The sequence below is a fragment of the Leopardus geoffroyi genome, chromosome A1 (genome assembly GCF_018350155.1).
Source record: "Leopardus geoffroyi isolate Oge1 chromosome A1, O.geoffroyi_Oge1_pat1.0, whole genome shotgun sequence".
NCBI lineage: Eukaryota > Metazoa > Chordata > Mammalia > Carnivora > Felidae > Leopardus > Leopardus geoffroyi.
Window position 1 is genome coordinate 196,406,134 of NC_059326.1, and position 234,190 is coordinate 196,640,323.

General features: G+C 54.3%; 5 protein-coding genes and 2 long non-coding RNA genes across 13 annotated transcripts; 3 read left to right on the forward strand and 4 right to left on the reverse strand.

Annotated features, from left to right (window-relative positions):
* Positions 1–17,040: 17,040 nt before the first annotated feature.
* LOC123576357 lies at positions 17,041–37,526 on the reverse strand. The gene is made up of 4 exons (XR_006701333.1): positions 37,296–37,526; positions 36,963–37,034; positions 19,615–19,740; positions 17,041–17,828 (listed from the first exon to the last, which is right to left on the reverse strand). It is a non-coding gene; the product is annotated as an uncharacterized LOC123576357 (long non-coding RNA).
* A 6,015-nt stretch (positions 37,527–43,541) lies between these two features.
* Positions 43,542–50,045, forward strand: ARSI (arylsulfatase family member I). The gene is made up of 2 exons (XM_045437146.1): positions 43,542–44,417; positions 47,768–50,045. Exons 1-2 carry the CDS (start codon positions 44,098–44,100, stop codon positions 49,173–49,175), a joined length of 1,728 nt encoding a protein of 575 aa, XP_045293102.1. The 5' UTR covers positions 43,542–44,097; the 3' UTR covers positions 49,176–50,045.
* Positions 50,046–56,574: 6,529 nt separating this feature from the next.
* CAMK2A (calcium/calmodulin dependent protein kinase II alpha) lies at positions 56,575–119,849 on the forward strand. 3 transcript variants are annotated; one of them, XM_045437155.1, is made up of 19 exons: positions 56,575–56,807; positions 70,263–70,357; positions 77,547–77,606; positions 84,166–84,220; positions 85,086–85,151; positions 85,272–85,344; positions 88,392–88,494; positions 89,805–89,888; positions 90,019–90,113; positions 91,379–91,501; positions 91,879–91,962; positions 93,457–93,499; positions 95,979–96,019; positions 100,630–100,662; positions 101,645–101,693; positions 109,020–109,095; positions 111,720–111,814; positions 115,896–116,124; positions 116,434–119,849. In XM_045437155.1, exons 1-19 carry the CDS (start codon positions 56,746–56,748, stop codon positions 116,435–116,437), a joined length of 1,470 nt encoding a protein of 489 aa, XP_045293111.1. In that variant the 5' UTR covers positions 56,575–56,745; the 3' UTR covers positions 116,438–119,849. The 3 variants fall into 3 exon arrangements, with proteins under 3 accessions (XP_045293111.1, XP_045293128.1, XP_045293120.1); XM_045437164.1 differs by lacking the exon at positions 100,630–100,662 and having other exon boundaries at positions 56,576–56,807; XM_045437172.1 differs by lacking the exons at positions 100,630–100,662; positions 116,434–119,849 and having other exon boundaries at positions 115,896–116,128.
* Positions 119,850–127,033: 7,184 nt separating this feature from the next.
* Positions 127,034–147,004, reverse strand: SLC6A7 (solute carrier family 6 member 7). Its single transcript, XM_045437175.1, has 14 exons — positions 146,442–147,004; positions 141,206–141,389; positions 139,400–139,531; positions 138,983–139,217; positions 138,421–138,559; positions 136,859–136,993; positions 135,260–135,363; positions 135,005–135,129; positions 133,982–134,094; positions 133,601–133,732; positions 133,024–133,123; positions 132,748–132,848; positions 132,034–132,201; positions 127,034–128,748 (listed from the first exon to the last, which is right to left on the reverse strand). The coding sequence occupies exons 1-14, from the start codon at positions 146,472–146,474 to the stop codon at positions 128,539–128,541; spliced, it is 1,911 nt and encodes a 636-aa protein (XP_045293131.1). The 5' UTR covers positions 146,475–147,004; the 3' UTR covers positions 127,034–128,538.
* Positions 147,005–151,881: 4,877 nt separating this feature from the next.
* CDX1 (caudal type homeobox 1) lies at positions 151,882–168,634 on the reverse strand. Its single transcript, XM_045437186.1, has 3 exons — positions 168,066–168,634; positions 153,461–153,606; positions 151,882–152,906 (listed from the first exon to the last, which is right to left on the reverse strand). The coding sequence occupies exons 1-3, from the start codon at positions 168,508–168,510 to the stop codon at positions 152,703–152,705; spliced, it is 795 nt and encodes a 264-aa protein (XP_045293142.1). The 5' UTR covers positions 168,511–168,634; the 3' UTR covers positions 151,882–152,702.
* Positions 168,635–177,252: 8,618 nt separating this feature from the next.
* Positions 177,253–198,395, reverse strand: LOC123576416. 2 transcript variants are annotated; one of them, XR_006701378.1, is made up of 4 exons: positions 198,208–198,395; positions 188,965–189,132; positions 182,635–182,695; positions 177,253–177,801 (listed from the first exon to the last, which is right to left on the reverse strand). It is a non-coding gene; the product is annotated as an uncharacterized LOC123576416 (long non-coding RNA). The 2 variants fall into 2 exon arrangements; XR_006701376.1 differs by having other exon boundaries at positions 177,253–177,923.
* Positions 178,697–216,472, forward strand: PDGFRB (platelet derived growth factor receptor beta). 4 transcript variants are annotated; one of them, XM_045437217.1, is made up of 24 exons: positions 178,697–179,203; positions 191,555–191,779; positions 194,440–194,485; positions 195,679–196,002; positions 196,525–196,791; positions 197,505–197,632; positions 197,748–197,922; positions 198,525–198,717; positions 199,414–199,529; positions 200,657–200,780; positions 201,249–201,460; positions 203,892–203,986; positions 204,940–205,072; positions 205,643–205,747; positions 206,098–206,208; positions 207,481–207,640; positions 208,675–208,835; positions 209,359–209,477; positions 209,733–209,855; positions 210,589–210,700; positions 211,143–211,242; positions 211,763–211,868; positions 212,706–212,938; positions 214,467–216,472. In XM_045437217.1, exons 3-24 carry the CDS (start codon positions 194,464–194,466, stop codon positions 214,636–214,638), a joined length of 3,291 nt encoding a protein of 1,096 aa, XP_045293173.1. In that variant the 5' UTR covers positions 178,697–179,203; positions 191,555–191,779; positions 194,440–194,463; the 3' UTR covers positions 214,639–216,472. The 4 variants fall into 4 exon arrangements, with proteins under 4 accessions (XP_045293173.1, XP_045293164.1, XP_045293155.1 ...); XM_045437208.1 differs by lacking the exon at positions 191,555–191,779; XM_045437199.1 differs by lacking the exons at positions 178,697–179,203; positions 191,555–191,779 and adding an exon at positions 189,547–189,656.
* Positions 216,473–234,190: the final 17,718 nt, after the last annotated feature.

Sequence of the window (234,190 nt, forward strand, 5' to 3'; positions counted from 1 at the left end):
AAATCGAGAGGGCTGGACCAGCTCCGGGTTTCTGAAAGTGCGGTGACGCACAAAGTGACTTCGGGAGATAAATAGATGGACGTTTTAAAATGGAAATCATTATGTATTTATTTTAATGTGTATTAGACAAAAAATAACTAGCACATCAAACCTGTTATTTCACAGATATTATTGCTTAGAATGGGGCTAAAGTAGGCATTCAGGTAAAAAAAAAACAGTGAGTCAATGTAAAAGAAAGTAGCAATTAAATAATAGTACAGGTGGTAAGACGGCAGTGAATGGTTTTGATCTGAAAAAGATTGGTCTGCCTCTGACGTTCCAGAATTCTGTGATTTGGGGTGATTCCTGCCCTTGCCAATGGTGGGGGCAGGGAGGAAGGCACTGCCTCCAGGGGCTGGGGCACCAGGCCTTGGAGTGGAGGGGCAGGAATTCAGCAGATGGGTCCTGTCCCCCCCCCCACCGGACCCTCCTCCACCTGCGGAGGGGTGCGAGTGCCTGCCCCTCCTCCCCGCCTTCTTTCTCAGCTTCCCTGCGGTTACTAAGGAGTGGGAGGCTGAGAGGGGCCGCATTCTGGAAGCTCATCTGCTCCCTCATTCTCACCCAGCACCCTGCTTGGCATCAACTATTCAGGGTGATGATTAACAAGGATGCAGGAAGGCACTGGGGATGGGGAGAGAAAATAAGGCGATGTGGACAGCGTTTTCTCACATATGTGAGTGCCCAACCTGGAATGACCAGCTGATTCCCAAACTTGCCCGGGCATTGGAATCACCTGGCAATTCAACAGAAACACAGTTCCAGGGCCCCACCGCAGGCAGTTCTGATTACGGGGCCACTACAATCGGATGTCATTCTAATGCTTCTAGGTTTGGAACCGTCACGTTACAGCACACCTTTCACTCAGCACACCTGAGTAGAGACACCGAGGCTGAGAGAGGTTTATCCCTTACCCAGAGTCACCCAGCAAATCAACAGCAGATGTCCTGACGCCCAGCTCAGTACTTCCCACTGAGCATCCCTTGTTGAGCCTAGTCCGTGGTTAGCAGAGAGAACGCCACTGACAAGTGTGGTGGGATTTCTTTGAGCCTCCTTTGCGTCTGGGCTTCTCAAGGACTTTCCACAGAAAAGAACATGCTGTGTGAAAGCCATCTGCTTTAAAGACTGGAGGGGTGGTGAGGGGCGGAGGGGGTGGTAATAGAGGGGGTGGCTGGGAGATTCAGCCTCCCCTCTGCAGTTGCCAGCCTGCACAACCACACGGGATCGTCAAGGAACAGAATTAGGAGCAGTGGCTAACACTGATCAGTGACCTGGGAGACAACTGACCTTGGAGCCGTTGTCTGAAAAAAATTAAACATTCAACGTATGAAAACTATAGGGAAAAGTACACATAACTCCCATATTCCCAGGACCTAGATTGTGGAATAAGACAGCGCAAGTAAGTAGGAGCATCTCAGCCTGTTCCCCACCCTCCTGCCCAGAGACAGTCACCACCCCGTTCCCTGAGGTTGGCGTGAATTATTCTTATACATATTTTTATGTTTATGCTATATATGTGTACATCCATAAAACATGTAATGTATTGCTTTGCAGATTTTTTAAGTTTCTGTAAGTGATATAATATTGTACATATAGCCTTCTGCAACTTGCTTGTTTTCTTTCAACATTTTGTTTGAAATTTATCCACGTCATGTGCAGAGCTCAGTACATACATTGCCACTGTTCTAATCCATTTCATTGCACGTATGTGCTACGATGTATTAGTCTATTCTCCTGTTGATGGGCATTTGAGCCATTTCCAGTTTTCCATCAGACAAGCCTCACTGCCAAGAACGTCCTTGCACATGTCTCCCGCGTGTGCCTGGGGAGGGGTCACGGGCGCGTGATCTCCTTCCAGTTCACTCGCCATCGCCTGACCGCATCTGAAAGGCTGGCCAGCTTCTGTCGCTTCACATCCAGACTCATGCTAGCAATTGTCAGACTTTGGAATTTATGCCGCTCTGATGGGGGCCAAATGCCTCTCATTGGTGTTTTTAATTTGTATGTCTCTGATCAGTGGGGCTGAAATGTTTTCATCATTTCTCTGGTCGCTTGCATTTCCTCTCTTGTGAATTGCCTTTGTATCTCCGGCCTGTGTTTCCATTGTACTGTCTGTGTCGTTCTTACTGATTTGTGGGAGCTCTAATCCTGGGCCTGTTGCTACTATCTTCTGCCAGTCGGTGGCCTGTCTTCGCACTTTATTTATGGAGTCTTTTGATGAACAAGGATTTTTACATTTTAATATAATTACAGTGTCAATCTCTCCCTCTGCGGTCTGGGCTTCTGCAGTCTGTGGAAAGCAGAGGCCATTTCCCCGGCGTGGCGCCCTCCATAGGAGGCCTTGTGCTGGAGTGGGAAGAGAATGGGCTCCTGAAGGGGGCCAGCTGGGGCTGAACCCTTGCTGGGAGATCTTCAGGTGAGGTGAACTTGGGAGTAAGTTACTTTACCTCTGGGTTCCAGCTTCCTCTCTTGTAAAACAGGGATAAAGACAGTCGTAAGCTTCAGGGATGCTATGAGGCTGGAGGGAGGAAGGCAACCGCAGAAGGGGAGGGAGAACTTGCTGAGAAGAGTCTCCAGAGACGCTGTCACCTGAGACCCATCCAGCATGGATATCCCAACGTTCCCTGGTCCAAAGGGATCAATACAGTCTCTTCAAATCTAACTACATCTCAGAATGCGGCTACGTCTCTGGAGGAACACTGGACATGTGGGAGCCAGACCTAGCACCTCTCCAATCCCATTCAGGCCCTGGGTCCTGAGCCCGTGTTAGGTGACTCCGGAGGTGGGGACAGCTATGGATTCACATTCCTGATCTTGCAGGAGAGGTGGGAGGATGCACACCATGGCTGCTGCAAGCCAGTTACCCACGGCAGCAGGCTTGGGAGAGCATCTGATGGCTCCAAGCAAAATACCTGGGGGACGAGAAGGGCATACGTGTCCAGTTGCTTTCACTCATATATGACCACATGTCAGCCCACACAAACGGGTGTCGTGAGGCCACAGCAGGGGGGTACCCCCCATCACCTCCACGCAATTCATCCCAGGCATGGCACCCTCTTGGGGCAGGATGAAGCCTGGGGGGGAGGTGGGCTTAGCCCTCTGGGGTGAGCAGCCATTTGGACAAGACCACGGAGCCCATGGACAATAAGGTCAAAGGATGCCTGATATTCACTCCACTTACCCCAAATCACCCCACCACCTCCACCATCACCTTACTCTGCTTGGGGGACCAGAGCACTGGGATGGCAGTCGGGAGCGTTTACAATGGAAACTTATTTCTGGAGTAGGCGACACACACACGCGTGATGTAAAACTATAAAGGTACAGAAAGGATGCAGAGAAAAGTCTCCCAGCTTCCCACCCTTCTCCCCAGCTCCCCAGGAGGAAGCAAGCAATGTTATTGGAGGGTGTATACATATATGGGTTTAAATAACATCGAGAGTAGCACATTATACACATTTGGTAAACTTTGCTTATTTTTTTTCCACCCTATCTTCTCTCTCCCAAATTTAGGACCTGGACTATAACGGGCAGGAGTGAATACTTGAAGAGTGGATGGGTTAGTGGATGGGGTGGTGAATAAATGAACGATGTTCATCCAGGTTGAGGCTTTTTAGACTCTCTTCTGTGAGACTCACCCCTGACCTTGGGAGCTTCCCTCTTCCTTTGGCATGTCACTGAAGGTGGGTAAATTCAGGCCTTCTTGACCCTGGCACAGAGCCATCATGAGGGGGGAACCAAGTGAACCAGGCAGCTGAGCAGCTTCATTGTCATTTCCACCAGCAGATGGTTACCAGGGAAACTTAAAGAATGTTAGAACTGGGAGGGGCTTTCAGGCAATGTGGAGGCCGCCTGACAGAATCTCAGACTGGGGGGTGGGCATCCCCACAAGTTCTTTAAGACTTTAATTTTTTTTATGTTCATTTCGATGACAATCTAAAACAATTAAAGGCAATATTTTTGGATCCTCTGGATGTCTGCCTGATAATGGCACGGCTGTGTGACTATACCTGTGTTAGTGTTTGTATTTATGATCACATTGGCACTGGGATAATCAATGACTCTGTGGCCTCCTGAATAAACCAAGATTTTCACAAAGGTCAAACTGAGCAGTTTCTTATATTTTGTGTCTGTAGACCCCTAAGATCCCTGGAAATATTCTTAAGGTCAGTGAGAAAAAAATTTTTTTTTAATTTATTTATTTTGAGAGAGAGAGAGAAATCCCAAGCAGGCTCCGCACTGTCAGCGCAGAGCCCAGTATGGGGCTCGAACTCACAAACCATAGATCACGACCAGAGCCAAAACCAAGAGCCGGACACTTAATCAGTTGAGCATGGTCAGTGGGACATTTTTAAGGCATGTGTCCGTTACTCAAGTATGAGAAGCCCTTGGTGAGGACAAGGGCATTCCAGGCAGGGACTGGGAGCCTGGACTGAAGTTCTGTCTCTGTTTCTTACTGGCTGAGTCACCTGGATTCTTTAGAGTCTTCTGCTTTAATTTTTCCAGTAAATTAGGGATCAAAAAACCTTCCTTGATGGATATCATGATGGCAAAATGAGGTAGTGAATGTGAAAATGCTGTCTTTTTTAAAACAATTTTTAAAGATTTTTTAAAAATATTTATTTGTGAGAGAGAGTGAGAGAGAGAAACAGAGCATGAGTGGGGGAGGGACAGAGAGAGAGAGGCAGACACAGAATCCGAAGCAGGATCCAGGCTCCAAGCTGTCAGCACAGAGCCCAATGCGGGGCTCCAACTCATGAACCGCGAAATCACGACCTGAGCCGAAGTCGGACACTTAACCGACTGAGCCACCCAGGCACCCTGAAAATTCTGTCTTTATAAGCGTGTTCAACTCTTTCATTTCATAAAGGAGGGAAACGGGCCTGGGGAAGCGAAATGATTTTTCCGACATCAGTTACTGGCGGAGCTGGGCTGGGGGCTCGGGATCCTACCCCACCCGGCACTTTCCCCCTGCCCTGGGCACCGAGGTCCATCAGCAGCAGTGGTGTGGTTTTAATTCTAGAAGAGTAATAATAACATCTCAGATGGGGCCTGTCACTATTTGGGCAAACACACTATCTTTATTTTTATTTGTTAAAGAGATTAAATTAAGGAAGCCAAACAAATAAATGAGCACATTGAACTTTCCACAGCCATACCTCTCTTCCCGGAGCAAAAACAAATTCTTTCTCAGGCAAAAGGTCAGACAGGAGGCATGTGGGGACAGAACACCCAACCAAGCACCACAGTGCCAATGTGATTTACCATTTTGACTGGTAGACGGGCCACCGAGCCAAGCACGTGGGCTTCACTTCAGCACCCACACTTTTGGACAATGTGCTTACAGGGTTGGGGTCACCCAGCGTGGGCTGAGAGCTTCAGAAAGCAAGGACGATTTGTGGTCAGAGCTGTTTCTCCCAAGCTGAGTCTACCCCTCGAACGTAGTAGGTTCTTGTGAGCAGAGTCACATTCTTTGTGTTTAAAGATTTGGAGGGGCCCCTCAGAGATGCATCTAACAAGTCCAGGTTCAAAATCAGGAGATCTGGAAGCAAGGGAACTCAGGGCAGAAATGGCCTTTTGGCCTGGATTTCAGAGACCAGGCAGGGGTAAGGCCAGCGCAGAGGCTGAGGGCAGACACAACAGGCTGATTGACTTGCAGTTATCGGTCTCTGTTGGCTGGGCATCTTTCACATGCCAGGCTCTGTGCTAGATGCTGGGGATTCTGAGCAGAGAAAGTCTTGCACCCCAGAAACCCCCAGTCTGTGGCAGTGAGCCCACAGCGCTGAAGAAGAATCTGGGCTTCGCAATCAGCGCTACAATGTGTGACTTTGGGCAAACCACCTTAATTCTTGGCGTTTCAGCTTCCTTCCCTGCAAAATGGGACGAAGATTAGTACCTGCCTCCTTGGCTGGGTAATAAGAGACAACCCTAAGGAATGTCACTCCTGGCACAGAAAGGAGGGCTTAGGACCTGCTGCTATCCAGCATGACATCTGACGGGGCTTGGGCCCTGCTGGGAGACAGGCTCATCTCTGAGCCCCCGGACAGCTTCTCTGACCCAACAGGAGGAGGTAGGTCAGACGGGCATCTTCCGTCCACGCACACTGGGTTATTTATAGTTGATTTGTTATTGTGGTTATTGCAGTTGGTGTTGTTTCTACTCAGAATATAAATGCTATGAATAAACTTGTGCATTTTTCTTGGTGAATGTGAACCAGAGTTTCTCTGGGGTATGTATAATAATAACAAACAGCCGGAAAGGTAAGGGCATGGAGTGATCAGAATGAATGTTATGGAGCCGGGGGTATTCCCAGAGGCCAGGTGTTAACCTTATAGTTCCCGGATCATGAGAATGTTGGGAGGGTCCCCAGGAGAGGGGCTGGGGCAGCCAGCTCATGGGGGCACGGGTGGGGGTGGGGGGCCATACAGGGAAGGAGCTGGGTGGAGAGACTTGGGATAGCAGCTATTTTCCAACTGACCTGAAATTATTTCAAAATTTTAATAACCAGTGTGGTCAAAATGGTAAGCACTCACGCATATATACCTGGAAACACATAGGTCTACGAGTGGAATTGCTACATTGTAGAGAAAGTGAATGATCAACTTTATAAAAATAACAGCAGATGGTTTTCTGAATATCTCGTGGGTGTAAAATGGCATCTCATAATGGACTTAATTTGTATTTCTCTGAACCCGAATGAGGTTGAGCCTCTTTTCATATGTTGTTTGGGCTCAGAACTATTTGCTTAAAGGGCCCGGGCCTCTAACAGCCAAAGAACATTCTGCTAGCTACCCGCCTTGAACAACAGCCAGGGAACCCAATAGTGCTGGGTGGGAAGCCAGGAGACCCGGGTTCCAGCCTCAGCATGGCGACATCCTCACTCTGTGGCCTTAGGCAAGGCATTTGCCTCTTCTGAGCCTCAAATTTACCATCGGCCAGGTTAGGGAGAATCTTCCTCTGCTCACAGGGAGGACAGCTAGGAGATCAAATGAGCTCACGGAAGTCAATGTGCTTTGGGGACTGAAAACTCCTACACCGGGCAGAGGTTAGTACTCACTCTTTGAAGACAATTTGAGAAGGCTTTGAAGTCCAGGGGACCAGGAACAACCAACAGACCTCCTGGAAGCAGAGAGCACCAGCTCCAAGGCCTGAGTGAATATCTCCTTCCTCCCCAAACCGTTCCAGGCCCCTGTCAACCCCCATCAGGCAGAGAAGGAACAAAATCCCTTAACTCCTGGCACAAACATGCCTTAACACCCTCGAGGGGCTTCGGGACCCAAAAAGCATGCCTGGGCTGCTCTAATGTGAAGACAGCTAACCCTTTGGTGCCTGGTGTTTCTGTGGGAGGCCAGCCATTGTAGGTTCTAGGGCCAGCGGGTGGCCACAGGCTCAGCTGCCCTGGCCAATAAGTAGAGGTGCAGCCACGTGACAGTGCCTAACCCGTAGGTTCCTGGGTTTTTCCTCTGTTCCTTCGGGCCTTCCATGCCTTGCCTGTTTATAGCAGGGGGGTTAGTCTAGACGGGCATTTCTCAAAGCATGTGCGGTGGAGCGATAACTATCATGGCTGGTAGTGGATGGGATGGCAGGGATGGGTGGGAGATTCTGCTTTGAATCAAAATGTTGAAAGTTAAGTTATTTTTGCAGCTAACATTTACTGAATATGTCAAGCACTCGGTTAGGCATTTTATAAGCATTAGCTCATTGACTTCTTACAACAAGATTACAAGGCAGGCACGATGCTTGGCTCCATTTTACAGGTGAAGAAACTGAGGTTTTGTAAGGTTAAGTGACTTACCATGGTCTCTCAGCTGGTAAGCGGCGGAACCGTGATTCAAACCGACATTTCCGGATCTCCTGCTCTTTTTTTAAGAGTTTGTAAAGTTTTGCTATCATGATTTATTTCATATTCTTTTTTTACAATGTTTATTTATTATTGAGAGAGAGGACAAGCAGGGGAGGAGCAGAGAGAGGGAGACACGGAATCTGAAGCAGGCTCCAGGCTCTGAGCTGTCAACACAGAGGCCAATGTGGGGCTCAAACTCACAAACCGTGAGATCATGACCTGAGCCAGAGTAGGATGCTTAACTGACTGAGCCACCCAGGGGCCCTACCAGATCTCCTGTTCTTAGCCAGTTTGAATTAACAGGACTTGGTGACTGATGTGGAGAAGGGGAAGAAAGAATTCATATGCCCTTTCTCTGATTTAGTTCAATGTCTTATGGTATCCTCGTGGCTGGTAGAGAAATGCAATGAGAAAAAAAAAAAAAAAAAAAAAAGGGCCTCACTTGCCCCTCCTAGAACTTCAGATGAGGGAGTAAATTCAGCAGAACGTGAAAACACTCTGAGGTGGGTATGGGGAGGCAAGGCTTACTGGTTTCTTTCAGGCCAAGATGTAAGGGACCATTAAACATGGGAAGAGGGCAGGAAAAAGGAACCCCAGGCAGATGGAATGGCATGTGCCAAGGCTAGGAGCTAAGGGAGAGCACGCAGTCATAGACACAGTGGGTTGCAGGGCTGTGGGGTGCAGGGGAGGAGGCCTGGATGTCAGCAGGGGGCAGTCACCCAAGGACTTGACTTTGTTGGCTTCTAGAATGAGGCTGGGTCAAAGGAGGGGTGAGAATGCCGAGGAGGCAGTACCTGGGGAAGAATGGGGCTGTTGGCTGACACTGGGAACCAGGGGGGGAGGAGTGAGGGAGGGGGCAGAAAGGACGGTGATAATAAGCTTAGCTTTGGCCTGCCCAGTGTCGAGGGGGGTCACCGCTAAGGTCTCTTCCTACGCTGACCTTCTGAACTTCCCTGGAAGAAACATCTCTCTGCGGCCCCTCCACCCCCAAATATTCCCGGCAGGAAGGAGCAGAATCTGTTTTGTCAACGCAGCTTGCAAATAAAGAGTCTCATTCAGGGAGGCAAACATCTGCTTGACTATTAATAGGCAGGGGCCTCAGCCACAGCCTGCTGGGAGGGCCTCGGCTTGTAGTTCTGGAAAGGTGAATCAGTTCCTTCTGCCTGTCTGGATTTTGCACCCTGTGGGGGGACAATTGGCTTATTTCTCAGAAGGTCAGTCACCCCGAGCCTTGCTGGGGCAGCTGGGGAAGTGGCATGACCCTGCTGGGATGCTGCCCCTGCCCCTTCATGCTGGACCCAGCCGGAGGGAGAGGGAGTGCAGAGGACCCAGAGCTGGCCAGAGAGGCAGACATTCATGTGGGTGGGGGATGGTCCGGTTGGGGTCTCCACAGCAGCTCTCACGGAAGATCAGGCCCTCGCCCTTAACGGCATCATGGAGAGATGGGAGTTGGTCAGTCTAGACGCAGGAGGACTGATGACAGGAAATGGGGGATACAGAGAGTGGAGGTTTGAGTCTGGGGTCAGGGAGAACCCATGCACGGTCATGAGCCAGACCGGGGAAGCCTGAAGTCCAAACCTGAGAGGGGAGGCCTAAGGAAGGCCACAGGCTCCTGGCTGTCACCATCATGGCGCGTGACCTCATTTGTGGCCAGGCAGGTCACCCATCTGAACAAGCCTGTGGAGAGGGTAGCTGGGATGTAGCTAATGGAAACCCGACGGGTGCCCTGGGCCACACGGAGGCCAAGTCTTACGGTGTTAGCAGCCCCGTGTGGCGCCTGCCCAAGAGGGTGTGGGCCTCACAGTCTGGCTTTGTTCCCGCCCCCTCAGGTGGCTGCTTCAGGTGGTGGCCACTTCAAAGAAGCCCCATTTAAAGCAGGGCTTTGCCTCAAGTTTCCTAAGGGCCCTGTCCGGGCTAATGAGATCATTAAGAGGCTCCTTGTTAAACGGGTTTAAATAGAGTTTGCCTGCACGGCCTCTGGCTGAGCCCTGCGCCCAGGGTGCAGGGTTGTTTTTTTTTCGTTTTTCGTTTTAATGTATGTGTATTTGTGTCTGTGTATGTAAAGTGCTCGAGAGTGTAGGCTCTGGCTTCATGCTGCCAGGATGGAATCCTGCCCCTGCCGCTTTTTGGTAGTATGACCTCAGGCCAGTTACCTACCGCTCCTCAGTGCCTCAGTTTCCCTACCCGTAAAAGGGAACTAATCATTGTACTGCTGAATTGTACTGTGGAACCCTCCGTTGCCCTCGAAAGAGCTCCCAAGTTTCGTGGAGTGGTCAAGATTCCGTGGCTTGCCCTTGGCCTCGTTCCTTGCCACACCTATCTCTTACACTTGCTGCTTCGACCATACAGACCAGTCCTCTTGATCCAGCCTCCACATGAGCTGTTTTTCATCTTTTAACGCTCTTTCCCTTCACCTTCTCTGCCTAGCCTTCGTTCTCTGGTAGGTCTCACTGAAGTCCTGCCCCCTGGGAGGCGTTGCTGATGGCTCACGCGTGCTCTGGACAGTGCCCACTGCGCTGTGCTGAAATGCCCCGCCAACACATCGGCTTTCTTGGCTAGACCGTAAGCTCCGTGAGGGCAGGGATTCAGCCCCGATCCCCACTGTGTCCCCACGGCCTAGCACTGCTCACTACAGTTTTGTAAGAAGCCCCTGTCACTTGCAGTTTATTTGAAGGTTGAGGCTGCCTCCAGGTCTCCTGTCATTGGCTGTTTCTTGAAGGTTCCCTCTGCTCCTTCTCTCTGGCCTCGACTCAGAACCCCACTACAGCGAAGCCTGTATCAGGAAGGAAGCAGAGGGAGGCCCAGACCCAGGTGTCTGGGCCAACCCCACCTGGATGCGGGCTGTCATTCCTTCTTCCATGAACTCCAGCCTCTTGACGTAAGCCTATCCCGGCCCAGCTAGGTCTTGGCCTGAGGATAGTGTGCAGATTTGCAGAGCAGTCCAAGCTGTTGTGATTTCATCCCGCAGAACCCACGACACTGTTGTCTGCTCAGTGTCTGGATTGACTGATTGGTGTGGCCCCGATGTTCAGGACGGTAGGGAGGCCCTCGGGGTGGTGCCCAGCTCCGAGCAGGAGGTCTACAGGCTGTCTGGCCCGTGAAGCAGGAGCTGGGGCAGGGTCTTTCCTGAGGGGGAGAATAGTGATTTTCAAGTCAAAGGGGGTGAGGGGAGGGTAGACAAATGGGAGGCAGAATAAGAAAAGCAAAATTGGGGTGGGACAATCAAGAGAGAACAGAGAACCGGTGCCAGTTTGGAGAAGTGAGCAGAGGCTGGCAGCCAGGACCAAGTGTGTGTGAACACAGTGAATCCGCGTTGACATGTGCTGTTGGAGAGAGCCGGGGGGGGGGGGGTTGTTTACAGGGGCCACTCAGGCTGCACACCCATCTTCCCACTAGACTAGGAGCTCCTCAAGGAGAGGGGCCATGTACACTTCACATCTGGGTCCCCTGGTCTGCAGGACAAATTCCAAATCCTTCCATGTAGTCAGCATTTAACAGAAGAGTTCTCTCCCCTGGGTGCTTAAAATGGATGATACTCCTCCCCCTCCTAATAAAAATAGATGGTATTTGTTGAGTTCTTACCATGTACCAGGCACTGTGCTGACGACTTCACATCCATTATCTCTAAGATTGTCAGGAACCGGGCCTGTTTTAGCTCACCAATGCATCCCTGGGGCCTACCACAAGCCTGACACAGAGTTGATGCTAAATACATGTTTGTTGAATGAACAAATAATCCTACCTCCAGTTCGTATTTTACAGGTAAGGAGCTGAGTCTCAAAGAGGCTAAGTAACAGGTTATTCAGCTAGTGAGGTGGGGAAGTCAGGATTTGAACCCAGGTCTGTCTGACTCTGAAGCTTATGGGCTTAGCCGTGCCATTACCTTGAAGGGAACTCTAAAAGTATGGCCCGAGAACCAGTGTCATCAGCATGATCTGGGAGCTTGCTGGAAATGCAGATCTCCCCGTGTACCCCAGACCTATTGAATCAGAATTTGCATTGTAACAAGACGCCTAGGCGATGCAGATATACATCAAAGTGTGAGCAGTCTGTTTTCAGTGATCTGTACTTCCTCCCTCCTCCCCAGCTGGTCCACCCCCAACCTCACTCAGGGGTCTAAGCCCTTGGCTGCCAGGCAGCCTCAATCAAACTGCACTTGGCCATTAGGTCCTTTGTCCTTTGCCACGAGACTGCTGGGTGTAATTGTTAGTGCTGGTGGCTGTGGCTGTGTCTTTCAAAATTAGTACCACTTAAGGATCAAAAGCATATTTCACCTTTCAAAGCTTGCTTGTCCATCAGGTTTCTAGCACCCCAAGGAACATGTTTCTGGGAACGGAGGCAGTTTTCTAGCTCGTGGTCTTGCTTGTGAACAGGATCGTTTTAGGTGGGGTCTCGTCCCAACAGGGACCCTTCCTGATTCTCTGCCCTTCTCCACCCAATCACAGAGGTTGTGGATTCTCAGCCAGTCTCTGTTTATTATGAACAGACAATGTAGTCCAGTAATTACATTCATAAACAATTCCCCAATGATTTAAGAAGCTCTGCTTGTTTACGTTTTGAAGCTTATGAGTTTGGTCTTTTAAAACAGCTTAAAGAATTGCTTTGTCTAGCAGAAGGAAGAGACAGGATGGCTCACAGTTTATTTTACCTAAGCTTCCCCCTCCCCTCTTTTCTCCCTGATCAGCACCCTTGCCCCTAGGTCCCTAGGCTATGGACCTATATATCCCTAGCCTCTCCTAATAATTCATGCGATGCTTTTGTTCAAGAATTCAAGCTAGGCATTTGCTCCAGACTTGCTGGACTTCTGTTTATGGCTTTATCTAAATCAAGGGTTCTTGACCTGAGGTTTGTGAGATGAGCCAGAGATCTGTGATCACCAAGTAATTGCCATGAAATTTAGCACATGAGGGTATCTTTACTGGGGAGAGTTGGTAGTTTTCTCGGATCCTCAGTGGGGTGTGACCTCTAAAAAATCACTGGTCTTGATGCCTCTGAACTTTCAGGACCCACATCTGTTTCTTGCCTTGTAGTTCAAGTTACTTGGATGCTATTTTATTTGCAAAACTGTAAGCTCCCTGTGAGTCAGGACTGGAGCCAGTGCCATTTCCGTTGGAGGTTCTACCTTTCAGAGTTTGAGACACTTTTGTGAAGGAATTCGCCATCTCACTCCAACACACATAAAAGGACTTATGATTGCACGTATTTTAGTTTACAGATGATGCCTGATGCATGGACAACTTCCCAGATCTTTGAGAAAATCTCTGCCCCTCCTCTGCAGAGGAACGTGCAGCTTGATCACAGATAATAAGAAAGGAAAAGAGCCTTAGATGTTATCAAGACCAGTTCCCCTACTCTACAGATGAGGATACTAGGCTACTAAGAAGAAAGTGACTTGCCTAAAGTCATACAAACAGTGTCTGTCTGAGCTGGGGCGAGGAACCAAATGTTCTGGCTCTCCAGATTCCATGCCTGTCCTCCCAACCCTCTCTGTAGCCTCAACAGCACAGATGTTCTCAAGAAATGTTTTTGAAATAAATGAATGAATATTGGGTGGGGAAAGGATGCCTGTGGATTTAAAGTTTTCTTTAGTTAAAATAAGTTAATAAAGTCTTATTTTTTCCTCTCTCTCTCTCTCTCTCTCTCTCTCTCTCACACACACACACACACACACACACACACACACACTCCTGGAACGCACTGATGCAGCTCTTTGAGCCTGGAGGGAAAGACAAAGGTGGGGGGAGGGGGCTTCTCTCTTTGGAGCTTAAGGTTAAGGAGCCCTAACTTGATTGCACTGGACTCCAACCTCAGCTTCTACTAATAAAACTTGCCATACTGCTTTTCAAACATGCATGCATTCATTTGCTGATTACTTATTGAGCAGCTTTGGTGTTGAATGCTGTGCTGGGCTGAGGACGGGAGGGTCAGTAAACACAGACCCAACCCTCTCCTCCAGTTGCCTACACTCTGTGGTGATGGCTACAAACCTTCATGGGCCGTACACCCAACTGTCCCCACTCTCCTGACTGCAAGTCTGACAGGTCTTCAATGAGCCAAGGGAGTCCAAGCAGTCAGGATCATGTCCTTCTTGTGGTGGACACTACAGTATCTGCCATTTGCAATATCAGGACCGGAAGGAACTTAGAGGACCCTCAGTTCAATGCTTTATTTCAAAACTGAGGCCCAGAGCAGCCATGGGACTTACCCAGAGTAATAAGAGAACCAGGGGTCCAGCCAGGGCCATCAGCTGGGTCTCAGAGGTTGGTCTCGGGGGCTGGATCAAACAAGGCAGAGAGAAGAGGGCATCCCAGTGAAGGCAAGAGCGAGGGCAAAGGCCGAGAGGTGAGAATGCGCACAGGATGAAGGGAGCAGAGAGGAAGACACTTTTGGCTTTTCATAAATTGCGCTAGAGTCAGACAAAGGCTGCCTTGGATGTAGGGCCCAGTCACTATCACGGAGAGTTATCATGTGGCCAGCTCCAGAAACTGAATTCTGTCTAGTGAGTGATGTTGCCCTTAGGCACCAGAGGGCCTAGAAGGAGGGAGATAGGACTGTCATCAAATTTATGAAGTACCACTGTGTACCAAAACGTTTATATGTATTGACCCTCTCAGTGAGAAAATTACTGCCCACCCTACCCTTCCTTGAACAACCGTGAGGCTCAAATAATGATTATTGTTGTTCTAACGATAATAGCAGCAGCCATTGACTTGAGCGTGAACAGATGCTTAAGATAGAATGTGATCCAATAAGGGGCGCCTGGGTGGCGCAGTCGGTTAAGCGTCCGACTTCAGCCAGGTCACGATCTCGCGGTCCGTGAGTTCGAGCCCCGCGTCGGGCTCTGGGCTGATGGCTCAGAGCCTGGAGCCTGTTTCCGATTCTGTGTCTCCCTCTCTCTCTGCCCCTCCCCCGTTCATGCTCTGTCTCTCTCTGTCCCAAAAATAAATAAACGTTGAAAAAAAAATTAAAAAAAAAAAAAGAATGTGATCCAATAAGTGATCGGTTGTGACAGTCAGAGCCAGTGTATCCATCCCAATTTTACACTGAGGAGGTGGCTCCACAGAGGAAAAGGGATTTGTTCAAGGTCCCACATTGGGCCAGCAGTGGCAAGGTGGGGGGAGGGGGGCACCAGGGTTTGGGTCTTCCTGCCCACAGGTCAGTGCCCATCCTGAGGCCACCCTAGCTCTGCGTTCAGCTCTTCTCCATGCCAGAAGGTGAGCATAGCCTTGAACCCACGGGGGTGTGTGCTGGGAAACATCAGAATCTTCCCACAGCCCCCACCCTCCCTAACTCTGGGGGTGTGGCATGGCCTGGGCAGTGTGTGCTCTCTCTGTCCTACAAGCGAAGGCGTCGCCCTCAGGCCCAGCTTCACTAGACGTATGCTGAGTCCCGGCATAGGTGACTCTGGTAGGTGGTAGCCTTCCAGGCTTTCTCTAGCTTCTTTGTAGCCAGAGGGAGATGAGCAGAGGGAGTCTGAGGGCCTAGTTTTGCAATAATGCAAAGAAGCCTTGGCTGAAAGCTCAGAAGAGAAGAAACCGACTGGATGAAGTGTGGACAATTGCCCCTTGGACAATGTGTGTGTGGCCTGGGAGGCAAGAATCCCAGGTTCCTTTATCCCACGTGGGGTAGAGCGAGGTGACGTGCAGGGTGAAGGGATACACTTGACGATGAATGTGGGTGGTGTCCAGGGACAACAGTGAACACAGAATCACTTACGGAGAAGGAAATGAAAAGTTCAGTGATATTTTCAGTTCTTCTCATTATACTGTTTTAATTTGATGCTAACATGTCTTTACTACCTCTCCAAGCCTTGCCAGTGTGTGTGTGTGTGTGTGTGTGTGTGTGTGTGCACGTGTGCTAAAAAAAAATTTTTTTTTTTAAGAGCAGGCCCTGGGCTCTGAGCCTTTGGCAGGGCAACAGTATCTAGTTAGAATTTAATAACATTGTTTTTATTGTATTTATTTTTACTTTTAGGTCCTATTTATGGCAGGTGAGACTGGTTTTCCATTTGCAGTAGTGATATAAAGTTTCCATTTTAAAGACATTTATTTAAGTGAAAAAGAGTCTATTTAAAGAAAAATACTAAATGAACAATAATACAGGTGGTGTGTGCAGACATAGCCGCGGTGGTAAAGGTGATTCTGGTACGACAGAAATTTGGGAAACATTGACATTTGCAATCATGGAACAAAAAAGTCATATATTCTCAGAACCAAAGGCCATTGAATTGTAGAAGCCAAAGATTCTAGAACCCCAGAATGCAGCATCTCAGCACCATATATCCTAAAACGAACAATAAAATATCCCTAATACCATAAAACATGGTCTCTCACAAAATACCAGCACGTGGAAACCAAGCGTGCCTTGAAGGTTCGATCCCCTCATTTTGACGCGAGGACGCTGAGGCCCCGAGAGATTAAGGGTAGGATGAAATAACATATGTGAGAGAGCCTTGTCAAGCATAATGGGTTCTTCAAGTATCTGGGATATTTGAAAAAGCGCCCCCTCAAAGTCACACGGCTTTCTCGCGGAGAACTAGGACTGAAATCAGCTTTCACGACTCCCGTCCCTGCGTCTGTTGCCTTCTTGCCTGCGAGCGCCTCCACCCGCCCCCCCCCCCCCCAGCTCTGATGAGGTCCTTGAGACTCTGACTCAGGCCCAGCCTCTGCGGGGAGCTGGGGGAGCCTCTGCAGAGGCTGGGCCTGCTGGGCCCTCTCCAGAGACGGGAGCAGAGGAAGAGAAGGGGAGGCCGTGCTCAGGGGGCCTGGGCAGGGGGAATCATGCAGTGTTGTGGCATGTGTGTTGGGACTGGGGGAGTCGGGAGGCACATTTAGTCTTCTCCCTTCTCTGAGCTGGAGGGGTCCCACCTGCAACATCAGCCTGTTGCTGATTCCCTCGACCTCCAAGGGAAAATCCACTTTGTGATTCGAGTTCAGCTTTTTTTCTGGAGCCTCAGTTTCTTCTTTCATCTAGCAGTCAGGAAATTAACCAGTGCTTTTCCTAACCCCCGGGGCTTCAAGCATAGTTCCCAGGGTCTTATCTGTCAGGAGAATAAGGCTCCATCCCGGGGGTGTCTTGGAGAATGTCAGTGGGGTACAGGACACTAGGTAAGGCAAGGTCTTACGGGCTGTTGATGTAATGAAGGGAGAAGAAATCCATCCCTCTCTTGGGAAAGACCCTATCCCTTGGCTCCTAGAAGCATGACCTTTATTTCTGCATGTACCTGGAATTTATAGGATTCCCTTGGCCCAGGGCCAACCGCCCTGAAAAATCAAAGCCCCAGGGTATGGTGACAGGCTGGGCCATGTGGGGTAGTCAGGTACGCTACTCTGACTCGGTACCTCCAGGTACCCGACTTTTAGAATTGTCCACTAGCCATGGATGCAGAGTGTGGCCCTGTTCGTACTCTGTAGGGAGAGGGGACCTCTGGCAGGGGTGCGGCGGGGCAGCGGTTTGCCCCCACCACAGAGCCAATGTGCCCTTTCTCCCAAAGACCAGACCTGAGGGAACTCCTCTGGACTAGCCTCCAAGGCCACAGAGCTGCCCCCTTCTTGTGGAGAGCACCTCATCCACCAGGCTCAAATTTTCACACCCACTTCTGAAGTGTGCTCTCTCTCCGTCTCCCCCAAGAGCTGTTTCATGTGGCTTGTGGGAGGGGAAATACCACGGGGGGCGGTTGCTTCTCTGTAGTTGCCCGGCTGGGGTGGCAGCAGCTTCCTGAGGGAGCCAGGGGCCCTGGGAGTTCAGTGATGTGGATTCCTGTGCAAATTTCAGGCAACCTTGCCACTGACCCCACCAACACGGCTGACCCTTCCTGGCCCACCGTCCTCCAGACAGGCGCCTGAGGAGGAGGGGGAAAGGGCCACTTCTCCTCCCGGCCGGCCGGGCCCTGCGAAGCATCGAAGCCATTCTCTCCGCATTAATCATGGAAAAGCCAGCACGCCCGAGCCTGGGAGGGAGAAAGCGCCTTTTTCATCTGTCTGGCTACAGGGCTTGAGAGCGGTGAACTCAAAAGTTCAGCCCTGGCCAAGCTCTTGCTTTTGACAGCTGTCCTGACCCATCTTCAGCCTCTTCCGCCCACACCCGCAAAGGGCGAAAGGATTAAGTCAATTTCACTTTTTTCTGAGAAAAATGCTCCATAGCCCGTCTTATCCACTCTGCGGTGGAGGCCAGCTCATGGCTCCTTGGTGCCCGTCAGTGGGCTCCCCGCCCTCCCTGGCCGTTACCTTGGGCTGGGACTGTTAAGTATTTCCTCATTAAAGCCCTGGCGGCTGGGCTCAGGTCCGCAAGCCAACACCAATAGTTACAACTGCCCCGGAATGTTTGGACAGATTTCTGCAGTTACGAGTTTATGAAGTTGAAAGGTTTTGTAGACGGGGACTATGTTGGTGTTAAGGGAGACCACTTCTCCAGGGGGCCTGAGTTTGCTGTCTTAAGATCCCAGAGGCAGGAAGAGAAGGGGAGAGGGCCAGAAGGAAGCAGGGTGGCCAACCAAGGAGTGAGAATAATGAGCCCAGACTATGAGGGGTCTGCTGCGTTAGGGACAGCAGTGAGGGGGCGCACCAAGGGGCCCCCTTGCCTCCAAATGAGGAAATGCAAAGTGCATGAAAGGGGAGTGCTGAATTCTGAGCACCTTTTGCGACCAAAGGAACAGCCATTTGATCTTCATTGTTTTCTGTTCCCAAATCAGAAAACCTCAGAGCAAGATCAGGGAGTCTCTGGGGTAGGCCTCAAAGGGGCTGGGGACACCCTCTCCAAACCTGATGCAAAATGTTGTGTGTAGGTGCTTTCTCAGGGAAAGGATCCCTAAATTGTGTTATATTTGAAAAGGCATCTGTGACCAGAGCTGAGCAACACCCACCCTCCCACTGCATTGATAGGCAAATTGAAGTCCCTGCTAGTCAGTCCTCCACTCTTTCTTCAAATGGAAGCATTGAGGCCACTGTAGGGAACCAGACAGAAGGTCCCAGCTGGCCTGATTGCTGATTATCACAGACAGGGAAAGGGGAGACACACAGACAATAAAGCACACAAACAAGAAATGTTCAGACAGTTGGGAGGACAGTGAAGACGCAGACGTGGGCTCGCTGGATGGTTCTCAGGGTTGGGGAAACCTCTCTGAGGATTGACATTGCTGCTGGGGCTCCAAACGCAAGAAGGAGACGGCTACGGGAAGGTCTGGGGAAGAGAGTTCGAGGCAGAGGGAACAGCCAGTGCAAAGGTCCTGAGGGCGAATGAGCTTGGAGGGAAGGCAGGAGGCTAGCATGGGGGGTGGGGGTGGCTAGCCTGGCCTCTGAACAAGAGGCAGAGATGCAAGCAGATGAGGCTGGCAAGATGGGTCACATAGGGCCATGGTAAGGAGTTTGGGGTTTATTCTGGGTACAGTTGGAAGCCATGGAGAGTTTGGAACAGAGAGGACAGAGGTCCCAAGAGGGCCAGATAGTACCCACCGCGAGAATCTCCAACTTACAATTCCCGATGGCGGGCCCAGCGTGCTGCCCAGTATACCACACTGCCTCTTCCCGAGGCTGTCCTGCTTCACAACCGCTATGCTCTCTGGAGATGGAGGGCATTCAAGAAAGGGTGGGGTGGCCTTGCCTCCTTGACCATTGCAGTGATTGAGCTGCAGGCCGCTCTGTATGAAAGGGCTTTACTATGACATCAGGCCCAGAGAGGGAAAGGGGCTTGCCTAAGGTCACACAGTACATTCGTGGCAGAGCAGGAAGTTGACCTACCTTCTCTCCCAGGCGGTGGTCTCTCCATTGGTGCACGTGCTCTGGTTTATCACAGCACACTCCGGTCCTGACAGTCATCCACAGGCCGGGGCCAGGCTGGGGCCCTGACAGGGGGTGGCTAGGGGTCTGCAGTCAGAGGGAATGACAGACAATGAGGAGCGGAGTGATGCTGAAAGGGAAGCGCAGAGAGTGGCCAGGAAACTCGGTAATTCTTCCTGTTCTGTAGGAAGAACCACCAAAATGAAAAGTCAAGGCACCGTCTTCATTTCTCTTTTAAAGAAATTCATATTTGTATTAAAAAGTAAGTTATATAGAAGCGTAGAGAAGATTCACCTGTGGTCCGAAACCCTCAAACATAGCTGTCGAGGAACAATGTGGTATATTGCAGATTTTGGTTCTGTTTCACTTAACACTTCCATCAGCCAGCAGCGTATAAAGAGCTGGACTTCTGGGACAGGTGGCAGGGCTCATGTCCTGGGTGTGTGACCCATGCAGTCACACTGGGCCCTGCACTTAGGAGGGCCCTGGGCTTGGCTGAATGTTCTGCTGTCACCATTTTGACATTTTTTTTTTTTAATGTTTATTTTTGAGAAGGAGAATGACAAAGTGTGAGTGGGGGAGGGGCAGAGAGAGAGGGAGACAGAGTCTGAAGCAGGCTCCAGGCCCTGAGCTGTCAGCAGAGAGCCCGCTGCAAGGCTCGAACCCGCGAACCACGAGATCATGACCTGAGCCGAAATCGGACCCTTAACTGACTGAGCCACCCAGATGCCCCATTGAAATTCTTTTTTTTTTTTTTTCATTTTTTAAATTTATTTTTGAGACAGAGAATGAACGGGGGAGGGTCAGAGAGAGGGAGACATAGAATCTGAAACAGGCTCCAGGCTCCGAGCTGTCAGCACAGAGCCCGATGCGGGGCTCGAACCCACGGACCGCGAGATCATGACCTGAGCCGAAATCGGACCCTTAACTGACTGAGCCACCCAGGCACCCCATTGAAATTCTTAATAATGTTTGAACTCAGGGCCCAACATGTTCACTGTGCACTGGGCTTGCAAACTCTGTAGCTGGTCGTGCCAGGGTGGTCTGGGTGAGCACCCAGCTCTGCCTCCACTCGCTGTGTGTCCCTGCCCATGACTTTGTTTCCTAGGGCGTCAGACGGCGATAACTGGAGTATGTTCCTTGCAGGGTTGTCATGAGAAGTGCATGAGATCAGCTTGAGGGAGCTGTGGGCAAGCAGGTGCCCCCTAGGGCCATTCTGCTTCTTCCTCTGTGGTTTTGTTCATTTCCTTCCCTCTCCCTGGAGCTCTGCCTTGGCCCTGGGTGGCCGGTGGTCCCTGCTCTTCCTGGTCTAAGCTAGTGCCCCTTCCTCCAAGAAGGCTTTTCCAGGATCTGCATCTGGAGAGACCTTCCCTGAACCTTACAGCACTTTGGTGGAGTCTTACGAGGCCCCAGTTTCTACTTTGGATTATGAGAGCTTAGGTTCAGCGATTTCTTTCTCCCCAACTGTACTCTCAGCCCTGGTATTTCATAGACCAGACGCATTCCAAAAAGATTTAAAAATTAAAAACTGGGAGACCAAAAGTAGGGTTGGCAACTATTTCTTTTGCTAAAGACACTTTTAAAAGGCTATTGTTTAATATAGTGATGATTTCCTTAAAGGGAGTATATTTTTTTAAATGTTTATTTATTTTTGAGAGAGAGAGAGACATAGAGAGAGACAGACATAGCATGAGCATGGGAGGGAAAGAAAGACTGGGAGACACAGAATCTGAAGCAGGCTCCAGACTCCGAGCTGTCAGCACAAAGCTCAACATGGGACTCCAACTCATGAGAGGTGACATCATGACCTGAGCTGAAGTCAGACGCTTAACTGACTGAGCCACCCAGGTGCCCCCACATTTTTTTTAAGTTTGTTTATTTATTTTGAGAAAGAGAGAGAGTATAAGCAGGGGAGGGACAGAGAGAGAGTGAGAGCGAGAGAATCCCAAGTAGGATCTGTGCTGTCAGCATGGAGCCCGATGCGGGGCTTGATCTCACAAACTGTGAGATCACGAACTGAGCTGAGATCAAGAGTTGGATGCTTAACTGACTGAGCCACCCAGGCGCCCCAGGGAGTACTTTTTGACATCAAACAAACCACAACCCCTGAGCAAAAGACAATTCTTTAAACTGAGTGAATGGAGCTTTGGTAACAACTAGATTGTTCTTACTCTCACTTTGCTACAGTGAAATCTCCCCCTTGGACCACACTTCGGGCTGTTCCTCATCAGACTCTGCCTGGTTCTGCTTAAGGAGACCCTTGGCATTGCTCCCTGCCCTCGCAGGGTTCCCCCCACTCCCTGCCAGACCCTGACAGCTATGATATTCAAGGGGTTATTTTTTTCGCCTTGAAAAAGCAGCAGGGTCAGTGGATTCCAAAAACTGTTATTAATCCTTAAAAAAATTCCACGTTCCAACCAAAATGTGGACATGCTTTGAAATGTTTGCAGTGCCTCCCTTCCCTCTCAGCTTTCAAGAAGTGAGGACTTCAAAGGCCATTTCCTTGCTGAAATAAACACTGGGGCTGGGGGTAGGGGAGAGAAACACGGGCTTGTTGAGTGGAAAAGAAAATTGTATTTTTCTTCTAAAAGGCATCCAGACCCATCACCGTGAAAATGGCCCCTGGTCTGGAGGACACGGGCTGGGGGTGTATGTGGACTGTGATGACAGGCCCCTTGGCCCTTGTGTGTTCCAAGTTGGGGTCGGGGGTGAGCCTGGGTGATTCTGTGTGCAGGGCCGTGTTAGCGACTGTGAAACGTTTCATCAGCTGAGCTTAAGAGCTTGACTTCGGAGCCTCCTGGCTTCCATGGCAGGACATCCCCTTAGTAGCTGCAGGGATGTAACTCTCCCGGCCTCAGTTTCCTCATCTGTAGAATGGGGATAACAGTTTTTGTGAGGATCAAGCCATCAATGCACGTGTCTTTGTTTAGAGCAGTGCCTGACGCTGGATGGTAAGCACTAGACAAATGATAGCTGTTGAAATCACTATTGTTTATGGAAATGTCTAGAGGGCAAGATAGCTATCTAACTCTCGTCTCCAAGGTTTTGCCCATATTTGAAAAGATCCATGATTCTGATTACTTCCTAACCCTACCCCCGACTCCCTCAGGAGGGGAGCACAGTGGATTCCCTGGAAAAGGAGCAGGCCCTTAGCTGCCCCCTCCACCCCCCCTCTGCCCCGCTGGCCCCAGCAAGTCCTGCCTTGACTTGGGGGCGGGGAGCGGACAGGCCCTGCTCTTCTGAAAGACACAGAGGGCTTTGTGTCACTGCCCTGTCTCAAAGGCCCTGCTCAACCACCTACTAAGACAAGTGCCGGAGGGATGCACTTTATTGTTGTTGTTACTATTATTGTTGTGTTTGTTGTTATTGTTGCTGCTATGACTGTTGTCGTCATTGTTGTTGTTGTTAAATGGAGGCTGCCTAGACGGTGGCCTCCTGGGACGTCCTCCAACACCACCTGGGGGTCAGCCAGGCCCTGACTCAGGGGGGAAACCCTCAGGGGTTGTGCCCCAGCCACAGGGGAAGGGGAGTCAGAGGGGAGACACAGGGGTAAGGCAGGAGGGGAGGGAGGTGGTCTGTAAGCTGCAGCAGGGCAGAGGTTGGGGAATGTGTTCAGGGCCTGTCCTCAGCATGCGTCAAAGAGAGGCGGGGAGGGACTGCCCTGTGGAGAGGTCAGGCAGTGGAGCCCACGGCAAGGCAGGGACAGCTCCGAGAGCAAGGATCTGTTATCCCAGGCTGTAGAGACAGGAGAGAGGTCCCGGCTTGGTTGGAAGAGGGTGTCTTACTGGGCAGCTAGGGAGCAAGGGTTCCTGGGAAAGCAGGCCAGGCCCCGGGGGCTGCCACGGTCCACACCAGGGAGCCAGCCCCCCTCCCCCTCCCCTGACTGACCACTTGGGCCCCGTGTCTCTTCCTCAGAGAAGCCTTCCCTAACTCCTCCCTGGCTCTCAGCCTGTGACCCTTTCCAGTGTCATTTAGTGCCCCTGTTCTCCTTCACTGCACTGACCGTAAGCCTAGTTTCTTGTTTGGGTAAAATGTTAACTGTCTCTTCCTTGGAGAATGTAAGACCCAGAGGAGATGGCCTCCATATCCCCTGGGCTCAGCTCCATGCCTGGGGCAGAGCCAGCTGGCAATAAATATTGGTTGAGTAGATAAATACAAAAAGACATCACTTAGCAACAGCAATGGTGAGAAAAGAAAAGGCATTTTAGGTGATCTTGGCTAAATTCATAGATGTAGGTAATGTTTCCTTTTTTCCTTCCTTTGTTCCAGCCTTCCCTCCTTCCTTTCCTTCTCTCTTTCCCTCTCTTCCTTCCACAGTACATCAAGCACCTGCTATGCACCCAGTCCTATGTTAGGCCCTGGAGTGCTGTGTTGAACAAGACAGAGAAGGTCCCTGTTGGTATAGGGCTTGTATTCTCGGGTGGGCATTAAAGCCAGGTGAAGACGACCCCGACAGGTTCCAAAGCGGGGCTGGCTGTCGAACTGTGGAAAAGCAGACTGCAAGGGCTTTCATCCTGCCCAGCCTTTTTTGGGATGGAGGAAAGAGCCTCAGAGAGGGAAAGGATTTGCCCACACAGGGGGCAGGACCAGGAGTCCTGGCCTTTATCTGAGTTCCCGCCACTGCACCTTCCCTCAGCCCCTCCAGGTCGGGGGCCAGAAGTCCCTACGGGACCCCAGCAGGCTACAGTCACGTGACCCACAGAGAGCTCCTTGGGGCCTCCCAGAGATTGCCCAGGTTAATACTCTCATTATGCACATGAGGAGACTGAGGGCCTGAGAGAGAGAGGGGCCATTCCCAGGCCACACAGTGAGCAGAACCAGTGCGGTCTCCCAACAAACCGGGCCCGTCCTTTCTGAAGCCTGGCACGGCGCTCAAGAGGGGCCCAATGAATCCGAGCCTGCAGGAGGAAGGCATCAACAGAGGCCCACCAGCTAAAGGGAGACGCGATGGCCGCAATGCATTTTGCGTCTCTATGTTGCCAAGGCTGTTTCCTTGTGGTGATGAGCAAATCAACATTAATGGATGCTCATTCAAGTTTGCCGTGTGTCAGGCACTGTGCTGACTTAACTGCATTGCCTCCAAATTTAATCTTCGCGACAACCACATGTGGTAGCAACCTTCTCCCCACGTGAGAGAGAAGGCAGGAAAAGTTTCAGAGCCAAGTAACTGAGCTAAGGAAACCAGGAGAAAGGAAAAGTTCACGAGAGAACTCTGGGACTGGAGGGGGAGGGGTTGAGGGCCCAGCCTGCTTAATTGGCAATGTTGTTGGAAAAACTACCATTTCAGGAATGCTGAACAGCTCATGTGAGACGATGAGAGAGAGGTCAAAGGCTGAGGGCCAGTCTCCGCATCTGTGCCTGGGGTTCCAGGCTGCAGAGGCCCTTCCCACCCCCTGCCTCGTTTGGGTCTCATAAGAACCTGGTTGGGGGTGGGGGCGTCCTTTTCTCCATCTAACCATGAAGGATAACATGGCATAGAAAAGGGGAGTGCCCGAGGTCGCCTTGGCTGATGGCAGAGCCCAGGTGTCCCAGTACCAGGACCAGAGTTCCTGCTCAACCTTGTGCCTCTCAGTTTCTTCCACCCTCAAGGGAAAACCAGAGGCCCAAAGGCCATGCGGTCTGCCTCCTGGCATTGCGGGTGGAACTCTGTTCCCCCGGAAAGATACTTTGTTGCCGTCCTGACACCAGCACCTGTGAATGTGACCTTATTTGGAAATAGAGTCTTGTAGCTGAAGTCTTCCTGGATGGGAATGGGGCACTAATCCAATACGACTTTGTCCTTATTAGAAGGGAAGAATGCCATGCGAAGATATGGACACTCAAGGAGAAGACCCCAAGACGTGACAGAGGCAGAAATTGGGGGCAAGCCAAGGAATGTCAAGGCAAGGATCGACGGCCACCACCAGAAGCTAGGAAGAGACAAGGCAGGATTCTGCCCGGCATCTCAGAGGGAGCATGACCCTGCTGACACCTGATTTTAGAGATCTAGCCTCCAGAACTGTGAGAGAATACATTTCTGCTGTTTTAACCCAGCCAGTTTGGGGTACTTTGTTACGGGAGCCCTGGCAAACTAATATACTTGATGTCTCATCTTTCTACCTAGTATGCAAAGTGACCCTCAAAATAAGGGGAAGGGTCCCTGATCTTCAATGCACAGGCCAGAAGCAAGGCCAAGGCAGGATTTCAGTAAGCAAGGATCATGCTGATAGTTTAATGCTTGTAAATATCTAACTATGTGCCGGGCACTGTTCTATTGCTTTACAGATAGTCACACACTGAATCCTCCCAATGGCTCTGAGAGTAGTACCATACTATTGCCATCTCCACTTGAGTACTTTAATACTCCTTTCAGTCCATTCTAGAGAGGTGAAGTGACGAATCTAGGACCACACAGCTAGTAATAAGCAGAGCCCAGATCCAAACGCAGGCGGTATATCTCTACCATGATGCCGGTTTTGGCAAACATGGAGGCGTTTATCATCCCTGCCAGAGAGAGATGCATAAGCTAAGCCCCAGGAGCAGAAGAGTCAAGGGCACTTTGGGGAAATAGTTTTCCAAGGCAGTGAACTCAGGGAAGGAGCCATGGCTTCTACAGGAACATGAAGGCTTGGACTTGGCCAGTGTCCGCACGGGACAGTAGATCAGGCTGTGGGCTCTGGGAAGGGGCCTGCGTCTTCAGCATGATTCTGGATGGTATGCCATATTAGTCAGAATACTTAGATTACGCTGCCATAAATCAGCACCTGAAAGTCTTAATGGCTTGTAACATCCAGGCTTAATTCTCACTCCTGTGATATATTCACTATGTCTCCTTCTCACTCAGGGACCCTCACTCTGGAAAAGAGGGTGTTGGAGGGCCTCCCCCCCAGCAGTGACATGCTCCAGCTCATAACATGGTGCAATTCAGAACCGGCACTGGTCATGTGGTCCTACCACCACAAAGGGACCAGGTGGTGTCATCCTTCCCCAGGCCGGGAGGCACAAACCCAGGAGTGCTCGGTGGACAGCACTAATGAGAACCACAGAGCTAAGGTGCACTAACGGACAAGGTACGCACACCATCACACCATCTCCTTTTAGCTTTGAGATTCTTTCAAGGAGAAAGCCCCCTTCAGCACCAGCGTTTCACCAACCCCTTTTCCAACCTGTGTTGATCTCTCTCATCAACTGTGAACACCTCTCGGGTTCTGGTGTGTGAACAACAACAGCATTTTCAGACTTCAGTTAGAATGTACTAATATTATTTGGCTTTTGTGGCATGCATTTTTGCCTTTGTCCAACATGCATTTTCCATTAGTAGCAGTAATAAGAAGTTTCCTTTGAGAAAAAAATTAATTTAAATAAAACACAACAGGGGCGGGCGCCTGGGTGGCTCACTCGGTTGGGTGTCTGACTTCGGCTCAGGTCATGATCTCGCAGTTAGTGGGTTCGAGGCCCCCAATTGGGCTCTGTGCTGACAGCTCGGAGCCTGGAGACTGCTTCAGATTCTGTATCTCCTTCTCTCTGTCCCTCCCCCACTTACGCTTTGTCTCTCTCTCTCTCTCTCAAAAATAAATAAACGTTTAAAAAAATTTTTTAACAAACACAACAAAAAATACTAGAGTGAACTTTTGAGTCAGAAGGCTTTGGTTCAAATCTGGATTCTTCCACTTAGTAGTTCCTTGACCTCGGGCATGTAAGGGAACCTCTCTAAGCCTCATAGTTTCCCTATCTGGAAAATGGCACTAACATGGGTGACCACATCGCAGGATTGTCGTGAAATGTTGGTCAAGCTCTTACCATACTGCCTGACCCATAACAAGTTCTCAATGTCAGCAGTTATTATTATCTAGCTGGGTGGCCTTCTCCCCTCACTGGCCTCAGTGTCCCTGTCTCTGAAGTGGGTTCAGGGGATGATCTATGGTATGGGAAGCTGTCATTCCTGTTTAGCATGGTCAAGGAAGATGCAGGTCCTTGGATGCCAGGGTGACTGAACTTAGGGAGGCAGGGAGAGGACGCAGCGAGCCTGGTGGTTCCCTCCCCTCCCCTGTCCAGGTCCTTCCCTTCAGGTATTATGCTGGGCCTCTGGCTGACAGCTGTGTTTTCTCTGCTCAGCAAAGGTCTTTCCTGTAAACAGCGGAAGTCGGGTGACCTCCAGCCCCGGAAGGCCTCACCCCCAGGGGCCTGGGTGAGAAAAGGCTCCTTGTATCTGGGGTAGGGGTGAACTCTGCACTCCCCAGGAACAACTATTCCGGCAGCATTCCTCCTGGAACGCAGCTGGAGGGCCGACCCTCCACCAGAAATAGCCTCCCAGTGGCTTTGCTCTGGTCTCCCTGCTTGAGGGGGGGCTCACCTCCAAGGGCCCTGCTGCTGGGAAGGCTGAGAGTCACAGCAGCCCGAACAGGACACAGGATGCCCCTTGGGAAAGTGGCCAAGCTCTCGCCAGCTCAGATCTGAGTCAGGCATTGCGGGGTCGTGGCCTGGAACTCCAGCCTACGGAGGCATGGAACCGCATTTAGAAAGGCAACCTGTTTGCACCTGACTTCAAAGACCCTGACGCTTCCTGTCCTCACCTCAAGCCACTCCCCTTCTCTGCACAGCCCGTGCAACTCCTCGCTCTGCCTTCCCTAGCAGACCTTCTCCTGGCACTGGTCCTTGCCCCGGTCCTCACCCTGGCATAGAGGCCCTCCTCCTGCCTCCTCACAAGGCTGGCTTCTTCTCAGCTCCTCCCTCACGTCTCAGCGTAAACATCACCCCCTTAGAGAGGCTGCCTGGCCCCTCCATCCAAGTGGCCCATCCCGTCACCCTCGACCATGTATCTGTAATTTTCTTTCTTATTGGCCATTTAGCTTTTTATGGTCTCGCTTGTCTCCACTGGAATGTACGTTCCATGATGCAGAGACTGTGACTGTCAACATCTGTATTTTCTTGGCTCAGCCAAGGCCTTACCCATGAACATGAGCTATTGAGTGACCTCCAGTTCCCGGAAGGCCCCGTTCCAAGCTCTGTCCCTGCCTGGGAGGCACTCAGTAAATACCGGTTAAATGAATGAATGAGTGAATGGGTGAATGCATAAAAGGGGAGTGCCAGAAAAGACCCTGGATGATATTTACTATCTTAATAATAGCTACCAATTCTTTTCTTTTCTTTTTTTTTTTTTTTAAATACAAGTTAGCTAACATATAGTGTACTAATGATTTCAGGAGTAGAAGTTAGTGATGCATCACTTACACATAACACCCAGTGCTCCTCCCAACAAGTGCCCTCCTTAATGCCCATCACTCATTTAGCTAATTTCCCCACCCAGCACCCCTCCAGCAACCTTCAGTTTGTTCTCTGTGCTTAAGAGTCTCTTATGGTTTGTCTCTCAATAGCTACCAATTCGTAAGCATTGTCTCTGTGTCCTGCACTGTGCTATGTGCATCGCTTACATTATCTCACTGGGTCCTGCTGTGGCCCTGTGGGCTTAAGTAACGGGCCACGGACACATGTGCCGCAGGGTGCGGGGCCCCAATCTCAACCCAAGTTTGCCTCATGGCAAAGCCTGTGCTCTTAACATCCTCCCCTGCACACAGAGGTGGGAAATGAGTTGCCCAAATCCGGCTGGAGAGAGAACCTTCTCCCTGCCTCCCCGTAGCCTGTCCCAGCCAGGGCAGCTGCTGGTGCCGTCCGTCCCAGGTTCCTTCAGAGAGAGCACGTAGGGTCAACATCCAGCTCCCAGGCAGTAGGAGGCAGCTGGGGTTTCTCTGAGTCATCCGAACCCCTGAGGCCCCTACAGGTCAGCTCCCAGGCTGTCAGGCCATGACCTGAGGCCACTCATCTGGCTGACTCTCTCACGTCTAGTCTCCCTCACTGGAGAATGTGCCAGGCTCACCGGGGTACAAGGCAGGGCCTGTGTTTCCGCTGCGACGCTCTCAGCCCCCAGGAATGCTGCTGACTCACAGCAGGCAGGCAGGCCGGCTGTGACTCAGGGCGGTGCAGGCACAGCCCTCCCTCGGGAAGGGAGGAGAGAGTCCCCAGGTGGAGTGGCAGCCAGCCCCCCAGCTCGTGGCCTGACACGCGTGAGGGCTCTGTCCACGAGAGCGAATGTTATCCTCTAGCTCAGTGACCCAGATAGCTCTTCCTTGGTGGGCCTCGATTTCCCTGTGGGTGCATGGAGCAGAGGCCCCGCATGGTCCATGATGGGATGTCATCTGCAGTTAAGACAATGAAAGTGAACGAGAACCTCAAGTGCCCACGGGCGGGCTCTAGGCTGGAATTTGTGGAGGCCGATGCCCTGGGGAAGGGCTGGGGTCCTGGGCTCAAGTCTCACCCTTAACACCACCTCACATGTGGACTTGGTAGAATTACCTCCCCGACGCTGGGCCTCAACCCCCTCATCTGTCGACAGCCAGCTTCTAGTGGGCAGAGTGGGCCGTCACCAACTCGACTTTTATCCACACTGCTCCCCCCGCTGAGGATGTCCTGGCCACCGTCTGCCTCCTGGTCCTTCAAGGGCCTGGTCCATCGCGGCTTCACCGAGGAGCCTTGCAGAACCTTCCATTCAAAACTCATCTCTCACAGATGTTAAAACAATGTCATGAATCTACATGTGATTGCATTAAAAATGTACAAAATATATTAAGCGAAAAAAGCAGGAGGCAGAATAAAGTGCATAAAATGCATTTTGATCCATATATACGTGTCTATAATTGGAAATGCATAGGAAAAAAAAAGGCCTAGAAGGATATATATAAAAATGTTAACCATGACAATCTCTGAGTCATGAAGATGATGGTGATATTTATTTTTCCTTAATATTTTTCAAGGCTTTCTAAATTGCATGCGACGAGCATGTTGCTTTTATAAACAGAAAGACATTAGAGCTTCTTTCTAATTTAAAACTCCTTCTCCACCTCCCCTGTGGCCTTTTGCCAATCGTCTCCTCTGTGGCACACACTGCTTTTCCCGGTGTGACCCGGTGCCTGGCCCACCGCAGACTCTCAATGCCGTCCTTGATCGGAATCGGAGGGGTTGCCCCGTCTTGTGGGTGTTACCTCCTCTCCCAAGAAACGGAGAGCCCCCCGGAGGAGAGACAGCACCCTACACTGAGTGCCAACATAGAGGCAGCACATCGTCAGAAAAGGAGTAGAGAAGCCTGGGTGTTGGTTCTGGAGATGGCCCTAAATCGCTGTGTCTATGTATCTAAGTCCCCTCCTCTCTCCAGGCCTCATTTCCCTCACCTGCAAAATGAAGGGTTGGACTCTACAATCTCTACATTAGTGCTCTCCAATGGAGCTTTCTGCAATGATGGACGAGTTCTACCTCTTTGTTGTCCAATATGGTAGCCACTAGCTCTTGGAAGGTGCTAGAGCCATTTAGAAATGGAATCAATTTAAATCTAAACAGCCATTCTTAACTAGTAGGCACCAAAGGGATGGTGCAGTTCTAGATAACCCTTTTAGCCCTGACGTTTGGTGATTCTCTTATTTATTAAAGTTTCATTTTCTCAGAAGAGCACTTGGTCTCCCACCTCTTCAGGAAATGTAACTTCCCCCAACTGCAACCATGTGACTCCAAGGAGGCCTGCCATCTTTGTAGATCTCACCCCCCAATCCTCAATGATCGGCCAGGGTGGTCACTTGACCCAAGGTAGACCAACTAGAGCACTTCTCTGGGGCTTTTAAGTTGCAGTGAATTGAATATAGCCTAAAATTAACTTTCTAAAAGCGAGTGAACAATTCAATTCAATTCAGCGTTGTACAACCACCACCTCTGTTTGGTTCGAGAACCTTTTCATCACCTCCAAAGGAAGCCTCCTACCAATTAAGCAGCTGCTCTGCCATTTCCTCTTTCCAACTCTTTTTTTTTTTTTTTTCAACGTTTATTTATTTTTTGGGACAGAGAGAGACAGAGCATGAACGGGGGAGGGGCAGAGAGAGAGGGAGACACAGAATCGGAAACAGGCTCCAGGCTCTGAGCCATTAGCCCAGAGCCCGACGCGGGGCTCGAACTCACGGACCACGAGATTGTGACCTGGCTGAAGTCGGACGCTTAACCGACTGCGCCACCCAGGCGCCCCTCTTTCCAACTCTTTTGGCAACCACCAATCCGCGTTCTATGGACTTGCCTAACCCAGGTATTTCAAGTAGATGGAATCATACAATATGTGAACTTTTGTGTCTGGCTTCTTTCACTGAGCTCATCCACACTGTAGCATGTATCAGTACTCCATTCCTTTTTTTATGGTCGAGTAATATTCCACTGCGTGTATTTACCACAATTCGTTTATCCATTCACCCACCGAAACACATTTGGGTGGTTTCCACTTTTTGGCTATTGTGAGTCGTGCTGTATGAATATTTGTGTACAAGTATGTGTTTAAGTCCTTGTTTTCACTTCCTTGGGGTATATAGTTAGGTGTGGGATTAATTGCCGGGTCTCACTGGCATTTTACAGTCCCACCAGCAATGTCCAGTTGGGTTTGAGGGTACTCTAGATGGAACCCTCCACATTGTGAGACACCAAATCCCTGCCTGGAACCTGCAGCCGAACCGCCCTCTGGTTCCCTCTGCCAAGAGCCTCAGACAGATGCCTGAGGAAAACAGCTGTGGCTTGTCATCTGATAAGAGAGAAGAGGCTGGTGGTAAGGGTGGGTGGGAGGTGGGTTGTAGTGGGAATAGAGGGCCAGGTTCCCCTGAGGACACTGTGGGGCAGGGAATATGGAAGAGAGGCTGGAGGCCAGGCCAGGGGAAGGAGGGGGGGAAAGGTGGAAAGAAAAACTCAGCAGAATCGCCAATGTTTAGATGGCCTTTCCAGAGTAACTGAGACAGCTCGTCTGGGGCCAACCGTGAAGGCAATGTTCTTTCAGGGTCTGAGAGGAAACAACTCCGATTTGGTTTTCTGGGCAGGGGGAAGGAATGGAAAGTGATGAGGAAGGGTGGTTATAGAGACAGGGCTCGGGCCACTCTACCCTTTAATTCTCTAGAATCTCAAATCTGGGATCTGGGCCCACAGGAGCAGAGCCCAGTTGGTTGTTTTCTAAATATGATCCGGGGAGCACACACAGGTAACAAGATGAAGGCTCAGGGGGTGGAGGTAGGGAAGTCCTAATTGGGGACAATGAGAGAAAGTGCCAGATGGCGGGAGCTGTGTAGTCCTTGGAGGATGGGGCAGGCCACCCGTGCCATCTTAGACATGCTCCTGGAAAGAAAATGGAAAGATAATTGACTCTTCCTTCTTGCACAGTTAACTAAATTTTTCTTTTTAATTCGTGATAGTTGGAGTGCATGAAACATGGGACTTCACACATCGATGAATTGCTCCAGGTTCATGGCCCACAGACGCAGGTCTTCTGACAAATTCTATCTCCCACACACATAAGTTTACCATAACCAAGTTCCGTGCTGGGTGAGTTAAACAATGGAAATGTATTGTCTCCCAGTTCCAGAGGCTACAAGTCTGAAATCAAGGTGTTGGTTCCTTTCGGGGGCTATGAGAGAGAATCCGGTCCGGGCCCCTCGTATAGCTTCTGATAGTTTGCCGGAAATCTTGGGGATTCTTTGGCTTATAGAAGCATCACCCTGATTTCTGCCTTTATCTCTATATGGGATTTCTCTGTGTGTCTGTCTATGTGTCCAAACTTCCCCCCATTTATAAGGACACCAGTTATATTGGATTAGGCCCCACTCTAAGGGCCTCGTTTTCATTTGATTACCTCTGTAAAGACCCTATTTCCAACTAAGGTCACATTCTGAGATACCGAGAGTGGGATAACAACATACTCTCTCAGAGGGACACAGTTCAACCATAAACAACAAGATATCCCTCCATCCATCCATCAAGAAAGATTTAGGGTACGATTGTACCCACTGTATTACAAAGAATATTCCTGACAGGAAATAACTGCCATTTTGCATAAGTATCTCTGAACACCAAGTCTTCTGCTTACAACTGTAGAGGCCTGACCATTTGAGGATTTTGAAGAACTATCTACAGTCTAGCTTCCAGCTTCCTACATTTCAAAGTATCCCTCCTTTCCAGCACGCACAGTTCTGTTGCCAGGTACTGGAAGACGTGTTCATGTGGCTATGCAGCTCTGAACCTTCACCTCTGTGTCTTTATGCCAGGTGAGTGGGCTCAGGAGACAGCGGGCGGGTCCTTCGAGACATGTCTATCCAGAGACAGCTGACTTAACCATACATAAAGCCTAGACAGCCACCAGATGCAAACTAAATGTATCGCCAACTCAAAGTCCCCTTAACCAGAACCCCAAAATGCCACGGACCCTTCTAAAGCCATCTGACAACAAGAAATATCTGGCAGTAAGGAGGTCAGAGGGGGAAAAAGTGAATGATCTCAACTGATTACAGTTAGAATGACTTGTGCAATTTTTACAGAAACACATGACCATGTGAACACATTGCTAGGGCCTTTCCCCTGGCTTAGAGGGGGGCCTGTGCCAGGAAAGGGTCCTGAAGCTTAAACGGGACTGGTTTCACAGTTGATTTGCCTCTGGATGAGTGCCTCTCTCCATCGTAAAAGCCTCCACAAGTCAGAAAACAAACAAACAAAACTCCACAAACATTCATTCAAGAAGGACGTGTTCATCTATTATATGCCAGAGCCTGTGCTAGATCCGGATGAAGCGGAGACAAACAAAGCAAGCTGAGAGCAAATCCAACTTCTAGACATCACAACCTCCCCGGGGGCCCAGCCCTGGAGAGACTGGGCTCTCCCAGGGGTGAGTCATCAGATGGAGGAGAAAAACTAGCCCCAGCTTGGGCTGGAAAGTTGGCCTTTCCCTTTGAGAAGTGTAATGAAAGATCCTGGGAAAAGAAGCCTCCTCCTAGAAGAATCTTGATGCTGGACACAGCCCCCAAAGAGAGGTTATCCATTAAGCTAGGAGTAAAATCCCCAAATCAGACCTCAGAGCCACCCTTTCCCCAGGAAAATGTCCCCTGTCAGGAGTCCTAGACCTCGGGGCCTAAAGCCTCAGCCCCCGTGTCCAACCTCTTGCTTTGGTTCAGAACCTTCTTCCATCTTTGACTTGTGATGAGCAGAAGCATATGACTGCCTAAACCAGTCCTTCCTGCCAGTGACTGACCAGTCCCAGCCGCCTACCTCAGCTTTTGCCCAGCCTCATTCTGGACCATGGCACCCTGAATCACTTGAAGGACACACACCTTGGGGGTGTCCTCCTCTCTGAGCCTCAGTCTCTTCATATATCAAATGGGATGACAATGGACCATCAACTCCAAGAGGGCCGGGCGATTTGTCTTGTCCATCCCTGTAGTCTCAGCCCCACGGAAGTGGATGGCACCCTAGTAGGTGTTTGTCGTGTGAATGAATGGTATAGACAGATCCTTGACCTCTGCGTGGAGGAGACCGTAGATTTACATTACAAGAGCTGGTACTTGTTCAGTTGCAGGTGGTAGACACCAATGCAACTTGGCATGAGACGGAACAACTGTATCCATTCATATCGCCAAAGTCCCCGGGGGTAATTATAACGTTAGGATTCTTCTGCTCAACTGACAATATGATGAATCTGTCTCCACCTCTGCACTTGGCTTTCCTCTCTGTTAGCCCTTAGAGTTAGTCTGGAGTTAGGCCTACAGTCCAGCAGAAAAGAGACAATCTCGTTCTCAGAAATTCAAACAAAAATCTCAGAAGTGAGTCTCATTGGATAGACTTGGGTCCCTTGCCCATTCCCAAACTAATCCCTGTGGCCAGGGACATCTGATGTTCTGATTACCCAAGCCTGCCCTGGAGTTGACCCACCAGCAGGAAGGAGTAGTTCTGCAAACGAAAATGCAGGTTCCATCACCAGGAAAGGGGAGGTGGCTCCACGGCCGACAGCAGGTGCCCACCATAGCACTCGACTAAAGCCTGAAGTGTAGGCAAAACTTCTCCGCTCTGAGCCTCGCCCTCTTCACCTGTCCTTGGGGACAAAGACGACCCTGACAGAAACCCTGTGCTTCTCCTCATTCTAGAGCTTTTGTGAGGTCCCACCAAGGCTGTGAGTTATAATAATGACTAACATTTATTGAGCCATCGCAGGCATCTGGCCCTGTGCTAAGTAAACTCTTGACACATTTATTTTAATATTTACAACAATCCGTTTTACTGATGAGAAGCAAGCTGAGAGCAGTTATAAGGCTTGTACACTGTCACATAGCTAGCAAGGGTGGAGCTGGGGTTTAAAGCAGTGCCCTCAAGCATGAAGCTATATATAAACTGTAAATAATTTTACAAGCATAGGGATTATTAGTAATGGTCTGTACTGTTAATAATAGTAATTTTTTTAAAACCCTGAAAGGGAAATTCAAATAAATTCAAACAAATGTTTGTTTAGCACCTACTATGGGCTGATCACTCACCAGGGGCTCAGAGGGAGACACATAAATAACTGTGAAACAGGCAGACTGTGATCTAATAGAGCCATAAACATGCCCCAGGGGAGTGTGGGGAGCAAGAGATTGACTCCGCCTGGGGAGGGGTGAGGGGAGGGGACCTGGAAAGGTCTCTTAGAAGACGTAGGATTTGAACTGAGCTTGAAAGATAAAGGGACTTCAACAAAGGGAGGAGAGAGAAAATCAACTTTATAAGCGATCTGGAAGGATCTAAAGGCCCAGTGCAGAGTTCCTGGATAAGAGTTAAGCATGTCTATGCAAAATAACTTTCACACCAGCAGGAGCTTCAAAAAGTGATTGAGTAAGTGGAGCGCAGCAGTTGCCATAGGAACAGAGGCAAGCCTCATCCCTGTCATTAGTGAGCATCCCTGGCTTTGAGCTGTCTAGCCAGGGCCAGGAGGCAGCGGGGGCTGGGCTGAGCTGTCCCTTAGAAGAAAAGCCCAGCAAGATTGCTGCCCTGGGAGACTGGCTCTTGTTTCATAGGGAGGAGAGCTGACAGGTGACATCTGGTTCAGAGAAAATAGCCAGCCAGGGGAAGCCTCTGCCTCAGAGGGCTTTGGGACATCCCGAAGCTACTAGAGCAGGCACTGGGACATCAGGGAGGGAATGCGAAGGGCAGGGAACGGGCCTGAGAACCAGAAGTGGCCAAGGGGTAGAGTTCTATCCGGGACGTCAGGGTGTGAGGGTACCTCCCGGAGCGTGGCCTCCCAGGGCCCCTGGGGACCACCAGGGCATCCCAATGCACTGAGAGAGTTGGCATCTAACCACTGAGAGCACAGGGGAAACTGTAAGTTAAGACGCCAGGGACAGGTTAGGTGTCTCTAACAGGAGAGTGAATGGTGGGGTATTTAATGCAACAGATGTTAGACCCCAGACGTATGTTCAAATCTTGGCTCTGACACTTTCTAGCTGTGTGACCTTGGGCAAATTACTTACCCTTTCTTTCCTTCTCAGTTTCCCCATCTGTAAGATGTAGATGAGGGTAATAATTTTACCTGCATCATAGGCCTGCATGAGAATTAAGTGAGATAATAAACACAGTCATGTATGGTAACTGGCACACAGTGGATGTTCAATAAATGCAAGCTATTATAGCATTATTATGACTTCCAAGTTTCAATTGGGTATTGATTCAGTGTCTTCCCCCGCCCCCCCGCCCCCCCCCCCCCCCAGGCAGAGTTTCCTTATATTTGTGCTAAAAGCCAGGTTCTCCAAATATAGCAGATGAGGACAATGACAACAGTGAGGGTAGCGAGGGGACCCATTTACCTTCCGAGTGTCCAGTGACTATTATCAAGAAGGAGGGAGTCAAGGTTCTGTCCCTGCGAGCCAAGCCAAGAAGTTTGAGCCATTTACTACAGGCAGTCGGTCGCCATTGAACATTTTGGAAGAAAAAAAAGGACTTGATCAAGGGAATGCAGATTTTCGTCCCTGAAGCTCTATGCACTTGTAGGAATAGACTCTAAGTATAATGACAATAGAATCTAAATATAGTAACAATAATAACAACAGCTATCATTTCACGAGAGAGCTTATTATGCACCAGGCACCGTGCTAAGAGCTTCACATGCCTTGTCTGTTGTAATACTTACAACAACCTTATGAGGTAGCTACTATAATTAGTCCCGTTTTACAAATAAGAAAACTGGGGCACTGAGAGGTCGACTCAGGTAGCTAAGTCACACAGCTAGCAAATGGCAGAGCTGGGCTGGAACACAGCCACCTGGCTCCAGGGGTCTGCCATTTAACCCCTGCACTCTTTTTCCTTCCCTGAACCCGGAAGAAGGGGTGCTGGTGGGCAACCTGTCACTCTCACTTTTAGGAGCCCCACCATTTATCTGGATTTCAGTCCCCACCCCCCCCCCCCACCCCCCCGGCAGTCTGATGCTCTGGGACTTCACCTCTTTCTCTGAAAGTCCCACCTGGTGTGTGTGTGTGTGTGTGTGTGTGTGTGTGTGAGAAAGGGAGAGACAGAGAAACCAGCTGACCAGCGAGGACGGAAGCCTCTGGACATCAAAGTGGGCAGAGCCCCGGATGGATGGGCTGGAGGCAGGCCTGGGTCCCGTTGAGCTAATTCCTCCCAGGGCTGGCAGAGGCCACGGCGGGAACTTCTGAGAAGGTGGAGAACAAGTCCTTTCATACGGCCTCCCTTTGAGCTGGCCTCCAGGTGGGGCCGGGGTCGGTGGGTGGAGGGCGGGGAACGAGCTGAAGGCGAGGCCGCATTCGGGCTGGGCAAACAGATTGGGCAGCGGCTGTGAGCACAGAGCGCCCATTGTGGACCCAGAGCTCTGCTTTCAATAATCTACTCGGAAGAATGTTTCATTGAGCGCCAGAGAAAGGAGCCATTGAAATGCCCAGGACTGGGGCCCCGTGAAGGGTTAAAGGCAAGGGGCTACGGTGCCCTGGCTCTTGCCACTCTGGGTTCAGATGTCTGATCTGGGGATCCTGACACTAAAGCAAGGGGGATTCGGTGAGACCACCAAGAGGGCCGGAAGCAAGGGTCAGGAGGGCTGTGTGTCTCCCCCCTCCCAGAAATGCAAAAGGGGGTGTGCCAGCATTAAGGAGGAAAACACTTCTCTTCCCAGAACATTTTGCCCGGATAATATCCAGCAAGGACCGGGCCTTGGATGCCCCTCAGTCTACCCACTGGTGAGAACAGCTCAGCTGGGCAGACAATATATTTTCTATAATACAGCCAGCACGGCTGTCTTAAACACCTCCAACATCACCTTTGATCATTAATCTATTGTAATTAACGATGCACTAGACGTGAGTGTGGGAGGTAAAGAGAGAACCGGTGGCCGCTAGGACTAGATGACCAAGGAAGCCCACGGAACTTTCTCTCGTGGAGGCATTTTTCATATAGAGCAACTGCTCCTTAGGAGGATATGGCCTATAACTGTCGGAAAGGGTGCCGGCGGTTGCATTCTGCGCTCCGGGGCCATGCGCCCTTTCAAACTCCAGAGGCTGGCGGGGCGTAAAGTGCAGGGAACATGATGCTGGCATCTGTGGGCTCCGCAAGAGAGACGGGAGGTGAAGGAGCCGGGCTGACCACTGGGCACCCGGACCCCCAGCCTCACTGCGGCGTCCTCCTCACTACAGAACCCGCCACAGCCAATGCTGCTTCCTGGGCCTGCATCTCCTGGGGGCTGGGGGGGATGTTCTACCGCTCTGGCTGAGCTTACGCCGTGGGCCTGTCAAAGCAACCGTTCTGGACGGAAACCTTAAGCAATTGCTGATGGCTTCGCCAGCTTTCCTAAAAAGAGAACCTTGAGCAGAATGTCAACTCTGAAGGGTGACCCATCATTCACTGCTGTGGTGCGGCTGTGATTTGGTGGTGCCCTCGGGTCTGTTCAGATGCATACAGCTCTTCCTTTGCTTTTGCACCAAAGGGCCCCAAACTCCCAGGCTTTTGGAATTCATCGGTCTGATTTTTATGCTTATTCTTTTGTACCCCCCTGATGTTTCCACTGGGAAACTGTATTACTAGAAGACAGACAAGCGCCTCAAGCCACTTTCTTATACATTCCTTCTGAACTGCTTCCAGTGTTCTTGGGCCAGGGAAGAAAATCATTAGCTTTGTAAGAATTGCGTGTGGGGCAAGAGTCAGTAGGTCTGGAGTGAGGAAGGCCTGACAAGCTCTCCTCTGAATTAAGGGATTGAACGCTGTGACACTTGTGACTGTGTAGAGGCCTTCTGTCTTATCTTTCAGGTCCTTGATTTGGCCCAGCCTAGAAAATTGACCTCCAGAGGACAACAGCATGTATAATCTGTGCCTAAGATCTTTGCCAAGGTCAGTCACGTCAGGAGAAAATAATATCTGTACTAAGTTAATTTTAGCTCAAAGATGGCCACACACACACACACACACACACACACACACACACCCTACAACCTACCCCACAACGTGCATAGCAATGAAAGACAACACCACAAAACAGACTCACCACTTCCTCACTTTTACATTTCTGTATCCTAGAAAGTTTTCTGTGGATACATAATGCAAATCATAACATTTTCGAGTTGGAAAGAACTTCCGAAGTCCTTTAGTGTTGCCCCCCATTTTAGTTCAGAATCTCCCTACCTCCTGAACAGGTGGGCACTTTACATCTTTCTTGCACAGTGCTGGTAACGAGGAGTGCAGTGTTTTTTTAAGCCCGACAGGAAGTAACAACACTATACCCCTGCTACATCTGATCTGCATTTTGTGTGCAGATGTTAGGCTTTTGGTACCGTTTTTTTTAAAATGTTTATTTATTTTCAGAGAGAGAGAGAGAGAGACAGAGAGAGAGAACACTCACAAGCAGGGGAGGGGCAGAGGGAGAGGGAGAGAGCGAATCCCAAGCAAGCTCTGGGCTGACTCTCGGGGCTCAATCTCATGACCCACCGTAAGATCATGACCTGAGCTGAAATCAAGAGTCGGATGCTCAACTAAGTAAGCCACACAGGTGCCCCTCTGGTACTGTTTTATTATTTTTTTTAACTAAATTTTTTTAATGTTTATTTATTTTTGAGAGTGAGAAAGAGAGAGAGAGAGAGAGTCGGGGGTGGGGGTGCGCAGAGACAGAGAGGGAGACAGAATCCGAAGCAGGCTCCAGGCTGAGCTGTCAGCACAGAGCCCCATGCAGAGCTCAAACCCACGAACCAGCAGAACACAAACCTGAGCTGAAGTCGGATGCTTAACCGACTGAGCCACCCAGGGGCACCACTCTCATACTGTTTCAATGCAGCTGGTCTTGGGGGGATGAAAGGGTAAGCGTGCATCTATGTGAATGAGGGTCAGATCTTCCCTATCTGTAGGGGGGGATATTCCCGCTGTCAGTCACCTTGGAAAAAGGTGGGTCCTGAATTAGAAACGCAGAGACTAGCTTAGCTGAAGAGGGAACTTCTGTTTCTCTGTGACTTACTTTTTGGGCCTGACCCTGAGACATTTTGGAGTTCTCGGGTCCATCTGGGCTGCAGTGGGGCTGATGGACACCGTGCCGGGGAAGGAGGCAGGGAGGCATCCTGTAGGGAACATAAAGGGGAGACGAGTGAGTCACATCTTAATAGCGATATGACCTGGATTCATGTTACTCTTTGTTTATTTCCCCCTTGTCATCCCGGAGCCTTTGGAAATGTCCAGCTGAAATGTTCCAGCCTGGCCCTGCTGTGTCACGGTATTAAAAGAAGAGTTGAGGGTCAGTGTTTATATCCCTAGGACGTTAGAGGGGAAATGGTGCCCTCTGAGGCCACGTGGGTTTCAGTGAGTATGAGGGGCTCTTAATCGTGAATACTGGCAACAAGAGTTGGGCCCCAGAGTTCCACCTACTCCTCTCCACGTGGTGATTCACCCATCACTGCCATCCTTTTATTAAGAAAACTGCCAGATTTCCTACAAAAGTAATCCCTTAAATTGGCCCGAAATCTGCCTCCCCGTAACATTCACCCACAGGACTTAGTCTCTTCTCCCAGAGCCCCAGAGAACAATCGTCATAATTGTTCACATTCATTGAGTACTTACTATGTGCTGGGCATTTTCCTGAACACCGTGTTGTGTCTTATTTATATTATTATCCCATTTCACAGAAGAAAAAACTGAGGCCGAAGGAGGCCAAATGATTTGCCCAAGGCCTGACCCCAAAGGAGTGGTAGGATTTGAACACATGCAATTTGACGTCGGTGCCCACAGTCTTGAACTCTTAGAAATTCTGCTGGTCTTGTCCCTATGACACTCCCCCTATCCCACCCCCCACTCCGAGATCTGCAGCCTGTGAGCTTGCCTCCCCAGACCTTTTTTTTTTTTTTTTCCTCCAGGCTGCATCCCTACCCCACCTCCCTTGCCGTTTCTCCTCGTGCCATTTCTCCATGTCCTCCTGACTGAGGTGTGGGACAATGCACAGAACACAAGACCCGAGTCCATTGGACCTCCTGTGACTTGTCCCACTTTGACCCCCCCAGGACAGCCTTCAGGCTGAAGCCTCCCGGAGCACCATTTTAACAGCATTCCCCTCAGGAGGCTGTATTTTTCCTGTCTGTCCTCAACATTTCTCTTGCCAGAAAAACAGGCTCAGTTTTCCCTTCTGATAAATCTGGTCACCCTAAATATGGGGCTTTGAGCAAACAGGAGCGGCCGGCCCCACGCAGCCCTCATTTCAAAATGTGGATTCACTCGGGCTGCTATTTTGGAGGTCTGGTTTCTTTCCCCACACACAGTGGTTTTAAGGAAGAGGGAAGGGATCATGACAGAATACTAGCAGGGGAAAGATGCTAGCAGAGAAAACACACCTGGCCAGTCTTTGTTTCCCCAAGTTCCCCAAACACTGGCGCTTTGAGAAGCTCTGAAAAGGAGGGTCCTCGCTCACATAAAAGTGGAAAATACAGCGCTAGGAACTCCCCTCCTGGAGATGAGCATATCCAGCATTTGAAGTCCTGGTAGTAAAGAAGCCTAACTGGTTTTGTTTAAGTCAGTTTTCCCATTTACGAATGCAGCCTAGTAAAACAATGCTGCGGAGTGGAAGTTGCAAAGGGCTCCCGACGGTCTAAACTGTTCCTCAGATAGGTTTGAGTTGGCCTGTGCGGTGCTTAAATGTGCTTCAAATTAGTTGCTAGCACTTAACAGTTGGAATATTTCTCATAATAATCTGGATTTGGGTGTCCTTGGAAAATCGTTAGATCTGGAAACACTGGGCCACATTCTTGCATGACAATGGTCGGCGGGACACAAGGCTGTGGTCCTTGGCTCCCTGTAGCCCCTGCCTAATACACCATCCCCTGCTTCACTCATTTATGGTACCTGCCTGGCTCACAGGAGTCCCTGGGGCTTGCCTTCTCCGCCCTGGAGATTTCCTTGGGTGAGAGTTGGCCTGCCGGATGCGGGAGGCCCATTCATCCATTGACTCATGCAACATGTACTCATGCAGCTTCTGGACCCCGTGGATACAAGATGTGTTCAACAGCCCCCGCCCTCTGGATTTCGGCGCTGGCATTCTTGCTGCGAACCGCAGGATGAGGAGGGGGAGGGGTTGGGGAGAGGGAAGCTGGCAAAGGCTTGAACCGCGTTTGCCGATTTCCAGACCCCCCCTCCCCCCCACCACGCCGTGCTTGCTAAAGTCATCCCTGTTCTCCACTGCTGCCTCTACCGCCACTCAAACAGCCACTGAGCGCCAGGGGAGAAGCTACTAACATGCTCTGTGACTTACACGAGTTCCCACCCATCTCAGGGCCTCAGTTTCTCCAATTGCACAGTGACCCGGTTGGAATAGAAAACTATGCGCGTCCCTTCCAGGGCTGGCACGCAGAGATGCTAAGACTCCCAAGATCGAGGAACGTCTGACCGGCCCATTCCGGAGCTGTTCCACTGAACTCCAAGCAGCCCCTCTCCCTCCTTTCCCCGGCCCGGGCCGGGGCCCGGGAGGGGGTCGGAGCCAGAGGGCCGCCCGGGCCTGGGCTTCCCGCCCGGGGGCGGAGCCGCTGCTCCAGGTCCCGCCCCTCCACCTGGGATTCGGCCCGGCAGATGTTACAACTTTCTCGCATTCTCTCCCGCGGTGTCCCCCCCAGGCCCGCCCAACCCGTGCCTCCCTCCCCTTCCCCGCTGGGGTCCTGCCCGCCTCCCTGCTGGGAGCCCGACTCTTCTCCGGACTCCGGGCGGGGCGAGAGGCCGGGCTGGGGGCTGGAGGGTCGGGAGGAGGAGGAAGGGAAAGCAGAGGCGAGAGAAATTAGGAGGCGGGAGAAATCGAGGGCTAGTAGGAAGGGGAGAGCCAGAGGATGGTGGAGAGCACTTTTTGGAAGCAGCCACGCCGCGTCTCAGGCTGGCCCGGCTGAGCTGGGGGAGAGGGAGCGAGGGCGGCGCAGGGCGGGCGCGCAGGCGGCGGGAGGCGGCTCGGCGCGGGCCTGACCTCCCCAGAGCGCCCCGCTGCGGCCGCGCAGGTCCGGCCGCCAGTCCTGGACCAGCCCCTGGGCCACCCCCGGGGCCGCTGAACGATCTCGCAGCGTTCAGGCCGGCCAGCCGGCGGGCGTGCGGGCCGTGCGCCCTGGGCGCGCGAGGCGGTGAGGCCCGGGGAACCCTGTGCGCCGGGACGCGCGGGCCGGCATGGCGATGCACGCCCTCACTGGCCTCTCGCTGGTCAGCCTGCTTAGCTTCGGCTACCTGTCCTGGGACTGGTCCAAGCCGAGCCTGGCGGCCGACGGTCCCGGGGAGGCGGGCGTGGAGCAGCCCTCGGCCGCTCCACCCCAGCCTCCCCATATCATCTTCATCCTCACCGACGACCAGGGCTACCACGACGTGGGCTACCATGGCTCAGATATTGAGACCCCTACGCTGGACCGGCTGGCAGCTGAGGGTGTCAAGTTGGAGAATTATTATATCCAGCCTATCTGCACGCCTTCGCGGAGCCAACTTCTCACTGGCAGGTAGGCATGACCCAGGCTGCTGGGGCTGGCGGTGCAAGCCCCAAATGAATCCGGTCTGGAGATTTCCTGTGCGTTCACAGTCCCACCCCCCACTCTGGGACCTGGGAAGCGAGGACTCAGGGCCAGTTCTGAGACACTCAGACACGACTGTCTCCAGTCGCCTGTGTGATCATTAGTTATGTCCTTTATCCTCTCTGGGCCTCAGTTTCTCCAATTGTACACGGAGTGGATTGGACCATCTTTGAGGTCTCCTCCCTCTGATGTTCTAGGACACACATTACACACCATGTGAAGGAGACATCTGGTCCTCCCTTTGTTGGAGGAACACGGCAGTCTCTGACCCTTGGGTTTTAACGCCGCTTCTGTATACAGACCCTGAGGCTACGAACAAGTCATTTCCCTTCTCTAAGCCTCCGTTTTCTTGTCTGTTCATAAACGGAGTGAAGAGGAGTGTTTACTTGAAAAAGAGTGGTGATGGGATGAGTTGTGTGTAACCTGCTTGGCTGTCAATAAATGGCAGCCCCCATGTCACCGGAGGGATTAAGGTCCCCAAACTGTTTGATGGCTGCGAGGAGAGGAAGGAAGCCAGGGAATGTCTAGATAGATAGACATTCTAGATAGAACAGAAAGATATGCACAGGATGCTGTGACTGGTGGAACCTTCGGGTAGTTACTTCATTTCTCCAAACCTCTGGTTTTTCATCTACAAAGTCCTCCTAAATTGGCCGAAAGTCCCAAGGAGACGTGCTGCTTTCTCCGTAAGGAGTGGCCCACAGGCAAGGCGGCAGGATTACAGGATTAAAAGAGCAGGGAAACAGGAGGTGGGGGTGTAGAAGGCAAACTTTGGCCACTTAGGAGAAAATCCTTTGGCAAGGCTGAAGCTAATCCTCCTTGGATGGGGTCCAAGGCATGCCTTCTCCCAAGTTCCACCCAAAAGCCACGAGTATGATCTCAGGAACCGGAGCCTTGCTGTCCCTGTTTCTGGGTGGGAGAAACTGAGGCATGGAGTCAGGGAGGACCCAATTCATGCCTAGAGTCTGTAGCATCCGTTGGGGAGGGGGCTGAGAGGCCAGGTGGTTGGCAGGGGTCCCAGAGCCGTGAGTCAAAATAGGTGCCTTTTCTTCCCTCACTCGGGCACTCAGCATTTAGCTCCGGGAACAGCAAGAGAGAGCGTCGGAGAAGAGGGTGAGGGGCTGGTGTATGGGTCGTGGGCGGGGGCGTTGGTGGTGGTGGTGAAGCCCAAATGTTGACCAACCTCCAGGAGAGGGAAGAAGACTCTGCATTCCTGAGAACTGTGCACAAGTTAGCATTTCTCTCTCGAGAGGTGACTTTGGGTTTAAGCAGGGGAATGAGCAGCCAACGGGGCAGTGCGCCAACCCCCTGATCTGTGAAGTGAGCCGAGTGTGGCTGGGCAGCGTCTGCCCTCCGCCCCCTGCAGCTGGCTCCATCTGACTGATGCTGACTGCTCTCATTAGTGTTTTGTTAATGCATCCAGTCGTGTTGGGCGAAGCTGGAGAGAGCCAGTGTTTCTCATGTTACTCGCTTACAGACGAGCTTCGGTGACTCTGAGCTGGCCCACCCACTTTACAAACCAGTGCTCCGTGGTGCCCAGCCCTAGGAAGAGACTCGGCTGTGACCGGGCGCTATGGTACTTCCTCTGTTAAATGGAATCGTTCATGAGGTTGACTGAGAGGTCTGTAGAGCCAGGATCACCGAGAGGTTTTCAGCCTGAGTTGTGCAGACCTGGGTTCAAAGCTCGGGGCAGCTGCTTGCGAGCTGTCTGCAGTCGGGCCTGTCGCATGTACCTCTGAGAGCCTTGGTTCGTCATCTGTAGAATGGGGATAATGGTCTCCCCTGTAGGTTTTTTTATGAGGATTAAGTGAAACGATGCGTGTGGCCTATAGTGTTAAAAATGGCAGTAGTAGCTAATGATGGCTAACGACAATAACAGCTTTAAGTTAAGGAAACTAAAAACAGGAAAGCCCACCTAGTGCCTGGGTTAAAGGTGTCAGGCCTTCAGGTGTGGGATTCTAAGACCCTAGTGAAGTTCCAGGCTTCTTATTTACCCTGGGACTTTTAAGACTTGAGTAAAGGCGGGACACCCCAAGCAGATCGCATGGGGGCCTTGACCACAGAAGGGACTTGAATGAATAAATGAGGAATACAGCATTCTGCTAACCATTCACTCCTGCCTCACAGCAGTAGCGTGTGTGAGTGACCGGATCCAGGGGCCACATGAACTTGTGGGTAGGCACATGAGAACAGGTCTTATAAAATCTGGGAACTGAAAGTTTTTCAGAGATCTCCCATTCAACCCAACTCCCCACCTATAGATGAACAAACTGAGGCCACCATGGGGAGGAGACATGGCAGCCTTGTTTGCTGGAAGGAGCCTGTGCTTGGACTTGGCTTGGATTTATGTTCAAGTCCTGGCTTTGCCCCTGACCACTGAGTGACCTTGGGCAAGGCCCTTCCCCTCCTCTGGAACTGTGTGTGTAAAACAAGGTAAATACACTGGAAGTTGACTTGGGTCCCTTCTGGTTCTAAAATTGTCTGGGAGTGCCACCATTCGTTCGGTCTTTCATCCATTCATTCCGTAAGTAATTGAGTGTCCTTTTAACATCACCTGAGTGCCAAGACCACAAAGTTGAGTAGAGGACAATCCGATTACAGATGATTGGGCCTAAGAACATGTACAACTGAGTAGAACCCCATGGTCAAGTAGGACAGTGATCAGGTGTACTAAATTTAACCCAGAAGCAAAAGTGACTCATTCTTGGAGAGAGTTATAAGAGACTTTACAGAGGGGGTAACATTTGGACTGGGCTTTGAAGAGTGAGCAGGAGTTTCCCTGGGAGGGCAGGACTTGCTCTAGGCCCCAGAGCAAATTAGTGGCTTAGAGTTTAGGGATTCTGAAGTCTCTGGAGACTGCCTGGGATACAGATCCCAACTCCAGTTACAGATTGTTTGAGTCAGTGGGCAAGCGATTTCATGTAGTGAGCCTCAGTTGCCTTATTTGGAGAATGATGTTAGCTACATTGTCATGATTAACCTGCGTTCGACTCTAAACTCCCCAGCTCCCAGCTGCGTGATCCTGGGCCGAGTAGTTTAACCACTCTGATCCTCAGTCTCCTCATCTGCGAAATGACCATAATATGAACTCAACTAATTTTGAAGATTCAATGAGGTGATACGTTGGAAGTGCCTGTCACGTGTCGTAATACCTGCTGTACCTTTGCCGGAAGTGCTGGGCCCAGAGCCCACCTCGGGGTGAGAACTGGGGGCCGGTGGGCCAGAGCAGTGCTTTGTAGCTCACCCGGGCCTTCTTTGCCCTCCCCTCTTTCCTCCAGGTACCAGATCCACACGGGACTCCAGCACTCCATCATCCGCCCTCGGCAGCCCAACTGCCTGCCCCTGGACCAGGTGACGCTGCCCCAGAAGCTGCAGGAGGCGGGTTACTCTACCCACATGGTGGGCAAGTGGCACCTGGGCTTCTACCGGAAGGAGTGCCTGCCTACCCGCCGGGGCTTCGACACCTTCCTGGGCTCGCTCACGGGCAACGTGGACTACTACACCTACGACAACTGCGACGGGCCCGGGGTGTGTGGCTTTGACCTGCACGAGGGCGAGAGTGTGGCCTGGGGGCTCAGCGGCCAGTATTCCACTATGCTCTATGCCCAGCGTGTCAGCCACATCCTAGCCAGCCACAGCCCCCGGCGGCCCCTCTTCCTCTACGTGGCCTTCCAGGCGGTACACACGCCCCTGCAGTCCCCTCGTGAGTACCTGTACCGCTACCGCACCATGGGCAACGTGGCCCGGCGGAAGTATGCGGCCATGGTCACCTGCATGGATGAGGCCGTGCGCAACATCACCTGGGCTCTCAAGCGCTATGGTTTCTACAACAACAGCGTCATCATCTTCTCCAGTGACAACGGCGGCCAGACCTTCTCGGGGGGCAGCAACTGGCCGCTGCGAGGACGCAAGGGCACTTACTGGGAAGGTGGTGTGCGTGGCCTGGGCTTTGTCCACAGCCCCCTGCTCAAGCGGAAGCGCCGGACCAGCCGGGCGCTGGTGCACATCACTGACTGGTACCCGACCCTGGTGGGTCTGGCAGGCGGCACCGCCTCGGCGGCTGACGGGCTGGACGGCTACGATGTGTGGCCGGCCATCAGCGAGGGCCGGGCCTCACCGCGCACAGAGATCCTGCACAACATTGACCCCCTCTACAACCATGCCCGGCACGGCTCCCTGGAGGCTGGCTTTGGCATCTGGAACACTGCCGTGCAGGCCGCCATCCGCGTGGGCGAGTGGAAGCTGCTAACAGGGGACCCTGGCTATGGCGATTGGATCCCACCGCAGACGCTGGCCGCCTTCCCTGGTAGCTGGTGGAACCTCGAGCGCATGGCCAGTGCCCGCCAGGCAGTGTGGCTCTTCAATATCAGCGCTGACCCCTACGAACGGGAGGACCTGGCTGGCCAGCGGCCTGATGTGGTCCGTGCCCTGCTGGCCCGTCTGGTGGACTATAACCGCACAGCCATCCCTGTGCGCTACCCGGCTGAGAATCCCCGGGCCCACCCTGACTTTAATGGGGGTGCTTGGGGGCCCTGGGCCAGTGATGAGGAAGAAGAGGAAGAGGAGGAAGAGGCAGGCAGGGCTCGAAGCTTCTCCCGAGGACGCCGCAAGAAAAAATGCAAGATTTGCAAGCTGCGATCCTTTTTTCGTAAACTCAACACCAGGCTGATGTCACAGCGGATCTGATGGGGAGTGGGGGGAGGTGAGGATCTCTGCCCCTCTAGATGTACTTCCCCATTCAAACCTGGCCCTGTTCCTCCCCAGGGAGGGGCCTGAGGTCAAGCCCCGTCTGCAGGGAAATGGGGGGGGGGCATCGAGCCCCTCGGTTGAAAGGTGGGGAACTTGGCTTGGGGGAGAATAAACTAGACTGGGGTGCCTGGATTCCAATCCTGCCTCTTCACTGACTTGCCCTGTGACCTCAAGTGGCCTGCATGAGAGCTGGGCCTCAGTTTCCTCATCTGTAAATGAGCTCTGATGATGTTGTGGCCCTGTGGTGTGAACCTGGTGCCTGGGGCCATGGTGGAGTTGCCATTGACCTTCCGCCTCCCAGCTCGTTTAAAGCCTCGCCCTTGGACCCTGCACCTCTGCGGTACTGCTTGGGTGAGGGGCCCCTGGAGGCAGCTCGAGGCCTGGACTCCAGCTGAAGCATGGCGATCTGGCCACTCTCTGAAGGGATCCTCTGATGCTGAGGGTGGGGGTGCAGGGATGGGTCTTCACATGGCTTGGGCCAGTTCTGGGGCCAGACTGGTGCTGGAGGCTATGGCAGAAAGCTCTCCTTCTGGCCCCCAGGACCCAGAGGATTGACCTGGCTCTTAGCTGCTGCAGGATCGAGGGTGGTGGAAACAGCTGTGCAAAGAGGCCCTGAACCAACAGTCAGGACACTTGGGTGCCTCTTTGACCTTGGGCCCATCCCCTCACCTTTGGGCCTCAGTTTCCCCAACTGCCAATCGGGATGCTAGCCTGAGCTCTGCCTACCTCACAGGGTTGTAGAGAACTGGCCAAGGTAATGGCTGTGGAGGAGCCCGTGCACTTGATTAAAATGCTACTAACATGGAAGCCAGGGCTGTGGTGCGGTCTGTGAACGCACTGGGGCGTGTGCGCGTGCATCCTGAGGGCAATGCGAGCTCACCATTAGCCAAGTGAATGGGAGAGGAGGTGGGTAGCCTGGCTAGGAAGCAGCATGTATGGGTTCTGGTCCAGTCCTGCCACAGGTCCACCGTGTGACCTCTGGCAAATCCTAGACCCTCTCTGGGCCTCAGTGCCCCACTGTGTACAATGGACGCTTTAGGAGCCCCTCCTACTTGGTCATTCTAGACACCCCTGTGCGTGCGTGTGGGGGGGGCATGGGCTGAGTGGTGGGAGGAGGGGCGTGGGGGGTTCAGAGCCTGCTCGCTGCAGAGCGCGCCTCCATGCACACACTGCGTTCTGCATATCTCCCTTCAGGTTCCAGTCGGTGCAGCGTGTGTAGGCGAAAGCCCTGCTGTGAATTTTGAAAATAGTTATTTTTGTCACTGGCAAAGGAGGCCTGTTAGGACTCGTCAGCTTGTGGATGAGCAGGACGGGTGTTGGGGGGGGGGGGTGGGTGCGGTGCAGTGGAGGGGGTTTGGGTGTTGGTTCCAGAGCTGCAGAGGTAGCTGAGCCCAGGAGTGAGAGTCTGGCCTGGGGCTGCAGGATGGAGGTGACCGTCCACATCCTGGGCCCCTTCCTCCACCCTTCCAGCTGGAGCTTTCTCTGTCTCTAGGATGTCGACGCCTGGGCTGTGTGGGGCAGGGGCCAGGACTGGCTGAAGCCTCTGGATTCCGGCCACCCCCAGCACTTCTGCCTGCTCAGGAGGGAGGCTCTGATGAAGACGGTGTCCCAGGCCCAGCATATCCCACAGATGGGTTGTTCATAGTCTGCCCATTACCCAGGATTCTCCGGCTCTCCTGGGTGCCTCTCCCAGCTGTCTGGGCTGTGCCTTTCCAGAGCCGCGTGGAGCCAGGGCTCCCCTGCAGCTCTAGGCTTGCACCAGTTGAGTGGAGGCCTCTCCCATGCCTGCTGAGTTTGGCCCTGCCTTAGGTGACCTAGCCTCCAGCTCCAACCCTGCTTCTCTTACGCCCTTTGGGGGCCATGAGAGCTGGACCATAAAAGTCCCTTTATGTTCTTCCCCAGACACCCAACACCTACCCTCCTGTGGCTGACGTGGCCTCAAACATAGAGGGCTCAGCTGGGGCTAGAGGCCAGCCCCTGCTCCTGATGCCCTAAGAAGGAAGCTCAGCCTCATCTCAAGCCCAGCTTAAAGCTTGCCTGGCTCAGAGTCCTACCTAACCCAGAACCTGGCACACAGCCCAAGAGCCCCACTCAAGCTTCAGCCAACGACCTGGTCCACAGCCCAGCAGTCCCCAAGCCTGCCTAACCAAGGTGCTGGCGGTTGACCCAGGGCTGAGATTTGTGGAAAGTACTGGGGCAAGGAGTCACCAGGACTAGAGTGTTGTGAGGGGAGGCTCAGCCTGCTTGTTGTGGTGTCTGCTGGGCCCAGCAGACAGCATGGCTCCTGCCCATCTCCTCCTGTCTTCCTGTGGCCCCTGAGTTTCCCCCAGCCAGGGCACCTGGGTCTGGACTCTGTTTTAGGCCCTTGACTGGCATTGCTAGGCGGATGCTTAGACCACCTACCTGGTGGGGAGGGGTGGATGGGAGAAGAGACCAGAGGCAGCGCTGGCCCCTTGGGTCACAGATCTGGGGGAGTGGAGTCCAGAGATGCCAGACAGCCCCTCTATTTCCCCTTTGGCTGGACCAGATGTCAGCAGATCGGCCACCCAGATTAGAACCGGGGGTGGCCCTGTCCAAGCTGAGCCCTGCCTGTGGAGTCCTGGGCAGGGACGACCAGTCCCCCAGGAACCGGGAGGGAGCCCTGGACCTGGCTAGAGGGACCTTGACAGTATTCCCTCCTCTTGCTTGGTACCTACTGGCTACCTTGGGACCTAGGCAAGCAGCCGTTCAGCGCCAGAAAGAGGGAGGGCAGAGCAGGGTAAGGGAAAGAGCACTGTTCTGGGAGTCAGGAATTCTGGATTATGTCCCAACTCTGCCCCTGACTTCTGCTGCCGAGGGAGGAAGCAGCAGCTTCCTTTCTCTGGGCCTTGGTCTCCATCTGTGTGGGACATGGGCCCCGTCAGGGCCCTTTCAGCCCTTGTGTAGGCCAAAGGGCATAGGGCAGGGGTGCAGAGGTCACACAGACCCCACATGGGTAAGTCACGTCACATCTCTGCAAGATACGCAGCGATCGTACCTATCTCACAGATATCTGTGGTGCGGTATAAATTGTGCAGTATGCTCAGCACAGGGCCTGGCTCTAAAGCGGAAATAACTATTTCTCGTATTTTTGGAGTCAGCGAAGGAACATCTTGTCCCCATATTTCTGAGGAGGAAATGGAGGCCCCAGTGGGAAAGAGACCTGCCATAATCACTCCTAGCCAACAGCTAGACTTGAACTTGGGTCCTCTAACTGCAGGCTGTGCTGTGCAGACGTTGGCCCGGCAGCCACCGTCCTCTGTCCCTTGGCTTCCTGCTTCCCTCTGCTCTGGAAGGAGTGTCTCCTATGTGGGACCGCCTCAGGGGACAGCGATGCTCCCTGACCCCTCCCTCTCTCCAGAGTCCGAGGCTGGCATTACTTACCGCAGTTAATTAACCACATCACCCTCCACCTAGACCCTCTGCCGGATCATTTCTCTGTTGGCCCACTTTCCACCGATTCTGCCCCTCACGCTCACTGCCCTTAGTGGGACAGGCCTCGTGGGGACCCTTCAGACGGCACGTTTTCTGTGGTACCTGCCCAGGCCCTGCAGGACCCTGAGGCCCTTGGGCATGTGCCTGAGAGTATGTGTGTGGGCTGTGGAAGGTGGGATGACAGTGGGCTGGCACAATGCTTCCCGGGCTCTGATTCCCCCCACCCCCTTCCCACCTCTGCTATGGCCCAGGAACTTGGCCCTGGTCCCAGTTTTTTTTTTTTTTTTTTTTTTCCATCCCACCCCATAGACCCAGGGTATAGCTTGCATTCACGTTCAGGTTCCCCACCTTCACATGCCACAACTGTGCTCAGTGACCTCTTGGGCTCCCACCCCTGGCCACCAGCCCGCGGCATGCAGGCCAGCTCTTGAGTACCACATGAGTGTTACAGATGGGAGCACACGTGCTGGCTCGCATGCCTGCCATGGCCCTGGGGGGTGGGGAGTCTGGCAGGAACAGTCCCCCCATTGCAATCATCGGCTCATTCTCCCCGCGTCGCAGAGGCAGGCCTGGCTCCTCGCTGCCCGCCACCACCAGGCACAGCTGCCAGCCTCGCGGGCACAGGGGAGGCAGTGAATTAGCTGTCGCGCAGGGCGGCAGTTCCACTCCAGAAGGGGGTGCCTGTCCGAGGCAGTGCCCACACCCCTGAGCTGAGCTCTCGAAGGTTCAGAGCACGCGGGGGCAGGGTGTGTATGAGAGTTGCCAAGGAGACCTTTTGTCTTCTTCCTCCTCTCCATGCATCTCTCCGCCAGGTCCTGGACGTCCCCCAGGGCGCACAGGGTCTGGGCCGGGCCAGCCCAGGGAGGGAGGGAAGAGGTACACAGCCGGGAGGCAGGAGGGACGGAGGTAGAAACAAGAAAGGAGGTGAAAAGGAGCAAGAAGGATAGGGAGGATTGAGAAGAAAGGGCTCAAGGGAGGGAAGGAAATGGGGAAAGGCAAGAAAGAGGAAAAGGAGAAGAGGAAGGAGAGTGGAAAGGGGAGACAGAGGTAGGGAAGGACGGACAGGGTGATGGGGTGACGGGGTGGTGTGAGGCCAGGTTGCTTTTGCCCCCTGAATCCACATAGGCCACCTCCATGGTCCCTGTCAGACACAGGGAGAGAGCCGGCCATTAGCCTCTGTTCCTCTCGTCCCTCTGGCTCTTGCCGCCCGGTGCTCTGCTCTCTTCTGAACATGCTTCCCTTCACCAGTGGGGACTGGGGATGGGGCGAGCCAGGAAACAGGGTGGTCCAGCCAGCTCCCAGCAGAGCAGGACTATCACCTCCTTTGTTCAGAACTTCAGACTCCCATTAATACAGCCTCGGGGCACGTTTGCTATTTGTTTTATGTGTTAATTTCTAAAGCCCCATTAAGTTAAGTTGGCACCAGTGAGCTAGAGGCCTTGTGAACCCTCTCCTAGCCTCTTTGTTCTACCAGCAAAAGGCTGCAAACCAGACCGGGTCAGGGTGATGCTCAAACCATGAGCTCAACTCCAATGGGGGCTCAGAGAACCGCGCCACAAAGTGCTAGGACTAGAGGATAGTCGAGTGTGCTTCCCTGACTCAGGCAGAGCGGTGTGAGGAGGGAGGGGCTTCTTATGAGTCCCTTAATAGTAATAATTGCCCATCAATGAACACGTACAGCGTGCCAGCTGCTGTACTCATCTGCTCCTCTCATGTAATCCTTAAACAGCCCTGGAAGTAGGGAATATTATGAACTGTATTTTGCGGATGAAGAAACTGAGGCACAGAGCAGTTAGGCTGCTCATCCAAAATCACACAGCCTATAGAGCATGGAGTTCCTCTCCTCTCCCCTGGGCAATGACTGAGGTAGCTTCAGTGGTCACTAAAGGCTGTTGCAGCACCTTCACGAGTGGAAGCCACCTCCCTGGGAGGGCTAGAGGGCCTGGGCAGGGAGGTGGGGGTGCGGTCCTTCCCCCACTTCCCCGGGTCTGCCTCTCTTGCCTCTAGTGGTGTTCCGTGCCCAGCCCGCTCCCACCAGCTGTGCAGCCCCCGAGCACAGGCCTCTCTTCTCTGCCTCTGAATTGCAACCGTTGGCGGCAGGAGCGGGAAGCATTGTGCGCAGAAACAAAACTGAGTGGTTTTTCCTTTTTCTGAAGGTGGTAATGGTGCAATTAGTGGCTAAGCCATTACCCCTCCTCCCTAGCTCGCCTCCCCTCCTTCCCCTCGGCCTCCCTCCCATTTCTCTCCTGGGAAGAAGTGGCTGCATCAGAGAGCTAACCCCATCATTCTCTCCCACCCCCAACTCCCGGGAAGAGGGGCAGAATTGTGGGAGAGGGGACCCAGATGTCTCCCGGGGCCCCTGGACCTAAAGTAGTGAGTCGGGGACCCGCTAGGGCTGGGGATAACCGACAAGCAGACAACGTGTCCAGCAAGTGAGGTGACCAGTAAGGCAAGCTGGAGGCTCAGAGGGGTGGGGTAGAAACGAGGGTTTGGATCCTGGATCCTTTTATCCGACCTGTGCTCACTGTGGGCAAATGCTGGCAAGAGACCTCAGCCTGGTGGGCTGTGAAATGAGCTTGCGTGGAGGAGGTGGGTGTGAAATTCTGAGTCCAAGCTAGTGATGGGGGTGGTCATGGTCCTGCTTTAGACCTTCCTTTTCCTCTTCCAGAAACTAAAAACAGGCCTCATGTTTACATACTTCCCAAAGGCTTCCACAGCCCTTAGCCCACTCCTTCTTCACAACCTTCCTCTACAGTGGCAGCTTTGTTCTGTTTTGTAGAAAGGGCGCTGGAGGCTCAGAGAGGGGCAGTGACTTTCCCAGGGTCACACAGCTAACAAACGTCAGAGCTAGAGTTGAACCCAGATCCTTAACTCCAGTCCTTTTCCTTCCTAAACCCCCAGGGCTTGGGTGAGATCTTGGGGCCGTAGATCTGGCTGCTGCCCTGAAGAATCAAACTTGGCAGGGAAAATGAGAATGAGGAAAAGGGAATGAGGATTTCAGGGCAGGCCCATGGCCACTCCCCTCCATGCCAGGCCATGCTTCCCTCCCCACTGCCCGCCTCTGCCTCTTTCACCTTGACTTAAAGCACAAGCAGAAACTGGGACGTGAGCCCCAGGAGGCCAGATCTCCATGGTCCCACTGGGAACATGGGCTGGAGGAGAGGGGTGGGGATGAGCGGGCAGGCAAGGCAGTTCCCTCCAGAATCCGGATGTCTCCTCTGCATTTGTCCCCCAAGCTAGAGTGCCAGTGTGATGGACAGGGGTAGCAGAGAACGAGAGCAAATGGGGAAGACAGAGACAGAGGCCAAAACAAAATACAGAGGGGAGCAGAGAGATAGTTACAGACTACAGTGATCCACTGGGAGAGAGATCCCCATGAATTAGCCATCTTTTCCTATAAACCTTAGAACCCGGCTGTTGCCAGGGCAACGGGGCAATACCTGTCTCTCCAGAGGAGATGAAGTTGCCAGGGTAACTGTATCCTGTCTTTCCTGGGGACCATCCCAGAATGTGGCACCCACCGGCCGTTACCATGGCAACTGCCTTTTTGCCCCACTTAATCCCATCCTGTCTGCTACAAGGGACCCACAGTTGGAGGTGGGGGAGGTGGGAAGAGAGAAGATCACTTGTGGATTAAGTTGGTTCTTCTCCCCCTCTCCAGACCCCTCCCTCAGTCCATCACCTCGGGGGGTGCTGGGTCCACCCGCCCTGGGCCCACACAGGCCTGCAGTATTCTGTGTGGTTAGGGCCAGGGCGTCCGGGAGCAGGTTTCGCAGTGGAAGGCAGGCAGGTGTTGGGGAGGCAGTTACCGGGGCAACGGGAACAGGGCGTTTCGGAGGTGGTTGCCATGGGGACCTGGATGCTGACGAAGGCTCGCGAGGCTGTGAGCAGCCACAGTGCCCTGCTCAGAAGCCCGGGCTCGTCAGTCAAGCTGGTTCTTGGTTCGCGCTCGGCAGCGCAGGCAGGCGAGTGGTCCTCAGTTCCGGGTGCAGAGCAGCAGCGCCCCAGTCCTGGTCCTCCAGCCCCAAGCCTCGCCTGCCCGCCCAGCGCCAGGATGGCCACCATCACCTGCACCCGCTTCACGGAAGAGTACCAGCTCTTCGAGGAACTGGGAAAGTGAGTTGCACCTCAGAGAGTTCTGGAGGGTGCAGGGGGTCAGCGTCACGGGCAGGGGGTGTGCACCTGCGTGCTTCCTGTGTACCCATAGGGAGGAAGTCTGCGTGTGTTTGGGGACGCTTGCCTGTGCAAAGTGCCCGGAGCTGGGTGTAGGCATATTTGTGGGTGCACAGATGTGCCAAGGCCAGCCAGGTGAGTGTGTGTGTAGGGGTGAAAGGTGGATGGTGCATGCCAGTGCACGCGTGCATGCACACGCTCACACACACACACACACACACACATGGGGGCACATGACTGGGCACACACAGATTTTTAGAAACTCAGGGTTAAAAAGACATCTTCCCAGGCTGCTAAGTCCAGGGCTGGAAGCCCCTGCCGACTTTCCCTTGAGGTGTTCATCTGGCCTCAACTTGGACACCTCTGATGGGAGAGAGTTCACCACCTCCCAGGCAGTCCTTTCTGACTTTAGGCACCAATGGTGACTGTGCAGAGTGGCCAACTTCTCCCTGAAAGCGCATCCCCTCCCCACCTTCCTCCTCCCAACTCCTCTTGGCGTGAGGGCACCAGTACAGCAGGGGTTAATAACCGAGGGACTGGTGAGGCTTCCTGGGTATTGGGAGGTGGGGAGGGGCAATCAGGCAAGTGGGGTGGGGGGGAGCACTACCATTTCAGGGGCTAGTGGTATACGGTTTCTGGTCCCTTGGCAAAGTTGTGCAGCTCCAGAGCTCATTTTATGCCTCCGATGACTGGCGGGGGGAGAGGGGTGGGAGCGTACGGGGGGGGGGGGGGGGAAGCCCCCTGGGGTGGCCCAGTAGGTCGTGGAGTGTCAGGGAAACACTCTGGCTGCCCCCAGCTAGGTGTGTGGAGGACCCAGGGATGGATCAGGGTAGGGGTATAGTTTGGAGGCAGAGTTTGCCCCTTGGGCAAAGCAGCTCCAGCGCCCCGGGCGGTCCTTGCTGTGGCAGCAGGAGTGCAAGGGAGAGGGGCTCTGTGAGCAGATATGTGCCGGGGTGAGGTCCGGATGCGTGCACCCAGTGCACATCTTGGTGTGTGTTGTGTAAAGACTGACTCTGGGGTACACTTGCGTGCCCCGAGAGGGTAGGCAAGTGTTCACATGTGTGCAGCAGGAGGGGGTTGTGGGGTGTGCTTCGTGTGTAAGGCCGCCAAGAGTGGGCGCGTGCAGGTGGCCCAAGGGGTACCACTGGCTGATTTGCATGGTGGTGAAGGGGTGAATAGGCGTCACTGTGTGTGCCCGAGTGTGGCAGGTCAGAGCTACATGCACATCAGCAGGCAAATGTGTGTGGGGTCTGGGTGTGTGCAAACGTCCGTGTCTGTGTAAGGATGTCTATGTCTGTGTAAGGATGCCCGTGTGGGCTTTGGGCACAGTGGTACCTCTCTGAAGTCTGGACACGCACATCTGGGTGTGGATGGGGGGCCACGCACACGGAAAGGTTTATGTGCGTGCGTGCGTGCGAGGCCTGGGCCAAAGGCTTGGGTGGGAGTGTGGGTGTTGAAGGCATGTGTGAGCTTATGCTGGTGTCTGCATATGTGTGGGAGGTGGGCCTGTGGCTGTGTATGAGTAGGCTGCCTGCACACACATTCACATTCACATCCCAGGCTATCCCGACACCCTGAGGTATGCCCCGGGGCCCTGTACAGACACACACCCATGTGCAGATGTGTGCTCACTCTTGTCTGCAGACTTCCTGCGTTTCTGAGTGTGTTTTGAGCTGCTCGAGAGGACTGAAGTTGTCTGATAAATGTGCGCAGGGCCCCTTCTCAGCTGGGCTCCGGTGCCCACGGGAGCCCAAGGATCCCCTGATTAGCTGGGATCTGCCTTTCAGGGCATGACCAAGGCTCGGCTCTGGGAGGACTGCGTCACAGGGTACAGTGACATGGAGTTGAGATGTGACTCAGGCACTTAAAGTGAAAATAAAAGTGGTATTTTGCCCCGAGAGGAGATGGATATCATGCAGACTGGGTGCTGTGGGGGCGACTTGGCCCAGGGAGCCTTCAGGAGCCTTCTCAGCCCCACTGCCGGCCAGGACGGGGGCAGGGGCAGGATTTCAGGGGACAGGGAGCCCTGGTGTGGCCACGGGAGGAGAACCGAGGGTGGCAGGCATGGCCAGGCCTTGTCTAATCCATTTCAGACCTCTCCCTTCTAGAACCATACGGGCTCCTAACTGTTTTTAGGTCTCATATTCCTCCAGGAATCTGACGAAAGTCTAAGTCTGCCTTCTCCAGAAGAAGGCGCAAACCTACGAAATGTCGCATGCATTGTCGGGAGCTTGCAGGACATTAGGAAGGCTGTGATGGGCTTAGGGTTACCGATGCTTGTATCGGAAAGAGAATGAGGCTCCACACCTCTTTTAACCCATGGCTGGGTTAGAAACCCCGGGACATATTACTAAGCGGGTGGGGGTTTTGCTCCGCGCAGCAGCGTTAGGCCAGGCGCCCGGTGGGGCAGGTAGAGGTGGGCCCAGCACACAGCCCAGGCTCTGGATCTCACCATCCGTGGCTCTGCAACAGCGGCCAGACCACAGCCCCCTGTAGTCTGGAGATAAAAAAAAAAAAAAAAAAAGGCTGTGGTGGTGAAATAAGATGGCACGCGTGAAGATGTGGCCTGGCACCCAGTGTGCCATCAGCAGGGGCTGCTGCCGGAATCATTGTTGCCCTCAAAGGCTGGGAAGGCTGGAACCCTCGGCCGGGGCCTGCCACATGTTTACCTTCTGTCTGGAGTTTGCCCAGCTTGGGGGAGGGGCCTGACCAAGCTCCTCTTCTGCTGGGAGAAGCGAGGAAGATGCCTGCAGGGCCCGGCCTTGGATGCTTGACCCACAGTCCCTGCCAGCTGGGACACTGCGGTCACCATGCAGGAGCTGAGTCCCTTATTCCAGGAACCCGCTTCAGATCACTGGCAGGGGGCCTTGGAGAGGCAGCTGGGTTGGCCCTGCGAGGGGACATGGGAGCCTTTGGACCTCCCACAGGGCCCTGGGCTGCCCAGCTGGAGAGGAGGGCGTGTGCCTCTTGAGGGCTTCCTGGCGCCCTACCCGGTGAGGACTGGTTTATGATGCAGGCCTTCTAGGAGCCCAGGATGGGGTGGGCTACGGATATAAGAGAAGCTGTCTCTCTCCCACCTGGCGGTCAGTCAGCTGGGTGGGGTGCGGTCTGGGGAGAGCTCTCAGCAGAGCCTGCCTTCTGGGAAGACCACGATCGGGGCAAGGGGTCAGGTTCCAGGAGGCCGGGAAAGGAGGATGTCTCTTCCAGCCATCGACATTCTCTGGGCTTTGGAATCCCACTTCTAGGAGAGGTTAGGGAGGCAGAGAATTGCTCTGCAGCCGTCCAGAAAGAGCCTCCGAAGGAGATTTTACTTGAGAGAGGGAGAGGGAGGGAGACTGGAGAGAGAGCACAGCCCAGTCTTTCTCTAGAAACTGGGATCCGAAATTGACTCAAGGGCAGTGTTGGGCGGAGGGAGGGGCTCCAGGGGCCAGCCAGGTCGGCAGAGGGACGGACCAGAGCTAGCTCCGGAGCCCCCTGCCCGCTCTTACCCCCACAGCTGTGTATCAGGAGCTGGGCTTGGGCCGGGCTGACCAGTGGGGGACATGGGGCCTAGAGGCTGCTCCCCACACTGGGGGGCCAGCATCCTGGGCGCTTAGGATCCCGCGTGACATGCAAGCTCTAACATCTGCCAGTGTGCTCCACAATCCCATCCTTCCCCGGCTGAGCTGTTAGGAGCCTCAATGGGGTAATGTTGGGGAGAGGAAACACCTGGCCGTCCATACACCACCCAAAGATGGAGGTACATTTGCATTTTGCTTCGAATAACCTCATATTCACAGCGCTTTGGGGCCGTTGAAGCACCTCTCCAACCATTAGCTCGTCTCTGAGGGAGGCAGAGGGCTTACTCACCCACCTGCCGGATGAGCAGACCGAGGCTAGAGAAGGTGGAATGGCCGCTGTGCCGGTGTCTGGCACCCGGGACATGGTGGGGAGACGGTTCATGATAGGGACCCCTCTCGCTGCTGTGTCGGGGCAATGCTCCCAGGGAAGAGGGGCCATGACCTTCTGGGTACGAGAATGCCGAGCTGAGGCTTATGTTCAAACACGATTCTGCCTCGAATTTACCGGGCCACCCTGTGTGGATCCCTGGTCCTTTGTGAGCCCCAACTTTACCATCTGTAAAATGGGGATCAGAATAATTCTGCAGATGCGGAAATGCCCCATGAGAGGTATTGCCCTCCTTAGCTTCCCTCTGTGGGGGACACACATGGGAAATTTCAGACTCAAAGAACATCAGAACTGGAAGGACCGTCCACACTCGCTATTTATAACCTAGATGGTGGGACCAACACCCAGAGAGCAATAGCCCAAGGCCACAGGGAGAGGCAGTGGCAAAGCCAAGGAAGGGGACCAGATCGTTCTCAGGGGCCAAAAGCCAAGGATGGGAAGTTGGGGGGGGGGGGGAGGCAGGTCTTCAAGGTGGGGAGGGGTGACGGGAACAGGGAAAGGGACAGACTTTCCTTCCTCCCCCTCTGAGCCATCCGAGCGGCAGGCACGCACATGTTCTGGTGCATGCCGCAGCCCTCCACCCCCGCACAGCCACCCCCACACAGGCTGAGACACACTGACACTCTGCTGAGCCTCCCTCCTGCCCGCCTGCCTCCCTGCACAAGCACACAGTGACACTGCTGCCAGCACCCCTGCAGTCTGGGGCCCCGGCCCTCAGTGGGGTGAGGCCAGAGCCTTGGAATGCAATGCCTGCATCCGGTTACACGCGCACGCGCGCGCACACACACGCACACACCGGTTCCAAGAGGGCATCCAGCCCAGGTCTACCTCCCAGCGCAGGGGGAGCAAGATGATGCTGGCTGCGCTCCTGGACTCCCCCGCCCTGCCCTTCCCTCTCCTTGTGCAGGCCCCTTTGCCACGGTCCACCCTCTCCAGCATGCATGTTGCCCATGTTGCATTCTGAGCTTCTGAGCTTCTCTGGGGCACAGTAGGAAGCCTGCGTCCCTGGCCAGGCTGGCGCAGCCCCCAGAGGCCCAGCCCAGGCCCTCCGGCCCCTCTTGGGGCGTGGCTGGCCCCAAGGCGTCAGGTGGGGCCCCTGGAACTTTCCTTGCCGGAGAAGGTCGAGGGCCTTGGGGTCACGTAAAAGGAGAAACATGTCTGTGACTCTTGCCTCCCGGCAACAGGTATTTCCTGAGCACACACTCAATCCCACTCAGAGTACTGGAGTGAGGAGTGCTCCTTTGTCTTACGGATGGGGAACCAAGGCCCAGAGAGGGCCAGGGCCTTGCCCAAGGTCGCACAGGCCAACGGCACACAAGAATAGGGCACGCCAGCCTCTTTCTTGTCTGGTGCTTGGCTCTAGTGTCTCTCTCTGAACTTCTAGAAGGCTTCAGGGTGTGCAGGTGGGTGGAGCCTGAGGAGGAAGCAGGCCCTCATCATCCCCCCTGCTTCTGTCCGTTCAGGTCCTCTCTCCAAGGTCTGTGAATATCGTTCTATTTCCCTTTTTGTAACCCATTCAAGAAAACCCATGCACAGCCAAAACAAGGAATATGTTAGGACTTCTGTTGGTTCACTGTTCCCTGTGGCAAACAGAATCTTCTGGTTCCCAGACCTTCTGTGTCCCCCACAAGACTTCTGCTGGGTTGGCATGGGGCAGGCCTGTGGGGTGTGGGACAGCTCGAAGACACTGAGTCCCTGGCAGCGGGCGGCTGCAGCCCAGGATGGGAGGAGGGAGATGTAAGGTTTCAGGAATAAGGTCCTAGAATTTTCTGGCTGCGAAATGCTATAGTTTGTGGGGTTCTGGGCCGAGCTGCTGTAGCGAACTGGGGAGAAGAGAGAGAACACCAAACAAATGTGCCCCTAGCCCCCACAACCCCTATCTCCTCTGATCTATTTGCCACTTGGAGACCTGCGTAGCTGTGTTTTGTTTGTTATTTTAAAAGGGCATCGTGGCTTAAAAAGAAATAACTAAGGGGCGCCTGGGTGGCTCAGTTGGTTAAGCGTCCAACTTCGGCCCAGGTCACGATCTTGCAGTTCGTGGGTTCGAGCTCCACGTCGGGCTCTGTGCTGACAGTTCAGAGCCTGGAGCCTGCTTCAGATTCTGTGTCTCCTTCTCTGTCTGTTCCTCCCCTGCTCATGCTCTGTCTCTCTCTCTCTCTCAAAAATAAATAAAGATTAGAAACTAATTATAATAATAATAAAAAGAACTAAGAAGAAAGAAAGAGCGGGTTTAAAAATGATCGACAGTTGACTTCACAGATAGGCAAACTGAGGCCCCAAAAGGTGAAGGGATTTGCTTAAAGCACTCGAAGGGGTTATTACGGAAACAGGATATCCCTTTTGTTTCTCGACAGATCTGACCCCAGCTTTTTAACTGGTCTGGAAATCTAGGAGCCCTCAGAGAATCCCATACAACCCCCCGGCACTTTCCTAGAAAAACGCTTCACTACAACCCACAGCAAGGGTGTATTATTTCTCAAAGATCCCTCTGCCCTAAAGTCCATCTGTGGACCCCAGGTGAGGGCCGCCTCTAATCTGAGAGTGTGGGGTATTGGAGAGAGCAACCGACAAGGAGTCAGGAGTCCTTGGTTCAAGGGCTTGACCTCAGTTTCTACATCTGTGGAATGGGGAAAAAGTCGACGTCACTGGGAAGATATCACTGGGCACACCAGCTCCTGATGTGGTCACATGTGGCCCACCCCGTGGCCCCTCTGATGGCCAGACATTCTGACTCCGTCTGCTCAGGCTTCCATACCCCCAGGCCTTCCTCTCTGCTGAGTAATCAGATAAGCTAACTTGGGCTGTGAGTTACCACTGAGAAGTTCCGGACCCTGATGCTCTGACAGATAACGGTTCCTGTTGACCTGGAACTTTCTGGAATCACCCCAGCTCATCTCAGAGAGGTGGAATGCTTAGGTATTTTAACTGAGGGTGAGGAGACTTCCCCGAGGAGACTGGACTTTGATTATGAGTTGCCTGTCACGTAGCATCCAAGCAAGATGATGAGTAGCTAGAAACTCGGGACTGGAATTCTGGAGGCAGGAGGGGCTATACAGAAGCAGGTTTCAATCTTGCATGATGGTCAGTGGCTTTTACCATCTGCAGGGGTGGTGGGGTCACAGATCCTTTGTGAAGCTGATGGAAGATACGCATCCTCTGCCCAGGATAATACGCAGACACAGAGTCATTTTGTTTAAATTTTATGTGTGCTCATGACTGCCCAGACCCTCCCCAGAGATCCCAGCTGATGCCCTGGTGGAGGGGCTGGAGGGAGGTGGTAAGAGGACGGTGGAGAGAGAACGGGGAGAAATGATCTGGGGGGAGATGAACAGGGGAAGGCACTGGCAGCAGGGCAAGGTCCCAGGGAGAGTGCAGCCACCTAGAAACAAAAAGGGAGGTGGGCCAGATGTCACCTGGTGTGGGACAGGCAAGGGGGAGCAGGCCCACTGGGGCTGCAGGGGCGGGGGGGGGGAGGGGCACTGGGTGGGTGGGCCTGGCACAGCTTTTTCCAGGGAGCCCGGGGGTGGGCACCAGATTGTGGTGGGTTCATGGAGTGTGGGAGGTGGAAAGAGGAGGCAGCGGATGTCGGACACTTGTTCTGGAAGTTTGGCAGCAAAGAGGGAGGAAGGAAATGGCCCAAGCTGTTGGGTCGAGAGAGAAGTTCTTGGTTTTCAATTTAAAAATGTGGGGGGGGGGAGCAGGATGGTTATTTATTTTTCCAGAATAAGGGAGACCTGTTGTGTGTTTGAGGAAGCAGCCAGTGAACAGAAGACCCTAGTACTTGTCGGGACCCCTGACAATCAGACCCCCTAAGGAGTCCAGAGTGGAGGGGGGTGTGGGTTCTGTGACTGTGCTGTTTCCAGAAGGCCCCCAGAAACTGTCTTCTGTCTGCTGAGACCCACGGGCACGCCCTGGGCTCTGGGCAGCTCGGGGTAAAGGTGGGGAGGTTTACTTTAGAGGAAGTTGTCTTGGTAGCAGGAGCCTCTCCCCATCCCTGTGTAGGAGAGACTTCTCCCAAATGGCCCAGGGGGAAGTGTGACTGCGGGTCCTCATCCCCATCTTTCAAATGGGGAAACTGAGACCCAGAGGATGAGAAGCTGGTAGCCAAGCTGGGCGAGGCCCCAGGTCTCTCAAGCCCCCCCCTCGAATGCTCCCCGTGCTCACCTGGCTTCAACGTCAGCATTCTGGGCTGGTTCAGGCGAGAGAGAGTGGTGAGCCCCCCGTGGGCTGACAGCCAGCAACTCCCAGGACACCGAGCCTGCCAGGCAGCCAGAAAGCAATTTCCCAGTGTGAATCTTGCTTTTCACGGCCCATTAGCACGTTCCCACATTCTCAGCCATGCTGGACCCACTCTCACCGTGCCCTCTCCATCTGTCTGTTGGAGAGCAGGGCCTCCCTGCCTGCCTGTGCCCCCCCCCCCCGCCCCCACAGGGGCACGCTGCTCTGCCCTGGGGAGCAGCCCTTCCCCTCCTCACCGTGGCCCCCACAACCTCCTCTCCTGACTTCCTCCTTCTCTGAGCTTGGCAAACGGGGTCCATTTTGTTTCTGATGAAGCCAGCTGTTCTCATCACTTTGTAGATAATGATGCCTATAAAAGGCGATGTTTCTTGAGCATTTACTAGACTCCAGGGACTGTGCTAAAGCTATTGCATACCTTATTATCTCATTGAATCCTTGAAACAACTGCACAGGGTGAGTACTATTCCTGGCTACACTTTACAGGGGAGGAAACAGGCTTAGTGAGGTTAAGGGGCTTGCTGGTGAGTGGCGGCACCATGATTTGAACTCTGGTGGGTCTGGTTTGGGAATGCCTGTTCTTCTAGAACTTCGCTATCCAACACGGTGGTCACTAGCCACGTATAGCTGTTCGAATGAAATAAAATAAAAAATTCAGTTCTTCAGTCCTCCGAGCCGCATTGCAAGTGCTCTATGACATATGAAGCTAGCGGCTGCCGCGTTGGACGACACGGAATATTTCCACCATCCCAGAACATTCTGTTGGACGGTGCTGGTATAGAATATTAAAGATGGCGAGGGCTCTGTGCTATTTCGCCTCATCCACACACCAACTCCCGTGCTGCAGATAAAGAAGGGGAGGCCTGTGTTGGGGCAGACCCTTGCCCAAGACCTCCCAGCAGGGCTGAGAGCTGCGATTCTGTCCCTTCTGGGTCTGTCTGTCTCACAGACACACCCCTCCCTGACCACGTTCTGTGACCTGCTTTCCCTTCCTCTCAGGACCCTTGGTCACTCCCTTCCACGTTGACCTCCCCATCTTGGCCTCCTCCCCTCTCTGCCCTGTCCTGTTTCCAAGCTCCTGCCCATCAACCTGCCGGCCCCAACTTCACAGGGCTGCTGTGTTCAAGAAGGAGCTTAGTGGTGCACATGCATTTGAAAGGAGGATGCCTTCCGGGTACGTGGGAGGCTGGTGCCCTCTGGACCAGTAGCTCTGAACTGGTTTTGATAAACTCCTCCCTCTGAGCTGCTGCTAAAAGCTATGCATCCTTGCCCCAGAAAAAAAATGCACATACCTACTTTCAGAGGCGCAGGATGTCCTTCAGGGGGTACATGGCCCCTGCAGCAGCCCTCTCCATGTTAGAACCTAGTTAGGACCCCCAGCTAGAAGCTGAGACTTACCCAAAAGCTTGGCGCTGTGTTCCAGGGAGGAAGTTTAGCGAATGTGCCTTCTACTGTTTTATAGCTGTGGCTCCTAGGTTCTCAGCTCCTGAGGCAGAGCCCAGGTTCACGCGCCTGTCAAGCCACCCTGCACAGAAGTACATGTGCCAGCCCCTTCAGTGCTGATGTCCGGAGACAGGGCATCTAGGAGGACTCCCGCAGAGGGCAGGAAGGACAGCCCAGTTGGCTGGGAAACTATCACCTGAACCCGTGTGTTCAATGACAATACAGATCCCCTGTGCCTCTGCCCAGAGGTTCTGATTTGGTAGGTCTGGATGGGGCCTTGGAATATGTATTTTAAAAATACCCCCAGGGGATTCCTGAGCAACCAGTTTGGCAACCATTGGTCTAAGGTCTTTACCTGGAATGGATTTTTTTTACTTAGTTTTTTCTACTTCTTACTTAGCATTTATTTCTTTAGTGGAGAAATTATATCTAACCCTCTTTTCCTGTCTTCCTCCCACCACCCTTCCATCCCTCCATCCCTCGCTCCCACATTAATTGAACTCCAGGCGCCAGACCGGACATGGGCTGGATGCTGGTCACTGGGGCAAGACTCCGCCCTGCACTCAGGAGCTTACAGCCTCTCTCCTTCCCTGCCCCCTGATCTCACTGGGGCTCTCCAACCTTTCCCAGAGGGGCCACCTTAAACACTCTGTCCCTTGGGGCCTTTGAGAATCGTGGACTCCAGCTGGGCAGGGACCTGAAGGTCTTTAGGCCCATCCACCTGTCTGTCTGTCATCTCTTTGAGAGATGAGTTGTGCCCTACCTTCCTCAGATGCCTGTTCCTATTCCTAACACCTCCGATGGAAAATCCCCTTCCGGGTCTCGTTTCAGTCCCTCCCACTGTGAATTCAATCCACCTCCTGTTTCTGCAAATAACATTTATGGAAGCCCTATGGGTAGTAGACGTTGGGTTCCCCGGGCACAGGCACGTGGAGCAGCAAGTGAAAGTCCTGGCCCTCAGGAACTTACCGTCAGGTGGGAGGGGCAGGAAGAGCAACCAGCCGTGAACTTGGGCTAGATGGGTGGGTGTGGAGTGCTCTGGGAGCACAGGCCAGGCACCCAGGTCTTGCTGCTTTCCTGGGTGTGTGTGTGTGTGTGGGGGGGGGGGGGTCGGGGTGGGGAGACAGCGTGGTGCCCACCTCAAGGAAGGTCCGTTGCTGTGTGAGACTTTCTACTTGCCCAGGAATTCTGGCCTTCTAGGGCTTTTCTAGAGGTCGCATTTCCTGGTCTCCAGCCCCCTCCTGGCACTTTCTTCCTCATCCCTCCTCAGTCTCCCACCCTCTCCATTCATGCTGCCCAGATGTGAAGCCAGTGACACCAGGCCCAGGGTGTACGTAGGGAGGGTGTCTGCGCCAGCCTGCAGACCTCCTGGGCTTGGACCTACCCGTATGCTGAGGATAGGGCGTCAGCGTTGCAGGATGTGGCCACGTCAGGAACCTGGGTGTGGCGGGCTCCCTTGGTGAGGGAGAGCAAATACCAGAGTTCCAGACCTAGCCCTGCCTACAGCTAGCTTCTCGAGTCTTCTACGCTGAGCTCCCAGAGTCTTGAGCTCTACTCCTGACTTAAGGAACCCGACTCTGCATTTCAATAAGACACCCTGGTGATTCACATACACCTTAAAACTGGGATGGGCACCTGGGTGGCTGTTGAGCACTGCGGATTGACCCTTGATTTCATCTCGGGTCTTGATCCCAGGGTCTGGGACCGAACCTTGCGCTGGGCTCCACGATGAGCGTGAAGTCTGCTTAAGATTTTCTCACTTTGTCTCCCTCTGCCCCCACCCCCCACCCTGCTTGTGCATGGCCTCTCTCTCTCTCTCTCTTTCTCTCAAATACAAAATAAAAATAAAAATAAAATAAAATAAAATTGGGAAAACCTGCCCAGAGACTTGCTTCTTGCCTTTAGTCTGCGGTTAGGGGGCTAAGGGTGGTGCCTACGGTCAGTGTCCAGCTCCTTAGGGGCAGGAAAGTTTATCGTCTGTGACTTGAAGGAGTTGGACCAGATGACCTTTGTGGGAGGGGGTATGACATAGTTCTTGGCTACAAGATCTAACCCTCAAACTAGTTTTGTTTGGCCAGATCCTCTGTTTAAAAAAGTTATTTTCAAGAATAAGGTGCCAGTCTTTAAAAATTGGGAATTTGCACATACATATCCAGACTTCTGGCTTTTCTCAAAAAGTTGAACAATCTGGGACACGGGCCACACTCCACATGGCAGTAATCAATGTCCCCATGCAAGTGCTGAAACTTATCCCTCGCTCCAGATTGTTTTCCCAGCCACTGATACTTTGAGGGTCAAGTCTCAGAAGCCTCTTAAAACCTGTGAAAAGAGGCTCGGCCTTAATCAATATGAGACTCACAGATCAAATCTACGCTTAGTTGCCATTTTCCACCTGTCTCACTAGCAAAGACAAAAGAGCTTGATGATACACTGTTGACGTGGGCGAGGGAAATGGTCCCCTCACATACTAGAGAAAGTAGGCTGGTACAATCTCTAAAATGGATAATCTCTCATTATCTGTTGAAATTACCGATAACACCTACCCTTTGACCAAGGAACACCGTTTCTCAAAGTTTATCCACAGACAGCTGCACACAAGACAAAAGTAATTCTAAGGCACACATAGAAGGTTAGTCATTGTTTGTAATATGGTTTGAACTAACCTCATTGCCCAGTGATAGGGGACTGGCTAGGTAAATTGTAGGACAGCCATATGAATAAATAATGAGGAGCTCTTTATGTGACGATTTGTTTTTTGTGTTTTTTAAAGATTTTTAAAATCTTTGTTTATTTTTGAGAGAGGGAAAGAGAGAGAGAGAGCAGGGTAGGGGCAGAGAGAGAAGGAGAGAGAGAATCCCGAGCAGGCTCTACACCTGGCATGGGGCTCGAACCCACGAATTGTGGGATCATGACCTGAGCCAAGATCAAGAGTCGGATGCTCAACCAACTGAGCCACCCAGGTACCCCTCTTGTAACATATACAATTTGGAAGGAGTATCTCCAAGATATTTACCGAAAAAAGGTAAGGTGAAGGGGTGCCTGGGTGGCTCAGTCGGTTAAGCGTCCGACTCTTGGTTTCTGCTCAGGTCATGATCCCACAGCTTGTGGTTTGGAGGCCCGGGTCGGGCTCTGTGCTGACAGCACAGAGCCTGCTTGGGATTCTCTCTCTCCTTCTCTCTCTCTGCCCTTCCCCTGCTCACCTTCTCCCCCTCTCTCAAAGTACATAAATAGACTTTAAAAAAAAAAAAAGGAGGGTGCAGAACAGTCTGCAAGTTCCAGTACCTTTGTGTGGGGGAGAGTATTTGTGGACAGCTGCTCAAGGACCTGGTAACACTAGCTGTCCCTGGGGACGGGACCTCGCAGACTGGGGTACAGGGGTGGAGGGAGTCTTTCCAATCTTTTGAACATTGAACCGTGTTGATGTGTTACCTACTCAAAGAATGAAAAAGTAAAATCTTTCAGAGACCGGGATGCTATGATTCTCACACTACACGATTCTAATGTTTTACAACTTGGAGAGCCCAACTTATTACAACTCTGCGAGGTTCATCTCTTGTGAGGCCCAGGCCCTGATAACCTGCTACCAGTGGTTCTCCCGGGTCTCCAGCCCTGCCCCGTGCCCGAGTCAGGCCACAGTTGTCCCCGGCAGCTCCTGCAGCCCCGCAGGAGGTCTCCCTAGCCAGCATGGTGCAGACGCATGGGCTTTGGTCTGTCCCAGCGATGCGTCCCTTGGGCCCTTCCTTACCCTCTGCGCCTTCTCTGTCCTTCCAGGGGAGCCTTCTCGGTGGTGCGCAGGTGTGTGAAGGTGCTGGCTGGCCAGGAGTATGCTGCTAAGATCATCAACACCAAGAAGCTGTCGGCCAGAGGTAGGTAGCAGACCTATGCCTCGCCCGCCCTCTGGGGCTCTTGCTACCCTCTACCCCTTGGGTTAGAGCCAGGACTGGGTCTGTCCCCCTGGGTGATGCTGCAGGAGGGAGCTGCTTCCTCCTGTGGGTATTACGAGCGCAGACCCCTCCATTTTCCTTCCTTCGGGGATCTAGACTGGAGGCCATGGCCTCTCTGCTTCCCACCCAGATGAAGGCAAAGGCTCCAGGTAGGACTTCCTTTCCCCGTTTTTCTGCCACTTGCTCCCTCTCTCATCTCCAGACCTCTGCACCCACCATTCCCCCTGCTGGGACTCCCTCACCTGGCTCCTTACAAGCCTGATCCTTTCTAAATCTTCAGGTCGCAGCTCAATGTCCCATCCTTTGAGAGGCTTCCCTGACCCCCAAATCTGAGGGGTCTCCCCTATTTTATATGTTATTACTGTTTACCTTTGTGGCTTTACCCCAACCTGGACTTATCCCATTGACTGACTTGGTCCTTGATTTCACATCCATCTTGCCTCTTGACTTTAAGCTTCAAGAGGGTAGGGATGGGTCTCAGTCCTTGTTATCCCCAGTACCTAGGATAGCACCCAACACATCCCAGTGCTCTACTAGAGGCCAGCTAACGCCAAGTACATTCTGCTTCAGCCACGCAAATCCACTCTCTTATCCCTAAATTTTCCCTAGAACGGTGGCTCCCCAAACTGTCCTCACCCCGGGACCCCCGGAGAGCTTCCAAAACTCCTGATGCCTGGCTCCTACCCACCGAGGTTGTGATTTAATCCGTATGAGGTGGGACCTGGGTTTGGAAGAGATCCCCGGGTCATTCCAGTTCGGAAATGGTCCTAGACAAGCAGCATCCGCGTCACCAGGAGATCGTTAGAAAGGCTTCTTGTTTCTAGACTTAAGGAATCAGGATGTGCATTTTAACAAGGTGCACTGGTGATCCGTGTGGACACTGGAACTTGGAAAGCCTGCCCAGGAGCCTTGCTTCTTGCCCTGAGCATGTGGTTAGAGCGGGAATGGCAGTAACCATGGTCAGTGGGTTGGGGAAGGTTATCTTCAAAACTCCAATTCCTGCTCTGAATGGTGTCTAGCTGCCTTGGGGGTCCCCTGGAGGCGAAGGGAATTCTGTTGGGTGAGGCTGGTGCAGGTGCAGCCTGGGGGACGTAGAGCGAGGGGCTGGCATAGTGTCCAGGGGTTTGCCCGGCATAGGCAGCAGCTGCGTCTGGGCTGGAGCCCAGCAGGTGTGGGGTTCATGGAGGCTGTTACAGGATGTTCATATTGTCCCCCGCAGGCCTCCCAGCGGGCCCCGTGTTGACCGTGTGTTGCTGCCTTTCATCCCCTGGCTCAGTGCCGCTGGGAGCCCAGGGCTTTCTCCTAGTCACTGAGTTCCCCCATAGGCAGCCAGTGTCCTGCTGGGAGAAGAGGCTGGGGGTGTGTGTGTGTGGATTCTCTGAGGGTCCCTGAACCTGCCAGGATGGCACACATTCAGCTTGAAAGCTGGTGTGGAAGGGTGACACCTGTGGAAAGTCCGGAGCCAGAGCCAGGGGCAGGGGTCAGGGCAGGCAGGAAGGCCACAGGAATGCTGGGGTTTGCCTTGCATGCTGTGTGACTAGTGGCACTCTAGTGCCCTCTCTGTGCTTTATGTCTCTAGTGATCAAAGGAGACATCCCAATCCCTGAGATACAGTGGGGGCAAGATTAGAGCCATGACTCGGGATGGCACGCTGAGGTAGCTCCAAAATGAGAGAGGGTCAGGAACCAGTGTCTTCCCTTGATGCTGGGGCTCTTGGGCAGTTCACTGCCCACCACCCCCCCCCTCTCTCACACACACACACACACACACACACACACACACTGACAGGAAGAGACAGATGTTTATGGGGCAGAATGGAAAGGGCATTGCCTCTTTTCTGGAAGGTAGGACTAAGCATTCCTCGGGCAGTATAGACTCTGGGCCATGCCAGGAGGAAACTGCCAGGCACCCTGTCATTCTCTGGCGATTTGTTGAGGCTCTGACGTCCTTAGAGGAAGGTGGTCCAGGCCTAGGTGAGCGTGGAGGGTGGGAGTGGGGAGGTTCTCTGGGGAACCTTCTCAAAGAAGTCTGCCAACTGCCAACGCTCCTGTCCCCAGCGGGAGGGGAGGAGAAGAGCGGCTTTTCACAGGTTTCTTTGTTTGCCACTCATGGTGCCCGGGGTAGGGAGCAGTGTGATGCTGAATATTTGTCAACGTACCCTAAGCTTCTCCTGCTGGCACTCCTGGTGACTTTGGCAGCTCCCCGCAGGGGCCATGCCCACCCAGAGCATCCGTCCTCCCCTGGGCGGGGGCTGTGGCTTCCCCTTCCCCTTCCCCACCAGGGTCAGCCTCTCCTGCTGTTGCATGGCTCCCCAGCCCAGGAGATGTTTTCTTGTATGTATTTTAAAACTACTCTTTAAAAAAAATGTGTATTTATTTTGAGAGAGAGACAGAAAGAGCGCAGGGGAGAGGCAGGGAGAGAGAGGAGAGAGAGAACCTCAAGCAGGCTCCTTGTCAGCGCTAAACCTGACATGGGGCTCAGACTCATGAACGATGAGATCATGACCTGAGCTGAAATCGAGAGTTGGACGCTTAACCGACTGAGCCACCCGGGCGCCCCAAAGCTACTCTTTTAAATAAGACACTTATAGTATAAACAGTTCCAAGGAGCCATAAAGACATGGAACAGAAAGTACAAATTTTGCCTGTCCCAAGCGCTGCTGAATCCCCTTGGGAGCGGTTAAAAAAATGCAGCTGCCCTATTTCTACCCCGGAGGGTTGGATTCAGTAGGTGAGGCCCAGACTCCTATCAGCAGTGATGATAGCTAGTATATGCCTGGCGAGAACTCCCTGCCGGGGGCTCCAGATGCTTCCTAGCCCCAGCCTCACCCAGCACACAGAAAAAAGTCATTAGGGGCGCCTGGGTGGCTCAGTCGGGTAAGCAGCCGACTCGTGATTTTGGCTCAGGGCACGGTCTCGTAGTTCGTGAGCTCGAGCCCCATGTCGGGTCTGTGTTGACCATGCTTGGGATCCTCTGTTTCCCTCTCTCTCTCAAAAATAAATAAATAAGCATTAAAAAAAAAAAAAAAAGAAGAAAAATTCATTAACATTTTAGGGCACACTGGGCACACAGCCAGGGGAGACTGACTGGGGTACAGACACCTTCACAGTACCCACTCTCTATCCGAGTGCTCAGGGGTCACTTCCTTGGCTCCCTGGCAACCAGTCCCAGGACGCGGCATGAGCTCATTCAGGCTACCCCTGAGGTCCGTGATGGGAAGTAGGCAGTAAGACACATCTCTCCCGTCTTCCTCATCTTACTCCCCACCCCTGCCTGGCACTGTTGCTCCTTAGGATTATTTCTCTAACCCCCCCAGGATCAGGAACCCTGTTGAGGCCCTACAGAGGGTGGGGGCATTTCCTCTTGCAAGACTCTGAAGTCTATTTTTTCCCCCTGGTTCTTGTCCTGTGCCTCTGGCCAGAGTCCCACTGCCCACCTGCCTGCTGGAGCCCACCCCCTCTGCAGGCACAGACTTCCAGCCTGCCCCCATGCCCTGCTCTGTCTTGCCCTGCCCTTCTGGTGCTATCTGGCCCCAGGAACCTCACCCTGAACCTTACTTCCACTCACGCTTGCCTGCCAAGCTCCTGGGCAAGGTAGGACCCCTTAACCCCAACACCCCGGAGGTCTGCCCCCAGGGAGGGGGGGAGAAGGTTCACAAGGTATTGTAGTGGGCATTGGGGCTAACCCTTCCAGGTACCTGGGCAGGAGGCTTCACCATTGTGGGACTATATTGAGCTGGATGGATTGATTTGTCAATTAATTAATTATAAGAATGGGAGGCGATATATAGTATAGTAATTATTAACATGGGCTGAAATCCCAGCGCTGCCATTTCTTAGCTATGGGACTTTGGACAAGCTGCTTAGTGGCTCTGGGCCCCGGGAGCACGGCAGCGACCGACAGACAAGGTCTTGCTCTCACCGCACCCATTTTCTAAGGGGGAAGACTGAAAATAACACTGAACATATAAATAAACTGGATAACTTCAGGTAGCAAGGAGTGTTATAAAGAAGACAGGGCAGTGGGAAAGTGATGGGGCAAGGGGACACTCAGAAAAGGCACCTCTGAAGAGGTGACGTTGTGCTAGACCTGCCAGGGGAGAAGGAGGCAGCCATAAGAAGACCCAGGAGAAGAGCATTCTAGGCAGAAGGCATGGGGTGAATGCAAAGGCCCGGGGGTGGGAGGGGGCTTGGTGTGCCTGAGGTCAGAAAGGAGGCGACCACTGTGGCTGAAGCTCCAAGGCCGAGATGAGGCAGGACCCAGCAGCGTCTGGCTGGTTGTGGTGAGGAGTTTGGATTATAAGTACACTAGGGACTGTTGAAGGGTTTGAAGCCAGGAAGTGACAGCAACTAATTCATATTTTAATAAGAGGTTCTTCGCTGCTAAGGACTATTGGCTGCATTAGGGACAGCATCCAGGAGCAGTTCCTCAAAGCTCTGAGTACTAACAAGGCTTGACCACCCCACTGAGTGATTCAAAAAAAAATTTTTTTTAATGTTTATTCATTTTAGAGACAGAAAGACAGAGCACAAGCAGGGGAGGGGCAGAGAGAGCCCAAGACAGAATCCAAGGCAGGCTCCAGGCTCTGAGCCACCAGCAAAGAACCCGATGCGGGGCCCGAACCCACGAACCATGAGGTCATGATCCGAGCTGAAGTCGGACGCTTAACCGACTGGGCCACCCAGGCGCCCCTGAGTGATTTTGATAAAGGGATTGCCCTTTTCATCACCGGGCCTCAGTTTCCTTACCTACATAACAGAGCAAGTCCTCAGAGGTCAAGAGAAACACAGTCCCTACATTCTTCAAGGAATGTTAGAAAAGAAAAGCATTTCACAGTTACGAAAACCATTGGAAAACCTATATGTTTACGTAAATTCAACAAATTAATGCTTCTAGCGCTGGAAGTTGCAATGCGGTGTGATCTGGGGATCCCCCTCTTCTGTGTGGGAATCGGCCTGCCCCCACCCTGGAAGATATGAAAGGAGGCTGGGAAGGACGGGGGGGGGGGCAGGGGAAGCCCCCCAGTGTGCACAACCTCCCCTCCCCCAGCCTGTAGTCCACCTTCAGCTGGGGAGCTGAGCTTACGCTCTATGGAAACAGGATTGGACTTAATTGCTTTGCTGATGAAAAAGCCACATTTCAGTATTGATCTTGGCTTCTGCAGCCCATGGAGGATGGCTGTGATTGCTCTAATAGTGATTGCTCTAATAAAGAGGCAGGGGAAAGCAGAGCTGGCTGCCTGGGGACAAGCGCTGGGACTTGCTTCATCCTTATAATCTTCCTTGGTGCCTGCCTGCCCTGAAGGGGCTATTCAGGGACTGGGTTCTAGTCCTGGCTCTGCCTCTGAGTATCTGCGTGAGTTCCCTGGCATGGGCCTTGATTTTCCCATTCAGAAATTGGGGGCAGGTGGAGGTGGTGGCAATGAGTCAGGGTGTGGAGAACAGTATAGTACAGGGTTTTAAAGCTCCTCCCCGGAGTCTGCCTGCCTGGGTACAAAGTGTGGCTCCACTGATCACCACAGTTGTGATTCTGAGCCAGGTATTTAATGTCCCTGTTCCTCTGTTTCCTCCTCTGTAAAGCCAGAACGTGAGAGCACCTCCCTCAAAGGGCGGTTGTAAGCACTTGAGATGCATATAAAAGTGCCCTGTAGGGGCGCCTGGGTGGCTTGGTCGGTTCAGCGTCCGACTTCGGCTCAGGTCATGATCTCACGGTCCGTGAGTTCGAGCCCCGCCTCAGGCTCTGTGCTGACAGCTCAGAGCCTGGAGCCTGTTTCAGATTCTGTGTCTCCCTCTCTCTCTGCCCCTCCCCTGTTCATGCTCTGTCTCTCTCTGTCTCAAAAATAAATAAACTTTAAAAAAAAATTAAAAAAAAAAAGTGCCCTGCACAGCACAGGGCACATAGTAAATCTTGTAGATTTGCTACCGTTTCCCTTTTTGTTGTTGTTGTCGTTGTTGTTTTAAATTAAGGCATCAACTACTGAACTGTGAGGAAAGCACCCAAAAGGAGATGGAGACATGCATAAAATGGGGACAGGGATGCCCACAGCACGTGGTCGTTGCGGGGATGGAAGGGGGTCATGGGTATGATTGTTCCCAGCAGTCCCAGAGTCAGTGACTATGGTGGGGGAGAGGGGGCAGATTCTGAACAAGTCCTCTCTCCCTGGGGGTTTGGACAAAAGTCCTGGAAAGCAGGTGCAAGAGCTCTGGGTAAGCCCCGATGCTGTCACATGCAGGTTCTGTACTGCAGAGTCTTTGGGGCTCTCTGTGTCCCTGGTCCGGAGTCCCCTGTAAGGGGGGTGGCCCCTGCAAATTAATACGGTTCTTCTCCTGCAGAGCAAATACAGACTCCTTTAGAAAGGTTCTCCATTCAATGGTTTATTCTTTACTTCAATTATTTCTTGAGCACCTACTATGTGCCAGGCATTTGGGTAGATGCCAGGGTACAACAGAGACCAAGTTTTTGCCCTTAAGGGCACGAGACAAAGTCCTGGTCCATGAGACAAGGTAGGATGTGTTGTCCAGGGGCCCTGAGAACCCAGAGGAGGGGCCCCCACCAGCTTGGCAGTCAGGACAGGCTGCTAGGAGAAAGTGTATCTGAAGACAGGTGGGATGAATGAGTGATGGCCAATGATGGCCGGGCGGGAGGTTGGAAGGGAAAGTTCCAAGCTGAGAGGACCACACGGGTGAAGGCCCCAAGCCCAAGGGAGAGGGTTGTGCAGGGTGGGTCTGGAGGAGTGCCTGTCAGTGGTTCAGTCCCAGCTGGAGCCCCGTGGGAGGGGCAAGGCTGGGGGCGGGGCAGGGGCCTGCCCTGGGGGGCCGTTCTGGGCTCTTGGTTGTGGCTCTGGGAGGTACCTCAGTTGAGAGCCCCGGGAACCAAGGCCCAGAGAGAGGAAGGGACTTCTGAGGCACTGCAACCTGGTCTCTCCCCCTTCTGCTGCATCCCGCTGCCTTCCTGGAGGACCCAGGGCCCCTGCCAGAGAGGCGAGCTTCTCCAGGTGGGGCCCAGGGGCTGCCCTGGCAGGTGCAGATCATAAGAGGCCGTGAAGAGGCAGAGATGGAGTGGGGGAAGGTTCCTCCCTCACCCGGGACTTACCTGGGCATCTGTGTTTCAGACCATCAGAAGCTGGAGCGTGAAGCCCGCATCTGCCGCCTGTTGAAGCACCCCAACATCGGTGAGCTGTGGGGAGGGGGGAGGGGTGTGGGTGGCACCCGGCCTGGTGGGTGTTTGGGGGCTGGGAGGGCAGCTGCTCTCTTCTCTGGGCATCATGGCCCCTGTTATGGGAAAGGGGGTACCTTTAATGGTTTCCACGTTTCTCAGAGACCAGCTTGGTTGAGGGGAAGGTGAAGAAGGGGCCCTTCCTCCCAGCCCACGCAGCTGCCGGCAGCCTCCTTCGGAAAAGCTGTTGCAGGAAAACTCCCGAAGCGCTGAGAGAGACGAAAATAGGCCAGGCTTGGCCTTGACCAGCACGCCCCACTCCCCAAACCTGCCCCATGCTGAGTCAGCCTGGCACTGTGGCCCGGCCGCCTGCCTAGCCCAGCCGCCTGCTTGCCCCCCAGAGGCAGGTTCCAAGGTGGCCCCGGTCCCGGGGTAGACTGAGCCCAGGCCGCCAGGAGAGGCCGGGCCTAGACCACATGTCACTGGCTGGCCTCCCACCTCCCCCTCCTTACATGATTGGGGGGCTGCATCCCTGCCCATCATGGTTCTGAGTTGGGCGGCTGGGGGTGGGGCGTGGGGAGGAAGTGCAGATTCTAGATGGAGCTCTGTCAGGGAATGGCTGTGTGACCTTGGGTGGGAGCCCCTCCCTCTCTGAGTCGCTTTCCTCCCCAACTTCACAAGGAAGCACCCTCTGGATCATCTGGGCATCTTGTTAAAAGGTAGATTCTGGTTCAGTGGGTTTGGGGGCGGGGGGCAAGGTTTTGCGTTTCTAACACGCTCCAAGGCGATGCCGAGGCTGCTGGTTCCCAGACCACGCTTTGAGGACTAAGGCCTAGGTGCTCTCTGAGGAATATTCCAACTCTGACAGCCGCCACGCCTTCGCCCGTGGGGAGGAAGCATCTCTCTGTGCCCAGAGCCCCAAGGGTTAACTCTCCTGCTGGAGAGAAGCATCTCCATCTGGTATTTATACCCAAAAGGCACCTCCCCTTCCCTGTGCCCAGGGAAGGGGAGCAGAGCCGTGCAAACAGCAGCCAGAGGCTCCAGGGCCAGAATCAGAAGAGGGGCAGCAAGGCAGCTAGTGGGGAGCGAGGCTGGTAGGACCCCCGATCCCCGACCTGCTTGCAGACTCACTGTGCAGCCCTAGGCCGGCTCCTGCCTGGGCGGGGCCTCCACCTCCCCAGCTGTATGACGGACAGGATTGTGAGTGATCTCTGACGATAAAATCCCACGGTTCTGAGAAAGCCTGTCAGCCCCAGAGGAAGGAGGTGGTGTGTGTGTGTGTGTGTGTGTGTGTGTGTGTGTGTGTAAGGGTGTGTGTAAGGGGGTGTGCTGCAGCTGTCTCAGGTCAACGCTGCCTCCTCTTTGCACCTCCTTCCCCCTCTCATTCCCAGCTGTGCATGGGGAGCAGGAGTCATGGGCTCTGGGGCTGACAGACTGCAGCTGAAATCCTGGGTTTGCTGCTTAATTGCTGTGTGACCCCGGACATGTTGCTTAACCACTCTGAAGCTCGGTTTTCTCAGCTGCAAAATGGAAATGATACCCACCTCGTAGGGTTGTGATGATTAGATAGAGCATAGCACAGTGACAGTCCCGAGGTAAGTGCTTTATTATCATGAGACTGTTCCCCTTTTTCCTCAGTCCACACCTTTCCACAAAACCACCTTACCCGAAAATGTAACCTCCACACAATTCTCATTCCTCTGAGCCATCAAGGTGTTTGGTCAACAGTTTGGGGCCCTGTATTTAACATGGCGGTGAAGAGAACGGCGTTTACACGTGGGGTCAAATCCCAGCTCCTCTGTTCACTGGGTGTTTGAGTGTGGGCAGGCTCTGAGCTTCTCTGACCCTCGGTATCCTCCTCTGTGAGGGTAATCATGATATCCACCCTCTACGACTGTCGGAGGGTTAAATGGGAAAGTGCCAAGTAAAGTAAAGCACTTAGCACAAGCCTGGCACATGGGGAAGTCTCAGAAATGATGGCTGTCACCTCTAATATCGTTGTCATCTTTGAATCATTTACTCCTCCCTTCCTTCACCTGATAGCAAGGGCATCCGAGGCCCCACCGTGTGCCAAGGCCTCTGCTAGGGATGGAGGATGTGCAGAAGAAGTGAGGATGGGGGTGGGGAGGGGGAAAGGAAGGGGCGGGGGTGGCCGATACACAGGGAAGTGGAGAGCCGAGCTGAGACCCAGACCAGGAAGACGCGGGGGAAGAACCCGAGCTATCTTAGGGCTGGAAGGGCCCTGAAGGGTGCTACTTCCTGAGCCTCCAAATATCTCACTTCTAAATAGATTATAGATTATAATCTGCCCAAAGAAATGCAAAGAGGTACAGCCGTGGATGCAAAACCCACGAGGCAAGTCCGTGCCTGGAGAAGCTAGATTGAGTCCTAGCCAGCCTGCTTGGTGTCTCTAGCCATGCTTACTGGCTGCTGCCCGTGTGTGGCCGGTGCCCAGCCCCAAGGGGACCAGGTCAGGGAGGCCGTGGCTTAGCACAGGGCGGCCCAACTGTGCCATGCACATGGGACAGTGCCCTACACTCTGTATTACCACCTGCTGATGGGGCAAACCCCAAAGGCCATCCCAGGGAGTAGGGGACAACCTTAGAGTTTCACAAGTGATTTGGGTGGGCAAGAGAAGGGGGGCTGGTTGATAATGAAGACGATGGTGTTTTCATTTATCAGGTTCTTCCCTGTGCCGGGCACTGTATTGAGGGCTTTACAAGTATCATCGATTAACTTCCAAAGCAGGCCAGTAGTGTTACCACTACTGGTAGGAAAGGAGGATCAGAGAGGTTACCTAATTTGCCCAAAGTTGCACAGCTTATAAGAGGCAGTGCTGGGAGGTGAGCCCAGCAAGACTGACTCCAGAGCCCAGGTTCCCAGCCGTTCTCTTTAGCTTCCCAAGTGGACATCAGGAATGTGTTGTCAGGGGGCATTGGATAGGTAAGAAGCACCAGCCTCTAACTTCCAAGAAAAAACTGGTAACTGTTGGAAATATGAAAGGCATGTCAGAAATTCATGAGCTCAGCTACACAAATGAAAACTAGGTTACAGATCTATTTGATCTATGACAATATTTTTAAAAAGTCAAAAACTGACAGCATAACTCAACGACCACAGTCATGTCAATCTCTACCAGGTGGTGAGACCCTTTCACACCCTGCGGCGGCTCTTGAAAATTTCCTTTCCTCTTTGGCTTTGGACTCAGTTTTTTTTTTTCTCAGGGTAGCCTTCACGGATGGGAGGGGAGGTTTGATGTGTCTTGTCTCCTGGGTTCGTAGCTATGATGGCACCTCCTCTCAGGGACTAACGCCAGTGCCCTCATGCAGGTGGGGGCTAGAATCCAGCCTGTATTCCTGTCGCCTGGCTTCTTAGAGGGGCAGCCTTTTAAATCAGCATAAAAGTACCATCTGAGCTAGAGTCAATGCCGAAGGACCCTCCCCCCCCCCCCAATTTTGTCCATTTCTCTGAAACCTGAGAATCTTCTCTAAAGGGGCTGAGGCTTCCGGTCAGAGGGTAGATCAAGGAACCCAGTCTTCTTGGAGCTCCTCTCAAATGCCTCTTGACCCGGTTCTAAAAGCCCATTCTGAGATGGTTCTGACCGCAGGTTGGCTTATCAGAGCTTCTCATGCTCAGGAAAGAGAAGTTAAAAACACACATGCCTGCCAGGAACCGAGTAGGCAATAAGGAGTCTACTCCCCAAGGAAAGGGTCTTTTTAAAAACTTTATCTTGTTACACTATCAGTGCTAACTTTGTATGATACATTGTTTCCATATGATATATGATGTCTGTACCTTCTCTAGTATTTCTTTTTTTTTTTTTTAATGTTTATTTATTTTTGAGACAGAGAGAGACAGAGTATGACAGGGGAGGGTCAGAGAGAGAGGGAGACACAGAATCTGAAACAGGCTCCAGGCTCTGAGCTGTCAGCACAGAGCTTGACGCGGGGCTCGAACTCACGGACCGTGAGATCATGACCTGAGAGTATTTCTATACATATTATCTCAGGTCAGGTTTCTTAGAAGCGGAGCCTGAGGCAGGGATTCAGGTTCTCGTGATTTATCGAGGGTGTGTTCCCATGGAAGGCCTGCAAGGAATTGGGTGAAGCACGATGGAAAAAGGGAAGAAATTGAGCAAGGGTGTGGCCTCAGGTCAAGTCTAACTTTGACCCGATTCCAGGTGTGTGTATGGCATACACACTGGAACATAAATCCTGTCTTGGGGTTGTCCCTCCTTAAAGCAAGGAGACTGCCCCTTTGCACCGACCCTGCCTTCCCACCGTAGTCAGTCCTGGCTGAATGCTGCAGGTAACCTTGTACACAAGGTGGCTCTGTAGGCAGTGGGGAGTTCTCCAGAGAAGGGGGTAAATGTGAGCTGTTAGCAGCTAACCCCCCTGGCAGCTGCAGGATGGCGACCCCATCTTACCAAAGGGCACCCGGCCAGGGCACCAATACGGGGTTGCCAGATTCTGCACACAGAATATACGGGATGCTCTTTTCACTGCACATAGACATTTCAAAAACCGAGCCTACCTTTGCTTTGAAATGCCTTAAAAAATGGAAACAGGTTAATAGGTAGAGGAATGGGTAGAAACGTAGTGAAACAAGTATAAGATTAATGATAGAACCTAAGTGGGGGGTACACGGGTGTTCACGTGAGTGTATGTTTGAAATTTTTTATAATAAAATGTTGAGAAGAAATTAAAGCCGGATCATATAATATGTACTTGTAAGCAACCTGCTTCTTGTTTTTGCTTTGAAATATACTACAAACAGGGGTGCCTGCCTGGCTCAGCCAGTAGGGCATGCGACTCTTGATCTCGGGGTTGTGAATTCAAGCCCAAGTTGAGCGTAGAGCTTAGTTAAGAGCAAAATAAACATATGTTTAACACATCTTTCAGTCATTTATTTATTTAAAAGATTTTTTAATGTTCTTGAGAGAGAGAGAGAGAGAGAGAGAGAGAGAGAGAGACAGAGCATGAGTGGGGGAAGGGCAGAGACAGAGGGAGACACGGAATCCAAAGCAGGCTCCAGGCTGTCAGCACAGAGCCTAACGCGGGGCTCGAACCCACAAACCTGAGATCATGACCTGAGCCGAAGTCGGATGCTTAGCCGATGGAGCCACCCAGGCGCCCCTCTTTCTGTCATTTATAAACACATATCATCATTTAGGAATTAAAAAAATTTTTTAAATTAAATTTGCATGCCTGAGGTTCCTGCCTGGCTCAGTCGGTGGAGTGTGTGACTCCTGGTCTCGGGGTTGTGAACTCGAGCCCCATGTTCAGTGTAGAGATTACTTAAATAAATAAATCTTTAAAAAAAAATAATAAACTTGTGTTCCCTTCCTCCTCCATCTCTGGTCACATTCTCCCCTCCCCCATAGCAGACACCCACTCTTGTGTTTTTGATCCTGCTTCTCCAAACTTTATGTGCAGATAGGAGAGTCTTAAGCCATTTAGGGGACTCAATATTGAGTCAGAAATACATGCACATGGCAAGAATTCAGATGGCACTCGGGCTCACAGTGAAAAAATAGTCTCAACAACTCACAACCCCTGCTCTCCTGATTCCCTTTCCCAAGGTACCCCAGGGCCCACTTCTCTGTATCCTTCCAGAGAGGCTTATGTCACAGAGAGGCTTAAATACATCTTTTATAAAAAGTACCACGCACGCTGTTTTGCGCTTTGCTTTTTTGCCAAACAACATAATTCAGAGATGATTCTAAACCAGTGGATACATAACTGCCGTATTATTTTAACAGCTGTGTAATTTTCCGTTGTGCGATGTATCTTAATTCTCTGAGCCCGCACCCCGCTCTGTGGACATTTTTAGGCTGTGGCTCAGGGAAGGATGTGAAGCTGTCCTGGGAGAAAATGCAGTTGGTTGGCAGGGTGCAGCCCCCTAGAGTCAACCCCAGGCCTCGGGCCCTTCCTTCTAGAATCTCAGGGGGTAATTTAGGGAGCTCTGGGCTTCTGGGAGCCTTGCCCCCGTTCTTGGTAAATGAGGTAGGAAGAGATGAGTTTCTCAGCATGCTCACACTCAGGGACCACTGTCCCCCAGCTCTCTTATCTCAGACCTGGATACACAGTGGGGTTAGGCACTCAGGGCCGCGTTGGTTGAACACCGGCTGGGTGCCTCATGGAATTCTCACAACAAGCCTGCGGGTCCAGAAGTTTCATTCTCATTGTCCAGGCAAGAAAAGAGAGGCTCAGAAAGGTGTAACAACTTGCCTGAAGTCACACAGCTAGGAAGTGGCAGAGATTTGAGCCACGGGCTGATTCGACGATGCTACCTTGCCCTGCAAGAAGCTAAGCGTTGGGGGAAGAAAGGGGTCAAACTCTCACCAAAGCGGGGAGGGGTCTTTCACCTTTAAACCCGGGCCTCTTCTGACGATGCCCGAAGTCAGTGAGCCATCCTTTACTTAGTTTGTCAAAGCACCTGTTACCTAGCTTGTGCTCAGTGACTGAGAAATTGGCATGTTGGCTGTTGGGGGGCAGGGGAGGGGAGGTGAGAGGGCAGGAGGGGGCAGGAAGCAGTGCTTCCGGGTTAACTGGCTGCCTGGGCCCCTCCCACAGTCCGGCTCCACGACAGCATCTCTGAGGAGGGACACCATTACCTGATCTTCGACCTGTGAGTTTGGGCCCACCCCGGGCTGTACGAGGGGTAGGGGGGCAGCCAGAGCCGGGGTGACCTGGCTGGGTCCCTCGGCCCTATTTCCAAATGCTCCCAGGCCGGGCTGAATTCCCTCTTCTGAGACCGAGGTTTCCCAAATGTGGTAGGCCCGCCACCCAAGCAGTGCAGGTGGGGTTCCCTGAAAAGGCGACACATACCCGTTCCTCTCCTTGGCACGGCTTTCATTTTGCTTCTGTTTGTGGCCAGTGATGCTGGCTTTGCATGTCTGGTGGCGATAGAAAGTTTCCTTTTGGAGTCATTGTGAAGTTCTTAAAGCCAGTCAATGGAAGGAAAAACAATAATGAAATGATAGGTTCTTGGGTGGGCAGAGAAACTTCAGTGAAGGCACTGGTCCCGTCCGTAAAAAAAAAACAAAACAGTTAATATAGTGGGGGAGGTTCTGCATGTGTGGGTGTGTGGGAAATCTCTGTGCCTCAGTTTCGCGGTGTGCCTAAAGTTCCTCTAAAAACATCAAGTTTACTAAACAAACAAACAAACAACAATAACAGCAACAAAACCCAGTCCTTGGGCTTCTAGGAGCCTGATGACCCTGAGTGATATGTTCTGAGTGTCCCATCCCCTGTCCTAAGTGCAGCCTGGACCCAGTGGGAGAGAAGGGCAGGTGGCGGAGGGGAGGGGAGTTGGTGGACGGGTGGGCTAGAAGCCAGGAAGAGGGTTCCAACAGGAGACACCCCTGGGGTTCCTCCCTTTGCGCTGAGGTTCTGAGGTCCCTGGGTCCCGTCCTTAGCTTCCTGGAGACTCTTCCGGAAGAGGTAACACCTGGGGCCTTTGTGGGAGGGTGACTTTGTGCCTGTCTCCCCAGGGTTACTGGTGGGGAGCTGTTTGAGGACATCGTGGCCCGGGAGTATTACAGTGAGGCTGATGCCAGGTGAGTGCCAGGTACAGCCTGGCGATGGTGCCTGGGGCCAAGGGGGCCTCCCTCCCTGCCTTTCCACCTTTCCGGGAGAGGCCTGCGTTCACACCATGACCCCTTCCTCTCTCTCCCCAGTCACTGTATCCAGCAGATCCTGGAGGCCGTGCTGCACTGCCACCAGATGGGTGTGGTGCACCGGGACCTGAAGGTGAGCGACCCATCTGGGGGTGCAGCTCACCCAGGGAGGGGCAGAGAGAGACAGGGAGAGAGAGAGAGAGAGAGAATCCCAAACAGCCTCTGTGCAGAACCCGACGCGGGGCTCGAACTCATGAACCATGAGATCATGACCTGAGCTGAAATCAAGAGTTGGACACTTAACTGACTGAGCCACCCAGGAGCCCCCAGAATCCCCTGAGTTGGGCTGGGTGGGGAATATAGACGCCACTGTTCAGATCAGGAAATTGGGCTCAGGGAGGAGTATCTAGGCTCAGGATCCAGTGTCCTGACTCCTCGCCCCATGTGCCTTGGGCCAGACCGGGTAAGATGTAGTTAGACTCACAGTGCTGGCTACGAAGGGGTCCAAGGCCCAGCTAGGCCACTCTCTAGCCTCAAGGCCTCAGCTTCCTTACAGCGGGGTTGCCATAGCAACCTCTGCACAGGGTTGCTGAGGATGTCAAAGGAGACAGCACAGTGTCTGGTGCGCGGACACATTGTCATTCTTGTTTCTGGGTCTCTGGCAGGTGGGGGGAGAAGAAAAACAGGTCTCGGGGTCCTCAGAGTCCTTCCTCTTCCCACCTGAATGGGAAGATGGACAGACCTAAGCAGACGTGCAGTCTAGGGTTGGCACGAGCCACATAGCCTTGCCTGGTCGGCACAGACTCCTAGCTCTCCTCTGCTGAGCCTCATGGCATCGAGGCTGGTTACCGCGGTTGGTATCCCCAGTTTGCACAGCAGGAAACTGAAGCTTAGAGTGTCTAAGGGACCTGCCCAAGAATATGCAGTTCAGCATATTCCTGAGCTCGGACTGGAGCCCTGGCCTTCTGACCCCAGATCCTGTGCCCGCAGTGGCCTGGGCCAAAAATCCCCTCAATGCAGTTCCTGCTTCTACAGTAGTTCCTTCTAGGTGCCTTTGAACCTCTGCGTTTTGGCCTTCGGTGACTCTGAACTTGCTTCTTATGGGGTATCCCCTTGAACCACTGGGAAATGCTCCTTCAATCTTTCCTGCTGTGGGAGTTTTGTCTGTGAACCCCAGTTCTACCCTTTGGGGCCACACAGATCAAGCCTCCAGCTTGGAGCAGCCCAGAGACCCTTGGGCAGCTTTGTTGTAACTCCTAAGTCTTCCGCAGGCTGTTCTCCTCCGTTCCCAGGCAGGACAGGATTTCCAGGCCCTCTTCATCCTGGGCGCCCTCTCTGGGTGCCCTCCCTGGGCGTCCTCCGGTGGGACCCAGGTCCCTCTTTGGGATGCAGTGCTCTGACCTGAGCCCCTGCCCACCTCTATCACGAGCAGTCCATGGTTTCTCAGCTGAGCTCCCGTGAGCTCCTAGTCTATCAGTCTACACCCACAGGTGAGTGTGCACTCCCAGAGGGTCCTGCCAGACTGCAGGGCAGTTCTCCCAGAGGGCCTGTTCCCATTATAGCTACAGCCCCTGCACAGGAGGAGAAAGGAGGAGAGGCAGCGCAAATTTAGGCCACTCTGCATAGATTAATTAGTGGCATATTCATCAAATCAGGGCAGGACAGCTACCAAGGCCCAGGACACTTTGGGAACGCAGTCGCCAGAGGATAAAAGAGGCCTTAACGAGGGACGGATGGAGCTATATTTGTTTGGGTCCCGCCTAACTTTGGTCAGTGGAAGGTCAGAGGTGGGACCCCTCGGAAGTTCCAGTGGGGAAGGGGGTCAGAGGAAACCAGCTGTCTCCGGGGACTCGGAGCCCACGCCCCCAGCCCACCCCAAGCAGAAACTGGGAGCGCTAATGCTCATCAACCACACGCTGCAGGCCACTGCCAAGGGCTCTACACGGATTAATCCGCACACCGCTCCGTGAGCTGGGCTTGATCCATTTTTCTGAGAGGAAACTAAAGCTCAGGATTGACATGGCTTGCCCAAGTTCCACGGCATAGAAATGGTGGACCTGGGTCAGAAGCGAGGGCTATCTAATTGCAGGATTCACTTCCACTTCCCTCTGTCCTGTGTAGGGGCACCTCCTCCTCTCCAGACCCAGCAGAAGACAGCAGCCTTGGGGCCCCAGAGGCCAGGCAGCATATACGAGGCCCTCTCTCAGCCTAGAGTGGTTAAAATACAGCTCTAGAGCCTGACTTTGCCTCGATTCTGGCTCTATAACTTATCAGCTGTGTGATCTTGGCCAAGTCACTTAACTTCTCCGAGCCTTGGTTTCCTCACCTTCATACGTATGCCAAATACTTATTAAGTGTCTGCTCTGCGCTGTCCCCTGTCTTAGGTGTGGGTGATGTAGTGGTGCACAGACAGATAAGGAACTCGCTTTCTATAGAGGTGACAGATAATGGACAAGCACAACAACAGACGGGGAAACATTACAAATTGTGATGATATCTCTGAAGATAGTAACAAGTTGCTAAGACAGAGGCTACCTGGGGGCTCCTCCTTTGGATAGTCATGGAGGGATCCTTTGACAGGGTGACATGAAGGTGAGAGCAGATGAAGAGAAGAGGTCAGCCCTGTGGAGCTCAGAGAAGGAGCAAATCAGACAGGGGGAGCGGGAAGAGCAGAGGCCCTGAGGTGGGAACAAGCATGACTGTTTCGAGGAATGTAGGAAGGCTACTGTGGAAAACGGGGAGAATGATGCCGACCCCAAAGGTTGTTGAGGCAATAAGATGATGTATGCAAAACACTTCGCCTAGTGACTGGCACCTTGGAGGGGCGCAATAAATATCGCTCCTTCTTCTCTATCATAGTGGTGGCTATTCCCCCAACTCCCTGCCCTCACCTCAGCCCCAGCCCCAAACCCTGAGGTGAGGTGAAGGAGGGGATGCGGGGTGGGGCAAAGGTCTTTCTGGTGCAGTAGATGGCGGTGTTGCCCTAGGGTCGTCCCCTCTCTGGGGGCTGAAGCTCAGGGTCCCGTGGCTGGGACTGGAGGGGCGGGTGCAGGGCACCTCTGGATTGTCCAGCTGCTCCTCAGTACGCCCAGGCCCCCGGAGGTGAGGTTCTGAATCTGCTCATCACTGTCTTCTGCCTCTTTCCTCCCCCACTTCACTCTTCTCTCTGGTCCTGGGAAGCCGGAGAATCTGCTATTGGCTTCCAAGCTCAAGGGCGCCGCGGTGAAGCTGGCGGACTTTGGCCTGGCCATAGAGGTGGAAGGGGAGCAGCAGGCATGGTTCGGTGAGTGGGAGCAGGGGGTGCCAGGGGCACTGGGGGCCGGCCTTGTGTTGACACGTTGGCCTCTAGGAGAGCCCTGCCCAAGCAGGGGCAAGTGGGAGATGGCTCTTGCACTAGCCAGGGCTCTAGGAGCAGCGGTCCCAGCCCAGTCAGCCCCTGGTCACTGGGTGTTGCCCATCCTATATCCACGGGACTCAGGCACAGGGACACGGGTATCATGAAAAGAGTACGTGGCTTCTTCACACGCACGTGCACCATCCCTCCTGGCTAGGGGGTTTCCATGGGTTCCCCTAACAGCCTGGGTACCGGGGCTAATTATCCTGATTTTACAAATGGGGAACAGAGGCTAAGAAACTTGGAAGAGTTCACGGGAGATCAAAAGGGGAAGAGCCAGGATCTAAGCTCAGACAAGCCCGAGCACTCTGAGATTCTGGCATAATTAAGTCCTTTCCGCTATCTGGGGAAACTTTTTAGTGGGCACTTTTGATCATCGGTTAAGAGCCAGAGCTCTGGCTTCAAGTTCTGACTCTGCCGCTTAGGAGGTGTGTGATTTGGGACGAGTCACGTCACCTTGCTTGAGCCTTTGTTTCCTCACCTGTGAAATGGGGGTGATAACAGCACGTTCCTCAGGGCTGTGTGAGGAGTGAGAGCAGACGTGTAAGTGCTCAGCTCCGTGCTTAGCACACACACTTAAGAGATAGTCGCTGTTCTTAGGATTATCCGTTAAAGTACTTTGGATGCCTGTTTGTTGCCAGCGAGATCCTCTCAACAATGCCGGGAGGTGGTGAAGGGAGGCGTCCCTAATCCCTCATTTGACAGATGAGGAAACTGAGGCCTCGAAGAAAAAGAGACTTAAGGCAAAACCAGAGCTGGGGAGAGTCCTCCTCCTCTCCCAGGACCAGCTCCGACAAGGGTGGGGAGTGGGCAAGGGTTCTGCTCGGCTATAGCTGACACGGCAAGGACATTTTGTCTAGCGTGCCACCAGCGCTTGATAGTGGCTGCAGGATGACTGTTAGAAGTGAGGGATGCTGAGTCAGGACCCCACGGGAAGGACTCTGGGATTGATTGATGACTTCTGCCATAGGCTCTGGAGTGGGGGTAGTGACAGGTGCACTGTGGACTTGTCCAGCCTGGTCTAGAGGCTTTGCTGTCTGGCCGGGCCAGAGCTTCCTGCCCTCGACACACTCTTGGGGGCAGGGAGTGTTTTCCTCACCTCCAGGGCAACCTCATCCCTCTTCCAGCAGGACCTTGCTCTGGGTTGCTAACGTGCTAACCTCTGTGTGTGTCTGCCTGTCTGGGTGTCTGGGGAGCAGGGTTCGCAGGGACGCCTGGATACCTCTCCCCGGAAGTGCTGCGGAAGGACCCGTATGGGAAGCCTGTGGACCTGTGGGCCTGTGGTGAGTCTACCCTGAAGCCGCCTCATCCCCCCAGTCACCTGCCCCTCTGCTGCCCTCTCCTTTCCCATCCTTCCCCTCTTCATGGCTCCTCCCCACAGGGGGGTGAGGCTTCTCCTGGTCCTCTTCCCAGGGGTCATTCTGTACATCCTGCTGGTTGGGTATCCGCCATTCTGGGATGAGGACCAGCACCGCCTGTATCAGCAAATCAAAGCCGGCGCCTATGATGTGAGTGTCCCTCCTCTCTCCAGCCTCCCTGTCAACCCCTGTGCCTCCCTCCTGCCCTCCCAACCCACTTAGGCCCCCTGCCACTCTCTAATTGTGGGGCGGGTAGAGCCTGAGGGCTGATGCGTGAGGCCTCACCTCACGGTTGAGCCTCTGTGTGACGGGATTTAGCCCAGGGCCCCAGAGGACAGAAACAGCACCCAAGTGGGATGAGAGGCGGAGGGTAGGTCCAGAAGCCAGACTCTCAACTCCCCCCCACCCTGCTCCCGCCAATAGTAATGCACACATAAATAATAATAATACCTAGCACTGATACAGGACTCTTCTAGATGCTTTATATATATATATATATATATATATATATATATATATATATATATATATTACAGCTAATCTGCATACCAACCTATGACAGAGGTGTGAGTATTAGTCCCATTTTACAGATAAGATAGCTGAGGCGCAGCGAGGTTAGATAACTGCCCACACTGCATAGCCGAAAGTGGTGGAGCTGGGATTTGAACCCAGGCAGTTTGGCTCTAGCGTCTGTGTTCCTAAGGACCAAGCTATACTGATTTTCTTTTTTAAAAAAATTTTTTTAACCTTTATTTATTTTTGAGACAGAGAGAGACAGAGCATGAACGGGAGAGTGTCAGAGAGAGAGGGAGACACAGAATCTGAAACAGGCTCCAGGCTCTGAGCCATCAGCACAGAGCCCGACGCGGGGCTTGAACTCACGAACCGCGAGATCATGACCTGAGCCGAAGTCGGACGCTTAACCGACTGAGCCACCCAGGCGCCCCTATACTGATTTTCAATAAGGCTGCTTCTATCAAGCTATGCGCTATGTGTTTCACGTCATATTTAATCCTCACAACATCTCTAGAGGCAGTTTGAGAGTCACATGACTTGTCCAGAGTCACACAGCCTAAGAGGCAGAGCCAGGACTTAAACTCAGCCTTCTGACTCTGGAGTCTGGCCTATAGCCGCTGGCCTACTGCTCCCCAGACAAGGCACAGCCTTAGAACAACAGAGGAAGTCCTCCTTTCCCTCTGGCCTCTGTTCTGATTTGTCCCCAGGGGCAAAGCACCCTGTCCCTCCTCTGGTTCCAGGGGGGTCCCTGCGTTGAGGGTCCCCACTCCTCCTGGTTGTGGATGCCCGAGTGGATGGGCAGTAGGACCCCTGCCTGCTCCCCTGCCAGTCAGGGGCTGGGGGATCGCAGGGGTGGCCTGGGCTAGGCTGGGCAAACCTGGCCCCTCTGCCCCTTCCAGTTCCCGTCACCAGAATGGGACACTGTCACCCCGGAAGCCAAGGATCTGATCAATAAGATGCTGACCATCAACCCATCCAAACGCATCACGGCCGCCGAGGCCCTCAAGCACCCTTGGATCTCGGTGAGCCTTCCTCAGCAGGGCCCTTCCCAGGAGCCCCTCCTGACTTCAGGGTCTGGACCCCCATGGCTCTGCCCCTGACCCCTCGGGCCCAACATGGGGTCAAGGGAGCTTGCTCACGAGACGCTGCCCGGCTGTGGTTCTCAAGGAGAAGTGAGAATGGGAGGCGTTGACATCATGACTGGCGATGCTACTGGCATTGAATGGCGGGTGCCGGGGGTGCCAAGCACCTGCAGTGTGGACAGCATTCCCTAGAACAGAGATTTGTCCCCCCGCCCCACCCCCCCCCAAATCCCGACCACATCTCCTTGAGACACCCTGCCGAGGGGCCCTCGGGCGGGCCTGGCTTCCACTCACAGACCTTTCCCCTCTTCCTTCAGCATCGGTCCACTGTGGCCTCCTGCATGCACAGACAGGAGACCGTGGACTGCCTGAAGAAGTTCAACGCCAGGAGAAAACTGAAGGTAACGGGTCCCCGCCCTCCCAAGCCCCCCGACATGGAGTAGCTTGGTCGGGTCTCCGCAGAGGCCAAGAGACCCCCTCACAAGTTCTTTCCTTCACTGAGTCAACAAGCATTTACTGAACATCTACTGTCTGGGCTGGGGAGGGGGCAGTGGAAAGGACAGACAAGGAAGCGGGACATTAAGGGGCAGTGGTGAGTGCTGTGCCTGGGCACACCCTGGGGCTGGAGGAGTACACAGCAGGGCCACAGACGAGGTCTGGGAGGACCACGGAAGCATCCCAGGAAGACTTGCTAGGCAAGTGGCATTTAAGCAGACGCCCCAAATGACAAGCAGGTATTAGCGGTGTGGAGTCAGTATGGGCAGATGTTCTAGACGGAAAGAAAAGCTTGTGCAGAAGTCCGGAAGCGTGGTTCCAGAGTGGCTGGTGAGGGGTTCTAGGGGGTGAGATGGGATGGGGCAGGAGGCCAGGGGCATGAGAGATCTGGCTGCCAAACACAGGAGATGACAAGCCAAGAGACGTGGTCAGGGGTCACGGCCCAGAGGAAGCCACAGTGGGACCCAGGTGGGCCCGGAGCTGCCAGCCTCTCAAGCAGGTCATGTGTGCCCCCAGGGCTGTGATAGCTACTGGCCTAGACCTTGCCAGAGACCCCACGAGCAGGTAGGAAGAATGACTGAGGAATCTCCAGCCCGCTGGAACAGAGAAGGCATCAGAACGCTGAGTGACAGGTGCTGAAGCCTCAACTCATTCAGAACCTCCTCACCAACTGCTCCCAGGCCTGATGTGGCAGCCCAGGAAGGAGACACGGGCCAAGGGGGTGGTGGGCAGCATGAGGCCAGGAGAACTAAGTCCCACTGCCCCCCACCCCCCAACCCCCACTGGGAGCTGTCACAGAGGAAATCTCAAAATGTCGGAACCATTTTTCATGTCTCAAAATCATGAACTGTCAGACTCAGAGAGTGTCCAGATCAGACTGTCAGAACCAGCAGGGTGGTGCCTTAGCCCCCTCATCGAGACAAAAGAGTTTCTTTGTTAACCCTCCACGGCTCTGAGCCCAGGAGCCCCGAGTGGACAAACTAATGATGAACTGAGGGCTCGAATGCACCGGGTGGAGAGTAAAGGGGGCCCGGGAGGACAGGTCTATTGTCCTTGTCCAGGCAGGACATTTCCTTGGCCTTTAGGAGCCCCCACTGACAGGTGTCCCTGAGCCCTTTTACCAGGCCAGTGGAACCTATTAATATCTGCTGCTAGGGTGGCCCTGTTCCAGGAGCTGTGCCAGCTAAGGCCTAGCTCTCCCCGACTTTCCCAGGGAGGCAGGGACGGTCTCTGGGCTGTGGGGTGAAAACAGATGGAGGGGCAGGACAGAAGGCTTTGGCTTTGTGTCTGAACGCAGCACCTGCCTCCCCTCCCCCCGCCCCTCCCGTTTCTCTGTCTCTCTCCTCTCCCCCCTCACCTCTGACCTCCTGTGCCCCATGCCCCCTCCTTCTCTGTTGCAGGGAGCCATCCTTACCACCATGCTGGCTACCAGGAACTTCTCTGGTAGGTGGTGGGGCCTCAGAGCCCCAAATATATCCCGCACAGGTCTGTTGGAAGCACTGCCCTGTTGGATATCTGGGTGGCCTTGAGCCAGGGGCCTGGGGAGAGTGAGGGCTACAGAGGACCAAAGACTGGGGGCTTAGGTCACTTGCACCCACAAGTGGCAAGAGGTGAAAGGTCAGCAGGCCAAAGGCCCATCAGGAAAGGCTAACGCCCCAACCTCACAGTGGTGCTGGGTTCTCAGGCTGGGCCAGCCCCAGGGGGAGTCCTCCCAAACACTGGGGTACACGTCCAGGCAGGACTGAAGTAGGCCCAGGAAGTAGCAATATTCCTGTTCCCCGCTGTTACTGAGCCCTGTGCTAAGCAGTCCCCATGCTTTCACTCAGGTGGCCTTTGGTGACAAGGCAGTGGGGGCCATTGCTAGGCAGAGAGAGGCAGAGCCTGCTTCTGGTGCAGCTTTGAGCAACCCCGGAGCAAGCCCTTAACCACGACGGGTCACCAGGGAGCCGGGGTAATGGTCTTTGGCCTTGGCCCTAGCCGGCTGGTTAAGGCAGGGAGTACCCAACGACCTGTGGCATGTGGCCCCAAAGAGAAAAGGAAGGGATTTGCATCAGGGCTTAGCAAGAAGCTCCCCTTGGCGCATGGGAGAGAACCCAGGTCAATGCCTGCCAGAGGCTTCTCTCTGGGGAGCCCGGACAGCTGACGGGGCAGCTGAGCAGATATAGCAAAGCTCACCCGAGGGGCCCTCTGGTTGGGGCTGGGCCAGTCGGAGAGGGTTGCTGTGGACACGTGGCCGGCTCCACAGCAAGGGGTCGGCTCTGGGAAGCTATGGCTCTGGCTTCCCAGAGAGTCTATCTGCCCATTGAACCAGCTGGAAGAATGAGACCCGCGGGTGGGAAAACTCTGGAACTTCACATTTGTGCTTGCCCCACCGCGTTTAACTGCCTTCCCACTCTCTCCTCAGACAAGGATCCTGCAGTTCCTTTAACTGAAAGATGAGCCACCCAGACAGTCAGAGTCTTTTTTTAACGTCTGAAGGGCCCCTAGAAACTCTAGTCCGGATGGTGCCCGTGGGTCAGTTCCCATCTCTTGATGGGCTTGTGGGACCAGTGGTGTTTTAAAACTGTGGTGTTTTTGAAAAGAGTTCCCAGCACTTAAAAATTAGGCGATTTCATAGAAAAACTCAGATTTCTGTCTTCTCTTGAAGATCAGAACATGTGACCTCATGGGACCCACAGTCCTGCGGTTGTGGGCTGGAGCTGAGAGCGCCCCCTTGAAGCTTGAACTCCCCCTGTTCTTCTGTACACCCCAGTCCAGCCCAGGAAGCTCATAGAAGCTTCTGTACACCCCAGTCCAGCCCAGGAAGCTCACAGAAGCTTCTGTACACCCCAGTCCAGCCCAGGAAGCTCATTCCTCCCAGCTTTGAGATCCAGAGACACCCACCCCTGCATTTACTTTCTAAGAGGGAGACTTGCCTGGAAGGGGTCACAGGTAGAGATGTGAGAAGGACTGGGAAGCTGGGCTAGCATGAACCTGTCATTCTGAGCCTCTGGGGCGTCCATGTCCCATGCCGCCCCTTTTCCCAGGCTCCCCCTTTCCCGGCGTCTGGGAGAAGGACTTACAGTAGCTACCATTTACCGACCATCTATTGCATCGAGGTCAAGTGCTGTGCTAAGCACTTTATAGTTATCCTGTCTCGCGTAACTTCAGGCATTTGTTTGAAGTCTGAAGCGGCCAGATGCCGGGCTGGGCAGGGCTGGGCATTCCTGCCAATTCCTGGCTGCTGCCTTCTCCAGGGGCTCTGTCCAGGAGGCAGGGAGGGAGGGAAAGAGGAACAACAAGAGGAGGGGCCTCCCTGAGAACCGCTGCTCTGCTTTTCCCAGCACCAGGGACACAGCCAGCCCGAGCATGGGGCTCTGGAATTTAGGGGTAGGGAGGCCTCTGTTGGGGTGGGTGCTCTGGCAGGGATGGGCCCCAGAGCGGGGCATCTGCTTCTCATCACCGGCAAAACGACGCTCGCAGCTGTCCGGAGTGAGTAGGCAGGGCTGACACATGACCTCTGCAGCAGCATGGGGCTAAAATTAGAGTGGGCCAGGGTGGGGAGGGAGCGTCCAGCCCCGGGCCAGGCAGCCAGGCCTCTGGGTTGGCCACCAGCAGCACGGGTGGTGACTGGGATCCAGAGGGAATCCCTGGGCTGAAACAGCGACCCCATGGGCCTGGGACACATTGATCACCTCTTACAACCCATGGGGCCAGAGGGTCACACTCAAGATTGCTGAGAACGGGGGAGCCCAGACCCACCTAGGGGGCCACCGGCAGTCCAGGCCCCAAGGAGGAAGGAGGAGCAGAAGGAGGAGGTGTCCCCCGGATCACTGAGCCGGCTCCGCGCCCTCCGCCGGCCCGCGGATGCTGCTGTTCCTTACCCTGTGGGCCTTGGTGCCCTGCCTGGTGTTGGTAACCCTCTACTTTTTCTCCTCCGCAGGAGGGAAGAGCGGAGGAAACAAGAAGAATGATGGTGTGAAGGTAAGCCCCCGGGAGCCCGGCAGGGCCAGCGTCAGGCAGCGTTTCCACCAACAGGGCCTGCCTTTCGGGGCTGGGGCGAGACCCAGGCCTTGCTGAAGGTGTTGTGGGCAGATGTGTTCACTCGTGCGGCCGGGCTGTCCCCAGGATTGGTGGGGGAGGGGGGGGCTGGGGGGAGGGGAAGGGGGAGGGTTGAAAGTAGGTGGGAGAGGCAGGTGGCCAGGGGAGTTGGGGCGGGCGCAAGGAAAGGGGCAGGTCTGAAGATACCTGTGGTTCTCTGGGACGGGAATACTGGAAAGTGAGAGGGTACAAAGAAGAGACAGAGCTGATCATGAGGGGTGACCTCCTCCTCCCCGAGTGTGGGCTGGCTGGAACGGGCCCCTGACCCAGTGTGCACCCCAGTCCAACCCACGAAGTCCACGGAGGTTGGATAGCCAATCATCTGACAGAGGCACCCACCCTGTCAAGGCCTGCCGGCTCAGGGCCAAGAATCTCCTCCTCCCCATGACCCAGGCCTGCCCTCTGTCCCCACCCCCGATGCCCTGCCCGAGCTACTTCCGCCCACACCCTGCTGACCCCTCCTTCCCTCCTCTCTCTTCTCCCTCTGCTTTCTGGGGCCTGGCCCCCCTCCCTCTCCGGCCCCCTCCTCCCCTGCCACTGGCTTGCCTTGTGGGCTCTCCTCTCTTGAGACCCTGCCTTTTTCTGGGCTCAGAGCCCTGCCTGGCCAGGACCCCAGGGCTGGGCTGTGCCCAGGATGCTGGAAGGTGTGGGATGCTGTCCAAACACAGCCATCCAGGTGGGCTGGTGGCTTCATGGCTTCATTGTAGTGGCATTTATGGTCTCAGGCCACCGGCTTTCGTTTGGTTTAGGGGTTGCATGGGAGGAGATCTGGGCTGGCTGGCTGAGGCCAGGATCTGGGCCTCCTCTCTGCCCTTAGTCCTCTGGGGGCTAAGTTTTCCTCATAAGTGCAATGTGCAATGGGTTGTGGGGGGGGGGGCATGTGGACTCCATCATTTCTAAGATATAAGCTTTAAAAACAGAAAAGTAAAAAAAAAAAAAAAAGCCAACAAAACCCTATCTAATCATTTTTCCTTCTCATCTTGGGTACGTGAGGAATACATAATTAGTTGGTTATCAGCCAAAGTCAGTAGTTTTCAAACTGAACTTCTTGGAGCCTGAAGGTTCTGGGGAGGCATCCCTAGCAGCAGGGAGCACGGGATAGAAAGGGGGAGGCTGAGCAGAGAAGATTCTCGGCTTCTCACACCCACTTCAGCCAAATAGCTCCATGTAACAGACATCGCAGTGGTTAAGGGAGCCAGGGAGGACTTAGCAGCTAGAGACCTCAGCTGGTTATTTCAATCCCTTGAGCCTGTGTTTCCTCATCTGGGCAATGGGAGTAAAAGGGATTCCCACCTCCCGGGGCTGTTTGTGAGGATGAAGCAAACCAGCGTATCCTGAGGATTCAGCAGGGGTACTGGCGTGCGACCCTCGCTCATGAGATGCTAGTCAGTATTATCTTTTCTGTCTTCTAGATTGGACTTGCAAGTAAGATTTCCCTTGAAAACAAAGTTTGATCAAGGAAGTCTTTGGAAACACAGCTCTAAAGCCAACCCAATTTATAAAGTTAACACACACCTATCCCAAATCCTAGGATGGAATCCAGAATTGAGTTCTGGCTGCCTGGCTGTTTTGGGTCATGCATGAGTCAAACGCTCTCCCCCCTCCAATTGGAAAGGGTAATGGGGAGAGGTACAGTATGAGGGTGACCCAGTTTGGAGCAGCCGGGGTCCTCTTGGCCCTAGTGGGTAGACACCGGGGGTGCTGGGGTCCCCGGGAAAAAAATCATACTCAAAGGACATAGGGCAGAGGTCACAGGTGGGGGTGGGCTGTGGCTGAAGTCAGTGGAGGAGGAGGGGCGGAGGGAGGGTTGCCCCGTCTGCTTGGCCCTTGGGTGTGGCCCTGGCAAAGGCTGACACAGAGCCATTGGGTGTGAGGTCAGGTCCTCCCTCATAGTGGGTCTTGGGATGAAGCTCCCTTCTGGCTCCTCTCCAGCCCAGGCCAGGAGGCAGAGGCTATCTGGGGGCAAGGACATCACGTAGCATGGTGGAACTCTGGCTAGTCACCGCAAGGCGTGCCAGTGGGCCCAGCTGGAGAAAGAACCACTCCTTCTTGCAGCAGCAGAACAGACCCTGAGCGGCTTCTCAGGTGGCTTTGGTGTGGATGAAGAGAAACCCAAAGGCCAGGAATAGCCAGAGTTAACCAGGGGCCTGCCCGGGAGTTGGGGAGCCTAGCCTGCAATGTGTTGCTCTGGGGGGTCCAGTCATGTGTTTCACTATGAGTGATGCTGGACCTCCAGTCAAGGAACCGTTGGTTTGATGGGCCCCACCGTGCCCTCCTTTGGTGATCTGGGTCATCAGTCCTGCCATCTGTGCAAGGGGAGAATGGTAGGTGTTTCCTGTGGCCAGTGAGTGGCCCTACACCAGAGTGGGCCCTGGGGGGGGGTCACACCATGTGCTGCTTGGAACAACACACATTCCGCCCAAGTGGGGACGTACATATTCTTCTTACCACTTGGTCCCTAAAGAAACCACCGACTTCATCGGAGGCTTTGCTGAAGCCCCAGTGATTGCTTCCAACGCTGGACGGGAAAAGGGCTGGTTGGGGAACAGAGATAACACCGTACTGTACTTTATGGGGCTTTGCAAGGCTAATTATGACCCTACTTTATGTCTGCCATCTTTGCTAACCCTAGAACCATGCTTTTGCACGTGGTTCTGGGAGATGTGACTCTGCTTTTGGTGAAAGCCCCTGGTCAGTGCGGGGTTATTATTAGCATCGTCATCGTTTGTGATCCGGGGAAATCGAGCCTTTCTGTTGGCAAGAAGTGATGCCCTCCACCCCCGCCTCCCAGCCACCTCTAAGCCTCTGCTTCTATGAGGAGCGGCCGACCGCTCCCACCCCTCAGCCCCACTCACTGCCCCCTGTTGGTGTCCCATCCGTGCCATCGTGATTCCTCTCCCCCATGTCCCATCCTGTCACTGTATGTCCGAATCTGACGCAGTCTCTGCTCTGTGTTCCCTCCTCGTGTCCCGCCTGGAACCCCGGGCCCTGCGTTCCTCAGATTTCTGCTAGAAGAGGGGATGAGGGGCTGGCCGCGGGCTGCTGGCTGCGGGAGTCTACCAAGCTGGGGCAGATGCAGGGACTGTGAGACTTTACACTGGGCAGTGCCCAGTGAGCCACTTCTGCCACATCTTTGGGGGCCCTGGACAGAGAGCACAGGATCTTAGGCTCCTCCTGGCCCTCAGAGGATCCTGGATCTTGAAGTCAGAGAGTGCAGACTTAGACCTAAGGATCCTCAGAGAATAGCCAGTGCCTCCGCCGCCCCCCACCGCCCCCACAAAGGCCTACCCTGAGGGCATCTCAAGTCTGTCCCTGCTCACAGTACAGCGAGGAGGACAGCTTCCAGGCCTCTTAGACGTAAGCGCGTCCAGGAAGGACGGGCCTTTGCAGCGCCATCAGGCTGTGGGGCCTGGAGACCTGGACGGAGGAGAAAGCCTGCATTCAGGGGTTCCAGCCTCCCCTCTGCTACCAGCTGGCTGAGAGACCTCGGGCAGGTCACTGCCCGTCTCTGGACCCCAGCTTCCCATCCGTCCAATTTTAGCATCAGTCTTGACCTACAGCCCCTCCCGAATGTGAGTCTTTGCACCACCTAGCTTAGGAGTGAGCGAAGGAGAAGACAATCCGCACGTGTCCTCTCTCTTTCTCTCCTTCCCATGGTTCCCCAGCCAATAATAGGAATGAAGCTACAAATCCCCCAAAAACTGGAGTAGGAGGGAGGGCAGGGCCTAAAGACTCAAATTCTGGGCTCAGCCACGCGTCTGGCTGGGCCTCAGTTTCTCTGTCACCGTTAAGGAGCTGAACAGGCCAGTCGCTGGGAAGCAGGATTTCAAAGGCTACTTAAAGGTCTGGTTTCCACACTGGGACCTGCTTTGAAGTCACCTGGCGATACTGTTTAAAACGGAGATGCCCAGGCCCCGCCCCACACCTAGTTATCAAACTCCTTGAGGGGGCCTGGTGATGTTTATTCTCGACAAGTTTCCCAAGTGACTATGACGCTCAACCCACCCGGGAGTGGGGTTCTTTCAGTAGAGACACACGTGGGGAGTCTAGGAGGAGACACGGGGCCTCATCTCCAGACCTGAGCGCCCTCTCGTCTGGCAAGAGCTTTGGCTTCCGGACGCCTTAGGCAACTGGCATCCAAGCCCTAGGATTGGTTTCCCCCGTCAGAGCTCGGTGTAGGGGGAGCCCTGGTCCAGGCGAGGCCCGGCCTGGAGCTTGCCGGTCGGATGGCGAGCCCCAGGCAGTTGTGCACGAGGCCCCGAGAGCTTCAGGCTGAGAGAGGATTGGCCATACTAGGGCAGCTCTTGCTGGTGGCCCTGACTTCGTGCCCCAATGCCACGCTGGCGAGGGACCACAGAGGGTGACCCTGAGGCCCATCATCCTTCCAAACCTCCCCTGTCTTTTGTTTCTCTGCTCCCTGCCGTTTCTTCTGCTTCCCTGCCGTTTTCACGCTGTGTCTTTTCCTGTCCCATCTCTTCTCCTTGTTTTTCCAGAAAAGAAAGTCCAGTTCCAGCGTTCAGTTAATGGTGAGTGTCTGCCGTCTCCCAAACGCCGGTAAATGCTGGGCCTCAAACCCTCGCTCCCGCCTCCCTCCTGCAGGGCTGCACTGGGAACCCGGGGCGGGGAGAGGGTGCTCAGGGCGTGCTTGGTACGTGTGTGCCTCGTGCGACAACATGTGTGTTGTGTGTGCGTGTCATTGGCGTGTTTCTGTTGACACCTCCAACTCCATGGCCCAGACCAGCAGCCTGGCGGCAGACCTGAGAGCCCCCTCAGGTATGAAGGTTGATTTGAACCCCATCCCACGTCCAGCCCTTGGCTTCTCGCTTCTCCCCGCCCTCCGCTCTGGAACTCGTCTCAGGGCTTGGTTTGTGCCAGTTGCGGCGAGGGGGGGCTCGGTTTGGCCAAAGGAGTGGGCGCCAGAGAGGCCCTTCTTGAGCTTTTCGATGCTACCCAGGGCCTGCCGGTGGCAGAGGAGCCACCAGCCCCTGCCTCTGTCGAGGGGATCCAGTGGTGGCATGGTGGCCCACATCCCTCTTTTTCTGACTCCATCGCTGTCTCCCTCAGTTGTGTGGTTTTTCTCCCCCGGAGGCCCAGCCTCTCTCACACTGGGCCTCCCCGCCTCTCTCTCTTCCTCTCCTGCCGGTGCGTGTATTCCTTCCCCATTCTGTGGCCACCATATGCCTTTTCTGCTCTTCCACACCCCCTCTTGGCTCCCTCAAGCTGACAGGGCCAGGGAGCCCTCCCAACCCTTCCAGAAAGGCCAGGGTTCTCCTTGCAACCATCCCTTCATCCACGCCCCCTGCCACCAGCCACCCGCTCAGCTGGGCCCTCCCCCTCCTTAGGCCTGGAGGTCTGGCAGGGTTTTCAGTGCAGCATCTGGATGGCAGAGCCGGCGAGGCTTACGGAAACCGGGCCACAGCATCAGGCAGCCGGGGCGGCCCTGAAACTGGCCGTGCGTCTTCCCGCTTGCCAGGCAGGCCTCACCGTGTCCCGTGTTCTCTTTGGCAGGAATCTTCAGAGAGTACCAATACCACCATTGAGGATGAAGACACCAAAGGTAGGGGGGGCCTTGCCTCCAGTGTCTGGGCGCCCTGGGCCTCCCAGCAGGCCCCCTTTACTGACAGCCCGGGCTTGGAAGGGCCCCAGTACCAACGTGCGTCCTGTTCCTCCACAGAGAACGTGGCTGTGGCCGCTCATAGACCGGGCACGCTGTGGGGCCCTGTTTCCCCATATGAGGTGCTTGGTCCACTGGTGGCGTGCAGATAGGCTTTTCCTGTTGTAGGGGTCACGTATGTAGTTTGGTACGTTTTAGGGAAAGGATTAACATAGCCAAGTCATAGATGTATCACAGTGGTAGACGTTTTCTTTTGAATTTTTAAAAAATGAGTTGATTTGGGGGCGCCTGAGTGGCTCAGTTGGCTGAGCGTCTGACTCTTGATTTTGGTTCAGATCACAATCCCAGGGTCATGGGATGGGGCCCCATGTCGGGCTCCATGTTGAGCATGGCGCTTGCTTAAGATTCTCTTTCTCTCTCTGTGTCTGCCTCTCTTCCCTGATCTCTCTCTCTCTCTGTCTCAAAAAAAAAAAAAAAAAAAAAAAAAAAGTTGATTTTAGGAGCACCTGGCCAGCTCAGTCAGTGGAGCATATGATTCTTGACTCTTGAACTTGGAGTCCTGAGCACATAAAATAACTCTTAAAACGTCACTCATAAGTGCTACTGAAAGGAGCGGAAAATTGATATTCACTGTGCAAAATCTGGAAAAAATAAAGTCTATATTGCTCATAAAAAAACAAAAAGAACTAGGAGTCCTGAGTTCAAGCCCCACATTGGGCATAAAGCTTCCTTTAAATAATCCATAAAAAGTGAGTTGATTTTAAAAACACGAAGCGATGATAGGAAAGGAAGGGGAAGCAACAATGCAGAAAGTTCAGTTGACAGGCGTATGAGAAAGACCTACTGTAGCCAGGGGCTAACAGTCCCCAAAAGCCTTCAGATGGCTGAGGGGGAGGAACCTAGATAACTGGGACCGGATAGTAAGGGAGAAAATAGCAAGGACAGTAACAGGAACAGTGGCTGCCTTTTGTGGGGCACTTGCTAGACCTGTTCCACGCACCTGACATTTACCTGCGCCTCACAACACCCCTGTGAGGCAGGTGCTGTGATTGAGCCCCTTCTATGGATTGGGAAATAGAGGTCGAGTAAATTGGCCCAAGGTCCTCTAGCTCATAAGGGTAGGATTAGGATTTGAACCTGGGCAACGTGGCTCCGGATGCTGCCTCGTAACCATGGCTCAAAGGTGTGGCAGGCATGCTTGGAGTGGGAGCAGAAAGGACGAGTGTCGACTTCTGCTCGGGGGACCCCAAATCCCCGGATGAGTTCGTGATGTCCCACTGTGCTGCTTGCGCCTGGCCACCCCGCGGGACAGGGAGACCAGCCACGGTGGGTGGGGGTTCTCACAGCTCATGGTGGAGACACCTGGGGGGTGTCTGTAATTTAGAAAAACACGGTTGGCTTGGAGAGATTGCAGCTATATCCGTGTAGATGTTTCTCAGTGTAAACATTTGCCTCTAAAAGAATACAATGAAGGGGACAGAGCGGTTTACTATGTAACAGATTTTTTGGTACCGTTGCATTTCCGCCTCTAAGGTCAGTGTGACCCACAGAGCACCATGGCTACCTTCCGTCTCTGCCAGGATGCCTTGGGAGACCAGCCCCACCCTGTGTGTGTCCCTGGGTGGTCATTCCCAGCTGGGCATGGGGGCACTCTATCACCACAGCCTGGGACTAGAGCCAACCAGTCTTCCGTGATGGCACCCTTTAAAAATAGATTCCCTCGGGGCGCCTGGGTGGCTCAGCATGTTAAGCATCCCACTCTTGATTTCGGCTCCAGTCACGATCTCACGGTTTGTGAGATCGAGCCCCGAGTCTGACTCCCGAGTACTGACAGCGCAGAGTCGACTTGGGAGTCTCTCTCCCTGCCCTCCCCCCACTCGCCTGCACTCTCCTCCCCCCCTCTCAAAAACTAAATAAAAACTTACCAAAAAAATGGATCATCTTGAAGAAAAGCTCCCTGTTGGGGTCAAGTCTGCACCCTAAGTCCCTCAGGTATGATTTTCTAACCACATTCCCAGCCCTTGCCCCTGTGGATTCTGATTCCATAGGTTTGTGGTGGACAAGACATGGCATTTCTAAGGCTTTCCCCACATTAGAGGTTCACTGTCTTAGTGATGAGAGGCACTGGGATTTTGAAAAGGCTCGTCGTGGTCTCATAATGCTGGTCTCAGAGCAGACGGGGGTCATGGACGTAAACTGGCTCCGTGCTTCTTCACTGCGGTCCATTTTCTGGGTGACCTTGGGCAACAAACTCAACCTCTCTGAGCCTCAGTTTCCTTCAGTAAAGAGATGATGACGATAGTATCCATTTCAGCGGGTTGCTGTGGGGATGAAATGAGAGGCTGTGTATCAAGTGGCTACACAGTATTTGGCACATAGTAATTGTTTAATAAATTTTAATTTCTTAAAAAAATTTTTTTTATTCCTTATTTAGTTTTGAGAGAGAGAGACACACACAGAATACAAGCAGGGGAGAAACAGAGAGAGAGAGAGAGACACAGAATCTGAAGCAGGCTCCGGGCTCTGGGCTGTCAGCACAGAGCCCGACATGGGGCTCGAACTCACAAACCACAAGTTCATGACCTGAGCTGAAGTCCAACGCTTAACCACCTGAGCCACCCAGGCGCCCCTAATTTCTTTATTTTCAAACTGGAGCTTAGGGCTGAATGATAAGAGGCCACATAACATTTCCTTGGAGCATTGATTTTACTCAATGATTACTTTGAGACAAATATTTATATGTTAAACAGACAGAGAAATGTTTGGAACAGAATGCAAAATTTGTATGCATTATAAGTGTCAAATGTGACCCGTCGAAGACATTGTCCACATGGAGTAATGGTTCTGGCTGGCGTCCCTGAGACCTCACATGTGCAGCCATTATCCTCTCCTCTAGAGACCAGGATGGGAAGATTTGTGAAGTCTTAAATTTTTGTTCACTTACGCCCTTTTTGTAGAGGGGAATCTGAGGCCCAGAGAGAAAGGGTATATCCAGGTTATTACTGGCAGAACTGGGACCCCGTCCCCTGCTCAGTCTCCCACATGTAAAAGCCCATGTCTGATGGAAGAGACACTGGCTCAGCCAGAAGCTTCTCCCCGTGTCTGGCAGGAGAGAGGAGCCCTGCGCCTCCCCCAGCTTCTTCGGGCCTCAGAGAAAGTTTCAAAAAAAAAAAAAAAAAAAAAAAAAAAAAACCATTTTCTGGTGTTAATTTGTTAAGTCTTCTTACTAAGTGAGAATAGCAGCTGGTGGGGTAGATTGTGACCTAACATTAAAGTTAATTAGAAATGTCATCCTCTAGGGAACATTTCCCCCGGAGCAAAGAAAGAGACATTAATATTTCAGAGCACCTCAGGCTTCATGCACAGGCCTCTCACCCTCTGAGCTGCATTGAGGCCCTGCCAGGCTCCTTCCCACTTCCCTACCTCCTCCTGGTCAACTCCATGAAAAATTAATTTCCTCCCCAAACCCAAAGAGCTGCCTCAGAATCTGGGCAGAGACATTCTGGGAAATACCAGCCAGGAATGCTGATCCAATCTCAGTCTGGGCATGCTGTGTGACCTTGAGAGAGTGCCTTAACCTCTCTGGGGCCTCAGCTTTCCCATCTGTAGGGGAGCACTCCTGGATTGAATGAATGAACACCTGGTAGGTGAGAAATGCCAGAGATTGCTACTGAGCAGCTGCTGAATGGATCTCTCACGCAGCAACAGGACTGCTGAGGACATGGAAGGAACCCAAAACCAGAACGAATTTCTCCACATCTCAGAAGCACCAGACTCCCAGATTTCCCATCCCAGAGATGAAGCTACTAGGGAGATTTCTGCTCACTAGACTTCCACTGCTGGCAAACTTGATGTCCTGAGTGGCTGGAGGCAGAGCCAAGTTAGCCATAGTCTCTGGCTGCATTAAGAGAGGTATAGTGTCCAGAATTAGGGAGGGCATAGAGAGTGTTACCCCAGACCTGATATGCTGCAATATTCAAGCCACACTGAGGTTTGTGTGCTCACACTCAGAGAGGCATTTAAATAGCTCGAGGATGCTCAAAGAGTGGATGGCCAGCTTACGTCAGATCCTGCAAATCCCAACCCAGAGGCTTTCAGCCCTAAAAAGAGAAGACTAGTAGAGGGGGAGGGCAGAGGGTCTGGGGAAACAGGTGCACACTTCAGAGGCCCAGAAGGCAGAAAGGGTAAGAGAAATATAAGAAGGGGCTTTCAGGGGGGAGATTCTGACTTAAAAGAAGGAGGAGGTGGGTGCAAAGAGAGGGAGATGTCAAACAGGGCAGCAGGCTGCAGACCCCCAAATCCCAACCCAGATGGAACCATCACGTATCAGGCTTCTGGAAAACATCCCTGCCCAGGCTGAAGACCAGAGGCTGTCCTCAGGGAAAACTTCCAATTCAGAGATTTCCGGATGACAATAATCACAGCTCTTATTTAAGGAGTGCCAGGCACTGCTCTAAACGCTTTAGATTATGCATCATTATTTACATACATGAGTTGATATAAAGGGCTTGGAACCGTAGCTGGTCCTTAGTGAGAACCATCTATGTATTAGTTATTCCTACTGATACATTCTTAACTCACTCGGTCCTGGGAGCCACCCTGTGAGGTAAGTAGTGTCAGTAGCTCCGTTCTACGTACGGAGAAACTGAGGCACCCAGAAGCACCTTGCTCAAGGTCACAGTTATGAAGTGGCAGAGAATCTGGATCCAAACCCAGGGACTCTGGCTCCAGAATCCATGCCCCTGACCGCGTCGCTAGTCTCCCTGAGATGGCAGTGAGAGGCAGCCCACAGGAGACAGGGCGTTAATCAAGCACAGGCTCGTGCAATGTCAGGCTGGAAGGAATCGTAAGGTCTGTACAGAAAAGGCCAGGAGGTGGGACAGGTGCCATGGCCTGGCCTGCCCGGAGCACGTGGCCCGCTCTGGATCGTCAGCCTGATTCTGCGTGGGAGTGGAATGAGGCATCTCCTGGCAGAGATGGGTTTCTTCCCACCCTCTGTCTCCAGGAAGGAGGTCAGAGTCGACCTGGAGGCCAGGCTCTTGGGCTCCTGGGGACAGGGACCACCTGGCAACTTGGGCAATTCTAGTACACAGAGTGAAGACAGCAGCCCCAGGCCCCGGTGTTGGGTCCACCCACTGATTCATTCATTCAAGCCTCCTCTGCCCCCGCCCCAGGCAAGACCCCAGAGGGAGCCGGCAGAGCTCAAGGTCTAAGACAGGCTCATTCCCAGCCCTGGTAAATCTTAGCAGAGCCAGCAGGTAAAGAATTAGCCCCTCACTGTGGTACTGACATTGGAGAAAATCACCAGTATGTCTACGGAGCACCCACTGTGTGCCAAGAGCCGTGCTGGGCACAGGGCCCCTGACCCGAGAACAGTATGACGACTCTGGTTGGGGTGGTCAGCCCACCGCAGCAGACCGGCCGACCTCTCTCACCTCCGGTTTGCTCATCGCTGATGTGGAAGTGATGGCCACGTGACGCTGTGCTGTGAGGCTTCGAGATTCCGCAGGTAGAGCGCATAGCACAGTGCCTGAGGCACTCGTTCGTTCAGGGATGAGTGCCTGGGGGGGCCAGGGGTCCCATCCAGGTCCAGGGATCCTGTGCGACACGGGCAGCCACGGCCCAGCTTCCGTGGAGCACATATTTGAGTTGGGAAATAGATGAGCTTACAGGCCTGATACGTCAGGGAGCATGTGGGGTGTGGGGGTCCTGTGGAAAAGGCCGTGGGCTGGGAGCCAAATTCTGCACCCAGTGTGTTCTATGTACTCGGGCAAGTCACCCCCCTTACTGGGCCTCCATTTCCCCAAAAGTCTGATAAGGAGGCTGAGTCCCTGGTCCCCAAGGGTTCTTTCAGCCTGGATGTCGTAGGACCCTGTGTCCTCTGGGCCTGAGGTGAGCTCCCTGGCGTGAGACGGGGTGGGGTTGCATGGGCGGTGGTGAGGAAAGGGGCAGGGACAGGGCCTCAGCCAGGTGTGGTCCCCTCCTTCGGCCCCAGACTGAGAAATGACAGTGTGCCCTTGAACCTCACCGAGGCTGCTCCAGGAGGCCGGAGAGCTGACTGGGTTTGGAGTGAAGCTTGGGCCTGGGGGCTGCGGGGGGGGTGGGGGGGGGGAGGCTGCAGCCAGGGAACCATGCGAGGCTTCTGATGAGACAGCCCTGCCGGGAGCCACGACACCCGGCTCCAGCTTCCTCTGTCACGGAGGCCCAGTGTCCTTGTGGATCTGATGGGGGGCACTGGCCCTTGCTGACCTCCCGGGGTGTCTGTGAGAAGCGGGTGTGGCAACCTGTGTAGGGGAAGGCAGAAAACGGCAGCGTTGAAAATGCGTACCTACAGTGGGCCCCGGGGGCTTCGTGCGCATCGCCTCATCCCACCTCGTTACCTCATTACTGGGGGTGGGGGGGCACTGTTGTCTCCGTCGGACAGGCCAGGAAACAACCCTGTGGCCTTGTTACACAGCGTGTAAGGACCTGCGCCGGCATTTCCATGAGGTCTGTCTGGCCCTCAAGTCTGGGTTTGGCACTGAAGGGATGAGAGGTGGTGGTGTTTCCATTTCACAGATGGGAAAACCGGGGCTCGGAACAGCACACATCTAATAAGAAAGCTGATGCCTAAACCTGTACTAGAAAGACCAATTATCTGTAGTGTTTCAGGGGTGGCCAGGGGAGGCCAGGTCTCAGCACCTGGGATTCATTAAGGCCTAGAAAGTTCTGAACAGCTCAGTGCCTGATTCCTACAGGCACCCAAATAGACCAAAATGCTCACCCAGACTTGAGGGAGGAGTAAAGCCCTAAGACCTTCCTTGGGGGCCCCAGTTTGGGCCCGGGGTGGGAGGGCCCTGGTTCATGGCTACTAGGTCCAGCCCCACCGTTGACCTGGTTTTGATTCAGGCGGCAAAGCAAGGGGATGAGGGCAGGGGGCGTATTTTGGAAACAAGCTGGGTTCAAATGAGACCTAACGTCAGAATGTCTGCCATGCATGCCTCACTGAGACAAAGGCTTCCACCTGGGACACCGGCTTTGCCTTCTGCAGTTGAGGGAACTGTCACACCTTTTCCCCACTTTCCTGGGCCTCAGTTTCTGCTTCTGTGAAATGGGAGTCATGATACCTCCCTCCCAGGGATAACGTGAATATAAATGAAGACAGTCTCCACGAGGCCCTCAGGTCCTAGCACAGGATCTGGCACATGATAGGGACTCAGAAAATGGTAGCAGGTGCTTCATTACTATTTCTATTACTATCATTTCTCTGTGTCTCCTCCTGCCTTACAGTGCGGAAACAGGAGATTATAAAAGTGACAGAGCAGCTGATCGAAGCCATAAGCAATGGAGATTTTGAGTCCTACACGTGAGTTGGCTGGGCCCATTCTGCATGTCATGTCCAGATGGTTTGTTCAGGGGGAGGGGGTGCTGATGGCTAACTTTGGGGGTCCCGGTCTCTGACCCTCAATCACTCCCTCTGCATGAGCTGTGAGTCAGACTGAGCTCATATGTCTGTTTTGCATTTAGACTTTATGCTTTAGTGAAGCTTTCTGTTCATAGTACTTCTCTGTATTTCGGTCCTCCCTCTCCTCCTCCTCCTCCTATCTTGTTCCTCAGGAGGGGCTCCAACCAAACCCCTTTGCTTCTCCAAGGAAACAGAGGGTGGTCTCCACCACAGCATGGGTCTCCTCAGGAGATGAGTGGGGAAGGAGGGGAGGGAGGCGGGCCGGGCCGCTCTTCAGACCTGCTACAATGGGCCTGACCTCAGGAGGGCAGGGTAGGGTATGTCCTCCAGGGAGCAGGGGTGAGCAAAAGAACCTCAAAACAGAACCTTAAATCCTCTGGGGGAATAAGGCAGAGTGTCCAAAACTAACATTAAATGAAACAGGTGGTCTGAGACTGTCCCCTGCGCAGCTGGACCAGCCTTTCGTGGGGCGGCTGTGTGCAAAGGCTGAGCTGGAGCGCCCCCTCGTGGTCACCCATACGCCCCTTCCCTGGTCTGGCCCAGAAGCAGGCCCCACCTGGGCCCTTAGCCGACCCCAAGGAGCGGGAGGAGTCTCCACCACTCAGGCAGGGCTGACAAGACCCCACATATGCTTTTTGGTGGGCAAAAGCTGCCAACTGAGGCAGAATGACCCTCGACTGTTGGGTTCAGATGAAGGGGGAAAGTTGTAGCCAGGGTTTGGTTCTTGGGCAGCTGGTTCCTGGTTTCCACTGTGCCCAGGAGCTCAAGTTTGTCTCCCAAGGGTTTGGCAGGCCAGGTGCATGGTAATTGTGGGAGGGTGTTGGCAGCAGCCGATGATGGCAAGGCCCCAGCAATCCCCTGGTTATGTCTGGATGAACAAGGACTCTGGAAGGGACAGGTGTGAGACAGGCCACACGTATGCACACGTGTGCGCACTTGTCTACACTGCATGTTTGTGACTGTGTGCATAAGGGCCGTGCACAGGTGTGTATGCACGTGTGCACCTGGGTAAAGCATGAAAGCCCAGAAACACGCTGTTGAATGCGTCTTGTGGCCAGCCCTAAATGTTAAATCAGCCACAGGAAGAGTCGTCGAGTCTCTCTGGAAAGATGCACCCAAGGAGGGAGGGAAAGAGAGGTGGCTTCTGTGGACCCCAGCCCCCCACCAGTGCCATTTCTGGGGATCCGCTCTGTGATGTAACAACCTCTGTGATGTTACTTTCTCTGGCATCGGTAACCTACTCCTGGTTCTGACCCCTTGCCACGACCCCTGGAGCCTGTGGTACCCTGAGTCTGGCCCTGTGTAACCCTCACTCACTGAGCCTCGGTGTCTCTAGATGTATAATGGAGTTGGAGAAGGTGGTCCCTGAGTCCCTTCAAAGGCAGGGGCTTCTCCAATGGGGGTGCTCAGTCTCCCGGACACTCAGAGCTCAGACCCCCAGCCTTGGAGGATTCTGGAGCTGAAGGGTTCCGAGGATCTCCTATGGTCTGAGCAGAGTCCCCAGCCCCCGGCTAGTCCGCCTGGAGAATTTGAGGGGCTGAGTGGAGAAGTGCATTGTCTGGGTCACATGGACAGGACAGTCAGGGAAGAGCAGGGAGACAGTGGCTTCCAGTAGCCAATGTCCAGCTCAGACGATGCCGGGCCTGATACCCATCCACCAGTGTCTCCGGTTCCTCCCCAGGGTTGGGATCTTTGCTTGTGCTGAGGTACTTCCTGTCCCTGGCTTCACCGTCATTGTCACAGGGGTCTGTGTCGTGCCACAGATCCTAGAGACCTGGGGGTGGGGGTGGGGTGGGGGAGATGGCCTTTTTCCTTCCTCAACCTGGATGTCAGGTTTCCCCAGAAGGCTGAGACCTGGAAGGGTGCTCTGAGGTGAAAACACACAGCAGAGGGCCTCCTCACCTTGCCCTGTGCGCCTCCCTCCCAGGCATGAAAAACCTGACGGAATGCTATTTTCCTCATGTTACAGAAGAGGAAACTGTGGCTCTCGCTGAGGGCAAAAAGGCCATTTTTAAAGTAGCAAAACGCACCCCCTCCAGGGATGTACCTGTTTGGTGAGCAGAAGTCACTTTGGTGTGAAGGAAAACGTCCTCCCCACCGGGAAAAGCCCCTCTGGCTTCTGCTGTCCCCGGCGGGGAGATGCAGGTTGGAGAGGCCCGCACAGGCTGAGTCGCTGAGTCAGCCCCCGCCTGGGGTCTCTGCACGACGCTTCACCGCCCCTCATGGCATGCTTGCTGGGTGATGTTAGGCCACTAGCCACTTGCTGGGGATCTTATAACCAGTGAGTGGCAGGGCCAGGGCCCGAGTCGAACCCTGGCCTCCCAGTTCTACCACTGGATGGTGGTGGGTGCCTCATAGCACAGTTTGCAAGCCCTGTCCCACCTGCTGACGTCACTGATCCTGTGAGGTGGGTTCCATCCCTCTGGTCTCTCAGGCCCGCCCTCCTCCAGTCCAGGCCCTGGAGTTAGAGGGTGGCCCCAAGAGGCTACTCCCAACTCCTCTTTCCTCTGACTTCCTCCCCCTAGGAAGATGTGTGACCCTGGGATGACAGCCTTCGAACCTGAGGCCCTGGGGAACCTGGTCGAGGGCCTGGACTTCCATCGATTCTATTTTGAAAACTGTGAGCAATCCCTTCTCTCTGGGGTGCCTGTTGTCTGCTCTCTGTTCCATGTCCTGCCGGATGGCACAGCAGGGTGACAGGCAGGGCCCCCGGGGAAGCTCAGGAGCCAGCGAAGAGGAAGATCCCGTGTGGACAGGGGTTGGTACCACCTTGGTTCCCTCTCATAACCTGGGCCCATCCGACTGCCGGCTGTCCCTCCGGTGGCTGAGGACGGGGACCTGGGACAAGTGTGACAAGCGCTCCCAGCCCTCTTCTGCCCTTGACCCTGGGAGGGCTGGGGGAGGACCTTTGTTCCCATTTTACAGATATGGGAGCCTTCTTGCCGGAGCGTGTACCCAAGTTACAGCCATCTAGACGCCTGGGGCCACCCCAGCTGTCCAACTGGTCACAAGCCGGCTCATGGGCTGTCAATGCCTGTGGGTGGGCAGTCCAGGGAAGAGGAGGGGACCCGAGCTCACACTGCTGTGCCCCTGCCTGTTTGTCTAGGTCTCTGTCCGCATGTCTGTCCTTACTGGGCCTCTCCTCTGCAGGAGAGACCCTGGCAGCTTTGCAACCAGGGGCTGTCAGGGGGCTGAGGCTGGGCCTGACCGAGGGCGCTTTCTGCCTGTGTCCATGTCTCATCTTGGCCAGGGGTCAGACAGGGACGAACCAAAGCACCTGCAGGTTAGAATCATCTAGCTCAGGACCTGAGAAGTGGCATATCCAGGGTACCCCGAAGGGAAGGCGTATACCACTGAGGCTACCCAAGATGATTTCCGGTGCACGTGGGCATCACTTGAAACAACATTGGTTCACACAGTGAGAAAGTTGGTCCCTTTCTAAATTCTCTTTCAATACGTCTGGTTTCATCAGGGGGAAAGGTTCAGCCGGGTGCTGGTCTTAAACATCTCTCCAACCTTCTAATTTATCTCTTCATCAAAGAGAGAACGGTCTCAGGCTCAGATCCTTTGCGGGCAAGAGCTCGGAGCTAGGATTACATAACTTTGTTTCATTTACACTGGACTCGTGATTAAACTTGTATTCTGTGATACTGGTTGTTCATTACTGATTGTGCCAGGAAGTTGTCTTTTATAATAAATTGGCATCAATTGATAAAGTGTATTGATTTAAGGAAGGATTTTAATGAAGTCAGTATAGTGGCACTTGTAGGTGGCTAAAACAAAGGGGGCATTTAAGTGACTGAAAAAGGATCTAGTCCAACTCTACAACACCCAGAAGGGAAAACTGAGGCCCAGAGAGGGGAAATGACTCATCCAAAGGAACCCAGAAAGTCAGTAGCAGAACCCAGTCCTGACTCACTCCTTCCCTTTCCTGCCCTGTGTCACCCCCTCTCAACTATGTGTTAGCAGCCCCCAGCTGGACACTCCTCTCCTGCCTGCACCCAATCTAGGGGCTCAAGAGCACCCCCAAAAAGCTGCGAAGAAGGAAGTTGCATTTTCCCTTGATTAATCAAACTCTGATATTCCAAGGCTAGCAATGGAGGTTAAATTCTCATGTGAAGAGAGGTGGCTGGACCCTAAGTGTCCCCATCTCCCTGGAGCTCCCTCGCTGATCACCATGGCCACCTCTATACAGGCCTGTCCTCTGGGGGCGCTGGTTCCCCAGAGTGGACTCCCCAATCCCCAGCCAATAGAGCAGAAACCAGGCTGAGCTGGCTCTAAAGGCTCAGGGGTGGGAAAAAGAAAACAAACACAAAGAGAAGGCTGAACTAGTTGTTGGCCTGCATCCAGGCAGGGGGCCCCATCACAGCACCGGCCCCCTGGACTGCAGGTTTGAACGCCGAAGGGCCCATGAGAGCAAGACCCGGAGTAACGGCCCGCCCCAGGCCAAGTCTCACCATCCAGCCTGTTTTTCCCTGCTGGTGCTGGAGGACCTGGCCCTTTCTCCCACGCTGCCCACAAGGGTGGATGTTAGAAGGCTCCGGTCTAGTCAGAGACACCAAATTAGGGTGGTCATTTCTGTACAAACGTCCGCCAGAACCCCAGCCCTTGCCAACAACAGCAAGGCGCAGTGCCCTCAACAATGCTGAGCTTGTCTGTCCCTTCTGAGATGGTTCTAGATTGTCCTAATTCAGTCCCGTCTGGAGACTGACTTCTAGGTTCTACTGCATTTCCTTCAGGAAGTGGCCCAGCTTGGGACAAGTCAGATTGCTTCTCTGGACCTCAGCTTCCAGATGTGCTAAAATGGATGCATTGAACTGGACGGTCTGGAGTGCCTCCAGCCCTGATTGCTGTCAAGGATACTTGCTGAGGCCTCCCTGCATTTGGTAGGAAGGCCACTGGGTGACCTTTGACTTCGGACGTCTCTCCCAAGCCTATAATGCAAACGCCCCACATTCTCTCTGAGAGCCCCACATTGTAACAGTCTGTTAGTGTAGTCTACATATGTAAGACTCAGTGATTTTGAGTTCTGTAGGCAAAGCCTGGGTATAGTGGGATTATAATATTAGGGATGCTTCCAGTAGTCCTGGAAAAAAAAAAAAAGACATTTTATGTTTTCTAGGAAATCAGTGGTTCACAAACCAGGCTGGGCTTCAGAATCAAAGGGTAGGGAGGGGAAGGGGGCTTTTTAATAGTATAGATTTTTGAATTGTCATCTCTAAGGGAAGAGATGGGCAGTGTATATTTTAAGTCAGCTCTCTATGGGATTTGGACCTACATCTGGGCTACACCAAGAGAAGGCATGAGGGTTCCTCTAAAGCCTGGGACCCTGGTGACCCCTGTCCAGCCCCTCCCTGGGTCATTGTCTTTCTGTGCTTTTGTTTTCTATCTTGCTAAAAAAATGGAGAGTTCCAAGAACCAAAATAATTAATCCTACTACTACTACTAATAACAATAGTAACTCATATTTTGCATAGAGAAAGCTGGTTTCAAGTACCTTTGTCAGTTCTGTCCTGATCATAAGAGTTATGTATTTCCACCTAACTCTGGAGAACTCCACGACCTCACCCCATGATCCCTAATTCCATCCTTACAATTCAAGATCCTAAGATTCTGCAGCTTTAATATTACCCAAGTTTCCATAATTCTTTCTGTTGCCAGTAGGGATAGCAACTGAGGGGTCCACGGGCCATCTGGACTGTACATATGTTTCATGGGGCTCGCATGTTTTAAATTTGAGTTAAATACCAATAATAAAAAATGAAGCATTTTCACATAAACATCCAGATTTCTGGATTCTCTTGAAAACTCAGAAGGTGTGGCAATGTGGGTTCCACTTAGAGCTGACCCTTGAGCAACACGGGTTTGAACTGTGCCGGTCCACTTATACGTGCCTTTTCCCCAATAAATACAGCACAGTGCAGTAAATGTATTCCCCTTTCCCTATTAAGGAATAACATTTTATGTCCCTTAGCTGACTTTAAGAATACAGCTCATAATACAAATAACATACAAAAGATGGGTTAATTGAGTGTTGGTGTTATCAGTAAGGCTTCCAGTCAATGGACGGTTATTAGTAGTTAAGTTTCAGGGGAGTCAAAAGGTGTATGTGGATTTTCAACTGTGCAGAGGGTGGGTGCCCTAACCTGCGCCCCCTCATTGTTCCAGGGTCAGCCGTACTCGCATATCAGCCACCAGGGAAGCTGTGTACAGGGCGCCCTCTGTAGGTGGGACATGGTGTCACCAGTCTCCCCCATTCCTATGGCTCCCTGACTCCGAGGCAAAGGGTCTGTTGTCATTTAGCATTTTACACCCAGCTCACCAGCCTCGTTTATGTACACGCCTGGCCCCCGTAGGGAATCTGGGTTTGAGACCCTGGTCTAAGTTCATCTGATTCTACTGATTCATAGTCCTATACTTCTGTGTGTCTGATATACCGTGATTCTAAAATCCCATTCCCCTGTGTTTAAAGAACGGGCATGCCTGAAATCCATTGTTTCTAAGCTGGGATCTGATCTAGTCATCTAGAAGGTCTGCCCTGACACCTGGCTGAGCCCTGTCACAGACACCCCTCCGGTGGAAATGAAGCAGGGGGCGGGGAGTGCCTCTGCTGAGAGGGTCGCTGGGAGATGGGCAAATGAAGGACGTGAAGAAGGCCCCCAAGTGCATCTCCTGTGCCCCCCCCCCATCCCCACCTCCAGTGTGGTCTCGGAACAGCAAGCCCGTGCACACCACCATCCTGAACCCCCACATTCATCTGATGGGTGACGAGTCGGCCTGCATCGCCTACATCCGCATCACGCAGTACCTGGATGCGGGTGGCATCCCCCGCACGGCCCAGTCGGAGGAGACCCGTGTCTGGCACCGCCGGGATGGCAAATGGCAGATCGTCCACTTCCACAGATCTGGGGCGCCCTCCGTCCTGCCCCAGTAAGAGCCTCTCCTTCCCGCCATCTGTCATCTAGGGCGATCTAAAGGAACGGGGTGGTGTCAGTCTGGAGGGGGACATGTTGGGGCACTTGGGTGCTGGAAGGCCATGGGGTGGGGGCTGGAGGACCACAGGGAGGAGACCGGCCTGCAGGTCCCCGGTGGGGGAGGGGGGGCCAGGTAGGGTGCTGGGTGGGGTCCACAGAAGCAGCTCCGACTCCATCTAAGGACGGGGGAGGGGTGGTTGCCCAAGGAAAGCATGACGCCCTCAGAAACAACCGCCATTACCCACAGACATACCATTTCTTACAGTTGAAGGACCGGGCCGGGGGCCCTGTACTGCAGAGATGTTCTCTTCGTTCACGGAATGTGGCTGCTGGTTCTCCCACTTGGATTTGGCTGGAATTCCCCCAATCGCGTCACCCCATCCCACCACCATCACCATCACCACCACCGCCACACCTGCATCAAGAAAACCTGTCTGTCCACAAAAGTTATCACGACTTCAGAGCAAATAGCCACATCTCCCTGCCACCACCTGTCACTCTCCTGCCAGGGCGAGGCTTCCTCGGGCCTGGGTGCCCTGGGTGCTCTGGGTGCTGGCTCCGAGGACCCCTACCCCTCCTGGCTGTCGCTAGCCTGCTCTTGCCTTGGCTATAGGCCAGAATGCCCAGCTGTGTGTCCCCCAGGGGCTGAGGAAAAAGAGGGGCAGAATCAGGAGGAATGTGGATCTGCCCCCACCTTTCGCTGTCTCTCTCCTTCCAGGGTCCCCTTCAACCCCTGAGCCAGCCTCCCCTGTGGGAGAGGGTGAGAGAGGAGCAGACACCAGGAGTCCCCACCTGACACTGCCTCCCTAGCTTTTCTCCCATCCTGTCCCCTCCTCCTGTCCCTGCGGACCCTTCCCCTCAGCGTGTGGAGCACAACCGTCTCAGGGTGCCCTCACTCTTCTCCTCCGGCTGATGTTCACCTCCAACAGTAACTCCCATTCCACCCCTTCCATCAGCCCTGGAGAATTCCAGCTCCGTCACATCTGAGGGAGAGAATCTGATTGCTTTTTGGGGGCAAAGAAGGCAACATTTAGGTATCACTTCTACTTGGACCGCATGCCTTTTTATAGCCAAACTTCTGTGTGTTTCCTAAATGGATTTTGCGTTCCTGGATATCTATGTGATAACTAAACCTCTCAAATTATTGTGGGGAAGGTCAGGTTGGGTTGGGAAGGGACGTGGGAAGAGGGATGAGGGGTAGTTTTTTTTTCTGTTCTAGGTCTTTTTCTTTCTTCTTCTTCTTCTTCTTTTTTAATGTCATCTCTGAGATGGACTTTGTCACCCGTGGTTATCTGGGGTCGAGGTGGACTCAGTCCCCGGGGATGGAGGGGTGCGGGAGGTAGGGGGAAGAGGGCCTCATTGACATTTTGGTCCTAAGGTTCCTTTTCAGGACTGTAGAGACACCAGATGTTAGAGCTAAGAAATAGCAAATCAGGGCAGAGAGAGCCGGTGGGGGGTGGGGTGGGGGGGGGGGGCGGGGGGGAGGTTGTCAAGACGGAAATTATCTTTTTTTTTTTTTCTTTTTTTTCTTGCCTCCCAACCTGAGGTTCCTACTACGACGCTTCCCAGCTTCCCCGGATTTCATTCCACCGCACCTATGTGCCCTCTCAGCCCCTCCCCCAGCCTTTGGGGGTTCACGAGCATGTGTCTCCATTGCCTCTCCCCTCTGTATCTGCTGGTCCAAGCAGAGCACTGGAATTTCTCCTCTTCACGCCTCGTCCTGCAGCCGTGGGTTCGAATCTCTTTCTTTTCCTTTCGCTTCCCCTCTTCCCCTGGGATTGACTCTGATGTGGAATGCCTTGGCACATCCACTAGGATCTTACTGTCTCTGCACTGTTTTCTTTGCATGACTTTATATGCAGTAAGTACGTCAAAAAAAAAAAAAAAAAAAAAAAGAAAAGAAAAGAAGAAAAAACACTCAGCAAAACCAATCTACATGTTTTGGACAAAAAAAAAAAAAAAAAAAAATAGAGGTTGTATTCTCAGTGTCCGACTCGGAATTATGTTGCCGCCTCTCTGTGCTTTTGGCCTCTGTGTGGCCGTGTTTTGCCAGCATGAGATACTGTCCCCTCTGGAGGATTTTAGGGGAGGAAGAGCCACATCCCCAGGGATTTGGAGGAGGCTCTGGTTCCCCCGAACCTCTGGGGAGTCCTGGGTGTTGGCTGGAGGACTGGGGGGATGTTTGATCCAGGACTTTCTGAGTTTTCCCTGATCATGAGTTGTCTGCTGGGCCCTTTTCACAACTGCTGCTGCCCTGGGGACAGGTGAGGCAGGCTATTCTGGGGCTGCAGGCCAGGATAGAGGCTGCCTGGGCCTCCTGGTCTCCAAACTGGTTGATCACCAGCCTCTATCCTTGGCAGACACCCTGTTGCTGAGGCCCAGGGGCAGGCACCTGGTCTGCCCCAGGTCCAGAGGGCTTCCCAGTAAGGCCCAGTGATCCCAGCGTCCCAGCAACAAAACCGCCTGCCTCCCTTGTGAGCTGCCAGCTCCCACAGCCATCCCTAAGCCAAAGGTGAGGGTGCAGCCTTCACAGGGGATGCTGCAAGTACCAAGACAAAGTCTGGTCCCTTTTTCAGCCTCAGTTTCCCCATCAGTTAAAGGGTTAAATATTTCTGCCCAGCAGAGCTGGGGATCAAACAGGACGGCAAAGTGAAGCCCGATGTTCCTGCAAGAACTGACAGGATCCACTGGCTGGACCCCTGCTTCATTCTGGGCCTTGACCAGCCCCCACTTCTCCCCCACCTGCCCCTCATTCCCCTCTTCGGTGCCTGTCAACTGCTTATTAGCAGTGGACCGTGGGGGAAAGAGCCGTGCTTTGGGGGTTAGTAGGATTCCATCCCCAGTTCTGACCAGACTTGCTGTGTGACCTTGGGCAAGTCCGTTTCCTGCTCTGGCCCTGGGTTTTCCCACCAGGGGTAACTGAGCTGGAGGACCCCAGTGTCCCGATCTTTATTTGCTGACATGCCTCCCGTCTACCGTGTCTAGTTCCAAGTGCCAGAGAAATGGAGGCAGGTCCCTACCCCGGGAGGAAACGGCCCCACGAGGAAGGCCCCTCCTGTGGGCGGGTAGTCAGCCAGTGTGGACCACAGGCCATCAGCGTGATCCTGAGGCAGCACGCAGGGGAGGCTGGCAGACAAAGTGGCCCAGAGCCCACCCCCACCAGACAGTGAAACTCTACTCCTCTAAAACATCCTGTAGACACAAAAAAATCCAGACCTAAGACCAGACCTAGGCTCCAGCATGCAAACACCTTTATAGGAAAGTATTCTCCCAGGATTACGCACACTGTGGCACTAATCCTGACCCACGGCCTCCTGTCTCCCAAAGGGAGACCCTTTGGGGGATGTGTTTGCCAGACTCCCCATGCTGGTTTCTTTGTTACTATTTGTCTGGGGGCGGGGGGGGGGGGGCGTTTGTTTCAGTTCTTTTCTTTTCTTTTTTTAAAACTATGTGGCTGTGAATTTGAATGACCACTGCTCAAAACTTCTGCTATTGGGTGGGAGGGGGGAAAACCGGGTGTCTGTTTTATTGGTGTTTTCAGTGCAATAAATAGCTACAAACTTCTGTGCACTTGAGGTCTCCCTGTCTCAGTCAAGCACTGGCACTGGGTGGGTTTTGTTTGCTTGTTTCCAGTACAAGATCTCTCCATTTGAAAAATAAAAGCCAAGGTCTCCCTTCTGATTGGGCCAACTTGGTCTCATGCTCAAGCCTGAGCCAACTGCAGTGGGATTGTGTCTGGACCCTGTGCCTAGGCTTAGAGCCAGGGGTGGGGCTGGCTTTCTCTCAGACACATGGGGTGCCCTTAACAAGAGTGGGTGGGGGGGAGGGCGGTGGATGCGGGTTGCCACAAACAGCAGCAAAATCTCCCTCGGGGGTCTTGGGCGAGGCTCTTCTCCTCTAGGCCTCCTAGGCCTCCGTTTCCTTGTAAAATGAGGAAATTTTTCCGTAAGTCCCTCCCCACCTATTCTCTCCCCTCAGCCGAACCTCACAGACAAGCCCCCAGGCCTCCAAAGTCCTGGAGATGGGTTTGGAGAAAGGGGTAAGGGAGAAATACCTTCCAAACCCACAATCTGTGGACAGAATGCCTGGGGCAGGGGCCTTGGGGCTGGAGAGAGAGATGGCATGAGAGGCTCCATTGGCCGAAGGGAGGCCCCTGACATATTACAGGCCAGTTTGGTTCTGAGCCCAGGATGTCAGGCGGAGCCAACATGGTGATACAGAGGCTTTGGCTCTCCTCAAGGCCACGACAGGGTAAGCACCGGTCCTGGTTTGCTGATGTAGGATTTTCTGTAGTAAACCTGGGACGGCCTTAGGCAAGGCAGGTGAGCTGGTCTCTCTCAGCCATGCTGCCACCTAAGAGGCCTGGATTCCACAGGATCAGGGAAATGTGCCTTCTGGAGCCCACAGTCCCCTCTAGCCCATGCTTGGGACATCTGGGACTCCAGAATTCCTGTACCAGCCACTTCTGGGATCTAGCCTCGCCGCCGGTATGCAGGGTGGCCACGAGGAGTGCTGAGAAGGGCAAGGGGGTGGGTTGCAGAGGAATGTGGGGCCTATTTGCCCTCTTGCCCTGGAGTCTGCTAACCTTTGGCGCTTGGGCTTCTCCCAGCTCCGGCCTTCAAACAGCCTTCGGATCTCCCCACCTGGGCAAGAGGAAGGGCCCGAGGGTCTGTGCTGCCATTTCAGACAATCGCCAGCAGGTGGCAGCACAGGAGCAGGCTCCAGCAGTCCTGGGCTCTGTGCCTCCAGTCCCCAGTAGACCTCAAGAGGTATCCTTTAAAATTTTTTTTTAAATGTTTTTATTTATTTTTGAGACAGAGAGAGACAGAGCATGAGCAGGGGAGGGGCATAGAGAGAGGGAGACACAGAATTCAAGGCTCCAGGCTCTGAGCGGTCAGCACAGAGCCCAACGCGGGGCTTGAACTCAGGGACTGCGAGATCATGACCTGAGCTGAAGTCGGAGGCTCAACCCACTGAGCCACCCAGGCGCCCCTCGAGGTATCCTTTAACTCAGAACGCACCAGCTCCACCCAAAACACTACTATTGTCTGACAGTAGTGTGACCCTTTATAGCTCACAAAGTGCTTTCATAATACCTCTTGTGTCAGTTAGAAGAGCCTTATCCTGAAGACAATGAGGCTCAGAGGGTAAAAGGCTTCTTGCCAGACAGAACCCGGAATCCCTTCAGGGCCTCTGGTGACCCAGTCTGTGTTTCCCCGTCTCTGAACAGCCAGCCAACTGTGGCTGGGATTCTTAGGAATCTTTGACCATCTGTCCCTCCATAGTCTACCCCGCAGTCCCTACCTCCCCACTGCCCATTTGCTGTGAAACCCGCTGGCTCCTCTCCTCTTGCTCAGTGCACAGCGATGCTCCCTCACCCTTCAGGACACAGTTCTGGTGTCTTCTCCTTGGGGAAGCCTCCCTCACACTCTCCCAGCACTTGCTGGGTTAGGGCCCTCTGTGGGCTTACCCAGCCCCCATAGCCATCTCCTCATAGCGCCCTGGGCTGAAGTCACCCAAGGAAGAGTCTGCGAAGCTGAGGGCTCCTTGAAGGCAGGACAGCATCTTGTCGCTGCTCCCCACACGCACAGAGTATCATCACGCTTGCTCAGAGTAAACTCCTGGCAAATGTGTGCCTCAGCAGTGACGGAGGGATGGCTGGTGCAGGGGCTGGAACTTCCCACCCACTCCCCCACTTCTGCAGTAACAATGGCGAAGTCTTCCTTCACACGAGGTACCAGGCACCCCTTACTCCCGGGCTCTCAGGATCCTGGGTTTGCCCCTCCGCTGGGCACTACATTTCTCTTCTTTTCATTCCATGTACACAGAGACTGTAGTGGAGAGGGGAAGGAACCTGACCAGGACGGCCCAGGGTGTGAGGGAGGGAGGTGGGTTTCGGGATTTTTAGCCCCTCCAAACACCTGCTGGGGCCTGCTGCAGCCAGCTGGGCTCTGAGTAGGGCCCAGTGATGAGCTGGGCATGTCTCCCGTCCCCAGAGAGGCCATCCCAAGAGTGAGGGACATGCAGAGAAGCAGAAGGCAGGACGGGCTGGGGTGGGGGCTGGGTCTGGAGGTGCGAAGTATACAGAACCAGAAGAAGGAGCAGGAGAAGCATGGCAGCGACTGGGATTGCCCGAGAGGCTTTGTGCACGTGCCCCACACGGTGAAATGGTGGGGAAGGTGGAGGCCAGAGCAAAGGCTGAGAGCCCAGCACAGTGGATCAGGGAGGGGTGGGGAGAGAAGAGGCAAGGGAGGAGGCTGTTGGGGCCAGAGTGTCAGAGGGCCATGTGGGTCCCAAATATCCCTTGATGTGGACGTGTTCTTCTAGGGCACAGGTAGGTCCCCAGCAATGCAAATGGCCTTCCCCGGACTGGACCACAGTAAATCTTTTAGGAAACATCCCCCAGCAGGTGCTGGGAGTGTTTGCTCAGGGCGGGGCGGAGCAGGTCCAGTCCTGTGGGAATGGCCCCTCCTCCTTGTCGTTCCTCCTGGGACATGCCCCCACCCTCCCTTCTCTACCTGGGCCTACCAAGGTCTCAGAAGCCACTTCCCTCTGGGCATCCTGGCCTTACCATTCTTCCCTGGGCTTTGGGCCAAAGCTGCACGATGGATGGAGCTATCTAGAAGTAGACTCCCCCTTCGCCCAAGAAAAAGGGGAGAATTATCATCATCCTCTCCCAGTGTGTCCTTGAGTGAGCTACTCTCCTTCTGTGGACCTCAGGTGTCTCGTTGTTACAACGAGGGGTTTGAGCCTACGGTCCCCAATATGGGAACCGAGTTGGCTATGCAGAGTCACCCAGGGAGTATGCTAAAAATACAGATGTTTAGACCCTCCCCACAGAGGACTGGATGCATTAAGCCTGAGCTGGCCTCCAGGCAGCTGTAATTTCGATAAGCACTCCGTCTGGGGATTCTGCACCAACCACCCCATTCTCCGGTTCCCACAGCCATGCTGGGAGCTGGAGGACCAGTTATCAGTAAACCCCACCCCAGCCTGCCCGCTTCCCCATCCACTCCCCTGACTCAGCTAGATCAATATTGACCATTGGCCCCTCCCCTGCCCCTGCCTCCTGCCACCCCAATCCTTGAAACTCTGTGAGACCCTGACCCCGGGTCAGCCGAGTCAAGGTCAAAGCAAGCCTCGGAGCCTGGAGGATTTCAGTGCTGCCCTACTCCCACCCGGAATCTGCACCTCCTGCTGGCTTGGCAGGACCTCCCAGCCCGTTGGTGACGCCATCCGAGTTCTTAACCATTAACTCCATCCAGCAAGAGGGTCCAGTCCTGGAATCCAGCTCCGAAGAATGAGCACCGCTTCCCTCTGTGGCTTTCCGACCCATTCATTTTACAGGTGGGGACACTGAGGCCCAGCCTCCCAGGCCCCTTGCCATGGAACTGGAGGATGCCAGCTCACCCTGAGGCTTCCACCATTGCCTTGACCCTTGGCTCCAAGCACACCAATCCCCACCCTCCTTCTCCCTCTGTTGGTTGGAGGCGGGAGCTGGGCCTCAGTTTCTTTATCTGAACTAGGGACAGCAGGCTCATGAGAACCATCCCACCTGCAGGCCTTCTGCCTGCCACGGTTTGCACTAAGCACTGATCGCTTTTTAAATACTATGCACTGAGCACCTATATTATCCCATGTAATTCCCTGCAGAGGGAAAGCCATTGTTCCCATCTTCCATCTGAGGGTCAGGACACTGGGGGTCAGGGCAATGAAGCAGCAGACCCAGTTGAGTCGTCCAGCCAGTGGACAGCTGAGTCAAGACTGGGCTCCGACTGGCAGAGTCCGAGCCTGCCTTGGCTCCTGCTGACTACAGTTCTGGAAGGGATGCTGCTCACAGATGCGGTGGCTGTCAGTGGGAAGCGGCTTTCTTTCCCTCCAGTAGAAAGCGATCCGGGATGGGGTGCCGGGAGGAGGCCTCGGCGTGGCCAAGGGGGGCGGGCTGCCGTTCTGTCCTGGGGGAAAAGGTCAGGCAGCAGGAAGTCAGGCGGAGACAGAGGGGTGAGGGGGGGCGAGGGAGGGGGTGCTGGCCAAGGATCCGAGGGCAGGCAGGCGGCCCTAGACGCCCTTCCAGGGCAGGACCAGCGTCAGCGAGGCCTCAGGCCCCAGAGGGAGTGGCCTGGAGCTCAAGGAGCCAAATTTTCCATGAGCCACCAGCAAAAAATGAGTCTGGAGAAGAGTGTCCACCGCAGAACCAGAACTGTAGGCTCAGCAAGCCAGGGTCACGTGAAATTCAGAGGGGCTGGGACTGTCTTAACTCTTCGCTGGCTGTCCCTAGAGCTACCAACAAACTGCTTTCAGTTGCTGCCGCGATGTGCAAAGCGGTGACCTGATGCTATGGGTCCCTGACGGCCATACAGCCAGGGAGGGGCAGAGCTGGGATTGCACCAGGTGACAAGCCCCCCACCACGATGCCCTGCCTCAGCCCCAGGTGCCCTGGGCCCCAGGGAGAGTGCTGCACGTGTCTTAACCGCACAGAAATGAAGTGGGGTGTCTCCGGAGGCCGTGAGCACCCCATGCAAGCCAGGCCGGCTGTCGTGGCTCGCGCCAGGTGTAGGGCTGAGCCAGGCTCCCTGAGGATGCGAGGAGCCCACGCCTGGTGGAGAATGGAGGGTATGTGGAGGACAGACCTAAGAGAATGGACAGGGGTCCCCTGGATGAACGGGGAGGACTCTGGATGAGGAAGCTTGGGCCGGCTCAGGGCACCATGCGAGGTGAACTTGGCTGGGGTGGTAGAAGGGAGCACAGGGGGCAGGGCCTCCTGAGAACCAAACACAAGGTACCCGGTGTGCCCCTGTGTCGGCTGTTGACCCTCACTTGACCTTGGGAATATGGCTGACCCTAACGGGGCCCCCTCCCGCTTCCCTCTCCCCCTTGGGCCTCCCAGATATTTGCTCTTGCAGATCTCAGGCTGGAACTGGAAGTGACTGCAGGTGGTCAGCACCCCATCTTAGCGCTTCCCAGTGCCTGCCAAGAGAACACCGTCTCTGATGAGTTCTAGAACATTCCTAGAACAGCAATGAGGGGCCCCAGGGCACCCTCGGCACACTTGAGCCAGGCACATATGCTGCCTCCCAGGGCCCCCCACTGGCCTCCCCGGGTCAGGGGTCCATGCACACAGAGGTCAGCTGAGAAGGGGAGCAGAACACTGAGTAGAGGGGGGGCCCTGGTTCCGGCCTCCGCTCCGCCACGTTCTCACCACAGGACACAGCCCTACTACCCCCTGCCTCTGCAGAGCAGTGGGCCTGCCAGCCACCCTAACGGAGCCACGCTGTGTCACTTGCTTCCCATCAGTTGCTCATGTTCAAAAATGGGAAACTTCTCACAAAAATCCTCACTCCCAGCTTGTCTTGAAAAGCCAGGGTATCCGGCAACCTGGGCCCCTACTTCTGAGGGTCAGCCTCCCCTGAAGAGAGGCACGCTTTGTTCTCTAGTGCCCCACGGTCCCCACCACTGACCAGCCTCTGCAAAGCACGATCCCGCACCCCGCTTCCCTGCCTGCCGGGCTCTGCAGGCACTGGATTGTCACCTGCTAGGGCGTCCTGGGATTCCAGGCTGGGGTTCTACTCCAGATGGGGCTGACGTCTTCCTTGAGCTGCCCACTACGTCGCCACGGACCCCTCCAGCCAGGTGTTCCTGCTCCCCAGTCAGTTCCTACTGCAGCCGGGCCCGGCTGGGGTCTGTTCTGAGCCAGGGAGATCTGAAGTCAACGAAGGAATGGGGCTGGGGGCACTCGGGGGGTTGGGTCTGAGGGCGTTTGGGGGTTGGCGCTGGCGGCAGAGGTGGGAGAAGGGTGATGTGGCAGGACAGCCTGTCTGGGAGCAGCGGAAATGGGAAAAGCGGGACAGACTGGAAGATGGGACCAGGGAGGGCAGACCAGGAACCGCAGGCCCAGGAGCAAGGGGAAGTGAGTCCTGGAGGGACTGGAAGTGAAACTGGTGGGCTGCACAAACTCCTGGAATTCTCCAAATCCAGACTGGGAATCTGGGAGAAGAGAAACCTAGACTTCTAGGATCGCCCATTCTGGATCCCAGGACCCCAGGCTACACCCAAGAGGCTGGGCAAGGAGTACTCACAGGACCTTGGCCTGGGGCCTGGGGTCTGTCCTAGAGACAGCTGGGGGGCCTGGAGAGTGCCCTCTCCTGGGCTGGGGCCACTGTGCTGGCACCAGGGGCCTCTGTTAGCAAGACTGGAGCCTGCCCCCAAGACTGTGGGAAGAGGCACCTCGAACTGTGAAGGCCACTCTTGTGCCCTCAGCAAATTAGCAAACCCACCACTCTTCCTCCACCTACTGCCCCAAAGAGGGGCAGGAGGGGGCCTGGCTCTTTGTTAGGGGAAATTTATTAATATCCAAAATAGGCAGCGGCCTTTTCTCCCCACCCCCAATCAAAGCCTTTGCAAACACCTGGGCTTCGCATTTGAAAGGCCCTGGGACTCTTTTATGTGGCAACGTCCTGCCAGGAGGGGGTGGGTCGCACCAGCCTGGGAAACTCTGGGCCCCTCCCAACCCCGGTCTTCTAGCCCCAGCTGCACCTGCGGGTAAGGCTGGGAAGCAGCTGGAGGGGGAAAGGGGACGGCCTCCTGCCTCGGCTGGGTAGTCTTGAGCAAGTCTTCCCCTTCGGTGGGCCTCAGTTTGCCCAGATGTACAAGGGGGGCAAAGCTGTCTTCAAGGGCTTCCTCCTCTTCACCACCCTTCCTCAGCCCACCCACCCACCACGGCCATAGCACAATGGCAGAGCAAGTGTCAGAAGCCGGGGGACCCGGGGAAGCAAACAGCTGAGCCTCGGTTCCCTCGGCCATCAGCCGGAGAGCCCTGGGCTGCCCAACTCATGGTTCTCAGCGGTAAGGAGAAGGGGTGAGAAGGATGATCTCGTTGGTGTTTATTGACAACAAATGGACGGAACATGGAGGGGCTGGGGAGACAGCAGGACAAAGGGCACAGAGGCCGGCCCGCTGCACGAGGGTGCTCCGCCCCGCTGGGGAGCACCGTGTGGGTAGAAGCTCTACTCAGGCATTCGCACACCCCCCCCCTCATCTCTCGGGGGCGAGTGGGGGCCCCAGGACAGCCCCTCCTGTGCCGGGGACTGAAGATGCCAAGGCCTCTGGCCACGGGGCTGAGGAGTCGGCTGCCCTGGGCTCGCTGGCTCCACCCCCCATGCCTGGGCCCGGGGACCCGCGTCCCGGAGCAGGGGTGGGCAGCATCAGGACCAGACAGCCACGTGTGCGGACCATCGCCAAGCCTCTTAGTTGCCTTGGTCGTCCACAGCCAAGGCCAACTTCCCAGCAGCGCCCGGAGCTGGAGGAGACAGTGAGGGCCGCCAGGGCAGGGAGAAGGGAATGCACAGGCTTTGGGTCCTGACTAGGACCCCTCACTCCCACCTGTCCACTTGTGTCCTCTGTCCTAATCATGCCCAGGGCTCCCTACACCGGAGGGCGGGGGTCCAGTGTGGGAGGCTGCCGGCCCTTTTCTGGGGGGGAGGGGAGCGTGGGGTCCTCCTCCTTTCCCCACCCCACCCCACCCCCTCACTCAGGCCACCGCCCCTCTTGCCTGCCCTCCACAGGCCTGCTTCCTCGGCCCTGTCCCCTCGAAGCCACCCTGCACGCTGACCCTGAAAGATATTCTATTGAAAGCACACCCAGATCATGCAAACCCCTGCCCACCCCACGTCCCTCCTCCCCCTCCCCCTCATTCGTCATTCCCACCTGGACCCTGCTGTAACCTGGGAACACTTTGGTTTCTGCCCGGGGCTCCAGGGGAGGCACGGGGGTTACACGGGGGCCTCCATCCCCTGCCCTCCTCTTCCTCTCTCCCTCCCAACTTGCCCCATCCTCCAGGGCCTTCAGGCCCCACCTCCTTCAGGAAACCTGGTGGGCGCATGAGTCCACAGGGGTCCTTCTCCCACCTGACTTGCTAACCCTTGATGCCTGGGGCCTCGTGGGCCTTGCCATGCCCTGGGCGTCCCTGCCCAGCTCGGATTCTGGCTGTTCGAAGTGTATGGGGAGCCTCCCCTAGAAAAGAGAGGAGTCTGGGCCCTGAACGGAGATGAGAAGATGCTCCCACCTGCCACATGAGAAAGGGAGCTGGTTGGCCAGCAGGCCTGGTGTCCAGTCCCCTCCGCCATGTGACTTTGGGCAAGTCCCTCCTCCCTGGCCTCAGTTCATCCAACTGCGAAATGAGGGCTGAGCTCTGAGTGGGTTTGTGTGCACGCGCGGAGAAGGTAGACGGAGGAGAGGCAGAGGCCACAAGAAAGGACTTGCACGGGGGACCGGCATCACCCGGGGCAACCTCCCACGGCCTCGGGGCCTCTCAGAGCCCCAGAGGGCACAGCTACCCTTTGCGGCCCGGCAGGCTGTCCGCCTGCCTCCTGTCTCACATCATCGACTCCTCCTCCTCAGCGATCTCGCGGTCCACCTCGATGGCAGTGTTCTCGAAGCTGGTGATGCCCCCGTACTTGCGCATGTGCACCATCAGTGGCTTGGGTGACTGGCTCCCCACTAGCGTGGCCACGTACATGCCAGTCCGGTTCTCCTCCAGCGACGGGCCCCAGTCCATGGTCGGTCGGCTGGCCTGCTGGAGCCGCTGCAGCAGAGCAAGGAGAGCGGTGAAAACGGCCGGCGCTCGTGGTGGAGTGCTTCCTGGGGCCGGGCACCGGGCAGAGACCTCACCACGGCACCTAGATCAGTCCGCGCAAGAATCGCAGGGGGCCCGGGCGGTAGCACCTTCCCCAGGGGAGCGAGCCACACGCCTGGATGAGAGTCCTGCTCTGCTGTCACGAGCTGGGTAGCCTTTGGGCATGGAATTTAAGCTTTCCATGCTCTGTTTCCTCCTCTGTAACTTGGGGATCATGATGCCCTCACGGGCAGGCCCTGAGATGCAGCACTTAGCAGGGTGCCGGGAACAGGGCAAGGCCCAGTAAATGGTGTCTGCTGTGACTGCAATCCAGGAGCCCACTCTGGGTGCCTTCCCCTAAATGCTGAGTCCTAAGGAGCTGGGCGGTTTGGGAAAGAGCCAGGAACCAGGAGAACTGAGACAGGACTGTTGCTGACCTTCCAAGTGTCTAACATTTGGCCTCGCTCTGACTCTGATGTCTGACCTTTCCCTCTCAAGCCCCAGTTTCCATGGGAGGAGGGAGGTGACTAAGACAATGACTAAGTCTGGACGTTCTAGGGTTCCTCCCTTTTCCAACTACATTCCCAAAAGCCTTCTGCCTGAGCTGCAGGGAGAAGAGCCCCAGACCCTTGAAGGCAGACGGACAACCAACATCAAGCGGAGCCTTGCTGGGTGCAGATTCAAGGAGGATAACGTGTGCAGTGCCCTTAGCCCGAGGCCTAGCATGGCTCCATACTCAAAGCATGGTGACACTCAACTGTTGTAGAGCACGTCACCCCCCTGCTCAGAAACTTGCCAGTGGCTTATCATCTCACTTAGAATGGAACCCAAAGTGCTCACCACGGCCTCCACGTCCTGGCCCCTGCCTGCCTCCCTGACCTCAGCTCCAACCACTCTCCTTCTGCCCTCACCTGCTCTGATCCAGTCTTGCCGACCCCCCCTTGCTGCCCTCAAACATGCCAGCCCCTCCTGCCTCAGGGCCTTTGCACCGACTGTCCTTCTGCCTGGAATGCTCTCCCCTTCCAAAGCTAGATAGATCACCTTGTCGATTTGGTCAGGTGTCTGTCCCCACACACACCCTCACCCCCCCCCCCCGGGAGGTCTTCCCAGACACCCTGGCCAAAATACCACCTTCCATCATTCTCTATTCCTAAACTTAGGGTTTGTTTTTTGTTTTTGTTTCTGTGTTGTTTTTTTTTTAAGTATAGTACTTGCCACTACCTTTATGTATTTGTTTGTTTATTGTCTGTCTCCCACATTAAAATACAAGCTCCCTGAGAGCAAGGACTTAGGTCTATTCCCAGCTGCACACTAGTGCCTAGATCAAGACTTCCTGACCTGAGAACTGTGGATGTTTCGGCCTGGAGAGTCCCTGCATAAGGGCTGTTCTGCACACTGAGGTTGGTTAGCAGATCCCTGCCCTCTCCCCACTGGATCCCGGGAGCATCCCCTGTGCACGCTGTACTCTTACGACAATCAAAGTGCCTCCAGACATTACCAAATGGCTTCTGAGGGCAAAATCGCCCCCGTGAGAATCCCTGGTGGGGAACAAAACATTCACCATGTTCCAGCCTTACGCTAAATGTGGGCTTCTTCAATCCTTACAGAGTCCCTGGGAAAGGGGCATTATGACTTTCATCCTCTACTCCCACAGATACTATCTGGAGGTAAAGTTCAGCAAGGTCGGTCACCTTGGCCAAGCTCACACAGTGGTCATCCTGGGGTTTGAACCCAGGCAGTCTGATTCCGTCCTAAACTTTTAGAATACTCTGCTTTTCTGCCCCTCACGGTTCTGAAGATGCTGACGAGCCTCTTTTCTTCTCACAGCAACCCTTATGGGTAGGTGTCACTGTCCTCACTTTAAGGAGAGAGAAAGCAAGGCTCAGAGAGGAGTGTTAACTTGCTTAGGGTCACGCAGCTGGCAAAAGGCAGACCTAGGATTCCTCCTAGTGTGTCAGTGCTAGAAGCCCTGGTTTCTGAAGGTGGCACTCCGGACCTGGGCAAGTCCTCTGCAGTGCTGACCCCACAACAACATGGCCCCGCCACCTGGCTGTCTCCTCCTTTCCTTTGCAGACACCCTGGCTGTCACGCAAGGAGACAGGCTTCCTTTGGAGGTCCAGGTGGGGCTCCCGAGGTTCAGAGAAGGCAAGGCGTTTGCTCCTAGTCACACAGCAATTGGAGACAGAGCGGTGGCTGGACTCCAGGACTAGCCTGTGGTCTGGGTGGTGCAGTCATTTCTGCAGGGGGAGGGCTCGGAGCCTCTCTCCAGGTGGAGATGCGAGGTGGGGTGGGGGACAGCTGAGGTGCAGTGGAGCTCTATGGGAGGTGGGAGAAGTAGGGAGCTGACGAGCAGGCTGGGGGTGGTGTATGGAGGGGCACAGGAGGCTCGATTTGTAACCAGTTCCGGTGGTGTAAATATTCCCACCAAGGTCAGTTTCAAGTTATCGACGGTTTAACAACTGGCTCACAATATCCTTGAGTATTTAACAATTAGCTCTTATGAACCAGCACTTGCTGGCTCTGTTTGGGGGTCCGTAGGCTCTTCCCAGGCCCTAGTAGCCTCCCTCAGCTCTGCTCACTATGACAGCCTCTTGCCCCCAGAGGACTCCACACCCATGGCGTCAGAAGTCCCGAGAGTGTGATGAGGCTCAGAGAGGGGCAGAACATTGCAGTGGTCACACAGCATCACAGCACACCCACTGGCCCACTCCCCCCTTCTGAGGCCTGCAGATCCCCGTGCCCAGACAGCTTGCATTCTCTGTGCTTTCTAGATCTCTTCACAAAGCCTGGCGTGGGCACGGCTCCCACCATCAGCCCGTTCTCAGGCCACCCGTGGGCTGCAGCAGGGAGAAGAGTGACAGTCCACCCTCTGGGGTCCCTCAGTGTTGCCTTCTGACCTTGAGTTTCATAGGGAAGCTTTGGGCTGGTGACCGGAGTCTAGGTCCTGACCTCTGCCCGACTCACAGTGGGACCCTGGGCCATTCCCTTGTCCTCTCCCCAACACCCGTGGACACTGGCCAACATCGGTGGTCTCTGGAGTGTGCACCCCCTCAGAGGCCTCGCGTGGCCCCGGGGGCCACAGGGCAGGACCCGAAGCCCCTTGCGACTGCCTTACCCCAAGCAGGATTCACAGCTCAGGCTATTGGCTGGAAAAGCCTGCAAGGCCCTGGATAAGGTGCTGGTGCAGATGTGTTCTGTTCCAGCAGGTGGGCCCGGGGCTGGGCCACGGGTCGGGAAGACCAAGGGCAGACTTACCTCCCAGAGCGAGCCCTCCTCCCGGAGCACGGCCACCAGCATGCCGGCTGGGATCATGAGGCAGGACAGCAGGCCCATCAGGATGCCCAGCAGCTCTGCCCAGGCTGGGAATCTGTAGCTGCCGTACTCTGAGGGCTGGTACTTGACGATGCTGTATACCAGCAGGGCCTGCAGGCGGGGGCCCCAGCATCACAGTGGGCTTTGCACAGGCCCCAGGGCTTGGGGTAGCCCAGGTCTGAGCTACCCGAAGGCCTGAGGGAGCCCAGCTCAGAGCCACCCAGTGTTGGAGATAACCTTAGCTGTGCAGAACCTAAGATGGTCCATCCTCGGAGCCTTTGCAAGGCCTGAGACAGCCCAGCTCTGAAGCACCCAATTCCTGAGACAGCCTGTGCCTGAACTGCTTCAATTCCAAGGCCAAGAAAGCACAGACACAAGCAAACACACGAGCCTCAAAGCCCCCGCCCTAAGGCCCCGAGGCCTGAGAATGCCCCACTCATTTTGCCAAGCAAATGCAGGGCTAGGGCCAGCCCAGCTACAACAGCTGGGGACATCAAGGGGACGGGAATAGACCAAGATCCTGGTGCCCACCCACCCCTCAGCCCTGACAGAGGCCCACTCCGGGGCCAGGGCAGCCCTACCAGCCTGAGTGCCCAGGGCGGGGCCCTACTCTCAGCCCCGGGGCCCCAGCCAGCAGCCTTCTTTCCCACCCATTACCAGAAGCGTGGCCGGGGACAGGAACAGCCAGCAGGCCCTGAAGTACAGGCCCGGCTTGAAGCCCAGCATCATGTGGATGTCCCGGCAGAACCTCTGGATGCCTGCACGGGGGAGGGGAGGAGAATGGCCCCACCAGCAGCCCCTCCTCCACCCCAACTGCCCCGACTGGAGACCCTGGCCCTTGGGACCGGGGACCCAGTGCAGGCGGGCTCCAGAGTAGACTCCCACCCTCCCACGGTGGGGAGCCTCAACGCCGCCTCCCGTGGCCCCTCTCACCATACACCCGGGTGACGGCGAGGCACGTGGTGATCACCACCACCATTAGCCCGAAGCTGGCGCTGTAGTCGTCCAGAAGCACCAGCCAGTACATGCCCCCCTGGAACACAAGTCACAGCTCTGGGGTTCCCTCACCCCGGTCTTGCTCCCTGCTGCGACCCCTTCTCCAGGCAGGAGGTAGGCAGGAAGCAGCCAGGCCAGCGGTGACAGCAAGACGGTAACAGTGGGACGGCTGTCTACCTGCCAAGCCCTTTACACACACCATCTGAGTCTCACAACAATCCTAGACGTAGACCCCCATCTTATTGGTGGGAAAACAGGCTCCGGGAGGGGAAGCCACTTGTCTTGGGGTCATTCAGCCAGAGCAGGAACCAGGCTGGAGGCCAGGTCTTTTATACTTCCAAGCCAGGACTCTGGGTCCTAGACTGAGCTGCCCTCGGGGAGAGCGCCTGGGGTGGGCCAGCTTCCTCCCAAACAGGAGCAAGCCAGTAGGCCAGGGAACGATCACAGACATTGCTGCGGGCGCCTGCCCCTGCCTCACCCACCAGCTGCCCACCCACCCCGAAGCACCACTCACGTCAGTGGTGAGGACCAGCCCCATCAGGTACATGGCCACGCAGATAAGCCCCGAGAACACAGCCTTCTTGGGCCGCAGGTAATACGGGAACTCGTCTGTCACAGCTGTCACAATGGTCTCCAGGAAGGCAAACTGGGGGGAGGGGGGAGGAGGGTCAGAATTCTGCCTCCCTCACCGCACACGTGCACAGACACCCCCAGAGGTACACACAGACACATCACACGGATACATCACGCATAGACACAGCACACACAGACGCACAAACACACAGTCGCACATCTCACACAAAGACACACATCACACGTGGACACACACAGACGCACCCACCTCACAGACACAAACACACACCACAGGGGGCCCGCTGGCACACACGAGGCTCACCTGGCTATCCAAGCCAAGAGTCAGGAGCATGAAGAAGAAAAGGAAGGACCAGAAGGGCGACAGAGGCAGCATGGTCATAGCCTGTGGGTAGACGACAAAGGCCAGGCCGGGGCCTGGGCCAAGGGCACAAAGAGTCAGCAGCCTGGGGCACGGGGCAGGCCCCCCACATGCACACTCAAACACACGTGGTCGCTTACATCCACCGGGCCATACTAGTTCAGCCAAGCCCAGAGACGCACGCTATCTGCACACCTCTAACACTTAACTCCTAGGGCGCAGGCCGGTGCATTGTTGGTGCTCAAGAAACATAGATTGATAAAATAAATGGATTAACAATGAGTGTGTGAGAGGTGCCTCGGTGGCTCAGTCGGTTGGTCATCCGACTCTTGATTTTGGCTCAGGTCAGGATCCCAGGGTCGTGGGATCGAGTCCCACATCGAGCTCCATGCTGACGATGGAGCCTGCTTAAGATTCTCTTCTCTCTCTCTCTCTCTCCCTCTCTCCCTCTCCCCCGCTCTCTCTCTAAAATAAAAATAAAAAAAAATGAGTACATGAATAAACCCAAGACCCAACATAAAACCTCACTTGCGTACACTTACGTATACCATCACTGATACAAACAGTCCCACTAACACACACACTTAGACACGTCCACTGGCACAAGACACTGATTCGCATCCTCATTTGAACCCTCAGTTCACGTGCACACAGACCTCTTGACATAGGAAATGACTCACTTGGACAAACAAGGCAAGTTACTAAGACGTGATCAAACATAAGACACTCTCACACAGAAATCCATTTATCTCCGGACTCAGGTTGACACACACCCCCTTTGCACTCGGACACCCAGAGACCGGCAAAGACACACGCGTTCGTGTGCGCGCAAACCCACACACGCACTGGACAAACCCATCCGCGACCTTGCCGGTCCACACTGTGCTCCCTGGCCCAGCCCCAGCCCCAGCGGCGCCCCCCTCCCGCCCCACCCCCTCACCCACCAGGGCTGGCCGGCCTGCCCACCTGCTTTGGCCACTTGGTCCACAGGCACACCCAGCTCCTGAGACATGTAGCCCAGCACGGAGAAGATGGCGAAGCCAGCCAGGATGCTGGTGATGGCGTTGCCCAGAGTGACGATGAAGGTGTCTCTGCCGGGAGAGGTCCGGGCACAGAAGTCCAGGCCAGAGTGAGCGGGCCCCGCCCTCACCCCGGGAGGCCCGCCCTGGCCAGCCACTCTCCTCCCTGCTCTGGCCTCGAGGGCTCTGAGGCTGCACTGACCTATAGATGTTCTGGTGAAACGTGTTGTAGGAGGCAAAAGTGAGGAGACCCCCGAAGCCCACACCCAGGGAGTAGAAGATCTGAAGAGCAGCTTCGATCCACACCTGTGGCAGGAAAGGGTGCAGATGGAGAGCAAAGAGAAGGGGCTGCACATCGTGGCGTCCAGAGGGCCAAGGAAAGAGGAGGAAGGAGGTGGAGTGAGAGCGAGTCGGCAGGTCCAGGGATGGTGCGGTAAGGAGCCCGGCTCACAAGTGACACGGGCTGGGAGCAAACCCTTTTCCAGCACTTACACTGCAGGACTGGGGAAAGTCCCTTTCCGGGCCTCAGTTTCCCCATCCAGGATCTAGATGATCGCTGAGCTTGGTCCAGTTCTGAAGGAAGTGGCGTCTCACGTAAATTTTCAGTAGATTCATATTGACAATAAGCCCATTGGAACCCCTTTCCCTCCTCCCTGGAGTTGGAGGGACCCGGATTTGATTCTAGCTCCCCACTTTCTAGCTGTATGGCTTAGGCATGCCACAGCTTCTCCCTGAGCCTCGGGCCCCTCGTCTGAAATGAGGGTGGTGGTGAGGACTAATGGCCACGTATGTGCAAAGTGCTAAGGCGTGGTCAGGCGGGCATCCGTTAATAAATGAGAAGTGTTAAAGCCATCGGTACCATTGTTTCCATAATTACAAATGCCCTCCTTGGGGTGTGGAGTCAGATCTGGGTTGGAATTCTGGCTCTGCCACTCCCTAGTCCTGTGACCTTAAGCTTATCACTCTTCTGGGCCTCAGTTTCTTCATCTGTAAGATGGATGAATAATGTCTTCCCTTTTTTTACATTTCTTTTTTAAGTTTTATTTATTTTGAGAGAGAGAGAGCACACACGTGCTCACACGGGTGGGTGGGGGGCAGACAGAGATAATCCCAAGGAGGCCCCACACTGTCAGCAGGCACCATGAGTGCAGAGCCCAACACGGGGCTTGAACTCAGGAACCAGATCATGACCTGAGCCAAAATCAAGAGTCAGACGCTTAACCGACTAAGCCACCCAGGTGCCCCTTAAGGTTTATATATTTTTTTAGGACTCTACATCAAATGTGGGGCTCAAACTCATGACCCCAAGATCAAAAGTCGTACGCTCCTCTGACTGAGCCAGCCACGTGCCCCAGAATAATGTCTACTTCATAGGATGGTGAAGAATAAGTGAAAAAGACACACAGTGTAGAGCACAGAGCCGAGCCCAGGGTCTGGTAGCAGGGGCCCATCACATGGAGAATTCCTACCCCCTTCTTTTTTTTTTTTTTTTTTTTTTTAACGTCTTATTTATTATTGAGAGACAGAGAGAGACGGAGCATGAGCATGAGCATGGGAGGGGCAGAGAGAGGGGGAGACACAGAATCCGAAGCAGGCTCCAGGCTCCGAGGCGTCAGCACAGAGCCCAACGCGGGGCTCGAACTCGCAAACTGCGAAGTCATGACCTGAGCCCAAGTCAGATGCTTAACCGACTGAGCCACCCAGGTTCCCCCCCCACCTTCTTTTCCCCAGGGTCGCCCTCTTTCTATTCCCTGGCTCAGGCCTGACCCCTCCCTCTATGCCCCAGCCCCGAGGGCCTCACCTTGGAAGACAACAGATGGTGGAACTGAGGGGTGAGATAGAACTGGATGCCCTTCCAGGCCCCTGGGAGGGTGACTCCTCGGACCAGCAGCATGAGCAGGATGAGGTAGGGGAACGTGGCCGTGAAATACACCACCTGAGGCACGATAAGTGGGGAGGGAAGGCAGGGGTGACCTTCCTTCCACCCTGCTCCTTTTCCAGAAGTCCCCATTTTACCTAACTCGCCTCCCCAACCTTTGGGTAGGCCAAGATGAGAAGAGCCATCATCCATGATGCTTTTCTTTCCTTCCCTGCGCCCCTCCCTCCACACATGGATCCCTCAGCAAAGTCCTGTCGCTGCTTCCCAAGGAGTCCCTGACCCACCCACTCTCTCCAGCTCTGCAGTGCCCTGGTCCAGGCTGCCTTCGCCCCTTGCCCGGAAGCCTTGCCTTGCAGGGGTTATGAGAGTTTCCCCTCCAATGCGTCCACCCCCCCGTGCCCCTAGCCCAGGAAAGCCCACCTTGCGTGGTCAGCAGCCACTGCACATTCCAAAACTCCCCTCCATCCTGTCTCCACCTGTTCCCAAACCTCCAGCCACTTTCTCAGCAAACGCCAGGTCTCAAGCTCGTCACTGTCCCGACTTGCACCATGATTGTTTCTCCCCTCTTTCTCACTGGTTTCTATCCTACCTTTCTAGTCTTTCTTTTGGTTCTGTTCCTCGTGGGCGACACTTCCCAGCACTTTGCACAGGGACAAGTTCTAATTTATAAATGAGTGAATAAACCACTCAGAAGGTTTCCAAGTCTTTCTAAAACAGCTTCATGGTCCTTCCCACCCTTCATAACCTCAAGTGGGCATCCGTGGCTTTGTCTGCCTCGCATCCATCTGGCCTCCTTCAGACACCAGTCACCTGACTTTCCCTAGCTGGGACTGACCCCATTCCCAGCTCCAGAGGTGGGCACCTGACCAGACCCAGCCAAGCAGAGCACCCCACCCTCCTGGCCACAGTGATCGGTTCAGGGATGGGAACATGACCCAGCCTACACAGTGAGACCCAGTTCTAGGGTTTTTGAGAACTGGAGCAAGGGAGAACCTTTCACCAAGCAGGTAAGATACAAAGCACTCCTGAGAGACCAAGAGAACCACATTCCTGATAACATCCTTTGAACCCCTAGACCCAGCTGTACCTGAAGCACACCCTCTGGACTTTCCAACCGAGTGTGACAACTGGGTTCTGGTCAGTTACCTCTGACTCATACACCCACCTTCCAAGCATTCAACAAACACATGCGGACGGAGCCTCTTCAAAGTGCCAAGCACTGGGTCAGGATGCAAACTTGAGTAACAGATCAGTCCTGTCCCTGGCAAGTTTCTAGCCACTGCCCACCCTTACCGCCACATCTTTCTTCCTCCCCCTTCCCAATCCCTAGCCACCCACCGCCCCCCTCCCCGCCCCTGCCCCTGAACTTTTTCCCAGTAGGAAGTCTATTCATCCTCTCAGGCTCAGTCCATGCCCTGCCTCCTCCGGGAAGTCCTCACACCTCCCAGCCCCTCAGGCCTCTAGGGCCTCCCAGAAGGCCCTACCTTGCCCGAAGACTTCACGCCCTTGAGGATACAGAGGAACACGATGACCCAGGCAAGCAGCAGGCAGAGGCAGAGGTTCCAGCGGATCTCCCCAGGACTGCCAATGCCCTGGCTGCCTTGGATGTGGAGAACGTAGCGGCTGTGGGGGATGGAGATTTGAGAGTCCTCTGGTCACCCTGCCACACTCCACACACGGGGGGCAAAGCCGCGGCCAGCAAGGTTCCTATCACTGTTGTCACCAGCATCACGATTGTCCGCCAGCATTTACTCAGCATGATTATCCAACAGGCTGGATGGCACAATCATACCTTCTTTCCCTTAATCCTCACAGTGACCCTCAGAAATATATGACCAGACCCACGTCAAAGGCAGAGCATCAGAAGCCAAGTATATTGGGTAAGGTTGCAAAGCTGGTCACTGAAGAGCTGGGATTAGAACCGGGGTCCACCTAACACCAGCACCGGCACTCGGCCTTCCAGGTGCATGCCGAGCCCCTGGGGGACGCCGGCCCATCCTCGCCCCCTCCCTGCTGCCGGCGCCTAGGGGCCCGCGGCGGCCTGACCTCCAGTACTCCTCGCTGGGGCTGACGGTGCTGGTGAGGTTGAGGGGCAGGGCTCCATTGCCATCCTTGGAGCCTCTGTGCTCAAGGCAGAGGTCTGTGTTCCACCAGTTGCCACAGTGTTCCCAGGGCAGGTTGCTGGTGAGGGAGGCGAAGAGGTAGAAGAGGACGTAGGCGATGATCATGTTGTAGTAGATGGCCACCAGGCCTACGATGAGCAGCATGGCCGCGCCGGCACCTGGGGGTGGGGGAGTGGGGGCTGCCCTCAGGTCGAGGCCTCCTGCAGGCCAGGCTGTGTGGCCTCCGGAAGCCATCCCCTCTCTGAGCTTCATCCCCCCCGTCTGCCTAGAGGTTGGGGGAAGGGGGCAGCCTCCCTGCCTCCCCCAGGCCTGGACCCCTCCCGGGACGATGAGGCCTCACCTTTGAAGAGGGGGCTGATTTTCCAGACGGCCAGGGGTCCCAGGCTGGAGAACTGGCCCAGAGAGAGCTCGAGGAAGAAGAGGGGGATGCCACAGATGGCCAGCATGAGGAAGTAGGGCACGAGGAAGGCACCTGCGAGGAGGAAGGAGATTGGGGACGGTCTCGGGTGGGTCAGCTCCCCTAAAGCCCAGCTCCGGCCCCGCCCCTGCCCTGATGGCAGACACCTGCGACCCCACGGAGCACGTCTCATGCGGACTGGGACTGTCCTTTTATACCAGCTCACTGAGAGCCAAGGGGGCTGGTGGGGATCTCCCCACCTCTGCAGCCCCAGGGCCCAGAGGAGGGCTGGGCCTCGAGCAAACACTGAGTGAGTGAACGAATAAAGGAGTGAATTCCCTGCCGGAGAAAAGTGCAAACGCCTCAGTATGGAAATGAATGAACACCCTGCAGAATCTGGCCCCGACCTACCTTCCTGCATCCTCTCTGCCACGCCCCCTTAGATGCTTGTGGCTGCCACGGGCCATCCCGTGTGCCCAGTATCCCTCCCCATTTGCTTCTCATACCGGTAGCTGTCTCCTTTAGAGAACTGCCCACCACCATAGGGCTCTGGGAGGACTGTTACTCACAACAGCCACCCCACCCCACCCCCTCAGATGTATTTATCCCAAGCCAAGCCAGTTCAAGACCTTCCCTGCGGTCCTATATGGATTCACTCAGAGAGAACAGTTCTGAGGATAAAGTCATTCCAGAGTTGTCTGTGCCCCCCTGCCCAGCCCAACCTCAAGGAGGGAGCCTGTCCCAGCAGAAAATGAGGTGAGCACCCAGAGAGAAACAGAATCAGGAACCAGGGAAAGGGAGAGCCAGCAGAACTGGGGCCATTATCGAGTTCCTAGAGCATCAGAGGCCAGCTACAGTCCCACACTTCCTGGTCACAGCAATTCATCTTTTCCTTGCCTCATCTACTCCTATTTGGATTTCTGTCGCTCTGCCAATAGGTGTTTCTTCAATGAGTTTGGCAGAAATGGGAAGGAGGCTTCGAGGGCGGGTGGGAGCACACTGGCTCTCGAGAAGGCAGAATGGAAGGTGGAATGTTGGGTCGGCCACCAGATGACCTTGGACAAGGAACCTGGCCTCTCCAAGCCTTGGCCGTCAGATCAGGACAATGGTGCCGCCCAGGAGGGTTGTCATCAGGGTTAAGTGAGAACACCAAGCCCGGGGCCTGGCAGATGGTGAGTGTTCAACCCCAGCTACTGTTAATGAGACATCGAACAGTCACTTGATGGCGAAGCAGGGACGGCGGAGGATTTGTTGAAGATGGGGGAGACTTCACGTATGCAGTCTGAATGGAAGGAACCAGGACAGGAGGGCGGATCGAAGATTTGAGAGTGAGAATGACTGATGGAGTGAGGTCCTGGCGGGGGTGGGGGAGAAGGGGGGGGATGGGAGAACTTTGAAAGCACAGTGATCGCTGAGAGGCAGATGGAGGCTGCTCTCAAGAAGTGGAGGAAGCCTCTCTGCCCATCTCTTGGGGTCCGGGAAGGGCCAAGGCCTTGGGGGAGAGCCGAGTAGGTATCCGCACTGGGCATGAGGGAGACAGAGGAGGGGATGAGTGATGAAAAAAGACAAGGCAGAGGGAGCTCGCTTCTCCCAGCCCCGTTCAAAGCCCCAGTTCAAAGAATTGAACTGCTTTCAATTCTGCTCAAGGTCGCAGGGGAGATGGTGGCCAAGGCCACTTAAAACCTCACTCCACCCCCAGCCGTGGCCTACTAGCCTAGACGCCCCTCAGGCAGGCCCTCGGGCCCCTACCTCCTCCGTTGGTGTAGGCTCGGTAGGGGAACCGCCAGACATTCCCCAGGCCCACGCAGTAGCCGATGCAGGACAGCAGGAAGTCCAGTTTGCCTGTCCAGTTCCCCCGGTCCGCGGCAAAGTCCACATCCAGGTCCACGTCCCCCTGGTCACTGGGGGTCATCAGTAGGTCTGGGGTAATGGGCTGCCAGTAGGAGAGACCAAAGGGGTGAGGGAGAAAGGTGAGGCCGGGGTAGCACTGTGATGCCTCCGCCCCCCTAAACAAAAATAAGAATATAAAATCAAACAGGGCTAAATGCAAAGATACTCTCCTGCTTGGGAAAATCAACCGCTCTTGCCTGGGCTCACGTGGTCCTACGCAGGAGCGTCTCTGGGTTGCAGGGAACTACAAACGTATGAGGCCTGCAGGATGGCTCAAGCACTAAGAAAGCTACCTGGGTCTCAGTTTGGTTAGCACAGAGGTCAGATGAAGGGATGGTCCTATGTTGATGACAATGCGATGACGATCTTAATGACAGCTACCATGGACTGAGCTCCTACTACGCGCTCCGTGCACTCAACGTTTCACCTGATTTCATTCTCAAAATAACGCTACGAGCTAAGTGAGTACTGGTCTAAGCGCTGCTTCACTCATGAGGAACATCGAGGCTCACGGAGGTGTCATGATTTTATGAGGCTGGCTGGTGGAGAGCTGGGTCTCGGGCCCAGAGCTGCCTGACACTGGAGCCCGTGTCTTCAACTGCTGGTGCTGGCCTTTTTTAAAAAAAAAAATTGTTTTAAAAATGTTTACTTATTTTTGAGAGAGAATTAAATTTCTTAAAAAAATGTTTATTTATTTTTGAGAGAGAAAGAGAGTCAGAGTGCACGCGGGAGAGGCAGACAGAATCCAAAGCAGGCTCCAGGCTCCGAGCTGTCAGCCCAGAGCCCCATGCGGAGCTCGAACCCACAAATGGTGAGATCATGAGCTGAGCTGAAGTCGGACAGTCGGTCGGGTGGCTTAATCGACGGAGCCACCCAGGTGCCCGTGATGCTGGCCTTTTGTTACTCTATCCTGGGCACCACATTTTAAGAAAGACATAGGTTGGAGCATGTCCACTGGGCAGGTGGCCAGACAGGACGGTGTTCAGGAGAAGTAGTCACAGGAGGACAGGGGAGAAGTAGGGGCCCTTAGCATAGAAAGAAGACGCCTTGGAGGGAACACGGGTTCCCCTGAGGGAGGAATTGAATTCATTCTCTAGTGGCTCAGGGAGGCCTATGGAGTGCTGTGAATCTTAGTTCACGAGCAGAAAGAAGCTACTGAGTTCTGGTCTATCTCAGAAAGTCACAATCTTCCTGCCATTACAGGAGAGATACGTGCACAGAGGGGACCGGAAACCAGCGGTCCCTAAGATCCCTTCCTGCAATTTAAGGAGGGTGGGGAAGTGCATTCAGACTGGGGCTGGGAAATGGAGGTCCTCCTCCAGCCGCTTAGAATGCTGGCCCTGGGGGTGAGTTAGCCTGTAGGGGAGCCCAAAGATATCAGGATAACTATCTACAATTCAGAGAGCAGTCCCCAAAGTGTCTCCTGGAATGGGTCAGAAGAAAGGGACAGCCACACCCTTCCTGCTTGCCTCTGAAATTCAGACCCTTGGCAGAGAAGAATGGAGCTGCAAAGAAGGCCGATTATCAAATCTCACGGTTTCGAGAGAGGAGAAAGGACGCCCTGTTTCCTGCTCAGCAGTGGTTATAGGAAAACAGTCATATCTCTGGACTGGGAGTCAGGAGACTACAATTCTAGTCCCAGGTCGGTGCCACTTCACAGTGTGACTTTAGGAAAGAGTTTTCTGAGCCTTGTTTCCCCATTTAGACACAGAAGGCATTGAATAAATCAGTGTTTCCAAAAACACATCCCTTTGGATGTTCACAGGTGCTCAGCGGCAAAAAGGATTCTTGAGGCAAAGGAGTTTCGGGAGGGATCGTCTGGGTGGCTCAGTTGCTTAAGCATCGGACCCTTGATTTCGGGTCAGGTCATGATCTCATGGTTTGTGAGTCTGAGCCCCGAGTTGGGCTCTACGCTGACATGGCTGACCATGTAGAGCCTGCTTCGGATTCTCTCTCTGCCCTCCCCCCGCTCCCGCTCCCCCCACTCCCCAGGCCTGTGTGCACACACTCTCTCTCAAAATAAATAAGTAAACTTAAAAAAAAAAAAAAAAGAAGAAGAAGAAGAAGTTTGGGAAACACTGGGTTAACACAAAGCAAACGTTTTCTTTACTGCAGGACTTGTCAGATCCTTTAATGGACCAATACCCACTGCAATTCTCCAAATAGGGACTAGAACAGACAGTATTCTGCAATTCTATTTAAGAAAAGGGTTTTAAGAAGCTAGCATGCTGAGCTTTATGCAGAGAAGTGTAGGTCTATCTATTAGTCTTCTGGTTCTAATGGTCTGTGAGGGAGGCTTCACCAGAGGCACTTACAGTGGTTGAAGACCAGATCATATCCTAGCACAGGGACTCCGGAATCAGTTATTGATGAGATACTTTCCCCACCCCCCCCTCCTCAAATTCCCCTTCCCGGCACCAGCCAAGTAGGTGTCTACACACAAACTGGGTGGTGACAGAGGAGGCTTTGCAGGGATAAAGACGGGGAAGGGAGAGTGCAGGTGTCACAGGACTGGAGGTGTCTGGCTGGCTGCGGTGACAGGGTCGGGGCAATGGGTTCAGGTGGCAGAACGGGGGTAACAGTACTGAGGTGACTCTCAGTGACAATAGTGACCATAGTAATGATCCTGCCTGAGGCTGGCTGTTGGCCAGAGGGCCAGTGGTAGCAAGGACAGCCTGGCATAATTATGGGTGATGGTGATAATGAGGAAGAGCGTGAAAAAGCCCTTTCCAGTAATTGGGCTTGCGGTGATCTCAGACATGCTGGGCTGAGGGTAGCAGTGGCCCCCAGACTGATCTGAAACTCACCCCTGCCCTCTGATGCCCCTTTCCACAGGGTCCCTCCCCAGCTGGGTGGGTACTAGCTCTCTGGAATCACTCCCTGCCAGGCGAGCTCCAGGAGGTATGGAGGAGCAGCTAGTTAACATTGGCCCCTGAAATGGGGTAGTGTGACAGGCCAGTCACCCTGTGACCACCCCCCCCAACCCTGTTCAGGCCAGCTGGCAGGAGGGCCCAGTAATGAGGTTCCTCTGATCTCTCCTGAGAAGCTGCTGCCCTTTCTCTGCTCACAGAGCAGTCCCGGCTCTCTGTTTCCATGGTGACAAGAGTTCCAAGAGCAGGATGCTGCCAGCTCTTCTGTCCCCCACCTCCTCCGATCAGAGGGAAGCCTGCTCCTGCTCCAGGGACAGGGGATTGGGTCCTCCAAAGATGAGCCAATCTCAAGACCACCTGGAGCCCCCAACCCCACCAAGGATGAATCCCAGGAGGCTGGCACAAAGAGGATGGGACTGGCTGGGAGACAAGCGACCAAATCAATGGGGCAGGGTTGGAAGCTTAATGAGTCGCTTCACACTTCCGCCTGTGTGTGAAGCTCCCACCCCCGGTCCCCCCCCCCCCCACCGCCGCCTATCCGGAGTCACGCAGAAACAGAATCGTGGGTTTGCCAGACCTGCACCCCCTCTTTTAAGAACCAACAGATGTAGGTCACTAGCAGCAGCAGGGGCCGGAAGAGGTTAGCCTGCCCCAAGCCAAGGCTCTTACACCTTCTTCAGGATGCGAGAGACAATAGAAATGTGGAGTCCAACTTCATCATTGTGCAGATGAAGACACTGAGTTTCAGGGAGGGAAACAGACGAGCCCAAGGTCAAACAGCAAGTTAAGGGCAGACTAAGACCTGAACCCACCCTCCCTGACTTTCAGCCCAGTGCTGTCTCTGAACACCGCTGTTCCTTTGCTGATACCTGGCATTCCTCACTCCCTGCCCCATTCACCTTGAGACCCAAGGAGGGGACATAGAGGCCAGGTGGCCCCACCCCTGCCCTGTTGGTCCTAGGCTACTCAGCCCATCTTTAGGAAAGCAGCTAGCTGCATCTCCCACGTCTGTTTTTGCCTTGTCTATAAAGTGGGGCTAGAAAGACCTAGCCCCCAGAATTTTGGAGGATTACATGAGATAAGGCTTTACAGACTATGGCTATTTACATACCGTGTGGTCTGGTGGCAGTGGAGAGGGGAGGAAAGGAAAGGAGACAGAGTAGGAGAATGGAAAAGAACGGAAGGCAGGGCCCAAGAAGACCCAAGACACACACCGATGGCCCCAGATGCAGGGGCAGAGAGCGTGAATTGGCAGGGGAGGAGGGGGGCAATAACACCAGCCCCTGTGAGTTCTCTCTCATATCTACACCTACCGGCCCTGTGGGGTCACCACATCCCCCACCCCCCACCCCCCACTCTTAAGCCCAAAGCGAGAAAACTTGACCCAACAACACAGGCTCCTCGGGCCGGGAGGTCTGACCCCACAGGAGGAGGTGGGAAGAGGCTGAGGTCCTGGCCCAGGGCTCCAAGAACACAGATTTGCCCACCTCTCTCATGCCAGCCTCCACCCCACCCCCGTATCCCTTGGGTCTCCCATTTCCTCCCTCCCTGCCTTCGCCTCCTGCCAGCCCTGCAGTGGGGCAGCCTGGGGTCTTAGCAGGGAAGCTAAAGCCGGTGGGGAGGAAGCAGGTGGTGGGTCCCCGCAGGGCAAAAGCGCGGGCAGGAAAGATAGCGTCCCCCTGCTGGCTCTCCGCCGCTGCTTCAGTGTAGAGCGCACCGATGAGGACCAGGGCGGCTCCCCGCCCCCCACCCCTGTAATTAGTCCAGCTCAAGGCTGGCCCTCGGCTATTCTTACATCCCCAACCCCAATCAGCCCCCCCCCCCGGAGGAAACAGGTGGGGGGCTGGAGAGGGGCGGGCGCCTGGCCCCAGCCGCCCTACCCCACGCCTCCTGGGGTTTCAGACACCTGTTCGAAGGACCCGGCCCAACGAACCTCGGTCCCCTCACGCACATCCCGACCCCCCGATGGGGAAGGCCGTGTTGCCAACCCTCTTCCCAACCGCATTCCCCCCACCCCCCTGCTCCAGCAGACCGCGACCCCGCCCCTCCTTGCCATCTAGCTCAGCCCGGACTCCCCCAGAACCTCGCAATGGTCCAGGCGCCCTCCCCGACCCTCCCGGGGCCTGGACGGGGGGGGGGGGGGGGGGGGGGGCGGGCCTCTCTCTGCACTCCGCCTTCAGGTGTGCCCCCGCCCCCGTGTGCGCCCCCTCGTCCTCGTGCCCTACCTTGCGATGGTGAGCTCCCTGGAGCTTCTTCATCTTGGAGGGCGGGTTACCGGGGCTTCCCGGCTTGCCTTCCCCTGAGAGCAGAGAGCGAGCGAGGGAGCCAGAGATCGCGCAGCCGGCCGGCCGCCGCGACTTTGCCCCGGCGGCTCCCGCGCACCGGCTGGGGGGGCGCGGGCTCGGGCGCAGGCGCTGCCGTCTGTCGGCTGCGGGCGTGGGGCGTGGGGCGTGGGGCGCGCGCGCCGGGCGCCACGAACGCCCTGCCTCTCCCTGCGCAGCGCCCCGGGCTGGGGAGGGGAGCACGGCTGCGCCCGCGTAGCCACCCAGACAGACGGCTGACGGACGGACAGCCGGGGGGGATGCGCGCGCCCCCGCACGCAGAGCTGCGGATTGGAGGGGCCCGAGCGCGGGAGGAAGGGGGGGGGGGTCCGAGACGGAAACCCTCGGAGGTCCGGAGGCCTCGGGCCACCGTCTCCTGCGTGACCTTGGGCAGGTAACCTGCCCTCTCTGGGCCTTCCTTTCCCCAGTTGGGCAGTGAGAGGCAGGCCACGTGCACGGACACTAACAGCCGGGCTCTAGGTTCCAGCGATCCAGGCAGCGCCTCCTCTTTGCTGTGTGACCTTGCCCACATTCCTTAAGCGTGTTGTGCTGCCTCTTCATCTGGAGAATGGGGTTAAGAATCTGCCCTCCCTTACAATGATGCGAGGAACCCAGGGAGATTGTGCATAGAAAACAGGTAGCACCGGGCCTGGCACATAGCAGGGCCTCAGCTGACGTTTATCGACTGACTAGAGGTTGCCCGCTTCTGCCAAGAAAAGGACACAGCAGCCATTAATCAGATATTTTTCAGTCACCCACGGTATTTATTGTGCCAGATCCTGGGCTAGGTCCTATTGTCTCAACACAGGGACCGGGAGAGACAGATGGTGCTATCCCTATTTTACAGGTGAAGAAACTGAAGCAGAGAGGTTGAGTCAAGGTCACAGAGCTAGTGAGTGACCCCAGTGACGGAGTCAGGCCTCATGGACCTTCTGGGCTGGTGGAGGTCTTGAACATGTCTCCTTTCCCTGGGAGAGGTTTGGGCCAGAAGAGACAGGGCAAGCGTCGCCGTGTTGTTGTCATGGCTTGTGACTTAGATCGTGAGCACCTAGGTTTCTCCCACCTGAGTCCTGACCTCAGGACTGTTAGAATTTCACATCTCTAAGATGAGCCATCAGCCACCCCGTGCCCGACTGACCTCTCGGAGCAGCGTGAGGGTCCGTGTGAGCCTGTGACTAGGATAGGAAATTATTAGCTAGAGCATTCATGTTCTTTCATCTATGGGCCTGAACTGGTATAAGCCAGTGGACCCAGCATATGCATTGCAAATCATGCCCCTTTCACTCAAAGGTGTCCCAGTTCAGACACCAAATCATAGGGTTGCCCTACCATCAGCCAACATGGGGAGGTCTTTGGGGAGAGTGAGGATAAGGGTCTGCTGCCTCTCATACCCCCGGAGTCTGGAAGGGGCAAGAAGGGTTTACACTGAAGTGTGCTTCAGGAAAGGGGCTGGTGGGTTCTGAGCATACCTGCTCACCCAGAGGCCCCTTTCTTTAAGTCCGGCCTCAAGGGCAGACCAGGGGCTCTCCAGATACAGGAGGAAGGAGCCCTTTGGGCCTGAATGTGAAGGGAAGGAACATTTATTGAACCCTACTGTGTTCGTTTGATGAAGGCTTATATCTAATATCTAATTTGTAATTCTTTCCAACAGCTTGGGAAGACAGGTTTGTGCGTCCCCATTTCGCACCTGAGGAACCTGTCTCAGAGGAGTGAAGTCATATGCCCAAGGCCACACAGAGCACTGAATCTCTGGGCTTTGGAGAGAAGCCAAGAGGGCAAAAGCCAGCAGCTCCTGAATCCAGGAAGTCCCAGGTGGGACCCACTCCCCCCTCCCCCAGGGACTGTCATCTCTTCTCTTACAGGACAGGCTCCGGCTTTGCTGAACAACCCCCTCCCATTGGTACGTGGGTTTCATCAGATCCTACAGAAGGTCCGGAGAACCACAGGAAGAGGGAATAGAGGGGAGGCATTGGCTCAAGAGCCCTGGAAGACTGGCTTCTTTATGGCCCCCTCCCAGTTGCACCTGGTCCCCCCCAGTCCTGCGGGGAGCCAGCCTTGGGGTAGTGGGAGGAAACAGGACTGGATCTTTAGCCTTCCACAAGCAAACACATTATGGGGTGAACGGTACACATCAGAGGCAGTCATTGAGGCTGTGAGTGCAAATGGATCCAGGCTCCCACTTTTCAGATGGGGACACCGAGGCCCAGAAAAGGCAGGACTTGCATAATCTACTGTGTGAAGTAGAGGCAGGGTTAGTCCTGGCATCTAGGAGTCTGAGCCCACTCAGGCTCTGCCCTCCAGATCACAGCTTTCTGCCGTCCCCTGCCCTATCACCACAGCCCTTGTTGGAAAAGTCTGGTCTTCATCAAACAAACAAACAAAATCCCAACATCTTCTAGAAGATATTGTCCACATAAGTCAGTCTGCCCACTGAACCCTCAGTCACCCTCAGAACACCAAGCGTGTTTGACGTCCCCTGCAGCCGCTGTCCCCTCTCCCCTCTCCCAGAGGAGGTTTGGTTACTACTTGGCAGAAAGACAGCATTTAGGAATCCCAACCAGTAAATAATCTGTCTCTCTTTCCCTCTTCCCGCCTCTCTCTCTCTCTCTCTCTCTCTCTCTCATTTCTCCTGGTCTCACATCAAACCAGAAGTCTAATGGAGATGTGTGCTGATTTAAGGAAAGTGTTAGATGAAAACGTACTTCCTTTTATTATATACGGAGATATTTTTAAATGCGTATAAATAAACATTTTTAATTTGCTGAAACGTTCAGACTGTATCACTGTAGAGCATGTGTTTTGTTACACCAGCGAGTGGCGACTGTAAAAAATGAGGAATCAGGCTGCTGGTCCATCTGGTATGATTCAGAGAAAGTGGCTCTGGTGCGGCCGTGCTGGGACAGGATTGCCCTCCAAAGCCGCCCTCTCCTAGGCCTGCTGTGCTCCCAGGTTCTGCATCCCATTGGCGGGGCACCTCATCCACCAGGAGCCAGGCTGGTTTCCTCGAACAGATCCCCATCACAATCCGTTACACGTGCGTGTGCACACACATACCCTGGGGGGCGGGAGACCCTTTCTATTCCTAGAGCTGGGCTGAGTCCTCCCCTAGAGTGGAGCTGTGGCCCTCTCTGCTCTGCCCACACTGATCTCTTGGCAGTTGATAGGATAGCTCTACGGACTGAGGTTCTCAGCGGGGCATTCGGGGTCTGCAGATGAAATTGCATGCAAAACATAGTGCTGATGGGCATGCTTCTGATTTGCTGGAGGCCATGACCAGGCCATGGGCCTTTGAGGGCCAGGCCAAGCCATATCTGATGTTTGTCTGGAGCCCCAGTCTCCAGCCACCGGCGCCTGCCCCCCAGGGGGAATGGGGACATAAAATTGCTGTATACAAAACAGAAGTAACAGCAGCTCCTCACGAGAGGAAGGCTAGAATACCTCTTAGCACTGGGCTGGCTTCTGGGTCTGACAGGACAGGAGGGGTCCCTTTCTTGAGCCACAACACCCCAGGCTCTGGGGGGACCCTCTGAGTGATAGGGAACTCATTGCCTCACAAGGCAGCCCATGACACTGCTTGAAAGTCCCTTTAGATAAAGGTTTCCTCTTTTCTGGAGGTTGACAGGTGATCAACCTCACTTGTGGGCCCAACCTAGCCCCCTGACCTTCCACGTGGGCCCCACCTGCCGCTCACCCAGCCTGCCAGGCCCGGCCACCGCCCTCCCGCCAGACAGAGGTTTTCCTGTGGCTGGGAACAGGCTTGCCCTGCCTCAGATCTTCCACACCACCATCTGTCCTCAGCCTTGGGGTGGCGGGGACATCAGGCGGGCCCGCCAGCATCTCACAGTAGGACACAACAGCCCCGTAAGCAGGTGGCTAAAAGACAGCACCTACCCTGTGCTAAATTCTGGATAGGTCAAAGTATTTCATTTCCATTTGCCAAACGAGGAGGCTGAGGCTCAGAGAAGCTAAGTAAGTTGTCTGAAGTCTCAGAGCTTGGAGGTAGTCAAGCCGGAGGCCAGACCATGTGACAAAACGTGCCGTGAACACCGAGTTACAGCTGAAGCATGGCCCTCCAGCTCACAGCACCCCCACACTCCAGAGTGTGTGGTGCTCCCTGGGGTGCTAGCAGGGGCTGGTAGGGGCCTCCTGGGTAGCAAAGCATGGAGAAGGCTGGATTAAAGAAAAGTCAAGGGGTTTCTTTGCTGCTGGACATATCAGAGCCTTTGATGTGTTTACATACCCCTCTCGCCCCCAGAAGGGTTGAGTCTGCGGGACTTGCCAAACTTACTTGACCTGAGCCACTTCTTAAATGAGGCCCAGAGAGGAGATGCAGTTACCCCAGGGTCACACAGCAAATATTTGTGAAGGTCAGAATCCACGCGCTGCCAACCACACCTTCCACCAACCTTCCTCCTCTGCTCTTGGAAGCATAGTCCTTTCCCTGGTACCGCCTTGTTCCCAGGCCTTAGATGCCCACCATCTTCGGGGAAGCTGTGCTGTCTCCCAGGCCACCAGCAGGAGGAGGGGGAAGTGTCTGCTGCTCCCAGGGGCTTGTGTGGGGACTGGATCCACCTTGTGCATTGCTGTCACGTGCCCCAGGAGCAAAGGGCAGGCAGGCAGGCCGCACACACTTTTTATGGCTGGGCCACATCCCAGAACGGTAAACAGGGGCAGGCAGCTGGCACCAGAGGCTTCTCAGGAGCGAAGGCCCCAGACTTCTGCCGCCCCTGGAAGGGAGTTGAGAACAGTAGCTTGTCTCAGGAGTTTAAAAAAATTATATTTTAAGTTCACATTGTTAGTACTCTTTTTTATGAGTATGTTGGTCTTTTTTTGGTCTGACAGCACCTACTAGACCTTTAGGCCTCAACCCAAACATCACCTCCTCCAGGAAGCCTCCCAGACCTTCTGCTATAAGCTGGGAGCCCACTCTGGGCCCCCCGGATGCTCTGTTCCTTTGATGCCCAGGGCATAGCTCCGACTGGGAACTTTTGTGGGCCAAGGAACTTTTGTGGGCTCAGCCAGGCCTGGCACACGGGGGTTCCCAATGAATATCATCTGTTGAAAGAAAAATGTGAGCTGAAAGTACTTGAGTAATAAAAAAAAAAAAAAGCTGATATATTGGGTCTGATGATTCTGCTTATAAAATGCACTTAAAATTTTACATAGTCTCATGGACTTACTCTAACAATGTCCTCTTTTGATCTTTCAAACACATTTTAAAGGTGACCTTGTTACAGGCCTACAGAGACTGGAGGGGACCGCGCAATTGTTAGGGAAGGGTGAGGACGGTTTATGCTTCTTCAGCATCTTCCTTTAATGCTGTGTACAATGATTTTTATACTTCTTTTTAAAGAGAAAAAAAATTTATTCTTGAAGCTGCATCCAAGAGATTCCACTCTATGTACAACGCTTGCCCAGCTGTGAGCTCCGCTTGGTCCAGAGGAAGTCCCCCGGGGACTCCCTGGGGCCTGGGCCCTAAGGGACAGCCTAGTGGGGTGACAGAAACTAGGCAGGTGGACGCTGCCCCTCTGGGCCCCCCTGGCTCCCCCCATCTGGAGGCCCCACTGAGAATGCTCGCGGGGGGATATGGCTCTGCGGTCCAGAGGGGTCGGTCATCAGAGCCTCTCGCTCTCGTTCCATCTTGTGGGCTTTGCGCTTTGCATCCAGCCTGGACAGGGGTCAGGGCAATTTGCGGTGGGGGGCAGCCGGAGGGGAGGCTGCAGGAAGAGGCAGGTGTGAGCTGACCGCATCCCTCCCCCTCGGTTCTGGGCTGCAAGCTTTCCATCTTCTCTCAGCTCTGCCCCCTTTCTCCAGAGTCAGTGCACTCCCTCCAGGGGCCTCCCACCCTTGAGCCTATGGAAGGGGAGGTGGGACCTAGGGACTTATGGCCCCTCACCTAGCCCTCTGGGGATTGAGACCTCCTACCCTGGGTTCTTTTACCCCCCTGAGGCCTAGAACACAGGAGCTGGAAAGGTCCTTCTCCCACAGGCTCACTGCACAGATGGGCCAAGGGGATGCAAGGGCTGGGTGGGCAACTTGTCCAAGGTTACCTAGAAGGTCAGTGGCAGGGCTGGGACTCAGACCGAGCCTCCTAGGCCTTAACGGGAGCCACATGCCCAGCGTCAGAGTCCCCAGGCCCCCAGCCCATGGGGCGGGGGCAGGGGGCTATGGCAGATACTCCTCCTTAACAGGCATTGGGGAGGAGGCACCCAAGAGGCTGGCAGAGCTGGGGCCCAGGCCCCCCAGGGACGGCCCAGCTGCGGTGGGGGCCACTTCGTGGGCTGGCGGTGGGGGCTGCTGCTGCTGCTGCTGCTTCTTTTTGTTCACTTTGCGCTCCTTTGCCCGCCGGTTTTGGAACCAGATCTTCACCTGTGGTATCAGAGAGCAGAGATGGGCTAGGTTAGCGGGGGGGGGGGGGGGGGGGGGGGGGGCGCGGGGGAGACCAAAAGGCAGAGCGAGCGAGAGGAAGAGGGAGGATAGCTGGGCTCTTATTTCTCCACAGGGGGCTTCGGGCCTCCCTCCTGCACCACTGCCCAGACTATTCATGGACTCTGAATACATCCTCCCCGTCTACAACCTGCAACCCTAAAGACAACTTTCTCTGTAACCTCCTCTGTCCCCATTTTCTAAGGCCATGCCCTAACACCCCTCCTCCAGGAAGACTTCCTTGCGCTCCCTGGGACTTAAACAAGAATCATCATAGCCTGCTGTAGCCTATAGCTAAGCAGATCCCCTATCCCCCCTCCCCCCCCCCCCCGTTGGGGGTCAGGGATAGTGGGGTTTGGGTTTCTGCTATGCTGTGTGACTATGGCCAGAGACTCAACCTCTCTGTTCTCCCTTGACTGAGTCCGTAATCTGCCTGACAGCCTGGAGGCCAGACTCCCAGTACTGCTCCTGTGGTTGAGGTGGGGGTACCCACACACCTGCCGTTCAGTGAGCCCCAGATTGGCGGCCAGCTCTGACTTCCGCCGGATGGTGATGTAACGGCTATAGTGGAACTCCTTTTCCAGCTCCAGGCGCTGGTGGTCGGTGTAGACCACGCGGTACTTGTCCTTGGTCCGGGTCTTACCTGAGAAGCAGAGGGGCCAGGAGACGTGGTGAGTGGGGGGGTGGGGCCTGTAAAAGGCCCAGGCAGGGCCCCGTGAAGGGAGAAATCCAGGCCCCCAAGGGAGAACCCTGAGGTGGGGAGGGACACACACCGAGGCCTGGGTTAACAATTACTCCCCCAGCGTCAGGCTTGGAGACCCCCAACCTGAGAGGCAGGCACTGCTCTCATGCCCATTTGGGGAGGCACTGAGGCTCAGAGAAGAGAAGCAACTCACTCAGGGTTACACAGCAAGCTGCTGGTGGAGCTGGGGTTTCAATCCGGCTCCTCTGACCCTACTGTGATCGCCAGTTCCACCAGCTCTAACCCAGCAGTTTCCAGATGCCGCTGCGCAATGGACGCTTGGGGAGCTTGTGGAAAACACAGCTTCCCGGCCATCCCTGACCCTGTGAACTGGAAAGCCTGGCGATAGAGTCTGCATTTTTAGCAAGCCCCCCTGGTGGTTCTGATTCAGGATCCTGAGACCACAGGCACTCACACCGGCGATACGGAGGGTCACCTGGCAGGCCAGGCCAGATGGAGACTAATGACGAGTCAGCTGCCCCTCTTTCCAGTGCATGAGAAGAGAGTGGGGAAGAGCGACCACAGGTAGAGGCAGAAGCTTGCCGCACCGTCCTGGGGTGGGCTCTCCTCAATTTCCGTCAGACCCCTGGCGGCTGCTGGCCCCGAGACCAAACAGAAAGCACTGAGACAGCTGGTGGCCCTGAGGACCTGTCAGGTACCTCAAAAGGCCCTGGCCCTAGACACCAAGCCCCAAGCTGGGGTTGGTCTGCCCAGAGCCATCCACCCTGCCGCTTCTTCTGCGGGCACAGAGCAGTGACTCAGGCTCAGGCTACAAATATTTACTGAGCTCCTGCTGTGGGCCAACCACTGGGGTATACCAGTAAGCAAAACTAAAAAAAAAAAAAAAAAAATCCCTTCTCACAGTGAAATTAGGTTCTAGTGGAGGGAGCTAGACCAAAATAATTTGATATGTTAATACTACGTATATGATATGTTAATTGATAGGTATTCCAGAGAAAAAGAAGGCAGGAAGAGAGGACTGGGAATTTGGGGAGGAAAGAGTATGTGATTTTAAATAGAGTAGTCCATGAAGGTTTTACTGAGAAGGGGAATTTAAGCAAAGATCTAAAGGAGGCGAGGGAAATAGCCATGCAGGTGTCTGGGGAAGAGGGTTCCAGGTGCAGGGAACAGCAAGTGCAAAGGCCCCGTGGTGGGCGCATGCCTGACATCTGACATGTGTGAGGAACAGTGAGGAGGCTGGCATAGCCAGAGTGCAGTGAACCAGGGCAGAGGGGCAGGCTATCCAGAACCTTACAGGCCATGAAAAGGACTCTGGGTTTTACTCTGTCTGGGATGGGAGCCATTGCAGGGTTCTGAGCCCAGGAGACAGGAAGTCTGATGTAGGTTTCAATATGACTTTGGCTGCTGCATGGAGGACAGATTGGCAAGAGGATGGGGGAAGCACAGATAGTCCCGCAGTAACCCAGGAGAGAGAAGGATGTGGCTTGGCTTCTCTACAGGGCTCAGCCTGGGGCCAAGAGCTGGACTTGAGGACCGACTGGGGTTAATGTCAGGGCTCTCTTTGGGGCTGGGATCAGAGGTCTGTCTGGAGAGAATATTAAGAGTCATGCTTGGCCCGGGCTGGTGCGGGGGCCTGACTAAACACCAGCTTCCTTCGTAAGAAGCTGAGAACTTGGCTATAAATAGGAGGCACACGCAAGCACTTTCAGGCCCACACGTGTGTCCCACCAGGGTATGGCGGGTCTTGGAATCACCATCGACCCTGCTCCACCTTACCCAGTTACCCCCACACAGCCTGGCCTTTACCCCCCCGGGGTCACAGCTCTGGCTTTGCCTGTCCCTCAGCACCCCTGTGCTAACCACCCACCCCTCTCCCAGCTCCCGCCCCACTACTAAGCCCACGCAGCTTGGCAGGACGGCCACCGGGCTCCCCAAGAGCCAAATGGTTTTGCGGAAAATGGGAGACAGCAGATGTTTCTGGGCTTTTTTCCTTGGGTTTCCTGCCAGAGCAGCAGAACCGCACTGGACGCTTCCACATCCACTGACCTCAGCCCACCGCCTGATGTAGCACGGGACAACTTCGGCCCTCGGCCAGGTCTGGCCCAGGAAAGGGACAAGGGAGTGGCTGCTGAGGCCTTGGCTCCAGATGGGCCCTTCCTTGGCCTAGAAAATTCAACGCCAACTCAAAAACAGTTCTGCCTAATGCCACCACCCCCAGAGCCCAACAGAGCTCTGCATCTTCGCTGGGCTAATGCCAGAAGGGCTCGCTTTATTCTCCTCCCATTTTACGGATGAAGAGACTGAGGGTTCCAGTAGGTTATACAACTGCTGGAGGTCCAAATAATAGAGACCTCATGAGTCCTTCTAGTTCAACCTCCCCATACAGTCGGGGTCACTGAAGCCCCCTGCAAGTGTGGACTTGCCCAAGGCCCTGTCATCTGGTCTAGAGTCCCACTCCTTGCTCCTGGCACAACTCCCCACCCCTTCAGGCTTAGGGTCCACAGAGCCCCCCAAGAGGCCCCCTAATCCTGGGCAAGAGACGCTCAAAGAGCAGACCACTGCTATACTTGTACTTCTGGGAAGGGAGGGGCCAGATCATGGTGAGGGCAGGCCCCCGAGAGCCCTGGGCTGGGGCTGGATGGTCCACAGGCTGGGTGGGCCCTTGAAAATTCCCAGAACACTCACAGCCTGAAGTGGGGCTGTAAGGCTCCCTTCCCACCCAAACAGCCTGAGATTACAAGCAACGCTTACAAAGACACCCTTTTCCTCAGGCACCCAGGGCTCCTTCCCATTTTTTTCTGATGAGCAAGCGGGGATCCATCACACCCAGTTTCGTAATGGGGGGAAACTGGGGCTCAGAAGGGGGGCATCTTTGCCGAGGGCCATCCTGCCTGGTAGTGGTATAAACCCTGGTCTCTGGCCACCCAAACCGTAGCTTGACTCATCCCAGATTTGAGGAGGGGGGTACCAGATAGGAGATAGGGCTCTAGCCGCATAATTATCTCTTGCTGTTCCTGCCAGGGCAGACCCAGCCCCCAGACCCTGTCGCCTCCTGTCTGGGCCCAGGAGATGGGGCTGGTAGGCTCAGGAACCACTGGCCAACCTCTATCTGGTGAAGCTCTCAAAGCACACCATTTTACTGCTAAGAAAATGGCTCTGCCGAAGAACAAAACATTTGGTATCACACTGTGGTCCGGGAACCAACAGATCCCATATGCTGTCCACAGAGTAATAACTGGAACATTCTCCTTGGAGCCCAACTTGGTACTATCTAGCCTCATTTAACACGCACCCTTCAAGCCATTAATCCCAATTCCTGGAATTGATCTCACAGAAAAAGTGCCCAAAGCTATGGCTGTTTTGAAAGGCACAAGACTAAAAACTGTACATGTCTACACGTAGGGAACTTGCTAAACAAGAGATGGTACGTCCACGAAGAGGAACGCTATACTGGGGTGTCTGGCTGGCTCAGGTGGCTGAGCGTCTGACTTCAGCTCAGGTCGTGATCTCGCGGTCTGTGAGTTCGAGCCCCGCGTCGGGCTCTGTGCTGACAGCTTAGAGCCTGGAGCCTGCTTCGAGTTCTGTGTTTCCCTCTCTCTCTGCTCCTCCCCTGCTCATGCTCTGTCTCTCTCTGTCTCTCAAAAATAAATAAAATGGTAAGAAAAAAGAAAGAAAGAAACTATAAAGGTCCCTACATACTAATATGGAATGATTTCTAAGGTATGTTGAGAAAAAAAAAGACAAAATACCGTGAATGGCATATTACTGTTTTTTTGTATAAAAGTGGGGAGACACACACACATACATACACACTCACACATGTATGTGTACCCATAGAATTCTTTCTAAAAGAATATACAAGCCAATAACAGGGGCTGCCTCTGGAGAGGGAGCTAGAAGCTGTGGGGCCTCAGGAAGGTGAGAATGTAAGTCTTTGAGAGGATTCTCTTTTCCTTTTCCTTTCTTTTCTTTCCTTTTCTTTCTTTCCTTCTTTCTTTTTGTTTCTTCTTTCTTGCTTCTTTCTTTCTTCTCTTCCTTCTTTCTCTGTTTTTTCTCTTTCTTTCTCTCTTTCTTTCCCTCCATCCCTTCCTTCCTTCTTTTTCATTTTCTTTGTTTCTTTCTTTCTTTCCTTCCTGTCTCCTTTATTTCCTTCCTTCCTCTCTCTTATGTTTATTTTTGAGAAAGGGAGAGAGAGAGAGAGAGAGGGAGAGAAAGAAAACGAGTGGGGGAGGGGCAGAGAGAGAGAGGGAAACACAGAATCTGAAGCAGGTTCCAGGCTCTGAGCTGTCAGCACAGAGCCCAGAATGGGGCCCGAACCCACGAACCACAAGACCATGACCTGAGCCAAAGTTGGACGCTTAACTGACTGAGCCACCCAGGCTCCCCTCATTTGTTATTTTCCTTCCTCCCTCCCTTCCTTCCTTCTTTCCTTCTTTCCTTCCTTCCTTCCTTCCTTCCCTCCTTCCTTTCTCTTTTCTCTTTCTCTCTCTCTCTCTCTCTTTTTTTTTTTTAACCATGTGCGATATGAATTTGTACTGTTAATGACAGTCAGGAGCCCTGGGCTCCAGTCCCAGCTCTAGGCCAGAACTCTTGACTGCCCCAAGCCACCCTCCCTTCCCCCTCCTATGAGCACCTGTGCCACCCAGGAGCCTAGGAGGGAGGGGGCAGGGAGGTGTGTGAGAGCAGCAGGCAGGGAGAGGGCCCTGGGATGAATGATTTACAGGCCCCTGGGATGCTGGGGCTGAGAGGGAAGTCCGGGCTCCTGCAACAGGTGTCTGACGGAGGCCAGCCGCTCCCAACCACCTAATGAATAACCCTCCGGGCCAGATGCCAGTGCGAGTGGGTGGGGGTGGGGGGTGGGGAGCCCCCTCCAGCTCTTCAGTGGTGAGCACACCAGGGAAGATCCTTGGATAACTCACCCAAATGAGAGGCTTTCTCTTTGCTCAGGCTTTGGGACACGAGGAATGGCCCATCCGTGTGCACTGGGCGGCTGTGGAGGTAGCAAAGTCCCCATCTCCGAAAGCATGCACACTGGAGGTCCTGGGAAGCTCTTTAAAAGCACAGATTCGGGGCGCCTGGGTGGCGCAGTCGGTTAGGCGTCCGACTTCAGCCAGGTCACGATCTCGCGGTCCGTGAGTTCGAGCCCCGCGTCGGGCTCTGGGCTGATGGCTCAGAGCCTGGAGCCTGTTTCCGATTCTGTGTCTCCCTCTCTCTCTGCCCCTCCCCCGTTCATGCTCTGTCTCTCTCTGTCCCAAAAATGAATAAACGTTGAAAAAAAATTAAAAAAAAAAATAAAAGCACAGATTCTAGGCCAGAAATTCAGATTCAGTGGGGCTAAAATGGGACTCAGGGATTTGATGTGTGACCAGCTCTCAGGTGCCCCAGGCATGAGGTGGTCTGAGCAAGCAGACCTCTGGGATTGTGCACTCCAGCTTCTCACTGGCTGGGTGATCTAGGACCAGTCGCCTCAGCTTTCTGAGCATCATGTTCTGTATCTATACAATGCAGGCAACTAACATTCTAATAATGGCCAACGTGTCCATGTGTGAGGTGCTCGCACACATCTCTCAACAATTTACGACACCGGGCTACTGTTATCCTTACGTACAGATAAGCAAACTGGGGCTCAGAGAGGTCCACACATCTGGCAGGTGGGATTTCAACCCAGGTCTGTAGAGCCTCAGAAAAAGCACTAGAACCTCTCACACAGGGTGAGGTCTCCCATAATTATCTCCAACCACCGGGGGGCACAGCGGATCACTTGACATCAATGGAGGACGCCTAGCGCAGTACCTGGCACTTAGTAGGTGCGCAAGGATGGGCAGACCGTGCTGATTTCCAACAGTGGCACGATAAGCCATGTGGCAGAAAGGCTGGGAAATGGATCTGGGCAATGGGGGATGTGCTGGATGAGACTGTTTATTTATAAGGTCCTCTCCAACTTGGAAACATGAGGCTCCCAATGTTTGTTGATTCTCTGGTTGTGTTTGTTATTTTTGCCGAAAGAATTCTAAGACCAATTTCCCTGTCTGAGAGCCTAGATACCGGGCCTGCCCAGCTGGAGGATAGGGGACAGGAGCCACAGCGGACCTGCGGTGGGGCCTTCCCACCCAGCCTGGGCCAGGCAAGGACAGAGTTCAGCCTCTGTCCCCAGGGCGGGGTGGGTGGCTCCAGGAAAATCAAATGGCCCCTGGGTCAGCACTTCCTTTGTCCTCTTCCTGCTAGGTTTGTGGCCCTGGGGAAGCCACTGCCAGTTCTGGCCCTCAGGGCCTGGAACACCAACCCAGCCTCAACCCTCCATGCCCCCTCCCTGTGTGGTCCAGCCCCATCCTGACTGTGCATCACAATCCCCCCCAACACACAAACACACACGCAGTATGCACACATGTACGCAGGTAGGCCTGTTAAAAATACTCCAGCCGCGATCCACGGCATCCTGCTCTCCCTGCCGTCTCTGGCAGCCCACGGACGCTATTCTGCACCACTAGCTGAAGTCAGTGTTTCCTGGCCCCAATTCTGTGCCATCTGTGTGGTCTTGAATAAGTCCCTTCTCCTCTCCAGGCCTCAGTTTCTCCGGTGCATCAGAAGATCAGCGCTGAGGGCCTATAGATTGTGAAGTTCTCTGCAGCTCTGAGCCCTCTTCTAAGGGCTTGGGCCCAGGCCAAAGGACTTGACAAGTGACTGAACTTCTTCGGGCTTTGGACGGGAAAGCAGTTTGTAAAGGGCAAAGAGCTAAGGGGATGTCAAGGAGAGCTGAGCTATTTGCGGAAGCGGATGCGGGAAGGGTCCCTAGGGAGACAGAGGAATGCGCCCCGATGGGGAGCCGCAGGGCAAGGAACACACTGGCCTGCGAGCGGGGAGATCCGGCCAGGCCGCTGCGTATGGATGTTCGGCTTGGGCTTGATTCTCCATCTCACCAGCAGGGGTGGGACCTCTGCTGTGGCAGCCCTGACCTGGCCGGTTTCATGATGAATGGATGTCCCTTCCTGGGCCCTGGGGGTGTCTACTGCGCCCTGATTGGGTCCTTGTTCTGGCGGTGTGGCCAGGCCCAGGCTGCTCCATCACGGTTCCTCATTTAAGCTCTGGAGCAGGGGTGAGGCTGGCATGGGGGGGGGGAGGGGCGTGGGGAGGTCCTGCAGCCTTAGGCCAGCTTCTCCTCCCCACCGTCGCCCTCTTTCCCAGCCACAGCACTCAGCTGGCACTGCACCCTCTCCTCCCAGGCCACCCTGGCATCGTCTCCTGCCATGTCTTCTCCGTGGAGGCACACGGCCTGGCCTGGCTGTGGGAGGCAGTGAGGAAGACAGAAAAGTTCAGGGTCGGGGAGACCTGTCTGTTCCACCCCAGCCTGGCCACAGGCCAGCGACGTGAGCCCAGGCAAGTCACCGAACCTCTCTGGATCCCAGGAATACACCTGTAAACTGAGGACACGAATTAACTAACCAGTGGTTAGTTAGCAGACTGGACAGAAGAGATACCCAGCACTTCCGCGATCACAGAAAGTTCAACTGGACAGCCCTCCTAGACCAACACCCTCCCTCGGGCCAGATGCCCACAGCTGTGTCGCATCCTAAGCGGAGTGTGCTTGTACTATCTGCAAAGCAGCCTGTTCTTACATCCACCACCTACTTGTATTTTCCCTCGGTTTTTCCACGGGGGCGCCAAAAAATAAGGGGGGGGGGGCCCTTGACCCAGAACAGCCCTTCTACGACTAGCAAACAGCGACTGTGTCCCTCCGTGTCTTCCCCCAGGCCTGAACAGCTTGAAGCCTCTCTGAGCTGTTTCCTGGTGCCCCTTTCAGCCTTGCCCTACCAGGGTCACCCTGGAAGTCAACTTCCTGCCCAACTGTCTGCAGGCCTGGGTCCTGAGGTCACACATTCTGGGTGCGATGCAGGGAGGGGCTCTAGGCTCCAGCCCTTTCCTAGATCACGGGGTGACCTGTGCCAGCCCCCTCCCCTCAGCGCCTCGCTCCCCCGGTCCGCTCCGTGAGGGTAGGGACGATGCCGTCTTGCTCCCACAGCCCCACAATGGTGCCTGACACACAGCGAGTACCCGATGGGTCTTTGCTGAATATGCAACACAAATCTGCTCCTTGGTCTCTCCTTCATCTCGGTAAATGGCTACCACCCTCCAGATACTCAGGCCAAAAGCCCAAGAGGCACTTCAGGCCCCCACAGCCAACCCATCAGCTGGTCAGCTCAACCTCAGTCCTTCTGTCCAGCTCCCCTGCTCCCAGAGCCTTAGTCAAAGCCACTAATCTAATGCAGAAATGTGCAGTTCTGGGGTCAGAAATACCCGCATTTGAGGAAATGCTAAGCACGTGCCGAGTACTTACTAGGTACTAGTTGATGTCGTTATTACTATGGTAGATGATAAGGATTGATTTGTTAAACCATTCCTTCCCCTCTTTCATGGGAGGGGGGCAGACTAAAAACAAACAAACAAAATAATTACAAACTGGGATTAGCATGAAGGAAAGTAAGCATAGAGCTGAGAGCCAGAATAAGTTGCAGGGGTGGAGGGTGGGGGGGGACCTCCTTTAATTATTTTGGGGGGGTCTCCTGGAGGAGGTGACATTTCAATCAAGACCTGAGGCGCTGAGGAGGTTTCTATATCAAAGACGAGAGGAATGTGCCAGGAAGAGAGAACAGCATGTGCAAAGGCCCTGGGGCAGAGAGTAGCAGAGCAAGGGGCAGACAATGCCAGCTCCCGAGAGCCCCCAGTCTGCCTTCTTGGCCAGAGTCCCCAGTCTGCCTGCCTGAATGAATAAATGAACGAATGGGAGAGGCACATGGTGAGGCTGGAGAGACCAGCAGAGCTCTGAGCCCTGGGGTGAGGGGTTTGAATTTGGTTTCAAGAGCAATGGGAAGTCACGGGAAGGTGTTGAACTTGAAGGGTCAATCTTGGCTTCCACTAATGTCTGCCCCCTCCCTGTGCACCCCTACAAGCTTGAGGGCTGAAGTGTGGCATGGGGAGGGTTCAACAAGTTCACCCACGTTGACTCCAGACGCAAACGTTGTTTCCAAATCCCAGGAGCTCCAGAACAGAAACCGGAGGGCCAGCGCACGACGATAACTTCCTCCTGACAAGCCAGACCCTACTGCTAACAAAGCTGTTTTAGACCTTCAGAATGATTCCCTGAGCTCTCGGCAGCAATATCTGCCAAAGCGGGGGGGGGGGGGGGGGAAAACACCCAACCAAAAAAAGCCTTCTGCCACCTTCTAACTGGGTCATTCCCCTTCCCAGCTACATCTGAGAGACGAGGTGTCAAATCCAGCTTCTGCCTAGAGAACCAGTTTTAAACAGCCTGGCCCCTGCTGTGCCCACCCTCCCCCCATCCGCGTCTTCCAGCTCCTCCCTGACCAGCCTCCTTTCCCCACCCGGGCTGGGACGCACATGGGCAGGGGTCTGGGGCTGCTGAGTGGGTTGCTTTCTTTGGTAGATACTCCCTAGGCCGTGGAGTCTGGGTTTGAAGCCCGTGCTGTTTGCATCCTAGCTATGTGAGCTCGAGCAGGTACCTCACCCTCTCGGAGCCTCATTAACTTTATCTGTAAAATGAGGCTAATAATAGATGCTCGCACCTCTTAAGGTCGTTACGAAGCTTAAGTGAGAAAACCCGTGCAAAGTTCTTGGCACGCTGCCTGGTGCACAGGGAGGCCTCAACCAATGCCATAGTTCTCAGCTTTGCCACGAGCTCCTGCCCCGGGCAAGGCATGGTGAGAAGGACGGGGCTGACTCTGACAGGTCCTTGAGGGAGATGGAAGGGGTAAAGAAGACAGTGGTAAATGCTGTGAAAACAAGGGCCTGACGTAGTGCTTGGAGGGGAGGAAACCAAGGAGGACTTTCTAGAGGAGGTGGCCGTGGCAGCGAAGGCACAGCGTTTGAACTAGTGAAGATGTAGGAAGGAAGGGTGGGTGATTTAGGTTGAGGGACCCGGACTGGAGAGGCAGGGAGTGTGAGGTGTTTGTTTCCGTGCACCTGCTAAGGACAGGCAGAGACAGTCATAGGCACTGATATACTAAGTACCTACTGTGTGCCAAGCAGAGGGCCTGGGCTCGATGGGCCCCATTGCTTCAAGGTACAATCCTATTATTATCCTAATGGTATAGTGGAAGAAACTGAGGTTCAGAGAGACGATCCAAGTTAACTTGCCTGAGGCTCGGCAGCTTCTAACAGAAATGCAGTCCCAGGCCTGAGGCTCCCAAACGCAGCCGAAAGCCACCCCCAGTAAGCATTTCTGTATCTAGACCACCTAGTGAGAGAGTGTCTTCAACAGCCCTCTCAAGAGGGCTCTGAATGCCACAGAAATGGGGCTGGATTTGAAAGCAATGAAATGACATACGACGAGACGGGCATTCCAAAGGCAGTGGAGAGCCACGGAATGCTCTGGATCAGGCGATGTGCCTTGAAAAGGTACATCTGGTAACGGTTGTGAGGACAGCTGGGGTATCACAGAGAGGGTGAAGGTGAGAGGCCAGGCTGGTGGCTGTGGCAACGGGCCAACAGAGGGGATCTGGATTGTGGTGGGGAGAGGAGGGTTCATCCCCTCGCCAGGCCTCAGATTCTCTGTCTGAAATCCGAAGGGGCTGGCCCAAGACCTAAACCCTGCTGCAACAGCCTCATCATCCCCACGAGCATCTCCCTGGCCTGTGTGGGACATCAACCACCCCAAAGGCCACTAACCTGCAAAGTATTGTCGATTCCCAAGGAATAGATGCTGAGCCTTTGACAGAGGGTGATGTATAACCCTCTTAATAACAAAGCTGGTATTTATATACACCAACAGGGAAGACCACAAAATAGGACCCCTTATAGTCCTGTCCTATCCTGGTCCCAGTCAAGTGACAGCAATCACTCAGAATTGGTTAATATTTTGATTATGGGATGGAGCCCAACAGCCTCTCCCTCCTCTCTCCAGTTCTCACTGTCCCTCAGGGTAAAGCCAAGGTGGTAGTCCCAGTCTCATCTCAGCCACCTCCTCGGCTGAGGCCGCAGTACCGTCCCAGGAGGGAGAGGGGGAGCAACCAGGCTTCCATCACAGGCAAGAGCTCCATCAGCTAGACAGTCATGGGCCCATCTCCAGGGCTGGGACCTCAGAAACATGTCAAAGCCCAGATCTCATCTCCCCCCCTCTTCTCTCAGAGCTGTCTTACTGTTCCTCACACTTGTCCTGGTCATCCATTCAACAAAATGTATCGAGCCCCTACTAAATGCCATGCACCGAGATGGCATCTGGAATGTAGTGATGGGCCAAATGGACGTGGCTCTGGACCTCATGGGCGTTTACCTTGGTGGGTGGGGAAACAGACAACACACACACACACACACACACACACACACATAAGTGGGTAAACTGATAGCAGGGTTAGTGCTCTGAATGAAACATGGCGAAGATTATCAGTGTGTGTATAGGGGGAGCCTTCCCTGGGAAATCATGGAGGACCTCTCTGAGGAGATGACCATCAAGCTAAGACCTAAAGGCGGAGAAGGAGCTAGGCCTGCCAAGAGTTAGGGCCAAGGAGTTTTCAGGAAGAGGGAACAGCACCTGCACAAGACCTGCGGCAGGTCATGGCACATCTGGGAAAGTAAAAGAAGGCTGGAGTGTCTAGAGCTTGGTGGCCAAGGAGAGAGTAAGTAGCCTGGGGCGAGGCTGGGGAGGCAGGCGGGGGCCAGGTGCTGATGCTCTACAGTCTGGTGGACTTCAGGGAGTCCAGATTTTCCAATGGGAAACCATCGGAGAAATTGTAACAGACTCCCCCAACATCTATCCCAGCTCAGCCTCCACTGGTGCGAAACAAGTACATTGTTTGCCGTCCCTGGGCTTCAGTTCCCCAACTGCCTGTTTGGTCTCCCAACTGTCCAGTTCAAATGTTCTAGAGTGCTAGAAGCTCAGGTGCAGGAGAGAAGGGGCTGGCAAGAGGACCAGGTGGCCAGCAACATTTGTTGGGGGGGGCGGTGGTGTGCTGGCAGGTGCTGACCTTCCCTTTGCCATCCTAGATAGCAGCATTACACGGGCAGCACACCAGAGCCCCGGGGTCTTCATGGCTCAGAAGGAGACACTGAGGCCACAGTAGGCCGGGGGGGGGGGGGGGGGGGCTTGGCCTCTCTCTCAGGATAGGTCTGTAACCCCATTCCAATCCTGCCCCATCTCAGGAACACTGGTCAGATGTCCCTGGGCAGACAGGCAGCAGCTTCTAGCTTCTAGAAAGCTGGCGATCCTGTGTCCTCAGCAGAATAAGTCTAACCTGGTTTCTGGGGCAGCCATTCTCCTTGGGAGCCTGCAAACCTCCCTTGGCCCTCTCTTTCTACTTTCTGGGAGTGAAAGGGGAAAGGTGTTTTGCCTTTGGGCAGACTTACAGCTGGGCCTCCTATCTGCCTGGGGACAACAGTTTTCAAATGACTGGTTGAGACCAGAGGCTGGGGCCGGGTTCCCTCGAAGATCCTATGCCCAGAGAGGAACGGCGATTTGCCTGACGTCACACAGCCTGAAAGTTCCTCCAGGCCTCCCACCTGTCCTCTGACCCCAACTGGCGCACCCTCTCCAGGTCCTTGCTCCTGAGGAACTCCTCCTCCATCTGGACCTCTCCCAGCTGCCTCCTCGCCATCCATCTCCAAAGCTGCCTGATCAGGAGGAAGCAACAACTAGAATAGAGAAGCAGGAAAAGCAGGCTTCTTTCTCCAGGGAACGGACACAAAACTGGGAGTCAGTGGCCCCAGACACCTCCTCTCATTCAATCTAACGCAGGGTTCTCAACCAGGGTCAACGGAGAAATCATTTTGGAGCTTCTAGAATCCCTCGGATTATCTGCTGAATTAGGCAACACTTTTTTTCTAGGGGGAAGATTTGTATTTTCCACCAGGTTTTTCTAAAGGGCCCCTTTAAAATCAAACAAAGGTACAAGACCCTTCCCTATCATGTCACAGATGGTAAAACTGAGACCCAGAAAAGATGACTAATTTAAGAGAAGCTATTGTTTAGAGGATTAGAACACAGGCCTGGTGGTCAATTGGCCAGGGTTCAAGTCCCAGCCCCACCATTTACTGGTTATACGTCCTTGCATAAGGGTTTAACCCCTCTAGGTCGTAGATTTTTCATCGTAAAAATGGGGATGATGACAGTACCTTCAATAATGTTGTAAGAATTAAATGGGTTAATGCACGCAAGGTCTTAGGCAGTGCCTGGTCCGTTAGTAAGTGTTCCATAAACGTTAGCTGTTAGTATTTAGCCAAGGTCACACAAATGAGTGGCAGAGCTGGGGCATCCACCCCAGTCCTCTGAGGCCTCTGGAGGCTGATAGGAGCTTCTGTTCCCTGGGCCTCCCAAGAAGGTGCTACAATTATAGCCAGACCTCCCCAGCATCTGCCCCAGCAAGTGAGGAGTGTGTGTGTAGGGACATGGGGGTGAAGAGAGAGAGGAGGTGGGGGAAGTCCCAGGGTCCCTCCCAGCTGGAGGAAGGGGGGAGGGGTCGGACATCAAAGGGTGGGCAGGCCAACTTCCCGCCCCTAAGGCCAGGTGGCCTTTGTCAGGACAGGCCGGACACAGTCGGGACAATGGGGTATCGTGTTCACTTTCCGGCCAACAGGAGTCACTACTGAGCCAAGGGGCAGCCTGTTACATGACAAAGGGGGGACCTATAAAGGAGGTCAGGCCGCCCCTCATTAAAGCTGGCCCTTTGTCCTGCCCCCTCCTCTGCCTTTGAAGAGGGTGGATCAGAGAGGCCTGCCTGGGGGCAGGAGGTTCACTGTCTCAGGAGCCAAACAGTAGCCACCTTCCCAACTGCTCCTGCCTTCCCCTCCCCCAGGGTCAAGAGTTCAGGGAGGGCCCTGGGATGGCAAGGTATGGACCCCCACACCAATTCAACCGAAGAGGGCTCTCTTTCAGTCCAAAGGATATGACCCGCCACTCTCTCCACTGTACTGATGGGGGCACTGAGACCTGGAAAGGAAAGCGATCCGCCCGTGTTCACACAATCAGTGCACCACCCTGGTGTGCAGCTTCCTCTTGGGGCTGGGATAGGGGGTGGAAGAAAGGGATGACCACCAGGGCCAGTGTTGCTGAAAGAGCCCTGGCATAAACCTGGGGACCCGTGTTCTAGTTCCAGCCTTGCCAGGCAACCACAAGGCGAGTTTCTTCACTTCTAAGGGTCTCCGTTTCCCTATCCATACAGAAGGACAGGTTGTGCTTCCTAAGCTAAGGCTCAGGCAGGCTGGGATTCTGAAGGGGGAAGCTGAGAGAACAGCACCCCCCCCCCAACCCGACCAGAGAGGTCAGGGAGGCCCAAAGGGGGGACCCGCGCGGGGCCACGGCAAGGGTGAGACAGGGGGCAACTGGGCCTGGCCCCAGCACCTGCCGGTGCCCAGGGGAACCTTCCAAAGGCTCAGGGCGAAGGAGGGGTCCTTACCGCTGCCACAGCCGCCTCCCGCCGCCACGCTGCGCCGCATCCACTCGTAGGGCGTCCGCCTTTGCGCTCCGGGCGAGGACGGTGCGCCCGGGCCGCCGAGGGGCTGCGCCAGGAGGCTTGGGCCAGGCCCAGGGGGCGCGGGAACCGGGCTAAAGTCCGGAGGGGGCCCGAATGCCAGCGGGGCTGGGCTGGCGGCGGGGGCCGCAGGGCCTGGGCCATAGGCGGCGGCCCAGTCGTCCTTGGGCGCAGAGAAGGGCGCGCTCCAGGCCGCAGAGGGTGCGGGGGCCGGCTCCACGTGAGAGTAGCCGGTGAAGTCGGGGTACTGCGAGGGCCCAGGGGGCGCGGGCGGGGGGCCGTAGGCTTGCGGGCCCAGGCCGAGGCTCGCGGGCCTGGCGGGGCCGGGGTAGACCGGAGAATCCTTGTCCAGCACATAGCCCACGTACATGGTGGCCGCGGGGCCCCGCGCGCATGCTGGGCCCTGGAGCCGCCGCTGCCGGCCGCCCCGACGAGCAGACTGTTCACCTGAACTCGCGGGCCCTGCCGCCGCGCCCGCCCCACCCAGGCCTTTTATAGCTCCGGGCGCCCGCGGCCCCAGCCCGGGCGGGTTTGCATTTCAAAGCGGGGGGGAGCCTCCGCGCCGCGAATCAAAGGGGGAAACCCGTCGGGGGCGGGGGGTTCAAAAGGAGACAAATTGCTGCCCCAAGCGGGAGGTGGACGGGCCGGGGCCTGGAGGGGGCGGGGGCGCGGAGGACGCGTCCCGGGCGAGCGTCGAGGCATCGCTAGGTGTGGGGCTCCTGCGGGGCCGACGGCCTGGCGGCCCGAACACTTCCTTCTCCCTGGGCCGCGTGGACCGCCCGTGACCCCATCTTACAGGTGGAGAAAAGGGATCCGAGGGGCTGGCGGGGGGAACCCCAGGCCAGCGTCGCACAGCCACATCGGGCCTGTAGCGCACTCCGTAGTGATCAGCTTGAGGTGAGGGACGACCTGACTTCAAACAGGGTTCCCTCTGTAAGGTAGCGGGTCCTTAATGTTGGGGGGGGGGGGGGAGGGGTCACGACCCCTCTGAGCCTCCGAAGCAAGCCGTGGAGGTTTTTCCGGGAAAATGCACATATGCACATACAGGAGTCTGCATACAATCGGGGAGTTTTCCTGAGTTGACTCTCCAGAGAAAGTTCTTAAAGAGGGGCATCTTTAAGAGGACATTCTAGGGAATTTTTCACAATTCTCTCAGCAGGCGCTTCCCTCCCCCGCCCCCTTTATTTTACTAAGAAGTTTCAAACATAGGCACAAGTGGAATTTGTAATGAGCCACTATATACCCATCACTCAGCTTCAACCATTATCAAGTTTTTGTAACAGTTATTTTATCGACTCCCCTCTTTTTGCCAGAGTATTTTAAACTTCAAACACCGTGTCATTTCACCCCACATACTTCCGCATGCATCTCTAAAACACATGGACACTTTCTTGCATAATATGCCATTAGACACATCTAACAAAATTAACACAAATTCTTGAGTCTTATCTAACACTCAGTCTGGATGCAAAATTCTCCAGTTGATTCAAATGTGTTTTTTTAACAGTTGGCCTGTGTGATCAAGGTCTAAAAGCTTTGGTTCACTTATAGCTGGGGCCCATTGGTATTTTAAACGCTTCATGCGTGTCCCTCCCCCTATTAAAGAAAGACTGGTAAACATTTCACAGCTACCCAAGAGGGAGTGTGTAAAACAGCTGAGGAGCCCGGAACGGGCAGCAAGGCTGAGAGATTTGGGGAAGGATTCATGAAGGACAAGGCCCTGGGTCAGGAAGTCTTGGGGAGATGGGTTCCCTTTCCACGGGGGGTGGGGTTCGGTGCCAAAGAGCTGCACAGAAGCCCCCGATGGTGTTTGATCCTCCAACATTTCCTGGGGACACCCTACCTGTGCAGAGACGTGTGGCCCCCAAAAGGTGGACAGAATCAGGGTCTTATCAACCTGTCCCTCCCTTGGGTCACTGCATTAGTTTGCCAGGGCAGGTCAGCATCATTTCAAGGCTACATCCAGACAGATGTCAGGATCTGAATATAATTTACAGGGTCCAGTGCAAAATGACAACGTGAGGTCCCTTGCTCAAAAATTATTCAGAATTGCAAGATGGCAACAGAGAGGATTTAACCACCCATGGGGCCCTTCTAAACACTGGGCCTTGGGTGACTGTACAGGTGACCCACCCAATGAAGCTGGCGCTGGTCAGAATCTTGTCCATCTGGGGTTCCAATGGGTACTATAACAGAATCGGGGACAGGAAGCACGGAGCTCCCCTTCCTGATCAGAGGAACTTTCCATTGTGCAGGTGGCAGCAGTGAGGCCCAGCAAGGAAAGGGGCCATGCCCAAGTTTATGCAACAAAATGAAAGCTGGTGGGGAAAGGGAGCTGCCTGTCACTGACATGGAATGAGCCCATGGTTGCCTCTGCTGGAAAGGCTCCCTTTCCCAGGTCAGGAAGGGGGCGTGTTGGTGAAATTCTGACTCTTTCAAGCGGTCAGTCAAAAATTGACAAGTATACAAAGAAGGGAGAAGAGGCCCAAAAAGACAGGGTTCTCCTCTCTGAGTTGACAAAACCGGGATTGCTCAGCAGGAGGAGAAAATCTGGAATGGGACTTGAGGTTCTGAGTTTGGGGAGCCGCGCAGGACAGACCTGGGACCTGAGAGAGAAAGCTGTAGGCATAGACAGACATAGGTTTCAACCCATCCATAATAGAGTGCCCTCTGAAGGGCCATCCATTAGGAAATGGGCTGTCAGGAAATAGAGAGTGAGCTCATTATCACAGGAGGTATGCAAGTGACTGCTGGAGGTCTCTGGTCACAGACGCTGCAGAAAGCATGCCTATCCTGGGGGACAGGAAGGTTGGTACTTTCTGGGTGCCCTCTAATTCCAACAATATGCTAAATCAGAGCTCGGGAATAGATATAGGAATTCATTTGCTCGTGTGTTCATTCATTTGACAAATATGTATTATGGTAGTGAGGCCCTGCCCTTGGGGTTTTATAGTCTGGTGGGGGGGGGGGAGGGGGAAGCATGTATGAATCAAATAATCACAGATAAAGGTGAAATTACATCTTGGTAAGAGCAGCGGGGAAGCCGGGCAGGGGTCCAGAAATGATGAAGACGGTGCCCAGGACTTGGGCGGTGGCTGAGAGATGAGGGCCTTTCGGGCAGAGTGGGGCCTATTTCCTGATCCGGGAGAGATCAAGACCAGGGAGCCCTGAGGCCTGGGGGAGTCATCCCACCGGCTTCGTGATCCCCTCAGGGGAACCCCCTCAGGGTTGTCCTCTCCCAGGGTGGAGGCTGGGGTAGGCCTCCTACTCCACAGACACATCCTGGGGGTAGGCCTCTATTTCCACCTTTCCCTGGGCCTGCTCTTTCCTGAACCCTGGGTGTTGGGAAGGGCGGGGCAAAGCAGGCTGGCCCCATTTCCTGGATGAGGAAGCACAGAGAGGTCCAGGTATCTAGGCAAGGTCACCCAGGCACGGGGCTGGGCCCGGAAGCTGGGTCTCCGGACCCCACTGGCCTTTCTCGCTGCCCGCCCAGAGTGCCCGAGGGGTCCTCAGCCCAGCCCTGTTGATCCTCCAAGCACCACCCCCTCCCAGAGAGTAGGAGAGCAGGGACAACATAGACTTCGCTGCATGCTGACCATGGTAGACCCTTACAGAGCCAGCGCGCTCCTTCACTCAGTGCCAGGCACTGAGGCCAAGTCATTTGCATGTATTATTTCAGGTAGGGTGAGGCAGGGTCTTGTTACCCCCACCTTGCAGATGAAGCAGCTGGAGCTCAGAGAAGTGAAGTCACTCCCCGGAGGCCACATAGCAGGTCGGTGGCCTCTCTGGAAGTTTTTCTTTCCTCTCCAGCCTGGGAAGGTCGTGCGCTGTGTGCGTTTCTCTCTTAAACCCGGGGTTTTGCTTATACAAATATCTGCTTCCTCTTCCTCCTCTGGCTCATGCAAAAAAGCCTCAGTTCTCCCGTTACCCTCACCTTTAGATGGACCCCTCCAACCAGAGACCCGAGACCAGCCCTGATGTGAATCCTGCTTCCCCCTCCTGAGAACACTGGAACCTTGTTCAAAAGTCCCAGGCAGGGAATCTGAAATGGCAGGTCCCGCCCCACCTTAGCCTCCGACTCGCCATGTGACCTTGAGCACCTGCCTCCCTGGGCCTCAGTGTCCCCATCTGCCCACTGGGAACTGGTTGTCTCAGACGGTGGTCCAGCACGGTACTGTGACTGTGCGGAGAAGCCCCCGTCCACCGCGTCACAGCCTCTTCCTCTGATAGCCCCTTATCTCTGGGAGCAGCTGTTTATTGGACCCTTCCTTGCCTCTGGCTCCCCGGTGGCCCCTCTTCCCTCTGGGCTACTCTCACATACCTGACCACAGCCTCCAGGGGTGGGGCGCAGAGACATGGCCTCATAAAGATCTTGGTGATAACTCGGTTTCTAAACAGGTTTATGGCCGTGGAAGAGGAAAGGTTCTGGGCTGAGCTTTCGGTTGGAAGTGGATTGCTTAAGAGAGGCTGGTGGCCTGGCTTTCGACTTACCCCGACTGCAGCCCAAGGGCCTTGACTCACTCTGTGACCTTAGGTGAGGAACTCTCTCTGAGCTGTTTCTTTCTTTCTTTTTTAAATGTTTACTTTATTTTTGAGAGAGAGAGACAGAGAGACAGAGAGCAAGCAGGGGAGGGGCAGAGAGAGAGGGAGACAGAGAACCCGAAGCAGGCTCTGTGCTGACAGCAGAGAGCCTGCTGCGGGGCTTGAACCTCAGATCATGACCTGAGCAGAAGTTGGACGCTGAACCAACCGAGCCACCCAGCCTGAGCTATTTCTGAGGTGAAAGCAGGGATGGCCGTTCCTGCCCTGCCCACCTCCAGGGGGCAGATGTGAGGCTCACGGGTGGGTGCTGGGGCTCCTGCGACAAGTCTTTTCCTTCTGCACCCCTCTCCCCACCTCCCCCTCCCGCACCTTTCGTCTCGTCCTCCAGAGGCTGGGGCGTCACCTGCTGGCACTGCGGGGTACTACCGGAAGGCTCACAGGCTGCCTGGTCTCCAACTTGACCCTCCTGCCAGACTCCCTGATTCTCCTCCTGCTCCCTGTGGGGAAGGAAGGCAGCCCTCCAGTACATCGCCACTTAGGGAGCAGAAAGGATGCTAGAACCTAAGGCCTAGGGGCAGAATCATCTGAAGGGGCAGCGCATCGGACCTTTTGTTTAAAGGAGATACAGCAGCTAGGGAAGGAAAGGAAGGTCACTCCGTGAGTCAGTGGTTAAGCATGGACTGGGGCCCACAAGTCCTAACTCCCTATAGGGTGCATTCCCACAGTCTCTATTTACGATCCAGTGCTGGAGGGAGGGCAGCCAGTCCATAGTCAACTCCAACGGCCTCCATACTAGCCCCCTGCTGTCGCCTTTGTTAGCCCATCCTTCACAGTGCACTACAGTGACCTGATCTTATCAGTCCCTGTTTAAAATCGTGCACTGGCCCTCCTGACCCTCAAGACAAAACCCACAAGACCCTGAGGCCTGGCCGCTGGCTTCCTCTCCAGGCTCTACCCCGCCATGTCTCCTCTGTTTCTCAACCATTCTTTTCTTTCTGTTCAAACACACCAAGTTCTTTTTGGCTTCCAAGTGTTTGCATATGCTGTTCCCTCTACCTAGAACACTGTTCCCACTCTTGTGTTGTGTGTGGCCTCTTAACCTCAGGCTTCAGTTGAAGTATTTCTTTCCCAGAGAAACCTCAATCTGCCTAGACAAAAGCCCCCACCGTTATTCTTCATCTTTTTCATCACACTGATCACAATATGATATCACTGATTTGTGGTTTCCTTGGTGTTTGCTTGTGAGCCCTATGAGGGTGGGGCCCATAGTAGGTGCTCAATTAATTTCTACTGTATGGATAAATGGTAAGAGGGACAGCAGAACCTGGGGGTCAGACTCTGCCCGGTTCTTGCTATGTGCCCTCCTGCAGGTTTCGGCCTTCTCTGGGACCCAGTGTGTCCAGTGAGGGGGACATATGTGTCCTCTGAGGGCCCTGTTGTTCTGACGATCCTCGAACCATCCTTGTGTACCAGGGCACACTCTTGATTTCTGGGGCACTGAGACTGAGGTCAGCTGGAGCCTGGGAGAGGCCGAGCGAGGTAGGCAGGGTCCCAAAGCCCTATCTCCAGGGACCCTGTCAGGCTTTGGTGGCTATAGTCTGGCCCAGCGAGGGCAGCACACAGCGTATTGAGGCCTTTGAGTGCATCACAGATTGCGACAGTCTTTCAAATCATTCCCGAGGAATCTAGGGTGGGAGTGTGGCCCAAAGTCCCCCCCCCCCTTGGTTCTTCTGCCCAACCAGCCAGCCACTATGTCGAGTGTCCAGGAGGGGAAGAGGCCTTTCCCAATGTACCCCGATTCTGGCTCCCCAGCTGCAGGTACGAGGATCTACCTGCTCAGTGCATGCAGAGTGAAAGGACACCGAGCTGGGGGTCAGGAGTCCCGCGTTCCAGGACCTTTCTCTCTCAGCTAACCTCAGGCAAGTCTTCTCCACTCTCTGGACCTCGGTGTCCATGCCCGTACTATGGATGCACTCTTAGGACACTTCAGGCCCTGACATCCGAGATGACTGTGCCGATGCCTGTGCTGTGTGTGCTGCTTCCTCACCCCGGGCCTGGGGAGCCTGGGAGGGGGGCAGCGCTGGGAGCGTGGGAGAGCCAGATGCGGTGGCTGCTGGCCCTGCCTGAGTGAGTGCTGAGCTGGCCTACTGGGAATTCTCCCACTCAGGCGCCCTTTCCGGGCCCCCCCTCCCCCTGCCCCACTGAGAGCTGTGGCTTCCGGCTCTGACAAGCGTGGGTGGGGGTCTGGGGAGGGGGGTTCAGTTCAGCCTGGTTCCCTCCTTCAGGGAAGAGCTTGGGCCTGAGTCTAGACAAAAAGCATCCCTTCCCGTCCTGGTCCTATGCATTACAAAGCCTTGCTCAGTCAACTTTCCAGCCCTGGCCTCAGTCATCTGGGCTGTAAAATGAGCATTTGGATGGGCTGCCCTGCGGCCCTGGTGATGGACTTCTGCGACGGCAGCTCCCGGAGGAGACGCCGGAGAATCGTTACCTTTAGCGGGGCTTTCTCGCTCTGCTCTAGTCCTTGCATAAGACACCTGGTGCGGCACTCATGCAGGCCTCTCAACGACTCTGCGAGGCAGGCACATGTAGCCCCATTTTACAGCCGAAAACACTGAGGCTCAGAGAGCTTGGGTAATTTAATTTGCCCAGGGTCACACAGCTAGCAAGTGGTAGAGCTGGGTTGGACCTTCCAGTGTCAGAGCTCAGGCTCTTAATCCTTGAGCGTGACCCCGTGCAGTGGAGGGGGGAGAAGTGCTGAGCCCCAGACCCAGAGCTCCCTTCTCCCTCTGTATCCCACTCACTTCACCTGAGGCAGGATTCCCCTCACTCCATGCTCTGCCTGCCCACTGTCGGCCCAGCCTTTCCACATCAGCGTTGTCCCAGGCTAGACGGGGCTCCCAGCATCTGGGCAGCTGGGAGACTATTCATGGCCGGTCCTGTCCCTGGTGGGGCCGGGGGGGCTGTGCTGACCACCCCAGCTTGACAGTGCTACACCGCTCAAAGGTACTGCCCACTGCCCACCCCTTCAGAGCACACAGGGGAAACTGAGGCCCAGAGAAGGACCGGCTGGGCTCAGGAGCACACAGTGATGGGCTGCAGCTGGAACGAGGGAAACTCAATATTTCCTTAACACTTCCAGACGCTGTTCTGAGTCCTTTAAGTGCATTACAAATTGCAACAGTCTTTCAAATCATTCCTCAAATGAGCTCTATTTGCCAGAGGAAGAAACTGAGGCTCAGGAGTTGAAACAACTGGCTCAAGATTGTGCAGCTGGGAATTGCAGAAGCTGAGGTTTGAACCCAGTTCTGTCTCTGGCTCTAGAACCTGCCCTGTCAATCATGACTCTTCTGCCTCAATGGTCCAGCCCTTGGGGAGTGCCCTGTGGTGTTCCATGTGGCTCTGGTCCCCCAGCCCCATCTCAGCTGAGAGGAGGCACAGCAGCCCTGGTGCCTGCCAAGGGTTAATGGTGGTAGGGGCTAAATGATTCCAGATGGGCCAGCCGGACGGCTGGGCTGGCCGGAAACCGGCCGCCGCCAGCTTCCCGGGGGAGCCACCACCAGCCACCCCCTCCCCTCTGTGCTGCATCTCTGGCCCCCAGCTGTCCCCTTGCCCTGGGGCCCACCAGCCTCCTCTCCCTAGCCAGAGTCCAACCTAAGACACTTGTAAACAGAGCATCCCAACCGCCTTCCAGCACAAGGAGTTCAACCCCGTTATGTACAAACGGGGAAACTGAGGCTCAGAGAGGCAAAGGTATCTCTCCAAGGCCACAAATCAAGTCCATATCTGGGTGTCCTCATTCCCGGGCTTGTTGGGGGGGCAGAATTAGGGGTTGAAATGCCTCTTTGCTCCCCGAACCCCACCCCCCCCCCAAACTGTCTGGTCCCAGCAGAGAAGCCAAGGCTTTGGAGGTGAGTGGCCAAGTCAAATGCTCAGAGTTGTAAGGACTCGTAGGGTCTTCGGGCATAAGAAATCCCAGTGTAGGCCTGACCCTGTGGTCCTTGGAGTCCTCTTCTCATCCCCTATGGCCCCACTGCTATCGAGCTAGGCCAGGCCCCTCTCTTTGGAGTCTCTCACGGCCTGCACGCTATGGCTCAGGACCCATCTGAGAACTCTTCTCCCTCCGTGCGGCCCAGCCCAGATGCTCAGATGTTGGGCAATCTCCACTTAGATAAGACCAAGAAATGACCTCAAGATATGCTATTGTGGTTGGCATGAAATCCCAGCTTGGGCAAACACTCCTACCCCATGAACAGAGGACCCCAGAAGAAGGGGGTAGACAGAGGTGCGGAGAGTAGGAAGGAAGGAGCCCTGGGCAGAGTCAGGCTCTACCTGTGTGACCCGACCCGGGACACCTTTCTTTTCCCCTTCTGGGACTTAGTTTCCCCAATGTATACAGTGTTGGGGCAGAGGATGACTCAACTAAACTCCCTAAACTCTTTAATTTTTATGTTTTTTAACTTTTAAACAATTTTTATGTATTTATTTTGAGAGAGAGAGAGCAAGTGAGCAGGGGAGGGGCAGAGAGAGGAGGAGAGAGAATCCCAAGCAGGCTCCGTGACGACAGATGTGGGGCTGGAGTCCACGAACCGCGAGATCGTGACCTGGGCTGAAATCAAGAGTTGGACGCTCAACTGACGGAGCCACCCAGGCGCCCCCCTAAAGCCCTTTAAAATGATGTCCTCGGGCATCTAAGAGCCAGGAGTCTGTGACTAGAGCCGTCTTGTGGTCTGAGGAAATGAGGGTGGACTAAGTAGGGGGAGCCAGAGATCCAGCCAGGTTTTGGAGGGGCCTTGGCAGACCCTAGTAGGGAAGGGAGGGCAAGAAGCTGGAAATGGAACATGAGCAGGTACTCGAAAATACCTGTTGAGTGACTGCATGAGAGGCAGGGAAAGGGATAACAGAGGAAGGAGGCAGGATGGGAGGCCCAGTCTGCACTGCGGTGTGGGTCTTCCATTGGGGTCAGATTGCCCGTGTCTGTTTCACCATGTAACTCAGGAGGCCTGATTCCGCCCCAGTTCTGCCATTGCTGTGTGAGCTCAGGAAGCTCATTTCACTTCTCCGGACTTCCATTTCATCGTCTATAAGGTGGAAAAATAATCCTTTCCTGGTACTCCAGGGGCTGCGAGATGACAAGAAGTGATACGTTTGGAACTCTGAGCTATACTGGGTGACGCTGGGCAGGTCTCTTTTCCTCTGCACCAATTCACACTTGGGTCTTGGGTTTCTTCTTCTGAAAAGTGACTGATCGTAAAAAAGCCTCAGTTAGCTACCCCTCTAAATGCGCTCTCAGCGCCCTTGCCCTTCTTTGGGGTACCTGCCTGTACATCCCTGTCTCTCCCACTAGCCTGGGCCACCCCGAAGTCAGAGACTGTGTCTTACTCACTACCGCATTCCCAGCACCCAGCACGGTATCTGGCACATAGATGGTGCTCAACTTGCTTTTTTTTTTTTTTTTTAATATTTACTTATTTTGGGGAGAGCACAAGTAGGGGAGTGGCACAGAGAGGGGGACAGAGGATCCGAAGAGTGCTCTGTGCGCTGACAGGCTGACATCAGCGAGCCCGATATGCGGCTCGAACTCCCCAACCGGGAGATCATGACCTGAGCCGGAGTCGAAGTGGGATACTCAACCCACTGAGCCACCCAGGTGCCCCGTCAACACGCCTTTTCAATAAATGGATGTTGACCGAATTAATCATGTAACTTATCGGAGTTGCCTTTATAGATGGGGAAACTGAGGCACGGAGGGAGGACTCAGTCCCAGGTACCACGGCCAGGCATCAGGCAAGTGGGGCCAGGCCACTTTTTAATAAAAGTGACTCAGCGGTTGGCGTGGGCTGCGGAATTTCTAAACATCCCCTCACATCCTGAGAGAGCAGGCGACGGAGGGAGCAAGCAGAGGGAAACGAGGAAGAAAAACAAGAAACTTGGGGAAAAGAAAGAGAGGGGGGAAGAAACTGAAATTGAAAACAGACACACGCGTCCACCTTCCCCGCCCCCTCGCCCCCCTTCTCCGAGCTGAGCCAATCAGAGGCGGCCCTTCAGCCTTTCCCCCAAAGTGGGGGAGGGGCAGGGAAGCCCACAGTAGTGTGAGCTCCTGGGGCTGCCAGCGCCCGCAGTCCCTGCCCATCCCGTCTGGGACGCAGGATCCCTCTGTGAACAAGTTGGAGGCAGAGAGAAGGAGGACGGCAAGGAGAGAGCTGGTCACCCTCTGACCAGCGGCTGTGCCCCGCAACACCGACGGCCAGACCCAGGGCGGCCCCTCCTGGCAACCCTGCTCCTCCCGCAGGATGCTTTGGGATTGAGGCCACTCCTCATCCCTGCAGCCCCCTACTCCCCTCCGTTCTCCTGAGGCTCCCAGAGACTGCAGCTGTCCTCCCTGCTCTCCTACCCAGCGCTTGCCCCATTTGGGGTCCAGCAAAGTCTCTCTGTTAATGAGAGGCCAGTGAGGAGGACTTCCTGGAGGGGGTGACAGCCCAGAGCTCAGGACTGTGCCCACACCCGCAGGCATCAGCAGCAAGGTAAGTGCTGGGAGAAGGGGGGATTCCCAACCCCTTGTCCTGTCCCCTTGCTCCAGCCTGTGCCTTCTTGGGTAGGTCAAAAAATGGAAAATATTTTTAACAAAACCAGATGGGAGGAGGCCGGGAGGCTGTGGGCCACGTCAGGGCTGGAGAAGCTAGTTCTCTCCTCTCCTGCTCAGGCTGCTTCTGGGGTGGGTGGTCTCAGTCTCCATAGCCCTGCTGCCCCCTGCCTTCATCAAATGAACCCCAGAGGTTTCTGGGTGCCAATGGAGGGCCTCCAAAACGTAGCACTGCCTGACAGGGCTGGGGAGAGCTGGAAGGAGCTTGAGAGGGGCATTGGGAGGTGGCAAGAAGGGTACACGGATAGGGGACCTCAGAGCCATGGCCCCTGTCTCTGGGCCCAAGCCTTGTCCTTAAGAATCCATCTGGCTCCAGGCCAGCCGGCCGCCAGGCAACCTCTTCGGATTTAAATGGATTTGCAAATTTTCCAGATTCCTAAGATGTCCTTCCAAACCCCCAGTGGCTGGGAAAGTGCGAAGGCAAGGGGGCTGTGGCAAGGCTAGCGGTCACGGTCATGCAGCTGGGGCTGTGGGCCTGGGGGTCTGGGACCGGCCATCAGATGTGGGGGCCCCTCTGTGAAGAAGGGGGTCAGTCGCTGGGCCTTTCCCTCTGGACTCCAGGCAGCTGCTCAGGCCGCCTTGCTGTCTCCCTCCTTCCGGACGCTGCTTTCACTCCATCCTAAAACATGAATCTGATCACGATTCCTTCTTTGATTCTCCCCTATAGAAAGCCCCAACTCCTAATAGTAGCTGCCATTGATTGACATTTACTGCATGCCAGGACCGCGTGGAGAGCTTTATGAGCATGATCTCACGGAACTCACCAGCAGCTCCAGAGGCAGGGACGGATTTTATGTTGGTTGTACGTGTGAGGTTCACAGCAGCTACAAAACTGTATCACGCTGCTACGAAGTGGCAGAGCTCCGGGAGATAACAGGCTCCCTGCCTCGTTTCTCCAAACCTGGGCCTTGTGTCAGTCAGATCCCAGGGTTCTCAGGAGGAGTAAGCACAATCCTGCCTATGAGAATGCACTTCCTCATCCCCTCCATTTTCTTTCAAGGACCTTGCCTACTTCACCTCCTCCAGGCAGTCTTCCGAGGTTCTTCCAGTCTTCCAAGTGTTTGTCATGCCCTTTTGCCTTCTTGCTTGGCCTTCTCTTCCTGTTTGTGCTCTGTGTTCTGCCCCCAGCATCTGCCGGCGGTCAGTGGAACCAAGAAAACGTGCCGGGGAAGGGAGGAGGGGCTCCGCCGAATACCTCCTGTTCCCAAATGTGAGCCCAGAACCAGGCCCCGGCCTTCCCTCTGGTGACCTTCCAGAACATCATGTAGTTCCTCCAGACTGCATTTTCCTATGTCAGACAGGGAGGAGTGTCCCTGCCCGCCTCTGCAATCCCAGAGGGCACAGAGGCCTCTAGTGAGATATCTGAAGTCACACAGTCCTCCCCTGCCTCCATGCAAGACGCCCTCAACCCGCAGTGCTCCGGGATGAGGATCGTGTTGGTCACTGTCAAGGAGGGCTTGCCCTGTGCCAGGCCCAGAGCCTGGGACCTCACCTACCAGGTCTTGGGAATTGGTATTGTTGTTACCCCTATTTTGCAGACAAGGAAACCAAGGCCCAGAGAGGCTATGTGACTTTCCCAGTGTCACACAGTTAGTAGAGTTGGTACTTCGGCCCGTATCTGCTTGAAAGCAAAGACGTAACCCTTTGCTACCTGGGGAGCCCCAGGTCAGAAGGAAGACAGGCTCTGTCCTCCCACATAGGCTGCTCCTGGCTCCGGCACCTTCTGCGGCGGTTAAGTTCAGCTTCAGGCCCCACCTGCTCCCAGGTCCGCCAGAAGCCTGGCCTGGCCCTAAGTGAGGAAGGAGACCATCTGGTCAGCACCTTCCCTTCAGGGGTGATCAGGCAGCCCTCCCTCCTCTGTGGGAAGAAAAGCTGAGACTTGTAATTGCCCACAGATGTGGGACAGCGGAAAGCACCGTAGATTCAGAGTCAGGAGACCTGGCGTTTGTCCTGGCTCAACTCAAGTCCACTGTGTGGCCAACTTCGGGTCCCCATGTCCTTTTTCCGGGCTGCATCCACATCTCGAAGGCAGTGGGCACCATGCGTAAACGACATCAGGTTTGGGCATCAGATGACTGTGCATCAATCCCTAGTTGGCTCCTGGCTGGCCGGGTGACCCTGTGTCTGATTGGGCATCAGTCCCCTCCTCTGTGAGCAGCAGGGAGGTATGTAGGCCGTGCGAGTATAACATAGGTAAGGCGCTTGCACTTTACAGGGCTGGACCTAATGCCATTGGCTAAGAGAGGGTCGCTGCTCTCTCCGCCTCCTGCACAGGACTTGGCGGTGAAAGCCGTCTGCGATCCACAAAGGGCAATGCCCACAGAAGGGGCTTGGATACCGTGGGGATTCTAAAGGCCCAGTTCCATCTTCCAGGCACAGGCTGGTTCTGAGACCAGCTGCCTTCAGGACTGAAGGAGGGGACTTGTGCTTTGCTCGGGATGGGCTACTGAGTGTGGTGGGGAGGGCGGAAGGAATGAGAGGGTCCCCTAGACTTCCCTGAAATGCCCTTCATGCCCACCTTACTTCCTCACGCATGTTTCAGAACGCTGTAGGCAGTGGGCTCTTGGAATGGGGGGAGATCTTCCTCCACTGCTTTCCGTAGGCCTTCCTGCCCTTCCCCCCCCCCCCCCCCCACTAGGGCAGAGTTCATAGCACCTCAGCTGGGAAGTAGAGTGGGCAGGGTGATATAACAGGGACAGCGATTCCTGAGCGGTTCTGTTGTGCCTCCCATCCATTACTGTGAAGTTCACTGCTGGGTTCCTTGGGGCTTCGAACAGGCCCAGCATTCAGAAAGCGCTTAATAAATATTTGCCAAACTAATATAATCATCACAGCAACCTCCAGGCGTAGATAGAAACCCTCTCTGTTTTATACGAGGAACTGCCCAGAGAGGTTAAGTCAGTTGCCCAGCGTCCCACAGCTAGGAAGCCATAGAACTGGGATTTGCATCCGGGTGTTTGTGACTCCAGAGCGCAGGATGAGAGGCTGGGTGGGGCACAGGCCACCCCTGGGGATGCAGCACAAACTCTGAGAATGTGCCGCAGCTGCGGAGGCCCCTCAGAGTTCCAGAGGTGGTCATCAGACCCTGGAACACATTCTGTGTGACCGCGGGTGAGTCAGTCCTTCTCTGGGCCTCAGTTTTCCCATCTGTGAGACCAGGAGGCTGAACAAGATGATCTCTGAGCTCCTTCCAGGCCCCAAACAATTCCAGGATTCCAAGCCACGCCAGCCCGGATTGGCAGCCACACAAGCTCTGTTGTGTACTCAGGCATCATGCATATTTAACTTCACAATGAAAGGGGTTTTTCTTACCCTTTCTCCATCCGTTACAGAAAGAGGTCGGGATCGATGACCACTAATGGAAAACTGCAACCTGCAATAAAGAGGGGGAACTTTCTATAGTTAGAGCAGCCTGTTAACGCACTTGGTTTCTCAGGGAGCTCTGAGGGTGTGTGCCTGCGGAGCCCGTTTTCCTGGGATACAGAGGAAGGAGGGTAGGGAGGTGTGCATGTTGGGGTGTGGATGTGTGGATGCTGTGACCCTTTAGGCCCCTTCCAGTGCTGATGTTTCGAATCTCATACGCTCTGATTTCAAGAGGAAGAAGGGCTTTGGCCCAGTGGTGGTTGGAGCAATGATGGGGTCCCGAGGCGAGGGAATGGTGTGGGGACCCACGCCCCGCCTCTGGGTGGGCGCAGGTGTGGAATCGACACAGTTGTTGCTTCAGGTGTGAGGGTCTTAAGGCGACTCTCACACTTAAGATTGAAATCTCCCAAGATTTCAGTCTCAGAGCCCACAGGCAGAAGGGCTTCCTGAAGCCCCAGGCACTTGCCCCAGGAACCCCCCTTCCCAGATGCTTTCTGGGGCACCCTGCCCCCAGCCTAGTGCAGGAGGCTGAAAATCAAAGTGTATTGCTTTAGCTGCATTAATGCCATCTGCCATCTCTTCTCCTTGCTTCAGATCAGAGCTATTTGATGTCTCAGGTGCCCAAAAACCTTTCATCTGCAGGAGGTACCAGCTTCTCCGCCCTGTGATGGAGACGGTTGTACTTTAGGAAGTGGGGGCAGCAGGGCCAGGGAGTCCGTTCTTGAAGGTCAGAGACGAAGAGGACTCTGGGGGTTGCCTGGTCCAACTTGCTTATTCTATGGGTGGGAAACTGAGGTCCAGAGAAGGGGAGGGATGTAGCTCAAGTCATACAGATCATCCGTGATAGCACTGAACCCGGGACCACTGAGCTGGGCATGTGCTGTGGCTTCTCCATCCACGTCTGTCATCCAAGGCTCACTCAGCTCCAGTCCTCCCCGGTGTGAGGTCACAGGTAAGAGTTTGGGCTAAAGAGGAAGTGCCATTTCCATGAGGGGTGGGACCCCCCTCCCCCCCTTCCCCCCCTCCCCCTGCCCCTCCCCCGGGGTAGTTTTGTGGACCATGGAGCTTTGATCACATCACTTCTCCATTCTGGCCATAAATTCCTTTTACATACATGAAGGGGAGGCCGAGGGAGCAGCTCAGTGACCCCAGAAGCTCCATCCCGCTTTGCCCTTAGCCCCTGCCAGGCTTCTGTGGCTGTTTCAAATCCTTGTTGCTGCCCTGGTAGCCTTCCTTCTTGAGAAGTAGAACTGAAAGACTGTGGCCTGCTAGCTTCTCCACTCCTGAGACTGAGCCGAAGTTGGGTGGGTGGGGGGATTCCAGGGTCAACGCACAGGGCAAGGCTCTGCTTTACAAACCTGTCACAGCCCTAGCTCAGGGCACCGGGCTTGAAGGGAAAGGCTCACATCTGACCCAGCAGACCGTGGGCTTCTCCCCTCTTACCTGTATTTGTGCCCTTATCGGTTCCCGGGCTGGGGCCTGTCTGCTGAATGGGTAGTGAAACAGTGATAGATAAATGCATGGAGAGATGAATAAAACAGACGGGCAGCTGGCTGGCTGGACAGTTGGCCTCCCCTTTAGTCCAGGGAGCAGGGATGACCTCATGTGCATTCGACATGGGCAGTCACAGAGGCCTCCATGCTTTGCGGGGGCCCCACACTTGAAATTGTTAATATTGTAACAAGGGGCCCCACAAATTATATAGCTGGTTCTGCCAGGGGGTTTAGGCAGGGTTTCAGATGGCTTCATGTCCGAAACTGGCGTCTCTGCCTCCACTGTCCCCATTCTAATCCACGCCCTCCCACTGATGCTAACCTGCTCCTGTCATTCCCATCTGAGGAGCCCCTCCTCCCACAGTGCTTGGAGTTGGGCTGTATTGCTGTCCAGCCAGCAGCCAGCCGCCCCCTTCCGCACTACCAATGCCCTGAAAGGTTGGCTTCCTGGTGCCTGCAGGGCAAAGCCTAAATCCTCACCCGGACCCCCCAAACTTTCCCAAAGTAACCTCTGCACTCCTTCCCTGCCCGTCACCTACCTCTTTGCTAAAGAGCCCTGATTTCTGACCTAGAAGTTTTCTTCCTGCTATTTTCCCAGGTGCCCCAAGATCTCCCATTTCCCATGCAGAGCCGCTGTGGAATGCCCTTCCCTGGCATCACCCACCAAAGAACCCCACTAAACCCTGGAGGCCAAGCTGGAGGCCACCTCCTTCCCACTGAAATAATCACATATTCATAATTGTTGCCATTTACTGAGCACCTATTATGTGATGGGTGCTTTTCGTCATCATCTTACCCCTCCCAGCAATGGAAAAGGAAGTCTCTTCTGTCATTTTCCGGGAGGCTGGGACTCAAGAAAGTGAAAGTCAGAAAGGTCACACGGTTACAAGGTGGTAGAGCTGGCCCGGAACTTGGATCTGGATTAAGTGGCTTCAGAATGGAACTGCCACACCTGGTCCGGCTGGGCTCCATGTGCTTTCCATGCCCTGGGTGGCATCAGGGTCTCCTTTTGCCCTCTCGCCAGCTGGTCCCATTACCACCCAGGAGGGAAAGAGTCCCCATCGCTTGCCCGTCCCAGCTCCCCAGCTTAGCGAACCCCGAGGTGTTAGGGGACAGCTGAGGCTTGAAGACCAGAAGGGCTGACCCTACGAGGCCATTTGATCCCTTACGCTGTGTAGGCATCTATTAAGCATCTACCGTAAAGCCTAATTCTGAATTAGGAATTTGGAGGCTCAGGGCGCCTGGGTGGCTCAGTCAGTTAAGCGTCTGACTTCAGCTCAGGTCATGATCTCGCGGTTCGTGAGTTCGAGCCCCGTGTCAGTGCTGACAGCTTGGAGCCTGGAGCCTGCTTCAATTCTGTGTCTCCCTCCCTCTCTCTCTCTCTCTCTCTCTCTCTCTCTCTGTCTCTCTGCCCCTCCCCAACTCTCTCTCTCTCTCAAAAATAAACATTGGGGAAAAAAACCAAAAAGGAATCTAGAGGCCTCTGAAAAACTTATTAGGTGTGTTTCCTCATTTGTGGGGGAATCAAATGAAGGGATTAAGACAAAGGTCCAGGAAGGAAGTGGTTGGCAGACAGGGGACCGGGAGTCATTGCACTTGGGTCGTGGTCCTGGGTGGGCCTTGAAATCCCTGACTATGCTAGGAGACACCCTGCCCCCACCCTGGCTGAGCCTGCTGGCAATGCCAATCACAACAGCAGCTGCCCCTTCCTAAAGAGCCCTTCTGGAAGGGGCTTTCCTACCTTCTCATTTGTCACGTGCAATCCTTGGCTGACGAGCCTGGCCAGGGGGCCTGGGCGAGTGAGCGAGCGAGTGAGTGAGTGAGTTACTCTCCTGTGAGTGAAGAAGAACGAGGCCACTGACTGGCTGTGTGCCAGGCCCTGTTCTAAGCATTTTACTTGTATGAACTCATTCAATGGCCTCCACAGCTCGGTGACGAGCCCCGACTTCCAGATGGGAACGCCGAGGCCCAGAGAAGCGGACTAACAGTCTGGGGGAGAAGCGGGGTGCGGGACCGGAGGAAGGGGCGAGAGAGAGAGAGAGAGAGAGAGAGAGAGAGAGAGAGACAGACGCTGAGAAAGGGAGAGGGAAGTGAAATGTGGGAGTTTTCTCCCCTCTGGCTCTGCCGCCCCTGAGGGGAATCTCAATGCCCCACGTTGGCTCCAATTAATGGCAGGGTTGCTCTTCGCTAGCTCCCTCGGCCTGCCTGTGGGCTTGGGCTCTGGGCTGGCGGGGGCAGGCCACGTGCTGGTGGGTCAGGACAAACGGCCTGAGGCCTGCCTGCCCCCTGCCCACTTGGCTCTGAGGACCCATTCTATTTGCGGCCCCCACCCCGGCCCAGGGCTGATCCGGGGCTGGCAGCAGCCCGGGGAACAGAAGGTTTGCTTGTCTCCGACCGCCGCACCCCCCCCACCCCCACTGCCTCCCCAGCCTCAGCCTGGGACCCCTCTCAGGGGCTCCTTTGGCTGCCAGGACCTGGGCTCTCTGTTGCCATGGCACCGGCCAGAGATGAGGCTCTGGGGGGCGGGGGGGAGGGGGGTGCAGGGAGGGCAGTGAGGGATGGTGAAGGCCCGGAACTCTGTAGCTGCAGAGGTGCTGGGGCCCCTGCAGGGGCAGGTCTGGACCCTGAGCACAGCGGGCCTGTGGCAGAGCCGGCCACACACCTCGCTTCACTGATACTCGGGATGGGCCTCAAGGCAGTGGCTGTCCTGGCCAGAGCCAGGCTGTCCTCAGCAAGGACTCCTCTCCTCACCCATGCGCTCTCCGGCAGGCTCTGTGGTGAAGTTGCAGGAAGGTTCTGAGCTCTATCCCAAGCTTGACTTTCAAATTACTGGGCGAGCTGGGACTCACCCCCACTCACTCTGCACCTCAGCGAGGGAGGGACAGGGCTCCGACCTCAGGATCCTTTGGTCCTTGGGAGCCTGCATTCTGTACGGACCCCATTAGGGTAAACTCACTGCGGACTGTTCCTCCGTGGACAGACCTGTTTCTGGGTGGGAGACAGGCTGGCTCTCGTGGCAGTTGAGCCTCCAGGTTTGGAGTCAGACAAGCCTGAGTTTGCGTCCCCGCTTCGTGGCTTACTGGCTGTGTCAGCCTGGGTAAGTCACTAGACCTCTCTGAGACTCAGTTTCCTCGTCATGAAACAGAAAGCACAATTATAACTCTCTCTCAGCATTGTTGTGAGGACAGAACAAAACCCCCTATGTTATGAAAAATTCTGACTAGCCGGACCTCTGAGGATCCCGAGCCCTCCAAGAGTGGAATGGGTTATGGATGAGGTGGTGAGACGCTGGTCACTGTGCACCACACAGCCTGTTGGCGGGGGGTGGGGGGGAGGGTAGGGGGGGCGCAAATAGGGAGTATTTATGGCCCCTTCCAGCCCCCAGGTTGTGGGGCTCTCTGCCTGTCTCCTACCCTGTTTTTCAGCTTCAGGCTCACCCTGCTACAAGGAGGGCCTGCACTGAAAGGCGAGGTCGGGAAGCAGAGGGCGAAAGACCAAGGCGGGTGGCTCATTTGAGGCCATGCTGTGTGTCAGGCAAGGGCTTGTCGTCTTTACCTCCTGCCTTTGAGAGGCTGTCATGTGGGCGTTGAGCCTGGGCTCTCTGGGGTCAGTCCGTCCAGGACTGAGCACTGGCTCCCCTGCCGGCAAGGTCTGTGACCTTGGGCAAATGATTTAACCTCTCTGTGCCTTGCTTTTCTCCTCTGTAAAATGGAGAGGCGACACAGAGATCATGGATTCCTCAGAGATCATTCACATCAACGGTTTAGCCCAGGCATTGGATACAAACTAAATCAGAGGTAGCTATTATTACTCTTGTTACTTTCAATGCCTTCTAAGCCCTTGTTCTATTCTGTAGGCGCTCTAGGGGGTCCAGATGGGATCCATAGGACTCTGGCCCAGGGGCCCACTGGGCCTGGGTAGAGCCAGGCCATATGGCCCCGGGGGTGGGGGTGGGCAGCCGTGGGGGACAAGCAGGGAGGCCAGAGAGGCGCCGGAGGAGGCAGGAAGTGTTTGCTCGGCAGGCAGGCAGGCAGGCGGGTGGACGGGAGCGTGTAGAAGCCTCCCTCCCTCACTGACCTCCTTCTCAGGCTGGTTCCCAGCCTGTGTGAGGACCCAGGCCCCCTCCCCTGGGCCCCCAGTGGCCGTGAAGCACACACTGAGCGCTTTCCCACGAACTGTTCCAAGTAGTTGGGCCTGCAGTATCCCCCACCCCCAAGCACTCGCACTCTGGCGGGTGAGGGGGTGTGTGGCAGAAGGGGGGGGCTGGGGCTGGGGGGGATCGGTCCGTTCTTTATCAGCCTGGCTCTGATCCAGACAGATGTTTCGTTTTATTTTGAACTTCCAGAAAATAGGTCATTTCTTTCCATTGTGTCCCCGGGGAGGCCTCCTGGGGCAAGGAACACAGAGTGCGTGACGAGTGTGGGGCCCTCGCTCGGGCCCTGGGGAGCTGGGAGGGCATCAGCCTCCCTGTGTCAGTCATGATGAGCTGTCGGCAGGGCCAGGCCGGGGCACCAAGGTTCTTAAAGGCGGAGTTAAGAAGCCAGCCCCTTCCTAGGGACAGAAAGGTTCCTCTGGTTGGGGTGTGAGAACAGGAGGGAGGGGACAGACTGGCGGTGAGGAGACAGAAGCGGGGAGGTGTAGCAGGACCGACAGAAGCGACAGAGTAACAGTCCATGGAACTGGCACGGTTAATTCCACCCACTTGGACTTCCAGAACAACGAGCGCCCAGGCCAGGCTCCAACTGAGCTGACTGCTGCTGCTTTGTTTGGGGGACCTCATAGGTACCTGAAAACATTGAAGGTCCTCTGGGTCTAGAAGCAGCGTGGCAGAGTAGAGCCTGGATGACCAAGCTGCATCGCTGTGTGATTTGGGCCAGGTTGGTCACCCTCTCTGGCCTTGATGTGATCCTGAGGCTTGTGGGGGGAGTCATCGTGTAGAGGTGGAGCGTTGAACCTTTATGAACAGACAGAAGTGAGGCATAGGATTGAGGGTGGCAGGTGGGAGCCCCTTCCCAGGCTTCTACCCCCCCTGACCTGTAACTGTGTCCCTGCCCAGTGGACCCTGCAGTCCTCCCTGGCTCCCACCCACGCCGCAGGAGTGCACGTAGGCCTCAGCTCACTTGGGTTGAGGCCACACGGACCAGTCTGCCAGGTCCAGCCGGTGTGGCCCTCACTCACGTGCCCTCCCAGCTGCTGGCAGGAGGGCTCAGTCCCTGGCTCCAGATGTCTCTTGCCCCCACACACTCCCAGGCCCGAAGCTGGCTGCCTTCTCTGAGCTGAGTCATGACATCCAGGCCAGGGCCCCTCCCCGGCACCCCACCCCCACCCCAGCGTTCCAGCCCAGCCCAGCCGCCTTCCGGAGCAGGGTCCCGATGGCCACAGCATGGCAGCTCTGGAAGGGGCATCCAGGACAGCCCTGCCCACCCTGTGCGCGCACGGGGAAGCCAAGGCTCAGAAAGGGGCAGGACTACCTTGCAGGTGGGTGACAGAGCTGGGCCGAGGACCCACATCCCCTTATTCCCCAGCCAGGGATCTGCGCCAGTTTGTCCCAGGGGACGCAGAGTGGAGAGAGGTGTATAGAAGAGAGGATGAGGCTCCCAGCGGGCCACTCGAGCCGCTGTCCTGCTTCTGCCTGCAACTTAGTAAGCCATCTCCTGGGAGTCTCAGTCCCCATTCCCTGCCTGGCTGGGACAGCGCAGGGAAAGTGACTTTGATATAAAGCTTTATGTATGGCAGGGCAGGGGGCATTCTGTGGGGACTGAGACAGTCTGAGCCCCTGGGCCTCAAGCCACCAGCCTCACATCAGATCCAGGGACCTGAGCTTGCCTAGGTCAAAACACTGGGACCTGTCCCTGGTTCTTTCTCAGCCTCAGTTTCCTCACCTGTACAGTGGGCACAGGAAGAGGGTTGGATTGGATACATGATCCCTGAGGGCCGTGGAGCTCTGAGATTCCATGACTCTCACCCCGAGACTCCATGGCTAGGCCTCCTCCTCCCTCTGGCATCTTGTTTATTCGGAGCATCCCCGGCCCGCCCGGGACTGCCTGCCCCAACGACCCCCTCCTCCCCGCAGCGTGCCTTCCCCCCCCATCCCCATCTCGCTGCTATTTGTGCCCGGCCTGTCCCCTGCCGCCAGACTGAGGGGGCCTCTGTCCACTCAGGTGCCCCCAGCCCCTCCAAACCCTAAAGCAGCTGGGTGGCAGTTCCCAGTCCTGCCCCTCTGCCCCATTCTCATCTCAGAAAATGGCATTGCGCCCCCAGGACACACACGCTCCTGGCCCCCAATATTCCAAGTCCAAAACAGGAGCGGGGGCTCATTTAAGCTACTCTCGCTCCAGCGCCCCGGCACCTATCACCAAGTCCTGTGGTTTCTCGGCTAAACAAGTCTCATTGCCATCTGTCTCTCTCCACCCTCTCCCCCAGCCCAAACCAAGTAAGCGGAGAAGGTGGTGGTGTAGAGAGAGTTCAGTCTCTGCTCTGCATTCCTGGGCAAGTTCGCCAAGTGCTCCCTGCCTCAGTGTCCCCATCGCAAACAGGAATCATCCTTGTATCCACCTCCCAGAGTTGGCTGAGGAGCACGTAAAGTCGAAAGAGGCTAAGTGCTCAGAACGGTCGCTGGTACCGTAAATGTAGAACACGCACTGGCTTGTGTTCGGTGTCGTGGATGTGTGTTCAGGTGTGTCTGGGCCTGCGTGCACACGCTCTGTGCATATCGTGTGCACACAGCTCTGCACACGTGCACGCTCCCATGGGCGTGTGGGAGGCATGCAGGCGGCAGTCTGTGCCGTGCGCACGTGTGCTGGGCACGGGGAGGGAGGGGAGTGTGTGCACGCGGGGCTTGCGTGGGCAGGCACATGTTGAGCGCCTGCGTGGGGGCTGGGCACACACATGGCCCGCTGCACACAGATGTGTTTCGGAGCAGTGTGCGAGTGAATGTGCGGGCGGGGGTGTGTGCGTGTGCGTCCACGCTCACCGTATGCAAGCCTCCCTCCCTGGCAGCCGCAGAGGCCCTCCTCCCTGGCCTCCCTGTGTCGTGGGAGTCTCGGGACCCCGAGGGAGGGAAGCTGCTGCTGGCGGATGTGGCCAAGAGGGACTGGATTTATTTAGATTAAGGTGGTGGGAAAGGAGTGGAGACTCAGAAGAGCCGGGAGGAGGGAAGGCTGGGCTCACGAGGGATCCCCAAGCATTCTTGCTCCCCTGGACTTGAGGTCCTTGATTCACTGTGAGGAGCTGGGCAATTACTGCATCTTGGGACTGACCTCTGTCCCCCTAACCGGGCCAAAATAAGAGGAATCGTGAGGCCTTCCTGGTCCTCAGCACTCTCCTCATGGGCAGAGGGGGGATCCCTGAGAGTCTCCTCCTTCTCTCTGTTTCAGGGGCCTCCCCAGGCAGGAGAGTACGGCAGGTCGGAGGGTGCCTGCTTCCTGACTGTGACATCCACCTTGTCCCGGGTGGCTCCTTCCTGGATTGCAGCCCTCCCCCTAAAGAAGGGGGAGTGGTCACAGGAAAGCCCCTAACCTCCACATCAGCTGCCTGGACCTCTCTGGGGTTGGCTGGAACCACAGCAGCCTCTGGGAAGCACAGAGGTCCGTCGGCATTAGGTAGATAACTGGGCCTGTCAGGGAGTCATCTAAAGATGGCCTGGGAGCTTAGGTCTGGGTGCCACCAAACTCCACTCTGGTTCTTCCCTGTCCTCCTCTGGCTTGCTGTCCATGCCACCTTTGGGGTTTCCATATCACCAGCTTACTTGTCTCAAAGTCCCCTGAAAGACCGTCTAACTCCTAATTGTAGAGATGGGAAAAGTAAGACCCAGAGAGGGAAACAACTTGTCAAAGTCCACACGGCATGTCTGTGATCAAATGGTCAGGGAAATTCAATCCACAGAATGAGATGGGTTATGGATTCTCACGTGACTCCAGCCTCACTAATGTAGCTCCCTCCTTCTCATCAGCCCTCACCTCCCTAAACCACCCCAGCAGGAATAATAGTGACTAGAACCTTCTCCCTGGCCAGTCAAAAAAGCAGTTTTAGAACAGGATAGCTCTTTGAGTTGACCCATCTGAACCTCTCCCTATATTCATAGGGAAACTGAGTCCCAGAGAAGGCAGGGGACTTGCTGAGTCTCCCAGAGAGTCTGCGGTCCCTTGTGACTAGAGCCAAAATGCTCATTGCCTAAAGAGAGAAGTCAGTCCAAGATCCCCGGGGCATCTATACTTGCTCTGAGCTCTTTTGCCCGGCCTATCCTATCCCTGGCCTGATTCTGCCTTTTCGCTGTGTGACGAGGTCATGATTCTGTCCCTCTCTGGGCCACTGCCTGTTTGAGAAGGCCCCTCATGGATTAGAGTCTCAAAGACTCTAAGCTGCCCCCAGCCCGAGGCCCAGCAGGAGAGGAGCCAGGGTCAGGGGAACTGGGGGCCCAGCCAGCATGGCCCAGCCTTCCAGAGCCAGGCCAGCCCTGGTTACAGTGACCTCCCATCTCCAGGCCAGCCGACCAAATTCCTCCTTTAGAATAATAAACAGTGTGGCCAGCCAGGGAGGCTGCGAGGGGAGGGGCAAGGAGGCTGAAATGACCCCCTCCCCCAGCCTGGGCTGCTAATGATTTTCTTTGGCTGAGATCTCGGGCAGGAAGGGGGGAGCCAGAGGGGCACCCACCGAGGGGCAGATGGGCCTCCGTGGGGGCTGCTGGCTCTGCCACGGCCCGGCTCCCTCCTGCCGGAGGAGGCCTGGCATCCAGCTGGAGGGGCTGGGGCAGGAGGCAAGGGAGTGGGGGTGTGTGGAAGGGCTGGGCTTCAGGTCTGGGACAGTGGGGAGAAAGGAGAGGGGAGAAATGAGGGGAACCTCAGGCAGGCCAGTCTGAAGGGGCAGGAAGAGGAAGAAGGGCAGAGCAAAGCTGCTCAGGGAGCTTCGTGGGGTGCTGGGCAGAGGGGAGCCTGGGGCCGACCAGTATGTGTCAATGCAGCCCTGTGAGTGGTAAGCTTCCCGTCATCCCTCTTTGAGAGTTGGAGACTGAGGACATAGGGACAGCAGTGGCACAGGAGGCAGCTGCGCCGGGGCTCGAACCGGGACCCTGGCCCTGGATTGGAGAGTAAAAGGGCCAAGATGGGGAGTGGAGTGGGGGCAAGCCAGGCTTGGCCGCAGGAGCAGGACCTGGCTGGGCAGCCCCTCAGGGAAGTCAACAGCCCCTCAGTACCAGGAGGCCCCCTGTTGCCCGGTCATATGGCCACTTCTCACGTTTCTTGCTCTGTGATCCTGTCCACTTCTGGCCTCCTTCCTGTCGATGCCGTGGGCAGACCCTTGTAAGCCTGGCCATTGGTGGTTATTTGGGACCCTCAGATAGGGCTGCCAAGGGCAGGGATCGAGCAAAGACCCACCTAATGTAGTCTGTGTCTCTGTGTTCCTGCCTCTGTCTCTCGCTGCCTCCTTTGGTCTCTGTGTTTGTCTCTCTCTGCCTCTATCATTCCAGGCCTCTTTGTCTCCCTCTCGGACAAGTTCTGCTGTGTCACCCTGGACAAACTTCTTTCCCTCTCAGAGCCTCAGTTTCCCCATCCGAACACTGGGGGTGGGAGGCTTGAATTCAGTAGTCTCCAAGGACCTTCGAAGCCTTGTCGTGCAGTGGGGCCTCCCCTGGGCCCACCCCCTGGCCCCTCTTCCCTGGGCCTCCCTGTGTAGCTTGGGGCTGAGTAGAGGGGGCCAGGCACGGAGGTGCCCCCCTACATTCCGCAGTCCTGACTCCCCCGCTTCCCTTCCCACAGCCGCCTCCACTTCCTGTTGTGCTTGTGGAGCCTGTGGGAGTTCTCTGGGCTCTGGCTTACCCCCTCCAGCTCCCCCACGCCTTTCATCACGCTTTCCCAAATATTTGTCCTGGCAGATAAGAGCCTGGTATTGGAACTGTCACCCGGAGGACTGGCCGTTGGAGCTGGCGGGCGCTGGACGCCATCCAGCCCAAGTCCCCTCTCCCACTGTACATACAGAGAAACTAAGGCCCAGAGAGGCCTGGGTTCAGCCAAGGCCACTGGAGAGGTAGAGGCAGAGCCAAAGCAGGGTCCAGGCACCCCGAGGCCAAGCCCCGTGAGGGGGGAGGGGACCCTTGGGCATGAGTTCCCTCTTGGTAATGGGACATGGGTGGTTTTTGCCTTCAGCCCCATGGACATGGAGACTGGGTTTACTGGGGCTGGGGTTTACTCTGTAGGACCCACGTGCTAAGTCAGACTTTGAAATGACTCGGCTCGCTCTGAGCCCTGACCCTTGTTTAACTCTGCAGGACACCACACAGCTTCCGAGCGCCATGCCAGCTCCTGTCCTCAAAGGTAGGTACACTGCAGCTTCTGAGTGCCATGCTAGCTCCTGTCATCAAAGGGGCAGGGGGGCCCTGGGAGGGTGGTGCATGATAGCACCAGGGCCTGGGAGGCAGGGGCCCTGCTGTGCTCTTGAACCTCTATTTCCTGCCTTTCCAGTGGCTCTCAGTGGAGGCCTTTTTCTACTGCCCACTCGACTCAGAAACCTCGATGGACCCCTGCTTGTCCAGAGCCATTAGCTCAAATCCTTTGCTCGGTCTTCCGTACCCCGTGGCCCCTCACCGGCTGCCCCCACCCCACTTGCTAACAGTCACCTCTGTCTCCCACCTCTTCTGAGGACTCATTGGTATCAGCCTGGCTGGTCTGCTTCCGGTCTGGGACTCCCCTCCCCTGCCTGGATCTCTCACTGGCTGCGAGCTCCCAAGGCCTGGCTGGGCTTCTCCTAGCACACCCTTCCCTCACTGCTGCCTGTTACATTCCGTCGGTGCTCCAGGGGCTGGGTGGCCGGCCAGCTAGTCAATCAATGGTCACTGGCAATCAGTGACCAGCTGACAGCCTACCAAGGATGAAGGATGACTGACTGGCTGGCTGAGCACCCATAGGTCTGGGGGACGTGGCTTATAGAACCTTTCCTGGAGGATATCAGCAAGGGGAGGGGAACCAATCACCTGACCGCCCCCCCTCCCGCTCACACCCCAGTTCCCTCTGGCTCCCAGCGGCTGCTGAGTCTCTCCTGCCCAGTCTGACCTACTCTGAACTACTGTGCTCCACCCTCCCCGAGCAAGGCCACCTCTGGGCTTTGGATGGAACCCGGGCAGCTGGGGCAGCTGCAGGGAAGGGGCTCAGAAAGTGACCTGGGAAGTAATGCAGGAACTGGAGGCCTGGGAATTGCTTCCCGAGGATTTCCTGAGGCCTTCGGGAGAACATGCCCACAGCCTGCACACAGCATAGCTGAAGGACTCTGAGGCTTAGGATGGAGAGACACTAAGATCAGGAGGCCAGGAGGCTAGAAAGAGTCCCTGGGGACCAGGCACTGGACAAGCAGGCTTCAGAGCCACGGGTTCCAGTCTCTGTTGGATTAGGGAGGTGTGTTCTTCAAGGACTGTGCAGATATGGCCTCCTCCAGGGTCAGCCGCGGGGGGGGGGGGGGGGGGGGAGGTGCTGACGCGCCTGTGCCCTGACATCCGATGCCTTTTCTCCCAAAGGCCAGGTGCTGTTGCTGCCCCTGCTGTTGCTGCTGGGACCACAGGCCTCCTGGGGCCTGGTCATCACACCTCCGGGGCCAGAGCTTGTCCTCAATATCTCTAGCACCTTCGTTCTGACCTGTTCGGGTGCAGCTCCGGTGGTGTGGGAACGGATGTCCCAGAAGCCCCTGCAGAAAACGGCCAAGAACCAGGATGGCACCTTCTCCAGCACACTGACACTGACCAATGTCACTGGGCTAGACACGGGAGAATACTTTTGCACCTACAAAAACTCCCTCGGGCCGGAGCCTGCTGAGCGAAAACGGCTCTACATCTTTGTGCCAGGTAAGGGCCCCCGCCTGTGTGCCCACTCCCTGACTTCTCAACTGCAGGTGTCTGGGGGAAGCTGAGAGTGCTTAGTGAACACTGTGAGGCACAGCCAGCTTAGAAATGCAGACAAATCATGGAATCCAGCCTGGCTCAGTCCAGGACTGTGTTTACTCCCACCCCTTGGTCTGGATATCTGACTCCTCCCTGCCAGCCCACCCCATTCCTGGCTCCCAAGAACTCTTCATTCTCAGCAGGTTCCAGTATGCTCTCTTTTGGCCTCCACATCCTAACTTTCCCATTCTCCAAGCCCCAGGTACTAGCTGCCCTTTGACTTGTGGCTTATTTTCTTTCTCACCCTGGTGCTGACCGTATCAAATGTGAAAGCTAGAAGAGACCTCTGAGAGCAGCCTTATTCTATAATGGGAAGACTGAGGGCCAGAGAAGGGAAGACACCTGCTCAAGGTCACACACAAAAATTCAGGGGATAGCCAGAAAACCAGCCACCTTGACCCTCATTCTTGGCTCCACACCTGGCAGATCCGACTATGGGCTTTCTTCCGGTCTTCCCCGAGGACCTGTTCATCTTTCTCACGGAAATATCTGAGATCACAATTCCCTGCCGAGTGACGGATCCGAGCCTGGTGGTGACACTGCACGAGAAGAAAGTGGATATTCCACTGCCCATCCCCTATGACCACCAACGTGGCTTCTCTGGTATCTTCGAGGACAAGACCTATGTCTGCAAAACCATCATCGGGGACAGGGAAGTGGATTCTGAAGCCTACTATGTCTACAGTCTCCAGGGTGAGCCCCCTTTCTGGCCTGATGCTCAGCAGAGGCAAGTATGACCCTCCGCAGAGGTATAGCCCTTTCCAGTTTTACGAAGTGTGCAATTCCGTTTTTCACTGGATTTTCACTGTAGTCTTGGAAGGCAGGTGGTGTTTCCCCATTTTACAGAGGAAAAACCTGACACTCAGAGGTTACGGGAAGTGTTAGTGGCAGGGCTGGGCTGTACATTGGGTCGGGCAAAGGCACAGGCCTTGGAGCCAGGTGGGTTTGAAGGCCAGCCGTGCGCTTCCCGTCTGAGTGACTTTGCACAAGGCATACAATCTCTCTGAGCCTACTTCTTCCTCTGTAAAATGGGGGAAATAGTGACTGCCCGCCTAGTGGGATTATTGTGAAGATTAAAGACAGAGGCTGCCTGGTGCGTGGTTGTGCTCGATGCATGTCTCCTATACTTAGATGCCCAGAGAGGACATTGGTTTCAAGACTCTTATCCCTTCTAGAACGTCAGCTCCTTGAGGACAGGAATTTTGTCTGTCGTGTTTACTGCTAAAGCCTCAGTGCCTAGACTAGTACTTGGCATATAGGAAATGTTTAATAAATATTTGTTGAATGAATGAATCTTCTACACCAGTCATCCCTTCTCTCTCTCGGAACCCCCACTCCATCCCCAAGCTGAAGTGCTGGTGGCTGGTGGTGGCCTCCTCATCCCTAAGCCAATCTCTCTCCATCAGTGTCGTCCATCAATGTCTCAGTGAATGCAGTGCAGACTGTGGTCCGCCAGGGTGAGAACATCACCATCATGTGCATTGTGACCGGAAATGAGGTGGTCAACTTTGAATGGACATACCCACGCATGGAGGTAACGCTGGGCCAGGGGTTGGAGGAAGGGCCAAGGAGGGATGGATATCTTGACTTGCAGCCTAACTTCTTGGACGCGGCCTGATTTGGGGGGCTTTCCCCACCTGTCCCTACAGAGTGGGCGGCTGGTGGAGCCAGTGACTGACTTCCTCTTCAATGTACCCTCCCACATACGCTCCATCCTGCACATCCCTAATGCCGAGCTTGGCGATTCAGGGACCTACATCTGCAATGTATCGGAGAGTGTGAATGACCATCGAGATGAAAAGTCCATCAATGTCACTGTGGTTGGTGCGTGCCTTGGGCTTGGCCCCGACCCTCTTTCTGAGCCAGACCTAGACACTGTCACAGCCCCGGGGTACTGTCAGTCACATTCAAGGACAGCTCTAGCTTCATTCAGAGCCTATTTCCGGGATAAATCCAAACCAAAACACAATGTCAGCCCCAAATCCAACTCTAATCCCAGCCTAGGCTTTCTGCCTAGCCAGAACCTCAGCCCCAACCAGATTTCTAAACCTAACTGCCATCCCAGGCCCAGGCAGCCCCATCCTCAAATTCAACCATGTTGCAACTCACCTCAGCCGCAGTCCTGAGCCAGAACACGCCCGGTAAGAACAACTCCAGTCCCAATCTCAAACCTGGCTCCCAAACCAGTATCACCCCTCAGTTTGGCCCCTGCTTCCGTCTCAGTTCCAACGTCAACCCCAGCTCCGGTAACTCCACCTCTCCTCCGGCTCCTAAAGCCTGAAGCGCCGCCCCCAGAAGGCTGGGCTCCTTTGGCATTCAGTTGATGCCCTGCCTCCGGGAGCCCCGCCTCCAGGAGGCGCTGCCTTATTGGTAGCCGGGCATAGCCCCGCCCCCGGGGCACCGCCCCTGACAGCCGCCCCTTGCAGAGAGTGGCTACGTGCAGCTGCTGGGAGAGCTGGACGCCGTACAATTCGCGGAGCTGCACCGCAGCCGGACTCTGCAGGTGGTGTTCGAGGCCTACCCGCCGCCTACTGTCATGTGGCTCAAGGACAACCGCACGCTAGGCGACTCCAGCGCAGGCGAGATTGCCCTGTCCACACGCAATGTGTCTGAGACCCGGTGAGCAGCAACCCACCCACCCCATTCTTGAAGTTACTCTCTGCAGCTGCCAGGCAGCCCACAGCCTTCAGCCACTGGATAAACCTAGACCCACCTTTCCTGAGAGCCCACTATGTGCGAGGTGCCATGCCAGGCACTGGGGGATGCTGCAGAGATCCAAATAGACTGCTCCATGCCTCCTAGAATTTCCTGTCTATGGGGGAAACAGACATTGTTCTGACGATCACCCAGATGTGTAGTTGTCCTTGTGATGGGTGGAGCCAGCAGGGAGCAGCTGAGGAGAAAAAGGCCAGAGATTAGGGAAGAGGGTGCCAGGCAGGCCACTACCACCTGTGCATGGATGGTGGCCGGGAGGCTGATGAGTAGGCTGACACAGGCACGGTATGTTAGGATAAAGCAATGCCAGGCCTTTCTGCAAGGGGGAGATGTGGGGGGGGGGGAGGGGGAGAGGGAAGGGGTGCTCCCCCCACCCTCCTCCTCCTACCCAACACTCCCTCTTGGCTCAGTGGAGCCAGCTTCCTGTAGGTGGGGATTCAGGAGAGTCCTGGCTTTGCTACCGATGCCTGTGTAATTTTGGGAAGCTCCTGTCCCTCCCTGGGTCTTGTTTTTCTTGTCTGTACAAGGAGGTTGGGGTGGGGGGGTGGTTCCCATAAGAGTCCTTCCAGCTCTGGCAGCTGGGCCTGTCTTGCTCCCCAGGTATGTGTCAGAACTGACATTGGTGCGGGTGAAGGTGGCTGAGGCTGGCTACTACACCATGCGGGCCTTCCACGAGGATGCAGAGGCCCAGATCTCCTTCCAGCTGCAGGTCAATGGTGAGGGGCCCTCCACCCTGCCTCCCACAAACCACCACCCCCCCCCCCCCCCCCCCCGCTTCCATCAATTCTCCCTCCCTACACTGTCCACCCACCCATAGGGGGAGCAGGAGCAGGAGCTGAGGACTCAGGAGGCTGGCTTCTAGGCTGAGCTCCAACACTTCCACTGCTGGATGAACTCAGTATATCCCCTCTTTGGGCCTCAAGTTATACAAGGAGGCCACTGGGCTAGACTGGTGTTTCTAAAACCTCACAGCAAATTACATAGAAGGTTAGAAGGTAAGGAGTGCTGTAGAAAAAAAGAGCCTGGGTAGACAGGACTGAGAGTTCAGGGCGCATATAGCCTCATCGAGCTGGCCTCAGGGAGGCGACGTTTGCGTGGAGACTTCAAGGTGAGGCCATCAGGCAAGTGGCTGGTGGGAAAGGGCCCACCACGCTGTACGAAGGCAGCAGCAACAGCAGAAAGCCTGTGTGGCTGGAACAGAGAGGGGGGGAGTGGTGGGAGGTGAGGTCAGAGCTGAGGCCTGGCAGTCGGGGGCTGGGAGGAGGGCAGACAGTACAGTCCTGTAGAGCTGCCGTATGGACCTTGGCTTTTCCTATGACGGAAATGACCAGCCACTGCAGGGTTTGGAGCAAGGGAATGACACACTGAAGACTTACTGTTTTGTCAATTGACTGTCTAAAAATAAATTTATTTTGAAAGAGAATTTAACCTCTCAATTGTAGATGGAAAATCAGCATCACATGTCACAAATAGAAAGCAACCACTAAAATAAACTCTGAGGAAACAAAGCAATGCTATTAAATTCTAGTTCCGTGCTCGCGCTTTCCCAGGGCTTTCTCTGACCCTCAGACCTGCTCTTGTCTTTGTTAAAAGGGAAGATTAGCGAGTCTCAGAGAGGTGTTAGAGACAGACTAGCACCCCACTGAGGTTTCCCCTTTGAAGTACCCAGAAGGGGAATCTGTCAGTTTTCACACGGTGATTCCTGGTATTTAATGTTCACCTGCAGCCTGAAGCTCCCTTCCCCCACCCCGGGGGGAGAGGCTGGGCCAGGTCCTTCCTGAGGGCCTTTCTCACTGTCCTTTCTGACCTACCCACCACCTGGCCGCCTGCCCTCTCCACACAGTGCCTGTCCGTGTGCTGGAGCTGAGTGAAAACCATCCTGCCAGCGGGGAGCAGACAGTCCGCTGTCGCGGCCGGGGCATGCCCCAGCCACACCTCACCTGGTCTACCTGCAGTGACCTCAAAAGGTGAGCAGACCTGGGGCCTCTGTCTCCCAGGGTAACCACAGCTGGCTGGAAGGACCCAGTGGAGGTCGTCTAGATCAGCCCCTTCTCTGGGCACATTGTTCCATGCTAGAGCCCAGTCCTAGGAGATGTGGCTTCTTGGAGATTCTCTGTATGACCTAAAGTGTCCGTTTCCTTACCTTGACTCATGATCAAATGAATGGAGCGGATTTTGCCATCCAGGGCTTTCCGTTCTGGGGTAGGAGCGCCCTCTGCCGGTCAGTCTAGGGGCCACAAGAGGAACGAGCTCAGGACCAGGCATTGGGAAGAAGCAGGAACCAGAGGGGGGTTTGGGGGGGGTGGGGGCAGAGGGGTGGAGGTAAGGGGAGCCTCCTTCCACTACCGCCCTGTGGCGCTGCTTGCCTTTGGTTTCAGTTTCCCAGTCCGAAGAGGGAAGGGACTGGAAGCTGACCCGACTGGCTCTCCCGGCAGATGTCCGCGCGAGCTGCCACCCACCCCACTGGGGAACAGTTCCGAGGAGGACAGCCAGCTGGAGACTAACGTGACTTACTGGCCTGAGGATCAGGAGTTTGAGGTGGTGAGCACGCTCCGCCTGCGCCGTGTGGATCAGCCTCTGTCCGTGCGCTGCACTCTGCACAACCTGCTGGGCCACGACATGCAGGAGGTCACCGTGGTGCCACATTGTGAGTCCTCCCGCCTTGGTGGCCCCTGAAGACCATTCACCCCCATCACAACCCTGCCATACTTGGATCCGTGCCTGTGAGCCCAGTGGGCTGCAGCCAGTGTGTCTGTGGGCACTCAGGAGCATTGTGAAACCCACCAGAGTGTGTGAAACCCACCAGAGTGTGTGCTCTTACGCACTCACACAACAACACAGTATTGGCATATGTGTGTACATCCATGAGTCTCTGACATAAATCATGGCTATAGCATATGTACGCTGTATGCATGTCATAAGCCATGCATATGAGTAGGCCTGATCCTTGGACGCAGGTGCAAACCTTCCAAGTGTAGATTTGTAAACCACACAATGAAGAATGCCCAACCCCCAGACATGCATGTAAAGCTGGAGTGCATGTCTGTCAGCGTGCATGAGACCTACCTTGTGTGTCAGCCCACCGAGTGTATGTTTATAAACCACGTATATGAATATGCCCAATCCCCAGACACGTATATAAATCCAGGAGTGTATGTCTGTATGCACGTACGTGCGCATGCACAATCCCCGTGCAGGCGTGCAAACAATGCATGTAGAATTCTTACGCATGTGTGCGTCTGTGTAAACATGGAGTTGCAGCACACCTTTCCGCGAGAGCGTGCAAACACAATCTGCACACAGATGCCTGCTGCACAATGCACGTCTGTTAGAAGATACACAGACGTGCATGATTCTTGTCCGTGTGAATAGTCTCCTCCAGTACCTGGATGCTCTTGCTACCTGCTAGTTCCTGTGTGTGCATCTACCTGTCTGCTTGTACTTCGTTTACTCACTCGTTTCCTTATTCAGTAAATAATAACGGAATAGTAATCCCCAGCTTCTCACTGGGGAAGGCCCAGCCCTGCCTGCCCTTCTAGTGCCCACAACCCAGAGACAAGGCAGAGAAGAAAACAGACAGTCCCACTGCCGGGGTCAGTACTTTGTGGGGGAAAGCCTAGAGAGAGGAGGGGGCTCCATGTCCAGCTATGGGATTCAGGAAAGTGTCCTGGAAAAAGGAAGCTTTAGGTCAATACCTGCAAAGATAACCTGGGAGTTAGCTGATGAGGAATGGTGTTCCGGTAAAAAGGTATGGCCTGGGCAAGAGCCCAGAGGCACGATGGGATCAGAGAAATCTTGGCTGGAGCACAGAGTATGTGTGTGATTTAGGGGCTGGAGAGAGGAGACAGAGGCAAGGGAGTGGTAAAGGAGGAGCTGCAGGGGTGGGCAGAAGCCAGCGCAAGCAGAGCGTTGAGGGCTGTGTGAGGCATTTTGACAGGTCGGTGAGCTGGCCCACACATGTGTCTCCGTACGCAGAGCTGCCTCCAGCCCCCCACCCTGGGATGGGATAGGTGGAGGTTTTCATACCTTATCTCACTCACACGCACACACATGCACACATATCCCTGAGCAAGTGGGCACCTGCCGACCAACTTGGAGCGAGACAGGAGTAAAGCTTTCATGTGCCACCTGGAGGGGAAGCTGTGAACCAGCTCATGGGGAAACGACCATGGCTGGATGAAGGCTCTTCTTTGTACTCAGATGGCTCCTTGGAAGATTCAGTCTTCCTTCCCAGGACTGCGATGTGTGACCTGGTGGGGAGAAGGAGGAGAGGAGTGATGTTGGTCTGCGACCCTGGGGAGGAAGGACAGGGCCTCCAGGGGAGCCGAGAGGGGCAGGTGGGGGACAGAGGGGGAGGGAATGAGTTCTTCAGGGATCCCATGGGTGGCCAGTGGGTCAGGGCAGGGGGGATGAGGGTCTGGCCTGGGTGGGTGCAGAGGGAGGGGGAAAGAATGGGAAGTTGTGCAGCAAAGAGGCTGAGGCCTTAGGGAGGAGACTTGGGACTTGGGGGCCCCGAGTTAGCCCTACCTGGTTACCCCTGCTCCCTGGGGGATACACCTTATAACTACTGTCACTACCCCAATGCCACTGGGTACTCAGGGGAAGCAGAGGAGGAAACAGTCTGGATTCATCAGGTTGTGCAAGCTCAGTCACTCAGTCCATTGGCCACTTGGTCAGGCTCTGTCCCAGCTGTGACAGCCCCGGCAAGGGCAGAGATTCAGACGCAAGGTGAGTCTAGTCATCAGGAGCTGGCATCTAGTCTGAAGCCATGGCAGACACGTCAGGCCTGGTCAGACATGTCACACGTGGTCAGGCCAGACTGATCCTTGCAAGGGCTGAGGGATATGGGGGCCCACAGTGAGCTGAGCTGCAGCTGTTACTTAGGGACGTGGGTACTTATGGGAGAGGCTGAAGTTCTGGCCCAGAGGGAGGGGCTGTGAGTCTGATGTCATGGGCATGGTTGGTGGAGAAGAGGACAAGCAGAGAGGGTTCATGTTTCTGGAGGTGGGGTGAGGGGTGGCCAGGGCAGCTGCCAAGCTCCCTCTTTGCTTATGGCCAGCTCTTGTCTCTGCTTCCAGCTCTGCCCTTCAAGGTGGTGGTGATCTCGGCCATCCTGGCCTTGGTGGTCCTCACAATCATCTCCCTCATCATCCTCATCATGCTCTGGCAGAAGGTAATCTCCCATCCTTGCCTAATGGGTGCAGACTGGTACACTATTTTCTTTTCTTTTTTTTTCTTTTTTTTTGCACGGAGGCCCCTGCCATCCTTGAATGCTACAGGATCTGTCCACGTCCCAGCCCAGCACACAGGGCAGGTGTAAAATGATATAGAATGGCACCGGTGTCCGAGCTGCCTCCACCCCCAGCAGCAAGGGCCATCTCAGGCCTGGTCCAGGCCATCCAGGGTCCCCTGCCCCTGCTGTGCCCTCCTGGGTCTCACTTGGACATCAGCCCTGGCCCTCCCAGCCACAGGGCAAGGCACTTTCTGGGTGGACCGTGGACTCCAGAATTCTTCCACCTCTCACCCCCAGAGACTCCCAGGATTCTAATGAAATGCGTTCGCGTCCTATTAACCTGTAATTTCAATGCCCTGTTCTGTGGCTTCATTATTCTACGATCCCAACGTTTTAAGATTCCCGAGTTAAGATTGCAGCACTCATGATTCTATCATTCTATGATTCCAATCCTGTGATTCCAACATGCTATGATTTCTAAGCTTACATCCTTCTGAGATTCCCACTGCGAGTGACCCAGCATGGGGAGGGGCTGTCCATACCCAGCCGAGTGCCCCTAGCTTGTGTCCATTTCCGGGGCTGCCTGCCCTTCTATGCCCATCTGGGGAGCAGCCAATGCTCTGGGAGAAGCTGGTGAAGAGGTTCTGATGAGCCAGGCCCTTGGCTGTTAGCCCCTCTTCAGCCACTGCCCAGCTAAGGCCTGTTATCATCTGTTCTCACTGAGCCCACGGAGCTGAGCTTTATCAGTAACTTGCTGCGTGACTTCAAATATGCCTCTGCCCCTCCCTGGCCTCAGGGGCTCCTGCTCCATCTGTTCCGTAAGGGGCTATAGGCTCGTGGGCCCCAAAGCCCAGAACTCCTCTGACGATCCATCCCTGGTGTCGGTCCTACAGAAGCCACGTTATGAGATCCGATGGAAGGTGATTGAATCTGTGAGCTCTGATGGCCATGAGTACATCTACGTGGACCCTATGCAGCTGCCCTATGACTCTACCTGGGAGCTGCCACGGGACCAGCTTGTGCTTGGTCAGTCCAGGGAGTAGTCGTGGAGCAGTTTGGGTACTTGAAGCGGGGGGGGGGGGGGGGGGGGGGGGGGGTGGAGACTGTCTGAGGTGTGGTCCAGCCTTGCCATGACTAGCTTTGAGACCTAGGGCTGCCGTCCTGCCTTCTCTGGCCCTCAGTGTCCCCGCCGCCATATAATGGGCAAGGTGGTCCCCTAGGGACCGTTCAGCATTGAGGTCCTATGATCCTGTGCCTTTGTGAGCTAGGAGATCTTTGTGGCGAGAGAGGAAGTATTCATCGAAGACAGCCGGCATGCCAGGCCTGTGCTTAGTCTAGCTGGAGAGGGTGAGGCATACAGAGGAGCTGAGCACCCTTCTGGGGTGGGAAGAAGGCTTCCAGGGACAAAAGATGGTCCAGAAAGCAGGCAGAACTTAGATGAGACACCAGGAAGGCCTGCCAAACACTGAGGTCTTATCTTAGGAGACTCCTTTAGGGGAACACCTTAAGTCCAGGTGGCTTGGGGGATTGACCTCAGAGAGGATGGGGTATGCCGTTTCCTGGTGGGCCAGGAGCTGAGGGATTGTCTCTCCCCAGGACGCACCCTCGGTTCTGGGGCCTTTGGGCAGGTGGTGGAGGCCACAGCTCACGGCCTGAGCCATTCTCAGGCCACGATGAAAGTGGCGGTCAAGATGCTGAAATGTGAGTCCTGGGAGCCTGCCCCTTCCTCACGTCTGGGCCCCACATCTCCCCTGCCCCTTGCCCGCACATCCAGGCACTCCCTGATTCTGATTTGCTGGGCGCAAGTGGTCCGGTCACCTGGTGGCCAGCACCACTCCAGATTCTGCTTTGGCTAAGAGGCTTCCTCATTCTGCCCCCTCCTCCTGGCACCTCCTTCCCTCCCTGACCGTTCTCCCATCCTCTTTCTCCTCCCCCTGCACGTGGGTCCTCACCACCCTCGGCCATCTGGGTCTTCCAGCACAGGGTGGGGCAGAAGGGCTTCCTTGGGGCCTCGGTGACAGGGCAGGCCTGAGGCCCCGTCTCCCCCTCAGCCACAGCCCGCAGCAGCGAGAAGCAGGCCCTCATGTCAGAGCTGAAGATCATGAGTCACCTTGGGCCCCATCTGAACGTGGTCAACTTGCTGGGGGCCTGCACCAAAGGAGGTACCAAAACCACTCCCCCAGAGGATTCTGGAAAATGCCAGCAGCCCAGGCCTGGCCCTTCCCCACCCCTCCTCAATCCACAGACAACGAGACACTCCAGCTGGAGGGTCTGCGCCCATCCTGCCCTCACCTCACAGACCCACACGGGGGTGGGGTTTACAAACTCACAGAATCACAACACTTTCAAGGCCCACGGACTCCTCGGGTCGTTTCCAAACCCCAGGGGTGCTCTGACATTTTTTCTCCACATGTTTATTTATTTTTGAGAGAGAGAGAGAGAGAGAGGGAAATGCACGTGCAAGTGGGAGAGGGGCAGAGAGAGGGGGACAGAGGATCTGAAACAGGCTCTGAGCTGTCAGCGCAGAGCCCGATGTGGGGTTCGAACTCTCGAGCCGAGAGATCATGACCTGAGCCAAAGTCGGACGCTTAACTGACTGAGCCACCCAGGCGCCCCAGGTCCTCTGACATTTTTAAATTTTCACACTACATTTTACAAACTGATCAATCACGGCCCCCGTGAGGTGAGTTATATCCCTACAATTGGAGGCCACCAGCATGCTGATTGGCAGTGGCTTTCATTCAGATCACAGAATAAAGCCTCTCTAGCCAGTGTGTTTATTTGAAGCTCTGATTGCAAGTTAGGCTGTAAAAAAAAAAATAAAAAAAAAGAAAAGAAAAAAAAATGTTATCGTTGTTTGCAGCTGCTTATTGTGAGATTTGGAATTTTCCTCAGTATTGTGCAACCAAAATAAAATACAGAAGTACATTGCGTACATAGGCCAATTTATGTCCGCAAGATCACCCATTTCAAAATTTTTCTTTTCATCAATATCTTCCCGTTCCCGCTGATTGGCTTCAAGTAAATGTGTTGCATTTGAATTGATCCAATAACCTGATAATAAATAGTTGCCTTGATTTCCCTTATATACGGGGCTCCAGAATAAGTTGGTGATATGTACCACTGTGTACTTGCCATGTGCCGGGCCCTGAGCCACCCCGACGAAGGCGTTACCTTATGAACATTCAGGACAGCCCTTGGAGGTGGGTGCGGTTAGCCCCATTTAACAGATGGGGAAAGTGAAGCTCAGGGAGAATAAGTACCTCGCTCATGGTTGCGGAGGCGGGAAGAGAACCCAGGTTCGCCCGGTGCCAAAGCCTCTCGGCCGTCTTACCCGACTGCCTTTCCGACGTGCAGCCGGTGGTTGGCCTCAGGGCCCCGATGGGAAGTCTGTGGCCCCCCGGGGACTGTCGCTGAGCCTGTGCCCCCCCTAGGACCCATCTACATCATCACGGAGTACTGCCGCTACGGCGACCTGGTAGACTACCTTCACCGCAACAAGCACACCTTCCTGCAACGCTGCTCAGACAAGCGCCGCCCGCCCAGCGCCGAGCTCTACAGCAACGCCCTGCCCGCGGGGCTCCCTCTGCCCAGGTACCAAAGGAGGCTGGGGACCTGAATCTTCGGGGAGCCCCGAGGAGCACCTGCTCGCTCCCTCCTGGCCGGGGCGGAGGCCGAGGCCAGGGTGGGCAGACAGGGTGTAGGAGCCCGGGCTGTTTCACGGGTCAGTCTGGGACCCAGGGCTTGGCCTCCCCCGGACCTGGCTTATCACTCTGGTGATGGTCTTGGTGGGATCGGCTGCCACCTACGGACTGCCTGCAGGGGTCCTGCCCTGGGCTGGGCACTCTCTGTGGATGTGACCCGTTGGCCCCTCCCTCTGTGTCGTGACACCCTCTCCTTTCATGGAGAGCACCTGGGGCTCTCTGGTCCCAGGCCCGACTCCCATCGCAGTGCACGGTGCTCTGCTCCCTGCTGGGAGTCTCTGGTGTGCGGTGTCCCGTGGGCAATGCAGTGTCTTTCTTCTTCTTTTCCAAAAGTAACTTTTCCTACTTCTGCTGATGACAACAGCAAGATGGGTTTATTGCAGAGACAAGCATAACTTCAGAAAATCCTTAAAAGACATTACGGCTCACCCCTGTCCTCCCCAACATTTGATCGATTTCCTTCTGGTCTTTGGTCTACCTCTAGAGACACGTGTATACGCGGTCCCGTAGCTCTCTGGGGAGCAGGTGCTGCAGGGAATTAGGGCAATTCCTGCCCCCTCTGGGCTGTGGCTGGGGCCTCCCAGGGCATCACGGCTGGATGGTGCCACAGAAAGGCACCTGCTTCATGCTCTTCTTATGACCCTCATGCTGGGGTGCTGTGATCATGCCTACGTGTGAGCTCCCTAAGGACACACACTGGGTCTTGTGTCCTCTTAGCACCCCAGTGCCCAGCTTAGGGCCCCACTGGCTGGCTGAGAGAGCTCACTGCGTGGCTGTTCAAGTTGTGACTAGCTGAAGGAGGATAAGTGGAAAGAAGAAATCCCTGAGTGATAGTGCCCGGTGGGCCCTGGGGGCGAGCAGGGACGGGAAGGGAAGGAAAAGGACAGCCTGTGGCTCCTCCTGGGATGTTCCTCTCTCCCCCAGCCACGTGTCCCTGCCTGGGGAGAGTGACGGCGGCTACATGGACATGAGCAAGGATGAGTCGGTGGACTACGTGCCCATGCTGGACATGAAAGGAGGAATCAAATATGCAGACATTGAGTCCTCCAGCTACGTGGCCCCTTATGACAACTACGTCCCCACAGGTGGGTGCACGCCTATGCACCGCCCCCTTGCCTATGTAATCATGCTTTCTTATCACAGCCTTTCTTACTGGGAGGAAGGTGGCCTTGTACCCATTTCATAGATGCAGAAACCGAGGTTAGCCACCTGCCCAAAGCTGTCCTGTGGTGGAGCCCCATCGGGAGCCTCTGTTTCTGGATCCAGCAGGGAGGAGTTGGGTTGGAGGAGTACTTGGCCTCCTGGGGTGCTGGCACACCACAGGCACAAGGCTGACCCAGTGTCCTTGAGAAGCGGGCAGGTCAGGCTGAGAAAAGATGGCCCAGGCCTCGGGCTAATGCCAAAGGCTTTTCCGGCCAATGAGAGCACTGATAAGGTAGGAGAGATTTACATTAGATATTTGGCAATTGTTTTCCTTTTGCGGGAGACTTAGAGGGTTAGTAGTTACCTGTATTGGACATTCGGCCTCGGTGAATAAAAGGGCGGGGGTTCTGTGGGCCATGTGGAGACACAGACAGTAAGTAGGTGAACTTCTGTGCTCTCTCTTAGCTCCCGAGAGGACCTGTCGGGCGACTCTGATCAACGAGTCCCCGGTGCTTAGCTACACAGATCTTGTGGGCTTCAGCTACCAGGTGGCCAATGGCATGGAGTTCCTGGCCTCCAAGAACGTACGTATGGTTGCAGCGAGCGGATCAAGGTCATGGAGAGGTGGGCAACCCAAGCCAGCCAGGGTCCTCCAAGTACTCAGCTCCATATGGCAGCTACGTCCCCTCACCACAACTCTGGTGGGTGAGGACAGTCAAAGCCCTCACCGTGTGGCCTCTCATGCCTGTGTGGCGATGCATTTTCCCCAAAGCCCTTGACGGGGAGGTCTTCTCCTACAACTGCCCCCAAGGCCTCAGCTCCCATCTCCCCCAACCTAGTGCGTCCACCGAGATCTGGCAGCCAGGAACGTGCTCATCTGTGAGGGCAAGCTGGTCAAGATCTGTGACTTTGGCCTGGCTCGTGACATCATGAGGGACTCGAACTATATCTCCAAAGGCAGCGTGAGTACCTTCCCTGACCCGTGTGACCTGGGAACAGGTTTCCTCCTGGTCAGCGTGGCTGTGGCATATAGGAGGTCAGGACAGAGTTCCTCATGGCCTACCCTGCCCAGTGGTGACAGGCTTTGCCACCGGCTGTGCATGGGGCAGGAGGGGGCAGAGATGTTAAGGTTGTACGGGTGAGCCCGGGGCTCAGATTCACTGGTCACGACAGGGGGCGAAGGACCAGCTGTAATGGGTTCTGGGAAGAGGGAAGCAGGTCAAGTGTATATTTGGTGACCATTCTGCCTGCCACTCATGTTCCCACTTTCCATAAGGGGACAGTGAACCCCAGAGATGGAGGGTCTCTAGACCCAAGAGATCTAAGGCGGCCGGGTGAGAGCTGGGTGGCACCTTGGCATGTCCCTGGCTCCCCTGCTGTCTGCCAACTTGGCCAGGGCCTCTACTGGGATCAGGAAGAAGGGCCATTCTGTAAGAGGCCTCAGACCCTGGGGCTCCTCCTTAGGGTAGAGGCTGCCATGTGACCAGCTTGTGGGTGAAAAAACATGGCCTTCTGATCCTCTGGCCAGCACTGGGATGAGTGTGGGATCTGTGTGCCTGCAGAGGCGGGCTCTCAGGGTCTGGGGAGTAAGGTGCAGGGGCCTTACTAAGTAAGGAGGCCAGACCTCCTCCTCTTGCCCAGGCACAGAGTGGGGCTTGGCCGTCCTGGTACTTAGTGCCGTCTTGCCTCCCACAGACCTTCCTGCCTCTGAAGTGGATGGCTCCCGAGAGCATCTTCAACAGCCTCTATACCACCCTGAGTGATGTGTGGTCCTTCGGGATCCTACTCTGGGAGATCTTTACCCTGGGTATGCTTCCTTTTCCCCCAGCCCTCAGCTGCACGGCACACTGGCCACTCACACCCCCAGCCTGGTGGGGCCATGGGGCAGGCTCTGCGAGGGGGGTCAGGGCTCTCTGGCTCGAGTCACGGTGCTGCTGCTGTCTCGCTGCTGTGTGAGCTTGGCAAGTCCCTTGTCTTCCCTGGGTCTCTTTACCTCCCCATCTCTCGAGGGGTCTGGAAGTGACATCAAAAAGTCTATTTGACTCTGGTGTTCTCTGGTTCTCTGATTCTGGGGGTGCTGGTCATCTCTGTCCAGAGCCTCTACAAGAGCCACATCTCCCAGTGCCGAGGCCACTGCACCCTCGCCCGCTCGAGGGCTGGTGTGCCTCTCCCTGTGCCATAGAATAGGGTACCTGCCACTTTTCCAACACGTCTGAGCCTGTGTATCTCTTGTCTCTCCTCCCTGACAGGTGGCACCCCTTACCCAGAGCTGCCCATGAATGAGCAGTTCTATAATGCCATCAAGCGGGGTTACCGAATGGCCCAGCCTGCCCATGCCTCCGATGAGATGTGAGTGGAGCCTTTGGGAGAGTTTTTTTTGGGGGGTACAAACCATAGATGTCCAGTGTTGCCAGCTTAAGGTGAAAATAGATTAGTTCAGGGAGCTAGAAAAACCTTGCTATAGCTGGATCTAGGCATTCAGACGCCGTCATCAGGAATCTCTTGTTTTACCTGGTCTCTGCTGTCCCCTGCGCTGGCCTGGATTTCAGGCCACACGGCTACCTCCTCACTGCTTCCACCATGGTTCGAGTAAAAGGCCCCAAGCTGACTGTCAAGGGCTCAGCTGGGGTCTCGTGCCCACCCATCCAGAGCAGGGCATGAAAACTCCTACCAGCCAGACCTGCCTGGGCCGTGTGCTCACCAAGGAGTGGTCAACCCCATGGAACCACCGGTGGGGGGAGGGCCTTGAGGGAGTGGGAAAAACAGTCCCATCCACCTGTCCTCCCCAACTCCCTTCATCACCCACCTCGTTCTGGGAGGCGGCAGACTCTGAGCCAGAGACCCTGACCCCCTGTGCACCTCTCCCCAGCTACGAGATCATGCAGAAGTGCTGGGAAGAGAAGTTTGAGATCCGGCCTCCCTTCTCCCAGCTGGTGCTGCTTCTCGAGAGGCTGCTGGGTGAGGGGTACAAGAAGGTATGTCGGGCCAGCAAAATGGAGAGTTCTGGTCCAGAAGTCAGACACTGGGTACAAGGCTCTGTGTGTCATGCTTGTATTTGAGGGACCACCCTGTATCCTCTTGGGCCTCAGTTTCCCTGCTGGTTCTAGTAAGGGATGGGCTGGAGCTATGAGTGGAATTTATTTTAGCAGCACAGAGGTTTTTGAGATGACGTCCTGCTTGGAAGTCGATGCCTACAGCCCCCTTCATCCTGCTCCCTTTTCATGTCTTTGCACCCATGCCACGGCCTGGGTCTCCTTCAGAAGTCTGAAAACCCCAGGCTCCATGTCTGCTAAGGGCCGGACCGCTTGGACCCTGTTGCGGGCTCATTTGAGGCCAATGAAGCCAGTAGGGCCTGTCCACCAGAGGGAGTTACAGGGAGGGGTGATGCGCGCTCCCTGTCCCCTGTCCGTTCCTAACCACACTCCCCCCCCACGTCTTGTCCCAGCTCAGCGCCCGGTGAGATGGAGTGGGTTGTCACCATTCAGTAGTTAGGGAAACTGAGGCCCCACTGAAGGAGGTTGAGGCGGGGGGAGAGCCCACACCTGTCTACTCCAAAGTAGGGGAAGTGTGAGGCTCACGGGCACTAGTCTGCCGACTGCCCCCTCCCTGGGGGGCCCTGAGCTCACCTGGTCTTGTGAGATGCCAGGTGGGAGAGCCTCCCGGCTGTGAGGCTTTGGGTAGGTCTCCTTCCTCTTGAGCACCAGTTGCCTTAGGCAGGAGGGGCCAGGTCAGAGTCTCATGCTAGATGATCCCCATGGGCATTTCTGGTCTGAACATCCCTCTCTCTTGGGTTCTCCCTCCCTGTGGAGCAGAAGTACCAGCAGGTGGATGAGGAGTTTCTGAGGAGCGACCACCCAGCCGTCCTTCGGTCCCAAGCCCGCTTTCCCGGCTTCAATGGACTCCGATCCCCCCTGGACACCAGCTCTGTGCTCTACACTGCTGTGCAGCCCAACGAGAGTGACAATGACTATATCATCCCCCTGCCTGACCCCAAGCCCGAGATTGCTGATGAGGGCCCCCTGGAGGGTTCCCCCAGCCTTGCCAGGTAGCCACTGTGGCCTGAGGCCCAAGGCAATAGTGTGCAGTGTGTGTGTGTGTGTGTGTGTGTGTGTGTGTGTGTTCATGCCGTCAGGCTTGCCTTAGAAGTAAGCTACCTAGGGTGAGCACTTGTTCCTGCCAGTGAGTAGAAGAGAGAACTGAACTCATCTGACCTTTGATGACCTCAGGAAGAAAGGGCAGGAAAGAGACCGAAGGGCTAGGGCTTAGCTGCAAGGTAGCTGTTTCCTGAAAAGTGGCCCCCACAGGCCATCCACCCTCTCGTCCTATCCAGGCCCTAAGGAGAGGTAGGAAATCTAATCGGCATCCCCGGCACCCTGTGTATCACTCTGGGGTCATCGCCAGCCCTGGCCTCTGCTCTGTTCTCCAGGACCATGGCCCGAGGGCCCCCGGGAGCCTGGCGTGGTTGTGGGAGGCATAGTGCCCACAGGAACTGAGGTCAGAATTCAGGCTGGGAAGGAGATTCACGTTTTGCTTTTGCCTTGAGATGTGGTGAAGTTACAGTAGGGGTGGGGGCGTGGTTGGAGGAAGGGCCAGCTGTTGCCTGGACTTCATGTTCCGACAGGATCTTCCCTCAGCTGGAGAGGAGAGTCCCCCGTGGGGCCAGACCCACCCCCAAAACCAGATCCCCCCCTCTGGTGCAGTGGCAGCGACCGCAGGCTGGGTTTCAGCTCCAGCTCTGCTCCCAGCCGCCCTGAGACCCATCTCCCACGGGCGCTGGGAGCACACACAAGATCTAGAAGGCCCTCCACACCTTCCGTAAGAAGCAAATGTTCCAAGGCTCCTGGTAGCCAGTGTGCAGAGGAGTTAAGCTCAGAGTTCAGACACCTTGAGGTGTGAATGCTGGCCCTGCGATGTGCCCTCAGACAAGCTGCCTCCACTTTCTGAGCCTCAGTTTCCTCAACTATAAAATGAAAATGGTAGCACACGTCTATTTGGAGGTTGCTGAAGGATCCAATGGGATCAGCTTCAGGAGTGCAGGGAATGGAGTTACTGGTGAGTGAGGAACAAGCTTTGGAGCTAACTGGATATTCTGCTCCAAAGTCTTGCTGTGTGATGTCGGCCACTGACACAACCTCTCTGAGCAGCCCTTCCCTCATGGTGCCTATCTTATGTAGTCTTTTTTTTTTTCTTTTTAAGAATTTTTTAATGTTTATTTAGTTTTGAGAGAGAGAGAGAGAGAGAGAGAGAGAGACAAAACGTGAGTGGGGGAGGGGCAGAGAGACAGGGAGACACAGAATCCGAAGCAGGCTCCAGGCTCTGAGCTGTCGGCACAGAGCCTGACGCGGGGCTCGAACTCACGGACCGTGAGATCATGACCTGAGCCGAAGTCAGATGCTTAAACCGACCCTTAAGCCACCCAGGCGTCCCTCTTATGTAGTCTTTACAAGGCTTCAATGAACTAAAGGGTGTCAGGTGCATGGTGCAAGCTTGCACCCGCAGGAAGCTCTTGATTATTGCTGTTATCTTACTCCGGCTCCCTCCCAGCCCCTCACACGTGTGCCTTCTCTTCCTAGCTCCACCCTGAATGAAGTCAACACCTCCTCTACCATCTCCTGCGACAGCCCCCTGGAACCCCAAGAGGAGCCAGAGCCAGAGCCCCAGCTCGAGCCCCAGGTGGAGCCAGAGCCACCACTGGATTCATGTTGCCCTGGGCCTCGGGCCGAGGCGGAGGACAGCTTCCTGTAGGGGGCTGGCCCCACCTCGCCCTGCCTGGAGCTCCCCCTCTACCTCCCAGCACCCAGCGCCTCCCGGCCTGGCCTGGCCTCCCATCAGCTGTCCCTTTCTAGAAAGCTTTTGCCGTGGGCATGTGGCACCCAACCACTGGGGCTGGCTTAGGAGGCAAGAGGAATGCAGGGGCCGTGACCAGCCCTCTGCCTCTGGGGAGGCCATGTGACTGGGGGCCAGGGTTCTCCCAGGGCACTTAGTTTCTCCATCTACAGGATGGGAAAGCCGGGCTCGGTGACGCAGAATCTGGGATTCTCTCCCTGGCTGACAGGTGGGGAGGCTGGAATCACTAGAGAGAGTCTCGAGGTTCCGGAGGGGGGGATTAGCTTTTTTCTGTTCAGCCAGCTACGCCTCAAGGAGCTGTAGCCTTCTCCTTGCACTTTCATCCACCTAAGAGCTGGGGAAGGGACTCTGGCATCCCCGGCTCCTGGCGAGCCGAGGCCCAGCCTTGGACAGTGGTGTTCATCCGGAAGCCACCGCCCCTTAATGCCAGTCTCCACTTTCCCAGGCCCGAGCTGGTCTGGGGCCATCCACGCTTAATGCTGGGGGCCGAGCCAAGTACGGGACACCCTGGCCCACAGCTGCTGTCCCAGGCACTTGGGACACACCTCCCCATACAAAGTGCCCGCGTTCGTGTCTTCCTGGCCCCCTAAGTGCGGGGGTCTTTTTCCTTGTCACCACCAGTCTTACTTCACCCACCAGAGTCTCCGGGGCCAGGTGGGCCCCACATCTGTGATGAGCGTGCTGGTGGGCCCGGCAGAGACGTCCACACGTGTGGATCAGGCTGCACATTGGACTTGACAGGGGACCCTGGAGGGATCCCTCACCCTGTCCGGACCTGTTTGCCCTATTGAAAGATGAGCAAGGTGGACTCTGTGACTTCCGGTGCCCTGCCAGCACGAACATTCTAGAGTATTCCAGGGGGTGGCACGCTTGCCCAGATGAAGCAAAGCCAAACGCCCCAAACCTCCGTCCTGGGCATCAGCTGGGGTCTGGGGAGATTTCAGACCCTGCCTCACTCTCCGGGCATTCAGGAACCGTGCCCTTTCCCCAGGGCCCCGGGCAAGTCCCAAAAGGCCAGCTGGCCAGGTCTTGACTCGAAGTGACAGCCAGTGTCTTGGAAAGCCCCCAGCAGCTGCCCCATGGGAAGACTACAGAACCCCTTTCAGGCTCACAACCACCTCTGGAGCCTTCCTGAACAAAGGAGGCAGAGAGGGCAAAGCAGGCCACCTCATGCAGTCTGCCTCTCCAGCACCTGTCCGGGTCTGTGCCACAGACATAATGGACAGTGAGGAGTCCGGGGGTCCCCCAGAAAGGACAAGAAGGCTTTCTAGGGAACCTGAGAAGGGGTGCAAGAGGCAGATATTTTGGGGGTTGCCTTCTCACCCACCAGCTGCCTGGTCCCCAAGGGAGTAACTGTGGGGTATGGCTTTGTCACTGCCCAGGCCCACTCACTGTACTCTCTCTTCCAGCCACGCCCCAACCCAGGGGCATTGGAGGTGCCAGGGGAGCGAGGGCTGCAGCCAAGACTGTTGGCAGGAAGAGAGCTGGAAGTGGGGGGAGGGCAGCCTAGCAGCCCCCGGGCACCAGCCCCTTTTGCCCATCCAGGAGATGGAGTGGGTTCTCACTACGGTACCAAAGATGTAATCACCTAGGTTTACAAGTATTTTTAGGACTCACATTAACTCACATTTATACAGCAGAAGTGCTATTTTATATGCCATCAAATTTTCTTATCTGTGTACTTTTTTTTTAAGGGAAAGATTTTAATATTAAACCTGGTGCTTCTCACTCATGGACTTCGTGGTCTCTCATGGGTTTGGGTCCCTGTGCCGGGAGATGACAGATGTGAAATGGGGTGAACGGGGCTGATCCCCGGCCACAGCGTCCCCACACAGGGTCCTTCAGTTCTGAGTCTCATTTCCATCTGTAAAATGGGGATTTTCACACTCCCTCCACCCCTTGCTAGCAGCCGGATGGCCTGGACCTTGGGCTTCGGTTTTCCAAGGTGTGAAATGAAAAGGTTCTTCCGGCTCTGCAGGGCCTGGCCCTGGGACCAGCTGGACTGTTCACAGGCTCATGTGGAGAAACCTGAGTCCCTCCCGCGTCCCCCACCCCACCCCACCATGTGTTTTGGCTTTGGCTGTTAAGCTGGGACACCCCCTGCCCTCCCCTCCACTCCGCCCGCAGCCCAGGCTGGTGTGGCTCGTGAGAGGCATCGGCTCCAGCCCAGATTCCAGGCCCCGGTGAGTTAGCGATTGGGTCTCAAGTGGGAGCAAGGAAGACAGAGGCGCCCAAGGGGGCCAGAGCACAGGAAGAAGTGAGCAGAGAGGGCAAGCAAGAGAGAGGAAGAGGAAGAGAGAGAGGAAGGTGGGTGGGGGTGGGTGCAGCCAGGGCGAGGCCAACGAGGGAATAGGAGCCCAGCTGTGGTCTGAGGGCAGGGCAGAGGGGTGCAGACCAGCAGGCCCCAGGCCCCTCACGACTGCAGCCGCTCAGTGGTGCGGGGCCGGCATGGGCCAGACATCCTGGTGCCTGCTGGCCAGCTCCGTCCTGACCGTAGGCTCCACAGCTCAGCCTGGGCCTGACAGACCCTGGCAGCAGCACGGGGCCAGGGCAATAGAGCTAACCGGGGCATGGGCCCCAGCGCAAGCCTCTTAGACCCAGGCCACGGCTTCCTGACTTCCTCACTTGGACCCTCTGGCAGGGGTCACCTGAGGTGGAACCAGGTTTCAGTCTGAGATCTATCACACCTCACTGTGCAATCTTGGCCATCGCTTGCTTTCTCTGATGCGGGGAAGGGGGCATCTCTTTCTGGAACACGGGCACCTCGCTTTGGAACCGCTCGCGTCCCTGGACTGCTGCCAGGGGTCTGGGGCTGCGGCTGCCAGTGGGGACAGGAATGGAGATGTGGGGCAGCTGTGACTCACAGGCCCAGCCGCCAACTCAGGGGCAGCTGAGCCATGCCAAGGGAAAGCCCGCCCACTACGTGGCCTGGCCACACAAAGCCCACCCCCCTAGGGGTCCTGGTTTCAGAGAACCCCAGAGCCTGTGACCCTTTCTTTCCTGACTGTGGTGGAAGATGAATAAGCCAATCCCCGGATCTGCCCTGTAAAGAGAATAAACAACCCTCATTCCAGACGGGGATTATCCTTGCTCGTGGGAAAAGTCTCCGTCTGGAGGTCAGGAGACTTTGGCTCCCCGTCCCCCCCGTTCAGGCCTGCTCCTTGTGGGACTTTGGGTAGATTATACTGCATCAGGCCTCAATTTCCCCAGCAGTAAATGGAGCTAATGATGTCACAAAGACAGAAAGGATGATAAAATGCTGGCAACCATTTATTGAACAGTTTCTATATGCCAGGTCTGTCCTATTGCTTCACACCCATTTTCTCATTTTACCCTCACACAGATCCTATGAACCAGGTACTACTACTGTCCCTATATTACAGGTGAAACCTGGATAAGATAGGAGCCTGGGCTTGGCTGACTCCCAAGTCAGTGCTCAGGGGGACAGAACGCTCAGCCAAGGTGACAGAGCTGGGGAGTAGGGCAGCCTGGGTCCCAACCCCTGTCTCCAGACTCTAGGGCTGTCTGGTGCTCAGAGTACAGAAGTTCTGGGTAAGAGGAAAGAGCTAAGTGAGCCTTATGGGTTTGAGCCCCGTCAGGCTCTGTGCTGACAGCTCAGAACCTGGAGCCTGCTTTGGATTCTGTCTCTCTCTCTCTCTCTCTCTCAAAAACGAATAAACATTTGAAAATTTTTTGAAAAAAAAAAAGAGCTAAGTGAACCTGAGGGCTAGATAGAAAGAATATAGAAGGGCTGGCGGAGGGCTTGGACCTCATGAGCCCCTGTGCTGAAGGGGTGTAGGAGTCGGGGGAGGGGAGAACCATAGGTCACCTGTGCTGGCTCCTGTCTCCCAGGCTTGCCACTCAGGCAGGCCCAAGGGAACCCGTGAGCTGGAATTTTCCTCCCAGACGGATGAGCCATTTGGACTGCACAATTCTTCCTCCACCCTATTCACAGCCAGGGGCCTTGTTCCTGGAAAAAGAGGGAAAGACCAAAAGGAGCTATTACTCTCGGAGCTCTGCCCCTCAGCTGAAGCAGGGCTCACACCCCCCACTGGTGGCCCTCCCCTGAACTAGGGCACTGTCTTCAAAGGCCTCTTCTATTTTATTGTTCAATGTCACAACAATTAAAAATTACCTTGGGGCACCTGGGTGGCTCAGTTGGTTGAGCGTCCGACTTCGGCTCAGGTCATGATCTCGCGGTCTGTGAGTTCGAGCCCCGCGTCGGGCTCTGTGCTGACAGCTCGGAGCCTGGAGCATGTTTCCGATTCTGTGTCTCCCTCTCTCTCTGCCCCTCCCCCGTTCATGCTCTGTCTCTCTCTGTCTCAAAAATAAATAAACGTTAAAAAAGAAAAAAGAGCTACCGATGAACAATACTCCTTTAAAAAAAAAAATTACCTTTATAAAAGTATTTATGTAACACACGTTTGTATTAAAAAAAATCAATTATCAAAATATATAATACATGGGGCACCTGGGTGGCCCAGTTGGTTAAGCGTCACACTTCGGCTCGGGTCATGATCTCGTGGTTCGTGAGTTCGAGCCCCGCATCGGGCTCTGTGCTGACAGCTCAGAGCCTGGAGCCTGCTTCGGATTCTGTGTCTCCCTCTCTCTGCCCCTCCCCCACTCGCGCTCTGTCTCTCTCTCAAAAATAAATAAACATTGAAAACATTTTTAAAAATAAAATAAAATTTAAAAATATCCATATAATATAGAAAGTTGTTTGTGTATTTGTACTTTAGGCTCCCAGTAACATTGTAAATGCTTATTTTCTTCATTCAGCAACTCTGTGTATAGGAATTTATCTTATGGAAATTCTGCTTCTCACTGTTAATAGTTCAGTTATATTCTTCCATGGTTTTCTCCCCTTACATCTCTACTAATATTTGTATTCCGGAGTGCCTGGGTGACTCGGTTGAGGGTCCGACTCTTGATTTTGGCTCAGATCATGCTCCCAGGGTTGTGAGATTGAGCCCCGAGCCACGTGCAGCATGGGGCCTGCTTAGGATTCTGTCTTTCCCTCTGCCACTCTTGCAGGCTCACACTCTTTCTCTTAAAAAAAAAAAAAATTGGGGCGCCTGGGTGGCGCAGTCGGTTAGGCGTCCGACTTCAGCCAGGTCACGATCTCGCGGTCCGTGAGTTCGAGCCCCACATCAGGCTCTGGGCTGATGGCTCAGAACCTGGAGCCTGTTTCCGATTCTGTGTCTCCCTCTCTCTCTGCCCCTCCCCCGTTCATGCTTTGTCTCTCTCTGTCCCAAAAATGAATAAACATTGAAAAAAAAAATTTTTTTTAAATTAATAAAAATTTGCATTTTTTATCTGTGTAAATATATAATTACAATTAAAAAAAAACTACCAGTACCGTTTTACAGCTTTGTGTTTTTTGCTTAAGGACACGTCATGTGCACACTCACAGGTCAGTGGTACATTTAGGTATTAATGCATTCATTACGAGGTGTGGCTGGGTGGTTAACTGAGTCGGTTGGTTAAGTATCCGACTTCGGCTCAGGTCATGATCTCAGGGTTTATGAGTTCCAACCCCACGTCAGGCTGTCTGCTGTCAGCATAGAGACTGCTTCAGATACTCTGTCTCCCTCTCTCTGCCCCTCCCTCACTCTCTCTCTCTCTCTCTCTCTCAAAAATGAACATTTAATGCATTCATTATGAGAGTTGCACATCATTTAAAGCATGTCTATGCCATAAATTATCTGACCAATCCCCTAGTGATGGACATTTAGTGTTTCCAAGTTCTAAATTATGCTGGAATGACCACTGTTCGTTCATAAAGTACATTTATATTTGCACGTTTTTGTAAGGACCTGTTTCCATAGGTTAAATTCCTAGACACAGAGTTGCTTAGTAAAGAGAATAAACATTTAAAATGCTATTGAGGGGCGCCTGGGTGGCGCAGTCGGTTGGGCGTCCGACTTCAGCCAGGTCACGATCTCGCGGTCCGTGAGTTCGAGCCCCGCGTCGGGCTCTGGGCTGATGGCTCGGAGCCTGGAGCCTGTTTCCGATTCTGTGTCTCCCTCTCTCTCTGCCCCTCCCCCGTTCATGCTCTGTCTCTCTCTGTCCCAAAAATAAATAAACGTTGAAAAAAAAAAAAATTTAAAAAAATAAAAAAAAAAAATAAAATGCTATTGAGTCTAAAAGTTCCCTTTAAAATATGCAAAATCATAAAGCTTCCAGGAAGCTAAGAAAACCAAACATAAAAGTGATGAAAACATCACTATTTAACTCTAGCTAGGGGTTCCGGCCTCCAGAAAGAAGTCTGGAGCCTCTTCTGTTTGTCGAAAAAAGCCACAAACACGTGGGAGAACAGAGTTAAACACAGGGTGCATGGAGTGGAGACTTTCTCCCTGGCGTAGTCAGAGGGTGGGGAGACCCAACAAGGCAAGAGCCTGCCTGCGAGGCTGTGTGGGGTTCCCGCAGCCCGGCCTCCAGCCCGTGTCCAGAGGGCACCCACTTGGGAAACCCAGCTTTCCGTGGCTACCTGGGCCCTGCCTGGTCCCTCACTGTTCAGAGAGTATGTTCCTAACAGTGGTCCCATGTGATGCTCACCATCCGCCTGTGAGACAAGCCAAGGGCTCAGTTCCAGATGAGGAAGGCTGAAGCCCAGAGCCACCGGGCACTGGTCCAAGGTCACACACAGAGAGGTACTTGGCCTGCCAGTCTGGGATGCTTCTACTGCCTTCCTCGGGAAATTTCTTTTTTCTTCTTTTTTGTTTTTAATGTTTATTTGTTTATTTTGAGAGAAACAGAGAGAGGGCAGCAGGGGAGGGGCAGAGAAAGAGAGAGAGAGAGAGAGAGAGAGAGAGAATCCCAGGCAGGTTCCGTGCTCGGCACAGCAGGAACCAGACTCGGGGATCCATCTCACAAACCTCAAGATCATGACCTGAGCCAAAATCAAGAGTCAGATGCTTAACCAACAGAGGCACTCAGCACCCCCCTCAGGGAGTTTCTAAGGCCACTTCCTGGACTCAGAAGGGGCAGCAGACGGGGCCCTGGTGTCAGGGTACCGGCTGCCACTTAGGATGTGGCTCCTGGATTCCCCGGGTGTGTGGGGGGGGCTCTTCTTGGAGTGGGGTCCCGGGGCTTCTCTGGGCTACGACAGATTCCCACAGCTCAGAATAAAATCGGTTACGGCTGCCTCAACGGCCTGCTGAGGGGGTCCCAGCCTGGGTAGGGGGTTGGCTCTTCTTAGGAGCCAGCAGTGACTTAGGGATACCACAGAAGCCAGCCTGTCTCCCTGCGCACCCCCGCCCCCACTGCCTCAGCCCCCCGCCCTTCTCTCTGGGCCCTGGGCATGCCTTCCTTCTCGAACAGCTCCTTATACCCTCTTATGGCTCTTCTCCTCCTGACAGGCGTGGGGCAGTTCCATAGTCTCTTTCTGGTTTGGGGTTTCATGGTAATCATTGCAAGGAACTAGAAGTCACAAGCATGGGGAAGTAACAGAGCTTCTGGAAAATCAGAATTCTCAAGGGTGCTTGTTCCCCTTCTGAAGGGACAAGGTGGAAGGTTCCACGCCTGACAATTTCTCTTCTTCGTTATTGACCATTCTGAGGCAAACCATGATCTTGCCTCTCTTTAGCTCAGACATCTTCGGTGGCTCCCCATGGCCCAACAGACAAAGTCTGGGCATCCTAGTGTGGTCTCCAAGGCCATCCCCGACCTGGTTCCAACCTCTCCTGCTACCTCTCCCACATCTGCCCTCCAAGGCCTGTCTACCCTGAACGGACCGCAAACTTTCCCACCTTCCAACTGCACGTAGGGTTTCCTTTCCTCCTCATCCTCACCAACACTCACTATCTCTTGTCTTTTTGATACTAGCCACCCTGATGGGTGTGAGCTGATACCTCATCGTGGTTGTGACTTGCATTTCCCTGATGACGAGTGATGTTGAGCATGTTTTCATGTACTTGTTGGCCATTTATATGTTTTCTTTAGAAAAATGTCTATTCATGGGGCTCCTGGGTGGCTCAGTCAGTTAAGCGTCTGACTTTGTCTCAGGTCATGATCTCACGGTTCGTGGGTTCGAGCCCCACGTCGGGCTCTGTGCTGACAGCTCAGAGCCTGGAGCCTGCTTTGGGTTCTGTGTCTCCCTCTCTCTCTGCCCCTCCCCTGCTCATGCTCTGTCTCTCTCTGTCTCAAAAATAAATAAAAACATTTAAAACAAACAAACATTTAAAAAATTAAAAAAAAGAAAAATGTCTATTCAGTTCTTCTGTCCATTTTTTGATAAGATTTTAGTTTTCGGTAATCTCTATACCCAACGTAGGGCCCGAACTCACAACCCGGAGATCAAAGGTCACATGCTTCCCTTACTGAGCCCCGCTTCTACCCATTTTTAAATCAGATTCTTTGTTTTCTTTGCTGTTGAGTTATATGAGGTCCTTATACATTTTGGTTGTCAACCCCTTATCAGATTTATGATTCGCAGGTATTTTCTCTCATTTGGTAGGTTGCTCTTTCGTTTGGTCGACTGTTTCTTTTGCTGTGCAGAAGCCTGACCTCTGCACCTTTATTGGTGCTGTCCTTACCACTGAAGATGCCCAGCCCTCAACGGCTGAAGGGCAAAGTCTTGCATGAAATTCTGGCACAGTTCAAAGTGACCTCCTCCAAGAAGCCTTCCTAATCATTCAGTTGGAAGTGGCTTTTCTTCCCAGTCTTTTGTTTGTTTGACAGCCTCAGTCTCTGGATGTCTTATGCACTCTCTCACCTCTGGGCCTGCACCTGCTGTCTCTCCCTCCTGGAATATTCCCTACTCTTCCCTGAACCCACCCTCAACTCCTAGTCAGCTTAGGCAGACTCCTTCTTAACTCCCTTCTTCAGTGCTCCCAGGAAGTCCTACAACACCCTGAGCTTCTGGTTCCTTTCCTGGCTCTGCCAACAGGCTGTGAGCTCCAGAGGGAGGTGGAAGATGACCTCCATGGTCACCACTGTGTCCCTAGGGCCAGGCGCAGAGGGAACTCTAGATCAATAGTTGTTGAGGACACTAACCTGCATTATGGTCTCACTGGATCTGAGCTAATAACCTCTCCCCCACTTTACCTGTGAAGAAATTGAGGCCCAGGACCTGGCTGTGGTCATGCAGCTAAGAGTGGAGAATGTGGTTCGCCATCTCTCTGGCTTTAAAGCCCAGGTTATCCCCTTCTAGCCTTGACCCTTTTGAGAGCCCCAGCCATTGCTGAAGGCAGGTGGTTACAAGTTTCTGGATTCAAATGCAGTTCTGCCATTTATCAGCTGTGTGACCCTGGGCAGGTCACTTACCATCTCTGAGCCTGTCTTTTCTCATCTGCGACATGGGATAATTATAGCTATCCCCAAATGTGGTTATGAGGATAAGACGAGATCATCTGTGCAGAGACTGGCACAAAGGGAGTGCCCAATGGACAGGGTGATGGAGAATGAGCCCGCTTCATGCCCCTGTGTTAGTGCAATTATTTATAGCAACCCTTTTGGGCTCAAAGGTCCCCAGTTGGATGATGGATCGTGTCAATACAGATCAACGTTACCACTGTCGCCTGCAGGACAGTACCGCTGCTTAGAGATGACATCCCCCAAGAAGGTGAGCGCCCTGCAGGGAGGGCGGAGCTCTGCGCCTTCTCCTTCCTGGGCCTACAGCAGGGCCAGATGCATGACGCACTCACCCAGTGAAGTGGTTTCTGAGAGTGGAGAACCCCCTCCACTCTTCACTTGTTCGTCCACTTCCTCTTTCATTCACGCATCCAGCACTGACTGGGCTCCCCATCTGCTGGGCGTCAGCCAAACGCAGGACATAAACGAGACCTGGAGAAGCCCAGGCCCTGCCAGGGAGCTTGCGTTGGGGCTGCAGGTCTCGGGACAAAGTCAGTCAGTAACCTGCTTAGAACAGCACTTGTGCTGGCCGGGAGTGGGGCTGCGAACTCAGGGGCCAGAGAGAGGGTGAGACAGGCCGACAGCAGAGCGGTGAGCTCAGTCCAGACGGAGACAGAGGCAGAGCCACGTGTAGCAGTAAAAAGGGGCCAGGTGAGTTCAGCAGCTTCAAGCCCAGCATGCAGTGCACGGGGAGGGTGGGTGGAGAGAGGCAGGGAGAACGGCAGGGGATAGATCCCAGGGGTCCCATGAGTCCTGCTAGAGTAGGGACCTGACCTGCACTGCCGTGCTGGAATAGTGCCCCACAGTGTCGTAACCCCGGATGCCGGAGCCCGTTGAATCCTCCGGTGTAGGGGTTGGGGTGGTCGAACCTCTCTGGCCTGGGGTTGTAGCATGACCAGTAGCCAACTGTCCTGGGTCCCTGGCTCCTGGCGTGGGCTTCTCCACCCCGAGATGGGGGAACTTCCTAAATCCCGGGCGTGGGTTGGGGTTGAGTGGTCAGGAGGGTGGGGGACAAGTTGTACCTGCCATGAGGTCTGGAGGTACCAGGAGCCAGGAGCCAGGAGCCAGGTGGGGAGATGAGCTTTTGGCCCTTAGTATGTGCAAAAGTGTGACACAGCCCACACAGTGATTTTGGGATTTCCTAATCCTTGGGCTGACATGCAAACCCTTTTCAAAGTTCCTCTGCTACAGGAAGGAGTGATGTCAATCCAAGATTCCTGCCCTTCATCCTCCCAGCCGCATCACTGCGGTTTCCTGGGCATTGCCTCACTGAATCCCAGGCCAGTTTCATCCCATGTCCACTGACAGCACGTTTGCAGCTGGGGAAGGCCCGGGATCACTCTGTGCAGTGTGGTGGTCATTAGCACAGGCTCTGTGGCCCGGCTGCCTGGTCCCAACCCCAGCTGTGCTGTCTGCTGGCTCTGGGACCTTGGGCAAGTGACCTAACCTCTCTGAGCCTTAGTTTCCTCCTCTGCAAAATGGGAATAATTAATAGAACCAGCCTCACGGTTGAGAGGATTAAATGAGATAAATATGCAAAGAGCCTGACATGGTGCCTGGCACATAAACAACACTCAGAAAATGTTAGGGGTCTAAATGCCATATTCCTAGGAGGGGAGAGTACTTTCCTGCTTGCAAAGTTTTGGAACACAGCGTGTATTCACTGATTCATTCATTCTTCAAACACTTAAAGTCAATGGATCATAATGGTCATGTACACGATAGGCTCAGGAAGCAGAAATACTGCACCCCCCACCCCCTCCCCGGCTGTGTGATCTTGGGAAAGTAACAACTTCTCTGAACTTCGGGATAATAACAACACCTACCTCTAGGGTTGAGGATTCAATGAGAAAACTTCAAAGAGCGCTTGACGTGCTGCTGACACGTAGTAAGCACCTTTGCTAAACCTCCTCTGCCAAATGAGGAAAGTACTAGAAAGGCCTGGGAGGCACAGGAAGGACACTTGCCTGTCTGTCAGGGATAGGAAGGCCTCCTGGAGCTAGGGAGTAGAAGGAGCCATGGGAGTTTGCTGCATGGACAGAAACAGCAGAGCAAGCAGTTTCTTGGGATCTGGGAAAGAGGCAGGTTCTGCTGAAGTGGACTAGGTCACCCCTCGGGGCCACCATGGCAGATCCCTTGCGGGGCCACATCCCTTCTCTACCTCAACACCCTTCACCAGAGAGGGGTCTCTGGCAGACTTGGTCAAGGACTTTGTGAGAATGGTATGGAAGCCGGGCACCCTACCCTGAGATTAGACACAAACTTTACCGACATGTTAGGGGTTCTCAGGTTTTCTTGAGGCCATCCGTGGACTTCCGAGGGCAGTGGCCTCCGCCATGAGCGAGCATCGGAATCCCCCAGGGAGCGTATTTCCTGGGCAGGTTTGTACCTCTCATCCCTAATTCTGGGATGGCCTCAGATTCTGCATTTCAACAGGCACCTCTACGATTCTGAGGCTGGAGTCCCCAGACTATACATACTTGGTGGTGCCCATCTAGAGGCTCCCATGAAGAGCCCATGGCCTACAGGATAAAGTCTGGGCTGGGTTGTCAGGGGCTCTTTTCACCTGGACCTCACCCCTTCCTACTTCCACCTCTGTTCCATCCCTCTGGCTCACCCTGAGTTTTCGTCCTCTCCGCCCCCACACCGGTCCTTCTCGTGGATTCTCTTTCTGTCTGGAGGACTCCTCCAAGGCCCATTCCCCCCATGATATCTGTAGCCCTTTGTACCCCTGCCACTACATGAAGGGACTCCCTCCAAACGTGTTGGACTTGAGAAAGTTAATGTCATATTGATGACCCCGCATACGTTGAAGATCTGACGAGGGTGAGGACGACCGGATGTGTTTGGAGACGAGGTCCAAGGAGGAGTGGTGCCTCCAGGGAGCACGGGGCTGCCTCCACATCATGGGAGGCCGATCGAGAGACAAGGAACAAAGTTGTCTGGGGGTCCAGAAAGCAGCACCAAAAGTGACAGGAGATGCCCCCAGGAGGCAGTCTGTTCCCTGATAGGGAAGCACGGGCTATACTTTCCAACAACAGGAGGCGTGCAAGTGACCTACCAGTGGGGGTGAGGGGAATGCTATTGAGTCAGTGGCCCCAGTAGCAGAAAGCGGTGACCCTGGCTTCAGACCCTGAGAATCCCAAATCTGTCTCTGAGTCTTCCCAAAAGTAACTGTGTGATCAGAGATAAGTCACTTACCCTCTCTGACCTTCCTGCTTCTCATCTCTACAGTGGAGAACATATGTACTTTGCTGCATCCCTGTGGCCCAGGCCTGTATGAGAAAATGGAAATGAAAGTGCCCTGTAAACAATAAATGGCCCACCCTGTCCAAGCAAGACATGAAACCCAGAAGCCAGAAATGAAAAGACCAACAGATTTTACTACATATCAAGTAAACACTTCTGTGTACAGAGACACCAAAAAAGAATGTTGAAACAGAAGTGGTAGACTAGTGGGAAATACTTTCAACATACCCGAGAACAGGGTTAATAGGCATCATACAGAATAAAAATAGTCCCAACAAGTCAATAAAAGACAAGGGCAAATAGAAACACGGACAAAGGATCTCTGTAGAAGAAATACACTTCAAAAAATGTGAATGTAGCCAATTACCTCATCCGTGTCTTGGAAAGACTGTGTGTTTCCCCTCTCCCCCCCCCCCCCAATCTTGCAGGGCCACCTCTATCATTTATCAAGTGCCTGTAGATAAAAATCTATTTCTAGGATCTTTACTTTGTACCATTTGTCCGTCTGTGAGTCAATATCAACCTCAACATAGTGTCTTCATAGCATGTGTTGATACATAGTAGAACAAGACTTTCCATTTTTCTTTTTCATCTTCTTTGAGATTGTCTTGGCTATTCTCAGTCCTATACTTTTATTCCCCATTTGTTTTGTTAAGGTTTAAGTAACACAGAGTGGAATCCGTCCTTTCAAATCTACAGTTCCTTATAGTAGTCCATTTCATTTTGTTTGGTTTGTGTTATCTCTACACCCATCGTAGGGCTCAAACTCGATTCCTGGAGATCAAGAGTTGCATTGCTCTTTGAACTGGGCCAGCGAGGCAGCCCTGTAGTGCTCCATTTGACAATGTATATAGTCATGTTACCACTACCACAATTAAGATATAGTTCCATCAGGGGTGTCTGGGTGGCTCAGATGGTTATGTGATTGACTCTTGGTTTCCGCTTAGGTCATGATCCCAGGGTGGTGAATTCGAGCCCCGAGTCGGGTTCTTTAGCTGGCAGTTGTGGAGCCTACTTGGGATTCTCTTTCTCTCCCTTTCTCTCTGCGTGCCCACCCCTCCCCCCCCCCACTTATGCTGTCTCTATCTCTCTCAAAATAAATAAACTTAAAAAAAAAGATATAGTTCCATCACCCCTTATCAGATATGTCATGTGCCAGTATCTTCTCCCATTCAGTAGGTTGTCTTTTCGTTTTGTTGATGGTTTCCTTCTCTGGCAAAAGCTTTTTATTTTGGTGTAGTCCCAATAGTTTACTTTTGCTTCCCTTGCCTGAGGAGATGTATCTAGAAAAATGTTTCTATGGCTGATGTCAAAGAAGTTACTGCTTGTGTTTTCTTCTAGGACTTCTATGGTTTCAGATCTCACATTTGAGGTCTTTAATCCATTTCGAGTTTATTTTTGTGTATGATGTAAGAAAGTGGTCCAGTTTCATTCTTTTGCATGTTGCTGTCCAGTTTTCCCAACACCATTTGTTGAAGGGACTGTCATTTCCCCATTGGATATTCTTGCCTCCTTTGTCATAGATTAATTGACAATATAAGCATGGGTTTATTTTTGTGGCTCTCTATTCTGTTCCATTGTTCTGTGTGTCTGTTTAGTGCCAGTGCCATACTGTTTTGATAACTACGGCTTTGCCGTCTGTCTTGAATTCCGGGATTGTGATACCTCCAGCTTCATTCTTCTTTCTCACGATTGCTTTGGCTATTCAGGGTCTTTGTGGGTTCCATAGAAGTTTCAATATTGTTTGCTTTAGTTCTGTTTAAAAAAATGTTGTTGGTATTCTGATAAGGGTTGCATTAAATCTGTAGAATGCTTTGGGTAGTGTGGACATTTTAACAATATTGGTTCTTCGAGTCTACGAGCATGGAATGTCTTTCCATTTGTGTCATTTTCTATTTCTTCCATCAGTGCTTTATAGTTTTCAGAGTCCATGTCTTTCACCTCCTTGCTTAGGTTTATTCCTACGTATTTGATTATTTTTGGTGCAATTATAAGTGGGAGTGTTTTCCTGACTTCCCCTTCTGCTACTTCATTGTTAGTGTACAGAAATGCTACAGATTTCTGTCCATTAATTTTGTATCCTGTGACTTCATGGACTTCATTTGTCAGTTCTAATAATTTTTTGGTAGAGTCTTTAGGGTTTTCTATATATAATATCATGTCATCTGCAAATAGTGAAAGTTTACTTCTTGCTTACCAATCTGGCTGTGTCTTATTTCTCTTTCTACTCTGACTGCTGGGGCTAGGACTTGCACTACTATGTTGAATAAAAGTAATGAGAGTGACATCCTTGTCTTGTTCCTGATCTTAGAGGAAAAGCTCTCACCATTGAATATGATGCTAGCTATGGGTTTTTCATATATGGTCTTTATTATGTTGAGGTATGTTCCCACTAAACCTACTGTGTTTTTTTTTTTATCATGAACGGACATTGTACATTGTCAAATGCTTTTTCTGTATCTATTGAGAGGATCATACGGTTTTTGTCTTTTCTCTTGTTAATGTGACAGACATAGCACGTTTATTGATTTGCAAATACTGAACCACTTGTATCCTGGGAATACATTCCACTTGATTGTGGTGAATAATTTTTTTAATGTATTGTCGGATTTGGTTTGCTAATATTTTGTTGAGGATTTTTTGCATCTGTGTTCATTAAGGACATTGGCCTGTAGTTTTATTTTCTTGTAATGTCTTTGTATAGTTTTGATATTAGGGTAGTGCTGGCATAATACAATGTGTTGGAAAGTGTTCTCTCCTTTGCTACATTGTGGAAAAGTTTGTATAGAATTGGTATTAGCTCTTCCTTGTTTTGTAGAATTTGCCAGCAAAAACATCTGGTCCTAGAATTTGGTTTTTGTTTTCTAGGGGTTTGTTTTTTCCATTGGAAAGATTTAAATCAATACGGGGCCATTCATGTGAGATTTGGCACTTTGTGTCTTTCAAGGGATTAGTCCATTTTACCTATTTATCTATTTTATCTAACCTGATGAATCTATGGGCCTAGGGTTGTTTATGCGATTTTCTTGTAACCCTGTCCATAAGGTTGGTAGTAACATCCCGCTTTCATTCTTGATATTAGTAATTTGTGTCTTTCTTGTTTTGTTTTTTTTCCCCTTGTATATTTTATTGATTTTTTTCAATGGTTTTACTGCTTTTTCTCCAACACTTTTGTTCTGGATATCACTGATTTCTGATGGTATCTTTAGTTTCTTCCTCACAGTTGCTTTGGGTTTAATTTGTTCTTCTTTCTCTAGTTTCTTAAGGTAGAAGTTCAGATCACTGATTATTTTTTCATTCAATTCAAAATATTTTCTAATTATCCTAGTGATTTCCTCTTTGATTCGAGGGTTGTTAATAAGTGTGTTACTCAATTTCCAATATTTGGGATTTCCCAGATATCTTTCTGTTAATAAATTCAAGTTAATTAATTATTTTATTTTAGAGAGAGCAAAAGAGAGCACATGTGTGAGTTGGAGAGAGAGAGAGAATTCAAGATGTGGGGCTTGATCCCAGGACCCTGGGATCACGACCTGAAATGAAATCAAGAGTTGGACGCTCAATTGGCTGAGCCACCCATACGTCCCAAAGAATTCAAGTTTAATTCTGTTATAATGCAAGAAATAATTTTTAAAGTTTAGGTATTTGTGCTTTTTTATTATTTTCTTTTTATGGCCCAGAATATAGTAATCTTGGTGAATGTTTCATGTGCCTTGAATAAGAATGTGTATTCTGCACCTGTGAAGTGGATTGTGCTATAAATATCAATTAGGTCAAATTGGTTTATAGTTTTGTTCAGGTCTGTATTCTTACTATTTTCTCTCTACTTGTACTATTTATTATTGAGAGAGAAGTGTTTACCAGAGATTTGTCTATCTGTTCTTTCAGTTCTATTGGTTTTGTTTCCTCTATTTTGAAGCTCTGTTCTAAAGTGCATATACATTTAGAATTGTTATGTCATTTTGGATAATTGACTCCTTTGTCATTATGTAATGTCCTTCATTATCCTTAGAAGTATTCCTTGGGGCGCCTGGGTGGCTCAGTCGGTTAAGCATCCGACTTCAGCTCGGGTCACGATCTCGCGGTCTGTGAGTTCGAGCCCCGCGTCGGGCTCTGGGCTGATGGCTCAGAGCCTGGAGCCTGCTTCCGATTCTGTGTCTCCCTCTCTCTCTGCCCCTCCCCCGTTCATGCTCTGTCTCTCTCTGCCTCAAAAATAAATAAACGTTAAAAAAAAATTAAAAAAAAAAAAAAGAAGTATTCCTTGTTCTGAAGTCTACTCCATCTGATATCAATACAGCATCCCAGCACTTTTGATTATTGTTTGTATGGATATCTTTTTCCATTTACTTTTATCCTACCTGTGTCTTTATATTTAAAGTGGGTTTCTTATAGAAAGCAAATAGCTGGAGTTTGCTTTTTTATCCAATCAGACAACCTTAGTCTTTAGTTTGTATATTTAGGCTGCTTACATATATGATAATAGCTTGCACGTAAGATAGTAAGACAAATCTACCATCTTGTTAGATGTTTCTATTTGTTTCACCTGGGCTCTCCTTTGTACTCTTTTTCTTTCTTTGGATTAACTGAGTATGTTTTATGACTCTATTATGACCCTATTTTATCTCCATATTGGCTTATAACTCACACCTTTTAAAAAATGTTAGTGGTTATCCTAGGTTTTAAAATATATACCTTTAGGGGTGCGTGGGTGGCTTAGTCGGTTTAGCCTCTGACTCTTGATGTCGGCTCAGATCATGATCTCACCGTTTGTGAGCTTGAGCCCCGCATCAGGTTCTGTGCTGACAGCGCAGAGCCTGCTTGGGATTCTCTCTCCCTCTCTCTGCCCCACCCCTGCTCATGCTGTCTCTTTCCCTCTCAAAAATAAAATAAATAAACTTAAAAATATATATATCTTTAATTAATCACAATCTACTCTAAAATAATATTATACTGCTCCAAATATAGTATAAGCATCTTACAAGAGTACACAGCATATCCTTCCCACCCATCCTTTTGTAATATTGTTGTCATACATTGCACTTTTACATATGCTATGAACATATAATACATGGCTGCTATTTTTGCTTTAAGTCAGGGGTTGGCAAACTACAGCCCAAACCTAGCCTGCCACTTGTTTTTGTAAATAAGGTATCATTGGAACACAGCTACACTCAACAGCGTAGTAGGTGTTGGTTGTGGCTGCTTCTGCGTGACAATGGCAGCCTTAAGCAGTTGTCACACAACCTTTATGGCCCACAGAACCTAAAATATAGGCCATCTGGTTCTTTACAAAAATTTTGCCCATGTCTGCTTTAGACAGTCTGTTATCTTTCAAGCAATTAAAAGTAAGATTAAAGTATTCTTTATATTTACCTTTATTTTTTCATCTCCAGCACTCTTTATTTTTGTGTGCATAGCTAAGCTCTGTTTGGTATCGTATTCTTGTGGCCTGAAGAGCTTCCCTCAACATTTTCTTCTTTTGCAGCGCGGTCTCCCGGCAATGAATTCCGTTTTTGCTTTTCTAAGAAAGTCTGCATTCTTTCTTCTTCTTCCTCTTTTATTTATTTATTTTTTATTTTTTTTTTTAACGTTTATTTATTTTTGAGACAGAGAGAGACAGAGCATGAACGGGGGAGGGGCAGAGAGAGAGGGGGACACAGAATCGGAAGCAGGCTCCAGGCTCTGAACCATCAGCCCAGAGCCCGACGCGGGGCTCGAACTCACGGATCGTGAGATTGTGACCCGAGCTGAAGCCGGAGGCTTAACCGACTGAGCCACCCAGGCGCCCCTCCTCTTTTGTTTTAAATTGAGGTAAAATTCACATAACTTAAACATCGACTATTTCAGGGTACAATCCAGTGACGTCTCATACCTTCACAATGTTGGGCAGCCATCTCCTCTATCTAGTTCTAAGACATTCTCATCACCCAGAAAGGAAATGCTGTGCCCATCGAGCAGTCACTCCCTGTTCCCCTCCAGCTCCTGGCAACCATCAGTCAGCGTTCTGCCTCTGTGGATTTAGGTATTCTGGATGTTCCATCTAAATGTAGTCATGCAATACGCGATTTTGCGTCTGGCTTTCTTCTCTGAGCATAGCGTTTGGAGATGCATTCGTGTTGTGACACGTATCACCGCTTCATTGTCTTTTTATGGCTGAATAACCCTCCGTTGTATGGCTGTGCCTCATTTTAGTCTCCCTATGAATCAACTGTTTCCACCTTTTAGTTATTACGAATAGTGCTGCATTAAACATTCGTGTGCAAGTATTTGTTCCAGTACCTGTTTTTCATTCTTCTGGATCCATCTAGGACTGGGGTTGCTGGCTCATATGGTAGGTAATTCTGTGGAACTTCTTGAGGAATTATCAAACCGTTGCCACAAGCAGCTGCACCATTTTGCATTCTCACCGGCAACGTGCAAGGACTCACGTTTTTCCCCGTTGTCCATTTGTTATTTTCTGATTTTTAAATTATGGACAACCTGGTTGGTGTGAGGTGCTATCTCACTGCAGTTTTGATTTGCATTTCCCTCATGACTAGTGACGTTGAGCATCTTTTCATGTGCTTGTTGGTCCTTTGTAGGTCTTTTTTGCTGAAATATCTACTCAACGTTTTTGCTCACTTTTAATGGAGTTGTTTGCCTTTTTGTTGATGAGTTAGAAGACATACATATATATATTCTGGAAACCTAATTTTTATCATATATATAATTTGCAAATATTTTCTCCCAATCTGTGTGTTGTCTTTTTATTCTCTTAAATTTTTTTTTTATTAGTCTTCTTTATTTTTTTGAGAGGCAGAGAGAGACAGAGTGTGAGTGGGGGAGGGGCAGAGAGAAAGGGAGACAC

What these genes read in the sequence shown, in the direction of transcription:
- SLC6A7 (XM_045437175.1), bottom strand. Translation starts at nt 146,474, where the DNA reads ATGAAGAAGCTCCAGGGAGCTCACCATCGCAAG. An exon ending in AATCAGCCCCCTCTTCAAAG is followed by an intron (nt 139,218 to 139,399) that starts GTGAGGCCTCAT and finishes CCCCACCCCCAG; the next exon opens with GTGCCGGCGCGGCCATGCTG. An exon ending in CTCTTGGCTTGGATAGCCAG is followed by an intron (nt 133,733 to 133,981) that starts GTGAGCCTCGTG and finishes CCCTCCCCCCAG; the next exon opens with TTTGCCTTCCTGGAGACCAT.
- CAMK2A (XM_045437155.1), top strand. Translation starts at nt 56,746, where the DNA reads ATGGCCACCATCACCTGCACCCGCTTCACGGAAGAGTACCAGCTCTTC. An exon ending in GGAGCAGCAGGCATGGTTCG is followed by an intron (nt 88,495 to 89,804) that starts GTGAGTGGGAGC and finishes TCTGGGGAGCAG; the next exon opens with GGTTCGCAGGGACGCCTGGA. An exon ending in GGCTACCAGGAACTTCTCTG is followed by an intron (nt 93,500 to 95,978) that starts GTAGGTGGTGGG and finishes TCTCCTCCGCAG; the next exon opens with GAGGGAAGAGCGGAGGAAAC.
- ARSI (XM_045437146.1), top strand. Translation starts at nt 44,098, where the DNA reads ATGGCGATGCACGCCCTCACTGGCCTCTCGCTGGTCAGCCTGCTTAGC. An exon ending in AGCCAACTTCTCACTGGCAG is followed by an intron (nt 44,418 to 47,767) that starts GTAGGCATGACC and finishes TCTTTCCTCCAG; the next exon opens with GTACCAGATCCACACGGGAC.
- CDX1 (XM_045437186.1), bottom strand. Translation starts at nt 168,510, where the DNA reads ATGTACGTGGGCTATGTGCTGGACAAGGATTCTCCGGTCTACCCCGGC. An exon ending in GGGAGGCGGCTGTGGCAGCG is followed by an intron (nt 153,607 to 168,065) that starts GTAAGGACCCCT and finishes TCTGCTTCTCAG; the next exon opens with GTAAGACCCGGACCAAGGAC. An exon ending in TGGGGCTCACTGAACGGCAG is followed by an intron (nt 152,907 to 153,460) that starts GTGTGTGGGTAC and finishes CTGATACCACAG; the next exon opens with GTGAAGATCTGGTTCCAAAA.
- PDGFRB (XM_045437217.1), top strand. Translation starts at nt 194,464, where the DNA reads ATGCCAGCTCCTGTCCTCAAAG. An exon ending in CGCAATGTGTCTGAGACCCG is followed by an intron (nt 198,718 to 199,413) that starts GTGAGCAGCAAC and finishes CTTGCTCCCCAG; the next exon opens with GTATGTGTCAGAACTGACAT. An exon ending in TGGGTGAGGGGTACAAGAAG is followed by an intron (nt 211,869 to 212,705) that starts GTATGTCGGGCC and finishes CCTGTGGAGCAG; the next exon opens with AAGTACCAGCAGGTGGATGA.